General features: G+C 51.2%; 75 protein-coding genes across 75 annotated transcripts; 37 read left to right on the top strand and 38 right to left on the bottom strand.

Moving 5' to 3' along the window:
• The first annotated feature begins 5,920 nt into the window (after nucleotides 1–5,920).
• BO83DRAFT_212922 (uncharacterized protein) lies at nucleotides 5,921–7,204 on the top strand. Its single transcript, XM_025526733.1, has one exon. The coding sequence runs from the start codon at nucleotides 6,189–6,191 to the stop codon at nucleotides 7,110–7,112; it is 924 nt and encodes a 307-aa protein (XP_025390463.1). The 5' UTR covers nucleotides 5,921–6,188; the 3' UTR covers nucleotides 7,113–7,204.
• Nucleotides 7,205–8,150: 946 nt separating this feature from the next.
• Nucleotides 8,151–9,686, top strand: BO83DRAFT_307299 (cardiolipin synthase; the record flags this gene model as incomplete). The annotated part of the gene is made up of 5 exons (XM_025527329.1): nucleotides 8,151–8,326; nucleotides 8,380–8,490; nucleotides 8,595–8,899; nucleotides 8,965–9,229; nucleotides 9,557–9,686. The coding sequence occupies 5 exons, from the start codon at nucleotides 8,151–8,153 to the stop codon at nucleotides 9,684–9,686; spliced, it is 987 nt and encodes a 328-aa protein (XP_025390462.1).
• Nucleotides 9,687–10,336: 650 nt separating this feature from the next.
• On the bottom strand, nucleotides 10,337–12,822 carry BO83DRAFT_332964 (tRNA modification protein MTO1). The gene is made up of 2 exons (XM_025528322.1): nucleotides 12,630–12,822; nucleotides 10,337–12,558 (listed from the first exon to the last, which is right to left on the bottom strand). Exons 1-2 carry the CDS (start codon nucleotides 12,743–12,745, stop codon nucleotides 10,590–10,592), a joined length of 2,085 nt encoding a protein of 694 aa, XP_025390461.1. The 5' UTR covers nucleotides 12,746–12,822; the 3' UTR covers nucleotides 10,337–10,589.
• A 246-nt stretch (nucleotides 12,823–13,068) lies between these two features.
• BO83DRAFT_415176 (acireductone dioxygenase (Ni2+-requiring)) lies at nucleotides 13,069–13,995 on the top strand. Its single transcript, XM_025534617.1, has 3 exons — nucleotides 13,069–13,216; nucleotides 13,335–13,706; nucleotides 13,768–13,995. Exons 1-3 carry the CDS (start codon nucleotides 13,187–13,189, stop codon nucleotides 13,900–13,902), a joined length of 537 nt encoding a protein of 178 aa, XP_025390460.1. The 5' UTR covers nucleotides 13,069–13,186; the 3' UTR covers nucleotides 13,903–13,995.
• Nucleotides 13,985–15,940, bottom strand: mmm1 (ERMES complex subunit MMM1). The gene is made up of 3 exons (XM_025526732.1): nucleotides 15,701–15,940; nucleotides 15,608–15,638; nucleotides 13,985–15,543 (listed from the first exon to the last, which is right to left on the bottom strand). Exons 1-3 carry the CDS (start codon nucleotides 15,714–15,716, stop codon nucleotides 14,139–14,141), a joined length of 1,452 nt encoding a protein of 483 aa, XP_025390459.1. The 5' UTR covers nucleotides 15,717–15,940; the 3' UTR covers nucleotides 13,985–14,138.
• On the top strand, nucleotides 15,712–17,198 carry BO83DRAFT_415174 (DUF1183 domain protein). Its single transcript, XM_025534616.1, has one exon. It carries the CDS (start codon nucleotides 16,165–16,167, stop codon nucleotides 17,095–17,097), a length of 933 nt encoding a protein of 310 aa, XP_025390458.1. The 5' UTR covers nucleotides 15,712–16,164; the 3' UTR covers nucleotides 17,098–17,198.
• On the bottom strand, nucleotides 17,169–19,403 carry BO83DRAFT_355911 (transcription factor TFIIIB subunit BDP1). Its single transcript, XM_025529168.1, has 2 exons — nucleotides 19,244–19,403; nucleotides 17,169–19,168 (listed from the first exon to the last, which is right to left on the bottom strand). Exons 1-2 carry the CDS (start codon nucleotides 19,269–19,271, stop codon nucleotides 17,451–17,453), a joined length of 1,746 nt encoding a protein of 581 aa, XP_025390457.1. The 5' UTR covers nucleotides 19,272–19,403; the 3' UTR covers nucleotides 17,169–17,450.
• Nucleotides 19,404–20,098: 695 nt separating this feature from the next.
• On the top strand, nucleotides 20,099–22,612 carry BO83DRAFT_212798 (E3 ubiquitin-protein ligase BRE1). The gene is made up of 3 exons (XM_025526730.1): nucleotides 20,099–20,937; nucleotides 20,994–22,067; nucleotides 22,138–22,612. The coding sequence occupies exons 1-3, from the start codon at nucleotides 20,305–20,307 to the stop codon at nucleotides 22,309–22,311; spliced, it is 1,881 nt and encodes a 626-aa protein (XP_025390456.1). The 5' UTR covers nucleotides 20,099–20,304; the 3' UTR covers nucleotides 22,312–22,612.
• A 194-nt stretch (nucleotides 22,613–22,806) lies between these two features.
• Nucleotides 22,807–23,923, bottom strand: BO83DRAFT_355906 (urease accessory protein UreF; the record flags this gene model as incomplete). Its single annotated transcript, XM_025529167.1, has 2 exons — nucleotides 22,807–23,680; nucleotides 23,785–23,923. 2 exons carry the CDS (start codon nucleotides 23,921–23,923, stop codon nucleotides 22,914–22,916), a joined length of 906 nt encoding a protein of 301 aa, XP_025390455.1. The 3' UTR covers nucleotides 22,807–22,913.
• Nucleotides 23,924–24,154: 231 nt separating this feature from the next.
• Nucleotides 24,155–26,556, top strand: BO83DRAFT_332945 (protein kinase COQ8). Its single transcript, XM_025528321.1, has 3 exons — nucleotides 24,155–24,994; nucleotides 25,051–25,333; nucleotides 25,383–26,556. Exons 1-3 carry the CDS (start codon nucleotides 24,227–24,229, stop codon nucleotides 26,486–26,488), a joined length of 2,157 nt encoding a protein of 718 aa, XP_025390454.1. The 5' UTR covers nucleotides 24,155–24,226; the 3' UTR covers nucleotides 26,489–26,556.
• Nucleotides 26,557–26,605: 49 nt separating this feature from the next.
• Nucleotides 26,606–28,759, bottom strand: BO83DRAFT_332941 (alpha-mannosyltransferase). The gene has a single exon (XM_025528320.1). The coding sequence runs from the start codon at nucleotides 28,527–28,529 to the stop codon at nucleotides 27,054–27,056; it is 1,476 nt and encodes a 491-aa protein (XP_025390453.1). The 5' UTR covers nucleotides 28,530–28,759; the 3' UTR covers nucleotides 26,606–27,053.
• An 839-nt stretch (nucleotides 28,760–29,598) lies between these two features.
• On the bottom strand, nucleotides 29,599–30,325 carry BO83DRAFT_376231 (uncharacterized protein). The gene is made up of 2 exons (XM_025530659.1): nucleotides 30,048–30,325; nucleotides 29,599–29,967 (listed from the first exon to the last, which is right to left on the bottom strand). Exons 1-2 carry the CDS (start codon nucleotides 30,219–30,221, stop codon nucleotides 29,740–29,742), a joined length of 402 nt encoding a protein of 133 aa, XP_025390452.1. The 5' UTR covers nucleotides 30,222–30,325; the 3' UTR covers nucleotides 29,599–29,739.
• A 686-nt stretch (nucleotides 30,326–31,011) lies between these two features.
• Nucleotides 31,012–32,785, top strand: BO83DRAFT_212772 (putative Snf1 kinase complex beta-subunit Gal83). The gene is made up of 3 exons (XM_025526729.1): nucleotides 31,012–31,865; nucleotides 31,969–32,554; nucleotides 32,604–32,785. The coding sequence occupies exons 1-3, from the start codon at nucleotides 31,123–31,125 to the stop codon at nucleotides 32,649–32,651; spliced, it is 1,377 nt and encodes a 458-aa protein (XP_025390451.1). The 5' UTR covers nucleotides 31,012–31,122; the 3' UTR covers nucleotides 32,652–32,785.
• Nucleotides 32,786–33,396: 611 nt separating this feature from the next.
• Nucleotides 33,397–34,802, bottom strand: kae1 (O-sialoglycoprotein endopeptidase). Its single transcript, XM_025530658.1, has 2 exons — nucleotides 34,341–34,802; nucleotides 33,397–34,184 (listed from the first exon to the last, which is right to left on the bottom strand). Exons 1-2 carry the CDS (start codon nucleotides 34,690–34,692, stop codon nucleotides 33,451–33,453), a joined length of 1,086 nt encoding a protein of 361 aa, XP_025390450.1. The 5' UTR covers nucleotides 34,693–34,802; the 3' UTR covers nucleotides 33,397–33,450.
• Nucleotides 34,803–35,171: 369 nt separating this feature from the next.
• BO83DRAFT_212635 (ribosomal lysine N-methyltransferase) lies at nucleotides 35,172–37,187 on the top strand. Its single transcript, XM_025526726.1, has 4 exons — nucleotides 35,172–35,406; nucleotides 35,515–36,110; nucleotides 36,172–36,399; nucleotides 36,459–37,187. Exons 1-4 carry the CDS (start codon nucleotides 35,256–35,258, stop codon nucleotides 36,951–36,953), a joined length of 1,470 nt encoding a protein of 489 aa, XP_025390449.1. The 5' UTR covers nucleotides 35,172–35,255; the 3' UTR covers nucleotides 36,954–37,187.
• Nucleotides 37,090–39,594, bottom strand: BO83DRAFT_212746 (enhancer of polycomb-like protein 1). The gene is made up of 3 exons (XM_025526728.1): nucleotides 39,270–39,594; nucleotides 38,646–39,128; nucleotides 37,090–38,578 (listed from the first exon to the last, which is right to left on the bottom strand). Exons 1-3 carry the CDS (start codon nucleotides 39,426–39,428, stop codon nucleotides 37,421–37,423), a joined length of 1,800 nt encoding a protein of 599 aa, XP_025390448.1. The 5' UTR covers nucleotides 39,429–39,594; the 3' UTR covers nucleotides 37,090–37,420.
• Nucleotides 39,595–39,636: 42 nt separating this feature from the next.
• Nucleotides 39,637–40,901, top strand: cnaB (calcineurin regulatory subunit B). Its single transcript, XM_025526727.1, has 5 exons — nucleotides 39,637–40,058; nucleotides 40,138–40,190; nucleotides 40,274–40,347; nucleotides 40,448–40,782; nucleotides 40,847–40,901. The coding sequence occupies exons 1-5, from the start codon at nucleotides 39,950–39,952 to the stop codon at nucleotides 40,855–40,857; spliced, it is 582 nt and encodes a 193-aa protein (XP_025390447.1). The 5' UTR covers nucleotides 39,637–39,949; the 3' UTR covers nucleotides 40,858–40,901.
• A 1,027-nt stretch (nucleotides 40,902–41,928) lies between these two features.
• BO83DRAFT_293606 (kinase-like protein) lies at nucleotides 41,929–42,615 on the bottom strand (the record flags this gene model as incomplete). The annotated part of the gene is made up of 3 exons (XM_025527110.1): nucleotides 41,929–42,104; nucleotides 42,193–42,439; nucleotides 42,505–42,615. Coding segments are annotated over 3 exons (534 nt in total), but the record flags the coding sequence as incomplete, so codon positions are not given.
• A 651-nt stretch (nucleotides 42,616–43,266) lies between these two features.
• On the bottom strand, nucleotides 43,267–45,275 carry BO83DRAFT_460769 (SGNH/GDSL hydrolase family protein; the record flags this gene model as incomplete). Its single annotated transcript, XM_025537225.1, has 2 exons — nucleotides 44,864–45,275; nucleotides 43,267–44,805 (listed from the first exon to the last, which is right to left on the bottom strand). Exons 1-2 carry the CDS (start codon nucleotides 45,242–45,244, stop codon nucleotides 43,267–43,269), a joined length of 1,920 nt encoding a protein of 639 aa, XP_025390445.1. The 5' UTR covers nucleotides 45,245–45,275.
• A 397-nt stretch (nucleotides 45,276–45,672) lies between these two features.
• Nucleotides 45,673–47,569, top strand: BO83DRAFT_460765 (chitinase; the record flags this gene model as incomplete). The annotated part of the gene is made up of 6 exons (XM_025537224.1): nucleotides 45,673–45,881; nucleotides 45,942–46,108; nucleotides 46,163–46,282; nucleotides 46,336–46,781; nucleotides 46,829–46,916; nucleotides 46,968–47,569. 6 exons carry the CDS (start codon nucleotides 45,673–45,675, stop codon nucleotides 47,567–47,569), a joined length of 1,632 nt encoding a protein of 543 aa, XP_025390444.1.
• Nucleotides 47,570–48,287: 718 nt separating this feature from the next.
• On the top strand, nucleotides 48,288–49,377 carry BO83DRAFT_460763 (uncharacterized protein; the record flags this gene model as incomplete). The annotated part of the gene is made up of 1 exon (XM_025537223.1): nucleotides 48,288–49,377. One exon carries the CDS (start codon nucleotides 48,288–48,290, stop codon nucleotides 49,287–49,289), a length of 1,002 nt encoding a protein of 333 aa, XP_025390443.1. The 3' UTR covers nucleotides 49,290–49,377.
• Nucleotides 49,378–49,648: 271 nt separating this feature from the next.
• Nucleotides 49,649–52,566, top strand: BO83DRAFT_396679 (uncharacterized protein; the record flags this gene model as incomplete). The annotated part of the gene is made up of 6 exons (XM_025533150.1): nucleotides 49,649–50,853; nucleotides 51,049–51,288; nucleotides 51,344–51,581; nucleotides 51,645–51,980; nucleotides 52,091–52,236; nucleotides 52,323–52,566. 6 exons carry the CDS (start codon nucleotides 49,649–49,651, stop codon nucleotides 52,564–52,566), a joined length of 2,409 nt encoding a protein of 802 aa, XP_025390442.1.
• A 241-nt stretch (nucleotides 52,567–52,807) lies between these two features.
• BO83DRAFT_460758 (dynamin GTPase) lies at nucleotides 52,808–54,626 on the bottom strand (the record flags this gene model as incomplete). Its single annotated transcript, XM_025537222.1, has 4 exons — nucleotides 52,808–54,155; nucleotides 54,207–54,315; nucleotides 54,386–54,428; nucleotides 54,475–54,626. 4 exons carry the CDS (start codon nucleotides 54,624–54,626, stop codon nucleotides 52,855–52,857), a joined length of 1,605 nt encoding a protein of 534 aa, XP_025390441.1. The 3' UTR covers nucleotides 52,808–52,854.
• A 3,010-nt stretch (nucleotides 54,627–57,636) lies between these two features.
• On the bottom strand, nucleotides 57,637–63,832 carry BO83DRAFT_406362 (uncharacterized protein; the record flags this gene model as incomplete). Its single annotated transcript, XM_025533878.1, has 5 exons — nucleotides 57,637–57,722; nucleotides 57,788–58,054; nucleotides 58,259–59,190; nucleotides 62,893–62,957; nucleotides 63,824–63,832. 5 exons carry the CDS (start codon nucleotides 63,830–63,832, stop codon nucleotides 57,652–57,654), a joined length of 1,344 nt encoding a protein of 447 aa, XP_025390440.1. The 3' UTR covers nucleotides 57,637–57,651.
• Nucleotides 63,833–64,636: 804 nt separating this feature from the next.
• Nucleotides 64,637–66,139, bottom strand: BO83DRAFT_355878 (mitochondrial 37S ribosomal protein uS9m). The gene is made up of 2 exons (XM_025529166.1): nucleotides 65,173–66,139; nucleotides 64,637–65,101 (listed from the first exon to the last, which is right to left on the bottom strand). Exons 1-2 carry the CDS (start codon nucleotides 66,032–66,034, stop codon nucleotides 65,010–65,012), a joined length of 954 nt encoding a protein of 317 aa, XP_025390439.1. The 5' UTR covers nucleotides 66,035–66,139; the 3' UTR covers nucleotides 64,637–65,009.
• A 131-nt stretch (nucleotides 66,140–66,270) lies between these two features.
• BO83DRAFT_406360 (putative translation elongation factor eEF-1 subunit gamma) lies at nucleotides 66,271–68,369 on the top strand. The gene is made up of 3 exons (XM_025533877.1): nucleotides 66,271–66,411; nucleotides 66,515–66,716; nucleotides 66,950–68,369. The coding sequence occupies exons 1-3, from the start codon at nucleotides 66,382–66,384 to the stop codon at nucleotides 67,945–67,947; spliced, it is 1,230 nt and encodes a 409-aa protein (XP_025390438.1). The 5' UTR covers nucleotides 66,271–66,381; the 3' UTR covers nucleotides 67,948–68,369.
• A 101-nt stretch (nucleotides 68,370–68,470) lies between these two features.
• Nucleotides 68,471–71,064, bottom strand: BO83DRAFT_376223 (NIF domain protein). Its single transcript, XM_025530657.1, has 2 exons — nucleotides 70,886–71,064; nucleotides 68,471–70,828 (listed from the first exon to the last, which is right to left on the bottom strand). The coding sequence occupies exon 2, from the start codon at nucleotides 70,571–70,573 to the stop codon at nucleotides 68,705–68,707; it is 1,869 nt and encodes a 622-aa protein (XP_025390437.1). The 5' UTR covers nucleotides 70,574–70,828; nucleotides 70,886–71,064; the 3' UTR covers nucleotides 68,471–68,704.
• Nucleotides 71,065–71,280: 216 nt separating this feature from the next.
• On the top strand, nucleotides 71,281–72,482 carry rrp36 (putative pre-rRNA processing protein). Its single transcript, XM_025528319.1, has 2 exons — nucleotides 71,281–71,488; nucleotides 71,541–72,482. Exons 1-2 carry the CDS (start codon nucleotides 71,315–71,317, stop codon nucleotides 72,450–72,452), a joined length of 1,086 nt encoding a protein of 361 aa, XP_025390436.1. The 5' UTR covers nucleotides 71,281–71,314; the 3' UTR covers nucleotides 72,453–72,482.
• Nucleotides 72,483–73,409: 927 nt separating this feature from the next.
• Nucleotides 73,410–74,633, bottom strand: BO83DRAFT_307524 (uncharacterized protein; the record flags this gene model as incomplete). Its single annotated transcript, XM_025527338.1, has 2 exons — nucleotides 73,410–73,637; nucleotides 73,707–74,633. Coding segments are annotated over 2 exons (1,155 nt in total), but the record flags the coding sequence as incomplete, so codon positions are not given.
• Nucleotides 74,634–76,329: 1,696 nt separating this feature from the next.
• Nucleotides 76,330–76,698, bottom strand: BO83DRAFT_212550 (uncharacterized protein). Its single transcript, XM_025526725.1, has one exon. The coding sequence runs from the start codon at nucleotides 76,602–76,604 to the stop codon at nucleotides 76,419–76,421; it is 186 nt and encodes a 61-aa protein (XP_025390434.1). The 5' UTR covers nucleotides 76,605–76,698; the 3' UTR covers nucleotides 76,330–76,418.
• Nucleotides 76,699–77,429: 731 nt separating this feature from the next.
• On the bottom strand, nucleotides 77,430–78,494 carry BO83DRAFT_386357 (uncharacterized protein; the record flags this gene model as incomplete). Its single annotated transcript, XM_025532664.1, has 6 exons — nucleotides 77,430–77,647; nucleotides 77,809–77,900; nucleotides 77,978–78,007; nucleotides 78,082–78,160; nucleotides 78,215–78,378; nucleotides 78,439–78,494. 6 exons carry the CDS (start codon nucleotides 78,492–78,494, stop codon nucleotides 77,430–77,432), a joined length of 639 nt encoding a protein of 212 aa, XP_025390433.1.
• Nucleotides 78,495–82,728: 4,234 nt separating this feature from the next.
• BO83DRAFT_332908 (DNA-directed RNA polymerase core subunit RPC19) lies at nucleotides 82,729–84,102 on the top strand. Its single transcript, XM_025528318.1, has 5 exons — nucleotides 82,729–82,980; nucleotides 83,099–83,246; nucleotides 83,324–83,415; nucleotides 83,491–83,567; nucleotides 83,653–84,102. Exons 2-5 carry the CDS (start codon nucleotides 83,136–83,138, stop codon nucleotides 83,784–83,786), a joined length of 414 nt encoding a protein of 137 aa, XP_025390432.1. The 5' UTR covers nucleotides 82,729–82,980; nucleotides 83,099–83,135; the 3' UTR covers nucleotides 83,787–84,102.
• A 160-nt stretch (nucleotides 84,103–84,262) lies between these two features.
• BO83DRAFT_376215 (putative NADH-ubiquinone oxidoreductase B14 subunit) lies at nucleotides 84,263–85,276 on the bottom strand. The gene is made up of 4 exons (XM_025530656.1): nucleotides 85,199–85,276; nucleotides 85,022–85,083; nucleotides 84,669–84,815; nucleotides 84,263–84,546 (listed from the first exon to the last, which is right to left on the bottom strand). The coding sequence occupies exons 1-4, from the start codon at nucleotides 85,239–85,241 to the stop codon at nucleotides 84,427–84,429; spliced, it is 372 nt and encodes a 123-aa protein (XP_025390431.1). The 5' UTR covers nucleotides 85,242–85,276; the 3' UTR covers nucleotides 84,263–84,426.
• A 245-nt stretch (nucleotides 85,277–85,521) lies between these two features.
• loc1 lies at nucleotides 85,522–86,625 on the top strand. Its single transcript, XM_025528317.1, has 3 exons — nucleotides 85,522–85,997; nucleotides 86,064–86,213; nucleotides 86,300–86,625. Exons 1-3 carry the CDS (start codon nucleotides 85,710–85,712, stop codon nucleotides 86,429–86,431), a joined length of 570 nt encoding a protein of 189 aa, XP_025390430.1. The 5' UTR covers nucleotides 85,522–85,709; the 3' UTR covers nucleotides 86,432–86,625.
• On the bottom strand, nucleotides 86,326–88,446 carry BO83DRAFT_332898 (putative hydrolase, alpha/beta fold family). The gene is made up of 6 exons (XM_025528316.1): nucleotides 87,552–88,446; nucleotides 87,341–87,501; nucleotides 87,205–87,285; nucleotides 87,023–87,146; nucleotides 86,845–86,973; nucleotides 86,326–86,795 (listed from the first exon to the last, which is right to left on the bottom strand). Exons 1-6 carry the CDS (start codon nucleotides 88,332–88,334, stop codon nucleotides 86,610–86,612), a joined length of 1,464 nt encoding a protein of 487 aa, XP_025390429.1. The 5' UTR covers nucleotides 88,335–88,446; the 3' UTR covers nucleotides 86,326–86,609.
• A 577-nt stretch (nucleotides 88,447–89,023) lies between these two features.
• Nucleotides 89,024–91,019, top strand: BO83DRAFT_212339 (F-box domain protein). The gene has a single exon (XM_025526724.1). It carries the CDS (start codon nucleotides 89,342–89,344, stop codon nucleotides 90,551–90,553), a length of 1,212 nt encoding a protein of 403 aa, XP_025390428.1. The 5' UTR covers nucleotides 89,024–89,341; the 3' UTR covers nucleotides 90,554–91,019.
• An 11-nt stretch (nucleotides 91,020–91,030) lies between these two features.
• BO83DRAFT_415151 (uncharacterized protein) lies at nucleotides 91,031–94,594 on the top strand. The gene is made up of 6 exons (XM_025534615.1): nucleotides 91,031–92,094; nucleotides 92,161–92,271; nucleotides 92,326–92,343; nucleotides 92,407–92,522; nucleotides 92,572–93,224; nucleotides 93,295–94,594. The coding sequence occupies exons 1-6, from the start codon at nucleotides 91,126–91,128 to the stop codon at nucleotides 94,134–94,136; spliced, it is 2,709 nt and encodes a 902-aa protein (XP_025390427.1). The 5' UTR covers nucleotides 91,031–91,125; the 3' UTR covers nucleotides 94,137–94,594.
• A 658-nt stretch (nucleotides 94,595–95,252) lies between these two features.
• Nucleotides 95,253–95,890, bottom strand: BO83DRAFT_307853 (histone H3 family protein; the record flags this gene model as incomplete). The annotated part of the gene is made up of 2 exons (XM_025527348.1): nucleotides 95,253–95,599; nucleotides 95,686–95,890. Coding segments are annotated over 2 exons (552 nt in total), but the record flags the coding sequence as incomplete, so codon positions are not given.
• A 677-nt stretch (nucleotides 95,891–96,567) lies between these two features.
• Nucleotides 96,568–97,377, top strand: derA (putative ER-associated proteolytic system protein Der1; the record flags this gene model as incomplete). Its single annotated transcript, XM_025527357.1, has 2 exons — nucleotides 96,568–96,756; nucleotides 96,826–97,377. 2 exons carry the CDS (start codon nucleotides 96,568–96,570, stop codon nucleotides 97,375–97,377), a joined length of 741 nt encoding a protein of 246 aa, XP_025390425.1.
• Nucleotides 97,378–101,426: 4,049 nt separating this feature from the next.
• Nucleotides 101,427–101,794, top strand: BO83DRAFT_376205 (uncharacterized protein). The gene has a single exon (XM_025530655.1). It carries the CDS (start codon nucleotides 101,603–101,605, stop codon nucleotides 101,774–101,776), a length of 174 nt encoding a protein of 57 aa, XP_025390424.1. The 5' UTR covers nucleotides 101,427–101,602; the 3' UTR covers nucleotides 101,777–101,794.
• Nucleotides 101,795–103,972: 2,178 nt separating this feature from the next.
• BO83DRAFT_386348 (glycosyltransferase family 32 protein) lies at nucleotides 103,973–105,172 on the top strand (the record flags this gene model as incomplete). Its single annotated transcript, XM_025532663.1, has 3 exons — nucleotides 103,973–104,251; nucleotides 104,320–104,475; nucleotides 104,528–105,172. The coding sequence occupies 3 exons, from the start codon at nucleotides 103,973–103,975 to the stop codon at nucleotides 105,170–105,172; spliced, it is 1,080 nt and encodes a 359-aa protein (XP_025390423.1).
• A 1,086-nt stretch (nucleotides 105,173–106,258) lies between these two features.
• BO83DRAFT_355842 (uncharacterized protein) lies at nucleotides 106,259–107,004 on the top strand. The gene is made up of 2 exons (XM_025529165.1): nucleotides 106,259–106,611; nucleotides 106,683–107,004. Exons 1-2 carry the CDS (start codon nucleotides 106,281–106,283, stop codon nucleotides 106,994–106,996), a joined length of 645 nt encoding a protein of 214 aa, XP_025390422.1. The 5' UTR covers nucleotides 106,259–106,280; the 3' UTR covers nucleotides 106,997–107,004.
• Nucleotides 107,005–107,133: 129 nt separating this feature from the next.
• Nucleotides 107,134–108,189, bottom strand: his3 (imidazoleglycerol-phosphate dehydratase HIS3; the record flags this gene model as incomplete). Its single annotated transcript, XM_025534614.1, has 2 exons — nucleotides 107,677–108,189; nucleotides 107,134–107,549 (listed from the first exon to the last, which is right to left on the bottom strand). The coding sequence occupies exons 1-2, from the start codon at nucleotides 107,996–107,998 to the stop codon at nucleotides 107,134–107,136; spliced, it is 738 nt and encodes a 245-aa protein (XP_025390421.1). The 5' UTR covers nucleotides 107,999–108,189.
• A 248-nt stretch (nucleotides 108,190–108,437) lies between these two features.
• Nucleotides 108,438–109,004, top strand: BO83DRAFT_308191 (uncharacterized protein; the record flags this gene model as incomplete). The annotated part of the gene is made up of 2 exons (XM_025527359.1): nucleotides 108,438–108,530; nucleotides 108,627–109,004. 2 exons carry the CDS (start codon nucleotides 108,438–108,440, stop codon nucleotides 109,002–109,004), a joined length of 471 nt encoding a protein of 156 aa, XP_025390420.1.
• Nucleotides 109,005–112,575: 3,571 nt separating this feature from the next.
• BO83DRAFT_307498 (uncharacterized protein) lies at nucleotides 112,576–116,508 on the top strand (the record flags this gene model as incomplete). Its single annotated transcript, XM_025527337.1, has 2 exons — nucleotides 112,576–115,992; nucleotides 116,044–116,508. The coding sequence occupies 2 exons, from the start codon at nucleotides 112,576–112,578 to the stop codon at nucleotides 116,506–116,508; spliced, it is 3,882 nt and encodes a 1,293-aa protein (XP_025390419.1).
• Nucleotides 116,509–117,563: 1,055 nt separating this feature from the next.
• Nucleotides 117,564–120,413, bottom strand: BO83DRAFT_406344 (mitochondrial mRNA processing protein PET127). Its single transcript, XM_025533876.1, has 5 exons — nucleotides 120,162–120,413; nucleotides 119,792–120,070; nucleotides 119,646–119,736; nucleotides 119,524–119,587; nucleotides 117,564–119,451 (listed from the first exon to the last, which is right to left on the bottom strand). The coding sequence occupies exons 1-5, from the start codon at nucleotides 120,348–120,350 to the stop codon at nucleotides 117,855–117,857; spliced, it is 2,220 nt and encodes a 739-aa protein (XP_025390418.1). The 5' UTR covers nucleotides 120,351–120,413; the 3' UTR covers nucleotides 117,564–117,854.
• A 602-nt stretch (nucleotides 120,414–121,015) lies between these two features.
• ade1 (bifunctional aminoimidazole ribotide synthase/glycinamide ribotide synthase) lies at nucleotides 121,016–124,047 on the top strand. Its single transcript, XM_025528315.1, has 4 exons — nucleotides 121,016–121,059; nucleotides 121,307–121,614; nucleotides 121,686–122,213; nucleotides 122,278–124,047. Exons 2-4 carry the CDS (start codon nucleotides 121,335–121,337, stop codon nucleotides 123,894–123,896), a joined length of 2,427 nt encoding a protein of 808 aa, XP_025390417.1. The 5' UTR covers nucleotides 121,016–121,059; nucleotides 121,307–121,334; the 3' UTR covers nucleotides 123,897–124,047.
• A 1,368-nt stretch (nucleotides 124,048–125,415) lies between these two features.
• Nucleotides 125,416–127,004, bottom strand: act1 (actin ACT1; the record flags this gene model as incomplete). The annotated part of the gene is made up of 5 exons (XM_025535165.1): nucleotides 125,416–125,646; nucleotides 125,708–126,479; nucleotides 126,554–126,584; nucleotides 126,771–126,826; nucleotides 126,889–127,004. The coding sequence occupies 5 exons, from the start codon at nucleotides 127,002–127,004 to the stop codon at nucleotides 125,416–125,418; spliced, it is 1,206 nt and encodes a 401-aa protein (XP_025390416.1).
• A 2,820-nt stretch (nucleotides 127,005–129,824) lies between these two features.
• On the top strand, nucleotides 129,825–130,550 carry fes1 (Hsp70 nucleotide exchange factor FES1; the record flags this gene model as incomplete). Its single annotated transcript, XM_025532662.1, has 2 exons — nucleotides 129,825–130,232; nucleotides 130,305–130,550. The coding sequence occupies 2 exons, from the start codon at nucleotides 129,825–129,827 to the stop codon at nucleotides 130,548–130,550; spliced, it is 654 nt and encodes a 217-aa protein (XP_025390415.1).
• Nucleotides 130,551–131,238: 688 nt separating this feature from the next.
• BO83DRAFT_376195 (UPF0220 family protein) lies at nucleotides 131,239–132,476 on the bottom strand. The gene is made up of 4 exons (XM_025530654.1): nucleotides 132,284–132,476; nucleotides 131,961–132,221; nucleotides 131,750–131,847; nucleotides 131,239–131,668 (listed from the first exon to the last, which is right to left on the bottom strand). Exons 1-4 carry the CDS (start codon nucleotides 132,380–132,382, stop codon nucleotides 131,605–131,607), a joined length of 522 nt encoding a protein of 173 aa, XP_025390414.1. The 5' UTR covers nucleotides 132,383–132,476; the 3' UTR covers nucleotides 131,239–131,604.
• Nucleotides 132,477–132,682: 206 nt separating this feature from the next.
• Nucleotides 132,683–134,299, bottom strand: BO83DRAFT_332855 (uncharacterized protein). Its single transcript, XM_025528313.1, has 2 exons — nucleotides 134,195–134,299; nucleotides 132,683–134,141 (listed from the first exon to the last, which is right to left on the bottom strand). Exons 1-2 carry the CDS (start codon nucleotides 134,244–134,246, stop codon nucleotides 132,823–132,825), a joined length of 1,371 nt encoding a protein of 456 aa, XP_025390413.1. The 5' UTR covers nucleotides 134,247–134,299; the 3' UTR covers nucleotides 132,683–132,822.
• Nucleotides 134,300–134,753: 454 nt separating this feature from the next.
• Nucleotides 134,754–135,599, bottom strand: BO83DRAFT_376192 (Vps55 family protein). Its single transcript, XM_025530653.1, has 3 exons — nucleotides 135,338–135,599; nucleotides 135,045–135,258; nucleotides 134,754–134,892 (listed from the first exon to the last, which is right to left on the bottom strand). The coding sequence occupies exons 1-3, from the start codon at nucleotides 135,374–135,376 to the stop codon at nucleotides 134,759–134,761; spliced, it is 387 nt and encodes a 128-aa protein (XP_025390412.1). The 5' UTR covers nucleotides 135,377–135,599; the 3' UTR covers nucleotides 134,754–134,758.
• A 198-nt stretch (nucleotides 135,600–135,797) lies between these two features.
• pre5 (proteasome core particle subunit alpha 6) lies at nucleotides 135,798–136,906 on the top strand. Its single transcript, XM_025530652.1, has 3 exons — nucleotides 135,798–135,922; nucleotides 136,010–136,121; nucleotides 136,191–136,906. Exons 1-3 carry the CDS (start codon nucleotides 135,885–135,887, stop codon nucleotides 136,827–136,829), a joined length of 789 nt encoding a protein of 262 aa, XP_025390411.1. The 5' UTR covers nucleotides 135,798–135,884; the 3' UTR covers nucleotides 136,830–136,906.
• An 80-nt stretch (nucleotides 136,907–136,986) lies between these two features.
• BO83DRAFT_355807 (LOG family protein) lies at nucleotides 136,987–138,186 on the bottom strand (the record flags this gene model as incomplete). Its single annotated transcript, XM_025529164.1, has 2 exons — nucleotides 137,876–138,186; nucleotides 136,987–137,728 (listed from the first exon to the last, which is right to left on the bottom strand). The coding sequence occupies exons 1-2, from the start codon at nucleotides 137,917–137,919 to the stop codon at nucleotides 136,987–136,989; spliced, it is 786 nt and encodes a 261-aa protein (XP_025390410.1). The 5' UTR covers nucleotides 137,920–138,186.
• Nucleotides 138,187–138,387: 201 nt separating this feature from the next.
• On the bottom strand, nucleotides 138,388–145,581 carry BO83DRAFT_332841 (histidine kinase-like ATPase domain-containing protein). Its single transcript, XM_025528312.1, has 6 exons — nucleotides 145,148–145,581; nucleotides 140,069–145,087; nucleotides 139,943–139,998; nucleotides 139,488–139,631; nucleotides 139,062–139,423; nucleotides 138,388–138,985 (listed from the first exon to the last, which is right to left on the bottom strand). Exons 1-6 carry the CDS (start codon nucleotides 145,273–145,275, stop codon nucleotides 138,470–138,472), a joined length of 6,225 nt encoding a protein of 2,074 aa, XP_025390409.1. The 5' UTR covers nucleotides 145,276–145,581; the 3' UTR covers nucleotides 138,388–138,469.
• A 458-nt stretch (nucleotides 145,582–146,039) lies between these two features.
• Nucleotides 146,040–151,017, top strand: BO83DRAFT_355798 (TRAPPII-specific subunit TRS120; the record flags this gene model as incomplete). The annotated part of the gene is made up of 3 exons (XM_025529163.1): nucleotides 146,040–146,205; nucleotides 146,295–147,280; nucleotides 147,333–151,017. 3 exons carry the CDS (start codon nucleotides 146,040–146,042, stop codon nucleotides 150,615–150,617), a joined length of 4,437 nt encoding a protein of 1,478 aa, XP_025390408.1. The 3' UTR covers nucleotides 150,618–151,017.
• Nucleotides 151,018–151,184: 167 nt separating this feature from the next.
• BO83DRAFT_376186 (Sec1 family protein) lies at nucleotides 151,185–153,183 on the bottom strand (the record flags this gene model as incomplete). Its single annotated transcript, XM_025530651.1, has 3 exons — nucleotides 151,185–151,896; nucleotides 151,969–152,994; nucleotides 153,057–153,183. Coding segments are annotated over 3 exons (1,792 nt in total), but the record flags the coding sequence as incomplete, so codon positions are not given.
• A 429-nt stretch (nucleotides 153,184–153,612) lies between these two features.
• On the top strand, nucleotides 153,613–155,490 carry BO83DRAFT_396645 (lysophospholipid acyltransferase; the record flags this gene model as incomplete). Its single annotated transcript, XM_025533149.1, has 4 exons — nucleotides 153,613–153,634; nucleotides 153,722–153,766; nucleotides 153,832–154,950; nucleotides 155,009–155,490. The coding sequence occupies 4 exons, from the start codon at nucleotides 153,613–153,615 to the stop codon at nucleotides 155,488–155,490; spliced, it is 1,668 nt and encodes a 555-aa protein (XP_025390406.1).
• Nucleotides 155,491–156,777: 1,287 nt separating this feature from the next.
• On the bottom strand, nucleotides 156,778–158,994 carry BO83DRAFT_307719 (putative serine-rich protein; the record flags this gene model as incomplete). The annotated part of the gene is made up of 3 exons (XM_025527345.1): nucleotides 156,778–156,816; nucleotides 156,870–157,066; nucleotides 157,128–158,994. 3 exons carry the CDS (start codon nucleotides 158,992–158,994, stop codon nucleotides 156,778–156,780), a joined length of 2,103 nt encoding a protein of 700 aa, XP_025390405.1.
• Nucleotides 158,995–159,960: 966 nt separating this feature from the next.
• On the top strand, nucleotides 159,961–160,570 carry BO83DRAFT_376182 (uncharacterized protein). Its single transcript, XM_025530650.1, has one exon. It carries the CDS (start codon nucleotides 160,175–160,177, stop codon nucleotides 160,340–160,342), a length of 168 nt encoding a protein of 55 aa, XP_025390404.1. The 5' UTR covers nucleotides 159,961–160,174; the 3' UTR covers nucleotides 160,343–160,570.
• A 2,797-nt stretch (nucleotides 160,571–163,367) lies between these two features.
• BO83DRAFT_376181 (leucine--tRNA ligase NAM2) lies at nucleotides 163,368–166,678 on the top strand. Its single transcript, XM_025530649.1, has 3 exons — nucleotides 163,368–163,957; nucleotides 164,027–164,167; nucleotides 164,224–166,678. Exons 1-3 carry the CDS (start codon nucleotides 163,433–163,435, stop codon nucleotides 166,534–166,536), a joined length of 2,979 nt encoding a protein of 992 aa, XP_025390403.1. The 5' UTR covers nucleotides 163,368–163,432; the 3' UTR covers nucleotides 166,537–166,678.
• Nucleotides 166,679–169,140: 2,462 nt separating this feature from the next.
• On the top strand, nucleotides 169,141–170,553 carry fdh (formate dehydrogenase (NAD+) FDH1; the record flags this gene model as incomplete). Its single annotated transcript, XM_025535164.1, has 3 exons — nucleotides 169,141–169,329; nucleotides 169,397–169,572; nucleotides 169,662–170,553. 3 exons carry the CDS (start codon nucleotides 169,141–169,143, stop codon nucleotides 170,551–170,553), a joined length of 1,257 nt encoding a protein of 418 aa, XP_025390402.1.
• An 814-nt stretch (nucleotides 170,554–171,367) lies between these two features.
• On the bottom strand, nucleotides 171,368–172,362 carry BO83DRAFT_332820 (uncharacterized protein). Its single transcript, XM_025528311.1, has 2 exons — nucleotides 172,079–172,362; nucleotides 171,368–172,014 (listed from the first exon to the last, which is right to left on the bottom strand). The coding sequence occupies exons 1-2, from the start codon at nucleotides 172,103–172,105 to the stop codon at nucleotides 171,601–171,603; spliced, it is 441 nt and encodes a 146-aa protein (XP_025390401.1). The 5' UTR covers nucleotides 172,106–172,362; the 3' UTR covers nucleotides 171,368–171,600.
• Nucleotides 172,363–172,561: 199 nt separating this feature from the next.
• Nucleotides 172,562–181,591, top strand: BO83DRAFT_332815 (formin sepA). Its single transcript, XM_025528310.1, has 5 exons — nucleotides 172,562–177,561; nucleotides 177,618–177,994; nucleotides 179,385–179,538; nucleotides 179,618–181,194; nucleotides 181,274–181,591. Exons 1-5 carry the CDS (start codon nucleotides 172,957–172,959, stop codon nucleotides 181,290–181,292), a joined length of 6,732 nt encoding a protein of 2,243 aa, XP_025390400.1. The 5' UTR covers nucleotides 172,562–172,956; the 3' UTR covers nucleotides 181,293–181,591.
• A 228-nt stretch (nucleotides 181,592–181,819) lies between these two features.
• Nucleotides 181,820–182,289, bottom strand: BO83DRAFT_376175 (uncharacterized protein). Its single transcript, XM_025530647.1, has one exon. It carries the CDS (start codon nucleotides 182,180–182,182, stop codon nucleotides 182,021–182,023), a length of 162 nt encoding a protein of 53 aa, XP_025390399.1. The 5' UTR covers nucleotides 182,183–182,289; the 3' UTR covers nucleotides 181,820–182,020.
• Nucleotides 182,290–182,795: 506 nt separating this feature from the next.
• BO83DRAFT_376174 (ankyrin repeat protein) lies at nucleotides 182,796–184,125 on the bottom strand. Its single transcript, XM_025530646.1, has one exon. The coding sequence runs from the start codon at nucleotides 184,049–184,051 to the stop codon at nucleotides 182,864–182,866; it is 1,188 nt and encodes a 395-aa protein (XP_025390398.1). The 5' UTR covers nucleotides 184,052–184,125; the 3' UTR covers nucleotides 182,796–182,863.
• A 2,622-nt stretch (nucleotides 184,126–186,747) lies between these two features.
• Nucleotides 186,748–189,322, bottom strand: lysF (homoaconitase LysF). The gene has a single exon (XM_025530645.1). It carries the CDS (start codon nucleotides 189,258–189,260, stop codon nucleotides 186,951–186,953), a length of 2,310 nt encoding a protein of 769 aa, XP_025390397.1. The 5' UTR covers nucleotides 189,261–189,322; the 3' UTR covers nucleotides 186,748–186,950.
• A 155-nt stretch (nucleotides 189,323–189,477) lies between these two features.
• On the bottom strand, nucleotides 189,478–190,829 carry BO83DRAFT_376171 (cytochrome b5 reductase family protein). Its single transcript, XM_025530644.1, has one exon. The coding sequence runs from the start codon at nucleotides 190,718–190,720 to the stop codon at nucleotides 189,518–189,520; it is 1,203 nt and encodes a 400-aa protein (XP_025390396.1). The 5' UTR covers nucleotides 190,721–190,829; the 3' UTR covers nucleotides 189,478–189,517.
• Nucleotides 190,830–190,892: 63 nt separating this feature from the next.
• BO83DRAFT_211591 (putative amino acid transporter) lies at nucleotides 190,893–193,073 on the top strand. The gene is made up of 2 exons (XM_025526722.1): nucleotides 190,893–192,096; nucleotides 192,152–193,073. Exons 1-2 carry the CDS (start codon nucleotides 191,065–191,067, stop codon nucleotides 192,941–192,943), a joined length of 1,824 nt encoding a protein of 607 aa, XP_025390395.1. The 5' UTR covers nucleotides 190,893–191,064; the 3' UTR covers nucleotides 192,944–193,073.
• Nucleotides 193,074–193,509: 436 nt separating this feature from the next.
• Nucleotides 193,510–195,808, bottom strand: BO83DRAFT_406322 (glycoside hydrolase family 32 protein). The gene is made up of 2 exons (XM_025533875.1): nucleotides 194,126–195,808; nucleotides 193,510–194,057 (listed from the first exon to the last, which is right to left on the bottom strand). The coding sequence occupies exons 1-2, from the start codon at nucleotides 195,525–195,527 to the stop codon at nucleotides 193,606–193,608; spliced, it is 1,854 nt and encodes a 617-aa protein (XP_025390394.1). The 5' UTR covers nucleotides 195,528–195,808; the 3' UTR covers nucleotides 193,510–193,605.
• A 513-nt stretch (nucleotides 195,809–196,321) lies between these two features.
• Nucleotides 196,322–198,374, top strand: BO83DRAFT_332799 (sugar transporter). The gene is made up of 3 exons (XM_025528309.1): nucleotides 196,322–196,710; nucleotides 196,782–197,078; nucleotides 197,132–198,374. Exons 1-3 carry the CDS (start codon nucleotides 196,483–196,485, stop codon nucleotides 198,197–198,199), a joined length of 1,593 nt encoding a protein of 530 aa, XP_025390393.1. The 5' UTR covers nucleotides 196,322–196,482; the 3' UTR covers nucleotides 198,200–198,374.
• BO83DRAFT_376168 (CeGAL family transcription factor) lies at nucleotides 198,276–201,195 on the bottom strand. Its single transcript, XM_025530643.1, has 5 exons — nucleotides 200,884–201,195; nucleotides 200,617–200,708; nucleotides 199,504–200,532; nucleotides 198,849–199,446; nucleotides 198,276–198,799 (listed from the first exon to the last, which is right to left on the bottom strand). Exons 1-5 carry the CDS (start codon nucleotides 201,013–201,015, stop codon nucleotides 198,524–198,526), a joined length of 2,127 nt encoding a protein of 708 aa, XP_025390392.1. The 5' UTR covers nucleotides 201,016–201,195; the 3' UTR covers nucleotides 198,276–198,523.
• Nucleotides 201,196–201,707: 512 nt separating this feature from the next.
• Nucleotides 201,708–203,887, top strand: BO83DRAFT_376166 (amidase). The gene is made up of 5 exons (XM_025530642.1): nucleotides 201,708–202,229; nucleotides 202,289–202,310; nucleotides 202,372–202,644; nucleotides 202,699–202,893; nucleotides 202,961–203,887. The coding sequence occupies exons 1-5, from the start codon at nucleotides 201,976–201,978 to the stop codon at nucleotides 203,846–203,848; spliced, it is 1,632 nt and encodes a 543-aa protein (XP_025390391.1). The 5' UTR covers nucleotides 201,708–201,975; the 3' UTR covers nucleotides 203,849–203,887.
• A 494-nt stretch (nucleotides 203,888–204,381) lies between these two features.
• On the top strand, nucleotides 204,382–205,747 carry BO83DRAFT_332792 (polysaccharide deacetylase family protein). The gene is made up of 4 exons (XM_025528308.1): nucleotides 204,382–204,593; nucleotides 204,672–205,249; nucleotides 205,330–205,433; nucleotides 205,495–205,747. Exons 1-4 carry the CDS (start codon nucleotides 204,488–204,490, stop codon nucleotides 205,628–205,630), a joined length of 924 nt encoding a protein of 307 aa, XP_025390390.1. The 5' UTR covers nucleotides 204,382–204,487; the 3' UTR covers nucleotides 205,631–205,747.
• On the bottom strand, nucleotides 205,719–207,276 carry BO83DRAFT_435253 (replication factor C subunit 4). Its single transcript, XM_025535875.1, has 5 exons — nucleotides 207,075–207,276; nucleotides 206,783–207,003; nucleotides 206,622–206,721; nucleotides 206,143–206,565; nucleotides 205,719–206,082 (listed from the first exon to the last, which is right to left on the bottom strand). Exons 1-5 carry the CDS (start codon nucleotides 207,161–207,163, stop codon nucleotides 205,857–205,859), a joined length of 1,059 nt encoding a protein of 352 aa, XP_025390389.1. The 5' UTR covers nucleotides 207,164–207,276; the 3' UTR covers nucleotides 205,719–205,856.
• Nucleotides 207,277–207,423: the final 147 nt, after the last annotated feature.

The following is a 207,423-nucleotide window of genomic DNA, read 5'->3' as shown; positions in this document are numbered from 1 at the left end:
ATTTGTTTCACTGTTGTATCTAGCAATAGCACTACTTACGACGGAGTGTGGAAGGCCGGCTGGCTAACTACAAAGTGACTAGTTGCAAAGCAGTTTAGTTATTCAATTAGTTACTATTATTCTGATTATTAATTTCGTCGGGCGCGCGGGGCAAGGAACTTGGATCTTGTGATTTCATCGATGATGAGGATGGTGATGATGCTGGTGGTGAGTGAGGTGGTCTTCACACCGTATTTTGTTCCATCAATTACAGTACGCATGATTTGTTAGTTATACTCCCTACGTATCGCTCTATCAGAAGATCAGATATCAGTGTCGTCTTCATCTTTGCTAGGAAAATAAATTAAGTCACTTGCAGTATTTAGATGGACGTTAACTCTACTTTTTTTTAATTAAATACTGAGGAGTTTCTAATTCTTTAAGCTTTGAAACGGGCACTTAAGCAATGCTCAACAGACCAATTGCCCAACTAGGCAGGTACTATATGTATTACAGCGTACAGTAAGTAGTGGTAGTGAGTAGTTATCTGAGTGACCGCGGCTCTCCTGATTACTTACTCGCATTACTACTTACAAGATAACGAACTACTGACTATCTAGTTATTCAGACATCGAAGTGACTATTTAACTTACTCCTAACGAGTTAGCATACATCACTACTTCCCTCCCGCCAAGTGCCAACACTCTTGTTGCCCCGCTCGCTCGCGTCTGCAGAGGATGATGGCCGAGGAATAAGAGGAAGGAGCAGAAGGAGGAGGCTCAGCTGAAGAAATCCTTCTCTCTTTCTTTTTGAGTCTTCTGACATACTCAAACTCATCTTGGAAATGCATCCTGCAGATACTAACCGGACTGACTGCCTAGCATCTTGGGCCCGGGTTTCGGGAGGGGAGAAAACTGAGAGAGGCTGAAGACTCCTGCCTGGTACAGTATGGTGCAGAATTCCAAGTTTTCGTCTACGAGATACTTAGTCAGTTGCCTGTGGCTAATGACTTGTTTTCTCAATAGTGCAGAATCCCTACTTACTCAGTATCTACTTACTTCCCTGCCTTCCTTGGTCCTGGTGGATATTCGCCGATTATTAGTATCATGTATGTGGGTTGGATGGCTTGCTACTACTTACTAGTACTAACCGATAATTCCAGGAAAGAAACAAACCAACATATCCGGGACCACTTTTTGACGCAAACATGGTCAATTTATTTATGTATTCCAAATGAGAATTCCGCGACGGCAAGGCAACACACAGACAATTCCTCTCGCAAATTTTGGCTACGCTACATGTGTATACTATGCCAAATGCACGGACATTCTCCGGCTAACTAACTATCATTACACTGCTTACACTGCCGGCTATAGAAAGCGGCAACTAACGAAGGTTCAGGTTTCACGGCTTTCTTCGGTAATCAGGTTGAGTGCCGGTTCGACAGACAGACGGTAGACTATATGCATATGGTATGCAAGATGCCCAGCTAAGCGAGGTCAATCGTACATATTATCAGGGTTATTTTATTTTTTTTTTTTTCTTACTATCGCTGTGAAGATACTTGATAGCGTGGCTCATGAAAAAGCAATGCAAGGGGTAAAGTCGGTAAGTAAACCCCAGCCGGGATATGATCGGGATTATTTTATTTTCTACTTTCCTTTTTGTTTTGAAAGCGGCGGTTTCTTCAGACCCGCGACAGACGGAATGGGTGGGTGGGTGTGTGTGGGGTGGGAAGGGAAGATGGAATGAGATCGGACATATCATCTACGTACTACTAACTTCGACTCTTACATTTACTTTGCTTCACCCTGGGGCATTGGGACTGTTACTGGGTGGTCAAGATATACGCTGACGAATCAAGAAGTGACAGTTGGTTTACTTGGTATAGTAGGATAGGTAAGTTCGGTTAGATCTACACTGCAAAGAGCCTTTCAACCCTTGCCTTAACCTGCCAAGGTAGATTAGGTATAGATGGGTAGATCTGGTTGCGTTGCCTGTGTGGATACCCAACCCGATCGATCAATCATCATCATCATCCACCCACACATAACCCCCAGAGACATACACAGCAGATGAGATCAGATCGCATCGTCTGGTACTATGCACGTCCCACATACTATGTACGTATTCCTTAGGTACCTACGGAGTACATTGCGATGAGACACGGTAGAGCCGTTTTCTTTCTTTCTTCCCTTCCCTTCCCCATGGGTAAAGGACAGAAAAATAAATCGCAAACGCAAGGTTCTTCTTTCACTTTCCATTCTTTAACTTGACACTAACTAGCTAACTATACGTTCGGTCCTAACTTACGTATACCCTAACCATCCATATCCATCTTACTTTCCAAGCACCCACCCCAGGCCAGTGCTAGTATCTTCATCTACTAAACTACCTACTACCAATCTTGATACCAAATAAATACACGACATGCCACCCCGATGAAAAAGATGCCGGGGGAACCTTCCCCGAGGAATGTACATACCTCCCATCAACCCTAACCTAAGTAGTAAGCTAACCATAAATACATAGTTTCCACGAATCTGCCATCTCCCCTTCAAGAATGTAGAATGTAAGAAACGTGTGTCTGTGTATGTGTATGTATATGTCTGATGGCTGTGTCAATCACATGGCAAGTAAAGTTAGGAGGATCTTGTCGACATTCTTACCCTTTCCGTTTCCCTTTCCCTCATTTCCCTTTTTGTCTGTAACCGCACAGACAGACATATGGGGTTGGACTGGCATGGCATGATGGCTAATGACATACGTATACGTACTGCTCTGCTATGTTGGGTAGGTAGGCATGAGGAATGTGGCTGAGTACTACGTACGGTACTGTGCTGTGCTGGGCTGGGCTGGGCTGGGCCGCGCTCGTGCTCGCTTTGCCACAAGCTAATTAATGGAGAGTTCTGGACTATTGTCAATGGGGGTTGGGTACCTTGCTTGATTATAGTATAGATATTAGATAGACTAGGATGGGAAATGAAAGGAAGGATAGGTAGGATACCCTTGCTGGAAGGAATATGCTGTACCATCTTGAGGATTCGAATTTCAATAGGATGGGTAGATGGATGGATGGATAAATGATACATCATCGGGGGTTTTCTACTTTGGGTGCTTGGGTCATGTTGTGTGAATATCAACACGAGCGGTGGTTTGTGTTTGTGTTTTGTGTCACTGGTAATGCTGGGTTTGGGGAGGAGAGGATTGAAAGCGGGAGGGGATGTAAGGTGCGGTGCAGTGCGCTGCGATACGCCGTTAGTAGTGTATAGTAGATTGGCTAAAAGGGAGGGAAGGGGGGGGATCTATAAGGTGAAGTAGAGTTTCTCGCTTCTGCGTTTGTTGCGTCGGATATCTTTTCCTGGTGGTGTAGCTGGGGAGGTGTGAGTGGTCTATACTAGCACTACTTGTGTAGATGTATAAAAGTGTGATGGCTTTGCTGGATGGTATTTACTGGTGTCTATGTCTATGTGTAGCCTAATAGTATTGAAATAAGGAATTAGTATACCTGCTCGGTCTATCAGTAAAGTGAACGTACTCTATACCAAACGTGCATGAAATTACTCTCGTTTTCTCGTCTACAATTTCATTTACTAGGACGATCAATTCTTCAGCAAAACGCATAGATACCCAACTAGAGCACAATCAAGCCTCTTTACGAGTTGAACTACAGTCTAGACCTACTATTACTTTTTCAAAGACGCAATCTGTCTCGGAAATCAACTACCATACTCCCTCCCTCCTAGCCACCTGACTTCAGTATCTGAAACAAACGCGTACCTCAGTTACGAATTCGCTCTATCGACGGACAATCTCCAAAGCGAGCGTGTATACACAATACCGCAATTCCAGTCACACAGTAATATCCAAGACATATACGAATCAATTCAATAGTAAGGGCTGATGTCTCAGCCATCATTACACCCCACCAGTATAGCCATGGACATGCGGTGGACATCAACAAGAAAAAAACGAAACAAGAGATGAGGCTATCAATAACTTGTGTTCTCCTTTCATTGGTTGGTATACCGTATGCCGTGTGCTGGTTTGCTTGTGGCGGGTTTGCTGCGTCAATGATAGTGCTGGTGGTGGTAATTAGAGGCAATGGTCCAGACCCTACGCAGAGGTCTGGTAAATGGAATAAAATGTCTATACTGATAGACTGCACTGATGTGAAACGTTGAGCATTGCTATCTCTCTAAAAGTACGGTTTCAGTTTTGTAGACCGGCGTGTGAGTTGTAGCTTGGCTTGTGGCTTCTGTTGTGCTATTGTGGTTGTTGGAATATAGGGGCTTGTGGTTTTGTGTCATGGTGATAAGTGATCAGTCTCATTGCGCTCTTGCTAGGGGAGAGAAGTGAGTTGATATTTGTGATGAGGGGGTATTTTGTGTAACATGCTGTTTGAGATGTATATACTCGTCCGCTATTGATGATCTTTAGTGGGATGCGGTGTGGAGGTTGACATTGAGGCTTGATGGGTATTTGCTCTATGGCCTTTTGATAGGAGCAGCAAGTAGCGAGCTATTCTGGGATACATAGCATGTAAATTATACAGTGGAAGTACTTTATATATGTGGCTAGAAGAATCAGGAGAAGGTTGGTTTCGTATATGAGAGAATATCAAAGTAGGCTATAGGTTACAGCTTGGTTTGACCGGGTCAGCACATGGTATGATATCAAGCTAGATCAAGCATCTCAGAGTCTCATCAATCATCAGTTGTGGGAAATAGGAGTTATTTGTTAGCGGAATACTTGGCATGGAAGCACTGGAACAACCCCGGCGTATAAAGCTCCTTGCGATACATTATCTGAGTCAGTTGGATATTTCAACTGGCTGAAAGTCCGATTGTTGTCAACTTCCTTGAGTGAGTGCCATGGCTATGCACTTGTCTAGCCATGTCTGTCTCTGTGGTGACCAGCGTGCGACAACATCCTGAATAGCCCAGAGTCCAGCATACATCTCCGCCTCTCCTTGTATCCTAGCCTTCCATTCATAGCCCTAAAACCGATGGATACAGCGAGAATGTATCATGGCACCGGCCACAACCAAGGAACTGCTTGCGTGTGATACAATATTGGCCGATTAGAGGGGACTATTTCGCAGTTTGTCACTGTCGGGTTGCAGGCGAAGGCAGTTGACGGCTTTCAATGTTCGGCTGGGCTGATACCTTTTGTATGCGAAAGGATCGGATCAGGTCTGGAGTTGGAACTCATAGATTAGCATCCTGAAGTGTTGAAGGCAACCGTTGGGTTAGCGAACAGGCTCGAATCATGGATGCTTCTCGAGGCAGACTGAGAGAAGTGTGACACAGACTCCTATTGACCCGACTCGCGTGAGACAAGGTGCCATCATGGAAATCCAACGGTCCCTTCAGTGGTGCAAGGGGTAATAGGATATTGATACCATGATTTAGATGAAGGCTGGGTAAATATGAGTTTTATAATTAAAGTCATTAGTGAGGAAGACTGGTGTGCTTGTCAAGATTTCTGATCCTCAGTGAAAAGGGTGAAGTCTGAGGGTGACAGCGAAGGAAGTTCGACTAGTTAGCGGGTGACATCCCGATCCCGCTCCTCCCCTTCTCGTCTTCGCATACGTCCAACAGCCTGCTTTTGGTCCAGAAAGCTCCGAGAACAGCAAGGCTAAAACTTTGCTATCGGATCAATGTCTCTTGATAACATGAATGCTCTAACTTGATCCACCAGACATGGATCTATATGTGCTCGACTACCGCAACAAGGGCCACATACTAGTGCAGTGCACTTTAGACCTGCTGGCCGAGGGGACTAGCATCAGCGCTCGGTGTTCTTGGTCTACAAAGCCCTACAGAGGTTGCATAGTCTAGGATTACCAGTAGGTATGTTGAGCTTTTGCCAGGTAGTCGAGTTGATAACCTTGATTATCAAGTGGGGTGCCCAGCTGTGCAAGCACCATCAGGGGCATTTCGTGACACCTCGCTCATCAGCCACTGTCGCCTCCTCACGGTTTGTTCCCCCTCGCTCTGCTCCTTGGCTCACTCAAATCAATTATGAATCAGCATATAAACCACGTCTCGGATCACCAATTTTACAACAGGCACCACGTTCTTGCTTTAGGAGGGTCCCATACAGGCTGCACCAAAGCTTGTGCGGTCTATTCCACCCGTCGCGCGTTCTGACTATATCACAAGCCCCCTTTCATATACAAACCACTGCTGAGCGTGAAGTTCAGCATGTATCCGGCATACGCTGCTCTCATGATCGCCTTTCCCATACTGGCAACGTCAGCCACCAAGCTGACGACGACAACAGTGGTCACAACAGCACCTCCTACAGCATATGTTCAAGTCTTTGAGGCAAATGCCGTGTTTTACAGCAGTATATTCAGTTTTCTAGCTGGAAGCATCGTGAATGTGGATACTGTGGAGGGCCTGACTACCATCGGGACCAACTGTATCCATAGCCTGGCCGTCAACTGCTCGTTGGAGACTGTCGGTTTTCCCCCTACGTTTACCATAGGGCCTTCAACGTACATACACAGCTCAGACGGCTCAGAACAAAACTCTCAGCAGTGCACTAGCAATATCGACTCAAGGGCCTGCAGGATCTTTTCTTCAACCCAAAGCGCATCTTGCGAGATTTTTGCGAGCTACTGGTATTCTGACGCCCACACGAGCACATCCAAGCATACAAAACGTCATACGACCTTGAAGTCTTCAGATATCAAATACCACAATCTATTGATCACGGCAGGTATTGAGAAGCTCCCAACAGCAGTGACGACGTCACAGACCCAGAAAAGGACTGCCACCGTCCCCACGGCTACTGCTTTGGCCCCTACCACGGCCGCTGCCTCTTCTCCCAGCCCAGCTTCCCAATCCCATCCCTCGAAAACGTGGGTTGCCGGACCGGTTGTGGGAGCCGTGGTCGGGTGCGGCCTGATAGCAGCTGTGTTATACTGGTGTCTCAGGCGAAAGAGACAGAAAGTGCCATCGGCTGATTCTGGACCAACAATTCAGGATCCTTCAGAGGAAATCAGGGGACTCGGCAGCCCTGTTAAGTCTGCATACAAAGCGTGTATGCCAGCGGAAACTCAAGGAACCCCTGTATCCGAACTTCCGGCAGATGAGCCTCCATGCGTTCGACATACTGCCTAATCTTTCTCGGGGCCAGAACAACAATGGACAAAGCGTAAATATTGCAGTGGGCGAGATTCGTGCTCGAACAGATCTATTAATTCAAAGTTATGTCAAGCCTGTTAGTGGGGTCCCGGTCTCAGTAAAAACTGTGGAGAATATGCATTATCACTGACGATGGTGTGGGTCTTTCCCTATATCTAATCATCTCAAATTTATACAAATTGGGTGCCAAATCCTACCCGGAAATATTCCTCGTATGACATTGTACAGTAGAACAGCTGAGCGAGTTGAAGAACTCATATACAACAAGCACTTACACACATTTACCACCCTGTATTTGTCTCTATATGAGTACTGCCATTCAACCTTGCTATCATGAACTGTTTCTCTTATAGCAACTCTAGTCTGCCATGTCTATATGCAGTCACATGACCTCGGAGGAACCAAAACTCCGTCGGCATTTTCTCCCATCGCGAGTCTCGACCAAGGTCTATACTCTCCTTCTCGTTCCCCCTTTCGCTTCCTGTCGAACGTCCGGTCCTTCTCGCACTTCATTGTCTCGAGTGATCATCATCCGGCGTCGTGGATGGCCATTACTCCGTCAGTAGGATTGATCGCCGCCTGACCCGAGACTCACGTGCCCAGGAGTCTCGCGGAAGCCGGATATTCTCACCGTTCAGACAGTAGTATACTTCGTTCAATCCAGTCTTGAAACGCCTCAGATCCTTGGTTCCAAGCGACGCCGTTGAGTGTTGGTTACAGGGCTTGTTCTTTCGTTTCCACGATCTCGCCTTCTTTCCTTTCGGCTACTTTTCTCCTGCGTCACGTGGTTATATGGTCAGAACGTTTAATATTGTTCTATGACATGACTGCTTTTGTTATTTGCTAGTACTCTGCACCAATTGAATCGCATCAGCCGGCTTCATTTTATCTACTGGGCTTCTGGAAAGCATTGTCTGTTGGGAACCATTCAACAAATATATTCGCTATATCTGAGCGATACCGCGCGAGCATCATCCGGATCTTTCCATCATCTACCGACTCACCGGCTTATTCATGACAGCGATTGCAATGTTTCCAATGCCTCTACGTGTATCCAGGCAATGCGCTCGGCTATTTGCATCCCCGCTGGTGAATACTCCCCTCTCCCAGCGAGGATGGCAGATGTCGGTAACAGAAGCACGCAGCTTCTCAGCGATTACTCTGGGCAGTCGCTCAAGGACTCAGGCAAAGTACGATTCAGCTGAATGTGGCCATTGGGACAAGTCGCTAAATCAAGGTTCAGCACATTACGAAAGAAGGTCGGCCTTTGCGCTATAGAGTCGCAATTGGTGCGAAGCGTTGGCCAACAGAAGCGATACTCCGCACAAAAGCCAACAGATTCAGACTCTTCAAGGTGAGCAGTTACCGTTACGCATGTCAGACATGTAGAGCCATCGAGGGCTGCACTCTGTTATCAGCCCCTCCCGAATTCTAACCGTGTCATATCTGTAAAAACAGCCTCAAGAAGTCGCCAATTCTCTCCAAGCTGCCTCGGACTCATGAGAATATCTACACCGTCCCCAACATTCTCACGTTCACCCGTCTACTTGCTGCACCTATGGTAGGATACTTTCTCGTCCACGACCACCACGTAGCCGCACTGGGTCTGTTCGCATACGCCGGTATCACAGATCTTGTGGACGGCTACATCGCACGGCGATGGAATTTGCAAACCGTTGTCGGAACGATCATCGACCCGATGGCTGACAAACTGCTCATGACCATCGGAGTCACCTGCCTGGCCGTGAACGGGTCCATCCCAGGTACGTTGTGTCCCCAGGGCACAAACCAACGACGAACCTTCGGCTCAATTGGCTAACTAACCCAGTCTGGCTCGCTGTAATCATCCTGGGACGGGACGTCGGACTAGCCATTTCTGCAATCTACTACCGATGGATATCCCTGCCACCGCCCAAGACCATGGCCCGGTACTGGGATTTCTCACTCCCCTCGGCCGAAGTGAAGCCCACTACGGTGTCCAAGATCAATACGGCCCTGCAGCTGCTCCTAGTGGGTAGTGCGATTGCGCTTCCTGTACTTCCCGAGACGGTCATCGACGCTTGGAGCCTGAGGGAAGCTATGACCGGATTCCAGTGAGTGGCCCATTTTATTTCCCAGTTATCATTGTTACCCTTGCCCCGTCACTGTTGTAAAAATGTGTGCGTGTAAAGCGGGAAGAGGCCTATGTAAACCCGTTCTGGTGTATGTCTAGTACATACGACCACAGGGTGTGGAAAACAGGGCTTCCCGTCCGCTCAGCCGTACTTAAGCCACACACCGGGAGGTTAGTAGTTGGGTGGGTGACCACCAGCGAATCCCTTCTGTTGTATGTTTTTATTTTTTTTACCTTATATTTTTTTTTTACTCGATTGAACTGTTGCAGAAAAATTCATGATGAGATTAACTAATGGTTATTAAAGGTACCTCGTCGCCGCAACCACCCTCTGGTCCGGCCTGAGCTACGTCTTCTCTAGGGATGCCGTCAAAATCCTCTCCAAGGAAGAAGTCCAGAAACGCATTGCCCGCGCCGCGGCGGGTAAGAAGCCTTGATTAACCCCCCCAGCTCATATAGTAGTTGTCGCATCATAGATGAAGTCTGTGTGAAGGTGTATGTATGCATGTATGCATGTATGTATATATAAATAGAGCATTGTTGTTTTCGGGTTATTTCGCATTGTATAATTAGTTGTGGGATTCGATACTAGATCATTTCTAAAACTTCATCGGTCGCTGGAGTGTAGCCGATGTAAATATATATCCGATGATGGTAGTAGTATGTGACCTGGACCACCCTCTCCACTACTACTACAGTACGTCACAATCATGATGTCAGTATCAATGAGAAAGAGTTCACCCACCAAGCAGTTCACATATATCATAAAGATCCAAGTGGTGTGTGGAGAACTTAAGCAAGTTAGCTACGGTCGTAAATAGTTAGCAACAGTCATAATCAGTAAAAGATAGTCAAGAATAAAGTCTACACTAGTTACTAAGCCTATATAAGCTGTTAAATATAAAATAAATCCTATATATCAGTTGCTCTACCAGTATACATTGTACAGAATAGTACTCGTTTCAATCTCCACAGGTCTGGATACAGGACTAGAATGTCCTGTCTCACCACCAACCATGCTATTCCATCGGTCGCCAACTCCATAGCAGATAAACAAGAAGAGAGATGAATTGGTATATGCACGTATCCGGGATCCACGGAGAAAATTATAATACACGGAGACTCCCTAGAATGAGATATGGAAAAAAAAAAGGTATGATAATATACACAAGAGGCCTCTAAACCAAACCATCTTTCGATTTTAATACAACCCTCGAAATGACACCGATACGCCTAGCCCAGTCGACTCGATTCGCCTGTCGCTGTGATATGCAATAATGTAGTATAGTCATCGTTCAACACCACTTCCCAATAAACACGTCATCAATGATGGCACCAGATCAAGGCGCCTGGCTAATAACATCGTCAGGGGTCTCCTCAAGCCCCTCCGATGCGGGAGCAGTCCTATCCCGACTGGTCCGATGCACGTGCATAAGCACCCTCAGGACACCGGAGGGAGTAACACCTTCAATGCGCCTCGCCATGCCGATACTGACGGGACGGACGCGCTCCAGGGCCTGCTTTTCCTCGATGCTGATGCCTTTCACTGTAGCATAGTCCAGATCAGCGGGGATAGACAAGTTCTCGTCGCGGAGGGACTTTTTGGCTGCGTTTTCCTGGCGGATCACGAAGGGGGCGTAACGGCCTTCGATGGAGACGCGGTTGCGGATCTCCGGGGGGAAGGAAGAGGCGGAGTAGACGGTGCCGGTGGGGGATTCGATGTGCGGGATGAGAGAGTCGATGTCGCTTTCGCGGAGACAGAGGAGATCGAGGGCGGAGCGTTGAGAGGGGTCGATGCGGGCTTTGAAGCCCTTGCGGGCCCAGGCGTAGGAGGACATCTTGGTGTTCTCGAGGAGGGTTTGAAGCTCGTTGATTTGCGCTTCTGTTTCCGTGAAGTGGCGCCAGCGCTTGTCGGAGACGATTCCGGCCTCGCGGGCCATCCGGGTGAGACGGAGGTCGGCGTTGTCGGAGCGAGTGGTGATGCGGTATTCGCTTCGTGTCGTGAACATGCGGTAGGGCTCGGAGACGCCCTTCGTGATCAGGTCGTCGATCATGATGCCGATGAATGCGTCGGACCGGCGGAGAGTGAGCGGTTCCCGACCTTGGGCGGATAATCCTGCGTTGGTACCAGCAATGATACCCTGTCCGGCGGCTTCTTCGTAGCCGGTGGTGCCGTTAATCTGACCGGCGAGGTAGAGACCGCTGATAAGTTTTGTTTCAAGCGTGGGGCGGAGATTGCGCGGGTCAATGTAGTCGTACTCGACTCCATATCCAGGTTGAAGCATGGTTACGTTCTCGAGACCGTGAACCTTTCGCAGCATGGCATACTGGGCGTCGGCAGGGATAGTCATGGAGATACCGTTGGGGTAGATGACGTCGTTTGGCGCGAATCCCTCTGGCTCGAGCCAGATCAGATGGCGCTTCTTATCGGTGAAGCGGATGATCTTGGACTCGAGTGAAGGACAATATCTGGGTCCCCTAACGGTCTCGCGGATGTGAATGGTCTTGTCCAGATTCGCCCGGACAATATCGTGAACGTCGTCATTAGTGTAGGTCATCCAGCAAGTAAGCTGGGCCTCGTCGTCGACCTGAACCCTGCCATTGAGATAAGAGAATGGACTTGGAGGGTGATCACCCTCCTGGACTTCCAAAGGCGCAAAGTTGATCGTCTTCCTATCCAACCGCGGAGGTGTCCCCGTCTTCAAACGACCCAGCGTGAACCCAGCATCCCGCAAAGACTTGCTAAGTCCGAACGTAGCAGCCTCACCCATCCGACCAGACGGGTACGCTTCAAGCCCAATATGAATCTCTCCACCCAAGAACGTTCCCGTCGTGATAACCACCTTGCCAGTGGGTATAACCTCGCCAGACTCCAGCCTGACACCAACAATCTTGCCCTGCGCCCCGGGGGTATGCTCGACCCCATCCTTCGACACCACAATATCCGCAACCTTACCCTCGACGATACTCAATCCTTCCGTCCCTTGCAACTCCTCCTGCATGTACTTCTTATACAAATCGCGATCGATCTGAGCACGGGGACCCCAAACCGCCGGGCCCTTGGATCGGTTCAGCGTGCGAAACATAATACCGGCCTTATCGATGATTCGTCCCGCGACACCATCCATCGCATCAACTTCCCGAATCATAGTACCCTTTCCGATTCCACCAAAACTCGGATTACACGAACAAACACCGATATTGGATAGCGAAGGCGTGATTAATGCGGTTCGGGCGCCTGAACGAGCAGCCGCGGCACAGGCTTCGGAGCCTGCATGACCTCCTCCAATGACCACCACATCGTATGCTCTGTAAACAAGCCAGAATTAGCTTCAAAGCACTGCATACACCCCCCGTATAGGATAGAAAAAGAAACATACCGCGTCCCATCCGACACCGTCGCCAACCCACGTCTCCTACCCAGCACATTCAACTGGGATGATCTCGGCTCCAACCCCCAACGAAGAAGGGCAACGGAGCGAGCCCGAAAAGCCATTTGCGAACGGGATGGCCTAGAGCGTCAAGGGGGGGGATGTGGAAAGGGGAGAAGCTAAGAAATTCGATGCTTCCGCAACCGGAAATAATCTCACTACTAAACTAATCCCATAGATTTAATTAACCTTTTTTTGCCCCGGAAAAAAGAACTCATATCCGCATCACGTGCGCGACAAGCCAAGGGCCAAAAAGCTTAAATCCGATCCAAACTCCGAAAGGCGGTGAAATGATGTGCTTTGCTGACGTAATGACGAAATGAGCCGAAGTTTTGCTCTACAGCCAATCACACGAGGGGCTTATTTCACGGCGCCCCGCGGCGGCTTTATTGGCTTTGGGGTGGACTTATATTCGCCGTTGATCCTCGTTCCTGGTTTGTTCGTTCTTGTTTTTGTCGAACTTGTGGATTTCGTGTGCCATTTACATCTGTTAGAATTCGTTGAAAATGAAGGCTTACTGGTACGATAACAAGCCGGTGAGTTCATCCTGTCTATCTATCCCGTTTTGCACCCCTCCCCACCTCGCATGGTTTCGTCACTTACCCCTCCATTGGTTACCACTATGGCCACCGACTGACATTTCATGATTATCAGGGCGACCAGCGCGAACCCCACGACGACGGTCGTCCCGTCGACGAAGCCTACCTCGCCTCCCTGGGTGTTTTCTACAAGTACTGCCCGAAAATCGAGGACGTCGATGCCCTGGCCGCCGAGCGCGGATACAAGAACCGCGATGAGATCACCGTGTCCCCCAAGACCATGGGCGATGTGTACGAGGAGAAGGTGAAGATGTTCTTCCACGAGCATCTCCACGAGGACGAGGAAATCCGCTACATCCGGGACGGTGAGGGATACTTTGATGTCCGTGGCAAGGAGGACGAGTGGGTGCGCATCAAGTTGGTGAAGGATGATTTGATCATTCTCCCCGCGGGTATCTATCATCGCTTTACGACGGATGAGAAGAACGTAAGTTTGCCATTGTGTAGCTGTGGAATGGTGTGGTGCTAATGGGTCTGTCTGGCTTTAGTACGTCAAGGCTATGCGTCTCTTCCAGGAGGAGCCTAAGTGGACTCCTTTGAACCGTAGCAACGATCTCGATGAGAACCCGCACCGTGTGTCGTACCTCGGTAGTCTGGGTAAGGCTGCTGTTGCTGCTGTTTAAAATGACTTTGGGGTTGGCAATGTAAAGCTTGATGTGACGACTATGTTATATACCATGACAATGAAATTTTGATGACATATATTACCTGTTCGTGGATAGACTTCGTGTTTGTGTTGTGCACATTGTGATGTTCAATTCCCCTATTTACCTAACTCCGTTCGTTATGTAGGTCGGATACTTTTTCTTCAAAACTCGTAGTCATCTATGGTACACGTAACCAAGGAAAGGTAGCTTGCTCAGCGAGCAGCCGCGCCGGACAAAGACCCGGGCATCTGAAATTGTTCGCTAAGCGCTCCCGAACTCTCCTCTCGGACCAAGCTGGGGCTGCGCAGGTCCCCTGTCTCGACATTGTAGCTGCTCGTTCGCGAGACGCTGTCGAACTGGGGCCGTGAGGCAAGACCACCCCGGAACCGTAGGCCCTCGGGTTCTCGGTCCCCCAGATGATGGTCTCCAAGATCAGCCGACATGGCACTCCGAGATGCTGCGTTTGAGCCGGTTTCCGAGTCGTCACCGGTGCGGACGCCTGTCCGTCCCATGCGCGGCCATAGATCAGGCAAGCCGACTACTTGCACTCGGGGCTCGACCACTCGCTCCTCGAACCACGCGTGCACACGAGCTTCCACTAGCTGAGCCACCTTAGGCACGTCCTGGAGCCTGCTCCGGGAGCCGATGAGGGATCGAACGGAGAGATCCAGCCGGTAATCCGGAAGGAAAGAGAATGCAACATTGCTCTTCGGGCTTGACTTTGGTGGAAGTCCATCAGCTCCCTCATCGGCCGCTTGTGCGTTGGCGTCTCCGGCTGCCTTGCCGCGCGAGTTCCCATCAGCGGTGGGAGGGGATGGGGATGGAGAGGGAGTGTGGAGAGGAGGGGTGGATGCGGGAACAAGAGAGATACATAAAGTGCCCGAAAACCGGACAACAGAAACCGAAAGTGCCACAGGGAGAATCGCGGAGCACGGCTTAGGATAGTTAAGCAGCAAGGAAGTTTCGATGGCGATTGACAAGTTGTCGTCGCTCAAGTCGACGTCCATCAAGGCTTGGAGTCTCCCGCCATCGGAATTGGGGTCATCGACAGCAATGATACGGCAGTTGCTGAAGATGGGAAATTCTTCACCAAGCGAGATATCTGTGACGTTGATTTTGTCTATGAAAGACGGCTTTTTCTCGGGATTGTTGAGGGCCGCATTGAGCGAGCTGAGGATGGACGACGTCGGAGAGTCTTTCAACGAGTACGCAGTTTGTCTGTATTGAGCAATAGTCTGGGCGATCAACACATTGAACCAGTCCAGAGACTCTGGCTGATGCGACGAATGATGAATCTTATGCCTGCCATGTTTCGAGGGATTTGTAGGAATGGCGCTGTAGTAGGTTTTGCGGAGGATAGAGCGGGTATTCGTCGAGGAGGAAGGCACCGGACGGAGAACGTTGGAATTCGACGGCTTCTCCCTCAATGACCGGTTATTGGCCTCGTTAGGGTTAATTGTATAGATGGAATTGGAACGCCGATGGGTAGAGGCTCGATGTGAAAGGCCGCGGGAGGGCGGCGGAGGAGCTTCGCCGAAAATGAAGAACTTGATGAAGGCTCCGATCAACAGCACCACGGACAGCTGCCCAAGCAAAAACCCCTGCGTGAAAGATAGGCTAGACTAGATCGTTAGCCCTTCTATGGGAACAGCCAAGGGGGATCAGGCCATTAGTGACATACGAGGATTGAGCCGGAACGGGCACCGTTTCACCTGGTTCGTCAGTCAGCTTTCAGGCAGTCCTTAGCAGAGAGGAGGAAATGATTCGATCGCACTTTGTTGGAAAGACATTGTCCGCCACTATAGACCTCAACTTCTGCCCATCGCCCATGACCACCACAGCCGCGGGATTATATAGAAGGGGCTGGATGGCAGTGTCTTGGGAGAAATGACGAAAGAACCGGAAAATGGCGAAGGTCGAGGTTTCCGCTGCGGTGACGCTAAGCGGTGATCGATCCCTCCTCCACCGCGGGTCCAACACAATCCAGATCGGATGCAAGAACCGCCCCTCAAGCTGGTTGTCTGGGGAGGACACGTTGAATACTTGCACGTTCCAGAATCATTGATCTGGAACTACATACTGTACTGATACCACGTCGCCTTACCATTGCTTGTGTGCCATCTATCCAGACGCCGCATCATCGTCGGCAGCATGCTCATGCTCACTCTTTACTAACACACACACACACACACACACACACACACACCAAAGCTACCCATTCACAAGACACCTCCCACAATGTACAATCTACTCATCCAACAGCTCCTCCTCTCCCTCCTCCTCTTCCCTCACAGCGCTCTCTCCGACCGACCCCCAGGCAAAGACGCCATTCTCCTCTCGCGCGTCCGGTCACTCACCCTCCGCGGAAACCGTCTCACCACCTCCAGACGAGTATCTCCAATTCAGCAGCTAAAATGCACCGGCCCATCCAAGCGCATCTGCAATATGTACGAGATCGATACAATGCGATGCACAAACGAAGGCTACGACTACGATGAAGAAGACGTTCAATGGACCTGCACTGCGTCGCTCCCACAGGAATTCAAGCTCGGAGCTACAGACGTAATATGTGAAGGATACCGGAATGCCGACGACAAGTGGATATTGAAAGGAAGCTGTGGAGTCGAGTATCGCCTACTGCTGACGGAAGCGGGAGAGGAGAAGTTCGGACACTTGCGCAATGAGAGATCGAGCTCTTCGAGTGATGAGCTTGGCCCCGTAGGCAAAGTGATCTTCTTTGGGTTTATGATCGCGGTTTTTGTGTTCATTCTGGCAGCGTTCTTCAATGAGTGTTGCGGGTCGGGGGCGAATCGGCCTCAGAGACGACGCCGTGGTGGTGGTGGTGGTGGTGGTGGGGGAGGTGGTGGTGGCTATGGGGATGATGGGCCTCCGCCTCCGTACTCAGCATCGCCGCCCCCTTATACTCCTTCTTCGGACCCTAGCGAGCGTTGGAGACCTGGGTTTTGGACGGGTGCCATGAGTGGTGGGGCGGCTGGTTATGCGCTGGGAAGAAGAAGCGCTGGGAATCCGTCTAGTTCGTCATCTATTTGGACCCGGCCTTCCTCGTCCAGAAGATATGATGACCCTGGGGAGGGTAGCTCAGGATCGCGCACTCCGCAATTCTCCAGCAGCACCTCAAGTACCGGATTTGGCTCAACGCGCCGCAGGTAATAGCTACAAGGACCAGAGACGTGAAACGACAGTCGATACTTTGGGAAGTATGCGCTAGCTATAAGCCTTTGATTCTTTTGAAATTCTCGTTGTAATGGCCGACCACTAAGATACACGTAGGACCAAATCGTCGGATAATTACCACTACTTCAGCCGACCACGGTGTAGTAAGCAAATAGAGTAAACAAACAGACATTCATCATCACCGGGGGGCAAAAGAAAGACGAACAGGAACCCAAGTAAACTCCTGCACCAGGCAGTATAACTGGTCTGGTCTGCAACGCCAAAAACACCTATATCCCCGCATGGTATTGAAATCGGCCGTAAAATATAAATTTATCGATCCTGCGTACTCAAGGTATATCATCAATGGTGCCCAAAACTTCTTCAGTGCCACCAGCCATGGCTTTCATGGCTTGTTTTCTGCTGTTCCGCTTCGCTTTGACAGGCACGTCGTTGGCTGCAGTGCCGTCGGCACCACCAGCCGCACCGTCAGGATTACGAAGCATCTCTTCCTGCGCTTCCTTCTCTTTAGCGTGCTGTGCCTCAATCCGCTTCCGCTCCTCGTCCAACTCTTGTTGGATCAGCCTGGGGTCGTCATAGACAGTGTTGGTCATCTCCGAGTAGGTACTAATGTCAATGGTCTCCCGCGGGCCCAACAGTGTTTCTTTGATCCGCTGGGGGTCACGACGTTCTTCGTTGTTGAACTTGAGCTTGATCTGGCGCCGGGAACGGCCCGGGAACAACTTGCTGATCATCATGAAATCCGTACCAAACATGCGCAAGCCCCGATAGAAAAGGTCGGTCATCTCCTCGTCCCAGGACTCGGTCTTGGAGCGTTTTCCATATGTCGCCTGGTTGATTTTGCGAGTAAACGAGTTTTCGATAACATCCTCGAGGTCCCCAGCATTCCTCGCGGCGTCGGCATGGCGATCCACCTGCAATGAAGCAGTGTCGAGCACAATCTCTCCGTTAACGATCCTCATCACTGGTCCAGCCTGGGCCTTATTGTCTGGGTTCTCATCCTGGTCTCCGGCGGGAGACGCGTCGTTCCCGTTTTCTTTTACCAGTGCCTCGGTATCGCCTTCCTGCTGCGCTTTTTGCTTACGCTCCTGCTCCGCCTGTTCCATGTTGCGCAGCTCAGTCTCACGCTTGGACATTTTACCCGTGCGCAAATCCTTGCACAGCTCCGACATCTTGACCATTGCGGGGGCGATCTCGACAGATTCGGCGCCTTCGGGGGTTGGCTCGCGCTTCTTGCGTGTTCGAGGCTTCCTTTCCTTCTTCTTTGTCGCATTTTCCCCATTGACATCCTTCACTGATTTCCGTCTAGTCCTCGTTGGCTTTCGACCTTGTTCGGCAATAGTAACCTGCGAGTCAGTTCTAGGGCGTGCATCTGTAGTCCCTTCGCTATCTGTGAGTGCCGCCTGCGTTGCTGGAGGAGTAACGAGTTGGGGATTGGCGTCTATCGCAATTGATTGGGTGGTGCGCGTAGTCGTAGCAGGATGAGGAGCAGCAGCAGCGGCAGAAGGAGCGGAAACGGTGGGGACAGCATCGGTGGTGATGGCGGTGGATTCTCCGGTGGTCTTGGGACGTTTGGATGGACGAATCACTGTCGCGTCATTATCGGGGCGGGATATCTGTGTCTCGGGGACAGCAGTCGCAGTGTCGCTCACAGTAGCCTGTATCTGCTCGACATGGGGTTCTGGCGCGGTAGGTGTAGGCGGGGTAGGTTGAGGAGGGGTTGAGATCTGTTCTATGGTTCCCGGGGAGACTGCAGACACCGAAGCCTTCCGCTTGGGACGGGGGATTGGAATGGCCGTCGCAGACTGAGGCACGGCGACCTTCTCTTTAGGAGAGACTGCTAACTCCTCTGGGATTGAAGGTGCAGTAGGAACGGAGGGCTGAACAGCGGGGGCCGGTGGACCTGGTTCGGGAGTTGCTGTCTCTGTCGGCGGTTGGGGAGTCTGAGAGGCAGATGGCTGGGAGGCTACAGTAGGTCTTCTGGGGGGAGCGGAGGCTGGAGGACGGCGAGCGGGCGCCTTGGGGGCAAACTTCTTGCCCGACTTATCTGTAGAGGAGGCATGATTAGCAGTTGAATGTGAAGGCGGGACGGGACACGGGAAGAGGGGACAAAGGAACGTACTAATGGCCGAACTGGAAAAGGACTTCATTCTGCATGCTGGTCATCGCTGAAGCGAAAGGTCAGGAAGGGATGAAATGAGCAAGGGGAGATAGTAGAGAGGGAACAATGATGATGAAGTGATGGTGGTTTAGGTGGTGGTGGTGGTAGTAGGTAGGAGAAGGGACCGAGAGAGTAATAAACCAGCAAAAAGTCTAGATTGGCGGGCGGAAAGAGCTGAACCTGAACCAGAACTCCTGGGGAAAGTGGGCGCGGTCACGTGGGAGGCGCGAAGGGACGCTAAACTGGCAGGCCGAAAATCCTCCTGGTTTCTTCCTGCCTGGGAGTCTTTGCTTATCTCAACTCATTCCCTCTCCATCCCCCTCTTCCACCTCTTCCTCGCTTCCCCCCTTCCACCCGCCTTTTCTTCCACAACAACCACCACCCGTCACGTCTTTCACGGTCGGAGATTGTTACGGTCCCTGCTTTCGGCCCGTTGCTGCTCAGTGGTGACGGCCTCTTCTGACGTATGCCTCTTTAGCCACTGATGCCGGCCGCCGAAGCATCCCCCGTCGCATCTTCCGATTCCGGTTTTGTCATGATGGAAGACCGGAAGAGAGCCGCTGCCTACGACCATAATGATTCTGCTCCACCGTTGAAAAAGCAAGCGACTTCGGTCAATGGTGGTAGCAAACCCCATCCCGACGCTGATATGCCCTGGAAAGATGACCTGGAAGTAAGTCCCCGATCTGCCCACGTGGGTGCCAACTTATCCCAAGGGTTCCCCTAGACAGGATTGGAACGCCATAGTCGAATCTACCGCTACCCTCCAAGTGACATACTGACGTCTTTTCGTCGCAGCGTTTCCAAAAGGACGCAATATGGCGCCAGATGCAGGAGTACAAACGTGAGAAGGTGTCGCTTGAGGCCAAGCTGAAGGAGATGTCCAAAGCCACCGCCTACCACAATGACCATCTCCGTATCATAGATACCTGGTATAAGCAAGTGAGTAGATCGTTGTATTTTGCTCATCCGGTGCAGATTGTCTGACGAGTCGACAGTTGGTCGACGAGGTCAAATTGCTCATGGGCGCTGCCGAAGAGGATGCCAAGGGTGGGTCCCACTCATGCCGGCCGTTGGTTTACATGGAAACGCTAAACAAAATCCCAGAGCGCCCGGCTTTCCAAAGCAGCCTGCTGTTCGATGATGTCGACAAATTCGAGAAGCACTTAAAGTCCCGTTCGGAGGATATCCGCCAGGTCATCTCTAGCTTACTGTCCAAATCCCCCAGGACCACACCCGAGGCTTCAGAGTTACAGACTCAACTCGCCAAAAAGCTTGCTGAGGAGAAAGCCACCCTCGCAGAATTAGAGAAAGCTTTATCTGAAAAGCAGCAACTCGAAGAAAGTCTCGAAGAAGCCTCTTTACGGTACATGGTAGCCGAGAAAAAGCTCGATCGTGCACGGAGCTTGACGGTTGCCAAATTAGAGAAGCAGTACATTCTAGGAGCCCAACGCCCCGGCGGCGATAGTGCATCTGCACCCAAGGAAGAGCCTTCCGCGTCCAACGGCGCGACCCCTAGCGGCGAGCGGAGTCCTGCCCTGGAAGAAGCCCACAGCAAACTCGTCGCCGTGTCTGAAAAGCAGAAAGAACAGCTTCAGAAATTGGAGAGTGAAAATGCCAAATTACTGACTCAAATAACGGATCTTAACATCAAGGTACGCCCACCCGGTTGGGTCAGCTAGACTCGCACAGTGCTAACGTGAGACGGCAGCATTCACGACTAACTGACGATGACTACGCGCACACGGACTTGTTCAAGCAATTGAAATCCCAGTACGATGACGTTGTTACTCGGATCAACCACTTAGAAGCGACCAACGTGCAACTGCGAGAAGAAGCGGCAAAATTCCGATCGGAGCGAACCGCCTACCGCAACCAGGTTGATGAAGAGGCACAAAATGCGATCGCTGAGAAGGAGATGCAATTAATGCGGGCAGAAACAGATCTGGCACGGATACGCAACGCGCGCGACGAACTTTTGGCGGACCAGCAAATGCGGAAGGCTGCGCAAGAGCAGGAGAAAACTGCGGCTACAAAGGTGCAAGAACTTGCAGATGCTGGACAGGCTCGGATTACGGCGCTAGAGTCCGAGGTTCAAAGGTTGCGTATGGAACTAGATAAGGAGAAGAGCACATCAAAAAGCGTCGATGAGATCCCGATCGAAGAACTGCGTGCTAAGTTCAGCAACCTGGAACGTCAGTTTTCGATGCTTAACACCGAACTATCCTCGATGCAAGTCGCCTGCAAGAAGTACTCGTCATTGGCATCACAGAAAGTCACCGATTTCAGTGCCTTGGAGGAGAAGGTCGCCCGACTCATCGCGGAGAAGTCCAAGGCCGATCAGAAATATTTCGCTGCAATGAAGAGCAAAGAGGCCAGGGATGTGGAGGTCCGCACCCTGCGCATGCAAAATGCGAAAACTTCGGACATCGTGTCGCAGCTGAAGGAATCCGAGGCAGCTACCCGTTCTCTGCTGGCCAACATGGAAAAGCAAGTTAGCGAGACTAAGGAAGCACTGAATTCGATGATGAATAAGAATTATGCAGCCCAGCAGCAAGTCACAGAGAAAAACATCACAATTGAGGGCTTGAACCGGCAGGTGGCCGAACTCAAGGCGTTGTCAGCTTCCAAGGATTCGACATTGGCTAGCGCCTCGAGTGCTTGTCGCCAAGCGGAAACGGAGGTGGAAGGTCTGAAGGTGACCCTGGCGGATACCAAGAAGAGCCTGGAGAACTGGAAGAACAAGAGCCTGGGGAACTCCTCGTCCGAATATGAAATGCTGAGGGTATGGTTATATCCCATCTCTACTACCGTTTTACGCCATATTGGATCATCCTCGCTAACATGCCCTACAGACTCTGGCACTCTGCACTGTGTGTCGTCGCAACTTCAAGAACACGGCCATCAAGACCTGCGGTCACGTGTTCTGCAAAGAATGCGTAGAGGAGCGCCTCACATCTCGGTCCCGAAAGTGTCCCAACTGCAACAAGTCCTTCGGTAACAACGACTACATGCATATCACACTGTGATTTGCTCAGAACCCACCATCCTGGGTTCATACCCTCAACTTCGTGTATCATAGTCTCTTACTTCTCTTCTTGCCTTTCTCGCCTTCCCCTTTTCACTCACCTACGTCACTTTATTACGGCTTGATTTTTCTTTTACCCATTGCGCTCCATAATCATGGAAAAAGGCTCATGGTGCGGTGTTTTACTGTGGTTTAGCAGGACAGGATATCAGAGGGCCGGCGTTCGATCTAAATCTGTTCCTATTGATCGGATATCTTCTTTGCATAGTGGCCGGGTTGTTTGGTCTTCGGGTTACCGGTTTTTCCCTATTTGTTTCCTTTTAATTTTCTTTCTCTCTTCGTTTCTCTTTGCCGCCTTTTATTCCTTTTCTTTTATTTTCTTTTCCCTTCTCTTTTCATTACCCTCCAGTCCAGTGGAGTTGTTTTTGGATACCCACGTCAGTGTTCGAGCGGCACCTGGGTGGGACAATACGGTGCATGTTGTAGGATTAACTAGGAAGTCACGGCAGAGAGAAAGATGATGAATGCAGCTATATTCATACAGGAATGTCACCTTTGGCCAAAAAGAAAAGAATCGAGAGAGCTATCGTGGTGATCTATGTATTATGAGTTGAAGATTCTGCTATATAGAAGTTCATGTCGTCCCACCCAGAGATCAAGAGGTGGGACGATTTGTCCTGCATCTTCGACGGGAGTATCCCACTCCCGCTCTATACGTTGAGTGATCATGCTTTGCAGGCCTTTGCTGGCCAGGATGTTCTGGGCCTGATAAGGGCCCATGACGGACGCACGGACAGCAGCGCTGAGGACTGCCTTGGCATGGTTCAACATAAAGACATAAGCAGTCTGGTGGGCGTCCATGCCCATGGCCAGACATACCACCCCCCACAAAGGCGCAAAGTGGCCTTTGGGGCCTAGTTCGTCAGTACCCAGCGAGGTCTTCAGTATGTCGGAGAATTCCTCCACCACCTTCACTGCCTCAGCAGCCTTGGGGTTAGCGTGGAATGGGTTGAACGCATACGTTTTCCGGAAAGCGCGTTCCCAGACCCCGAGCAATGCCCGCCCTTGGGCGAGACTCGCCCGCTGGGCAACTATGCAGGGAGTAGACGCATCAAGGTCATTGTCCAGGGTCTCCAGGTCTTCTGGGCGTCTGTAGCCTGCCAGAACGTATGGAAGTGAGGTACTTGCCATAGAAGCGATTGAGAGCTTCAGGAAGCGTTGGAAGGATGCAATTGGGGTCACCGAGCGAGGAAGGGGCTTGTTGTGCGCCAGATAGGACTCGAGACCGCTGGAGTAGGCGAACGAGCCCAACGGAAGGGCTGAATCCGAGAGGAGAAGCAGTGCATGGCTGGGTACTATTCCTGTAGCATCTGGTGCGTAGGAATGGACGGTTAGTATCTTGTAGATAGGTGGTGGAAGATGCAGTTGCAAAAGAAGTGGTGTACGGGGAAGACATCCGCGGGGGCAAACACACCCTCCGGTACCGGTAGATATTGACCCCCGCCCTTGTGCGACGCAGAGGCCGACGCTAGACGAGCACGTGCATTGCGCAGACAGTCCTCGAGATCCACGATCTCTTGCTCGATATCCTGCACGTTGGTCTTTACTGTCATTTGCCCTCACCAAACAAGTTAAGGCGGCCGGTACATGGCGGTGATGAAGAAAGGGAGACCCGCGGGAGGAACATTCGCCTTTATATACTATTCTTAGTTTTATCCGGTCGGCTGTCTTCCTTATCAGTTGCCTCCGGACCTCTCCGGGGCGCGGTACCGCCCGGCAGAAAACCACCGCGGCTTTTCGAGGCACGAGATGCTATCCGGTTTGCTCTCGCGCTCCCCCAATTGCTTCAATTCCCATCATTATGCGAAGACGGTAGTTTGGAGACCAGCCCGGGTTTCTCTGCTACGTTATCAATCATGTCGGGCAAGCGTCTGTTGGACGCGATCCAACTTTGCAATGTCGCCAGGTCCGTGGCCGTGAAGCACCTCGAGGTGCGGCAGCGCCAGCTAGACTTATTTACCAGGACTTCGTCCCTCACCAAAGGCATCAAGAGCCAGGCGGATGGCCTCTGCATGACTGCACAAGCTGCGGCAGCCTTAGCAAAGCGGTTCAATGATGATCCTTCTCCCTCCCAACCGGCACCCGCACCGTCACCCCGGGCCCCGAGCTCGTCCCCCACGCACACGAATCTCTCGCCGGATGAGGCCAGGAAAGCACAACGACAGGCGGAGTCGCAGATACCTTCAACGACGGCGGAACATACCGGTTACGGAGCTAGTCAATTGGATGTTAGCCAGCAGCAAGATGTCTTCTATGAACCCTCCAAACAGACGACCCCCGGCTCGTCTGGACTTCCTAGGGTTAAAATACCCAAGACCTCCAGCGACACGCAAACAGGCATCAACACTGAGATAAATGCGGACGTATTCCACTCTCCCGTCGGTGCCGAGAAACCTGCGTCGTCAACCCAGCCTACGGAACAACAGGAGGAGATTTCGGAGGATATGATGAAGGAAATATTCCACAGCCCCAAGGTGGCTAGGATGCTGTCTCGGCAAGCTGCTGCGGATCTAAAATACAAAGGAAAGACTCCGATGCCTCCACCTGACGCCAAACCCATTGGGAAGGAGGGATTGTCGAAAGAAGAGGCTCAGGCCGTGGAGGACATTGTGTCAACAACAACAGTGAGTGCAAGCAGTCGCAGCCAATCGGACTTTTATATCTAATAAAGTGCCCGCAGGTGGAACCTGAGACTGCCGCAGCCATGAAGCAGCAGGCAACATACCAGATGATCGAGTCTCGCGTTCCAGCTTCCCGACTAGGCAGACTATGGCAATACGGTGGCCTAGCCACATCCATGGCCTTTGGCGCCGTCAGTGAAAGCCTACGACGAGCCACTGGAAGCCAGTCCGAAAGCACCGGATCCCTCATGTTCAGCGCCGGAAACATGGAACGTCTCGTCGCCAAACTCTCCAAGATGCGCGGAGCGGCCCTCAAGTTGGGGCAGATGCTGAGCATCCAAGGTACACACCATCTACCCCATTAACCAACTCCTCTCTTACACCACACCAGACACCAAAATGCTCCCCGACTCCATCCACGAGGTCCTCCAACGAGTCCAAGACCGCGCAGACTACATGCCCGCCTCACAACGCGACAAAGTCCTAACCGACAACCTCGGTCCCAGCTGGCGCGACCTGTTCTCCTCCTTCGACGAAATCCCCATGGCAGCTGCCTCCATCGGCCAAGTGCACGGCGCCGTCCTCGCCTCCACTGGCCAACCCGTCGCCGTCAAAATCCAATACCCAGGCGTCGCCGACTCGATCGATTCCGACCTCAACAACCTCTCCATCCTCCTAACCGCCTCCCGCCTCCTCCCACGCGGCCTCTACCTCGACAAAACCATCGCCAACGCCCGCACCGAACTCGCCTGGGAATGCGACTACCACCGCGAAGCCACCTGCGGCGAGCACTTCCGCTCCCTCCTGGCCGACGACCCCGTCTTCCACATCCCCGCCATCATCCCCGAAGCCTCCGGCAAACAAGTCCTTACAATGGAACGCCTCAACGGCATCGCCGTCACCAAAATCCAAAATTTCACCCAATCCCAACGCGACTGGATCGGCACCCAAATCCTCCGTCTCTGTCTTCGCGAAATCACCGAATTCAAGTACATGCAGACGGACCCCAACTGGACGAACTTCCTCTACAACGCCCAGACGAACAAGCTCGAATTACTCGATTTCGGCGCCTCCCGCGAATACCCCGACGAATTCATCACCAAGTATGTACATACTCTGATCGCGGCAGCGAGGAACGATCGTCAGCGCTGTGCGGAGTTGTCCCGCGAATTAGGGTATCTTACCGGCCATGAGAGTCAGGAGATGGTCGATGCGCACGTTACTTCTGTTATTACTATCGCGGAGCCGTTCATGGAGTCGTCGCCCGATGTGTATGATTTTAGAAATCAGACTATTACGGATCGCGTGAGGGGGTTGATTCCCCTTATGATTCGGGAGAGGTTGACTCCGCCTCCTGAGGAAACGTATAGTCTACACCGGAAGTTGAGTGGTGCGTTTTTGTTGTGCGCGAGGTTGGGATCTAGAGTGCCGTGTAAGGAGATGTTTAGGGAGGCGGTTAGGAAGGCGCGGGTTGCGGGGACGATTGAGAGGGAGTGAGTGTATTTTTAGGGGGACTGTGTGGAGGGGTGGGGTGTATTATTCTCTTCTCCTGGTTTTTGTATCATTAGCTTAGATTGTATGTATAGAGATTTACATCAATGGGTTGTATTTATAGTAGTGTATGGGTATTGGTATATGGTACATGAAAATAAGTAGCAAAAGCTGGTGGTATGGCATGACATGGCGTGAAGAGGTATTTGTGAATATGTAGATGTTCTCCAGGATGAGATCCTGAGATTGCCAGTCGCTGTATTTATAGAGGGTATCCAAGGCTGGTCCAAAGTGTCTTGCAGTGGTTCGTGTCTCCTTGATGAGACATGGGCGTAGATGTGTCGCTCCTATTGCTGTAATATGAGCTGAAGCGTCTTTTCGTCACTGCGTGTCTCGTTGTGCTGTTGCTCCATTCTGATAGTAACCCGGACACCAACTCAGATACCCCGAATATATTGTCTCGTGGGGATCGTGCACATCGGTAGGTGATGATAGATATACTCCCTATACATCTCACGGAGCGACCAGCACCAGTAAGGCTGAAAGTTTCGGGAAACCGACCGACCCTAACTCAACGAGAATGCCCGATACCGAACATAGCATTCCAATAGTTCTTCACCCCCTTGCAGATGCCCTTCTTATCCTTCCAAGTACTGAATTTATCCTCAAGTTCGCACGCCGTCCACAGAATCTCATCCCAGAAGCGCTTCTCGATATCAGTGCCAAACGCCTTGATCACCTCGTCGGGTATTGTCCATGCGCGCGTGTAGCTCCCGTCATCCGCGAAAGCTGGGTTCACGGCCTGTTTGTCGAACACAGTGGCCGGGTTGAACTTGGGGAAGTTGGCGTGGATGAAGAATGCTCGGGGAGCGGGCGCCTTCGATCCATGGACTCGCCATTCGCCTTTCTGCGTCAGAGCGTAGTCTTCAATGGGATCAAACTGCACCATCGCGGAGCCGGCGAGACCGCCCTGTGTGCCGTGGCCGATGGCGCAAATCGGCTCCGAGACTTGGTAGTATGGTTCTTGGAGGGTTATGGCGGCTGCAACGAAGGTTTCTTTATCGCCTTCTCCGGCTGCGCCTTGCGAAAGCAGTGGGTAATAGAAATCGGGACCCCACATGTTATAGTAGGTGCTGAGAAGAAGGGTTTTCATGTGCGTCTTCTTCGAGATAAGGACCTCTCCGGATTCGCTGGACTGTCGGACTGAGTTCTCGGGGTACGGCTGAGAGGCGATCTCGTAGTAGTAGGAAGAGACGGTTGATGCCCAGAAATCGGGCCAAGTGACCATGTTCTTCGAGGGAAAGGGGCCATTGACGAATAGCATTTCCGGTGGGTGAATCGGGAACGCATCGGCGTCTAGGAAGAGGATTTCTTCGAACGACGAAAACAGCATTGCGAGAAGCTTGAACTGGTATTTCTCGACCTTCATATCGCCTGGGACAGCGTCGAGAATTTCCGACAGAAGCACACATCGCGCGTTCAGCGATGGCAGGACCACTTCGCAGATATGGTCCTCATATTCTTCTTCGTTTGCGAGGAAAACTTCGACGGGTAATTTTGAACCCGTTCTGCGAAGCATTCGAAGCGAGATCACCAGCACGGGTAAGTAGGAGCCCCCCGCGGTGGAAACCAAGCCTCGCGTATTCTGTGTATAGTTTAGCTGGGGCGGGTTGGTATTGATCGCATCGACAAATCCGCTGTGCGCATTTTTCATCGTATCCACGTCGAATGGGAGCATGTCCAGCAGCTCCGGGCGGTCTTCTGGGTTCGATTGTTCGAACCTAATTGACGGCGCCGATCCTAATCTCAGAGGTGGCTCGCATTTGGGCTCATGGGCGGTCAGAAGTGGCTGAAATTGACGCCAGAATTGGATGTGGCCTTCGGTATGTCTGTGGTTCGAGGGGGTCGCTTGGTGTGTTTGTATGGATGGGGCTTGCTCGGTCAGAGGATAGCTGCGCCATCGTGAATAGGACCAAGCGAATGTTAAGAGGATAAATATCGCAAGTAATAGGGAGCGCACTCGTAAGAACGCTCGAGAGGGAAACATTGTGTTTGGAATGTTGCGACAGGAATGTCAATGGTGTCGTGGTCTCGTTATGATCGCAAAGTATAGCACGGAGTCTGACGTAGTCGTTATATCGAAGAAGACACCGCTAGCGCAGGGGGAAAAGGCATTGGAGGTGTCGGCGGAGGCGTCAGCAAGGCTCGAGAGGAAATGTAACGAGGCCGATGAATGGAGAAGACATGCGTGTCGAAGAAAGAGGAGCAGAGTACCTTTGAAAATAGAATCAAAGGATAGGAAAGAAGAGTGTCGGGGGATTTTGCGAGGAAGGAATGAATAAATCACGGAGATGAACAAGCGAAGCGAACCCTGGACAGATTGCAGGATGGTCCGTTCGAGACCGAGGGGTTGTTCTTGTTGATTGATGGTTCGAGAGACCCACAGCACGATATTCGGTGATAAGCAATCCACTTTCAAAAGGTAGTTTGTCCTGAGTTATAGAGTGAAAGTAATAGTCGCAGGGGTATGATTCATGTCAAGTTGAAACAAACAATCAGGAGTGATGACATCGGTGTTACTGAGTGGACCATGGTTAGAATGGACTGCGGTGTAATGCTTAAGTTGATATTTATACTTTTTATTTTTTCCCTTCAGTAATTCGTATTGCGGTGAGAAGAGACGGGGAAAGAAAAAAGAAAAAAAAGCAAAATAATTGAATAGATGATCAATGTCTAGGGTAAATACTAACAAGCAACTGTCCATAGTAGTAATACTACTACTACTAAAATAGTGGAAATTGGGGGCCATCCTAGTAGTTTATTAAGATAAGATGAGGGAGAGTCTTCTTGTCTTTTGAGTCTCATGGAAGTATAATTGCAGTGGGGAATTGGATGAGCGGCAGGGTCCATCCAGACTGTCGCGGATTGATTGCGTCAATTAACCCGGAGATTACCAGCCCCATCCGCCAGTGAGGATCCGTCTGCCTCCGCTAGTAAGTAGTAGTATCTGTCATGCATTCGGTCGAACCCCTCATAGGAGTAATAGTCTACTGCGAAATAAGCTAACACATGCTAATGCTAAAATATATAGTACAGACGTAATCACTACACTTTTCCGCTGACATGCCCACTATGCTCATGATCTAGTTTAAAGCATCCCGTCATTCCTCGGCCCGGCTGCTGCTTCTTCCCCTTTGAGGATCGTGTAGACGATGCCAGATTCTCATCGGTTTGAGCCTATCCCTCGCGTCGGTCTATCACTCCGGCATATTCTCGTCGGTCGCGTTGGAATCGCTCGGAGAAGTCCCTCTTTTGACTTTATCAAGTAGACGTCCATGATAACTATTCCGCCTAGGGCGAGCTGGGTCATTCAGTGAACCAAACCATTGATGAATCGCCTCCACAGTAACCGACGACGCATAATGAATTGATATTCCCAGGATAACCCCCATTAATGCGGCTACTGTGAAGTAGCTAAGAATGGCCTAGGTGAACCATAAGTGTTTATTCCTTGCATTGCGACCAGTACTTGCTAGAAAAGGATGGAGAATCTATCCATTCGTACCTCAAATTTGATTAGAAGCCTTAGTGGAAAAAGGAGCACATAGAGGATGGCATGGGCTAGGATCCACATTGGCGAGGCTAGTACACTGAACAGCCCATAGAACCAGGAAGCCAGGTAAGCCAGAGCATAGAGCACGGCACCGAAGCTCGCTGTCAAGGCGGTAACCCAAGCCATTCGCGTGGCTAAAAGTGTTCCAGAAGCAGCTGGTTGGTTACTTGGTTACATAGAGCATTCCTTGTGCGTCAGCTGAGGCAATTTATGACACGGCCTTGCTGGGCAATGGGAAGGGATACAGTAGTAGATAGTAAATATAGAGTAAACATTTAAATGCTTGGATGGATGATGGCGCTGCCTGTCCGGTAAGCGGTCTGCGGTGGCAGAAATGGTATGGTTGAATGCCTTGTTTTGGTTCATCGATTGTTATCGTTATAAGTATGTGCTCCTAGCATTTTTTTTATGGGGTAATCAACATTCTTCTTTCATCCATGGGACTGCCCGAATTTTTCAAATGTGCTAAGATTATTAGCAAAAACGGTGAATATATCTCGCTTATTCCCTCGAAGACGATGCAGTATACTACAGTTGACATACCAAGTCACCATCGGAGATGACAGCCGACCGACCGTCGGGGAAAACCAAGGAGGGAAGCCCTAAACCCTAAGGGGAACTTCTCCATGGGACTAGCCCGTCCGGGGTCGACGACATCGACATCATCAACTCTTACTTGGCTGCCCATCGCATTCTTTCTCTTCGATCCTCGCCCGCTGCTCTGTTTATATACCTCTTTCCACCCCATCCTTGAGCCGGCGCCTTTCCTATTCCCGTCAGCATATTTCCTAGACCCCATCTGCATCCGAAGGCCTTTGTCCACCCGATATTTTCCCTTCGCCCCGATTCCCTCTTTATTTTCCGTTACCCCTCCGCCTTCCAAACCCCGACACCATCTGATGCTGGCATCCCAACCTTGATCACGGAACTCACAACTCGTCTCTCTTGTCTTCGACACGGCATCGAACCTGCCTGACTCAGTTTCCTTTCCTTCCTACAAGCGCCTCCCACCGGCTCCCTATTCCAGATGGGCAACAATCCTTCCAAACCCCCTGCCGGAGATGCCCAATCGCCGTCGGCTCCCTCGGCCGCGGCGGGGGACAAGAAAGTAGCTCGCCGGTCATCGATTCATACGCCATCGGGCACCACCAAGGCCTCCGCAGCCGACCCCTCCGCCACCAGAGAAACTGCAACCGGCCTTCCGACCTCCCAAGTTCAACCATCCGTCCAGCAGCGTTTACAATCCCGCAATGTCACAGACCTGCCGACGCGGAACCTAGATCGGCCAGACCGTCAGGTTCCAAAGAAGCCAGATACTCGCTCCAGAGACATTCCTGCGCCTGATCCGTCCAACCCCGTCCAAGTTCCGGGATCCCGGGCGGCTGCAAAACGTGACCCTGTGGCACCCTCTGGCCCCCCTCCCCATGCCTATTACAGTGCCTCTGTTCATCTTCAGCGCCCACCGCGGATGCCCCTGCCCATTGGAGATGCCACGGCCACCCCCGGTTCGCCCATCATTGGTCCGGAGGACTCGTATATGGGATCGGTTGCACCCGACCATCTGCTGGATGAACACCGCGATTCGAAACAATCTGCCGTAGCTGGCGCCACGGTCGATGACGATGAGGCATTGGATGAACTTCAACCCTATACTCCGAGCGGCGTGGGAAGGGCTGTGCCGACCCTCATAGAGTGGACTGCTCCTGGTGATAAGGTCTACGTTACGGGAACGTTTGTGAACTGGGAGAAGAAATTCCGTTTACATCGGAGGTATGTCATGTTGTCGCGTTCGCTGTCCCATATGTCCAGTCGCATTGCTCGTTATCTGGGCTGTTGTACGTTATCAGACTAAACTGGAACCCTGCATAAACAGTGAGAACAACCCCGGCGTCTTGTCCACGAGATTGAACCTCCGTCCGGGCACGCACCATTTGAAATTTATTGTCGATGGTGAAATGCGCGCTTCAGACAATCTTCCCACAGCAGTCGATTTCACAAACCACCTCGTCAACTACATTGAAATTAGTGCTGATGACGTCAACCGGTCACGGAGAGAAAGCGATAAGGTCCCTGATGGCGTTCGACCTCCGCAGGTCATTCCTGGACCGGTCGGGAATGATCAAGTGGGGTCCACCGTGGAGGAACAGTCAGACAGAGAAGAGCCCGAGGAAATCCCGTTGGGTGACTTCCGTGGTGTTATCCCACAATTTCTGCTTGATCTAGATCGTGAGGAAGAAACACCCGAGTACCAGCAAGCTGTGAATATCGTTGGGGATGCGCCTACACCGCCGAGCCTTCCGCTGTTCCTTGGCAAATCAATCCTGAACGGCACCACACCCATGAAGGACGATAGCAGTGTTCTTAACTACCCTAACCACACCGTCCTAAACCATCTCGCCACTAGCAGTATAAAAAATGGTGTGCTTGCCACCAGTGTAACGACCAGATACAAACGGAAGGTAAGATGGCACCTCTTTGTCACGTAACCACGGAATTAACGGTATGCAGTACGTCACAACGATATTGTATAAGCCAACAGATGATATTACAGGTTAGCCTGTCGATGAGATAAGGTGCTCTGTGCGTCCCTCGTGCCTTTTCTCTAGCCAAAAGGGGACTGTATTACTTTGGCTGCCTGAGCGGGGCCGAGCATCCCGCATGTCGACCGTATGCTATTTGCGCATCGAACTGGAGGATAAGGCATTGGATGGAGGATAAGACACCGAAGGCCCTTGCAGAACCAGGAGAAATAACAACAGATATCTCCTTTGGGTATATCTTTCGACCTTGCAGAGTTGCACATAGCCGGAACCCAAGCTCAAGTCACTTTGTATGATTCACGTCCCTATGGTTGCTCGATGTCCGACCATTTGCGGTGCAGAAAGCGCCACTATTAGACCATTGTTGTTGTTGGTGTTCGGAACGATGCATGGCTAGCGACAATTCTTCGATAGCTAAGCCCCTGTTGTTAACCTTGCTTGCAGCTGAAATGCGCGGCTGTTTTACATAGGCGTTGCTGCTTTCAGTCAGCCAGGAGTGTTTGATGTACGCCCTTAACGCTTGCTTCCACCCGTTGGAGGGACAACTAGTCATGACCGACTTGATATTTTTCAATCCCAACCTGTCATCTGTGTCCGTGGCAACTGAGTCAAACTGCGCCAATCGTTACTCGGTAGAAAGAATGCGATCAAGCGGGCTTCAATCAATACCAGCCCTTGCTCCAGTTCGTCTGGATGCACGGATGCACTCCGGGTGCCGAATCCCGTACTATCGGAGACCTTTGCTCATGACTCTATAGATTATATTCATCTCATTCATCTAAATCATCATCATCCAATGGAACAAGAAATAGAAATCAATCTCTCCATTTGACAAAGACATCGTCTGTCCGGAAGCGCTGAGTACAAGTGGAATCCTTCAAGGCTGTTGTGCTACCGGACTTATATGCCAGTAATCCGGCCTGCGCGATCATGATACCGTTATCAATACAGAACCTCTCGTCGGTCGCATGAATGGTACCACCGCGGTCGCGAGCCATGATGCCCATCATTTCCTGCAGACGCTCATTACAGCCCACTCCACCGACGATCAGGACATCCTTGGAACCGACATGTGCCATGGCGCGCTCTGTGATCTCAACCAACATGGAGTAAACCGTTTCTTGGAGCGAGAAGCATAGATCTGCGCGCGTCGGTTTCGCGTTCTCCAGATCGTCCGATGTAGACGCATTGTTAGCGACATCCTCATCGTCATTCCAATCTCCGTCCAAGCCATACTGCACGGCCAGTCCATCAATGGCCGCCAAAATACCGGACATGGAAATGTCCATTCCCTTGACTGTGTACGGTAGATCGACCAGTTTCCTACCCTTCTTGGCTAATTGTTCGATGTTATATCCGGGGGCGGGGTCGTTGGATATGCGCAGCGTGCGCGCAAAGCGGTCTAAGCAGTTTCCTACTGCAATATCCAAGGTTTCGCCAAAGATGCGGTACCGTTGGGAGCTGTATGCGATGACTTGGGTGTTTCCTCCGGAGACATAGAGGACGACGGGATTTTGTGCACCGGTAATCAATCGACCCATTTCGATATCTATATATACAGCCGAGGCATGGTTAGCGATGGTTGCAATAGGGAGGTCAAGCTAAGCAAGGGATGACACGGGCCAAAGGGTTTCCCCGCACGGTGCAGATAGGATCGGGGACTGATAGATAGATAGAGCAGTGAAGTACTAGGCATAACACATACGTCCAACACAGTGATTCACGCCCACCAATTCCTTGCCCCAGAGTAGACTCAACATGCGGGCCGCGATGGCGGCGCTCTGAAGAGGGGCACCCATGCCGGGGCCCTTAGTGAAGCAAATGCAATCCACATCCTTCGGGGAGACCTGAGCTTCGCGAAGAGCCTTCTTGACCAGCTTCACAACCCAGGCGCGGTGATGACGGGCGGTGTCCTTGGGGAGAAATCCTTCACCGGGAGGGGTGACATAGGTGTGCCGAACATTGGCCAGCACCTGCGGGGGCTTGCCATCGTCGGGATGCACCATGATGCCCACGCCCAATTTGTTGGCGGAGCTCTCCAGACCGATGGAGATCATGATGGGCAGGGGGTATCTGGGGGGTAATCCGGCTCAATGACGAAAAAAAGGAGGGACCAATATCTCAGAAGGGGTGGTTACAGGCTGGTCAAAATTTCGAGACTGCGGACAAGAGCCAGTCGCGGAGGGGCAAATTCGGTGCTGGTTCGGAAGGTTATCAGGCGTGTTATCGATTGGCCCGATTTGGTCCGCCGCAGCGTTTATCCGACTGTCATTTTGCTGGAACACCAGTTACTGTACCATACTTTCCATACGCCCGTTTGCCTGCCAACTAATTACTACTAATTAGTTTACTTTACTTACTACCGGAGGAGCACCGCCTGATCCCCTCAACTTCCCCCCGTCAATCTCTCACCCTCCCACATCCTCCCCTTTTCTTTCACCACCTGGCTAGCTGTCCCAGCAGCTGCATCTTCTTCTCTTTGTTCGGCTGTCAAACTGCTATCCTTCCCACTCCTTTCACTCCTGAGCCGTCCTTAACACAGTAGTGGGTGTGGGGTGCCGAATTTCCTTTTTCTTAGGTCGACACTATTCACACAATCTCTCCTCCATCAACCCCCCAAATGTCTTCCACCACCCATTTTCCCGACCCGGGAAACTTCCAGCACCAGTCAAATGAGTTTCTCACTTGGCTGGCTGGCAAGCCCGGCGTCAAAATCAACCCCAAGATTCAAATTGCAGATCTGCGCTCCCACGCTGCTGGCCGAGGTGTCGGTAGGTTCCCATCCCAGACGAGGTTTTATCCCGCTCGTGCTTGTCTCATGAAACCCGTTTTTTCTTGGAAGTGACTCCCTCTCTGATGTCCTCGTGTCACTCTACCAGTGGCTCAGTCCGATCTCGACGAAGGTGAAGAGCTTTTTACCATCCCCCGCGCACATGTTCTCTCGGTTCAGAATTCCAATTTGAAGAACCTGCTCTCCCAGAACCTCGAAGATCTTGGCCCTTGGTTGTCTCTCATGGTTGTCATGATCTATGAGTATCTCCAAGGCGATCAGTCTGCTTGGGCTTCATACTTCCGGGTTCTTCCTCGCAATTTTGACACCCTCATGTTCTGGTCCGCTTCCGAGCTTGAGGAGCTTCAGGGCAGCGCTATTGTCGAGAAGATCGGGAAGCAGGGAGCCGAAGAATCCATTCTCGAGTCCATTGCTCCTATCGTGCGAGCAAATCCTGCCCTTTTCCCTCCCATCGACGGAGTTGTCTCTTACGATGGAGACGCTGGGACCCAGGCCCTCCTTCACCTCGCACATACTATGGGATCGCTTATCATGGCCTACGCTTTTGACATCGAGAAACCGGAAGATGAAGAGGGTGACCGTGATGGTGAAGACGGTTATTTGACCGATGAAGAAGAAGAGCAGTCGTCCAAGGGCATGGTTCCTCTGGCCGATCTGCTCAATGCGGACGCCGATCGCAACAATGTGAGTTCTGTTTGATCTTCGATTCTTGCTACATGATCGCTGACTAAGGTTTTCCATCTAGGCTCGTCTTTTCCAAGAAGAAGAAGTCTTGGTTATGAAGGCTATCAAGCCTATCAAATCGGGCGAGGAGATCTTCAACGACTATGGGGAGATCCCACGTTCTGACCTCCTGAGACGGTACGGCTACGTGACTGACAACTATGCCCAATATGACGTTGTCGAGCTCTCATTGGACCAAATATGCCAGGCTGCTGGCCTTGGAAGTGCCGATATTGAGACCCAACCTCCGGTAAATAACTGATATAAGACCCACCTGGCACCGGAAACCATATGCTGACCTAACGTTAGCTTCAATTCCTCGAAGACTTGGACCTTCTTGACGACGGCTATACCATTCCAAGGCCCTCTTCCCCTGAGGATCCATTGACTGATATTCTTCCGGATGAGCTCTTGCTATTGTTGAAGACCCTAGCGCTCCCGTCCGACCAGTTGGAGAAGCAGCGCTCGAAGAACAAGCCCCCCAAGCCATCCTTCGGTGATGCGGAGGCCGCCATCTTTGCCAAGGCTCTGCAGTTGAACCAGGCTCAGTATGCGACGACCATTCCCCAGGATCAGGAACTCCTCGCCCAGTTGTCGCAGCTTGAAGCATCCGGCCCGGTGGAAGGATCTGTTCGTCGTAAGAAGATGGCGATCCAGGTCCGCCTCGGCGAAAAGGAGATTTTGTACAACCTGTCCTTCATGCTCGACAAGCAGTTCGGGGCCACACTCACAAGCAATCCTCTCAAGCGGGCAGCAAATGGCGACAGCGACGAACCGCAGAGAAATAAAGCTCTGAGGACTTGACGCTTAAATCGCGAAACCGAAAAACTGTTTTATTATGATGGATAAGACCAAAAGTTTGATTTTTTCTCCTTTTTCATCTAATTAATATTGATTTTTGTTATCTTCTTCGTCGCTGACCTCATAGCCTCACTATCCGTACACGAGTCTATCGACTGCTCGGCTGAAAGAAAAGAAAAAAGAGGACAAAAACTGGCTATGTACACTAACTTTCGCATAATACCAGGGTCATGTCATAAACAAAGCATCATCCGGCAACATCATCCTGAGGGTCGAACGCTTTGCAGCGCTCCGGAAAGAAAAGAAATTCGGGGTATGGGGTAAAGAATCAGTACGTCCTGGGGGTAAAAGTACAGGTGAGGGTAAGAGAATATGTCGAAAGAACAACGCCGGCCAGATGCGAAACATGGGGTGAAAGATTAAAAACATAATCAGAAGGGAAGAGAGGGGGGAGAAGAACAAAGGCCAGCTTAGGTCTCTGAAGTGGAGGCAATGGCGCCAGGCCCGGGATTAGATCCCATGGTTTGCCCTCCGCTTGGTGGATTGGTCGCCGATGTCTGCTCGGCCTGCAATCGCCGTTGAGCCTGAGCTTGAGCCTGAGCTTGTTGAGCCTGCGCCTGCGCATGGGCTTGAGCTGCCGCCGCTGCTTGGTCTCGGGCTTTGGCTGCCATGATGGCCCGATGCTGCATGATCTGGATATCGTACTGGTCTCCTTCAAATTCGAGATCATCGTCCGAGTCCTCCTGATCATACTTGAACCGATCGGCCTTCCATGGGTCCACTTCGACTCTACAACGGGACACCAGATTTCGACGATCGATCCACAAACGACCGCCGCGCCCGATACGTCGTCTGAACGAGGGCATCTTGCTGGTGTCCACACTCAATTCCATGGCATGTGGAGCTAATTTATCTCGGAGAGCAATGGCACTCGTGGTATCTAAGGGCGAATCCAGCATATTATCGGACGATTCCGATGATGGCGGAGTGGGCAGTTGAGTGGTGATTGCAGGGCGGAAAGAAGCAGCATCGAAAGTTCGCTCTGGCGACGGGGAGAGTGGTGCTCTTGTGAAGTCCACGTAGCCCTCGTTCCACTTGACGTGCTTGGCGATATTCTGCTTGATGTCGCGCTGAATCTCGTTCTCCTTCTCTGCCTGAACATCCTCCAACAGCTGTAGGTCTTCTGCAGCTTGTGTACCAGCCTTGGGGGGCATGCGCAGTTGAGGCGCAGCCGGGCGTTGCACAGCTGGTGCTTCTACAGGCTTCTTCTTCGGCTGTTGCAGAGTCATCAGCATGTGAAGCAGACGGTCGCGGGACTGCATGGGGCTCACCTTCTGGTTGATGAGGTCCTCATCATCATCCTTGATGTTGAGCTTCCTCTTCATCTCCTTGACCTCCGATCTCTGCAAGAACACTTGGCGTTCGATGGCCAGCATCTCCTTCCTCGCTAGCTCGCGTTGGCGCACCAAAGCGACCATCTGTCGAGCATCTTCCAGCTCCTTCCTGAGTCTCCTCAGCTTATCGGCACTCTGCGCATCCCTACCACGGGTCTTGCGCGTCTGTCGCACCTCACGCCTACGGAAGCAGACATACGGGTCCGTATCATCGGTGTCTCGACCAGCCTCAACCTGCGATAATCGGTTAGCACTCTGGTGTTGCCAAACCTCATGACTGCCGTTAGCGAGGGAGACTCACCTTCGGTGTAGGTAGTAGGGGCTCGTTGCCGTTGCTGGTCCTCCTGGACTTCCAGTATTCATAGATGTCCTTGGCGAACCGCTTTACACTCTCCTCTACAGCTGGGTCCATCGCTTGTTGGAATTCTTCGAAGCTCATGAGGGGCGAGTTATCTACAAAGGCATATGGCTGCTCCTTTCGCGACGTGAGCTCGAAGAAGCTCATAACCTCTTCGAACTGGTCTTCGGTGCACCGACTACCCGCATCGCGTTTTTGGTTGAAGATCTTGAGGAAGACATCATCTTCCTCGTCCATGCAATACGGGGCTCCGCAACAGTCCTCTACCGTAGCAGAGAAGCGAATGTAGGTCGCAGGTTGCGAGAAGATAGGCGGGTAGAGCTCATCATAGCGCAGGTTACTGAGGACCGTCTCCGGCGTCGGAATATGGGCATCTTTTACTTTCCCCTGCGCAGCCGCGTTTATGGCGACCTGGAGATGGAATTCCTATACAAGAACAGGCGTTAGCAGGCGCTGTTGCGGTGTTTCTGCCGAGGTGCGAAATTTTCACGATGGGGTGAGGTCGGGATGATGTCACGTGATATGCACAGGGATGCTCGCAACGGTCGGGGATGAGGCATCACTTACCGATTCCTCGGCCTTTTCCACGCCGGTCTCGATCTGTTGTAGGGCATTTTGGATTTCATCGTCGATAAGATCTATGTCGTGCTCCCGGACTATGGGGATGGAGGCCTTGGAGGTGAGCTTTTTCGGGCGCGTCCTCCCCATTCCCCCGTACCTAGTCATACGAACTTTGGGGCGCGGAAAAGGGCAACGACCATGGGCGAGGGGGGCTAAAATTGGTATCAGGCGATAGGGCCGATCATGCGAAAGCGCGTAGACGTAGTTTCGTGATGAATTTCGATGGTGATGGGATGATATCGACGCGGGAAATCTCGTAGTATTGGCACTGACGGATGAGTTGACGTTGCAATGTCACCCGGCGGTGGCCTGTTTTGGCCCGGCGCACGGCCTCAGGGGTTCGCTTGCCTGTCCGTTTCCGGTTAGTGCGGGGCTGCCCGATATCAAATTGCCGGCTGGGGGAACCTCGTTGCTTGCAGTGATTGATATCAATCTATCTAACTATTGTTTCCCTCGTGATTCTTCATTCCCCTCCCCAGAGTTTCACTGTGTATTGAATTGGTGTGGGAAGCTTCCCTTTCCTCTCTCCTTTCTAAACTATTCTTTTCTCCACCTAGTCTGTGGTTCTTGCCGTTGCCGCTTCTACTTCTCTCCTTCCCTGTGATCGCCACATTCCGGTCCCCATCATGGATCATTCCAGCGAACCCAACAACGCGGCCCTTTACGATGCCCGGAGACGCAGGGGCTCCGTCGGAACTTCTCAGCTCTTCGAAAACATTGTGTCCGCCTCCAACTGTGGGTAGCGGTCGCGTCTGTGAACAATTATCAATCGGGGTTGTCCGGCCTTGCTGACTACATCATCGGAATCTGGCAGTCGATCGCGATGAAGTGGACCGTCTCCGCAAGCGCTTCATGAAGCTTGATAAGGTATTCACACCCCCCTTTCTCCACGTTATACCTTATTTTACCCTACCCTGTTCTATAGCTAATCATAATGCCGATGTATACAGGACAGCTCCGGCACCATCGACCGCGATGAATTCCTCTCCCTTCCTCAAGTCTCCTCCAACCCGCTCGCCACGAGGTATTCCCCTCCCTTGCCACCCTATACCACCTTTACAACAACAACACCACACCAAATATGGAATATATGGGGATCATGATAAATAACCAAAATGAAATAGAATGATTGCCATCTTCGACGAAGACGGCGGCGGCGACGTCGACTTCCAAGAATTCGTCTCCGGGTTATCAGCCTTCAGCTCCAAGGGCAACAAAGAAGAGAAGCTGCGCTTCGCATTTAAAGTATACGATATCGATCGCGACGGGTACATTTCCAATGGCGAATTGTTCATCGTGCTGAAGATGATGGTCGGAAATAATCTCAAGGATGTGCAGCTGCAGCAGATCGTTGATAAGACGATCATGGAGGCTGATAAGGATGGTGATGGCAAGATTAGCTTCGAGGAGTTTACGGATATGGTCGAGAATACGGATGTTAGTTTGAGTATGACGTTGAGTATGTTCCCTGATACCGTTTATACTCTTGTTTGGGGATGTGAGGGTTGCTGACTGTTTTGTAGACCAGATCTGAGGGGGAGTTGAGTTGTGGATGAAGGTTTATCTACTTGCTGGGTATGGTAGATAGGTTGGGTTGATGGTGGATTGGGGTAGGAGGAGGGTTATACTTTCTTACTTATTATCTTATGATTATGATGACAGCCATGACGAAACTGTAGTTTACTTTCCTTCTTCTTTTGCTTCAGGGTCGGATTCGCTATTAGTCTATATTGTTTTAGGTACATATTGTACGGATTACTATGCGTGCTATGCAGTAGTTGTAGTTGAGAGTTGCGAAGCATATGAGGATCTTGGAAGATTTATTTCATCATCAGCGGGAGCAGCAGTAGTAACCATTCGCAGATATGAGGATTTTCACTACAAGCATATACGGTTATATCGAGTCGTACACATGTGAAGATAAAGTTCAGCCTCGCAAACCTACAGCCTTGCGGCTGACAACGTTATTATGATGATTGTTTACATGACGATATCAAGTAAATAAAGTACCATTTAGGTAACATGTAAACTAGTACATCAACTTAAATCATGGCTTCTCAAGACCAGCAATACTCCATGTTCATGTTACCTGGGGGAACTAAGTCCGTAGTAACCACTTAGATAATTCCCTTGCTATCGGGTACTTTCCTTTAAGCGTGTGACTGATTGATCTGATTGGTTCATATATTTAGCACATCACTACTACTCCGCATCGCTACAATATACACTCTATATCATTGATTCCTTCGCATCACATCAGAAAATGTCTAGTTTACCTGGCATAAGAGACAGTATGACCAAGTAATATCTCTCGAGACCATGTTCAAAAGCAAACCATGCCGAAAGTCTCAATCGATTCGGCTTGATCCTCCAGATCGGTACGGTATCGTGGAGAGAATCGTTTGTCATATATACCCTTTAGGTATATCTTACTCTGATCCTTCGATAATTGATGGATGCGTGCTTGCCTTACCGTGAGCACATCCCCTAACCCAATGAACTAGTCGAGGCGAGTATATGGAGCTGCTCTTAAGATGGGCCCATAATAGTGAGCAACAGACACCATGTCTGGACTGTAATACTAACCCAGCTCACCCATTCCCCCTCAATCGTTGAGGAAAGGGTACTCCATCCACCCCCGAGCCGTCTTTCGTTCCTCCGGCAACCAAGTGAGCATCTGTTTGATGAAAGATAGGAAAGCTTCCTTGTCGCTCGCTTCTAGAGATGGGACTGCATCTTCAAGTTTTCGCGCGGGTATCAAATCGTTGTAGAGGAAGTTGCCTACCGTAATATGGATTAGGGTCAGAGATACACGCATATATGCCGTTGAAAAAAAATAATATAAAAATAAAGGAAAGGGTATCATTACCTTCTTCATCAAAAAAAGGCCCACCAAAGTATTCCCTTTTGTTCTTGAATATCTTACCCCTTTTATCAGTGTTAGCTGGTGACCACTCAACCTGTGCCATGGACTCCGACATCACAAGCAATTTCTTAGGCGTAGGCGGGGGCCCAAGCAGGGCTATCATCTGCGCTAGATGTGCTTCTGGGAGGTAAGTTCCCTCCGCATCCTGTACCTGGGTGAACAACTCTGTGCCTTCGAGTATATTCCATATCTGTTGTTGTAGAACGTGAGTACTTTATGATCACCACGTACTTTTTGAATGCATGTATGTCTTACCATAACACCCAGATTCCATATATCGGCACTATAGCTCCACCCACATCCCAGAATGACCTCTGGTGCGCGGTAATAGTTAGGTTGTATAGCACGAGTACCCAGTTGATCGGCAAGAACCTCCCCGGGTTTCGCAGGACAGTAGTGTTTGGGCCTGAAGCCAGGACTGAGCTCCTCGTCCACAAGTTCGTGTTGGGGAATGGAAGTTATAGTTGAGAGTGAACGTGAGAGCTGGAGAGGTTTGGCGCGAAGGAAGGATATGCGCTTCATTGCACGACTTATGGACTGCATCTCATAAAAGCAGAAGCACCTTGCAGCCAAGGCTAGGTGCAGAGTGAGTAGCAAGGAGAAGAGCCGAACAGATACGCTGCAACGTAAAATAACAAGAACAATTGGTTAACTACAAGGTACGTGAATCTGATGGCTTATACATAGGGATCCCTTGTGTCCTATCAGAGGCTTCAAACTCCGGGTGCCAAAAGTGAGTGGGGATATAATTATGTGGACGAAGTGGGACGACATGCCGTAGCTACCAAATTAACCCAGTAATCACACTTGTTACTATTGAGACACAGCGATATTTGCCAATTGATTCAGAGCTAGAACCCAAAGAATAATCGAAAAAAATAGATAAATCCAACTCTTTTCTCTGCCTAACATTAGATTACATGTTCTCATTATCATGAGCGGTCACATAAGCGAGTCCATCACCCTTCGGCTGACTATCTATCTCACTCGTAACCCTAATTCATCCCCTCATCGACCTCAAGGATCACGTCGCAACACCCCATGACAACCCCGCGTGAAACCCCCAGCGTTGAACTGCACTCTATTATTATCAAAGCATCTGGGTCCCGTCAGAATTGGCGTATTGAATTTAGCCACCCATTCATTCCCATCAGAGTCCGGTTGATCCAAATACTGAAAGTCCCATCCCGTAAGTCCGTGTCCCACGCAGCTTATAATAGCCGGCTTCAGCGTATCCTGACCCGCATCCCAAGTTGCCCATCCTCTGCCCCTCATATCATACCTCTGGTACCAAAACTTATAAGTGCTATCGCAAAACCCCCCAACTTCTCTCGTCGGCGGCCAAGGTCTCTTGAACGAGTTCGCAATGTTAACTTCATACGTATAGCTCCCGCGAGTCCAGCGACCCCCGAATTTCCAGTTCATCGGATTTTTCGGATCATTGCCATCGCAGGAGTTGATGATACGTTCGAAGGACTCCATGCAGTGGCCTTGGTCGAAGTGAGTGGCGCCGTCGCTGAGTTGGATGCTGAAGCTGTGCGTTTCTGGGGTGAGTTGCTGGAACCAGCGCTCGTCTTTCCAATTTGCTGTTTTCTTCGGGGGTTTTACTTCCTTGCAGTAGGTCTTGTAGTTCTTGTTTAGGAGGTCCGCGCTTGCGTAGTCCTTTCGGCCGTCGTTTTGCCAGCATCGGAACTCCTCAAAACCGCGCGAGCAGATGGGGTTTTTCTTGCCTAGGAAATCAGCCCGTGCGGCATATATGCCATCTAGCACGAAGGAGGCAATGGTCTTGTGACCGAGCTCGTTTGGGTGGAAGTATTTGCCCCAGCGGTCGGGGAGCCCGAATCCTATACCTTTGTCACCCGGGCAGCCTGGGGGTAAGGTTAGGCCGGTGGGATTCAGCTTGTAAAGGGCAGCTGCAGCCGGGTTGGGAGAGCGGTAGAGGATAGAGTCGTAGAAAGATGAAAGGGTGTCATTAGTATCGGCGGAGGAGAAGGAGGTGTCGGTGATGTTGTCGCGCTTCGCTTTCAGTTCTGTGTGGCGTTCATAGGTGGTGTCTGGCTTGAAGAAATGCAAGTTCGGCTGCATGGGATCGGGATATTTGCCTGTTGATTCGGGCACGCAGTACTGTCCTTTGAGGCCGTCTTTCATGAAGTCATTCCAATCTGCAGTACGGATATGCACTCTTGGGAAATACTTTCCCTTATCCATGACGAAATCATCGATGGTTTTCTTAATGACCTTGTTTGTGTCAGTAACCAGTTGATTGAGTTTCTCGCGACGCTCGCGAGTCAAAGGCAAAGCATTGAACGGAGCCAGACCAGGGAAGGCCCAGTCCTGATTCTTCTCGCAGTCATCAGTTTCCGTGTTAAAGAATTGGCCGTAGAGAGCGTAGACAATGATGCCAAAAGCATTCACCTTGCTCACAGCGACTTCGAGGATCCTGCGAACGTTGTACCCCAGGATAAACTTGATGTTATCTTGAGCCAACTCAATGACCTTCTGACACTCCTCTTCGCTATTAAAAGGGAGAAAGATGCAGGTGGTGATGATATCGGACTGGCCAGGTAGTCAGTTAGAGGCTCACTATAGTGAGACGACGGAGAGGCTAGCATACCAAGCACAAGTCGTTTCCTCCACCGGTCAGGACTATGAGGTCGTGGAATTTATCAAGGTCCTGGGCCTGGCTGTAGATGTCGCTAGTACGAGCGCCACTGCATGCCGTGTATGTGAAATTGGTCACTTGTGGACCCAACACATGCTTCAGAAGTGCTACATACGATTTGTCGTAGCGGGAGCATTTGGTGTCTTCTTTTTTGTCGCTCCACAGATCACCGGCACCAATGCCTGCTGTGTAGCTGTCGCCAATGGCTGCCCATTTGCGAACGAAGGTGAGGTCTGTGATGGGTAGATCAGATGAGGGAGGATCATGTGGAGGAGTATTAATGTCAGGACTGCCAGTGACAAGAATCACTAGCAGAAATATGAGCCAAAACATCCTGGAACGGACTGCACGAAGATGAGCTGGGGGATGGGATGGAAGAGAACAGGAGGATGGAGGAAAAGATTTGGATGAGGAGATTTCCGAGTTTATATCGAGGGAGCATGAGCCAGGAACTAGACCTATCATCTCAAATCATTCAGGCATATTCACGAGCGCACGAGCACACAAGCACGATTCACGAGCATGATCCACCTTGACAAATGTCCATAATAATCCTTCATGACAGTGAAAATTCCTTCTCTGTTACCGTGAAGTTCAATGAGAAGTGAAAGACATGCAGAATATGAAGTTCCCGTGAACACACATCGGCCCGAACTCAGGTCAATCACTGTTCCTTTCCTTCATAAAAAGATGGACATCGAATCGATATCCCATCTTCGAAACCACTCTGCTACCAACCTTGTCGAACCACCATTGTCAACATGTCAGTGTTTCCGGCATTTCTGCTCTGCCTGTTCGGTTGGCAACTGACTTCTAGCGCTGTCTTCGCGCACAATCTCGCCTGGGGAGCTCTTCCGTCGAACCTTGACCCTGTCTATCCTTTCCAACTCCTTCACACTTCCTCGACCAGTGATGATGGGTACAAGTGTGCCAAGGATAAAGGATGTAAAATAGGATGCTGTGGGCCCATGTGAGTCACCTACCATATAAACTTTGTATTCGATCTGAACATTACTGACCACTGGAATAGTGACTCCACTGGTTCGGGTTTTTGTGGTTTTGGTCCCGAATTCTGCGGCAAAAATTGCACCTCGAACTGTGATCGCAAGAGCGAATGCGATCCTGGTTGGGGTAAAGAATGGTCTCAAGCGTCCACTTGTCCGCTAAATGTTTGTTGTAGCAAGTTCGGCTTCTGCGGTGGGTTCCCACTCTTCATCGTTCATCTCAACCTCACCTAATTATCTGCTACAGGAACCACCAAGGACTTCTGTGGCGATGCCACCGTCGTGTCTCCCCAATGCGGCGGCACCAGTGCCCAAAAGCGTACAGTCGGGTATTACGAGGGGTGGAACTTGGAACGCCCATGTGGTAGTGAGTTGCTCGAGACTACTCCTTCAACTCATCACTAACACAGCTTCGTACAGAAATGGGACCAGCCGATATCCCTCTCGGCTTCTACACACACATCAACTACGCATTCGCTTCAATCGACCCTCAGTCATTCCGCATCACTGCCATGGACAATCTCACTGCGTCATTGTACCAGGGCGTGACGGCACTCAAGCGCCAACAGAGCAATCTCGAGGTGTGGATTGCCATTGGGGGATGGGCATTCAATGACCCGGGTCCGACTCGAACCACTTTCTCTGATCTGGCCGCTTCCGAGGCCGCTCAGGACACGTTCTTCGGATCCCTGATTAGCTTTATGCAGAATAATCGGTTTGATGGCGTTGATATTGACTGGGAATACCCTGTGACTGACGAACGGGGCGGGAAACCCGAGGATTATGTCAATTTTGTGACTTTGGTGAAGAGACTGAGGGAACGGTTGAACCAGACAGGAAGGAAGTATGGAATTTCCATCACTCTGGTAAGATTGTCTCTCCTCCTGATAAGCATGATGTTAACGTCCTGCAGCCGACGTCCTACTGGTACCTGAGGGGATTCGATATTGTCAATCTCGAGCCGCATGTGGATTTCCTTAACGTCATGTCTTATGACATTCGTAAGTGGGCCACGATTCTGGATCAAATTAGCCTCACTGACCGATTTACAGACGGCACATGGGACTCCACGAATAAGCAGCTTGGACCGTACGCCTTCGCACACACCAATCTAACGGAGATTAACAGCGCCCTAGAGCTTCTCTGGCGCAACAATATCAATCCGGAGAGAGTTAACCTTGGACTAGGCTTCTATGGCCGCAGCTTCACGATGAAGGATCCCAAGTGCAAGAAGCCTGGCTGTGAGTTCTCTGGAGGGGCGCGAGCAGGCGAATGTACCGGCACACCGGGAGTGCTGGCCACGTATGAGGTCAACAAGATCATTCAGAAGGGCGGGACCGACCTTGTACTCGACAAAGACGCGGCGGTTACCATCGTAACCTGGGACAAGGATCAATGGGTTTCCATAGATAACCAAGAGACACTACGGATGAAAATGGACTATGCTAATAAGCGGTGCCTTGGAGGGACCATGGTCTGGGCAATTGATTTGGATGATGGAACTATGATCGACGCTCTAGGGGCTGCTATGGGAAAGAACAAATCAAGGATTTTCCCTGCTCGGCGCAATCCTATTCCTGAAGCTGGGAGAAGAGATGTTGATGACGTTCTGGGGTGGAAGAAGTGGTGGAAGGAGCATAGGAATGAACTGTGAAGGATGGCTAGAATTCGAGGGGTGTATGCATGTTATGGGAGGATTTTCAAGATAAATAATGGATAATTAAGACTGTTTAGCTTATGGATGTCACTTTCAAGTTTGAAGCAGCTGTTTATTCCGCATCATACCCTAGAGAGCACAAGAACGAACTGTAAAAGACGGTTGGAATATGATAGGATTGGGCAGATTATGCGTGGATGTCCAGACCGCTGGAGAATAAGTGTGACTGTTTAGTCTAAGTGTGTTATTAGCAAGCTTCTGCGAGCTCAAAATGACTAATAACAAGATATTATCTCCACAATATCGTGAAGCTGTAGAAGTGATGGAAGGAGTGCAGGAATGAACTGTGAATTAGGGTTGGAATGATATGAAAATCTGCATGTTCAACGTGACTTTCCAGACTTCTGGAAGTAATTCACACTGTTTACCCTACAGACATGATTGACAAATTTGAGAAAGCTCACGTTAATCGACACTTCCAAATAGTTATCGAACTATGAGGTGTATTAGTGCTTAACAAATATCCAGGCACGTGCATGTCTTGTGAATTGCTTGTAGTGAACCAACAACCAGTTTTCCAGTATATTGAAGAGACCGAAAGTGTTTTCACATTCTCTATTTATTATGATTGTCTTCTTCTATACATTCCGTCTTGCCATTACGCCCCGATATCTCTCTCCTCCTCAAGTTCACCCTTTCGAACCATTCGAACACCATGCCACTTCCAAAAATGTGGGCAATTCTCCTTCCAATTCTCCTTCTTCAACTACTCATTTTCCCCACGGTCAATGCTGGCCATCCTGAGTGGGAGCATGCTCGGTTCATGCTTCCCGAATGGTTGTCAGTCAAGCCAGTAGAGCCCTGGGGCCGCCTCTGGCCCGACAAGACCATTAAGCTGTGCTACGAAAGCGAGGCAACCTGGAGAAAATATCATAACTACTTCCGGAGTGCGATGAGATTATGGTATGCGGCAGGGCTGCCTGAGGATTTTAAAGTGAGGGAGGTTGGCGCAGATGGATGCCAGAACACGCCACATGAACAGTTGCTGGTCATCGATACCCCCGAGTTGTTTGCCACAGATGTTGGCTTACCCACTATGTCCTACCTGAATCCGAACAATTATCCGGCCCCTCAGAAGCCTTCAATGTGGGTATCCTTGTACTACAAGGACTCAGAGGAGTTCCGAGTCGCTACCTTTGCTCACGAGCTCGCACACTCATTTGGGATCTATCACGAGCACCAAAACCCTTATTACTGGATACCGGGACGCCAAGTGTTCACCTTCAACTGTGACCAAATGAAGGGTTTCACAGAATTGACCCAGGGAATGTCACAGGAGCAGATCTGGGGAGAAAATGGTCTCTGCAGGAGTTATACCGCGGCCCGAGCCGTTGGGTTTCCAAGTCTTGATTACCTTCCTATGCCGTTTGATGAAGTCATGTCTCCCCATGGAATATGGTCAAACAGAGCCACCGTTGATTTTGACTCTATCATGCTTTACGGTTCTCACCTGGGCGGGCAGTTTGCCAATTCAGTGGTCATATCCTTGGTGGACGGGACAATTTTCGATGAGACAGAAGACCCCAGTGTTGAAGATGTAGATGGCTTGAAGCTTCTCTATACTACTGTGTATGGGATTCCAATAAGGACTCTGTACAACGATCCAAGGAGCCCTTACTTCTCGACATTCAGAATGTACGCCGGCTGTTCGACCTAGAAGTCACACTTCGCCAATTGGGTGTGGTAGGAGACGGAAAGTGTGGCTTTACATGTTTTTTCACTGTTGGGGGAAAGGAATTTGAAAGTATGTAGTTTAAGTTAATGTGGGGAATGGCAAAAAGAGGTTGTAGTTAATCAATTTATTACCTGCTAGCCCGTGATTCTGGCTCAATACCACCGCTTCACATTATCTATTCACTCTTTCTCACAACTTTACCTCTGTAAAGCTGCCATAAATTCTACTGCTTTTACTCCTCCCTCCCTCTCTTTTTCTTTCCCTCACCACCTCCCTTTTTTCTCTCCTACAGTCCCTACAAATTCTCTCACTACAACACCGACCAGGAACTATCCACCAAAATGGGTACTCTTCCTACATGGCTGTCTGCCCTGCTGCTACTGCTATGGACTGCAGCTGCTCAATCCCCAGCTATCGATGTCGCTGGTATTACAGCAGATCCCACCCCTCATGGCCCAACCATGTCAGGAACCCCAGCTGATTGCAATCGATGGTTTACTATCCAAAAGGGTAATACCTGCTATGAGTTGGAAAAGGCGTTTGGACTCACTCCTCAGCAATTCCAGCAGTGGAACCCTGCAGTCTCCCGTGATTGCCTAGTCAACTTTTGGCCAGGCTACGCATACTGCGTGGGAGTTGGACCGGTAGCAATACCGACATCTGCAGACACTGCTCCTCATGCCCCAACCATGACTGGCATTGCAGCAAATTGTAACCGGTGGTACACGGCCCAAAAAGGAGATTACTGTTATGCAGTGGAGAAAGCATTCGGGCTCACTCCGCAGCAGTTCCAGCAGTGGAATCCCGCTGTCTCTTTGGACTGTCTGGTCAACTTCTGGCCCGGATATGCTTATTGCGTGGGTGTTGGGCGGGCCGCAAATGGTCCTCATGGTCCTACTATGCCAGGGATTGCCCCAAACTGCGTTCAGTTTTATACTGCCAAGAAGGGTGATACTTGCTACGCAGTCGAGAAGGCTTTTGGTATCAGTTCCCAGCAATTTCAACAGTGGAATCCGGCTGTCTCTCCGGACTGCTTGGTCAATTTCTGGGCAGAGTATGCGTACTGCGTGGGCGTTGGGCCGGTTGCCCCGACTTCGACTTCGACTGTGACAGCGACAGCGACTTCAGCTTCGACGTCAACGAGTGCAACCACTTTGACTACGTCCACCACTTCGACAACTGCCCTTACCACCTCCACCACTTCTACTGCTCGGACTACTGGCACGTGGATCACTTCGACAACCGTCCTTCCTACGTCTACTACCTCGAGTACGTGGACTACCGGCACGTCGACCACTTCGACTAGTTTGTCGCCTACGACTGTTTTCACCACATTCACCACCACGCTCACTTTGACCACAACCTTGACTTCGAATGGTCAGACTACGGTAATAGTTACTACTACTGTGACTACAACTGTTAGCCCGTCTACAACTCTGGGTACTTCAACTACATTGACAACGGCCCTGCCCCCATCGAGCACGTCTAGTCCCACCACTTCGACTTCGAGTGTTCCCACTACTTCTACTTCGAGTGCTTCGACCACGTTGACCACTTCAACTACCTTGGGCACGTCTAAACCTTCTACCACTTCCAACCCACCCACGTCAGCTCCAAGTCCTTCCAGAAGTTTGACTACTTTGACCAGTCCAACTACTCCAAGTACTCTTACCACTCCCACCACTCCCAGAACTTCGACCTCAACAACCCCCCGTTCGCCCTCTATCACACCTACTCCTAGCTCACGCCCACCAATTAGCCCATTCCCCAGCACAATGGTCACGACCAACGTGACCTACTCAACCCGCAACCCCATCACCTCATACAACCAGACCATAACCCCCATTGACACCGCATGGCCTCCGACCAAAACCCATCCCGGCCAGCCCAAAGACTGTGACAAATGGCATCTGATTGCGCCAGGAGACACTTGCAGATCAATTTACCAGCGCTACGGCAACAGCATTACCATGGACGAGCTGTAAGTATTCCTCCTTCCTACCCGAGTCAGCCCTAACTAACATACACAACCCCAGACTGGAATGGAACCCCGATCTTAAAGCAGACTGCGACTACCCCATCGCCGGCTACTGGGTGTGCGTAGGCATCAAACGCCCCGCTCTAACCATAATCTATCCCACCACCAACGACACAGTCCCCGATCCCACTCCCTGGACGCCGCGTCCCACCCCAACGGAGACATCCGTCTACCCACCCACCAAAACCCAACCCGGTCTCGCCCCAAGCTGCTCTGCCTTTTACGAAGCTCAGCCTGTAAGACCTATTCCCCCACACACAAACATACATACACACTAACACTAACCAACAAAACACCAGTCCGACACCTGCGACCAAATTCTCGCCAGCAACCCCATGCTGAAATTCCCTCTCCTGTTGGAATGGAACCCAGCCCTGAAAGCAGACTGCTCCGGTATCCTCCCAGGCTACTTCTACTGCATCGCAGCCTACAACGACACCAACCGCCCCGCCCCGCCCACCGTCACTAACCAACCCTATCCGCTAAAGCCAGGCACAGCCAAGAACTGCACAGCCTGGTACAAGATGGACGATGGTGATACGTGCGACTTGATCGTGGAAATGTTTGGCACGTTCGATAAGGCTCAGTTCGTGGCGTGGAATCCTGATGTCGGTGTTCAATGCTATGGTTTGGAGGTACGTGTTTTCCCCTTTCCCTTCCCCTTCTTCCTTTACATTCTACAACCTCCAACCCCCCCAATCTATTACTTTGGTACGAAACACATGAGCTAAACACAAATAAATAGAACGGCTATTACTACTGCGTCGCCGACCCCAGCACCCCCAAGACCCGAACAAGGCCCGTAATTACTGCCATGAGCTTCCCCACGGCCCGTCCGCGTCGTCAACCGGGAGTTACTAAGGACTGTAATAAATGGTGGCTTGTGTCGATGTGAGTAACTCTTCTCTCCATTTTACCCTCATTCCCCCACTCCCCAATCAGCACTATGACTAACTAATATGGGTTTGTATGAATAGTCACGACGACTGCTACGACATCATGCACTTCAACGGCATCACTATGGCAGATTTGTATACCTGGAATCCGGCTCTCTCGGGAAAGAGAAACTGTCTTGAGGGGTTGGTTCCTGATACGGAGGTTTGTGTGGGTGTTATGTCGTCGTCGTCGTCGTCTACTACTACTACTGCTGCTCCTTCGAGTACTGTTCCTGGGGCTTCTTTTAGGGCTGGGTTGGTTACTACTATTGGGGGAAGAGATTAATGGTAGTAGATTCTGGGTATGAAAGAGGATAGAGGGTTTATGTGGAGGATGGATAATTTTGTTGATACATTGGTAATATGTAATTTTGATTATGTCGCTATGAGATAATACAAGTTTTGTATTTTCGTCTCTATTGGTCATCCAGTCATTTGGTGATATGTAGTTACTGCTCAGTAGCATAGTAGGTCTGGATTTGTGTTTACATCCATCTCAACTTCCTCATCACTCATAGCAGTAGCCTGTGCAGTATGGCGTCTATCTATGGTCAGATTCATGGATCAAGAACAATCACCAATACGTCGTCACAATTTCTCTCCCTGGCCGGCCGTGCAGCAGATCTTCCCGAGTGTGCACCACAGTCCGCGCCTGCCGATCATGAACCAGGAAGAATTGTAGCCATGTTACTCGGTGGATCTCACAAATCCACTTCCCACTAGCGCAAGCATTTTCAGAGCTAGTTAAACATTCCTCTTCAATTTCCATCACTCGTTCTGCAATCTTAAGAGCTGCCATCCCTTCGCAAATGCCTTCGCGCCTTGGGTACTGTCGGAGTAGACGGATCGCCTGCCGCCTGATTGTTGGTTCGCGACAGCGGAGTGCAATTAAGAATAATGGCTCCGTCGTAATTGTCTCCAGATGGAAGCTCATGTGTTGTGACTGGTCTATATTTGCAGGCTGGCTGTCTAATGGATCAATGGGGTCTCCTAGTATGTCGCCCATCAGTTCGAGCATGTATGCATAGTCCTCGACGAAGTCGTCGTGAGCTAATTCGCCTTTAGTCAGGTCCATAGACAGTGCCACTTGTGCGAGTCTGCGTCGGACATAGAGAACTTTCAAAGGCCTCTCATCTTCTAGCTGCGGTATTATTCCAAGATACTTATCAAGCCTGGTATCCCATTCAGTAAGACCAAGAAGACACCGTTGTTTCTTGATTTGCATCCGAGCATCTGGAACATCAATATATATGGAATTGTTGGTAAATATTTGCATCATCCTGTTAAAATTCACCTCCAAGGCAACACACGCCTCTAGCAGAGACTTGAAGGAGGTGGTAGACGACGATAAAATGATCTGCTTGTCCGTCCATTGAAGGTTGTTTGAAAGACTAGGAAGGTAGGGGCGCGCTTGTGAGTCGAGTTGGGTAAACAAGGCAAGCAACACATCCAGATCTGAATCCTCATCTCTCTGGTCTTCACCTCTATCCGCCAATTTCCACTGATGAATTAGCTTCAGTCCACTGTTAATGTGCACGAAAGCCTGCAACTGACGGCCCTGCAGACTTGACATGGTAATAAATAAGATGCAAACACTCAGGATGACCAGTCTGTCGAATTTAGTTAAAGCCTGTCCTGACAGCAGTTCTTGCAGACTTTGGATGGATTTGTTCCACTGTTGCAACGCAAGCCTCACCTCGGGGCTATCCTGCATCCTTGACATGGTAATCGGCGTAGGGTTGACCATGAAGTCTCGATGAATGCAGGCCACCGCTGTCATGGCATGCCACAGGGCCGGGTACTGGTGCGACATTTGAAGCAATCTGCGAGCCCAGCGGCCCTGGTCGAAGAAGCCAGCCAAATTTGGGGTAGTGACTGAGTGAAAGAACCGAAAACTCTCAGTTCTACGCGGTTACTTGATACTACCTCCCAATAGGAAGGCATCTGTATCATGCCGAGGACCGTAGTGGGCGGCTCTTGGGCGACTGAATCGTAGCCATCGCACTTTCTTCCGGTAGAAGAGCATCGCTGGCAACTGCAGAGTCACAACCGTCAGCGAGCTCTGACTATAATGTTTTGTACTATAATCGGCCAGAGAAGCCTACTGACACGAGTTTTGTCTCGTCACATTTCACTCTCCGGATCCTGCTTGTGTCAACAACTCATGTTCCAGCGGCAGAAATATAAGTCTTACCGACAAGTCATACAACCGGTCTTCACTTTCGGAGCCCAGTGCTTTATGCGAGCCTTTCCTGACCGGTTCAGACGCGAGTTACTCTCTTTGAGTTCACCAATCAGGGACTTAGTAAGGTGTGTATTGTTCTTCAAGGATTGAGGATTCCGCATCTCAACATGGTCAGGATGGAGGAATCAGAGACCTATTTTCAGCAGCAGAACAATTTCTTTGTGCATCAGACACCACAACAGGTGTCAGAACTTTCGAAAGATATATAGAACTAGAATGTCTAGGCTACGTGTGCGCATGTCGCTGAGTGAGCAAGGAGGGGACTAATATCTAGACCGAAGGATCCCCGCTAACCGGATGTGGTAAAGTGTTTACTACTGCTGGATTGGGAAATCGCAGCCCTCGAAGATGCATTCTAGGTGCGCCTCTCTATTCGTCTAGAGGGAGTACCACGTTCAAATTAGTAAAATACACTTAAAACTTTTTCTAAATTCATGTCTCCTAGGTATGTTGGATGTATGTAAGTATGCACTCACGAAAAGCCTAAAGGGACAACCCCATACTGTATCTTCTGAGAACCGATTCGAAACAGCAATAAGCATAGAGATGATGAAAATATCAACAATCTATGAATGACCCTTCTAAGCCCATCTCTTAAATAGGAAGGATCTCCTGTCCCCGCTGATGTAATCTAGGATGCGGGGACGTTCTCCATAGTACTAAACAACTTACTATAACACTTCTCTCAGCCTTGCCGAAGCGCCTATAGTCTTCCTCCTTCCTCAGAACAATCATTATGAGTCCGTCAAGGTCCGTTTCTTTTCCTATTTGCACCCTGCCAGCTGAGCTGTTGCTACTTATAGGCGCCTGTATGGACTGCTCAGCCTTGTGTTCTTTCCAAGCAGACCTTGGTCCAAATTCACCTCCGCTCTTTTATAATATATTTTGGGGCGTGGGCAGCCATTTTAAGGACTCTATCCGAATTTCCATCACTGACCGAATTTTCCGTGAGCCATTTGAGGGGATATACGACGCAGGGGCAATTTGGAATGATACATTTTCCTGCCCTGTTACGGGATCCTATCGTTGATCCTGTGCTGGGGACAAAGTTCTCTTATACTGTTAACTAAAGGACGCCCAGAAAAACCGACGGTGGTTGGGCTTCAGTATTCCGGGCGTAGTAGGGATATTGTACTACAGAAGTTGGCTGAATATGCGACCTTTTCACGGGGATGGGACAGCGACTAATCCAGTCCCCATTGCTGGTATTATGGAATTACTACGCCTACAACGCCACATACTTCTTCTGTGTTTCTTATCCATCCATGCCGAAGATGACACAACTAAGAAAGATAGTAAATAGGTAGAAAGCCCAGTCTTCGCCTTATTCTCCTCTTACTATAACCCAAGTCCTACCCCTAACCAAAAATACGATAATTGGGATGAATTGTAGTACCTGTCAACTCAGCCATACTTAGTAGTAAATTCTATTATCAAGAAGCTCTCTTGTCTACCCCGTACTTCATAAATATGTAATCATCCCAAAGGCTAATAGATACAATAAATAATTCACTTCATAACCACCTACTCGTATTCCTAGTACCCCCAAAGAACAAGTACCCGTGACCACCTCCTATCCTACTACCGAAGCAAGGCGCCCCAAAATCCCACTTCCTGCCCAACCGACAACTACCCATCCATCCATACCCATCTCCCCTACTAATCATCCGTACCCACCAATCCAGCCCCATATCTTTCGATCCCCACCTACCCACCCCAGCTGAACACAACACAAAAGTACATGTAAGTAAATACTACATGTATGCATATACCCAGCCCTTAGAGTTTCCCACTACTGCAACTATTCCCTGATTCCCGGGTCCAAATCCTTGCGAACATATGACGAGTATTAATTCTTGACGTTTCCATGAGCGAAGGGCTGAAGAAGTACCGTGCATGAATAAATATGTAGTATTTGTTACTTTGTAATTAGATGATGATTTCATGCTGCATATGTATGTATGTATGTATGTATGTATGTATGTATGTTGCCTTGCTTGCTTGCTTGCTTGCTGGGTGCATCTGCAGGATCTAATCTTGCGTACTTTTTTCCTTCTATTATTTCTCTAATCCTTGTCGTTATGTTTGTTCTTTAGTTTGTGGGATGGTTGGGCTGTGAACTAGACTGGATCACTAATACTGAGTTTATTAAAACTACTAAGTTGGGTATCTCGAAGTTAAACTAATACAAAGGAAATCAAACAAATGAAAAAGAAAAGACACTATTGTACAAGGAATTGAATCCCATCCACCTGAATTGTTGAGGTGATTTCGGGCTCAATGAAACAGTAGAACAATCGAGAACGTCAGCCCCGGTCAGTTGCCTGTTTGTCCATCGTCGTCGGGCATCAATTCATCACTCCTCGGGGTTCGACCGAAGATGGAAAGAAGGATGAATCTCTGGTCGCAGGATCCGGTCCAGTTCAGCCGCACTTAAGCCATCACATAGCGTCACACACAGCCACCAACGACCTTTATCCCAACCAAGTAAAGCAGTTCACACCCCCGTTCAGGTCTATGTCCTGAAACCCCATTGCGCCCGACCTGATCTTTGCCCCCCTAAATGCGAAACAAAGGTGTGGAGTGTTCATAACCCTTCAAACACCGTCTAGGCAGTAAGTAGTGCCCTGTTGGTTTCTCAGCATTTTTTAGTTATTTTGTTTTTCGCCCAGCTCTTTTCCCCATTAGCTGTCATACTCAGAATCCCTCCTGCCGATAGGGCGGAATCCTGGCCCGGGATATGATCTGACACGAGGGACGAGCATGAAGTGGGGGCGGTGCCTGAACACGCCCGACGTATCCAAAACTGTGGATAAGACTTTGGGGGTTACCGATGGCCTGGTCAAGAAAACGAAAGAGGAAATAGAAGACCAAGGAAAAGTCGTGAGCCACGAGTCGTGACGAGGCTAACTCGGACGCCGCGATCTATCAATCGATAGTCCGCGCTGGGCGTCGGGTTGGCTTTGCTCCCATCCACTAGACTAAACTACTAGTCCCTGCGTTAGGGGCCCTAAGCCCGCCACCATCACAAAAGTACGATCCAGCCGAGTCTCGCTAGGCGTCCGTCCAGCATCCAACCCGGTTATGCGCACCCCCCCCCCCCCCAGGTTAGGATTTGCCAGCCCGTCATCGCGAAGCGGTCTGGGAGCGAAAGACGTCCGGTCGGCCTTCGATAATATCCAGACATTGGTCCATGACTATCAAGCACGTTAGAAACCGTCCACGGTATGATGGGAAGAAATAATTCTAGAGAGTCACTCACTGGAAAGAATCTCCTCCTCCCAAATCCCTACTTGGTAATCAACTAGCCCATGGGGCTCCATCCGATCGCAGAGCTGGATCAGCTCCTTACCCATATTGTCTATCGCGTCGTCACTAAGAAGACTAGTTTGGGGCGGCTGACGACCGGTTTGCAGCAGTTCCTGAGCCAAATCTTTCTGCTTCTGGCATACCGCTAGCCAACATATATTGAAATCATTCCAAAGTTGTAGTTGATCCGCATGTAGCATTTGATCATCCCGAAGGATACCTATTGATAGACTCGAATTAGCCTCAAGGTTCACAATATAGTCGCTCAAACCCCGGTCTCGCTGTGTGCGTCAAGCAGAGTGCCAATCAAGAACCATGCTTTTTAGGTGCATGCAGGTAGTGTCCGGGCCAGGAGCTAAAGAGGGGGGAGGGTGGGTAAGAAACCCATTGGCGTGGGATTGGTGAAAACGCTAAGGGGACATACCGAGCTCCCGCGCATTAGTCACAAGCCACTCGGAGATTTCCAAGAGTGATCTACTAGCTTCTACCAATCGGCCGGCGCGCGTACTATCGAATGTCTCTCGTAATGCTCGTTGGAATTGAGCATACGCTTCCTTCAGGCCAGTCGACTCGGACCCCACCCGGGACGGTGTTTGTAGGTGTTGTTGTTGCTGCTGTTGTTGCTGCGACGGCGACGGAGGCTGCTCCAAACGTCCAGACGCTCCCACTGGAGTCAGTTCGGCCATAGCTGCGGGAAAGACGTGCGGAGCGCTCGAGCGTCCAATGGCGCTGGCTTGGTTATAAGCGGACAAAGGGAGCTGCGATGACAGGTAGGGCGGACCCATGGCCGGAACCCCTGTGGCCGTCGGTTCATTTGCTGGGAAATATTGTGGAACACCAAACTGACTAGACAGTGCTTCCATCGCTGCAGATTGCCGTGCCGGGTATGGTGGGACGAGCTCGTACGGGGCTTGTCCCGGGTCCTGCTGGCTGAGGTTGTATACCATCTCGGAGTCATAAGGAGCTAACGGCTGGTGTACCGGCTGATTCTGGCGCTGTTGGTCGCGCAACGTCGGTGTGTATGATTGCAACTCATCCCCCTGCAGCGAACCGCCCTGAAAGGAAGTGTCGGTGTATCCATAGTCTATGTACGTTGGCACTCGAGGACGCCCGGCAGTCTGAGAGGGATCTCCCCGTGCGGATGGCACCCCAGTCTGTCTGAAGCGATCCGCCGCGCGGCGGGACATGCCAGCTCTGGTCGCAAAGCGGGTGTGAAGATCATGCTGCTTCATGCGCCGGATCTCGCCATCCATACCCTCACGCACTGGATCGAGGTCGAGAGACCAATGCGCGAGTGGGGAGAGTGGCGGGCTCACGTAGGATTCCAGCTTGGCGGGAGGGCGCGATCGGCTGTTTCTGAGGTAGGAGGTGGGATGCCCTAGCTTATTCGCTCGGTGGCTTTTCTTGCTAGCAGGGAATTGAGATCCAAGCCAACAAGAATCGCAGGTAAGCGCGCGGAGGGTCTCACGGTTTCACTTCAGCGCAGGGACGCGGGTACAACCAGCGCACGCGATCTAGATAGTCACCCACCGATCAGTCGTCGCAAACCCACATGAATGCAGAGGTATACCTGCAGGGGATATTTGTCTACTATGGAGGTTTGCGCACCTTGTAGAAAAGCCAGAAATGTGTCTTAAACGATGGTTTGACCCTGGTTTGGGAATGAATCGCACAACCCGGGTTCGATCTATGTGGAAGACTGGGATGGCGGGGGGGAGGACAAGCGAAAGGAGGGGTACTTCTAACCCACTCGGAGAGAGGAAAGAAAGCCCAATATAGGATAGTCCACAAGACGAAAATGAAGACTGATAGGGTGATGCCAGGAAGTAGGAACCTAGTGGGGTCGACAAGATAGGGACTTGGGATATGCTTATGCTCCAGGTCTCAGTTGAAGACCAGTACTGGCTGAGAACAACTTCGGATCTTCTGATCCTGAATACTTAAGAGATAGATGAGGAGGGTGAAGAAGAAGAAGAAGTAGTAGTAGTAGAAGAAGAAGTAGAAGTAGAAGAAGACAACGCCGACAACGACGATGACGACGAAAGAAGAAGATGGATGAGGGCAAGCGAGGAGGGGAGAAGTGGGGGATTAGCGGACCGGGAGAGGATTGGGATGCACGGATTACTTATAGCATCGAGCAACCAGACTGATGGGACAATAACAGGCCGGAAGATCCGCAGGGAATTATTGGAAAGCCTCTGGGGCCGGTCGATCAGGTTAGTCGGGATAGACAGCAGGAAACCATGAAACAGAAGAAAAAGGGTGCCAGTATCAAGTCAGGTCAGCTCAAATCAGATCAGGCCGAATCAGGTTCAGTCCGAGTCAGTAGTCAGTCAGTCCCTCGCTCACTCATTCAGTCAGTCATGCCTCTTGTCGCTTCTCACCCACCCCAAGTGGGCACCGGAAGCCCAAGAGACAGGCTGAGAGACCCTCCTTCACGCGCGCATAATGGACCCATCCGAGAGACTTGCAGACCCGAGAAAAAAAGTAAAGAGACGAATAAGACATCAGCGATGACTAGATCGCGCGAGAAACGAGGGCGAAAAAAAAACAAACGAAGCCCACCGAGATGGAAAGAAATCCCTGGGATGAAGAAAAAAGAAATGAGGGAACGCAGAGACTAAACCAGCAATCAAACCAGATGCAGGAGGGCTTTTTTCTTTCTTTTTTCTTTTTCTTCCTTTTTTCCTCCTGCCATTTTCCCTGCAGTGGCTTGTTTTTTTTTTTCCTAATTTCATTTTTTTAATTATTCTGAAAATATTTTATTACTTTTATTTCTCCGAATTTGAGTGGAGAATGGATAACATTTGAATTTCATGAACAAATAGATTTAAATCCTCTGTTTTAATTCTTGGGGGGGTTTTTTTGGGTTTTCTTAATTTGTATCATGTCATATTTGGATCGATTATTTAGGTTAATATGTAGGGGGGATGTTTGTGTGTTTTGGTCACAAATAGATTGGCAGGCTGAGCCTAATTCAATACCTGACAACCACAGCAGAAGCAGCAGCAACAAGAACAACAACGGAAAGAAAGCGGAAAGAGCAAAGCATCATTGTTTGTATGGTTTAGTAATTATTCCACTCTCTTTCGTTCATTGTTTATCATCATCTTCCTTGGATTTCCCCCCTCCTTCTCATCTTCCTCCTTTAAAAAAAATCCCCCACCGCGGCAAAGTGGAAAACTGATTGATCCATCCAAATGGGACGCACTATGTCCCGAAACGGTATCAGTCACTGATGCGAACCCAGAATGGCTCCTTCTGCTGAACTAATTGATTAGCTCATATTCCTTTTGCGGACCAATCCACCGGGACGATGGCCAAAGGATGCGAGAGAAGGTTACGGAAGATGGATGGTGCTGAGACAGAAAAGTGAGAGTGTGTGAGAGAGCATGTGGAGCTAGAGTGGGCGACAGACAGGAGGATCACTAGGATCACTTCATAGTTACGATGGTGGCCCCCACAGGAGCCGCCTCAGATCCATCGCATTCCTGCGAAAAGAAAAAGAAAAAAAAAAATCAAAAATCAAAAACAAAAAATAAAATAAAATAAAATAAAAAAGTCTGGAGCCAAGGAACTTTGCAATCGTGCTGAAGATCAGTCAGACACGAGGCGCGCGGGGCTATTCGGGGCTGAAAAGTACCTGCTCGAACCCGACTCTCCAGCATCTAGTCTACATCTCCATATCACACTATCCGTTTATGAACCCAGCCAGCACTTCCTCGTCTTACTGTCCGCTCTTCCTCTGATTGCTTCCTGGAGGATTCGATTAAGGTTAATTGTCCCAAGAGGGGACGGCCCATAACTAGTTAACTACACATGTACTGACCCAGGTATGGATCCTCTAAGTCCTCTCTAGTATCTACTAGTCAGGGACTAAGGCCGTCCGAGCTAACCTCAGCTTTTCAATTTTCTACCACTACCTGAAAATCCCTGGTCCTCATTCCAAATTCGGGGATCCGTCCACTCGCTCTATAATCAATGGATCGATTGATCAATCGATTGATTCCCACCTACTGGGCCGAGTTCCCCGAACAGCCTTTAAAGTCATAAAGTCAACTTTAAGCCCTTCCGAAACGCTATTTGGGTGATCGTTTTCTGGTCCATGCACCGAACCGTGTACCAGTCTTCTGGATCGGGTTTGCAAGCCGGGGAGATCTACGCCCATCTGTATTGAAAGGAGTAGAAAAAAAAGTAAATTGGATGCAGCCGAAGGAACACCCAGAACAAGGCAAGAAGCAGTACTTACTTTTACGGTCCGGTTCCACGGAAACCCACCGCCATGGCCACTGAACTTTACGAAGATCGGCTTAGGACCACGGGAAGAACCGCTTTCTGGGATTAGACGACACCGGGGAGCTGGATGGTGGATCGATCAGTGCATTATTGTGTAGCAAAATGCTTAATTACAGCGAATCGTGATGTCCCAGCAGCATAGACCAAGTATGGAGAACCAGGTCGGGAAAATAATGGTCTTTGCATTATGCAGCCATCCAGCTACCACCGCCCAGCACGGTCCAGGTTTCGCAGGAACTTCTGTCGGTTGTTGCAGACTTCTGCTTAGTCCTATCCCGATCAAGGATCACCCTACAGCCACTGAAGTCGCTCAATCGATGGTTAAAGTCAATGATCGTGCCGTGCCTGGCTAAGCTGCCGGGTCGCACACCTTCCGGCCTGCTGGGAAGGTCGTGCACCTTCAGCGACCAATCGAGGCCACGCTTGTCGGGGCAACAGGGGGGATCTGCAGCACTGCAATTGGAGCAAGCTAACTTTGGTCTGCAGCGCAAGGTGACCGGGCTGTCTGATCTTATGCCTTTTCCTTGTCTTGTTTTGAGTTAGATGTGTTCTAATTTTTGATTTTTAATTGTTTTCTGTCATGGTTTTTGGGGAATATTCGCACTACCAGCACCAGCGGAGCGCTAAGTGGTAGGGCGTGACAGGGGGGAAGCCCGGCGTGCACTAGAACGGCGTCCGAAGAGCCGGCGCCGCTTTTAGGGCCTGTCAGAAACTAAAGCCAGACCTGGGGGGCCGTGATCCCCACGCACGCGCAGAAAGTACGGCGTCTCCACGTAAAGAGATTCCAAATCATGGGTCCGAGTCTTCTTGAGGGATATACGGAGCTCCTAGGACATGTTTTCCAAGGTTCAAGGGAATGAAAGTGAGGCGGGTCCAGCCTCACCACTTTCACACTAGATTTCAGGATCGCAGTCATCAGTCGACCATCGCCTCCTTTAGTGGCTATTCAATGACGATGATCTTCAAGTTCAAGTCCAAGACAATAGAACAGGCAACATACGATGACCTTGCCTCGTGCTTATTCTGACAGCTGCTCCTCGTGCCAGCCGTGGATCCGAAAGTTCTGTCATTATCCCAATGAAGCCGCTGACTCAGGGAGCTACGACCAAGCAGGCGTGCAGCAGTATAGTAAGGCGCTCTATACGACGCTAATCTCGGCGATATCTGGAGATACAATCTCTTCGGTATCAATCGGAAGCTTGTCTACACAACTGCATGCGCCTGATTATTAAACGCGCCCACTGACAGAGCTGGAGTGGTCTGGTGAATCATGAAAACAATGTACCCACCAAACGTATTGCATGAATCTCAATTATCAACTTCTTCGCGGAGAGGCCATAATGCGATTATGCGCGGGACTATCATCTCCACCTGGTTCGCACATCGGCGGTGGGCTCAACTCCACACATAAGACCACTTCCCTTAATTTCTTTACCCTATTCCTCCGGTATAGTCATCAGTATTATCAATGACCATCAGCATCGTCAAGGCAGCTCTTTTAGTTTTCCACCCCATAGGTCCGCGCAGACTGATGCTGTTTTCACCTGGTCCAATTGGTTGCCCAACTCCCTGGCTGCTCCCCCTCCTCCGCCACACCCTGACGAACACTCTAGTTTTGGATCTCGAACGCATCGCCCAATAGAGTCACTTCCGGGATCCTATGACTTCCCGAGACACAAGGATGTACGATGACGCTGGCCATGACCGCAACAGCAGCAGGCAGATAAATGCTCGCCCCCAATCATGATGGAGAGTATTCCCAATCGAACGGATGACGACACAACCAACCTCACCCCATTTGATGAATGATCCGGCCGTATATACCTTCCTATCGCATTGTCCGGGCCCTGGGAGAAGTAAATAAGTCTCATCTCGTTCATCTGGAGCCTCGCTTCGCCCTCTGTGTTACCACCATCAGGTTCCAGCCCGTCTCCTTCAGTTCGATGGGGGGGGAAAGAGGAAAGGCAGTGGAAAGCAGAGAGTGTCTTCCGGTTGATCGTCTTTCTCTCTTTCCAGTCCCCGATCAATGGGGCGCCACGTTATGGATAGTCGCGTCCTGGGGTTCGACACTACCGACCGCTTGGGGCTCCCTGTGTAACGAGAGATTCTGGTCGCTACTATTATCAGGCTGGATTCAATTCCGCAACCTATCTAGGCGATCATCAGACTGGCTAGCTACCTAGGAGGGTCTACTAACTCGCCCGGGGCGTTCAATCTGGTAGCATGATCTTCGGCGCCTATTCTCTAGAGGCTAGCGGTGTTTGCGCTTACTATACAGTAGATTATGTACATCTGGATCGCGTTATGTCCCCCCTTTTACACTTCCCCTATATCGAACACGGGTCTGGCCGTCCTGCTGGCCAACAACTGACCTCCCTTCCTTCCCACGGAACCCCCCTTTGTCTTAAGGAGGGGTGGTGACAAGACGGTCGGAGGAAAGAGACCATTCTCATTGACCACAAACCCCAAGTACTGTTGGACAAACAAGTCACCCTCGGATAATCCTCTTAGTCAACGGGGCATTTCTACCACGTCCAATCATGCTCAACACCCCCGTCGCACAGATAGTCTACACTTATAGTTTCGGTTCAATTGTTCAACGTCAATAGTTACATGCTTGTCGCCGAGAACATGCAGTGTCGTGTCCTGAAACGAATCCTCGTGACACCGGGTTGAGATGCTTGCAATACAGGATATACTTTCGTCGAGAATCACAAGGCCAAGTGGAATAATACAACCAAGGAAATTAAAGGGGGAAAGGGTGGGAAAAAAGAGAACAGGTAGAGAAACAATCCCTCCAAAAGGCCAGAGAGGGGGACATGAGTAATGAAACAGAGGGAGGGAAGAAGAAGTTGGGCGTAAGGTAGGCAGGTATGCTTTCACCGCTTGACCCAGGTGGGCATCTTGCGGGCCTTGACATGACCGGGCTTCTTTCTCTCCACACGACGGGCATCCACGGTAACCACACCAGCTGTAAGAAAATAAATCGGTCAGCAATTCGCTCCACCACGACCCAATTCGTCGGGAGTCGGAGATACGTACCCTTCCGCAGGATAGGCTTAAGAGCAGGTTCGTGAACCAGCAGAGCCCGTGCAACAGCCAGTGTAATAGCCTCCGCCTGACCGGTCACTCCTCCACCGCGAACGGTAGCCCACACGTTATACTTGTCCAGCCGTGACGTACAACGAAGAGGCCAGACAGCACTCTCACGGTCATGTAGACGAGGGAACACCTCGTTAAGCGTCTTTCCGTTCACCAACACTTCACCCTCACCCTCAACGAGGTGCACCACCGCCGAGGACGCCTTGCGCTTGCCCTTACCACGGGCCTTGCCCTGTTCATCCACCGTTCTGGGGGCGGGCTTGTTTCCATACGGATTACCCGGACGGAGGAAGAAGTTGAGAGCCGTTCGCACCTCCTCCGGGGCAACATTGGGGTCAATGCGGTTGAGACGCTGCAGGAGCTTGATGAGGCCCTTGTACTTCTTGGTCGGGACGGGCTCGCCCACGGCATCACGGAACTGGAGCAGCTTGAACCAGGCCATTCTGGGGGCTTCGCTGGGGGACACCGTGGGTAATGCGGCATACTTGGCCAGAAGAGCTTCCAGCTTCAGCATATGGTCGAAAAACTTGGGGCTGCCGGAGAAGTAGGCCGGCGACACGGGGATGATGCGGGCAGGCTTGGTGATGAAGTTGTCGAGGTCAATGGGGGGAGCAGCAACGGGTTCTATTTCTGTCGCATAGCTGCGGGCATTCTTGCATTGCTGGAGGAGAGCCGGCGTGGAGGGAGAGGAGACCGGGGATGATGCGGAGATCACGGAGCGCTGGATAAAAGGCCGCAATTGAGCAGCTCGACGGATGGAGTGCATGGCGTGCACAAGGCCATTGGGGCTTTGCCAGGCCATGATGCTGCAGACCGGCTGGCAAAGGGGAGCCTGGAGGAATGTGAGGCGAAGAAGAAGACGGGCGATGGGGGAAGGGAGGCAAGAGGACGAAGAACACCAACGGACCCAACCGACAAGATTCGCCGGAACCTTCAACTTTCTTGCTATCCTGAGGTTTTTCGCCGAAGAGATCACGTGCATCCGGCAGCAAAGGTTGCTCCGGGCCGAAGCGGTCTGATTCGCACAAATTTGTTTCGAGCCCCTCGACAAGCTGCCGCCGCCTTTTTTCTCCCTCTTTTTCCCTCCCCTCTCCCTTTTTCTCTTCTTCTTCTTCTCCCTCCTCATCTTCCTCCCACACATCCTTCACAATGGCCTTCGGAAAGCTCTACGGTTCCCCTGTATGTGTTTCTGCCTGATTCAGGAAGTTCTTCTTCCCATCCCAGGGTTTAGAATAGCTTCCTTTCTGCTATGCTGAGAACACCTTGCTAATTGACTCCATAGGAGAACGGTCGCACCATTGCCTGCCTCGTCGCGGCTAAGGCCAACGACGTTGAGGTTGAGCTGGTCAAGACTGAGGCTAACTCTGCTGCCTCTTTCAACCAGTCCGCTGAGTACACCAAGCTCAGCCCTCTCGGCAAGATCCCCGCCTTCGAGGGTGCCAACGGCTACACTCTCTCTGAGGTCATTGCCATCGCTGTCTACCGTACGTTCTACCCTGAATACGCTTTGCGCGTTGCCATTCCCTTTGTTTTATGATGAGCATTTTATTTCAAGTTATCCCTGTCAGAACTGGTAAATAAATAAATAATGTTGATAACGTTTGACTCTGAAAATCATCTCTTACCCCACTTTGGGGTAGTGAAGAGATTTCGTCTTGATTATTTGATGATCACGCAATTGTCTCTTGGTTGGACCTCATGCTGACTCGAATAAAAGTGACCTCCCAGAACGAGAAGACCACCCTCTTGGGCAAGACCAAGCAGGACTATGCTTCCATCCTCCGTTGGTTGTCTTTCGCCAACTCCGAGACCCTCCCCCGCTTCGGTGCCTGGTACCGCCCTCTCTTGGGTCTTGACGGCTACAACAAGAAGAACGTCGAGGATGCTGCCAAGGCTGCTGTGAAGAACGCTGGCGTTCTCAACACCCACCTCACTGCCAACACCTTCCTTGTTGGCGAGCGCATCTCCCTGGCTGATTACTTCACTGCCGCTCTCCTCACCCGTGCCTTCGCTACCGTCCTGGACAAGAAGTACCGTGACGAGAACGTTGCCATCACCCGCTGGTACAAGACCATCGTCAACCAGCCCGCCTTCAAGGCTGTCTTCGAGAACCCCGTCTTCGTCGAGGAGTGCATCAAGTACACTCCCCCCAAGAAGGAGGAGAAGCCCAAGAAGGAGGCTGCCCCCGCTGCCGCCGCTGAGCCCAAGCCCGCTGAGGAGAAGAAGCCCAAGCACCCCCTTGAGGCTCTTGGCCGCTCCGAGTTCGTCCTTGACGAGTGGAAGCGCCAGTACTCCAACGAGGACACCCGCCCCGTTGCTCTGCCCTGGTTCTGGCAGAACCACAAGCCCGAGGAGTACTCCCTCTGGTCCGTTAACTACAAGTACAACAACGAGCTGAAGCTTACCTTCATGGCCAACAACCTGATCGGTGGTTTCCACGCCCGTCTTGAGGCTTCCCGCAAGTACCTCTTCGGTGCCCAGGCCGTCTACGGTGCCAACTACGACTGCGTCATCCAGGGTGTCTTCCTGGTCCGCGGCCAGGACTTCAAGCCCGCTTTCGAGGTCGGCCCCGACTGGGAGAGCTACGAGTTCCGCAAGCTCGACCACACCAACGCTGAGGACCGCAAGCTCATTGAGGACCAGTGGGCTTGGGACACCCCCGTTGTCATTGAGGGCAAGGAGTACCCCTTCGCTGACGGCCACGTCTTCAAATAAGCTGGTGCGTTAGACGTAGCCAATTCATGATGATGATATCCCACTTTTCCCCCCTTCTTCTCTCGTTGGGTAGTCGTCTGAGATGAAACTCGACCTTTAAAATAACCTCCGTCTCTTTCTCCTCCAACCGAGGTGTGGGAAAGTTTTCGTGGGGATAGTATGTTCAGGGCGCTATTTCCCGTCCGGTCAACATCTATTCCATCTGATTGCTTTTTTCCCCACCTTGGTGTCATTTACCCCCGCCCTTTTTTTTTTCTCACATATCCACGCTACCCATGATGGAACGGTTTACGTGTTTTCATTCTTCGTCGACTCCTTCCAAAAGAAAACTTTTTCTTCCTCTATTTATTTCACGCGTAATGCCACGCTTACGATTGATATGGACCATAGCAGTAGCTAGTCAAAAACAAACCCACTAGCACATTGTGCTTTCCATGATCATGACTTCCTCTTCTTCCTTCGTAACTCAGTATTGTAATCATTGCTTGGTATATGATGCTCTATATGCCATATCAACATCCCGTATGTACTTCATTCATAGTAACCCCTTCGTTATACAAAACTATGTGCATACCCGTACAGTAACCTAGCTGGTCCCAGCCCAGCCATCCTTTCTCTTAGATTATCCCCCTCCACCACCAACTCCTGCCATGAGTGGATGCACCATTACCATATCATGTGGAACACCTACCTTCCACAATACAGAATATGGTATCTAATGCAGACAGATGAAGAAGAAATAACACAGAAAGAAACCTCAAGTCTTCAACGACTCCTCCAACCGATCCAAAAGATAATTCTCAGACTGAGTAGAAGCAGCAGGTGACGGTGAACGATCACTTGCATCCCCATCACCTAAAGTAATACTGACGTTTTCATTCAGATCAAGTCCGGATGGTATGGCAGTGCCACCCGGTGTTGAGTCCGAAGAAGGCGATGATGGGGAGGGAGGAGGAAATGAGGAAGGGTCTGTATTTGGTGTGCCGGTATTCGTTTCATCGACAGTAGAAGAGACGGCGGCGGCGGCCACTGGGATAGATGTAGGAGCTGGTGGTTGTTGTTGTTGCTTTTTCGCTTTAGCGGCAAGACGATCTTCTTGCTTCTGAATCTGGCGGGCTCTGGCTTTCTCGGCGGTCTTTTCGCGCTTGCGGGCTTTGCGGCGTTGTTTGCGTGCTTCGGCTATTTCAGCTGGTGTGAGGGGGACGTCGTTGGGTTTGGGTTGGGGTTGTTGTTGTTGTTGTTGTTGGGTGGTTTCGGATTGTTGTTGGGCTTCGGCGTCGTCTTGGAGCTTGATATCGAGACACAGGTTGCCAGTTTTGGGGATCGAGTTGTACCATTTGTGGAGGACTTGGCTGACGTCTTCGTGTAAGGATAGCTCCTCGAGCATTTGCAGAACCTTTGTTAATGTGGCCGCGTCTTCTGCGCCGGAGTGTCCGTCGAAGGTGGGGATTTCGAGGAGATTGCTTGGTTCGCTGCTTGCTTTGAGGCGGGTGTCGTCGATTAAGATGGTGTTGGTTTGGTCCCAGCGGGTCTTTTGGAAGGTTCCAGGTACGGATGAGCCCAGGCTTTCGGGGTTGGGGTATGATGCTTGGACCTTTTCGTCAGCCCAGACGGTACTGAGGGTTTTGTAGACCTGGATTTTGGCATCGTATTGCTGTGGTGTGAGATTGAAGTGTTCGCGGTGCCATTCGGCGACGATTTGCGTCCGGCTGTCATTGATGAAGAGTTGGCGGCAGATGCCATCGACGGTGGGGGGACGGGCACTCGACCATATCATGACCTTGTATTTCTGCATCAATGTCTGTATAAAGATGTCTAGTCCCGCTCTTCGCTTGAATCGAGGCGGCATGTACCGGTCAGGCCGATGAACGAGCGTGCCGTTCAAGTCCAAGATGACTAGTAGAGGTTGTTTCCAGGAATTCCGTTTGGCTGGTTTTGATGACTGCTCAAGGTAGGCCGGTGTTGGAAGAGCTCTTTTAGGTGGTGTCGGAGACTCGAACTTCTTGGAACGAGGGCGAGGACTAGCGCGTGCCTTGGATGAAGACCCCGGGCGTGGCGATGGAACCTGACTGGACATGTTGCGGGTATTGACTCCAGCAGAGCCAGCTGCTTGGAAGGCCACGGGCCCGAATGGCGGCATTGTCATCAATGGATTCGTTGGCGCAAAGTTCATGAAGGCAGGCGGGAACATGGGAGGCAATCCACCAGGGAACGCACTCATGTCATTCAACGGAGGGAAACCGAAAGAAGGATTAGTAGGCTCCCCCAAAGGAGCTTGAAGAAGCTGTTGCTGTTGCTGTTGCTCCAATGGGAGCTGCCAGAAAGGCTGCTGAAACCCTGGGAAAGTCTCGTTTGGCGTAGCCATGCCGTTCTGGAAGGGGAGAAACATAGGTGCCAAATTGAAGCTGTCAAATGTCCCAAAGCTGTTCTGGGATGGATGACCTGGTGCATAGGACGCTGTATTGGCAGACTGTGATGCTTGTGATTGCATCTCTTCCCGAATGTTCTTTTCGGCTAATTGTTTGCTCCGTCGTGGTAGCTTTTGCCGCGGGCGAGCAGATGGGGGAGCATTTCCCGGAGCCGTCGTGCCGGATTCCTCTGTGCCGTTGCGCTTGGTATTCCTCATTTTCTGACGAGCCCAGCGGTCTTTATACGGTCTCCAGGCGGGCTTTTCGTCTCCCATCACTGAAGAATTGGAACCATCATGACAAGCGCGACTGTCCATACTGGAGGCGTCGAATGCCGATGGGTTTGTTGAATCCATGTCGGGCTCAATGGACTGATTGTTGCGAACAGAGAACTGGGGTGGATTCGAGGATTTATGGTAGCATGTGCGAAAAGTGACAGGAGTATAATGAGTGTTGATTGTTCCCAGAGCAACCTATCCAATAATGTTAGCAATACAGATATTCGATTATTCTAGTCCAATAGCACACACCTTCGAGGACACCCCACTTTGAAACTTGCGATCAGGAGAGGGGACTATCAGGGCGGGGCGGGGCTTTATAGCAATCAGAGGCAAACGAGAGAATAAGCAGCATTGGCGTACTCGCAACATGAATGGAAGATTCCTGGAAGAGGAGCGACCGAAGTAGGAATCCGCCGCGACACAGGAGGGAGAGTGAAGAGGATGAGAGCAGCCAACGATAAAAGAAAGATAGAAGATATGCGGAGGCAGAAAAAGTGACTTACTTATCGGGGGATCTGGCCAATCAAGGTGGAGACGCCCCGATCGCCGCCTTCCAGGAACGGCAGAACGGCCTCATTTTTTTTCGGCCGCCGATCTCACCGCCCGGCCAGCTTGGGTTTTCATCTCACCTTGCATGAACTAAATACGGTTATACATCTCCCATCCAAGAACTGCGAAATGGCTATTTCAGACCTATTGAATCGCCGCGTGCGAGCTGTCGCTCAGGATGACGAGGAGCTCTTTTCTGACCAGTCTGGATCGGAGCAGGCTAGCGACGATCTCCGCTCTGACGAGTCGGGCTCAGAGAGTGGCAGTGATGGTTCCCTAGACGAGGACGACGAAGACGATATGGTTGGTTCCCTATTCTTTGGATAGACGTCGCGACATGCTGACTATTTCGCAGTCTCAGGTCGGCCCGGAAGATATGGATGATGACGAGGACGACGACGAAGATGACGAAGACGACAGCGACGATCCCCAAGACGACGTTCAAGCCTCACTAAGCAGCATCTCATTCGGCGCATTGGCGAAAGCACAAGCATCCATAGGCCCCAAATCGAAGCGGTCATCCAAGGCCTCCAAGACAGAAGAGGACCCTGCCGCTCCTTCCCCCTTAGATGATATTCGGGCGCGGATTCAAGAGGCGCGCGAACAAAAACGTCAAGCGCTGTCGAAAACCAAGGACTCTGAAAAGCATTCCCGTTCCTCCAAACATGCGCCGGCCGTACAATCCTCCAAACATGCCGTCTCCCGCAAACGGACAATCATTGAGCCGCCGAGTGTGCCCAAGTCGCGAGACCCCCGGTTTGATCCGACTGTATTGAGCCAGGGTGGCCGCGGAAACCCTCAGGCAGCGAGTAACGCATATGCATTCTTGGACGAGTATCGCCGGGATGAGCTCAAGCAGTTGAAGGAACAATATGCCAAGACAAAGAACCAGGAACAGAAAGAAGCTCTGAAGCGTACGATTCGGTCGACTCAAGACCGTCTTCGAGCAATGGAGAACAGGAAACGCGAGAAGGAGGTCTTAGCGGAGCATAAGAAGAAGGAGAAGCAGCTCATCCGTGAAGGAAAGAAGAGCAACCCGTACTTCTTGAAGAAGTCGGACCTGAAGAAGCAGGTGCTGCTCAAGAAGTACGAGAATATGAACTCCAAGGACCGCATCAAGGCACTCGAAAGAAAGCGCAAGAAGACTGCAGCCAAGGAGAGAAAGGAGATGCCCATGGAGCGGAGAGCCTTGGCTGGTGACGATGCGCCGAGTGGCGGTGGAGGTGGTGGTGGTGGTGGTGGCTGGAAACGCCGCCGAGTTGCATAGATGCTGGAGCTTGTCTGATCCTGATGCCTGGCCCATCATATTGTATATAGTTCACAACTGCATAGGCATATATTTTCTACAATATTCATTTCAGAACATCGTTTCCACGCCGACAGTCCGGGAGTGTTTATATAGACACCGTATTACTTATCATTATCCAAATCCGACCTTGTCCTTCCAGGCGTAGTTGCAGCTTAGTCAGAGAGAAAAGAAGAATGAAAAACATATTATCACTGCCAAATGGCGAACAACCAACATCCAATAACTATTGCTGTACCAAGATAATCAGACGCGTAAGCACAAACAAACAATCAAATGGTATCGCAACAAGCCATAAGTCAATGACGCAAGGATCACCGAAATCTGAGGTCCTCGAAACAATATAGACATGGTTCTTCGAAGAACATGATCTTTAGACCCATAACAAAATAACGCCTCATGTCCAGAACAAAGCAAGTTCCCCTCGAGGGGACCTTCGGAGAAAAAGGGCAATAATAGAGAAGAAACTGAATAATGATCGAATAGAAATAAACACTGGAATCAGTGGCAAACAATGGAGGCGTCTGGCCTAACATGGTATAAGATGCAAAAAGGGTAAAAGGGATGAGATTGAAGGGACGGGATCCACCCTTCCGTTCTTTTTCAAAGAGCGACTGTTCATGCGGTTCATATAGGTAGTCGTGTAATTTGGCATATGCATCATGTCTAGAATAAATACTATTCTTCAGACACACTCCCTTCACACGTAAAGATCTGCTGTTTTTGTGGGCCCGCAGTTCAGCCGGGGGTGATTGCTCCCAAATAAGCACCTTCTGCTGGGTCATGCCTATCCATAATTTCTCAAGTACTGACCACACCGGATAGCGCATGAGGGAAGATTGGCGGTATTTGAGAGTAAATTCATAGCGATGGGCCAAATCAGATCGCATAGGGAGAACCTAAGCAATTGGTCATGGATTAAGAATGGAATAGGTCCCAGGCACGTGCACAGAGACTAAGGAATTCTTCCTTCTTTCTGCGCTGGGTCTCGGGCGAGTCTCTCCCAGCCCCAAATGGGCCATAGGTGGCACTTGCACCAGAGGCCAAGGCTGGGTTAGGGCGATAATGTGGGTCGGGGCCGTGGCCCAAGGGCGGGCTGCCGTGCTCATGTTCGTACTCGTTTCTCGAGCGGCGCCGGGCAGTACCCTCGGATGGGTACAAGGACGGCTGCGGGGGGTGCGCGTTCGCCATGGGCGTAGCATCCGAGTGAGGCACTCCAGACTTTGGTGGTCCGTTAGCCACACGGGGAGATGGTGGAGTCGGGGGTTGGTGGCCGCCGTAATGTACAATGCGCGGCAGAAGCTCCTCGCGCCCACCTGACAGTTCCTGGACAGCTTCCTCGGCGGACCGGTACTCCCTGGGGCGCTTGGGAGGTTGAGCGGCATCCCGGGAGATGCGAGGGGAGGGAATTGGGGGAAGATTGTTCGATTGAGGCGGGTTTGCAGCTGTCGCGCTGGGGTAATATAGTCCCCGGTTTGCCTCGCGATCGCGGCCCAACGCCTCATTTCCAAAGACGTCAGAGAGCGGGGGCAAGCGATTGGTTGTTTGCGTAGCAGGGAGGTGATGGATGTGAGATGTGGACCCCAAAGTCGGGCTTTGGTTAACAACATGACGGGTTAAGGGCTGCGCTTCGTTTCGGCCCGTGAAGGTCTGATTCAATGGCGCAGATTGGATGACACGTTCACTGGCAAATTGGGCTGCGGAAGGAGGCACGATGGAGAGGCCAGGCGGGGGTCTTCTCTTCGAGGCACCGACCCGGGGGAGGCCGAACGATTCAGATGGCTTGATTCCATCGGGCCCGTCATCCTTGGCGGACTTCTGTAAACGCGATTCGATTATTGAGCGCTGCTGATCCCGAACCGATAAGCTCCGCTGCAGCTGCTCCCTCATCACAGGGTCATGTGTTTGAAATCCCGGGGACAGGCAAGCGATCCCGACCTCTTGCATGTTGACACCCTCTCTCGCAGTCATAGGGCCGCCAGGAGGCCGTGCGGACAAGCCCCCCGAGGTCGGAAGGCTACTGGAAAGGTCTAATCTGCGAGGGCGAGGTCTAGTATGAGACTGCATTGCCGGGGAGGACGGAGGTTCCTTTTTCACGATAACTCGACTCGCAGTGGATCCGGCCTGTGATCTGTTGAAAGGTCAACAATCTGCATCGGCGAATCAGCCAGCGACTGTCGGGTAAGACACTTACGAAGGCGAGGTCGGTTTCTTTCCTGCAGGCGAGCTTTTGGCCGACGACACATCCCGAGAGACACCGGATGGGCGGGGCGGCGTGGTACTCGTCTGGTTACCTGAAGATGCAGGCGCCAGTGTTGGGCAATTTTTCGGACTGATATCGCGGGTCATACGCGGAGACGTGAGCGGAGCAGCCTGGGCAGGCGCAACCGCGGTCGACATAATGACAACGAAGGGTGACGAATTCGACAGGACACAAAGGAGCGGGAAACTCCTTGGCGAAAGCACACAGCTGACCAGGGGAAGCAGTCGAATCAAAGGGACGGTGCAGCCGTCAAACCGATATAGGCTGGCGAAAGAGAAAAAGACAAGAAAAATTGCCCCTCGGGAGCTGTCTCACACAGCCACCGACTATATAACGTGTTCCTGTACGGTGCTAAGAACTGTGCCACCCAACGTCTCACAGCCTGGAGCAGGTGGAGTATCAAGCTTTCTCTATCAAGCGCTGGAATTATGAGGTGGTAGGGCGAGATCGGATGAAAGCGCGCGCGGAAATGGAGCTCGGTAGCGGAGGCGGCTAATATTGGTCTTCGGGGGGAGGCGATGTCGAGGTTGAGCTCTGGAATGGGGGCGGAAGCAGCTTTCAAAAGACCGACGGATCCAGCCCGAACAATGAAAAGGCACGGAGGACGGAGGGGGAGAAGGAGGAAGAGATCAACGTTCAATGTGGCACCCCAGGAAAGAAGTCGTCAAACAGGTGGTGGGAGGTGACAACGACGGGGACTGGTCAGATACTTGAGGGAGGCGGTTAGCTAAGGTTGGCCGGCGGCAGTGTGACAACGGTTAGAGGTCGGTCAGGCCGGGGGGTGGTGATCCAGAGCGACAAAGCGATAGTGTGTGGTAGAAGCGGATCTCGACAGGTCTGGCCCCCATGCGAGGTAGGTAAATGGCCCGAGAAGAAGGAGGGGAAGGATGGAAGGAGGGGGGATATCACGATGATGCCGATATAATAACGATTTTCAAGGAAGAAATGAGGAAGAAAACAATAGGAAGCTAACAAGAAGTAGAGAGAAGGAAGAACAGGTAGAGAGAGAGGGAAAGTAGAAAAAGCAAAAATAACAGTAAAAGGCAAAAATGAGGAAGAGGGGAAGAGGAAGGAAGAAAAGAAGGCTGAGAAGACCAAACCCGAGCGAGGGAGGATAAATTGTATGGATGATGGAGAAGAAGAAGCAGAAGGTGGACTAACTAGTAACTAAGGTAGGTATTAGTTGGGAGGGCGGTATGGGGCAAAGTTGTCTGGTATGGAAGCGGGATGGATGGATCGGGGGAGGGCGAAGGGAAATCCAACAGGTCGATTCAATCTCGATGAGACGGTGGCAGAAGAGGGTTGGCACTAGTAGCCAGAACGATGAAAGGGCTATCAGTTGGACCGTGCCATTCAATCCGAACACGCGGCAAGGTTGGAGCCAGGAAATTATGATTGAGAATAAGCGAAATAAAAATAAAGGGAAAAAGGGAAAAAAAAGAAATGAGAAACACGGAAAAATAGAAGAGAGAAAGAAAGAAACCTAAAACCCAGGACGGAGAACAGGCGAGAAACGAGCAGGAGAAATAATCATCATCAAACGGGGGAGTGGGAATTAATTGGGCTGCAATGGAGGCGACCAAGACCTTGAATGAATGGATGTGGGGAAGAAGACGAGACTTGGACTTACTTTACTAGAATTATCATAATAATAATAATAATAGTCAAAAAGAAATAGAAAAAGAAAAATATGGAAAAGTATTAATTAAAAAATAAAAAAATAAATAAAAAAAAGAAGAAGAAGAAGAGTATAATGGGTACGATATCAAGAACCAGAAGAGATCCTGGTCGCTAGGAGCTTTAGGGACTCTTAGTTCGAAACCACTGAAGGAGAAAGAAAGAGAGAACATGCAACAAGCAGGTTGAAAGAATACCTACTAATCTACGGAGTACCTGAAAAAGGAAGGTGAACACCTGAATGATCTCTCCTAATGCGAATATAATATAACAACGGAAAATAATAATAAGAATAATAATGAAGAATTATCTAGTGTACAAGAAACACAAGACAGACAGAACAGACAAGAAGAGAAAAATAGGAAACCGGACTGGGATCCATCCCAATAATCTCCTGAAAATGCTCAGACCAAGTGGAGCAGGATTCCCACTTGATTGGCACCAGCTGAGACATGGTTTGTTTCCGCCCAGGGCTTGTCCGCCGATGATGTGACACTTTTGTGACAATTGGCGGTTGCTGCTGATCGCCTCGGGTTCACATCGGTTGGACTGTACTCTGTAGTACCACACACCTCTTTCTTTTTCTCCTACCTAGTACTCTCTTGTGTCTTGTCATCGGGCTGGCATGATAAGATGACACCTGGGAGTATTCATCTCACTTTTCTGGTCTAATGAATGTATCTGTAGTCTTCACCCTAGGTTTTCCTTAAAACCAAACCCTGGCCTACTCTCCCTGGTCATTTTTTTTAAATCTTTTTTCCCTTCCCTGTCTATACGTATTCAGGCAATATACTATCATGTGTTAGGAGGATAGTAGAGGAGGGAGGGGAGAGAGGGGGGAAACAAGAAAGAACAGAAGATTACTTTGAAGAGTCCAGACACGCACCAGACAAAGGTACAACTTAACCAGTTTAGTTCGTCTCTTGGCCCGACCATCGTGTTCCATCCAACTGAAGACAAGGTAGGGGCTCTTCCCTGCGACCCATCCGGGATCCGGCCTATGGAGATCCAGGAACTGCCGCTGGCCTGTGAGACAGCTGGAACATTTGGGAATTCCCGAGCCAGTCACCTGCTAGGAATTTTGCACTCGTTTTGAGAGTGTAGCAGATGGCACAAGATGATTCTTCCATGTTCATTCTCATCGCTACCTTCTTTTCTCTCCTACTAAATACTATATTCTTGCGCGAGGGAAAGTGGTGAATATGACAGCCTTGTTCTGTAGTGGAGGGTACAGTAGTGGATGACTGACACACAGCCATCCATCCATCCATCCCGTGCCAACAAACTATCGTGTCGGCGTCCGACGCAGGGTGGATAAAATTGGGGGAAAGGAAAAGAGAGCCTGGTTTGGTTCCTTCCCCCCTGGTGGCGACGCACCTGCGACACCAGCGTCCCTCACCATCCCCGAATCCACCGGCGCCAAACTGGTGGAAACAATAGTCCCTGCCCCGATCCATGAATCCACTCTTCTGTCAGACATAATACTAGTAATCCTGTTAACTCACTAACCACAGTTTCGCTTCTCGTTTCCACCCCTCCGACTTACCCACTTTCTCCCCCCTCCTCTCCTCTTAGACTAGCCTGCAGTCAGCAACAGCCTCTGTCTCTATTGGGGGCTTGACAAATTAATCCGAAAAGTTGACATCTCACATTTCCCCACGTTCCTCTCTCTCTCTCTCTCTCTCTCTGCGCTCGCTAGTAAGGAAAGAAATAGATGAATTCTTGGTAACTAATGATATGATAAGCAAAAAGAAGAAACAAGGTAGGCAACCAGGTCTTTTACAGATGTCTCGATCGATCATCCCGCGGCACAGTCCGACGACGACGGCGATGACGATCGGCCCTCGTTCTCGTTGAGAGTGTCGCGTTGTGACATGCCCGAGACGAGCCAACAGTCGCATGAACGGATGAATAGTTTCGTCAAATGCTCCAGACCGGGAAGACCAACTGTTTGGGTAGGAGAAATAAGAAAAGGTATAATAATAACGATAATTATCATCATATTACTCTAACAACAACAGCAGCAGCAGCAGCAGCAACAATAACAATAACACATAACACATTACATGATAATCAGATCGTCATGTCTGACTACATTGTGAACTGCACTCACTCAGTTCTGCCCCCAACAAAAAGTAACTTCTACAATATGAGTAAGACTAAGATGATCCGACACGGGCTTCTTTCTACTATTATCGCAGCCTCTTCTTCCATCAGGGCCGGGATCTCCGCGCCCAGCCGGAGCAATCCACCGGGAATCAGTTGACTTTTCCTCGGTCGCTACTCCCAGATAGGTAGGAGTAACGATACTCCAACTGTAGATACTGTACTCTGTATGTAGGGTAGAGAGAGAAGTGGATAAAAAAACACCTACCTACTACACCTACCTTGCTCACCCGCACACATCCGCCTCGAAAGGTAAAATTCTAGACATGATCGCCCGGCACTGCTTACCTTGCGACATCCTAGGGGCCCGAGCCACCGCACTACTGTAAGGCAGAATTTTTCCCATACCTTCCATTCGACTTTTCGTGGTCAATTCCGCAGGCCCATTTCAAGCACAGCACATGAACCTGCGAGCGAACTATTGGGAAACAATGAAGATCGACTTTCTTTCCCAACCTAGCCCGCGCCCCTTCGATCACGGGCTGGGGCGGAAATGAGAATCTCTCTCTCTCTCAGACGATTAGCTCGCTTCCTGCGACAACACTATTGTCTCAATCAGATTTGCAGTGCAGGATGGACAGACAGGGCCCGCGGAGTAATTCTGAACAGTTAGATAATAGGTGAGTTAGCTAGTTAACCTTACCTTGATAGCCGAGATGCCGTACCGGTGTAACAGTAGCAGCAGCAACTGTTGGGGATGGTTTGAATCCCGGCCCTCGTGCAACCAAAACCCAAGCCTCCGGCCCTTTTTTGCTCGAGTCAGACAAGCAGCTTTGACTCAAACAAGGCCTCAATGCAAAACATGGGACCTGTCAAACTTTTTTATTCTGCTGAGTCAAACTTAATTAACTTGCTGTCTTCCAAATCAGACCTACTATCCAAGCCAATCAATCAATCATCCACCAGTAGCAAGAAGCAAGCCACATCCATTCTTCTAGGTAGTAGTGATCTAGCCCAATGCGTATACACCGACCTTCTTAATATCGATTCCCAATACATTCACAAGAGTCAAAACTAACGCGCGGAACCACTTCCCGACAGACTGGTGGGTAGGAAAAAAGAGTTCGGTCACTCCTCATGAAGGTTTAGTAAAAGTCAAAGCATGCAGAGGGCTCCATCTTGTATCGACTTCCTGGGATATTAGCATTTCAATCCCTGCTACAGTTGCAGTGCTGATAATTTGCAGGTACGAACACACTACACAGTACTCCGATCCAATGCGTGGCCTGCTTACACGGCTGGGTGGGATGTGGATCTGACAAATTTATTTGCAGCAGTACTCGCTGATGGCTTAGTAGATAGTATGTATGTATCAATTCTCAACAACTCGTTCCAAGGTACCGATGATGGGAGTTGACATTATGGATTAAGTACTTCCACGAATACTTACAGACCTTCCTATTTAAGGCCCGAAATCATCTGCGGATAAACCCGTTTTGCGAGAGCCAATCATCAGGGCCGATCTCTTCTCCCCTCATTTCCCACTCCACGAGGTAAAGTCATTTTTAATATCAAACGGGACCGCCTCATTAACCCGGGGATCAAGACTAGTTAGTTAGTGAGATCCGGCTTACTACTAGATACTTAGTAGTTAGATACTACTAATTAAATCACTGGGGAAAAGTGAGTAGTCGGTATACCAGCTAACTGCCTAGCTGACAAGCAATGCCTACAACTATGTAGATGAAAGTACAGTGAAATCTCTATGGTGCAATGTGTTTGAAAAACAATACAAAGTCAGCACCCTCGCATGGAAACCACATCTCTTATTTTTACTTTAACTCGTTAGTCTACTTTGGTATAAGTTCCATGTTCCAACCTCGGCCTGGCGGGCCCACGTGTGCTCCTTGCAAATAAGATTAAGGAACGGCCTTGCCATCCAGTCTTGATGAACCACTAGTTTATGGGTCCGGCCTTGCCGTCTCCAGAAATGAAGACTTGCTTGAAGTGGTACCATGGATTGTCATATCACAAGGGTCTACCAACTCAACATGTTCATGTTCAACCTGCTGAAAGATTTTATTATTTCCAGGAGGGTCGGTGTATTCGATCGTTGTGGCTTGCTCGGCAAGCTGAGATCCCGATTTCGTGGATACTAACTATGTATGTATATATCATGGACACGGTGTGGATACTATGTATATTGTTTCTCTCCCACCGGAAGAGTACGAGATAGATTATCGCGTGTGGTCACTCGAAACGAGAACCACCCATTTATCTTTCCGTAGTACTACTACTCACGGGAGTTCCTCTATGAACCGTGCCCTGCCCTGCATATACGAAATGAGCGTTTTTTGAACAATACTCCATGTGCAAGGAAGGGATTGTTCGAGGATTAACCGACCCGGTAAGTAAAGTAGTATACTCCATCTTCAATATACACAGTACAACATCCCGCCGATAGTAGATGTCTCCAACTATGGAGTACTTACTTAGTACGGAGCAGACACTCCTACTATTAGCTAAGGAGTAAATAGACACTCGGCAAACAGAAGTATCCGACTCTCCTAATCAGCATTAAATCAAGAACTTCCCGTACGCGCCATCCATTTCGTCACTCATCTATCACGACATAATCCACAACAACCAAGTAACAACTGACGACTCCGAGTCCGAATCCGAACATAGTACTTACTATACACTATCAACATACCAATCTATCTACGCATTACCTAACAACCGAAGCTCCATACCTGCAGTAGCGAATCCAGCTATCTACACTGCCAAGGCAATAGTTTAATATCCAAGTATGATTACTCCCCGAAATCTGAATGGTTGCGTCGTCACGTTATCAAACTGTGTGTCATAAACACACGGTCGGTGTTGACAGATTGACAGATTGATTGATTTATTTAAAATTGCCAGATGGCAATAATAATAATAATAACAATAATAAAATGAACATTAGCACCCCGTGTTAAGCCTTCCTCAAGCCCGGGTCTAGTCTCAACGGCGTTGCCTCTGCACGGCCCTCTGTTGCTAATATTGGTTCTTCCATGTGGAAAGAAAAGAAAGAGTGGGCGTGCACCACTGCCCCCCTCTCCCCAAAGGCAAGCGATATAGCATCTGGTCGATCGCAATAAGCCTTTGTCAATAATAGTAGCAATTAAACTAGGAAGTGGTTGTCAGTGTGTGTGTTTTGCAGGTACGTAGCCTGGTCCCGGTCGCGTAGAATATTTAGTTTTTTTTTTACTTGGCTACTACGGAGGATTAACGTATTACTCCTATGTGCTAACGGACTGAACTATTGATTGGAGAGAATTAAGAATAATTACACCGTATCCCCGATAGTAGTACTACTACTACTACTACTTTAGTGATTGAGTTTATGTAGGTGACAGCGTTGCACTAAAATATTCCCTGGTGCGGACATTAATTGCTCTTCATCTGCCCCATGGCATACATATTTATAGAACTCAACGATAGCCAAAGTTGAACCCAGCTCTCCGGAGCATTCTATCTCCTCCGTACCAACACGAACCAAGTCATTCAGAAAATAAGACCGATCTAATAATACTACTACTGTAATGTCCAGCGACATAAGACTCATCTCCAGTAAGGATTAGTCAAATAGTCGCCTACTCGGTCGGTAACCTGCAGTATCCATCCATCCGGGAAAAAAAACCACAGTAGCACCACACCGGCACTACTCTGTAGCTGCTATGCAAGCAACGCTCAATTCTGCAAAGAAAAATGACAAGCGACGGAGAGAAGAAAGAGGGGAGGGGGGAATAACATCAAGCCACAGTTGCACAAGGGTATGCATAGTGGTAGATCATACCGTGTGCCCGATGTTTGACACAATCCGGATTGCTATATTTAAGCAGATGATTTGAAGTACGTAACCTGACAACGACTTGAGTAGAAGCTAACTACTGATACTACTTCGTACCCAGTGTCACACACGGCCGAGTAAGAGCGTTCGTTCACGCAGTGTACGGCGTATATGTACGTATCCTGCCGTTGGATATAAGTCATGCAGAGTGCTTGAATAGAATATGCTGTGCGTAAGCTTCTGCTACAGACTAGTTAGCTTGCAACACTTTACAAAAGATAGGTCATTTATGAGTAGCACTCGTCGTGAAGATGTAGTTTTCAATAGAATCCCAATCAAAGGCAAAATATACATCGCAGCAGCAGCAGCATACTTCAAATAATGGCAGGCGGTAAGGATATGCCCTCCTCCTCCGAAGGCGGTGAGATATCGATAAACCGTTTTTCGCATTTTTCTCCTCATGAGTAATTGAGCATCTGGTGATTTGCGAAACTTGACGCATACGACTCATTTGATTTCCTATTCGCATTTACCTGTGAATATACTATCCTCTGGACTCTGTTCCTCTAAGATATTCCGCATTCGCGACTCGCGTGTCCCGCCACTAAGTACTTCTCTCCTCCGCTCTACCCTCAAAGAATCACCACCACCACCACCACCTACCCCCTCAGTTTACACCTCGAACGAACGAAAACATACCAGACAATGCGCTAACCAGATCCGCAGGATCAATACCTCAAACCTCTCTACAATTCCATTCATAATGCCCGCCTCCGTCCACTCCGAAGAACAAGACCAGTCCATGCTGGACGCCTCCGCGCCCCAGGAAGAGCAGACCGACGTCCTCGAGCTAGACGAGAAGCGTATTGTTGTTGTACGTGTACATTTCATACACTGTTAATATGAATAACTCCCGACCATATGCTAAACATCTAATGAATGGGATGATAGTTGCCCGGCTCGTCCGACACCGCAGCTTCGTTCCAATTCGAGGGAGAGGGTCACACTCTGGGTAATGCGCTGCGATATGCGATTATGAAGAAGTGCGTACACATGCATCTGCATTACTGCACCAGCTATGTTGGATCTTGCTAACGGGGTGGTTTCCTTGGCTACAGCCCCGAAGTCGAATTCTGCGGTTACACTATCCCCCATCCTTCTGAGACGAAGATGAATCTTCGGATTCAGACCTATGGTTAGTTTCCCCCCTTCCCTTCCCTTCCCTTCCCTTTCCTCCCATAAGGTTGAGATAGAATGAAGCTGACTGCAATTGTTGACAGAAACAACCACCGCCGTCGAAGCCCTCGAAAAAGGTCTCGACACTCTAATGGACCTCTGTGATGTCGTTACGGATAAGTTCACGACTGCCCGGGATGACTTTAATGCTGCACAGGCGGATCGCATGGAGGCTTAGGCATATACCTCTTTTTTATATACATATTATAGACTTCTGGGTGGTTTTTGGCTTGTGATTTGTATGTGTGTGTTGTGTTATGTCTTGCTATTTGATGGGATTGATGGCGTTGTGTGTGTAGAAAAGTTATACCTTTTCCTTCTTTTTTTATCTACTTTACTTATCTTTATTCTTTGGGGGTGGTTAGGTGGGGTGTATTGGTTGGTTGGTTGGGTAAGATGCATGGGTTTTGAGGGGGATGGATGGAGTGAGGGATACCATAGCATCATCTACTACAGTACTACTATATGCTCATATATATGTGGGTTGGTTATGTGGTCTGGGCTCTGTTGATACTTGCTCGTGTTAAACCTTTAAGGATGTATTCGTCGGCTGTTCGTATCAAGCAGTCTAAAAACCTCCAGTAGTATCTTTCTCATACGGACCGCAAGCCATTCAACTACAGTCTACATGCTTACTACACAAGCAACCTCGAGTAAATCAACAACCGAAAAATCATGTAGTCAGACAATATTTACATAACACTCACACACACTCTATCAGCGTTCGCAGCCGTCAGAGAACTTTCAATGCTAAGGGATACCAGGAGTATAAAGGAGATAAGTAAGAGATGATGGTGGGTGATAATAATTTCACAATTTCAATTGCGGCCTTCCAAGAAGCCCGAGATGAAGTTGGGAGGTAGCCGAGCACCGGGGTCCTCCTCGGGGCGGAAGTACTTCATCACATGCGACAGCTGCTTCCAGTAGTTGAGGGTTTCCTATTGATATTGGTCAGTAACACATTCTCCATACCGTAATATGTGAAACTCAATTGGTCGATGTAGATTGTATCGATGGCAGCAATTGAGCATCGCTAGGCTGCCCAATTCTCATAACTCACCTGGAACTCAGCGTGGCTCTGGTACAACAGCACATCAACAACGTTCAGCTGGTTGACGTAGCGGTGCTTCTCGAATTCCTGGCGGATCTTCGTACGGATAGCGGAGACGGGGAGGTTCAGAGAGTACATAGTCTGAATCTCGGGGGACTATATTATCGCAATTGAATGGACTCATGTTAGTCTGGATGTTTCTCGTAGAATAATAATTATCCACTTTGGGGTCTTGAGCCCGTCGCAGGGTCTGTTTGGTAGACGCGGAGGGTCGACGGACGACCACACCGGGAACGCCAGGCCATTGATGAACGGGAATAGGTGATGGAGCATAGGTATTATCGAGTATAAGGATCACTGACCGCTCTAAGCCATTCTCTGTAAGACTTGAGGACACGGTGCTTCGCATCACCCCAGTTGGCAGCTACACAAGGCGAGAAAAGGTCAGCTCGGGATTCCGGCCATTGACGTCGCGGCAATTTCTAAAGGGTCGGACTTGGTCGGGACAACCGAGTCCTGGGAGGTAGGGGAAAACGTACAGGAGCGCGTGCGCTGAGCAAGGAAGGTCGGGTTGATGGTCATCTTGAATAGTGGCCTAGTGGTGAGGCTCGACAATGGCACACTTAGGAAGAGAGGGGAGAGAAAGACGACGGTGGGGGGGAGGGAGAGCGAATGGGGAAAAGGAAGGGAAGTTCGACGGACCAACCTTAAGGTGACGATGCGAGGAGATCGAAGTGGTGGAGGTCCTGCACTTCCCGGGTTGCGGCTCACCGCCTGCCTGTTTCAAAAAATTTCTCTTTCGGAGGCGTGATCTTGGAGGGTCCGGGGCTTCGTTTGTTCCAATTCTTTTCTTCGGCTTGGATTCGGTTTATTTACTTTGGTTTTGGGTATATCTGAGGTCCGTGATTTTTGTGCTATTTAGACGACTGGATTTTTGTGGCTGGTTCTCCCGCTCCCCCACCATCGCAGGCGACAATCCAGATTTTCTTGTCTCCCTCTTTCGATACTCTCCATATCATCAATCCCGACACGCAGACTTGAACCGAAGCAATGGCGCCGACTAAGGGCCCCGCCGCTGGCAAGGCCTCGAACAAGAGCGACGGAAAGAAGAGCAAGCCCCTCTCGTCCGCATCGAAAGTGAACAAGAAAGGCGCCAAGCGCCCGCCGCCCAAGGAAGTCAAGGCGAAGGCGCGCACGGAGTCTAGTCTGTTGAAGAAGACGAAGAAGAGAGAATATACCGAGGAGGAACTGGGACTGCCCAAGCTGAATGCGATCACCCCCGTTGGTGTGGTGAAGCCCAAGGGCAAGAAGAAGGGCAAGACTTTCGTTGACGATGCGGTACGTATTCCATCTCATTTCTAGGCCGTTGTATGATTGTCGCATTGACTAACGATGTTGCGATAGGAGGGAATGATGACAATCCTCGCCATGGTCAATGCCGAGAAGGAAGGACAGATCGAATCCAAGATGATGAAGGCTCGTCAGTTGGAGGAGATCCGTGAGGCTAAGAGAAAGGAGGCAGAGGCTAGACAGGCGCAGAAGAAGTCTAAGCTGGTGCGTATATATGCCTATGATTTCCCGGTTGTCCTGTTGAAGGACTTTTATGATTCAAGGGTTGCTAACTGGTTTGATCCGAACAGGAGGAAGCGAAGCAGTCTATTCGCCAAAAACGCAAGCACAAGGGTGGCTCCAGCGAGACAAAGGATGAAGCACCCAGCAGGGAGTCGTCTTCAAAGTCAAAAGGAAAGAAGAAGAGTGTTGCGTTTGCTTGAAATTCTATGTACAAAAGTAATTCTGTCTATACCGGGTCTATGTAGTTAGATGGGTTTCTGGCGTTATACTGGTCTATGTCTTCCGAAACAATGGCGTGCATGACACATGATGAGCATCTCTCCAATTGAAGCACTGATCCTATCAATGGGACCAGTTCGGTTATGCAATATTTGTTGACTAGGGCCTGATTTGCAGGTCGAGCTTGCGTTGCGCAGGAATGAATCTCGGCTTTGGTGCCGTATCTGCGTCCTTTTCGGGACCCGTATGGTGGGCAAGATGACCGGGAATCTTCTCGGGATCCTCAACCTTGAACGGCACGGTAAGGTCGACCTCCTTCGCCATGAGGTTCAGGAAATTGGCCACCTGAAACAGTTAGAGGTAGATAGACAACTGGCAGGTAGCATTCACATACCGGTTTCACAAACCACCTCCCACCTCCAAGCTCAAACCAGCCAAGATGTCCACCCCAAGAGGTAGTCATCATCACGCCGTACGGGGTTTGCGTCATCTCCTGGAATGGCAGTGCGGCAGCACAGGCAATCTGCTATCGGTTAGTATACGGAAATTCACGTCTGAGAACCTGGACTCACCGGATCGTCTTCGGCTTGTATAACAAAGAATGGAATACGAATACCCAGCATAGCATCGGTAGAAGAAGCATCGCGATAGTATGCTCCTTCAGTAGGGTAGCCCCACGACGCACATTGCAAAGCCCTATTCGTGTCTAACGTTAGAACCATGCAGACGCAAATATGCTTGTAGTGATTCTTACCGGTCGAACTCATGCAAATAAGTGATATTCCTCACCTCGTCAACGTCGATTCGCGGGTTCTTGGAGACCTGCTCCACGTGACTGATGGTCTCGAGTCAGATGCAGAAAAACCAATGATTAGATGGATTTCACCTACCGTTCGAACAGATCCTTCATGCTCGTACCCATTACTTTACTATAGACCTCGCGACCAATCAAGGTGCTTTGCAGATTTAGGGAGCCAATTTCGAGGTTCCAAGGGCTAGCACAGAGTACCGCGGCCTTCAACTCGCAGGCATCGCCCTCCTCACCCAAGTACTGCGATCACGTCAGTCAATCCTAGTCACTTGTGCCTGACATAGACTTACATTAGCCAGAATGTTCGCGCCGAGCGAGAAACCAATTCCAAACAAGGGGCGATTCGGAAAAGTCTTCCGTAGCCATTTGACAGCCTGACGAATGTCCCAGGTAGCACGAGCATTGTAAAGCACACCAGTCGTAATCTTGGTTTGCGAGCAGCCTCTGGAGTTGACGACACAAGCTTCCCAGGTCTCATCCTTGATAAGAGGTGCAATCACATGGCGCAGATAAAGTTCATGTGATCCGCCGCTTAGGCCATGGAGAACCACGAGCATAGGCTTGGTGTCGTCCGAGGGAAGCGCAGCAAATTCATCTTCCGAGAAGAATGACGTCCGTTCGGGTAGCCCTGACGGCTGAGTATATTTCCTCTCGCTATCAGTCGCATGAGCGTCGCTGGGCGGCTCATACGGATCTACCACGAAGTCTATCGCAAAGTGCCCAGACAACATCGGGTTCTCAGCCTCGAACATCCAGCGCTTGTAGTGTACCGGAACATTATCAAACTTCGCGGTCGTCCAGGCAGTCTGAAGATGACCATTGAAAAGGAAGGGGTTCAGCTGGCACGTCTTCGGAGTGGCAGTGCGACACAGGTCTGCCAGAGTCACTTGCGCCTGGGATCTAGACTTTCCCGCCTTTGTGGCCAGTAAGAGATTATTATCTTTCGCATGATAGTATGTGATCCGGCCATTAGGGCGGATCCATGAGAGCAGGCCCATTCCCAGCAGGCCCGCCACAAGAAGCGGTATGGAGAATGTGCTTAGTAGGCTGAGGGGGGTGTCAACGAATGACATGAAGAACCGGATCTGGATGAAGTGCAACGCCAAAAAAAGAAGATTCTAAAGAACATGCACTAGATAGCACGCTATAATTACCTGCAGGTCTAAAAAGGGGAAACGGGAACCACAGGCGACACCGAGCACTTGAAAGATGGGATGGAAAAAGACCCATCGATCTTGATTAATGCCTCGGCTTGATTGCCTCATCCAGTAAGGCTCATCTGATGTGCTTATCGGGACAGGACCTTATCGTTATCGCGCCGATCAGTCAGCAGTACTGAATGACTCAGCGGGGAGGATCATGAGGCACCCTCCACAAGATGAACACCCTCCCAGATCTCGACGTCACTTGATGTTGCATCTGTTATCCCCCATCTCATCGTGATGTCCCGGAAAACGGTGTCGCAACAGACTGCTGAATTTTTAGAAGCATGAACATTCTTCAAGGGTGGGTTTGCGGGTCGCTGCAAGATCGATGCGGTAAACACAGGCCCGGATGCGGAAGCTCAGTGTAGGCCTTGATCCGATAGCATCATAGACTTCCTTAGCCGTTCCCCAGTCGGGCGAAACCCTTCCTACGGACTGATACGATAGCAGTCTAGATCCATAGACTGTTTGGATACAGTCGCCAATAAGAAGCTTGATCAAACAATCGGCCTTTTGCTCTTTGGTCCAACGGAAAGACCCATTCTGTTGTATGTAATTCTGACGGCCTCTACTACGCTGTGACCCCGGCGCGTGCTCCGTTTGCGTGCGAATCTACAACCTTTGCGAAGGTTACTTCTTGAAGGTCAAAAGGCCCTCTCTCCCGTCTTTCTCTTGACCACTTATTTTTGTCATGTGGCTCGCTTTCCTTTATATTTTCTAGGACACCATGATGCCCCGAACCCAGCAGAAAACGGGCTGGTACTCTCTCATCTTCTGAGTCCTTGTTGTATTCTTGACTATAATAGATCACAGCACATATACCTTGATTTCTTGTTACTTACACACAGACGATAAAGTCTGCCACAACCGACGAAATGAGGTCCGATCTGCCGGTTGATATGGGATCCAGTTTCCGCCGTGCTGGGGAACGATTAAGGTCCATCGCAAAGATGAATCGCTGGGCGAAAACCCAGTATGAAGGAAAAGCCGGCGATACAGACACCATTACCAACTGCTATCTCCTTGCGCTACCGACCGAGCTGCTCCTGGAAATCATTTCTCACCTGTCGGTGCTGCCCGAGGCATGTCTGGCGCTGACCTGTAAACGCCTCTACTCGATATGCGGTGCTACCCTGGGTGCCAAACCCCTCCATTTCAGTGGAGACTTTGCACCGCTTTTCCACCACTACCGAAATGGACACAATTTCGTCACACCACGTTGGCAATTTATAAATTTGCTAGAAGATAATAGGTGGCGGGCATGTTCTCGATGCTTGAAACTCCACCCGCGGAGCTTCTTTCCCGCGCGAGAGCTGAAACGAAAGTCCGAGGATAGATCATGCAACCTAGGGAGTTCGGCAGGCATAGTAGATCTGTGTCCTTGCAAGAAGTTGACCTTCCAGGATAAGGTGGAGCTTGTCGAACTCTTGAGGATACGGCGAAAAACGATCACAGATTTGGCGATCCAGTTTGGTTCCGGGATGAAGCAGCAGCGTTTCTGCTGGCATAGTTGCACTGAGGACTACGGATCGACGCAGCTAGATATTGAGATATACCCTGAGCTGGATGACGAAGACCAATTGAAGATCAAGACAGAATACCGCTTGCGCACAGGTTCCGGCCAGCTCGGCAAAGAGGAGCATATGACGCCGCGGTTTGGATGTGCTCACCGGTCCGTTGACTTATGGCTTTCGAGTGTCTGCCAGACGACTCTCTGTCGCCTTTATGACAACCAGTGCGCGTCCTGCAAGCGAATATCCGTATGTAATACATGCAATGCCTCACTCAGGTGTCCTCGCAAACAACCATGTCGAGTGGACGATGAAACGGGACAAGCAACATACCATTTCTATACTGAAAGGTGCTTGGGAGGATCGGGGCCTGTACCAGATCAGACATGGGCAGCGCAGCGAATCCATCCCGCGGAGAATCTGATAGACGTCGCAAACTGCAGTGAGCTATGCCCGTGGACGATCCGAGAACATCCACCTTTGGAAGAAGCCCCGTCTTTGGAGATGAATATCCTCAATCCCGCTATACAGGATCAGTCGATGAATCAGCTGTATACCTCGATCAGTATGATTTAGGATTGGTTGCTGTAGTCACGAATCTCATTGTGTGTGATGCGTTCTAGATGAACCTGGTTTCGACGTTATGCAAGGACTCCTGGGGGTTGAATAGCTTGGGTAGTAAGGGTGTATAATGGCTCGATTATTGATTCAGGGTGGTGTTGGGCTTGTTTCTTAGAGGGAAAGGGTTCGGGATATAATTAGTATAGTATAGTTAAGCTAGAGAGGGTGTCAACGGAAAGACCCATACAATGCACATGATATAACGCTCTGTATGCATTTTCGAAAGAAGGGATAGTCCAGATGATCCGCTAACACGGGTTGTTCCGTCTACTGAGTAAAGTACTGGGAGTAATGTCATGTAGCAATCAAGCCATGGATGGTAGAACTCACCTGATCGCGCCTCACCTGACCGCCCGGGGGTTTCTCCGACCCGACGCGGAAACGGAAAAGGCGGCGCGATCCAGAAGAACAAGAAAGATAGAGAATCATTCCCAAAATTTAGAAGCATCCTCGTCGTCTCGCTATATATACTTCCCGGGAATAGCAGAGCGCAGTGGATTGATGAGCATTGTCTGCGTCCTGGGGCGATGAGCTACCCACCACCCCATAACGGCCCATACCCTTCGCAGTATATGCAGCAACCCCCCAATCTGCCGCATCACCAGCAGACCATCCACCCGCAGCAGCTACTGTACAACAACAATGTCAACACGAGCGCTTCGCCATATCAATATGGGAAGCCGGTGGTTTATCCCCAGGTCATGATCCCGGCGTATCCTGCTTACGCGCAGACTTATAACCCGCAGCCGCCGCAACAACAGCAACCTCCTCCTCCACCACCACCTCAACAGCCTCCACCCCAGCAGCAGCCGCAACAGCAATATGTGAATCCGTCGGATCTGTTCAACCCACCACCGCTTGCTTCTACCTCGCCTCCCCAGTTCACCAATAGTCCGTCTCAATATGCCGCACAACCAGCGGTGTCTGTTGCAGGCAACAGCCGCTCCCCAGTCCTCCCTACTTCTACCCCCGCCCAATCCACGTACTATGCCGCCCCAGATCTTAACCAAGCGAACCAAACTCCCAACAATTACCCTCAACCTACATCTACTACGCCCTCAGTTCAAGTCCCGACCCCCGCTGCTGCTGCCCCTGCGGCTGCGTCTCCTGCCCCTGCTCCTGCTGCTAAACCTGTTGCTGCCAAACCCGTCCCTGTTAAGCCAGCCGCCGCCAAACCTGTCGCTCAAACTCCCCCAGCACCATCTCCTAAGCCTGTCCAGGTGTTAATTCCAGCTCCTACCCCAGAAGTGCAGCAGAAGATCCAGCGCCCTCCCCCTAAGAAGCAAGTGCAGCGACAAACTGGCCAAAAACCTACCCAAAAATCAGCAGGCGCGCCGATCGACTATCAAGTGCTGCTGTTGGCCATGGCTGATGAGTATCTGAATGCCGCTCACAGTCATGGCACGTTGGTAGCCTTGTTAAGACGGGAGATGGAGATGGACGAGTATTACAAATTAGTTGCTACAGGTCTTGGTTGCTTGGAAGCCGTTCTCAAGGTACGCTGGGACTCTTGATCCTTGACGCGAACGCAAGTTGCCGTGGTGCTGATTAATGTGGCGCAGAACTGGCGGCTTCAGCCCCGGGTTGAAGCTCTAGTCCGATTACGTTATGCCCGTATATTGTTCGAGGAAACAGACAACGACCTTGAAGCGGAGACAGCATTAAGCAAAGGTGTACGTTTTATTCCTGCTCTGCATCTTGCTGCTATTGCTAACTTTATTGTATAGATTGACCTTTGCGAAAGGGTGAGTACTATCATCTTCTCCATCTGTGGAGCCATTACGAGAATAACGTACTAATGAATGTAGAATCGGATGCTTGATTTAAAGTATAGCATGCAGCATTTGTTGGCGCGAATGCTGTACAAGACAAATCCAAAGGCCTCGCTGAAAGCTGTTGATGGGATGATTCAAGATGTCGAAGCGTATGTACCGTTGACGCCATTATATCAGTTTTCTTACTGAACTCATTAGGTATCGCCACTCCGCCTGGGAATACGCTTTTCGTTTTCTTCGAGTGTCTCTTTCACTTTCCTCATCCGCCCATCAAGATTCAGTGTCGGCACTGCAACACCTTCACAAGATTTCCACCATGGCCAGCCGCAATGGCGATAGGGCTGTCTCAGCCATGTCTGCGATAATTGAAGCTCTAGCGCACCTTCAGCAAGGATCCGGGTTTGACTCGGTCGAGCAAGCCCAGCGTGCAGTAGCAGTAGCGCGGAGTCACCAACTCAACGACGAGCTCCGACATATTCCACAGCTAACGACTTTAGTCCAAATTGTCGATATTTGCTGCAGTCTACTTGAATACGACATCAATCAATCGTCGCAAAAGCTGAAGATGCTGCAAGATTTGATGGACGAACGCTTAAACGACTCGAATTGGCGCAGCGATGGATCATTCTCAATCCCATTGAATGGCAAGTCGGCCGGACCGTCTTCCATTGACACCGGGGACATCCTCCAGGTCCAGAGTGGCACGCTGCTGTTAAGCTTTAATTGGCTACCTCAGCACGATCTCTACGCGCTTTGCTACTTCCTCAGTTCGATCACACTGAGTTGCAAAAACTCGTATGATGGACGTAAGGCAGAGAAGTTCTTGCAGGAGGGCACTCGTATGTTAAAGGGTTAGTACACCGGATTTGGCGAAGGTCATCTCAATTCTTCTCAAATGTGTTATTGACGGTATTGTCACAGGAAGTTTCAAGGCGCCACAAGAGATCACAGAATCGGTGGTTAATGCGAACAGACGCGTTCAGTGGCGCAGGATTCTCTACTGCAACCTCCTCGTTCAGCAGGTTTTCCTTGCTTGCGGTCGCACAGATTGGGAGCTAGCCAGCAAAACATTGAAGGAACTTCAAGAAGAAGGTCAGGAGCTTGGCGACCAGCTCCCAGATACCGTTGAGTGCCTAATGGAGTATGCTACTGGTGCTATTGCGCAAGCAACCGGCGACCTCACCGCAGCTCTGAACGCCTTTCAATCCCCTCTTCTCTCATTATCCACGAACTTCAGCAAGACGGCGCGCAATGAGCCACGCCGCGACATCGCCATTCTCGCCGCTCTCAACACCGTCCTCATCCTCCGCGATCCCACCCATCCCTCTCACTCCCACCTACCCGCCGTCTTATCTACTGTGGAATCCTTCTGCACTGGCAGTCCCAACAAGTACATCCAAGCAGCATACTACCTGGTCTGCGCCACCGTCCAGACCGAGTCCACGATTCAAACAAAGCAATATCTACAACAAGCCCTCCAATCCGCCACGGCAATCAGCAACAGCCAAATTACCTGCATGACCCTAACCTTCATGAGCTGGAAATACTTTCGCGGCGTCGTCGGCGAACAAGCCGAGAAGAGTGCCCGAGCGGGCCGCGCCATGGCTAAGAAAGCCAACGACCGGCTCTGGGTCAGCGTCACCGACGAAATGCTAGCCGAAACGCTAGAACGTCAAGGAAAGAACGAGGAGGCCAAAGGCGTACGGGAAGAAGGTCATCGTGTAATGATGGGATTGCCGTCTGCTTTGAAGAGACCTGTATGATGGATGCAGGCTTTACCTTGGTCCTTTTCTTTCTTCTTCCTCCTTTCTACCACTTGTTGCTGGTAGTGGCGGTTGCTTGACTTGCTATTTAGCCCACCTTTTTTGTAATTTCTACCATACCTCTTTTCTACATTCCCATCCTCCTTTTCTTATTACCTCTGCCCCCCTTCCATATCCTTTTTTTTCTTTTCTTTTCTTTTTTACTTACTTGCTTTCTATATCTCTGTAGTGTGGTGTTTACGGCTGAAGTTCAGTTCATGATACCATGTTAGGGCTGTTCTATCCAGGTGTCTTATCTGCTGCTCTATCTGTCTGGGGCTGTAAGGGGTTTGGTTGTTGCTACTTATTTAGGGGTGTTTGGCGTCATGTGATGACATTGATAAAAGGGAGTGCGCGCGTGTGGGTTGTTCCATTTGTGTGGAAATAAATAGTTTATACAATAAGATCCCGGTTTCAGGTGACAATTGGATATTCGGTATTTGATCTATAAGATCAGACATCCAGGCACATTCATTGATGATGGCTTGACATACACAAGATGATCGATCCAGTCTGTCTGACTGGCCATATATGAGAAGGATGGAATAGATAGTACACCTTTCATGTTCGATTCAACGGACATAATCAAGTAGGTTGTTGTGTTGTTATACATGCACACGTGACAGAGCCGGTAGTCAAACGGCGTTGAGTCAATAGTTAATCAATCAAGAGGTAGTAGGTTAGGTTAGGTAGGTAGGTGAGATCAAAAACGGTGGAAAGTTTGTAACAGCATCAAACAACGGCTTCAAAAAACAACAAAGAAAAGACCCCGCGGTTCGCCTCAAGACCCCGTAACCTTTCCATACGCCTGCGACCCTATACAACACCAAGTGGCAGCAAAAATAAAAAGATGATGAACGTGATTTCCCCACTGTTAGATTATAACAAAGTTGGAAAGGAGAGAAGAGAGAGAGAGAGAGAGAGATGAAATCAGACAGGTGGTGGGGAGATTAGGTAGATGGTGAAAGTAGACAAGAAAGTGGCTTTTGTTCATGGGCGTTTTGTCTGAAATTCGATCTTTTCTTTGGACTTCTTCTCCTTTTTGAATGATAGAAGGGGTAATTCTTGGTGTGAGGTTTAGCCCAAACCACCCCAGACACCACGGATGCGTCGAGCAAGTTGGATATCTTTCTGCATGATAGTCACGCGCTTGGCGTGAATCGCGCAGAGGTTGGTGTCCTCGAAGAGATGTACAAGGAAAGCTTCGGCTGCTTCCTGGAGGGCTTGGATCGCATGCGACTGCCACCGCAGCTCGGCGCCAACTTCTGAAGGGAGGAGGTCAAGCGCGACCTCGCGGACCAGCCGAGCGAAAGGAAGCTTTTGGATAAGCAGATCGTACGAGCGTTGGTACTTGCGGATCTCCTTGAGAGCCACGGTTCCGGGCCTGTAGCGGCGTACACGTCCTTGCGGTGTAGGGTCACCAGCTGTGAGGATGTCAATTTCTCATTCTTCAAGAGAGGGCGGAGCAGAGAGAGATCTGAATTGAAGGTTGTGGGAGGGGGGTACGCACGCTGAACATCGGACTCTCTGGGTGCCTTTCCAGCAGGCCTTTTCCCTCCCCTAGTCGCTCCAGTGGATTTGCGCACTTTCTTGGCCGCCGGCGAGGCCGTTGTAGCTGCTGTTGAGGGACTTGCGGCAGCACGGTCGCCAGCTGTTGATTGTCGCGGCGCCGCCGTAACGCTCTTGCGACCGCGACCGCGACCGCCTGTTTTTGGGGCATGTTGACTTCCTTAGCGGTTGGCGAGCAATTGGCCGGTTCGGTGTTCAAGTCGAGAGGGGCGAAAGAGGGGTAGCTTTCTGGAGCTCCTTCGCACCGGGCGAGTCAATGATACTTGGAGTTCGGTGGTGTAGAGTGGTGCGCGAGATCGTCCTCCGGCGGCCTGAGGCTTTGTATAATGAACTCTAGGTACGATTGAGTGCCACGCTTGAGAAATAAGCTGCAAGGCGATAACCGCGGAGGAGGGATTGTCAGGGATGAGTTTGCATGCGAGAGGGACCCATCCGGGAGGCCGAACGGACTATGAAATGATGGAATCCCCAGCCATCCGAATTCCTGTCCGAACGCGTGCAAGGCGCGTCTTTGGAGGCGTCGAAGCGCGCGGGAGCGACACGTGACATATGCGCCGGGGGGAGTGACAGGTGACACCTGAGGCCAAAAGGCCAGCTGGAGCTCGGCGATTACGGCGGAAGTAAACTGGCAATTATTTAGTTGGTGAATTCGACATCATCCCCTTATCGATCGAACTTGCCCGTCTTCTCGAGTTCTTAACCGCCAAAAGACAACTGTCTGCATCTTCGCTATTTCGCTTATCGCATCGTATCCGCCAACCGAATAGCCTCACCTCGCCGAGTCTAATCCCAACGTTTGCAACTCTATCTATCCATCTCGATCATGGCCGCCATCTGGGGTAACGGCGGGCAGGCTGGCCAGTTCCCGCTGGAGCAATGGTTCTATGAGATGCCCCCTGTAACTCGATGGTGGACAGCAGCCACCGTTGCCACTTCAGTCTTGGTTCAATGTCACGTCCTTACCCCATTTCAGCTGTTTTATAGCTTCCGCGCAGTTTATGTCAAGTCTCAGGTGCGTCGCAGCTAGTCCTTCCGTCCACTTATATGAAGTAGACGAACCATGCGGCTAACCATCGCATAGTATTGGCGTCTATTAACGACCTTCCTATACTTCGGGCCACTCAATCTCGACTTACTATTTCATGTGTTCTTCTTGCAGCGATACTCGCGCCTCTTGGAGGAATCATCGGGGCGATCGCCGGCCCACTTCTCGTGGCTTCTGTTCTACGCCATGGCCTCTCTTCTCGTCCTCTCGCCATTTCTCTCCCTTCCTTTCTTGGGCACGGCCCTCTCTTCCAGTCTGGTCTACATCTGGAGTCGTCGCAACCCGGAAACTCGCCTCAGCTTCCTGGGAATGCTGGTCTTCACCGCCCCATACCTCCCCTGGGTCCTGATGGCATTCAGCCTGGTCGTCCACGGCATCGTGCCCAAGGACGAAATCTGCGGCGTTGTCGTCGGCCACGTATGGTACTTCTTCAATGACGTCTACCCTTCGCTCCACGGTGGCCACCGTCCTTTCGACCCCCCTATGTGGTGGGTGCGTCTGTTTGAGTCCGGGCCTGCAGAACGAGGCACCGACGCGGCCAACGTCAACGGGGACTTCGCCGCCGCTGCTGCACCCGAAGTTCGGTGAGCTATTTGTGCACCCGTTAGGCGTTGTTGCATGGCGATCTAAGATAAGAATCGTCCGCGCAATCGCCCTGGAAACGCCAGCATATACGCATGTACTGCCGACAGCTCGCTCCGACACGCGCAGAGCATGAGAACATATTACTGTCGGGATATAAGCAAGGGCCACGGCGGCAAATCTGGCGAACTTCTTATCGTGTGGCTTGTCTTGTCTTGTCCAGGGAGAGTCATTTGATCTACCCCACGCTGCCGTGGCTGGTTGCGCTCTGACCTCCTACCAGAAATGTCGCAAAGGCCATCAGAATCCCGTGTATCGACATCCGAGAGACAGAACAACAAACATATTCCGCCAACCAGTGAAGGAGTTGGAATCACTTGTGGGGAAGATGTGGAAGAAAGGAAGAAAGAAGTATCACGATGGTCATAGCGGGCGCTCAGTCTGCGAGATTCAGTCATAGGCGTCTCCGTAAGAGAAACAGACCAACTATAATGGCGATCAATCAGCTAGTAGTTCAATGAATATACCCAAACCATGTTTTGAAAGCCTGATAACAATTTACAGGAGGGGCAAGGGAGGTGGTTCGTGTAAACGCCATGGACGCATGAGGCTGCCTCCTCCTATATGCAGTAGGAATATACCGTAGTACCTAGCATTCCAATTACCTGAAAGGGAGGGAGGGAGCGAGGGGGAAGAGCGGCCCACGTGTCGATCCAGGGTGTGCAAGCAAGCTCGAAGTTTGGGGTAAATTCTCCGCAATGTGTATCCTAATGTCGCTTCTTTTACTTTCTTAATCGCTGCCTCTTCCCACTTTTTAATCAATGCCATACAGACTTGTCGTTTGCTAGGATCTTGGACCCTGGCCATTAATGCCATCGGCTACTGTATCGTATGGTTTGATCCATTCGGTTGATCTGGACTTTCCTCTATCTATTACCCGTGTTATGTAGCACAGACAGTATAGCCACCATGGATCCAGGACTACTACTCCGCTCTGGCGTTGATCAATAAGATGGAGATAAACGCTTTGGGTCGATCAAAGACAAGACGGTCTTAATTCTCTCATCATGAAGACTTGCTATCTATCTATCTATTGTTCTGTGCGGGATTAAAGCATGCTCTGACCTCATCCCACTTACAGATCATCGGGTGAGAGTGGGGGGTGATTGACATGAACAAATCAACCACGGGGCAGGGGTCCCTGATAGTGCATATCCCCTACACAGTAGGCTGGGTTATATACTTGTGTGTTTATTGGATGAAAGGTCCGAAACGGTTCTGATTAGCAAGATAAGTAGGTAAGTAGCCCGGTAGGTAGGTAGGTCATTTACTCATTTTGGAGATGGTGGACGTTAGTAGATGAGGGCTGGGCGAGATTAGGCCCCTCGTCTGCTTGCGTGTCAGCAGATTGGTGAGATGAAATGGGTGATTGCTTTTGATAGATTCATGATTTGTTCTTTGTCTTTGTGAAATGTTAGTACTATTACTTAGGTATTATTTTCTTTAAACGAATCAGTCAACATTATGATTGGGTTATGAGAGAGAAGAGGAAGATAGGAAGCCGAGATTGGACGAGTACGCGGAAACCCAAACAGGGGACAAACAGGGAACCACCGGGGCTCGTTTCTGGTCGGTTGAAACACACCACAAGTAACAGATAAAAGTAGCACATTACTAACTCCTGCTGCCATCGAAAAACCAGGATCTGGCACAAAGGAACATGCAACTCGACAACCGCGAGTCGTTGCCATGCATTCCATTCCCTACCTAGTTATTTTCTCCTCTTCTAGTGGACCTGAGCATGGAAAGCCAGCCACTCAGTCAGATCGGTTCCTTTCTTGCGCCAATCTGGGTATGTTGAAAGGTCTGATTGGATGTATCTCCTGGTAGCATGGATTAAGGCCCCCCTCTCTCCATGTGTGGATGTGGGTCCATGGGTTGTTTTCTCCAACCGTCGCATTTTCCTTTCGTTTTTCTTTTTCCCCTCCTCTATCTTTGGTTTTAAAAAAGACTTGGCATTTCTCTGGGGAAAAAAGTCCAGATTGGTGGGTGTGCTTTGCTGCTCGGATAAAGTATGAAACGGCCCCCAGTTTGGACGGATGGTGGCAAAGCATGACTGCATGAGACTTATCTTAGTAGCAGACCACATTTGTACTATCTTGGAGTTGGAGGGTTCTGTGTCTGGCCCTTTCTTTTCTCCCTGGGCCCTGTTTGAGCCATTTGCCCGTTCACATGGAAGGTTACGACGACCCCACGCCAAAAATACTTGTGCAGTATCCACCACTAACCCACTCCATAGCCCGCCTAATCTGTCAAATCTGATATCAGTGGAGCTCGGATGAATTTGCCAGCGAAGTGCCCACCAAGAAAAAAATCAGGGAGGATACACGGTGGTGCCTGTGGTGGTCGGCGGGTTAACCACCGACCGCCGATTCTCCGTCTCTCAGCAAAACTCACTCGTACTCGTAAATCCGGCTTCAACTTGGGAATGGAAATCCCGACCAGGGTCCAGGGGATGCAATCAATGGCTGTAACAAGCTCGGCGGGTAAAACGTTCTCCATCCATCCCAGTTGTTTCCAGACTACGCCTGTGTCCCAGCCACGAACCTCCGACACCAGATTGTGGCTGGACAGACACCCTAGGCAACTGAATTAATCCATTAATTCAGGTGGCGAGAGGTCTCTCTTGTCCGTCTTACTCTCTTCTAAATATGGATACTCGAATGAATAAACAAGCCTTTCTGGATGGATAAAGCGCTTCCCACTTCTGCCTGATCACCTCGTTTCGATGTGAAGGAAGGAAGGAAGGAAGGATGGATGGATGGATGGATGAAGCAATAGTGGGCGGTGCTGGGCCCCGCTGTGATTACTCGCTCATTGCCGGGCACATCAGATATGATGTTATACATCGGCAAATGCCAGTCAATCACAATCAATCGTGTTGCTCTGTTAGACGCCGAAGTTTGGGCTGGGCTGTGTGTTCCACCGAGCCTTGTCTGCAATCTACTGTGTGCTGTATATTGGGCCTGCCTTAATTGGTAATTGCCTGAGACACTGAGCAGTTACTGGCTAACAGTGTGGTAGGGCAAACTATTAAGAGGACAACTCGACTACTGTAAGTAGGTACGGACAGATCACATACTGCTAGCCACTTAATCCTGCGTAAGTGCACATGGTTTATCTACAAATCACTACTTTGTAGATTACAGCTTGCATCATGTCCAATCACCGTTGCAATTGACGGCTGCCGCCCGGCGTCACCACTAAACACACAGTGGATGGACTACATCTGGGAAGCAGCCAAACACTGGCGACAGGCTTACTTATGGAACCATTACCAATGAACTGATCTGTCCCTGTCACTTCAATGCACTCGATGCTGCAGCTGCCGTGTCACACAAGGACAATTGGTTTTCTCGAGATGCAACCTGGAACTTTATGCACGGGCGGCTTCGACAGCAGAGCTCCGCGGTATCAGCCAAAGGTGAGCTTCGAAAGTACGAAAGCAGACAGAAGTCAATGAAAAGCACACAGTAGTACATAGTACAGAGTTGTCGGGACGGCAGTGGTTGAGTCGTTGACACTTTGACTGCAGTACTGGGAACTACGGGTCAAGGGAGATATGGAGCATGGCCTAAAATTCTACGACGGAACTAGTACCTGTCTAGTTTGATGAATCCATGCGATCCAAGCCGACTATCACACTTTCATGTAGTCCCTAGAATTGAATTTCTGGACGTAGCGTGCAGCGCTATGGATTTAGTCCAGCTAGTTAGTCGCGAGCAGAGGGTTTGTTTGGTCGTAATTCAACTTGCCCTTGTTCCCCAACAATTCTCAACAATCTCTTCCACAATACTTCCATACTATTATCATTGTTGCTTTTTTTTCTCGGGAAATTTGCTTTTCCTTCTGCGTAGTCCGCATTTGCACAGAAATAGTTGCGACCGTTATTAGCTAGCTAGTTAGCTGGATGTGCAAAAACCATAAATTAGGCCAACTCCGTCATCATGGCGGCAGGCCGCGTCTTCTACCCTAAGTAATTGGCTCGCCGGTGCGAAAAGAGCGCATCACTGACTGAACGATACCGAGGAACTGAATTAGGCAACAAAGATTCTCACGATGCGGCAATGATGAGGGGACTGGGGAGGGAGGATCGAGTGGTGGCGTCTTCGATTCATGTTTCGAACCAACTAAAACGATTTTACCTTACTATTTTCTGCCTGTGTACCAGATGCCACAGATCCATGGGAAAGAATGCCAGAAGCATTTTGGGGGTGAAACCACCGAGGCCTGCGTAATCGCCCCTCAATGGTTTGGCGCAGGAGCCACTTTCTTACTATCGGCTAGTGACTTTGTGGTTAGTCTTCTTCTTATCTGTGAGGATATCCGTTTTTTTACTTTTTGATTATTGCTTTATTTGCTCTCCTCAATTTTATCACCTTTTTTTTTCTACTTTCCCCCTCGCTTTCCTCGCCTAATTCGATTAGCGTGGATGGCTGTCGGCCAGTCATTGTCGGTTACATAAGCGGGGTTACCTTTCCCCGTGGCTTCGTGGGATTGCCAATGATGGCCCCACAGACCGACTGGTTGCCAACCACTGGTTTATTTTACAGTAATTAGTGGCCCGTCTTTAACGAGACTACTAACCTAGAATGAACTGGAGAGCTATTGATTTGGGGGAGAGTTAGTACTGTTTAACCGCCGGCCGAGTAGTGGCTCAGCCATTATCTTCAGGCTGGGACACCCTTTCCAACCTCTCATTATTTCCCTTCCGGAAGAGTAGTAAGTTTATCTGTCAGCTGGAAGGATGGACCACGAGGTCCTAGGCGTCATCGATGAACATGGCTCAGAGGGAAGATAATGGCAGTGCGAGATGATGGTGAGATCACCAGGTGCTGATTCCGGGGTGAAAATAGAAACCACGTACTACTACTAGCTGGTAGCTGGATATACTTTGATGGCGGTGCAGTGTGTCATTGGCACTGCAGGTGAGGAGGACCTATCTTTCTCTCTCATTCATTCACAGTATTGTTCTGGATTTAACGAGGTCTTCTATAGCTATTTAATTTGATTACTATTTATTATTGAAATTAATTATAATATTAAATAGTAGTAAACTCCTCAACAAGTTACGAGTCTCCCCGACATGGCTAGTCCCAGTCGGCAAATGGGACTAACCAAACCAGGCATCGAGACGACTGAAAGAGTCTTAGTGGCGGAGGCTTAGCAACTGGCGCCAACCTAAAGCATCCACACCAGCATCTCCACTTTTCTTTGGCTTGGTGTCTCCCCACTGTTTTGCTCTCTCTCTCTCTCTCTGTTTGTGTCTGTCTCTCAGTCTCGCTTTCTTTCCCCCAGGCGCCTTTCCTTAGTTTCTGCCCCCCTTTAACCCGAAGCTGTGTCCCCTGGCGCTGATGACGGTCCATTCAGCGCAATTCCGACCATTCAGGGCTCTCCGTAACCATGGGCCGTTGTTGACACTCGCCGCCCGCCTCCTCCCCTCTTCCTAACTCTCTCTCTCGCTCGCTCGCTGGCTTTATCCGTTCTCTTTCCCAGTTCCCCAGGTACCTCGCAAAAGCATTCCTTTTTCGACGGCTACACTGCCCTCTTCCTCGTTCCCTACTCCTACTACTAGTACTTACTTACTAGTTGATGCCACGGCTCTGCTGCTAAGGCGTCGTTCGTTCCTTCCACACACACACCCCTCAAGTACCTGGCTCTCTGCCTATCAACCTTCATTCCTTCATTCATTATCTTATAATTCTTTTTTCCCCTTCCCTTTTTTGTTTCCCACCCTTGCGACCCAAGTAAAATTACGCACTCCCTCTACTTAAATTGTTTTCCAATCTTCTTGTCTGCTTTGGGTTACAATTACTTAAACAACGCCTCTGTGGCTTCCTCTTTTCCTCACTTTCCCCAATAAATTCCCTCCCCGCCCGTCCAGTCCAGCGCCATTGGGGCTTCCGATCAACCTCCCATACTACTACTACTAGGCCATTCCACCACCACCACTACTGCTTAGTTCTATACTACTACTAAGTGGTCGTCTCGTGGTCCAAACTTTCTCTTTCACCCTTGCGCCGGTCCTTTCCTGGTTCAGTTACCTTGTTCGCGCTTTATACTCTTAGACTCAACAATCCGTCTGCAGAGTAAACTAAAAGCAGAAAAGGGGAAAAAAGAGCCAACCAGCCAGTTCCACGGCCGTTCATTCCTTCAGTCAACCTTGACGACCCTAGGTCATTATCCCCCCGCGGACGCTCGCGTTGCAATTGCCTAAACGTTGCCGGTGCACCCACTCCTGTCCTACGAGTCTATGTTAGTAGTACCGTGTTGAGCCTCGCATCTATTCTCCGCCGGTGTACACAATCGCACCATCACCCCCAGGCCCTTCCCGTGGAAAAGAGCAGATACCGTTCGATTAGGTCTCAGTCCTCACGGCCGTCTGCACCTTTCCTTTTTCCGTGACACGAATTTACGAATTGCGATAAATCAATCAGAGGATTAGTCCTTGCATCGGGATACGAATCCGCCTCACGTCTGTACACTTGCGCACTTCCCTACCGAGCAGGTGTCGTTCAGGGCCCCTGCACCCTCTTTCAATATGCGACGTGGACTTCTCATTTTCCTCATCGCAAACCTCGTCATCGTCACATTCCTCGTGCGCAGCGTCTTTACACTACTCTCCCTGCTAGTGGAAGATGCTTCCGCCGACGCTATCCACCGCGCCGAGCTCCCCTCGCCAAACTCCAGTTTGATCGAGCAACGCCCTCAGATCATCCCCAAGATCATCCACCAGACATACAAGAACGAAACGATCCCGGAGGTGTGGAGGGAGGCTCAACAGAGCTGCATTGATTTGCACCCGGACTACGAATACATTGTATGCTCAGCCTTTTCCGATGTACGACTCGTTCATTCGAGTATTCTTACTAACGTGCAATTAATTAGCTCTGGACCAACGAGAAGTCGCGCGAATTCATCGCCAACGAGTACCCCTGGTTCCTTGAGACCTTCGATGGTTACAAGTACCCTATTCAGCGTGCTGATTCGATCCGCTACTTCGTCCTCGCACACTACGGTGGCACCTACATTGACCTTGACGATGTGTGTATAACCCATGCTCCATCAATTGTAACCTTTTCTGACCGTATCTCAGGGATGCAACCGCCGGCTAGATCCTCTCCTCGCCTACCCTGCCTGGGTCCGTCGCACTGTTCCTACCGGTATCTCCAACGACGCCATGGGATCTGTTCCCCAGCACCCCTTCTTCCTGCGTACAATTGAGCTACTGCAGTCGTACGACCGCCATTGGCTCCTCCCGTACATCACGGTTATGTACTCGACTGGTCCCCTGTTTTTGTCGGTGATCTGGAAAGAGTACATGCAGACCAACCCCAGCGAGTCTGGCCGTGTCCGCATCTTGATGCGCGATGAGTACAACCGGTACTCGTGGAGCTTCTTCACGCACCACGTAGGCAACAGCTGGCACGGCAAGGATGCCCGCTTGATCTTCTGGATGGGCCAGCACTGGGTGTTCCTCACCGTGTGCGGCTTCTTCCTGGCTGCCGTTGTTGGATTTGCCCTCTGGTGGCTGTATGCGCGCATCATGCTGTTGGGATCGAAGTACCGTTACCGCTACTCGAAGATTCCTTCCTTTGTTTCGAGTTCCCGTCTGTCTTCGCCGACAAGGATGGGGCGGCGTATGATGCCTACCCTTCTTCGTCGCGTCAGCTTCAAGGAGGACGAAGAGGCCGCCGGCGTTACCGAAACGTCGTACGAACTCTACAGCAGACGCGATTAAGCGTCGCCCTTTGTATCATGTTTTGTGTGCCTTTCAGCCTTCCAGCGCCCTGACACTTTCCACCTGGCCGTTTTTCATCGTGCCCGTGGAGTAGCCGCTCAGGTGTGTTTTATATCATCCGCTCAGGGAGTTAAATTTGATTTCTGGGGTGCATGTACGGAGTTTCGGGTATGGATTAACAGCAGTGCTTCTCTTGAAGCACATGACGGCTTGTACATGTTTTGGCAAGATTCTCTGATCTGTGCGAGGCAACCTGCTAGGCAGCGCGCTCACCTTGTATCTGTCTTTCTTATATGTCCGGATTTACCTTTCTTTTCTTTCTTTGACCTTCTCTTCTTGAACCCACAGTTGTTCCTTTCGCACCTGTCTGTTTACACCTTACCTCTTTTACTGTTACTACATAGACTTGCTTTCGATTTTGGGTAGACGGAACCGAACTATCAGCTCAGACGCCTGGGGCTAGCTGGACGGCAAAATAAAACTAATATGTGATTATCTCGACACTACTGTGTTAACTCCTTGATTATGTAATATTATGTTTCCTGCTTCGTGAGGCTAACTCCAATCATGAACACGTCTAACGACCAATGCAGGCCCTGAAGAAAGAGGCTTGAAAGTCAGTCTGCAGATCATACATGCGACACGACCAATCAAGGTGTCCGGTGGTCAGATAAGCACAACTGGTCATGGGGAAGATTCAAGACGGGCGTTTCACATTTGCCGGAGGTTCGCCAGGATCCAATCGCCGTCAATATCAGCACAAGGAGGCATGATACTTGATACATTTGGGCAGAGGTATCTCTGGCAATTTCCGGACATGCCAACGCAGTGTCGCCAGATGCAACAAAAGTCCAACCAACATGTGGCGACAGGCCAGGCTATGTGAGATGCCTCTGGCTGATGAAGGACCCTCCAGACCCTGATCCACCCTCAGGAATGCGGAGTCGATCAGGCATGCTGGGTCTCAACAATGACATGCTCTGAAAGACATATAAAGGGGCTGTCCCTGTCGATGATCCTTGTTCTTATGGTACTTGTGCAGGCTCACGGTGTCTTTTGTTCTTAACAGTCTTGTCCTTTGTCCTACTTCACTTGGGGTCTCAGCAACATGAAGTCAACATCAATCTTGAGCAGCATGTGCATCATGCCCTTGTTGGCATATGCATCTCCGGCCGGCCGGATCCTTGCCCGAGATAGTTCCTCCCTCACCGTGGCGCAGCTCGAGGCTATTGCTCCTACATCCAATACATGCGATAATCCACCTGCAGCCGGGGAATGCGCAACTGCGGAGCAAGCAGTCCCGCATATCACAAAGTCTTTTGACACTTATGGCGTGACGTCTCGCGCTGAGCAAGCAGCCGTGATTGGACTCATGGCATTTGAAAGCGGCGATTTCAAGTACAACAAGAATCACTTTCCCGGTGTTCCTGGGCAGGGCAGTACGTATTTCCACCTTCATCCTCTGCCTGCCATGCCAGATAGAGAGGTAGATGCTAACGATGGTATACAGCACGAAACATGCAATCGCCCTCTTACAATGCCGAATACGCGGCTTCTATCCCCGCGCTCGCGGACCAACTCCCCAGCGTATCCGGGGACGTGACGGGGGTGCTGAACCTCTTGCTCTCAAACGAAGACTACGACTTTGGCTCCGGAGCATGGTTCCTGACCACGCAGTGCTCGGCTAGTGTGCGGTCCCAGTTGCAGTCGGGGTCCGAGGCAGGCTGGGCAGCATACATCACCAACTGCGTAGGGACCAATGCCAACGACGATAGGAAGGCATACTGGACACGGGCAACACAAGCCATGGGTGTCTCTACCTGACCCTCCACCTACTCATACAACATCACACATAGTGTTGTATAAATAGTATACTACTATATGCATCCCATTCAAAACTGACTGTAGTCAAACCAAACCAACATAATCATCATAACATACCATCCATACAAGAAACATATTTAAAGAACCCCCTTCGTACTAACCACATCCCCCGCCCCAACCTCCCCCTCCACGCGTCTCGTACAAGCCGTCCGAATCGCCACCGCCAACGCCTTAAACGCACTCTCCGCCCGATGATGATCATTATCACCATACGTGCACCCCACATGCAGCGTCACCCCCGCGGCCTGCGCAAAACTCTGCAATCCATGCGTAATCATCTCCGTACTCAAATCCCCAATCTTCTCCCTCCGGAACCCAATGTTAATCACCGCCCACGGCCGACTCGACAGATCAATCACCGCCCACGACAACGCCTCGTCCAGCGGCGCATCGCCCCGTCCGAATCGCGCAAGCGATTGCCTTGCCCCCAGGGCTTCGGTGAATGCGCTGCCTAGCGCAAGGAATGTATCTTCCGTTGTGTGGTGGTCGTCGACTATACCAATACCAAGAAAACATATTAGCATTGCCTAAATACCTCCCTTAATAGCGCACGTTTCCCCACCCCCTCCCACCCCCCAAGATAGAGAAAATGCACAGAAGAATAGTGGGTATGAACGTACTGAACAAATCCCCCTTAGCCCTCACAGCCAAACTCCACCCACCATGCTTCGCCAACGCATGCAACATATGATCCAGGAATCCGATGCCCGTGTTAATGGTGATTTGCTGCGTCGGGGTGAATTGGGTTGCGTGCGGTGAGGCTTTGTCCGGGATAATCCCCTTCTTGCTTGCCTCGGCTTCGGCGGGGTCTGAGGGCGCCGGGAAGTGAGTGCATGGTTCGTAGGGGGGTAGGATGCCCCCGTCCAGTGAGAGGGAGATTTGGATCTTGGTTTCGTTGGTTATCCGGGTGATGGATGCGGTGCGGGGGGGAAGGGGGGGCATTTTGGTGGTGTTTTGTCTTGTGTGGTATCTGGTGGGTATGATGTGGTGTGGTGTGGTGGTAAGTGTGATGCTGGATGAATTGGATTCAATTGAGTAAAGTAGGTAGTAGTAGAGTTGGTAGAGAGTGGAGGATAGTTTCGTTGGTAATCTCTTCCGCTGATTGATCAAGATCTTTTTCTGCGAAACTGCGGTTTCGGACCCGCGGAGGCAGTTATCGGTATTTGCTTTACTAATTTACAGTACGGTGTTTGGTTCTCGGCATTTCGTTGACCCGAGTCGTATGGGTTGAATTGGGGTTGTGCGTCATTGGTTTTGCAGAACTGCCATGCGCCTGTTACTGTCTTTTGTCCGCCGTGCATGCATTAGGTATTTCTCTTTTTCTTCTTTTGCTTTTTATTCTATATCGACAGAGTAGCTTCGCTTAGCTACTGCATATATCATGCCTCCCCCCTCGGATCAACGTCATAATGTCGACCCCCCGGAGGAGATCACCTCCGAGGCCGTCCGCGGCTTCTTGACCGGTGCTTTTCGGGTATGTCTGTTCTTTTAATTCCTAAAGGGTTGCTCTGCACTTCATTTTGAGTGGGAGCCGTCCGGTGTATTTGGGGGCATGGTATTGACAGAATAGTTCGGCTCCGTCTCCATCCTGGCGCATATGATCATGATCCTCCCTCATCCTTTCAAGTTCTCGTCGCCCTCGTCTGCCCCCGTCCCATCACAGTCCCCGTCGCAACCTCCGCCCAAGCAATCGCCCTTTTCGAAAGAGTTCATTCGCTCACGACTCTTCTATCGCCCGTTAGAGGGCTTCTCCGAGTGGCTGTCCCCCGCTTCGAAGATCTACCGCGGCTTGACGCCCCAATTCAAAGTGTTTCTCCATATCGGGGCCATGACGCTGGGTGGATGTATCTGGGCGGAGCGCCGAGTCGATGAATACATTAAGTATATTCGCAAGGTCAAACGGCTCGAAAAACTACAAGCGGAGAGAGCCGCGCGGGGACTGGACTAAGCAAAGCGGTAGTCTAGGCATAGATGGGATGCCGACAAAGGTTGATTTCTGGGTTGAGAATTTATAGTTCCAACATCAAACAACGGACCCAGTTGTCTCAAGTCATTCTAATTGTCAGTGGTTGTGAGAGGCAAAAATACCGGGAAGCTGTCGGTCGGGGGCTTTGTCTCGTTGCTAAAAGTTTGTCCTGTCCGGAGAGGCTGAGTCCATTTCTTTCTCCCTCAGGCTTCTTCCCGGCTAGCTCGGGCGTCTGAGGTTTTCTCCACTGATCTCAACCCCCGTGTTTGAAGGGTTCAGGCGAAACACGACGATGGCCCAGTCTGGAACGTACTGGATACCCTTCGGGCCAGGTTCGGGCTGTGGACAAGCCCGTTAGAGGGGGGTGGAGGGGGGAAGGCTTTGGCTAAGAGTAGTAGTAGGCTAGTAGCTAGCTAGCTAGTTAGCTAGTAGTCTAGCAAAAGTCCAGAAGCGATGCTGCAGCAGTCCCCGAACGGCCGCGGTGGGGATACGGGAGGATCTCCAGATTGGTGAATCGGCCGCTTGTGTACACCAGTAGATCTCTAATTAAAATGACGACCGATTTCAGGGGCAGTTGATCCAGTTGACAGGGTGGTATCTGTTTCTGAAAAACTAGAACATTGCGCCCTTTATTTCTTTTGACTTTCTGTCTTCTTCCCCCCCCCTCTCTCTCATATTGTTCTAGGGTCGGGTCGGTCCTAAAGTACTAGGGAGGAACAAGGGGGTCTAGATCTTGTGGTGGGAAGAGGGGAATGGATGCAAACAGACAGACTGGTTGGCAGCAATGTGCACACCACACCGTAAAATGAAGAATGAACAAGAAAAAGAAAATATGAACCCAAATGCAGGCAACCTCCCAATCGGTTGATCATCCCGAAGTTCATTTTACCCAGCTGTCAGTCATGGTGGCAGCGCTCCAGACCGTGGCCAACTGGAGCTACTCCGTAGTTACTAAGTCATCTCGCAGCATTCTAGCTAGCTGGTTAGCCAGGGCGAGAGAAGGATACAAGTGGAGCTCGAGCTCTGAAGCAGGAGAGAGAAAGCGAATAGGTGTGAGCGAGAGAGAAAGGCGGCCAGTCCTGCATGGGTTTACGCGGCTGGAGATCGGCTTCTCGAACGCGTTTCAATCCACCGGCGATCGGCTTCATAAGGGCTCCATCTGGGGGGCACAAAATGGTGGGACAGGGAAATGAGTATCAAAGACAGTTTAGTAAGTGGATTAGTTAGTCATTAAGTAGTTTAGTGATGGAGTCGAAGGGAGGAAGGAGAGAGGGCTGATTAGTGTCGTTCTGAAGTAATCAGTATTTGCCATTCGCTCTCGCTGTCTCTCTCTGTATGGAGTAGTGAGATGCAAGAACAAGCAATCCCAGAGAGGCGGACGGGTGAGGCGGCGGTTTTAGTTGGCGGCTGCTTCTATAATAAACCAGCCAGTGGGATGAAGTGGAAGGAGAAGTAAAGTTATTACATACGCTCTCTTCATCCTGCGCATCCTTGTGGTGCATTCTGGTAGTCTATTCATCCTCGTTAGATATCTTAGGAAGTAGAGAGGTAGATACTCCGTAGTGATTGTGTAGGTCAAGAGAGAGAGAGAAAGAGAGAGAAAAAGAGAAATCACCTCCCAAGAAAAAGCATCAACTGCATTCGGCGAACTTGGGATGATCGGCTTTCCGGAGAGAGTAACTGGAGGGTGAGAAGTAACTAAACTCTCTTTCCTCCCTCGCCTCGTCATGTCAATCCATCCACATTGAGCTCATCATTTATTATTTTCTTTTATTTCATGGTGTTGTGTTTCGTTGTGCTGTTGCATTGCCACCTTCATCTGTCTGCTCCCTTCTGTCATTCTTCTCTTTTGTCTCCATATTGCCTCTCCATCCATCTCCATCTGCCCCCCTGATCCGTCATTTCCTTCGTCCCTTTAGTCTCTGTTCCCCACTCTTTTCTCTCTTCTTCTTCTTCTTCCTCCTCCTCCCATCTTCCCTCCCATCTTCCTCCCATCTTCCTTCCCTCCCTCCCTCCCTCCCTCCCTCTCTCTCTCTTCTTAGGGAATTGTAAATTGGATCTTCCTCTCCTCCTAATTAGTCAACTAGTTCGTACTCATTCAGTCTCTACATTTCTTTCTTTTTTTGTCATCAGTGACACAGTCATCGGAATTCCCGATTTTTCATTATTATTTTCAGCGAGATCCGAAGAAGCTCCGGGCGCTGACATCATAAAACCCAAAAGACGCGCTGCAAGTTAGTCTACTTAGTTCACTATTAAGTTCCTGAGCTCATTTTTCTCCGGATTGCCTGCCGTTCAGGAACTGGTTCGATCCAATCTTTTCACCTCACTGGGTCCGCTTGAACAATCGCTTTCTTTGGGTCGCTGAGACGTTGACGTTGTAAACACGACAGGGAAGAATAGAAGGGACAGAAAGAAAGAAAGGCAAAGATAAGCAGTCAATATCCATCTTGTGCGCCTCGTCCGCATTCGTCTACTTTTACACACTCTCTCCCTCTCGTGTCTTCCCCTTTCCGGTGTTCTGGTGGTGAGGTTGTTGCGTTGTCTCGCCCATTGACACGGCCTAGACTGTAACCTTTCTTACGTCCCTGATTGCCCCGGAGTGTGCTTGGACGTTCTTTCTTCCACCTCCCCCCCCCCATTTTCTCCTCTTCCGTGCATCTCAATCGCCATCGCATTGGTGTTGCTGCAATTTCGTACTTTTTTATTGGCGTCCTCCGCTCACTCGCTCGCTACTATCGGTCTCAAATCTCAACCCACCCCATTCTTTTCCTTCCTCTCTCTCCTCTCTCCTCCGTATTTTTAAGCTCTTCTTCTTGTCCATTGTATATCTGGTTATACTCTCTCTCTCTCTCTCTCCTTCTTCTTCTTTTTCCACTTTAGTTACGAATTATCCTAAGATTGTCTTTTGTCGCCTTTTATCTCATTGATTGTCTCATCTGGTATCGAGACTTTTCCTTGGTCTTCTTTTGCTTCCCTTTCCACCTCTCTCTCTTTTTCTCTCTCTTTCCAAGCGCCCAATTTCAGATCGCGCCATTTTCTCTTTTCTCCTCCCCCCGCCGTCTCTGTTGACTTCTTTCCCCTTCTTTTCCACCTTCCATTGCCACGTCAAATCGTGCCGCTTTTCTGCGCGTCCATCTTGATTCTTCACCTCCTATCGATGGCAGCTGGCCCGACTGCTGTATGTTCCACCTGCCTTCCCTCCCCCTCTTCCCTTCCACAGCTCCTCATTTGTGCTCCTTCGCCCTGCTCCACCCCTCTAGTTCACTAGTCACCACCGGGGTCTCAATCTCCTAGGCTAGGCCTGCAGCCATGTCTATCCATCCTTATCGTCCCATCATGCTCCTCCTCGTCCCCCAATGTTCGGTGGCCTTGTTTTTTTCTTACGGGTTTTCTTCCTTTTAGTGACCTACTCCCCCGCGACCTCGGCCTCCTCGATGTGGCACTTCGTCCTCGGATTCCAATTTGCTCCTGTTCCTCTCGCCCTCTAGGGTTCTCGACTCTTCCCTGTCTTGTCTTCTCCGCCCTCCTGCTTCCCCCCGCGCCCCCCGTCATGGCCGAGAGTCTGGGGAAGAAAGAGCGGAGAAAGAGCCTGAGCGTCTTCAGCCCATCAATGACTACCTCTTCCCTTCCCGCCCCCGCCGCTCATGAACGGTCGCCCTCCGATGATGCCCAGGTTCTGAAGAAGAAATCGCGACGCAACTCGGGTTTCTTTGGGGTCCGGCACCCCAGTCCCCCGAGAGCCACGCCCACCCGTGGCTTACGTCGTCCCGGCACCGCCGATTCGGAGTCGGCCACCTACGTGACCGCGCTGCCTACCGTGGCGCTCGAGGGCCCTCGCAGCCGGCGGAAATCCCTACAGAAACGACGAACCTCCGTGTTTGGTTCCCTTCGGTCGCTACACTCCCAAGAAGATGACGACCGGTCGCTGGGCCGCTCCAAAGGCTCATCCCTGGACGAGGACCCTCCCGAGCTGCGACATGGCATTGGCTCCATCATCCTGCACCATGGAGAGATCTCCATCACCGGAGGCATGTGGCGGAAGAAGAGCCATTACCTGGTTCTGACCGACACGCATCTTGTCCGGTTCAAGAACCAGAGCAAAGCCGCCGATATGTTTCCCTCGATCCCGGCTTCCTTCACCTCCCGCTCAGTGGCGGCCAACCGCCAGTCCGTCGCCTCCATCAGTTCCCTGCAGGACCCCCAGCTGGCCGCGGCGAGCGAGTCCATTTCCGGCATTGCCTTGAACAGCATCATTGCGGTTTACATGTTGGACGATGGCCGACCGTCGTCAACGGTGGAGGTGGCCTATGTGGATGAACGGGCTCAAAAAGCCACCTTCATCCAGATGCAGACGCCCGACTTCCAGGAACTGAATCTGTGGATGGTGGGCATACGCTCCGCGGCGGAATTGATCCGCGGAGCCGACCCGCTGGTCTTCGATCAGAAGACGGCGGATTGCGTGGTCCGCATGCTCGAGTATGAGCGGGACTATGATCCAGAGACCTTTCGAATGTTCCGGGTCATCCAGATGGCGTCCAGCAAGTCTCCTGCACGGGCATCATCTGAAGATCTCACCAAGCTGTCACCGACGGGCTGTTATCTCGCCCTTGGGTCGCACAAGCTCCACTTGATCCCGTTGCACAAGATCTCCAGCCGCAGCTCCGTGGTATCCTTGAGTGACCTGGATGCGGCAACCTCTTTCGGACTGATGAACCTGACCTGTCTCTCCATGGAATGGGGCGACGATAGCCTGCATCTCACGTTCCGTGTGCCAACGCGGAAACCGTTCTCGGTCTTCCTCGCATCCGTGCATTCCGTGGAGATTGCCTTTTGGATTCGACAACAGACCGAGTTCCTACGTCCCTTGTGGATCAAACAACCGTATGACTTCATCGTCCCTCGGGACCTCGACAACGAGAGCAATTTCCCTCCGGTGAGCTTGGACGAGGATTACGGTTGCTTCGACCGGACATTAGTCGCCTACTCGGCTAGCTACGACATCGACACTTCCAACATCCGATATACCATTGACGTGCAATGCGATGACGCCCCGTGTTTCAGGCTCCTGCCGCCCGCCTCCGCTCGGCAGAAGAAGTATACCGCTTTAGAGCTGATCGCCGTCCTGCGAGCACTGCGATACAACGAGTCCTTCCGGTCTATATCGTTTAGTGGTGTCAGCCTGGATGTTCTGCAAGGCCTACGCGATATCTATGGCCCGGATAAAGACGCCCTGCTGAGTCGTGCCGGGGCGCCGATCCATATCCCCGGTCAGGAGAACCTATCGGTGTTGTCCCAGGAAGTGCGTGCGTTGACTCTGAAGAGCAAGTGGCTCCGACGTCTGGACTTCTCCTATACCCTGAGCCGCATTCCGAAGTCGGATAGTGAAAGTCACGATCCAGGATGTGGAATCCCTGAAGCCATCTTCCCCATTTGCCGACGAGAGCTGACGAGTGTTGACTGGGTGGTGTTGAACGGTATCAAGCTGGGCGATTCGGATCTCGACTACCTTGTGGATGCCTCGTCTCAACGGTCCAGTCACATGCGAGCATTGGAAGTGGGCAACTGTGGCTTGTCAGTTCACGATCTTGACCTTCTCCTGTCCACGGTCGTCGCCCAGTCCTCGACTCTGGAGGCGATGAACATCTCGGGTGTTCAAGGTCGCCTCAGCCCCGACATACTCCAGCAATACCTCGGCTATTTCAGCCAGATCAAGACGCTCGACTTGTCTCGTATCTCTCGCACCTCGGGCACAGAGCCTCTCATCACCCCTGAGACATTGTTCAACTGGCGCCTGGAGGAACTCTCGTTGAGCCGGACCCTCGTGAACCGCGAGACCGTCGATGCCATAGCCACATACCTGGCCAGTGATCGATCTCGGGGTCTGCGCGTGCTTCGCCTGGACCAGTGTGGACTCAGCGGTCAAGACGTCGCCATCTTCCTGCATTCCATGACAGCCAACGGGTTTCCTCGCGATTTGCACATTCACGTCAATGAGAACCGACTTGACCAAGGCTGCTCGTACCTTTTCAAAGCCATTGCACAAAACAAGACGCCAACTCATATGTCAATGAGGATGATTGATTTCAAGAAGGAGGAACAATTCCAGGAGCTGGTGGAGGCCTTGCGAAAGAACCGGACCCTAAAATGTCTGGACATCTCCAAGGCGTCTCTTCCGTATGATGCTGGCCCTGAGACGTGCAAGGCGCTCCAGCTAATGTTCGAGGAGAACGAGACGCTTGAAGATTTGGATATCAGTGGCGAAAGCGCTCATTTGGATGTCGCTCGGTTTGGAATTGGTCTGAATCTGGCCCTGACAGGTCTGAAAAAAAACAAGTCCTTGCGAGTCCTGAGGATCGAGCATCAGAAACTGGGCCTGCAAGGTGCAAACACCCTGGCCTCGGTGCTGGAAGACAATGAATGTCTACGTGAAGTATACTGTGAGAACAATGACATCAACTTACAGTCGTTCACGGTCCTGGTAAATGGACTGCAGCGGAACAGATCCCTACTGAGTCTGTCGTATATGGATCGTGACCGCGTCCAGTCGCTCGACCGGGTCCGGCGTGAGATCCGGAACGTGAAGCGGGATGTAAGCCAGGCGCAGAGCTCGGCAACCAGCTCTATTCGCCGTTCGTTACATGCCGCCATGAATGGAAAGACGAGCAGCAAGTCATCAAAACAGCAGCATACGTCTGGTCACCGCTCCGGTGCCTCAGTAGCCTCGAGCCTGAGTGCTACTGCCGAAACCTCACCCCTCTTGCAGCAAGACGTGGAGGTTATTCTTCAGTCGTTGAGCCGGAAATGGGATGGTGAGGTGGCTCGTCTTCGTCGATATCTGTACCGAAACTACAACTTGGCCCACGGTATTGAAGATGATATGGCCGGGTTGGACGATGACACTTCGAGCGACGGACGCCCCACGACAGCCGGCAGCCTTGGATTGATGCTGGACCATTTGAAACTAGACGTGTCAGTGTCAGAAGCTGAAATCCAGCCACCACCGGAGCTTCCCGTGCAGTTGCCGCCGGAGATCAAGCCCACGAGCCCGAAAGACCATTTGGAGATGTTCAAGGGACTTGATGCGGAGAGTAGCCTGGTCGCTGAGCTCCGGCAACGCCCGCAGACGGCTCCTTTCTCAGTCCCAGGCTATGCTCCTCACATCCTACCACCAGAGTATGCTGGCTCCAGCACATCCTCTTCCCGTCTGGCAGTGCCTGTGCCTCCTATACCATCTACGGTCAGCAAGTCCAGCAGCGTCCGCAGTGCCCGCAGTTCCAGTACGGTCTCCACCAGTACTCGGGCTAGTGCGCGGAGTACGTACGGAACAGCCTCATCGACGCTGCGCGGCTTTCTCAGTGGCAGCGCCTCGAAAGAGCGCAAGAAGCTGGAGAAGATGAGATCGGGCGCTGTGTGTGTTTCAACAGACCGACCTCCTCAGCTGGAGTGGGCGCCTCCTCCCCTTGACCTGGGGAAGTTCGAGTGAAGCCCCGCTAAGGAGCCGTTCGTTCTTCGCTCAAACATGATTAATGAATCAAATCACGATACCTCGCAAGCCCATTTTCGCTAGTCGAAAATATGCCTCGTGTTTTAGGCCGTCACCGTTCGGCTCTCCATCTACATCCATCCCCTTCCTCTTTTCCCTTTCCCTCCATCTCCTTACCGAAGCACCGATTCCCCACGCAGTGGACGACGCCGGTGTTCATTCCTCTCCTGCCTCTCAGAAAGGGCATCGATCCTTGACCATCCGTTGTTTTCTTTACCTCTTCTCTTTCCTCTTCTCTTTCTCTCTCGGTTCTGTGTCCTGTCTCGCCAGCTGGTACTCAGAATCCTGGCGTGTCCACCGGACACTTACCACCTCTTTCATGTCCCTCTCTCATCTCCGATTTTCCTTCTATCATGTGTTAGCCTCAAGGGGCAGTTGCCCCAGGTAAAGCAAGAGCACTTGGTTTCGCATCTTGCTATTTGGCGCAAGGGCTAGGTGGCGTTCCTTTAAATTTCCTTTTCGAGAACCCTGGGTTTTGATGGTGCTTTGCGGACCTATCGCCTTTGTTTTTTTTTTTTTTTCTTTTCGTTGAAGCCCATTGATGCCCTAATTGTTAATGTCATAGAGAATATTCTCCGTCATGGAGAGAATTGACCCGCAGGGGGACAAAGACCATGTGACCCATGAATGAGTGGCCTGTAATTGATTATTTCTTTTCTTTGGTCGGGTCAGCACAGTCGGTGTATTGTTGATATGATGTGTAGAGAGCAACCATCTGTGAATACATGTGTATACTACTTACTACAATGGGATGATATCTCGGTTGAGTTTACACTTGATGTCCTTTCTGTTTTTCGTATCGTATGCCTAAATTTCTACTACAACTATATTTTACTGTTCTCTAAGGACCACGATCAAATAGCTACCAACAGCCAGACAGATAGTATCTACTTACCTATCACGTCTACAATAATGAACCGGAGAAGAGGGAACAGACAGCTTCACAGAAGAAACAACACCCAGCAGGCTACAACGACAATGCTTGCAGCCGAGGTGTGAAAGGAGAATGTTTGAGATCATTATAGTATGCATACATATAAGGTGTGAGGGAGCATGAGGTATCTATAAGAAGGTAAGGATGAGGTGAATAGTAGGTATCGAAAAGTGAGGCGGATCAGCAAATTAGATGGTTTGACTGATTGATTAGATGGATAGAATGCCTTCTCGCGCCGCGAGTTGATCAATCCATCAGTGCATCAATCAATCAATCAATCAATCATCTTCAATCCACGGTCCCGCCTAGCCGAGAATAGCAGGAGACAGAGGAAAGAGGTAGTAGACAAAGCTTAATCGCGTAAAACGACCAGCTTTTCCTGCTCATCCAACTTATTCTGCTCCTTGCGGTACTTGCGACCTTTCTTGGCGTATTCGCGGAGACGGCGAATATACGTATTGGCCGCAACGTCAGTTTCGTCCTCGCCGCGGCCGGAGAGAGCCTTCCGGCGACGTTCCTGGCACGCGTTGTAGAGTTTCCAGCACTTGTTACTGTCGAGGTGGTTCAATTCGTAGTCCACGGACCACTTGTTAGGGGATTGGAACTGGATCGGGCGGTCCACGTATTCGCCATCCACGATGTTGCGGACGGTGAGGGCAAAGCCCATGATTTCTTTGCTTGGGGTCGTCTCGGCTTCGTCTTGGGAGGTTTCGGACTTGGTCGTGGCAGAGTCTTCGGCCAGGTCGTCTGCGGGGCTGGAGGACTCGAAGTCGGCGGGGATGTCTTCGGTGTCGTTGGTGGTGGTGGTTGTGTCGTCGTCTTCGTCGGCGCGACCGGGGAGGTCGAGTACGCGGCGCTGGTAGGCGTCGATTTCGGCTTGGTTCTTTGTCTGGATTGCGTGGATTTCCTCGTCGGTGACGGGCTCGGCGAAGATGTACATGTACGGTGGTCCGGCCGTGGAGTCACGGGTCTCGAAGTGGAAGCGGAGAGATTGTTTGGGGAATCGGGCCGTGACCTTGTTGAGAACCTTGTTCCAGAGCTGCAGACTCAGGAGGAACTCCCGGTCTCCCAGAGTGGTGTCGTACTGGCCGTGCAACGCCATGTCTAGTTCGGGCAAGCTGAGATACTGGAATCCAAAGATGCGCTCGATGTTGTGGAAGGCCACGAAGATGCCGTCCATGCGGCCGATGCGCACCTGGAGGGAGTACTTGAGGAGCGCGGCCCGGATCATGTCGTAGTACTCGCGCTCATATGACTCGTATGTGCCGTGGGCTTTCCGGATCTCGTAGCCCAGGCCGTGCTCGAAGTTCTTGGCGTCCATGCGAATGGAGGCCACCGCCCGGGTCTTCAGATCGAACATGCCGGTGCCGGGGAGCCGCGGGTCGTAGGCATCCAGCTGTGAACGCATCAGGAAATCGCCGTAGGTCGAGTAGTGGTAGGCTTCGGGCACTGCCTGCTCCTCTTCGGCGGAGATCTTGTTGGAGCTGGATCGTCGATAGCGCTCGAATTCCTCCTTTGGCATAGTCAAGAGCTTCTCCATCGATTTACCCAGGTTCATGAGAATGTTGGCCGTGTCATGCTCCTTATCGGCATCGATGGCATAGACGCCGTTCTGGTAGCGCAGGAACATGGCCGAGGGAGCTCGCAAGAGCCGCGTGAAGGTCCGCAGCCTTTCCTGAAAGCCCCGGGATACTTGTTGGATGTTGACCTCTCTCCAGTAGGACAGAAGGTAGTGGAAGTGCGACAATACGGATGTCATACTGGAAGAGGAGCCAATATACTTCTTCTTCTCCTTCTGCGCCAGGCCCCGTAACTGCTCGTCCTTGGAGGAGGTGATGTATTCCTTCAGCGCTTCGAAGTCGAATTCCGTGACAGGCATAATGGAGCCAAGGTATGGATCGAAATTGTAGACGCGCGATCGGGGATCCCGAAGATGGTAGACTCCCGGGCTGTATGTGACAGTAGCTGTCAGCTCCGCTTTGTTTTCGATTGTTTTTTTGGGTGAGAGGAAAGCAACTTACTTGAACAGCACTCTGTCCAGACCATAGGCTAGTTGCGGGACTTCGGGAGTCTCGACATCCAGGGCTTTGCGCTAGTTAGTGATCCAGTAGGAGATTTCACAAGTCGCTTGAGGAAGACGCACCTTTCACGGAGTCGCGGTCTGCATTGATCTTTCCGGTGTCCTTTCCGGTGATCGGAACAGGAAGCTGTAGTTTGGTAGACTGTTTGTTGGCCTAGCATGGGAGTTAGACTCTGGCTAGACCAAGTGGGAAGGTGAAGCTGACTGACCGATACCTGCGGTTTGGGAGATGTTGAAGAGTCAGGAGCTGCCTTCTGCTGCGCGCGAGCTTTTTGATCCTTCTTGTCCTTCGGCTCCGGTTGCTTCTTCTCCTCCTTCGAAGTCTCGGTGTCGGCTGCTTGGTTTGCAGGGTCCGTCTTGCGCAGTTTCATCGCTTCTTGCTTGGCGGCCTTTCGGACCGCTTTCTTGTCCGCATTCTGGGGTGACTTGGAGTTTTGCGTCCGAAGGGACTTCTTCACATGGGCGGGTGTCCTTCTATCCGGGAGATTCTGTCCGCAGCAGCAGGCGGTTAGCATTCACATGTTTTCAAGCTTCCGCTTAGTGGCTCTTCATGGGAGCATCTCAATGTCGCATAGGTACCTTCTCTAGTGCCTTCAGCTGCTCTTCAATGGCGACAGTGGAAGAAGTCTCGGTGGCCTGGGAGCGCAACCTGGGCGCGGTGTGGAAGCGGCGAGCCCAGGGCTGGGCTTCGAGGCCGCGAGCTAAGCATGAGAGACAGACATGCTCGCGCAAAGGGTCTGAGACAGACCGCAGGGTGGCCCGATACATTCGGGCCAAATCAACGAGCGACAATGGGAGAAGAGTGCAGAAGCAGCCAAAGAAGGATTTGAGGGATGGAAGGGACGCTGAGAAGGAATGAATTGAGGAATTGATCGAAAAGCTACATTTTTTTTGCCTTCGAAGCTTCGCCGCGCTTCGGCTTTTCTGCCCGTCGGGGTGTGTTCACCGCCCGGGGAGGTTCATCTAATACGCTGTTTGTAATTGGTATGATCAATACGGAAATAAGATACGGGACTGGATACAGCGTGGTATTTGTCTGTCCATACAAACGGGTATCGATAACAAGCAATGTACCCAAGAAGTACCAGGAAGTACCAGCCAGTAATCTCCAAAGTACCCGCGGAGTATAGCTGAGATAGTGCGACTTGACACTTGAGAGAGATCTTCTTGGATATGAGATATGAAGATAAAAAGAATTGAAGTCTCTGTTACTACCTATAATTCTTTCTTACACATTTTAATCTCCGAGATATCCAACTAAATAGCTATTTACTATACTCTGTACCATGCCCACTGCTGTACTCCGAATCCGGGGTCGGAGGTGCAATTGATTGGCCCCGCCGTGCCGCCAATCGATAAAAAAAGTCAAAAAAAAATCCCAGCGACAAAGTTGAGTTTGGGTTTTCTTGTTTGCTCCCATTGCTTCTTTCGCTCCTCATTCTCGCTCTTCTAGCTCTGTGTGCAGTTTGGTCTCGAGGTAAGTAAAGAATTGTTTTACTCTTTGCATGGAATTCTGCACAACTGGACTTGTTCTGGGGCATTTGACCGAAAGAAACCATGAGTCAAAGTATCCCAATGGGGGGTTTCACTTGCCCCTCCATCCACTCCATCTTCTCCTCCACACTCTCTCTTCCTTTCCCTCTCTCTCTCTCCTCCTCCTCTCCTCTCACCACCCTTTAACCGCACATTTGTGCTTCTTCTCTGACCTTATTCTTGTCAATCAGGTCCTCAGAGAACCCTGCACCTTTCACTATGACTACGGAACGGTTGCGCGTTCTCATCGTCGGCAATGGCGGCCGTGAACATGCGCTGGCTTGGAAACTGACCCAGTCTCCCCGCGTCGACATTGTCTACGTCGCTCCCGGCAATGGAGGCACCGCTCAGGGTCCCGACAGCAAGATCCAGAGCGTCAACGTCAAGGGCAATGACTACCCCGGTCTCGTTGCTTTCGCCCAGCAGAACGGTGTCAACCTCGTTGTCCCCGGTCCTGAGGCTCCCCTCGTCGACGGCATCCAGGGTTACTTCCAGGCCGGTGAGTCCGTCCTTTAAACATGGAGCAATCGCAGTACCTCGTGTAACTGACCGTGAATCGCCCGAACTCAGTTGGTATCCGCTGCTTCGGTCCTTCCAAGGCCGCTGCCCGCATGGAGGGCTCCAAGACCTTCTCCAAGGACTTCATGAAGCGTCACAACATCCCCACCGCCGCCTACGAGAACTTCTACGAATATGAGCCTGCTCGCCAGTACCTCGACTCCGTCTCTCACCAGGTCGTCATCAAGGCCGATGGTCTGGCCGGTGGAAAGGGTGTCATCATCCCCACTACCAAGGAGGAGGCCCACCAGGCCCTCCGTGAAATGATGGTCGAGAACCAATTCGGTGAGGCCGGTAGCGAGGTCGTCATCGAGGAGTACCTCGAGGGTGACGAGCTCAGTGTCCTGACCTTCAGTGATGGTTACACTATCCGCTCCCTTCCCGCCGCTCAGGACCACAAGCGTATCTTCGATGGCGACCAGGGCCCCAACACCGGTGGCATGGGTTGCTACGCCCCGACCCCCATCTCCTCCCCGGAGGTTCTCGCTCAGATTGACCGCTCCATCATTCAGCCCTCCGTCGATGGCATGCGCAGAGATGGTCTGTCTTCCCCTATATCCGTTTCTAGGTTACTTTCCATTCGCTGACTATCCTCACTTCATAGGATTCCCCTTCGTTGGTATCCTTTTCACCGGTCTCATGATGACCAAGGATGGCCCCAAGGTTCTCGAGTACAATGTCCGCGGTGGTGACCCCGAGACTCAGACTCTCCTCCCTCTGCTCACCGACGACACCGACTTGGCCGAGATCATGGTCGCCTGCACCGAGCACTGGCTCGACGGTGTCTCTATCAATGTCAAGCCCGACTTCTCCACCACTGTTATCGCCGTGGCCGGTGGCTACCCCAACTCCTACGCCAAGGGCAAGAAGATCACCCTGGACCCTACCCCCGAAGGCACCTTGATCTTCCACGCTGGTACCAACCTCGTCGGTGACGAGCTCCAGACCGCTGGCGGCCGTGTCATTGCTTCCACGGCCACCGCATCCAGCCTCGAGGAGGCCGTCCGCAAGAGTTACGAGGGCGTCGCCACCATTCACTTCGAGGACATGTTCTACCGCAAGGATATCGCCCACCGGGCCTTCCGCCAGCGCGATGCTGCCGCTGCTCAGCAGGAGTCTCTCACCTACGCCGCCGCCGGTGTTTCTATCGATGCAGGCAATGACCTCGTCCAGAAGATCAAGAGCTCCGTCGCTCAGACCAAGCGCCCCGGTACCGACGCCGTCATCGGTGGCTTCGGTGGTCTCTTCTCTTTGGCCGCCGCCAACTCCACCTACCACCCCGAATCCCCTACCCTCATCGGTGCCATTGACGGTGTCGGCACCAAGCTCAAGATTGCCCACGCTGCTGGCGTGCACAACACCGTTGGTATCGATTTGGTCGCCATGAACGTCAACGACCTGGTCGTCCAGGGTGCAGAGCCCCTCTTCTTCCTGGACTGCTACTCCTGCGGCAAGCTCGACGTCCCCACTGCCTCTGCCTTCGTTTCCGGTGTCGCTGAGGGCTGTGTCCAGGCTGGCTGCGCCCTGATCGGTGGTGAGACCGCAGAGATGCCCGGTCTCTTCATCGATGAGTCCTACGATGCCGTCGGTGCCGCCGTCGGTGCCATCAACACCACCGGCCCCAACGCCCGCACTATCCTGCCCGACACCACCGCCATGAAGGCTGGTGACGTCCTGCTGGCCCTGGCTTCGTCCGGCCCCCACTCGAACGGTTACTCTCTCGTCCGCAAGATCGTTGAGCGCTCGGGTCTGTCGTACCAGGACCCCGCTCCCTTCACCATGCCCTCGGCCACGGGTCCCCAGACCCTGGGCCAGGCCCTGCTCACCCCTACCCGCATCTACGTCAAGCCCCTCCTGAAGGCCCTGGCCACCTCTTCCGCCGCTATCAAGGGTCTCGCTCACATCACCGGTGGTGGTCTGCTTGACAACGTGCCCCGTATGCTGCCCGCCACTCTGGCCGCGCACATCAACGTCTCCACCTGGGAGCTGCCCCCTGTCTTCCGCTGGCTGAAGCAGAACGGTAACGTCACCGCCATGGAGATGTCCCGCGCCTTCAACTGCGGTGTGGGTATGATCCTGGCTGTGGAGAAGGGCTCCGAGGGTGCCATCACGGAACTCCTCCAGAAGGAGGGCCAGACGGTCTACCAGATCGGTGAACTCCAGGTCAAGCAGGAAGGCGAGGAGGGCTGTGTCCTGACTGGTCTGGAGACCTGGGATGCGTAAAATATGATAATTTTGAGACTTCAGACAAAGATAGTTATGTTATGATATGATGTCAAACTTAGATAAAATCACGGAGGGCGGCGGGTTGGGATGGGAGATGAGATCCATAGAAAAGCAGGAGGGAACATCCCTCCTCTTTTATTTTTTTTCCTTACACTTTTGCATTATTTTGATATCATCAAGTTACGTTTTTGAATGAATGAATACAATATTTCCACTGTTCACATACTCCGTTTGTTTACACTGTATAGATGTGCCTCATATACCAGAGCATAGTACAAAGTTATTATCAACCATACTAAATCATCTCACTACCTGAAGACACACACCCATCGAATCTATCAGTACTCACGTCTATCCTCGTTTAGGCTCTAATCAAAATAACAGAAACTCATACCCTAAAGGATCCTAGCCAGTTAGTACCGTTATAGCAGTAACTATAGCGCTTTCCATCCAACAACTGCACTCCCAACTACTACAGATTGAAGCAAACATACGCACTCCCTACAGAGTATTATACTAGAAACCAACAGATAAAAATAGCTACTAGTAGTAAGGACTAATACACTATGATACAAGGATTGAATACGCACGTGTAGTGTGCAGGCGATACCTTGCCCGCAGGAGCTGTATCAAAACTCCGAACAGCCTCTCACTAAGCCTATGGACCGAACTACCCATCTGGCTTAGTAGCTACTACTACTACAGTACTAGTTAGTTGGGCTGGGCTGAAACGGTCGCCAGATCGGACACCTCCAGTTTCATTCCCCGCGGTCTAGAAGGCCTGGCATGACATCATGGTCGACGGTCTCTTCAGGTCTGGGTGGCTGGCCTCTCTTACCCTGTGATAGATTGACATTGCGTCCGGGGGATGGCTGGATGAGATCTAGGCCATCCCATTACCTGTGGGGTTGTATACAGTAGGCACTACTGGGAGAAGTCCTACGGAGAGTCCAAGTTGAGGCCGTGAAAAGACACCAGGTCATAGATAGTCATACGAGCTCAATGGGCAGGCAGGAATCACGAAAGGGAAAACAAAAGATAAAAAGCAGACCGGCTCATCCACAGAAGATCGACATTCGCAGCAGCATTTTTAAGCTATAACCAGCCCGAAGGCGAGAATGGCAAAGAAACGGGCCCAACAGGAGAGAACAGGAGCCAAACACGAGGTCGAACAGTTGAAGGAAAAGAAGAGCTTCCCATATACATTGCCTCGCCTACACCGCTTCTCGTGCCCCTCCGGTTTTCTTACTCGTTGCCGCCACAAAAGTGGCCTGCTGCCGTCGTGACACGCGTTTGCAAAAAAAATAAACCTTCTCTATTCCACAGCTAAAATAAAAGTTCCTTTTTCAGGCGATCTTCCTCCTAGTGCGAGTCAGAGAGGCCCGCAAGTCACCAGTGTCTCCGGGCTTTTTAATACATGGGGGAATACGAGAGTACGAAACGGATCACGCGCAAGAGCTAGATAGAAACTCTGTTAGCAAGATCTGACATGATCCCTGGAAGATCAGCACATACCTTAGAAGCACTTGCGGTGGACGATCGAAGGACCGCTCTCGTCGTACTCCTGCTTGGAGATCCACATCTGCTGGAAGGTGGAGAGGGAGGCCAGGATGGAACCACCGATCCAGACGGAGTACTTGCGCTCGGGAGGAGCAATGATCTTGACCTTCATGGAAGAAGGAGCAAGGGCAGTGATCTCCTTCTGCATACGGTCGGAGATACCGGGGTACATGGTAGTACCACCAGACTAAGGGGAGAAGTTAGTGATCAGGACAACTTCATACGCATCAAGGAGGCTGAAAACATACCATAACAATGTTGCCGTACAGATCCTTACGGACATCCACATCACACTTCATGATGGAGTTGAAGGTGGTCTCGTGGATACCACCGCTCTCCAGACCCAGGACGCTAGGAGCGAAGAGAGCCTCAGGAGCACGGAAACGCTCGTTGCCGATGGTGATGACCTGACCGTCGGGAAGCTCGTAGGACTTCTCGAGGCTGGAGCTCTGGGAAGCGGTCTGGATCTCCTGCTCGAAGTCGAGAGCGACGTAGCAGAGCTTCTCCTTGATGTCACGGACAATTTCACGCTCAGCGGTAGTGGAGAAAGTGTAACCACGCTCGGCAAGGATCTTCATGAGGTAATCCGTCAGGTCACGACCAGCCATGTCGACACGGGAGATGGCGTGGGGAAGGGCGAAACCCTCGTAGATGGGGACGACGTGAGTAACACCGTCACCAGAGTCCAGAACGATACCGGTGGTACGACCGGAGGCGTACAGGGACAGAACGGCCTGGATGGAGACGTAGAAGGCGGGGGCGTTGAAAGTCTCGAAGACGATCTGGGTCATCTTCTCACGGTTGGACTTGGGGTTGATGGGGGCTTCGGTCAAGAGAACGGGGTGCTCCTCGGGAGCGACACGGAGTTCATTGTAGAAGGTGTGGTGCCAGATCTTCTCCATGTCATCCCAGTTCGTGACGACACCGTGCTCAATGGGGTATCTGAGGGTAAGGATACCACGCTTGGACTGTGCCTCATCACCGACGTAGGAGTCCTTCTGACCCATACCAATCATGATACTGTGGGCGGCATTAGACAAAACTGATCACCCAGCCTAGCAGGCCAATTAGGGGAGAAAAAGGGGGAGCTTTACCCATGGTGACGGGGACGACCGACAATGGAGGCTGTACCGCAAGTTAGTTCACTATTCGAACTGGTGCTGACATGGCGGGTAATTCACCGCCCCCACATGAGCTAGCAGCCCGGCGCGAAGACGCAATGGGTGGCAATTGCCATGAACGAGCGGGAAGAATCCATCAAGCCAGTAGGTAGGACGTCCAACATAGTGGACAAGGAGGGGGTTGACTTACGGAAGACGGCACGGGGAGCATCGTCACCGGCGAAACCGGCCTTGCACATACCCGAACTGGGAACACAGAAGTCAGTATAATCGAGCAAACCACAGCCTCGATGGCTAGTCAATCGAACTGTCCCAGATTCTTGCCATAAGCGCCGGGGGGAGTGGGCAAGTACTGCCAGCGAGAATCCCAGTCAAGTTCATCTTCGCGACCAAGCCCCAAAAGGGGACATATGTTTTGCACCATCTCCCCTGGACTTGGCGAGAAACCACAACAAGCAGGACGAATCCATCGCCAGAATCATCGAAAACCCAGAGTAACATACCCATTGTCAATGACGAGAGCAGCAACTTCCTCTAGATGGTGGAAAAATTAGATGTTAGCCAAGTTGTAAAGGTGGGCGTTGAGGGGGGTAACGGAGGGGGGAGGGGGAGCGAGCAAGCTTGGGAAGCGAGCAAGACGCAAGGTGGCAGGAAGCCCTTACCTTCCATGGTGACTGTGTGGGATTAAGAATCGGACTACGGGGAATAAAAAAAGAGACGAAGAGAAGAAAGAGAAGAGTGGGATGGAGATGGAGATGGAAGGGAGGAGTGACGGGAAAGAGAAGAGGGAAGTAGTAAGTTCAAGAGAGAGATGGGATGAGTTGAGGTAAGTAGGTTGGAGAGGGAGGAAACGGGGGGAGGAGTGGAAAGTGATGGAGGCCGTCGGGTTAGTAGGGAGTCGGCGGTAGTGGAAAGCAAGAGTGGGTGCGGGTTGGCCTGGTTGGGTTTGGTTCAGGTTGGGTTTGGTCTGGTCTGGTTTGGTTTGGTTTGGTTTTGTCTGGTCTGGTTTGGTTCTGGTCAGATTGACTGGTTGGTACGTACTCAGTAGGGGGAGGGGGGGGGGGTGAAAGCGATAGTCAGTCAGCGCATACTAACTTCGCTGCTCCAAGTATCTAAGATAGTAACTATATATGATCGGTCAATTAGGGGCGAAAGAAAAGCCCAGTTTTAATTAATGAAGTCTCCAGTAGGCACCACTTCTACGAATACGGAGTCACGGATGGAAGGAGACAAGAGCAGAAAACTTGAAAGGGGAGAGGCAATACACACCAGTCAACGTTCTTCCAACCAGTCTGGAAGGTCCCTTTTTTACGCCAGATACACACCAACTTAAGGGGGAGGGGGAATGACTGCGAAAAAGGGAGAGGTTGGACTGGATCAGGCGGGGTGAAGTGGGTCCCACTCTAGGCTTTTCCGAGTCTAGTCCGGGTGTTTCGGCAACGTTGATTGCACCGCCGGGAGCACTAGTGCCGTTTAGTCCCAGTGCTGTCACCGCCACACTTTCACGCCGAGTACCGCTCGTCAGGTAAGCGGGTAATTTAATACACCCAGGGCGCTAAAGGGGGACCAGAACGTGTACTTGTTGCTAACGCTGAGAAGTATTATCTGGCTGGAGAGAGATAGAGAGATCCGATGTATGTATATCAAGACAATTTTAGAGAACGAGGAAAGAGATAGATAATGGTGGTTATGGAAGTATGCATTTCCGTGGATGTACTCTTCCACCCTTGTTTATATACACCCAACCTGAATGTCAAAACCATCCCCCACCATGGTTGCCTCCAGGCAGAATGATTGTGGCCTTCCTACAATGATTAACTTGTCTTCCCTTACTGTTCCTCTCACCCGGACATTCCGTTGAGGTGGCCCTTCCGAAGGGCTGAGAAAGAGCAGGCAGGAGGACAACCAGAAGGAGGGAAAATAATCACGATGGCAAAAACACTTGCGCACCCTCGTGGGGCTGAACCCGACCCAGGGTTGCCGCCGTCAATGGCTCAGCCCGAGTGTGTACCACTGAACAAGATTGGAACAATAATAATCATGGCCCGATGATGATGATTATGATAGTGATGATGATAGCCTACAGCGTTAGCTTACCCACGACTGGATAATAATAGCACTGCCCGCCTTGGAGCCGACGGGCCAGGGAACAACCAAGAGCTGAGAATGGGCGATGACCATAGCCCGACCGGTCCTAACTTCAGGCTTCTGGATCCTTCCCCCCCGTTCACTAAATCTGAACCACTTGGTCTGTCCGGCTTTTTAAGGGGTTCGTACTCTTTTGCCCCTCGTTCGTGTCTCCTTAGCCTCTAGCGTGGCCGTTCTTTCCTATCCCTGAATTTTGTATCCTCTTTAGTTAATAATGCAATTGCCTGATCGTCTCCGTGTCCGCTGCTCTCTCCGTACTCCGTCATATCTGTAGTATCCCTAATTCCACGTCAGGTAGAAATGATCGACTGATGCCCTTCGATTCCGGTCAATTCCTATGCGCTGTCAGATTTCTTTACCGCCGTTTTCCCACCGGGCCCCCGAAATTGGGGGCTTCGAAGAAGAAAGCCTAGCCAGAACTGATGCCCGCCCCATGGAATGTCAATCGCATAAGGGCCGCGTTGATTCTTCGTAAGCCGATCTTCATTGGCGTTGCAGACCAGTGAAGAATGCATGGTCATCCAACGGTATCCTCGTGCCACGCGCAGAAATGTCTCGGTCGGTGAACAGCAGCCAGAAGTCACTGCATATCGGGCATGTATGACCGCATCGCGGGGTTATCCGAGCATGGCGGGGTACAATGCAGCGCCGCTGGCTGGTTTTGATTTGACCAAGATAGCAAGCTATACAGAGAAGGTACTATCAGTATGAGGATCCGAGCAGATACAGCATCAGGCCCTGTCAAGTAAAAGTAAAGAGGACTGCAATTGTTGTTCCCTTCTCTCGCAGACTTGAGTGTCAGCGTTGCGGTGGAAGGAGGTGGAAGGCCGTCGGAGCCGCATGAACCCTCTCGATCCGTCCAGAACATCACGCTTTTTCTTTGCCTTCATAGAACACCGGCGCATCTTTTTGCACAGTCACATCCACCACCATATCCCTGCTATAGAGATCATTTCACAGTGATTGATACAATATACATAGTATATATTTTTGCCTATTCTCTTTTTCCAACAACCTCCAGCCGTCATCTAGACACCTCACCACCTCCAACACAAATTTTACTCTCCACCACCGAACCATCCCCCACATCAACACCATGGACCCCAACATGAACAGTCTCCTTAAATGGAGTATCAAGGCCGCTACCGAGGAGCAAGCCTCCAGTGATAAGAACGACTCCGGCAACAATGCCCCCGCCGATCCCTCCCGCGGCCTCACGCCGCAGATGCTCTCGACGCTATTCGGTGGTCCCTCCGAAGCCGACCTGATGAAAGCCGCCATGGAAGCCCTTTGCTCCGATGAAGTCGACCTGGAGAACAAGCTGATCGCGTTTGACAACTTCGAACAGCTCATTGAGTCGATCGATAACGCAAACAACCTGGAGCCTCTGGGTCTGTGGACCCCTCTGGTCGAACTGCTTGACCACAACGAACCGGACATGCGTCGCATGGCGGCGTGGTGCATTGGCACGGCTGTGCAAAACAACGAAAAGGCGCAGGACAAGGTATGTTATTAATGTCTCATTGTCGCCTTTACATTCGGCGTCCAAATAAAACTAACTTATACCCCACAATAGCTTATTGTCTTGAATGCCCTTCCGAAGCTCGTCACCATTGCCACCACGGACACCACTCCCGTTGTTCGCAAGAAGGCCATCTATGCTATCTCTTCTGCAGTACGCAACTACCAGCCCTCCATGGACGAGGTGACTAAGAGTCTCCCCGAGGGTTACTCTCGTGACAAGATCGACGCCGGAGACATGGATGCCGTCGATGCGCTTATGGACAAGCTGCGCGCTCACAAGGTCGAGGCTTCTGCTTGAAGAAAAGTCAAATCGACATATGTGACATGTACTGTTGATAGGATGCTGTAGCCTAGCGAGCCTACTTCGTCGTCATCTGGCTAGCACGTGGCCGATGTCAAGAGCAGAGCCCTCGAGGCATACGCGCATTGCGCGTATACGTAGGGATGATCTTCCCCGGTATGATGTGGCTGGGCTAGGCAGTCGACTTGGACAAAGCTGAGCGACGATTTCTGGCTCAATGGTGGCATGCCGTGATAGGCACCCACCACCATGTTGAGGCTCACGGTTCAGAAGCTATGGGAGAATTTTCCACCCCACTTGATCCGAAACCGATCAGATGGAACATGGTGCATAGCTAGATGCGATTTACCGTCCTTGGCAGTCCACATGGCTGCCTGGAATTAGATACCCTGCGCTACTTTGAGATGCCATGCGCCCTATGCCAAGAAATATATAAACATTGAACATGATATCACTCCACTTTCAACAACCATAAACATTGGATGCCTGTCAATCATCTTCATAAGATACTAGTTTATTTTGTTGCCTGGGATTACCAGCCATAGATGATTTAATCTTGGCAACGCGTGTACTTATTTGCTGGGCTCCTGCCGTAGTACATTATAACCAACACCGGAAGTGATTATATGGATGCCTATCCCGCAAAGGAACGTCATTCTACCTTCAGTGAAGTACAAGAGAACTCCAACTCTCAGAAAGATATCCATAATCATGATTTGTAACAAGCATGCTAAAAGAGAAGGAACAACTACCTAGTAACCAAACAAGCACAAAATGCAGACCACATAATGCGGACATTGCTTTATACAACAACACGACAACCATCATAAAGAGTAACTGAACTCCATGATTCCATCAAGGAACAAGAAGAGATAGTAAAGACCGACCACAAAAGAAGCGCACATTCATAATACAATAATACGTCGCGGAGTAGTAGTATCGCTTTCGTCTCATACCAGCTAATCAATCAATCAGTCGACAGGAGAACAGGTATCACGACTGAACACCTGATAACCATAGCCCATTTCATCTCATATGGTATATCCATCCATCACAGAGCAAGGTTGTAGGTGTAATCGTCTTCTATATTCTGGGAGATCCATAGGACGATGGTGCTGCAATCGCAGAGTTCATTAGCAAATCCGTTCCTGCACTGCCTTTTTTTTTCCAACAAAGACATATGACGAAATACACACCTCAGCATAACCAGTCCATTCGCAATAACGTTCGCAATACCGAAGTAAAGTGTCGGAAGGGGATATCCCTGGATCAGGTACTTGAGTACCATGACCGTCTATATTCCCATCAGTTAGCCATTCCACTCCACTTCACTCCAGCAACTTCAATACCCCAAACAACAGATAATAGGGTAACAAAATAGGGTAGGTTTGCAGGTAAAATACTAACCACACTCCCAGCCAATCCACCCGCGAGCAACGCAAATCCCAAGAACAGCACAAACCTCGCCTTCCACGCAACCCCACTTCCACTATAACTGAAGCTATCGGCATGAAGACGCGACTTCTCAATCGAATTGATAACGAGCATTCCGAGCGCGGAGCAGATACCGGGAATCCAGTCGACGAACTTGACGTGCACGAAGGAGCCGTTGCGGGCGCTGTGGGAGAAAGCGGCGGCGTCGATGAGGAAGAAGAAACCCAGGGAGAACTACTGCCATGTGAGTGGGTTGTGTTGTTTGGTTGTGGTGGTGACGATGGGAGCTTGCTTACCAGTGCGCCGGAGGTGTAGACGCCTGCGTTGCGCACGGCGGAGTTGTTAAGCCATTCTGGCTTAGACCAGCGGAAAAGACGGTTGTTGGAGACGTCCATTGTGATGCGGGTATATTATGAGTATGTGTGAGATGTGATTCCGGGAGATGGAGTGTGTGCCAGCACTGAAGATGGTATCACTGTATGGCTGGATTGGCGGGTTGGTTGGAGCTGTTCGGGGAAGCCGGCGATGATGCAGTGCCGGGGCCGGAAAATCACCTGCCCGATCTATGCTATCTAACACTATCTAGACCTAATGTGAGAAGAGGAATCTGTCATGCAGTGTTTTTTAAGGTTGTATATTCTACATGTTTAAAAGAAAATCAGATAATGTAGTATGGTATGATTATTCCATTGATTGTGGCATGTATACCATGCTGCGACGAGGCGGTATACACCTTGGGTAAACAAGGGTAAACATTGATAGCTTCCTGGCCTCAAATAATATCGCTATGCTATATACTTCGTAACTCATCACTCGTTATCTGTGCCAGACAGACTCAATTCTCTTCACAAAACAGTTTCAAAACCTCATCGATGTACGTCATTGCCTTCCCCTTCTCCAACAGTGGTGGCTTATTCGGCGAGCCGTCTTCGCCTGCAGACGGCTCTTTCAGGTACTTCCGCAGTGCAAAGGTTGATGCGCGATAGGTCGCATGGTACATAGCCTTGAATTCATCTTCATCGGTATTGGAAATATCCTCCCCATTTGCAGGGGCCATATCGTGGCTACCGGTCCCGGTTTGCGGCCTACTCGAGCTCGCAGAGCGCGTTGTAGCACGGTTGAAGCCATAAAGCCGCATGCAGGTCAGAATTGTCCGTGTTATCGTGTTTTTGTTCTCGGCAATAATGGTTTCTGCATCCTTGGGCGTAGCTGGAGACTCAAATTTCCCTTCAGATGGCAATTCCGGGGACAGTTCTCTTTCCTTTCGTAATGATGACTCCACAAACGGGTTTGGCGTGCCTCGCCGTGATTTCAGTTCGCGCACGTAGCCTCGTCTGCTGCTAGGCCGTGACTGCTCCGACCGAGCTTCCAGAAGTTTGGAGCTGAGATTCGCCCCGATAGATACAGACCGGGACCGTTGTGAGGCGATACGGTCCAACTGGGGAAGAGAAGGCTCCTCTGACTCTCGTTTAACCCGAAGACCTTGCAGTTGCTGGGACGACTGAGAAAGTGATCGCGCCATTAATTGCGATACAGCCTCACCTCCCTTCTGTCGTACCCTTTTATGATGCTGCGCCACTGATTCAAAGAGCGTCGCTACACGTCTGCGCTTGGGGCTGGGCGAGCGAATGTCCGGAAGGAACTGAGGGGATTGGCCGTGGCCATCGGTATCTTGTGGAGATGGGAGAGACTGAGATTTGGCAATGAGATGTGCAGAGATCGGAGTGGCGTATATTCTCAGTTCTTGTCTAACAACATGGGACGGTTGGTGGTCTAGCTCCGGTGAAGAGACAGGCGGGGTGGGCGGTCGTTCATAGGAAGTCGTCATGGACAACATCCCATGTATCAAGAGATCGGTCGTGTTGGTTTCAGAGGGCTTTGTTCGCCCATCATTATCAATCCCCACGAGCAGCCCAATTGGGCATTGTAGGGTCTGGATCCGATCCAAATCATCATCTTCCAACCAGATAGTGCCCGTCAGCTTGTCCTTCAGCCATTGCGAGGTCTGCGGGCTATTCGTGTGGAGTTCGAGGTTGGGACCACATCGCGCATAGAGTGGTATGAGGGACGGGTTAACGAAACAGCGAAGACTGAGCGCGGAGTCTCTGCCAATGTCGGATTGCCAGTTTGACGACCGGTCAATTAATTGTAGGCCTAGCTTTGGTGATGAATAGGGCGAATGTAGCCAGGTGGTTGGCGGGGCTCACCTTGGAGTTGTGTGCCTCCATCCAGCGATATTGTGCCGGACCATACATTCATGTTAGAAGGACGAGGGATCACTCGTTCACATATTACTCGTGCTTGTGATGATGTTATCAGATCATTGTTGGATGTTCACTCACCAGTCGGCGCGGGTAATTTTACACGACGCGCCCAAGGCGGCGCGCCCCCACGTGACCGGCATCTAGGCACAATTACAGAGCGGAAGACATCGGCATCTCCAATGATAAAGTGAAGGAGATGGAGGTATGGGTTTATGGATCTGGATAAAGGAATGTATCACACTGCACTGGCAGAGTTTCTATATAACCTCGTACTGGCTATAGTACATCAATCGTATCATTGAACAACGAGAGTAAAATCAACATCGACTCCCGGGGCATCAAAAAGCACATCAGTACGCCTAGCATACGTCAAATCAAAACGATGTCTCATAAAGGTGCATTGGTCAAGAACATGGAAGGCGGCTTGCTTCAAAAGGTCGATCAACAATCTGCGAGCGGGTATCCAATGCGAAATCTGGTCTTGCAGATATCGGTGGGCATGGCAATTTAAAAGTCTTCCTGTTCCCTGAAGAACATGGAGAAACTGATGATGGTTCCGTAGATCAACAGACCGCCAATGATGGACATGATCATGGCGGGGATCTCGATAGCGCCGCTGTGCGCAAGAACGGCGGGGAGGGCTAATGAAGCGATTATGGTCAGCCGTGGATCGAGAGAGTCAGGAAGAAACAATGGTATATATCTCCGGTCGCAGCACAGTCTGCAGTCGCTTTCAATGGTAGGGATGAATGCGATCGCCGACCTAGCCCGCCTATCCGAGAAACCCACTCACCAATACCCATCAGCACCAGGAAGCCCGTCAGGAAACGACCAAAATCAGCAGCAGCATTTCCAGAGCTGTCCATAAAGTCATCGGGGTTTGCGCATCGCGAGCAGATCCAGTTGGGCAGGGGAGCAACCACGTAAGTCGCAACGACGACCAGTGGGAGGAAGTTGTGCCAGAGCGCCGATGACAAAATAACCAGCAGGAAGCCAATGGCGAGAACCTATGCCGAGATAACAATTAGCAAGAGTCCAAAGCAGCAGAAGTAAAGAAGCTTCATTCTAGCTCCCAAGAAGACATACAAAGGAGAGGGCGATGATCGTCTTGAGTCCGGCGGTCATGATTGCGGAGTAGGACTGTTCAGGTCCAGGACAACAGGCAGAAGTGAGAGGAGCTTCGCACCAACGAAGCTTGACTGGTAAAGCTTGTGGGAAAGATAGTAGAGTCAAAATAGCATGGGTATTAAGACGGAATGGCGACGAGAGGAGCACCGCAAACCAAGGACGGCCAGAGCCTGGATGAAGCAGGAGATTGGAATGGAATGAATGGATGGAAGGCAGTGACGTGCAGCGGAAGTGGATGATGGGGCGGGCGGCCTGAGGCAGCGGGCCAGCCAAGCAGTGAGAGCTTAGCCTTAAGCATGAGTTACTCTCAGTACTACCGCGTCAGTGCTTCTCTGCCTGCCCTCCAGCTCCATATCTCTCTCCCATCCACTCCTGCTCCCTACTTCATCGTCTTGATTCCTCTATTTCCCCCGTTGAGACTCAATATACTTTCTGGTCTCTTCCATTGAACTGACAGAGACCCCTATTCACCCACCTTCCGAGTCTCTCTACCCAAGCTTCCGCCATGTTCAGAAACAACTACGACAACGATGCGGTCACCTTGTATGGACCTCCCCAAGCTCCCTCATCCACCAGAACAAAGCTTTGCCTTCCCTAGTATTTTCAGATTACTAACGAAGCTCTTTAAAGCTCTCCGCAAGGCCGGATCTTCCAAGTCGAATATGCACAAGAAGCCGTGAAGCAAGGTTCCGTCGTGGTGGGACTCGTCAACAAGACACATGCCGTGCTGGTCGGCCTCAAGGTTCGACATCCCACTTATTCCCTGGCTCTTTCCTCTCGGGGCACATCCAGCTGACAGGAAAATCTCCAGCGTAATGCCGAAGAGCTTTCCTCGTACCAGAAGAAGATCATCGAAGTTGACTCCCACATGGGCATCGCCATCGCCGGTCTGGCATCGGACGCTCGGGTGCTCTCCAACTTCATGAAGCAGCAGTCTCTCAGCTCCCGCATGACCTACGGCCGCCCGCTCCCCGTCGACCGCATTGTCAGTCAGATCGGCGACCGCGCCCAAACGAACACTCAACATTACGGCAAGCGCCCCTACGGTGTCGGTCTGCTTGTCGCCGGTGTCGACGACTCCGGCCCGCACCTCTTCGAATTCCAACCCTCCGGTATGACCCATGAGATGGTGGCATGCGCCATCGGAGCCCGCTCCCAAATGGCTCGGACCTACCTGGAGCGGAACCTGGACAAGCTGGAGTCCACGTCGCGCGATGAGCTCATCACGCACGGCCTGCGGGCACTCAAGGAGTCCCTGTCTCAGGACAAGGAGCTGACGGTGGACAACACATCCGTGGGTGTGGTGGGGCTTGCGGGCGATGGTGCCTCGGGGAAGATCGAGAGCTTCAAGCTGTACGAGGGGCAGCAGCTGGTGCCCCTGCTGGAAGCACTGGAGCAGGCGGATGCGGGCGAGACGAAAGAAGAGGAGACAATGGAGGTTGATTCATAGGAGCAGCAAGATGCAGCAGATACATCATTGATTTGATAGTCACGATCCCGGAATAATATCACGTTTCCCACACCTGATACCATCTATATATATAACCTAACTCGGCTCGACCAACATCTACAACTAATCTTGCTACTAACTACTACTTAGACATCACCTATTCCTCCCCCCAATTCAACCTCATCCTCCCATTACTAACCCTATACCCCTTCAACCTTGGCCAAACATCCTTAACATCATTCACCTCGACGAGAATCCCCCCATTCTCCTCCCCAATATACCCCTCCTGCACGGCCTTCCTCACCCACGCCAACACCCCATCCCAATACCCATCCACATTAACCACCACCACCCCAGCCCCATGAATCCCCAACTGATTCCACGTCGTCATCTCCATCACCTCCTCAATCGTCCCGAACCCCCCCGCCAACGCCACAAACCCACTCCCAGGCCCCCCCTCCTGCACCTTCGTCGCCATAAGCCGCTTTCGCGCATGCATATCCGCCACGATCGTGGTCGTCCCGTACTCGGATTCCTTGAACATAGACTCCTTTGTCTTCGCAGTAGTGCCATTGGTAGTGGTAGTAGTACTAGCGGCTGGGATGATTCTTTCCGCGTCCTTGCCGGACCGTGCTTGCTGGACTCCTGCATTTGGGCCTGTGTCTGGGGGATGCTCCGTTGCATTGTCGTACCCCGGTTCTACCTTTACTAATGCGCGCGGGATCACGCCGTGCACGGCTTGCGGGCCGGAGAGTTTGACCAGCTCGCGGGCTATCGTGCCCATTAGACCTGCTGTGCCGCCACCATACACGAGGTGGATATTGTTCTTGTGGAATTCGTGCGCGAGTTGGCGCGCGGCTTCCATGTGGCGTGGGTTGGTGCCGGAGACGGAGCCACAGCTGTAATGGATTGGTTAGTTTGATAGATCATTATGTTGGTGCGTGGTGGTGATGGTGTGGATTTTTAAGTATAAGTATAAATGCGGGGTGAGGGGGGTGAGATGATACTACTAGTATATAAAATGATATGATCTGTTGGTGACTTACAATACGCAGACCACTGCAGGCTTAGTCCCGTTCACGGAGCTCATGATGTGGTTGAAACTTGTTGAAACTACTTGCTACTGATGAAGAAGACACAAACTCGCTCTTGTCGCTTTTTCAGAATGAAGAGGAGAAGTTCAATGGGGGTTTTGCCCTGAGCTCAACGGTTTAAGATGTCGGTGCAGTGATGTAACCGATTTCTTGAAGCTGCGGTTCTGGATCCGAATGCGGACAGACTGCACAAAACATTGGGGAATAAAGTGGCGGTAGTAGTCATGATGGGGATGGAAATCTTAGCTGGATTTAAATAGCATGCGAGTAAATGAAAGTCTGCAATGAGGATGTGATATATGAGTCAGAGATACTTGACTGTCACTGGGATTGGATTGGGTGGCCGTGCGGGGTTGCTTTGCTGTCCTTGCTTGGGTACAGAAAAAAGTCTATAGAGATAAGCTGGAAAAAGAAGAAGCTGATGGCAATAGCCAGCTGCACTTGTAGATTGGTTAAGAGATCTAGCTATCCATGTCTAGAATGGAACCGGGATGAGAGAATCCTGCTCTCATGATCATTAGGGTATCATTATTGTGTCCTTCCACTTCAACTGCCAACCTTAGTTTTCTTCTTCCGCATCTTATTCTCTTCGGATCCTGATGGCGTCGCCCCCTTCTCTGATACCTTCCCTGGCGTATCAACCCGGACCTGCGGCGTTCCAACCTTCGCGGCAGGGGCTGGTGGTTTCGCTGCTGAGGTTCGGTCGGTGTCATTGACGCGGGATAGAATGAACGATCCCGGCTCTCCCACCAACGGATGCTCGTCCATAAACTCCTCCCCATACCTTCGGAGCAGGTTGAATGACTCCGCGAGTGTCCGTGTGTCTTGCAGGTTGGAACCAGTGCCGACCACCTGTGAAGAGCCAACGAGCGAGGCCTTGCCAGCTGCATCGGCGTCCGGTAATGGGGTGTTCTCCTTGCTCTGCTGCGACTGCGTGCCAGGTTGACTTGCGTCGGCTTGTTTGAGCGCAGGCGGCATATAGGTATGGCCGTGGGACGGGGTGAAGGTAGGTAGTGTAGATGCTGTCTTTAGCAAGCTGGTGAGAGACGTAACTGCGGACAGCTGCGCAAGAAGTCGGAGTTAGCATTAGCACTAAAGAATGTCTAGGAAGCAAAGTCACAGGAAAGAATTGACGTACGATGCGGTTCCCCACAACACTCGCAACCGAGGGGGCCATGTAGATGCAGTCTCCGACGATAAAGTACGTTGACAAAACTACCACCTCATCTTCCAGGCCGGTCCTCTTGCGCCGGTTCTGCTTGCGAATCACCCAAATGTTTGACGGCTCGTGCGCAAATCGACCATCAGGTTGTGCTGCTGCCTGGATAGGATCATATGAAACCACGAATTCCAAGCCCTGCATAGTCTTTAACCGGTTCTCGAAGGCCTCGCGCGTCTCGACAAAGTGCCGGAAAGCTTCATTGTAGTTTGCTTGGATGGCAAGTGAGGCGTTGTTGGATGTTGGGTCAAAGAATGGCGACTCTGCAAAGTAGAAAAGAACTGCGCACGCAATTAAGAGTATTAGTAGGCGACTTTTGTCGTTAATGGGAGCTGAATCTCGTACTGTTGTTGGAGTGGAGGTATCCTCCCATCATCTGGACGTGGGGCGGGGACCGCCAGAGGATTTCCTCCATGGAGGCATCGGGTGTGCCCGCCATGAGATTGCCGTCCGAAAAATGTTTCTCGCTCTGAAAATCGTCAGAGATTGCTACAGTAGAGACGACGCAGCTGAATTGGGAGCTCTGGAGAGATCCAGAAGATCGAAGGCCCGCGCATCTCTCCGCGGAGGTAATGCCGGTGTTTGTCCGGTTTGCATCACTGGCTATAGCCCGAATGGAACGGTTGGGACACTACAGAGTACACACTGAGAGAAATTTGATGAAAGATTAGAGCGACTCGCTGTCTCGTAATATGTACATGTCGGCGCCTGGCCGTCTGTAATTAGATTGATTTACAATAAATCCTATCCAAATCCGAACACGTTGCTGGACTACCCACTCGGTTCTGGAGCAGCTCTACCTGCGCTCGCGAGCTTGGCTGTTATCTTGGGGAAATATTGCGCAACAAAGCTTTCGCTAGAAACATTGTAAGCCATGTTATCAAGAGCAACTAAAAGAAACGAGGCTATTGCGGGAGCAAACTTACGTATAGTAACTGTGGGCAGAGCTATGGTCTCCCACCAGGTTATGGGCCAGTTCGTGGCATAGGATCACCCACCAGTATACAAGTGCATCCGCTCGGTCGGCAGTCGGGTTTGCAAGCAGTTGCTTCTCGTGAAGCTGTTGGAAGTAGAAGTAATTGCAGAATACACTGCCCGCCCGGTTAAAGGCGATCGTTTTGCCCCCAGGATCATAGAAGATACTGAGGATGTCTGACCGGAGCGAGAATACCCCAGCACAATCCATTAACATCGAAGCAAAGACATTAATGCCGACGCTATTCTTGGCTAAAAATTGACTGCGATCCGGGAGGTTCTTCACAAACAATACGTGAATCCCACAGGCAAGTGTCGCGACAAACTCTAGATCATGACTGGGCTTTTCGTCACAGTAGGACTTCTTCTCGGTGATCTGGTTCGTCTCAGGCCGGCTATAAACATCAGAAGATCCATGGGGCCGACACGCCTGGATGGCGGAGAGCAGCTCCGACTGAAGTCGATGGGGTGAATTGACAGTGACAGGAGCTTCCGAGCGAGTCTTCTGAGGATCTTCAGCAGTGTAAGGCGGGGGAGGGGTAGCAGTCTCTGAGGATTCAGAACGGGAGGGCTGAGATGACTCTCCGTTGACAGCATTGAAGGGCGATCGATTGCCCTCGAGCCCAAATCGCTTGGAGAGGTTGGCGAAGAACCCGCGTGGTCGGCGATCTTGGGTTTGGTCAGGTGTGTCCGGCTGGATGTCACGGGTGCTGTTCTTGCCCGACGGCGAGTCAGGGAAGTCTCCCGGCATTAACTGCTCCCGCTCGTCTTGAACTTGATGAGGTTGTGCTTGTATCTGAGCTTGTTCCTTGGCCCACGCAGCTTCTCTCTCTTGCAGACGTTGACGCTCTTCTTCCAACTGCTTCTGCCGCCTGTCCTCTGCCATCCTGGCTTCGTGTGCCTTTTGTTTGAGGATACGCTCCACGTTGTACCCGCGAGCCTTGAGTTCCAGCAGATCAGTCTTTAGCAACATCTCCAAGGTAAGGGTTGAATGGAGCTTCGGCCGAACAAGGATTAGGTGGACCAGAGCCTGGCTAATCTCGTAAAGATCATACTTGCCCGGGCAGATCCACAAGAGCCAGTCTCTTCCCTGTTGAGTGATGATTGCGCTTCGTTTTTGCGTGTGGGATATCCGACGACCCTTGAGAGAGCGAGTTAGGGAGATGGAATGCACCACCTGCACTTGCAAATGCTTCTCTAGCCACCGCACATCATGCCGGACCAGATCAGGAGACTGGTCATGTAAGAACAGCCGCGAGCGTTCACTGATCAGCTTTTGCAACTTGGCGGCTGGACGTTGGTCGGCAGCTACAGCGCCCCAGTGAGCACGCTCTTCGACAAGGCCGCTCAGCGGTTGAGCCCCCAGAGACTGATAGAAGTTTTCTAGCATTTCTTCCTGAGGCGCTGCGAGTATATGCTCTTTGAAAAGATTGAAGCTCTGGAAATCATCCACCACGACTGCGTCCTTCGCAACAGTCAAAGTCCATTCCTTAATGCTTTGATCTTCCTCCTCATCGTCAGACAGGTGATCATCCTTGGCAGCTTGCTCCTGTGCCAGGGAAGTGATATCCCTGCTTGCGAGCAGGAAGGCCGACCTTCTCATTTCCTGAAACAGTTCGCGGTCCTTCTTCAAGGTTGAGACATGCTCGGCAAGTGTCCTCAGCAGTTTGAGATATTTGTCGGCACTTTGGAAAGAGGCTGATATCCTTGCTGGTTCTTTTACAAGCATGCGTGCAATCTCCACCTTAGTGGGCTCACGTTTGGATCCGACGGCCATGAGAAAAAGGTTCGCCTCTTGACCAAAGTCGACGAAATCGAAAATGTCTTTGTAATCCTCACCGTCACCAAGATAACAAAGTCTGGGTGCTACACGACGCACAACTTTCTTTTCCATCTCATCCTGCGTAGTCGAGACGGGGACTACCTGCGCACTGCCAACACGATCTATATCCCGCCCACTCAGTTCTGACACCCGCCCGGCTAGATACTTGAATACGACCCTTGCGTCACGCTTCGTGGACGGTGGCTGACGCATGAGGCAATCGATGCATTCGCTCAGTGCGGGATGTTGTTTAACTCCAAATTTGGAAGCATGAGGATGCAGATCCGTGCGAAGGATTGCGAACCCAAACAAGGTGGCACCATCATCAGTGAAGCACTTACTCGGAACAGTCAAACCCTGCGATCCTTCGACGGGCAAGAACGGAACAGCCACTGTACCGCAGTCGAACATCGCATAGCCACATGTATGAAACTCGGCGATGTAGTATGACATCGCTTTTGTATGGAGAACCCAATTACCATCCGCGGCTGCCTTAGCCATGATTTGGATAAGCTCAGACGCTGACGGGAAACTCCTGAGTCCCAACATTGACAGAAACCTTCCTTCGTTGCTACTGGGCTGATACCGACCTGGCCATTCAATGATAGGCAAACCCAGTGCCCTGAGCGAGTCCTTCGGTTCGAACAACTCAAATATCTTATAGCGCTTGCGATTCGCTGCTTTAAGATCACCATTTCCACTGCCGTCACTCTGTTCGGCAGTGCATAAGCTGGTGTTTTTGAGTCGTTTGATATCATTCGCAGGAATGTCATCGCGCACGGAAGCTAGATATCGTATCAGGTCGACGTGACTCCATTTCCTCTGGTTATTGTTAGGACCATCGGGTGCTTCCGTGGTATCGAGAAGACGCTCGAAGATGACACCGAGTTCGACAGTCTTACGAACGCCAAGCGCTGCCAGGAATTTCTCTTTAACTCCATTTAGGCCATGTATGACGGGAAGGTCATCAAACAAGCGGACAGAAGAGAAATAGGTCTCAGGAGGCATCTTCATCCCTAGTTTAGTCGGTATCACAGTATGTGCTTGTAACTGAGTGATCACTGATTGTTTCGCTGTCTGGCTTAGATATTCCCATTGCTTCGAAAGAACCGGCAAGACCTGAGCAGAGAACGAGGGACTCTTCGTGATATCTTGATCCAAGGGCAGGAGATTTCGGTTAGCAGAATTGCAGACTAGCCAACGCACCCACGGAACTATCTGAAGCTCCGTCCAGCCTAAAGCCTCCAACTCCTGCTTCCCTAGAGACTTAGTAAATTTGAAAGGCGCCACAGTGGGGGGAACAGGCAAATTGACGGGTATCTTCTGAGGGCTTAGATAACTGTCGATGCTTCCGAAAACAACCAATCTATTCTGGGGGCTGCTCTCGTCCTCTTCATTTGCCACTGCTACACTCAGCAAGCTTTGGATGGAGTATAGATCAAGCTGGCCCGAGGCAGCCCTTTGACCTAACCAAGGAAGGAATTCAGCAGCCTGGCTGGACCGTAGTGTGGTGGTTTCAAGTTCCTGTTTGATGTCGGAGACCGTAATATCGGTAACCAAACCGAAATCCGTCAATTTCTTGACGAACTCCCTCGCACCCGAATAGAACTCATCAGGCAGGACTGGTATCGAATCCATGAAGCTGAGATCCTTCGGGGCAAGGCGTACCTGATGGCTCTGGATAACACCGCATGTTGAAAGAACCTCAATGGATGCACTCTTGTTACACGTCCAGAATGCGTCTTCGATGGTTTGCCCAAGAAGTGATGATGGCGTTGATTCACGGAATACGAACTGCTTTGCAGTGTGGATGGCTTCCGGAAGAACACCTGCTATATCATCCTTCCGTACCTTCATGGATTTTGAGGACTCCTTCCCAGAGGATATCCTAGCTTTGATGGACGCCATTTCGGCTGTCCAGGCGATCCGACAAACAATTCCGGCGGCCCTCAACATCTCCAAATTCCACTTGCTAATGTAGCGAGTATTGAGATCAATACTTTCGCGCTCCACTGTAGGAATGACGGAAGGAGCAGAGATATGGGCATTGAGACCCGTTGTTTGATGGGTTGGAAAACCTATGAAGACCCTGCCACCCTTAGAAGGTAGAATGGAGGAGAGGACCTCTGACTGTAGGCCAGAAGCACCAGAGGCTAAGGTAGTATCATATGAGGGGGTCAGAATGGCGATGGTGGATCGCTTAGGGGGAGGTTTTCGCGTAGCTCGTTCAAGTTCGCTACTTAAAGACTGACTGACGGAAGCTTGGAGGCTGGCGGTGTTAATATGCAGGAAGACCGAGGCGGTTAAGGTCTTGGTCATCTCTCCGGAATCAGTGGAATTATCCTGTAGTTCGGGTCTCGCTGGCTTTTCGGGGGCACTCTGGCCTGTGAGCTTGGAGAAGAAGGTACGCAAAGAACCCGTGGTATCTCTGAGTCCCTCCCGAAAGATGCTGGCATTAGGGTTCCACTCGATGACACGCATCCACGAAGCATCAACCTGAGCAACCTCTCGAGTGACATTCTGAATTTTCATCAGGCCTTGCGGCGTTTTAGTTTCAATATCCCTCGGAATGCTTAGATTGACGCTTGGGGCAGTCTTCTTCGTGAGCCGCAAGAGATTCCAGTCGTCCAACCATAGTTCTATACCCTCCAGACTTACGAACGTAAGGCTGCTGGACAGAAACTGACATAATTGCATCAATGAGGGGATCGGTGACGTATCATTGCGGTAATCTAGAACGAATGTAGTCTCGGGATTGGCGTCTTCATCCAGCTGTAATCGACGAGTAAAGAGAGCGTTCCCTTTCCAATAGAAGGCCATGGCCTCCTTCCCAGATGACACGAAGGGCTCTTCGCAGTCATCGAATACACTGTAGAAGCCGACTCCAAATGCGCCGATTTTGGTCTCATCCGGGTTGCCATCAGCAATGCGCTTTAGCCTTGCCCAATCCTTCTCACTAAAGGGTAGGCCATTGTTCGATATCAGAAGACGCTTGAGAGTATGATTAGATATAGTGTGCTTGATTAAAGTGCTCTCGTCGGCAGCTGGAGGCAGCGGGACCGTTGTAGACGGTAGCGTTTCGAACTTGATCGTTACTTTCGTGGCGTTAGCATCAGCTGCATTCTGTATCATCTCTCGTAAAACGGTCCTATGTATCCTGCTTTAGTAAACGCCGCTATAGTATCAGATGCCCCGGATACAGACGTACCATTTCCCAGAGTAGCGCGCAAGGACTTTGGAAATCAGACCCCGTGTGTCAACTGTGACCGCTTCCTCATCGTTCCCTGATCCCATAGTACGCGCCCTGAGGGCGTTAAAATCGATCTTCTGTGCCATGGTTATAGTTGAGGAAATTCTATTAAACCCTCGCTCCCCAAATACTCCGTGACAAGCAAACTAGCAGTTGTGAAATCTAAGACATGGGTCTTTCGAGGATGCGGTCGGTCAACGGGCGGCGGTGTTCGATAACACTGTAACCTAGACAACAGAGTGTGGTCTATAGATAGATTTTATCGCTCATAAACCAAAAGACCAAAAGACCAAACATGCAGTAATATGAGAGAGCGCAGGAAAGGTAGGCCGGCTTAGGGAGATAAAGACCGCGAATACTCGAGAGAAGAGGCCGAGAGAAAGTGCATGAGAATAACGGTGGCAGAGGCGATGGTAAGTGACTGGCCGGAGACAGCGCGGAGTTAAAGTTATCGGGCTTATCAGATATGCAACGCTTATGTCATCAGGGCCCCCCCGTGACATCGGGGGGTTTCCTTGGGTTTACTTTGGGGTTACGGCGGTCGACAGGCACGCCCGATGCCGCGATCTATCCACTCCGCGCTGCTACTTTCTGTCATTCTTTGTTTCTATATCTTCTTGTGGGAGTTGTTTCTTTCTGCGTGGTCCAGGTGACCAGAGGTCACGGCTCTGTTTAGCGGACTTGAACGAGATCGCGAGCGGAATCGTTGCATTGCTCATTCGCCCGCGTCTACTCCGTCTGTTGGTTGTGCTAGCCCTTCGTATGACTTCCGGAAGCTTGCCCGCCCTTTTGGAAGCAGTTCTGAGCAACTCGCCGACTGCTCCCCCTCCATTCGGTCGCAGATGATACGATGGGTGTCGACCCTCTCTCTCCTATTGCGCCCGTGCGCTTACGGGCGTTGCTGCTACCCATTGGCAAGATAAAGCGCTCGAGGTTCTTGAGCTTCGCCGCAAGGCTTCAAGCCGAAAATGTTGTCCGCTTGAGTGATATCAGTCCTGATGCGCGACCCAATCGAAGTATGCTAGCACTCAGTATCCCATTTCTGCAGCAGGATAGACTTGTTATCGAAATACTGAGTACAGTGGTTGACTGATTCTCGACATAGACATGTTCTCCCCGCTCGCCTTCCCTACCGGCATGATACTTTACGACTTGTCCTACTCCGTGCCCCCAACATCTCACCTAGACCTCTTCCCTTTCGAGATATACCGAGAACCCCTGGTCATCATCGCAATCGCAGACGGTGCAGAACTTGGCGAGAATGTGAAGAAGAGTGAGACGGCATCTGCGGCAGATCAGCCGCCCACTCCGGGCGAGCTGGAGCAACTTCGACAGGAACTCGAAACACTCAAGGAGAGCAATCCGAGAGCACTAGTACATCAGCTCCTTATCTTCGACTATGAAGGGGTGAATAAGCTCACGAATGGCCCTGGGGACGTTTCCTGGATCCCACGACCTCAGGCGTCGAAGGCCACTACAATGAAGACAGTCCTGTGTGATATTACGTCTCTCCTGCTTTCGGAGCTAGACGAGTTCGCGAAGACTATTCAAAGCATACCTTCCATCGAGTCACCGAAGGCGTCATCCTGGGGGCCCCATCGCGGCCCTGACATTCGCCCGCGGCCGACAGACAGGCTCTTTCACCGGATGACCCTGCCTACACATCTCCCATCCAACCCCAATGGCGCACCTGAATCTCCCTTGAGCTCCAAACAAGGATCGCCTGCGCCTAGTGACCATGAGACTCCTACAACTTTCGATGAGATTACCCGATCGATACAATTGGCCAACCGATCCAACTCACTGGGCAAAATACATTCGCTGCCATCGTCCAAGGAGCATAGCCGGGACCGTCTGTCTGTGAGCGGTATGAGCGCAACTGATCGGACCAAGAACCGGATCAAGGGACGCTCAGGTGTTGTTGTTGGGAACCTGTTCCTTCTCGCCGGAAGATGGCCAGATGCTCTGAAGGAGCTGGTTGAAGCTGCGTCTAGTGCTAGAGCAAGCAGTGACTACGTGTGGCATGCGAAAGCACTCGAGTCCATCCTTCTTTGTCTATTGATGGTCGCTTGGGCTGGAATGGACTTTCAGGTACGCATCACCTGATGCTCAAGGTTGGTGTGATATGACTAACTGGTGGCAGATCCCTCCTGTATGCTACCCTGTCGCCGACAAGTCCTCGAAGCTATCATACAGCAGTAGCCTTGACACGAGTCTGTCTTCTCCTGGAAACCGTATTATTTCGCTTCAGAACCTTTCCAACCTATTGCCTGACCTGGCGAACAATATCCTGAATCTCTATAACCGTGCCGCCAACATTACGGATGAACCTCTGCCTCAACTTGTTTACTCCGAAACAGTAATCCGTTTGGCAAGATTATTAGCGGCAGCTCGTATTCGCGACGGTGCCTTGGACGACGTTGCTCTGAAGCATATAGTCATGAACGAGTCCCTTCCACCTTTGCACCGGCCAGAACGGCCTCGTGGTCTCAACATACTTCGGAAATCCGACATTGGTAATTTTCTTTTCCGCGCCCTGCCTCTTTCTCCTAGCTCAGACTTGCCTGCCACGGACGCCATACCTATTATTGTTGGCGTAGTCTCCGTTCTGAACGTGCTTGATTTACCGCGGAAGAAAGCCTTTATCCTAAGAGAACTTTTGTCCATCATGGTCCCCACGCTTGTCCAAGCCCGGAAGATTGGCGCAGCAGAAGTGGGCGTTCATCCTGCTGCTGGCTTAGCATCTCTCAGTGACACGGCTTTTGATATCAATGCCCTTGATTTGGGGCCGGGGAACATGGAGGAGAGCATGCGCTCGCTTCTTGCCACTATAGGTGACATCTATGGTGTCCAGCCATCTTCGTTCTACGAATGGGAGAAGAGACGATCTTCCACTGCGAGTGGGCAAGATGCCTTGCCCGACTATGATTCGATCACTGCTATTGTCGAACGGGCTTTTCGGCACGCCGTTCTGGATGGCTACGGTGATCTCAACCTGAAAATTGATGTTCTCAAAGCGTGCATTAGTTCTTGCGAAGCGCTCCCAGATTTTACCGGCGTCCTTCGTTTCACAGTAGAACTCCTGCAGACCATCAGAGGAGACTTGATGCTTGGATCTAACTACCAGCCACCGTACCTACCTCGCGACGAACAGATCCGACTTCTGAATAATATTAAGCGGACTGTCGGCGCAGCCAACAAATTGGGCGCTTCTGGGCTTGAGGCAGAGTACTGGGATGATTTTCTCATCCGTGGCGTTCAATTGCTTCCTCTTCCGGATCCCAGACGACCCGTTCGCCGCTCAAAGCCTGACTTGGATGCCGTTACAGCTGATCGCGAAAAGCCCACGAAAGACCCTTTTCTGTACAATCCTTTCTCCAAAGCAAGTAATAAGGCTGCTGAATCATTAATGGTTGCCGGTGAATACGCAGCATTCCAAGTCACACTTCAGAACCCTTACGAGTTCGATTTGGAGATCGAAAAACTCACCCTCGACAGCGAAGGTGTACCTCTAGAAGCCGTGGCAGAGTGGATCCTAATTCCTCCGCTATGCTTGCAAGACATCACAGTTTTTGGCAAAGCTACTGGAGAGGGTGCACTCAAGGTTACCGGCTGCATAGTGAAAGTCCGACACTGCAGAGAGCGCAGGTTCCCGATATTCCAAAATCCCTGGAAGCCGGAAGCCGAATGGAAATTCAAACGCACTGGGCTTGCGGCCAAGAGGCCTTCTGTGGAGCGCCCACTATCGTGGAGCTCAACAACCTCAAGAAATGGCAAACAACTTCCCAAGAAAGGCCCAGACACATCAGTGTGCGAGGTCAAGGTCATTGGCCAACAACCATCATTGGTGATTGAGTCCCTGTCCCTGTCCCAATCCGCGCTGATGGTGCTGGAGGGTGAGTTGAGCTCATTCAACATTACACTCCGGAACACATCGCCTTGTCCTCTTGATTTCATCCTTTTCACCTTCCAGGATTCGACAACAAGACAAGTGCAGTCGGCCCTGAGCAATAAAGACTTACTGCCCGTCGAAATCTACGAGCTGGAGCTAAACTTAACCAGACCAGCGTTGCGGTGGCGCCGAGAAGGTTTAAATCCCGAGGACCACTCTATTCCAGCAGGCCAAAGTGCCACGTTCACCATCGATGTTGTCGGAAAACCAGGTCTACAGGACACCACCGTGCAGATCGACTACTCGTGTATTGGATCCTCGCAGGAAGGCTTGCCTGATGTGTTCTATACCCGCCAGTTGTTCGTCCCATTGACTGCCACGGTCAATGCCAGCATAGAGGTCGCTCGCTGTGACATTCTGCCACTCAGCAGCGACTTTGCATGGTGGAACAACCCTGAGGCGGAAGCAGAACCTGACCAAATCAGCACCAATATGCTACCCCCATCCGCAAATGGTGAACCGTTCTCACCTGTGCTTTCCCACCTCGCCAGGGGTGGATACGGCCCTGATCACTGTATTCTTCTTCTGGATCTTCGCAATGCTTGGCCTAACGCCTTGTCGGTCACCTTACATGTGGGCGAAAAGGCAGTGGAATCCGACATGAAATGGCCTCCAGAACCGCCCCAGAATGGGGAGGGCCAATACACTGTTCACGGGGAGCTCCAGCCAGGCCAGATGTCACGATTCGTTCTTGTCCTCCCTCGAGCCTATCTCGACAATCCTCATGCATCTATCCCGATACTTAACACCGGTGTCAAGCGGCAATTTGTCGTAAGTGCCAACAAGCTTACCTTCGAAGCCGAGGCTGCGACACGCGAAGCATTCTGGTACCGGGAAGAGATTCTCCAGCGAGTCTGCGGGTTCTGGAAAGAGAAAGCAGGCGTCCGTGAAGGAATAGTCGACCTGCGCAACCTTCGCTTGAACGCGCGCATGGTTGACTTCTTCCGATTAGAAGACGTCGGCGTGACGTACTCTCTGGAGCCCGCTTTTCCCAGTGACACAAAGAGCGTGGTACAGACAGGACGCTCAAAATACGACGTCCAAACCGACGACATGCTCAACCTCACCGTCACCGTCCTCAATCGTTCCTCTCGGCCCGTCCACCCTCTACTCCGCCTCCAGCCCAGCCTCCGCCACCAACCCAGCAATATCGCATTAGATCTGTCGCGACGCCTGGCATGGACCGGGATGCTCCAACAAGTCCTCCCCATCCTGCATAGCGGCGAAAGCACTACGGCCACCGTTGGCGTCACCGTTCTCTGCCGAGGAGAGTACGAATTCGGCGCAACCGTCGAGGAACTACGGTTGTTGAAGCCGGTAACGGAGTCCGAGGACGAGTCTTCCAATCCCGCACAGGCGCAGGCAGCTTTCCATGATGACGAAGGAATCATCACGGATACTTTTGGGGCAGATGTGGCCAAGAAACGACGAATATGGCACGCCAAGGAGACTTGCGTTATGAATGCTCAGGACTGAAACGCTTCTCATACAACTTTAGAAGTGAGAGTAGAGGAAGTGGGGAGGATCTGTTCTTCAGCAAGCAATTTTTCTTTCCTGTCCATATTCGTTGCATTCTTTGCCATGGGAAACACTATCTTAATCACGACGTAAATGCAGACATAGAGAGAGAGCGCGCCCTTTGTGTATATGTATAGTTCAAAAGTTGTTTTTCTTTTTCTGTATTCTCTTTCTTTACTATTCCGACAATTTTCCTTTCTATGGGAATGCATATACGACAACGGACGAATCATGTATTATGTAGGGAGTTAGTTGTGCGTCTCATTGTTTTTCGTCCCTCTTTTTTGCATTGTTATCTACACGAAGAATTCCCTGTTCGATAGCCTGGTGTGTACTTACTGGATAGAGCGTCTTTATTGTCATGTATTGCGTCAATAGAATGAATCATTGACTATGTACGCATCTTGGCCAGGTTGACTTGAGGTGCCATTTACGAAGCATACTCTAAGTAGCTTCATTCCTTGTATTTGCAAAGTCATAATGATGATCTGCGGAGCGAACTCTTGTGATAGACATAAAAATTGGCTAACAGCTAAAATTTCAGGATATATTATAATGATAAGGGAGAGCTACAGATACACAGAAGCAAAAGCAGAAGCTAATGTCCGACTGCCCTCTGAAGCCGACCAGCGGCGGATGAGGGGGCGGGCTCAGGCCAGCCGCTCACTGCATCATCGACTTCCTCGAGGAAGCTGGTGCTATTGTGAATAGAGGTACCTCCCAAGACGACTCTTACTCCGGGTGAGCTGGCATTGACTTGGGCAACCATTTTCGCTTCCTCGTACGTCGCTCCGCCCACCATGAAGATGATGATATCTTGGGGCTTGTCTCGTGTGTGGCCCCCGCCTTCGAGGAACGGGTATTGCAGCTCCTTCAGGCGACCCTTGATCAGGTTTTGGAGAGTGGCTTCCAGGCGAGGCGAGTGCTGGGTGTAGACGTTTTCGACACCCTTCAGACCCTTGAACCGATCTCGGGCCCCGGAGAAGAGGGAGGTGGATTCGAAGAGGTCGGAAAAGCCGCCCGCGACCGGCGGGGCTTGCAAGGAGTGGTGATAGGCGAGTAGTTTGGGGATGATGTTGACTTTGTAAGATGGGACGTTGCCGGCAGTGACGAGGAGATCGAGCAGGATCGGGAGTGCATTGTTTGGTTGCTTCTCGTAGCGGATGGCGTACAGAGCAACCAAGCGCAGCTTATTCTCTGCGGGAACGCTAGGTAGTTGAATGATCCGTTGTAGGTTCTGCACAAGAGACAGTGTCAACAGCTGGTCTGCTGCAAGCTCCATACCCGGAGAGAAAAGAAGGTCACATACCTTGAGGTCATTGGCGTGGTTGTCATTGCAAGCCAAGCTCTGCTCCAACTCACTGACGTCGAGCAGGTCATCCTCACCCACGCGCCGACTCAGCTCCCCAACCAGCGTGACGTGTTTACTCACATTGCCCGATAGTTTACGAAATTCGGGGTAGTCCTCTACGAAGCGCTTCATGTCTGCGATGGACTCGATGTTCATCGTGTTCTGCGTCTTGACCTGGTACTGCTCGACATACTCTTTGATGTTCTGACCCAGATCACCAAAGTTCTGGTACATGTTCTTCTTGAAGAACGGATCCTGATCCTGAGAAAGGACGATTTCACGCAATTCCGGCCGAATCTCCGGCACGTCCCGGAGGTCCACGCGCCCATTGTGAATGCCCATCAACTCATGCACCATCGCTTGGTAGGTCCACTGGGTCAGTAGCGGAGTGATCGGGTCGTCTCTGCGGTCCAGAATCAGTAGGATCGGGGGTGTATCGGTCTTGCGGAAATTGAAGAGCTGCTCTTCCTGCGTCACTTGATAGCGGACCTCTGTGGCCAGCTTCTTCGCCAGCAGACTGTTCTTTTCGTAACGGATCAACGGGTTCTTCTTCAGCGCCAACAACATGGCAATGACCCCCTCAGTGGCTCTCTGTAAGGCATCCGCATTCCACAGATCTGGCGACTGACTCCACAAGCGCTGCTGTGGGAAGCCCAGGTTCAGGGAGCAGAGATCGGGATTGATCACGAGGAAGTCGGCAAAGTGTTCCTGCACCACGCGAACTACCTCGTGGGAATCGGCTTCCGCGAGTCGTTCGAGGGAGGATTTGCGAATGATGTTGGTGAGGTAGATATAGTATTCTCCGTATTTGGGCTCGCGGAGCTCGTCGATAAGGAATTGGATGGAGGTGGGGGAAGGGCGCACGAAACAAAGGCAGCGGAGGTGTCGCATACGTTCGCGAGCGGCGTTGTCAAGCCGATCGATGAGGTAGACTTCATGGTTCAACAGAGCGGACTGGGTGATGGCGGTGGACACAATGGGTACCTGGAACGGGTGGATTAGCGCACAGCTTCCACGGGGATCAATGAGAGAAGCGCAAGTCCCACTGTCTCACTGTCGAGAAGTAATATCTTCATCTTAGCCGATGAGGAGCTGGAAGAGCCCGGCGCCGAAGGGTCCCCCGCGGTGACCATCTTGGAGATGTATCCCGACACCGCCGCGACGACATCCATATTGAATGAGGGGGGTGTGGAGAGAGGGGCAAGAGGAAGGAAAAGAAAATGGTGTGGTCTAGCAGAGCTGTGGAGAAGATTCTAGACTTTCAAGATCGACAAGGGAGATGATACATCAGCATCAAAAATATGGTTGATCAGAGGAACGTGAGTTGACTGGGGAAGGCGGATGGAATGGTTGAGGCGAGACACGCAGATGATCGGAGAGCTGCCATGTGATATCAGACCGTTGAGATACCCGTCCTTAACACTTTCCTTCTTCATCTTCCCGCCCGCCCTATTTTTTGTTTTTCCCCTTTGCTTCTCTCCAGCTCTTCATCCACTCCATCTCTGGGCTCGATGTCGTGCCGACACAGCTAATAATCGGCCTCGGTGTTTAAGCTTTTCTTTTCTTTTCATTGACCGTCCTTTGCGGCGATTTGCGTCCATGATGTTACCATTCATCAATCAAAGTATGTTGGAAACCTTCCGTCGCAGCACTGGAAAATGCGCGCCACTCCTCCCCGCATGAAGATCATGCTAACGGCCTCTCTTCTTAGTCTTTGAGTATCCAGCCAATGCGACTGGAGCTTCGGTTGATGAGCGTATGCCTCTCCCTCCCCGTCCTGACCCTCGTTCGTCCCCAAATCAGTTCCTCACCGCTGAACAGTGAAGCTCATTGCGTCATTCCTCCTCTCGTATCCCCTCGCCGGTCTGTTGAAGAGAATTCCCGACGCTCAACCCTGGAAGAAGAATGCCTTCATTATTTCGGTCTCCTTGTTCTATCTCGTCGGCCTCTTTGACCTATGGGATGGCCTTCGCACCTTATTCTATAGCGCCGCCGGTACCTATTTAATCGCCTACTACATTGATGGATCGTTGATGCCCTGGATTGGCTTCATCTTCTTGATGGGCCACATGTCCATCAGCCACATCTACCGCCAAATTGTCAACGATCCTCAGGCGATTGATATCACCGGGGCCCAGATGGTCCTTGTCATGAAGCTTACGTCTTTCTGTTGGAACGTGCATGATGGTCGACTTCCCCAAACGCAGCTCTCGGATCCTCAAAAGTATGCCGCGATTACGCAGTTCCCGACTATCCTGGACTACACCGGCTACGTACTATTCTTCCCAGCTCTTTTCGGTGGTCCATCCTTCGAATACGTCGACTACCGTCGCTGGCTCGACACTACTCTTTTTGAGGTGCCCCCGGGTACCGACCCGTCGAAGGTGCCCCCGACCCGGAAGAAGCGCAAGATTCCTCGCAGTGCAACTCCTGCCACGAAGAAGGCCCTGGTTGGACTGGGATGGATTCTGGCATTCCTGCAGCTGGGATCTTACTACAATCAGGAAACTCTCCTGAGTCCTAGATACATGGGCTACTCTTTCCCTCGACGAGTCTGGATCATGCACATGGTCGGGCTAACCGCACGCCTCAAGTACTACGGCGTCTGGTCCCTGACGGAAGGTGCTTGTATCCTGTCTGGCATGGGGTACAATGGGTTCGATCCCAAGTCCGGCAAGGTCTTCTGGAACCGATTGGAGAATATCGATCCTTGGGGTCTTGAGACAGCGCAAAACTCCCACGGATATCTGGGCAGCTGGAACAAGAACACCAATCATTGGCTGCGAAACTACGTCTACTTGCGCGTCACCCCCAGAGGGAAGAAGCCGGGCTTCCGTGCCAGTCTGGCCACGTTTACGACCAGCGCTTTCTGGCATGGTTTCTATCCGGGATACTATCTAACCTTCATTCTTGGGTCGTTCATCCAGACCGGAGCCAAGAGTGAGTTCACCCAGTCAACCCCACCCGTTCACTGAGCTCTCATACTGACAATACGCAGATTTCCGTCGTTATGTGCGTCCGTTCTTCCTCACTCCGGACGGAAGCAAGCCCACACCCTACAAGCGCTACTATGACATCATGAGCTGGTTCGCGACTCAGGTCACCCTGTCCTTCACAGTAATGCCCTTCATCTTCCTCGGGTTCAGCGCCTCCATCAGCGTCTGGCGGAGCGTCTACTTCTACGGGATCGTCGGCAACATCCTCAGCATTGCCTTCTTTGCCAGCCCCGCCAAGGGCATCCTCATCCAGAAACTTAAAGCCCGCAACCGGCCTCATGTCACACGCTCAACCAGCTCCGACAACCTGCAACAGCCGACACTGGGTCTTCCAAGTGACGCTGTCCAGGCCTTTGACGAAGCCGTGCAGGAGATTCGGGGTGAGATCGAAGCCAGGCGCAGACGCGGCAGTGCCGTTACCATGCCGAGTGGAGAGGAACTGAAAGCAGTTGTGGAAAACAAGATCGGCCGCAAGCTCACATGATCTTCTTGATCCTGTGACTTCCCATGTGACCCCCCCCCCCCCAAAGAAAAAGGGTCTCAAGATCTCAGTTCTCAGGACCTGCTACCGGTCTGGCTTACAGCCAATTAATTCGACACGTGTGAACGAGGATGACTGACGGGGTTGACGATAGAATGTATATTATACTGTTTGGCTGCTCCAAGGCGGCTGCGTGTTTTTATTTTTTTTTACTCGTTGTTTATGCTCTGGATGAGTGACATCCTGATGATTCATTCATATACTATTGTTATGTATGCTTCTTTGGCGCTGATGCACCTTCTCGTTTTGTTCGTGCTTATATGCTAATGAAGCCTCCGACAACAAGCGTAACCAGCCAGATTTACTTTCTTTTGCATAGTTGAAGCCAGGGAAATATTTCAACAATATCGCGTTTTCTTAGCTCTGTCGGTTTTACCAGGATGCTGGTACCTGTCTCAAAAGGGATAATAATCATCTGTTTCGAGTTGAAGATGAACTCGATTATGAATAATCGTAACAACTAAATAAAGTGGGGAACGAATCGATGCTCAACTAGTAGGATGGTCAGGCTGATTTACAATGGGTGCAGAGAGAAAACTATATGAGTATAATATCATATATTGTCTATTTTTAGTCAAGAGCAGCCACGCAGAGCGCGACAACCACTTGCATATATACTGTGATAATATTGGTCACGGTGTCATAAGTAAAACATGTATCCATAAGTAGTACATGGGGGAGAAGTGAAGATATAGGAAAATAAGGAGAAAAAAAAAGAAGAAAAAGGAAAATGACATATATCCATGCAATGTCGTGAACCCTTGATTAAATCCGTCGCCTCACGCTCCCAGATTGAACCACCCCATTGTTCACCAAATAATGGTCCAAGGGCGGGCTAAAATAGAGTCCAGAACACCAGGTGGAATATAAGGCACAAAAGAAAAGAACATTAGAAGCATTACGTCGTCCAATCGTGTCGAGTGTTTTGAGAAAGGTAAACAAACCAAGCAGCCGCAGGGGGAATAGAGATGCGGCGGTATCAAGCGCGCAAGGGTATGTGGGGGAGGTAGCATGCAAAAGAAGAAGGGGGGTATAAATGGAGGAATCGACTCCGAACGGTGAAAGCAAAGATCGATCCAATCGAGAATAGGCGCCGGCATAGCCGGCGAGAGAGGGCGTGAATAAGAGGGGGGGGATATGGTAGTACAAGCAATAATCGTGGAGGTCATGGACAGAAGAGCACAGCTAGACGGGGACATGCTGACACTATAGAAGCCAGATGTACCCGGTTTAGAAGCCGACTGTGGTACCCACAACAGCCAAGGTGACCTGCGAAAGTATGAGCATCGAATAGTCAACGGAAAGGAAGAGAGGGAACATACAACAATGGTGATAATCACCAACCCCAAAGGGTTCATCCAACGGTTGAGGTTTCTCCACCACCGAGCGTTTTCGTGTCGCCGTGTCTCCAGATCGAACAATCGCATTCGAAGCGTCATTTCGAGCTGTGACTCGACGTCGTTTTCCGGAATAGCGTCCGGTTTCGCCGGTAAGGGGAGGAATGACGCAATTAACCAGGCTAGTGCACACAGTCAGTTGACATGTCAGGCGACTATCACGGGGCACAATGGGAAGCATACCGAGAGGGAACACAAATCCAACACAGAACGACCACACTTGGATATTTCTTCGTCCAAGTAGTGGTTCCGTTCTTGAATCCAACGACGGTGCACCCCAGGTACCTCTCCTCGGATTAACCGCGCGCCGGTCGGGAAATAGATGAGGGGACCAGCTATGTCGAAGTCGATTGCGAGAAGGTTCCCTGGTTTGTGATTCGGGATCCCTTACCCAGTGGTTCCGTGGATCGCGCGGGTCAGGTTTCCACCTCAGAGTTTCTCGCATTTCGCTGCCAAACGTCCTCGTCCTCGTCCGGCTTGTGGCGGTCGGTAACCGGTTCAGAACGTTTGTGTGGGAGGTTGAGGCGCGCGCAGATGGTGGCCGACTGGGTTCCCCGCCAGATAAGACAGAATCCTCAGCTTGCTCGCCAGCGCCATAGTACATCTTGGCCCAGTTTGGCAGAAAGTGGAAGGAAAAGCTTCCACTGGTGGGAGGCCGCATGTTGCTCCGCATGCTGCTCTGTCTTGACTCCGACGAAACACTGCAGGGAACCGCCGGGTTTGTGGGACGCGCTGGCAAGCTCGAAAGATTGTCCATCCGCTCATCACCGTCCGAATCGCTCACTAACCACATCGAAGACGACGTGGGTCTTTGACGGACTAGCGCCGCAGAAGGCCGTTTAGGATCCATCTGGCTGTTGACAGAGTCAGCGGCCGGAGAAATGCTTCTAGAGTCACATTCGGCGGACCACATGGAAGGAACTGTTGACAGGTGAGTTCTGAAACGCTCCGAAGAAAAATCCGTGGTGGGTTCTTGTGGGTTCTGATCCGATGCATCTTCTTCCGAATGTGACACGTCAACTCTAGAGCTTGACGAAGATGGGGCCTGGATGGTCGGGTATTGGATGAATACGCCGCTGTCAACGATGGCTTGAATGTCTGATGGCGGCCCGCTACGCGACGACGAGGTGATAGAGCGAGAGTGACTCCGTTCGCGAGCTTGTGTTGAATTGGATCGCACGGAAGGCACCCGATATGGAGGGTTAGAGCGGACCGATTGCGAACGCGAGCGCGAGCTGGAGTGTTCTGAAGACGAGCCATGCGTCCACTGAGCGGCTCCAATGTACCGGATCACGGTTCCCAGGGAGTTTAGCGAGGACAGGGAATTGGAGCGGGTGATCGAGGCCGAATTCGAGGATGCACCCAGAGGAACGAAGTTCAGACTTGAGCTGTCGAGCGCGACGAAATTCGGACTGGAAGGCGGCCCAATTGGCACTACATTGGGGCTGGAGTTGCTCGAAGCCAGAGTCTCGGGGCCCGAGGGAACGCGTGACGGCGTCTGCGATACGACGCTTTTGATAGTTGGGACGGCGGCTCTGGGCAGGCTGTTGGGCTCCTCATCTGAGTACGCGGCGACGGAACCTTGATCCGATTTCTGATCGGTCGGCTTGGATTCGTGAAGGACCGGCTCCGGAAAGGAAGACTTGCTGGAGGACGGATCGTCTTCCCAGACCTGCGACGGGGTGTTGGCGGCATCGAACGTTGAAGACAAGTCCCAGGGATCGCTAACGGACTGGTCGATCAAACTGCTATCACCGAGGTGGCTGAGTTCCGTGGAGGTATTCCCGTGATAGTGATCCGGCGCTTCATCGACATGGAAGCGGGAGTCCGGAATGAAATCTTGGCCTTTCCCAGGACGCGGTAAAAGGATCTGCTCCGGCTTTGTCGGGTAAGGCGTGGAGGTGTACACGTCGGGTTCTTGCTGATCATTGTACTTTTCGCTGACGGCTCGCAAGGATGAAGGTGGGGAGTTCTCATTCGTATGGGAAGGGGTGCGCTCATGAAGAGCTCTCCGTTTGGGAGAGTTCGTGGTAGGTGCAGCTGAGCGCATGTTGGGAGTATTAGTTCATTATCAGTCAGTAGACACCAAGATTAAGGCTTGTAGAAAGATGGAGTTCCCCAGAAGAACCTGAGGGAACAAAACAAAAAAGAGATCTCGAAAAAGCGGCTAAGCAAAGGAGCACCCCCGCTCTATAAGGGCACTTCGGAGGGGAAGAAGTGGAGGAGAGGAGGGGGGGGGGGAAGAGATCTAGAAGAACACAAGATTCAAGGCGATGAGAATGATCATCGACGACTGCTCGGTTTGGGAAATGAGAGTAAAAAGCAACAGCGGCAACAACAACAATGACCACCACCGAGGGGGCACGTCTCAGGGCGAGAGAGCAATGGCCGCCGAGGGTGAACCGGGGGGAAGAGTAACAGTGCCCAGTCGATGTTTGTTGTGGTGATAAGTGTTTGTTTGCTGTCTAGAATTTTATGATGCAATGAAGAATGTCTCGACACAGAAACGACGGGAAGAGAGCGGATAACGCTGTCCAACGGGCACACGAAGCCAAAGAGAGTGAGTGGATCCGACCGAGGAAAAAAAAAATGGCCAGTAGGTTAAGATTAGCGAGTCATGTCGACCGGCGGGACAGGTTCGCAACTAAAGAACGGATTACTACGGAGTAGTAGTAGTAGCAGTAGCAAAGAAGAAAAAGAGCGTCTAACCCGAGACCAGAAAAGCACCGCAAACCAGTTCCAAAAGAGCGACGAAAAGACACAAACGAGTGGAAGCAAAGGGATCCTCCACCTGAAACGACGAGCCCGGGCGTAGTAATATTTAAAGGGACCCCCCCCGGACATCGGCCCCCTCCCACTTTAGACCAGCCAGTTGTGCAGCGGCGGTGTGAACGGCCAGTCAATGCTTCCAATGGACGATGGACGATCCAGGGGCGCTGCAGGCTGCATGCTTTAGAGCACGACTTTTGAAACCGCACGATTGGCGGATAAGGAATGATCCTGCAGCTCGTCGCTTGTCCACCTGCATTGGGGAAAGACGCCCGCCTCCCAATTCGCCTGGTTAAGTTAAACGGGGATCGCGGGATGGCCGCCAGGAGGGTCTGGAACTAGTCTTGTAAGCCCTGCTAAACCTGTCTTGGGAACTCCAGAACGCTTTCCTCGTCATCCTCCTCCAAGACATCGTAGAGTCATAGGGAACCCCGATCGCCAATCAGCTCTAATAATATAATATGTCTCTTCATAATAAGATGATGTCCACGGAATACGAAAATTGTGCTGATTTAATGCCCTTCCCCTTCCTATGGTTTCATTATCCGTCGTGCTTTGTCTCCGGTGGCAGTGGTGGTGTTGCTCTAATAATATCCTCGGGCAGAGAAATTAGGACCAACTCAGACTAAAAAGCATTCAGTGATTGTTCCGGAGAGCAAGCAGGCAGGCTCTTTTCGATCCTCGGCCCACAAGGAGACACAAACATCATCCTCCCCTAACCTACACACATGCAGGAACAAGAAAGATGAGCACGTAGTAGGTTGGTTGGGACGCAACTCCCCACGGCTGAAATGCAAGGTCTCGCCGTCGTACATAATAGGTGCAGCGCATGTGCCGCAGGCACGATTACTTTTCCACCCACCTGTATGTACCTACAAAAAATTCAGGTACCAGTTAGTCTAGTACTCGTCACATTTGGGGTATCCTTTCCATCGGTCCCACGAGGCACCCATTCCGATTGTGACCAGTCCAACCAGTGGAGTGCGAGGCCTCGAGGAGAAGACGACAGGAACCGGCGATCGAGATCCACTGAGATGATGTGGCTGAGGGGTCACAGTAGGCCGGCCATTCCAGAAGGTCTTATTGGCAGTGGAGAGGGGAATTTTGGTCCCTTTGTCACGGTCAAAGCCCAATGATAGGGGCCAATTGAGAGAAAACCTGAAAGGCAGAGAGAGCTAAGGATCAACCCAGTTCCTAAGGTTGCCAACTCATCCCAAGTGGAGTCTCTGTCAAGCCGGTTTGGATTAGCGAGATGAGCTACCATACTTGCTTAATATTAAATCACTTTGCCCAAGGGGTGACGGTGGGTGGTGGGGGGAACAAGAATTGCCCGTTTTATGGTCTCAAGACATGGCTGACACGGGTGGAATATTCCAAAGTACTAATAGAAACCCTGAACCCATGGTTCGTGTAAGGGAGAGAATGGGGATTTCATCTCCGCTCCGCCCACCGGATCCAAAGATCGAAGCGGGAACGGCCAGCAGAAGCTCTGGGACCTGGGTTCAAATCAATTGTTCCATCCTCGAACCGGGCGGGAGCTTCGGTGGAGGGAAAAAAATAATAAAAGGGGAGAAATCCGTCCGATCCCGAGATTCCCACTTGCCGCCCGTGACCCCTTAATTCTTGCCTGGGAATTCAGGCACTGTTGACTCTTCCGCTCCCTATCCACGCGTGCTGCAATCAAATCCAGTGACGACGGAGGTGCAATTCCGACAGGACGGTCAAAAAATAGACTGCTTTGCCGATCGATCTACGCACATAATTCGAGGCGATGCAGGCTCCCCTATATCTATCTTTGCATCGGCACGCTTCGTGGTTGACTCCGGCTCGTGTTTACCCCCACTGTTGGCCGTAGATGTATCGTACAGCAGCTCTGCACAGCACGAGCGTCATCAACGCGTCGGGAGTAAATCCCACGGCTTCTATATGACCACCATGTCCGGAATAAGTTGCCAGCTTGCTGTGGCTTGCTGGTCATCTACTTGAAGGGCCGGTTCGTGTGCCACCAATAGCTCGGTACGCACACAAGAGCGATGATGCAAAGGTTCTAGAGCGCTATTCGTCCTTCAGCCGCAATATGGAATCCTAAGGATAGAAACATTTCCCCTACAATGGCTCTCCTTTTTCATTTACCCCTAAACGGACGGACTAGTTAGAGGAGCTGCCATCCGAACAAGCGATGATTCACACTGGAAAAAGGAGACCAGTTTCCTCATAGAGGTCCTTCCGTGCCGAGGGTGGCTGATCCAGAAACCGAGCCTTCATAAACTGAGTCCGAAAATGGAATCTGCTCGTGATTCTCTTGATCAATCTGGAAAGTCACACGGAGTACTCCGTGAGTGGAGCCCCGTAGGTACTTACTCAGTTGGAATGTCTAGGCCGCCTTGCTAAATTCTTCAGGGCGTGATTCTGTGGAACAGGTGTTCATGAATACGTGGGCCATGAGATTCACGATCCCGGGTCTAAAGAAAGGGTCTGGTTCAGTAAAAGCAGATGGGATCGAGACGGGAGGCTCTATCTAGATCCAATCTTGGCAATGCGGACGGGAATTCCAGTACATGCGGTGGGTGGATGGCGAGTCGGAGCTCGAGAATCAACGAGACTACGGCAAGTCTCCGAGCCCGACGGATGGGTGAGAGATTCTAGATACTACTAAAGTCTCCAGTCTAGGCACAACGGGTACCTGCCGAGCCTGCAATCCCTTGAACTTAAGACGATAGAGACCTCATCGTTATTGGTCGCATTCTTTCTTCTCTCGTCATGATCTTCCGCAAGGTGATCTGTTATCGTAGCTAGGGAACTGGTGTTGTTGGAGTACATAGCCAGCAATTTGGCTCTGATGATGGTGCTCCAGTCCAACCAGCTACTTACGAGTTCTTTTCCAATCCGAGCTTCTCAAGTCCGCCAATGTGTACACTTTTGTTACTTTGTAGGTGATATTTTTCCGACTCAATGATTCTAGTTTTGTCAATAGATGTGATCTCAATGTCATAGGCACTCTGCGGCCATGGCCGTACAAGAAGATCATCACGACTTCATAGGGAAGCACAAGAAATTCATCCAGAAGCATCTCTTTGATTTCGGGCGTTAAGCGTGTTCTTCAAGCTCATTATCTACATTCGCAAGACCAGTCCATCAATAGTTTGAAAGTGTCCCCGATCGGAATGCGGTTTGATTATTGCTTCTTCAGTGGAGTTGGTCATGTGTGAAGTACTGGGATGCTTAGTACTCATACCTAGAATGCATGTTCATGATATCGGTAGTAGATGAGTATTATCATTGGTGAGTCCCAATGATTAAGTCTCTTCAGTGTCACCACAGTACTAAGTAGCTGTGGATATATATTCCCGCAGGAAACTTATCTATAACTAGTACCAGTAGTAGATTCGCCTCTAGTAGTAGCCGTGCGATGATCGAACAATTCTACAGATCATTACTACTAACTAGTACTAATCTTACGTGACGCTCATCGAAAAGCTACAACAGGGTTGTTTTATAATCTATACTGTAACTTCCTGACAGTCTCATGTGTCTACCAATGTTGCTTGTTTGCTGACACTATTCCCTATCGGGCGATGCCGATCCGCCGATATGACTTCAGCCATCCGATCAAGAAATCATGACGGAAATTCCACCACTGCCAGCTCTCCAGCCCACCAATCCACGCCAGTCAATGGCGCAACACTCCTCTCCCACGGCATAATGATTATACGACCAACATGCAATCCCTACTACGATTTCGATTGAGCCCGACACGGTCGGCGCTCTCACACCCAGCCCGCTGGAACTGCGCATCTCGTCCGATTTCACGACCGACCGGTATTCCTTCTCGTTATGCGACAACCTCCGCAGCTGCGACATCAATTTCCAAGAAACTCGACCTCTTAGCCCTGGATAGAAAGTGGCAGGAAAAATGGCACACAGATTCATTGAAGCCGCCCTCCAAGGCATCGGCCGACGGAGACGCAAAACCCAAATCATACATCCTATCGATGTTCCCATACCCGTCGGGGACGTTGCACATGGGGCATCTGCGCGTGTACACTATTTCCGATGTGCTGGCTAGGTTTTACCGGATGCGCGGACATGAGGTCCTCCATCCAATGGGTTGGGATGCGTTTGGCCTGCCGGCGGAGAATGCGGCGATCGAACGGGGGATAGACCCTGCGGAATGGACGGAGTCGAATATAACGAAGATGAAAGAGCAATTGCGAAGTATTTCAACCTCTTTCGATTGGGACCGGGTATGTGTTTTGGATGTGCGGCCTACTTGACTACCAGCTTTGCTGACATGTTGGTTGTCTGAAACGCAGGAACTAGCGACGTGCGCACCCGAGTTCTACGAACATACCCAGCGGATATTTCTTATGCTATACGAGAAGGGCCTTGCATACCAAGCTGAGGCGTTGGTCAATTACGATCCGGTTGATAAGACGGTGCTGGCTAATGAGCAGGTGGGTGTTATGGCTTGGATTACACATGGGATTCAAATGGCTCACTCTTGGTGCAGGTCGATGCCAATGGCTTCTCTTGGCGCTCGGGAGCAAAGGTCGAGAAGCTGAAGCTGAAGCAATGGTTCTTCCGTATCACGGATTTCAAGGAAATGCTTCTAGAGGATCTTGACTCTTTGGCGGGCGGCTGGCCGGAGCGTGTCCTTTCCATGCAGCGGAACTGGCTTGGAAAATCGCAGGGTGCCAAGATCAAGTTCCCTGTGGCTGTCAATGGCAATAATGGCAGAGACATCGATATCGATGTTTTCACCACGCGACCAGATACTCTTTACGGAGTCGAGTACCTCGCCCTTTCTCTGGATCATCCTATTGTCCTGGAAGCAGCGGAGAAGGATCCGGAACTGCGCAAATTCCTGGATACTGCCGCGTCGCTTCCGCCTGACTCCAAGGCTGGCTACAAACTATCCAGCGTCACTGCTTCTCACCCTCTGCATGTTATTGACAAGGAGAGCCCCCATGTCGCCCGTCAGCTGCCTGTATTTGCAGCACCATACGTCCTTAGTGACTACGGCGAGGGCGCAGTGATGGGAGTCCCAGGCCACGACGCCAGAGACCTTGCCTTCTTCAGAGATAATGTGAACCCCGATTCCATACCCGTTGTCGTTGGACCCAAAGGGGAAGCCGGGGCAGACAGTGGTGATGCGAGCATTGTTTCCTCTGCGGATGCAAAGGCCTTTACGCAAGAGGGGTATCTTAACTCCTTGTGCTGGAAGTACGAGGGTCTCCACTCTAGCGAGGCCAAAAAGCAGATTGTCACCGATCTGAAACAGGTCGGACGCGGTGACTTTGTCGAACAATGGAGGCTTAGAGACTGGTTGATCAGCCGACAGCGCTACTGGGGGGCTCCCATCCCTATCATCCACTGCGGCGATTGCGGCCCTGTACCTGTGCCAGATGACCAGCTCCCTGTCAAGTTGCCCAAGATTGAAGGGGACTGGCTGAAGGGCAAGAGAGGCAACCCTCTCGAGTCATCCCATGATTGGGTGAACACGAAATGTCCGAGCTGTGGCGGGCCTGCTAAGCGGGATACCGACACCATGGACACCTTCGTCGACTCTTCATGGTACTTCCTCCGGTTCTTGGACCCGAAGAACAAGGCACAGCCGTTCTCGCCGTCAGCGGCACGCCCGGTCGATGTCTACATTGGCGGTGTTGAGCATGCGATCTTGCACCTGCTTTACGCCCGATTCATCTACAAGTTCCTCTCCCAATCCGAATTGTTCCCGGAAATCGCCCGAGCTGGAAATGTCGCGACGCCGTTTGAACCATTCAAGACTCTCCTCTCCCAAGGTATGGTCCACGGCAAGACGTATTCGGAGCCGTCTACGGGGAGATTCCTGCTCCCCTCCGAAGTGGATCTTTCCAGCCCCGACAAGCCGCTGATCAAGGGCACCCAGATCACGCCCAATGTGTCCTTTGAGAAGATGTCCAAGAGCAAGCACAACGGAGTCGATCCGACCGGCTGTGCATTGAAATACGGCGCCGATACCACTCGCGCCCATGTCCTTTTCTCGGCTCCGGTCAGTGAGGTGCTCGAATGGGACGAAACGAAGATCGTGGGCATTGAGCGCTGGTTTGGTCGACTCTGGAAGTTGGTGAACGATGCGCAGCAGAGCCTGACTTCGTCCTCGTTTACATTGCAGCCAGCCGACTTGGAGGCCTCCTCCGGCCACGCGACCGGCTTGCCCAGCTCTCTACAGGATCTGAGCGACAGCGATGCGGATGCTGTGCTTGCCACTCACCGCACCATTTCCTCCGTCACCAGCTGTATTGAGAAAAATCCATATGGGCTGAACACTGTCATCTCCGACCTGACCAAGTTGACCAACTCATTGTCGTCGTCGACGCCCACTTCGCCGCAGGTCCTCTACCTATCTATTTCTTCCCTGCTCCGGCTGCTTTCGCCGATCGCGCCCGCGCTGGCGTCCGAGTGTTGGGAGATCCTCAATGGTCCCGTGACTGCGGGGAAGCCATCCACCACCACCACCAATGTCCCCGCCATCCATGACTGTCCATGGCCAACTCCTCTGCTGAAGCCCGAGGAGGCCGACATTCTGTCTGCCCGCGGTGGCCAAGTGGTCGCCGTCCAGATCAATGGCAAGTTGCGATTTACAATCACGATCCCTCGGCGTCTTTCCCCCACGACCGTGCCCGAAGCTAGCGGTACGGTCACGGAGGAACAAGACTGGATTATTAACCGGATCTTGGAGACGGACGAAGGACAATTCTGGCTGCGAAAGAAGAACGATTGGGAGAAGCGTAGACGGGTGATTGTCGTTAAGGGCGGCAAGTTGGTCAATGTGGTGTTTTAGCGCTCAGGGCCGCCCTACAGTGTCTGGAATCTCGGGCTGTTGTAAAGAAAATTAATCCTCCCCTGGGGCAGCACGCACGTAACTATAGACCCATGCATGTATATTAGACGAAAGGCAACAAGGCCAAAAGAATAAAGTAACCATCTCCTCTTGAAACACTGACGATCGCGACAATATTTGACAGGCCTAACCCGCGAAGCCATTCAACCAGTCAGTGTGTATATGCGCATAGTTGGTCCCTTGGCCAACAAAAAAAACTTTTTGGAAATTGGGAGGCCGTTCGCCCGCCCGACGATAGGCGCGCATTTCCTATTCTTCGATCAGTCGAGCTCCGTGAGGCCGGAAGCCGTGGCTAAACTACCCAACAACTGGTAGTATATTCCTACCCCTCAAAAGTTGGGGCCAACGAGGGTTCCATCGCGTGATGTGGCCGGAAAGGCGATGCGCCGTTCTCAAGTGAGGAGGTGGTGGAGCCGGGCTTCCCCTCATAGGCGCGCCTCCCCCAAGGTAGTGGTGGTGATGTATTCCTGACACTTGACAACACTTGACAGGTGGATCTGGCTCTGCCTTGTCTTCCTTCCATCTTGTTGTGATGGCATTGTTCACGGTCGCACAGGGGCACCCATGGTCCGGCTGAAACACGGGAATCGCTCGGTGCTTGGATTTTCAAGTTTTTCCAAGATGGAAGCAACTTTTTGGGGGGTGTGGACGGACGGGCGGGTTTATCTGCGGAGAGACGAGCTTATGAGAGGAAGTCGCATGAACCGATTCTTAGTCTCATGTCATTTTTTCTCTCAATTTGGACAGGTAAGAGAGACCTGGCTAGACCGAGATAGATACATCACGCTATCAACGGCACCTGGGATTCCGAGACTCGGGTGGATTGAGTAGTCGTAGCAGCAGCAAGCAGCAATTCGACTTAATCTCCCAGTCGGTGGGATGGATGGCCATGCCGGTTCCTATTAGTTTGTCTGTTTGGCTGTTCCCAATTGAGGTGAGGGGTTACCCCTCATGCAGCATTGCCACTAGTCTAGATATGGGATAGTGGCGATACGGAGACAACCCCTCGTGAGGGGGAGTAACAGCTATCCCAATCTGGAAAAGAAGTCAGCAGAAACAGTAATTCTGTCCGCAGACATCGGTGGATACACTAAATGGCAAGAGTGGATAGCAAGAGAATTGACTGAATTGAGCTAAAAGATCCTCCCTCAACGATACCCGTAGGAAAGGAAGGTCCATCTGGCCATTGTCACTTGCGGATGACACAACAGACAGGCTGGCAGGTTTTCCGTTTCCCCATGGAAACTCTACGCCCGACATACCTCCGGCCCTGCAGGCACTCTCGGCCCAGGCTCGGGTTCCCCTCACGAGCCCCATTAAGCATGCCATGCCATTTCTCTTTTTCCCGATGGTTTCTAGATTTCTGAAACCCCGCATGGCCGTGGGCAATCCCCTGCAGTAGGACATATGTTGGGAAGGCAATTAATCTGTGACCGAGATTGGGGTTATACAATCAATAGTATTGTTGTATTGGTTTTCAGTCGCTTTACCGCTATGATACCACTGTATGCATTTTTCAAATCAAGGCTCATCTACTAAGTAGTCTAGTTCAATACATACTATACCCCGTAATGTGTCAACTGCCCGAGGTGTGGATTTCAAGCTTTCGACGGTATCGATCTATACAAACCTAACCTAGAGCCATCCGACCATCCGCGGCTGTCTATGTGCTACTAGACTAGTTTACAGTAGTAGTTGTCCCGCGTGCGGAGACAACAACTGGACCGAAACGTCGTCCGTGCCGATGCGAAACTGCCGCCAACCCGGACGATCGCCCAACTTCAATTGCTGGCTGGTGGGGTTCCAGTTCCTTGCTCCAACTCTCGGGGCTGATTTGAGGGTCCCAAACTATTCCCCCCCTCTCCTGCCACTTGCTGGGTCTACCCAGATGATGGCCTTGTGCTACTACTGCCTGCTTGGTGCCCTCCTATCCGGATTTGGCGCCATCCTATCGCAGATGTGGATGGAGCACCCTTTCTGAATATGGGCCGAGAGGGGATGGAGGGGGGGCAATTGTGGTGCTCACTTACATAGTACAGTAAAAAAAAAAAGAAAGAGGACCCAGTGAAATCTATATATTTGGCTAAATTCCCCGTCCTTGTCAGTCTCATTCCATCCTCATCTCTCTGCATCTACATCTCATCGCATCACAACTTGTCTCCTCATCATACTTTGCTCATCCCTCTCCAAGGTTTCTTGAACTCCACCGCCGCTTTCGGTAAGCCACCCCTGCATCATCATCCTCCATCTGGCATCGGCTCTGCCCTGTGGCATGCTTGCCTGCCCTCCATAGTGGCTTCTCCACACATGCTTTCCTGTCTCCCCGCTTCCCCTTGTTCGCCGTTGCTACTGTTGTTGCTTGCCGCTCATTCGGCTTCCCCGACTTTGCAATCCGATGCATCCATCTATTACTACTTCCCACGTTCTCCAAATCCGGGATGTATTTAAACCTCAAGCTGACCCTCCTGCCATAGGTATCTTACCAGCATCCAACAATCCCATCTCTACATCATCTCATCTCATTTTACTTAACTCATCTTCACAATGGTATTTATGCGCTCTTTCTCCCGCCAACTTCGGCGACCTGCCACCTCTCTTCTCTCCAAGGGAGCCTTCGCGCCCGCGGCCAGCAGCCCATTCCGCGCTGCTCCTCTGGCTAACTCAATCGCTGGTGCTCGTACGCTAACCGCCTCCGCGAATCTACAGGGCAAGGTTCTTATGGTTCTCTATGACGTAAGTATCCGGATAGCATCACTTTCTTCTGCTCGTAAACCACCAGATGCTAACCATCTCCAAATAGGGCGGTGAGCACGCCAAGCAGCAGCCCGGTCTTCTGGGTACCACTGAGAACGAGCTCGGCTTGAGGAAGTGGCTCGAGGAGCAGGGTCACACTCTGGTTACCACCTCCGACAAGGAGGGCGAGAACTCGACCTTCGACAAGGAGCTCGTCGACGCTGAAGTCATCATCACCACTCCGTATGTGACCCACTTCACTACCCACAGTTATCCGCCCAGGGAACTTGGCAACTACGGGAACTAAATAGCTGACTGGTTGCCCGCAATAGCTTCCACCCCGGTTACCTCACTGCTGAGCGTCTGGCCAAGGCCAAGAACCTCAAGATCGCCGTCACTGCTGGTGTCGGTTCCGACCACGTTGACCTGAACGCTGCCAACAAGACCAATGGCGGTATCACCGTCGCCGAGGTCACCGGCTGCAACGTCGTCTCCGTCGCTGAGCACGTTGTCATGACCATCCTGACCCTGGTCCGCAACTTCGTTCCCGCCCACGAGCAGATCCGCCGCGGCGAGTGGGACGTTGCCGCTGTCGCTAAGAACGAGTTCGACCTCGAGGGCAAGGTCGTCGGTACCGTTGCCGTTGGCCGTATCGGAGAGCGTGTCCTCCGCCGTCTCAAGCCCTTCGACTGCAAGGAGCTCCTTTACTACGACTACCAGCCCCTTTCCCCCGAGGTTGAGAAGGAGATCGGCTGCCGCCGCGTCGACGACCTCGAGGAGATGCTCGCTCAGTGCGATGTTGTCACCATCAACTGCCCCCTGCACGAGAAGACCCGCGGTCTGTTCAACAAGGAGCTCATCTCCAAGATGAAGAAGGGCTCTTGGCTCGTCAACACCGCTCGTGGTGCCATCGTTGTCAAGGAGGATGTCGCCGAGGCCGTCAAGTCTGGCCACCTCCGCGGATACGGTGGTGACGTCTGGTTCCCCCAGCCCGCCCCCGCCGACCACCCTCTGCGCACCGTCCAGGGCCCCTGGGGCGGCGGCAACGCCATGGTTCCTCACATGTCAGGTACCTCCATCGATGCCCAGATCCGTTACGCCAACGGTACCAAGGCCATCCTCGAGAGCTACTTCTCCGGCCGCCACGACTACCGCCCCCAGGACCTCATTGTCCACGGCGGTGACTACGTTACCAAGGCCTACGGTCAGCGCAACAAGGCCTAAATGGAAGATGATGATGAGATGCATGGATCGATCTGTATTCGGCCTATTTCCTCCCGTTATGATTAGCTTATGATACCTGAAATCAAAACTTTTTCTTGCTGTTCAAAAGTTTTACTCTTCCAATTTGTCTCACGTACTAATGAAGACTCTTAACTCTTCGGACTCTCCCCGCGATCATCCCAGCACCAATAACAGCACTCCAGCCAGACCAACAATCAATAACGCCCCTTTCTCCCCAAATCCAAACCAATTCAGTCCACCAACTCAACAATAGACTCGACTCGAACTCCAGCTCGTCATTTTAGTCCAACTTTCTTCATCATTACCAATTTACCATATTCAAACCCACAATTTACTCCCCACCAAGCAGAAGGATAAAAGCAGATAGTGGGGCGCCGATCATCCCCCAAAGCACAAAGCTTGACCACAGCAAACTTCCCCGGCAGGCCAGAACCACGGACCAGCCTCTGATTTAGTGGGAGACTATACACATTACGATTTTCTAGGTCTTATGATTATTGCTTTGCTCTGGTAGTGATATTTGAGTTTGTATAGTTTCGGATGATATACTCTTGTTGGTTTAGTGATCTGCTCTTTTCTTTCTATTTCTTTCTTGTTCTGGGTTTGTTTAGGTCGGGTTGGGTTCGGCTGGGGGGACCTAGGTATTCAGTAGTTGCTCGTGAAGGGGATTAGGGTATGTACAGTAGTACCTTCTTTTGGTTGTTTGTTTGGGGTTAATCTAATTGATGGGGTTGGAGAATTGAGTTACGACGTGGGGTTGGAGACGAAGTAAGGGGTTGTTGGTAGTCCGGACGGACGGAGTTGATATTCCATTGTGGTGATTATCAGTGCATGCATTGGTCTAGGTATGTACGCATGCAGGTAGTTTAGTAGTGCCCATTGAGTTTATCTAGACAGACATGCATTGGGCTCTATCTGTACTACCGCAAAGGTTCAGCAAGAATAGATGTCTATTATATCTATTACCCATCCCAAACGCCAATGGTTCCTTACATGGTGGTGTAATATGTACAGAAGGAACAGAAATCAGCGACGTGACTGAGCATGGGCATGTCCCTCGTCATCATCACTATCATCCATGAATCCCGCTTCAAGTTCACGACTCAAGCGACTCTCCGCATCCCCGGCGGTGCTCCGTCGACGCTCGAGCGCTTCTCGCCGTGAAGGGTCCATGTCCATCCCTACCATGATCTCTCCCTCTTCATCGTATATACTGATGTTGTCGTGCTGGTCGAATTGTGATTGTCGCCAGACCGACGGAAGGAATCGTCGCATCAAAGCATCCGCGATACGATCCCGGAGTGTCGTAGTATGTGCGGAGATAGTATGGAGCGGAAGGTACTGGGAGTATCGTTGATGATAGCGACGGAAGAAGGGGATGATCACGAAGGAGAACAGGAGGTAGAGCGTCAGGGAGATCACGGCGGGGATGATGATGGTCTGAGTAGAAAGTGTCAGTGAGAAGGATTTCGGAAGAATTAGGAGAGTTGGAGAGAGGGCATACTTTGGCAAAGTTAGTTGCGGAACCCATTGTGGCGTGTGGTGCTCAGCGCCTTTCCTGTAACGATCTTGATCTCGAGAATGCGCGGCCAAGGCAGCAGCGGAAAGGAAGTAGATAGACAGGCGCCAAACACACAGCGCCAAATCAAGCCAATAATCCCCCGATTAACAGCGGAAACTTGTCATGTCCTGCGACGGCGCTTAGAGTAGTCCGATGTGACTGGCAGGCTGACCGTCCCCCGACGCTGAGTTACCAGTTGGTCTTCTGCAGCAACGGCAGTAATCCGGAGTCTGCCCTGAATCTGACACTGACAGCATCTCCGAGAGTCTCCGGCATGAGACAGCTCCACGTGATCGGAGGTGGAGGGCCAGTTTCCTGAGGCATGCATGGTGTAATTCACGTGATACCTCCGGCCCCTACCGCGTTCTAGAGCCGCCTCAAGTGGTGCTGCCCCCCCTGATGCCCGTGCTTCCACGACCTGACGTGCAAAAAGACTCCAGCCACTAAAGCCCGATCCTGGGATTTGCCAGAGTAGGATAGCCCTACTGGGAGCCGTCATTACAGACCGCTCCTTTGACTCTCATTTCTTCAAGTCACCTTCTCCATCTGTTTGTTGGGAGAAGCGTCCGTCTTTGGTGGCATCCTTTCCCCCCCCCCTCGTGCCAACGCTGCTCCGCAGCGGCTATTAATCAGTGTTAGTCAGGAGTGTCTGGAATAAGTTGTCGCCTTGAGCTGAATGTGATCCTGGCCTTCGCAGAGATTGAGAGCGACCGATTCTTCTCAATCTACAGCCTCCGACGACTGTCTGCTACCTCAACGCTCTTGCCCCAGCTGATTACGCTCATGCTGCGCCCTGCATCTCCCCAGCGACGTCCGTCAAGATGCCAACCACCACGTCCGCGCCTGACAAATCGAGACAGACTTCCGCTGGGAAATCGTTCTTCGGGAGGAAGCTGCACAAGGAGAAAGCGGTAGACGATCGCCACGATGCCCATACAGGCTTCGAGACCCTCGCGCCTCCTGGAAGCGCCCCGGGTTCTCGTTCCTCTCGCCATTCCAAGCGATCCTCCGTCCAGTCTATGGATTTTTCCAACGACATCGATCCTGCAGCGCTGTCAATGACGGCTGGTGTGATTACCTCTATCCCCTATGAAAGTCTCCCCGCCGACACCAAGTCGCCGATTCCCATCGACTATCTCTCTAAAGCCGAAACCTCGCCACGCAAAGAACCATCCCCGAATCATCTTGCCAAGGGAGGCAGTGATTTCCATCAGTATCCCGCTTGGAACCCGGCCACTATCCGGGACAATAATACTTATTCTCACCCCACCGGCCCTCGTCCGCCGCCACATGCGTCTAATGTAACAATGGCGGGAAGCTCTTCGGGGGACAAAGGTGCTCGGTATCAACAATGGGGACGACCGGGTAGCTCGGCTGCCAACACAGGATTTAGTCACAACTCTTCATCTACAGTAGATTCCTCGTCGCATTCCCGAATATCGTTCGACCAGGCCAGTGTCCACTCGTCACTTTCCTCCAACACCCGGGACACTAGAGGTTCGAGCTATTTTTCGTCGGACGGATCTTCTCGAACACTGACAACCTCGCACTCTGCCGACCGCAATACCTACTCATCTAATGGAACCTCTAGCCGACTCTCTAATGCGCAGGCTGCGTGGCAGTCGGCCCAGCCCGCGCAACCCGCGAAGTTACCAGCCAACCCCGAGCAATACCTGACCCGTCCAAGGGACGATCGGATTGTGGACCAGCTGTTTCTGGAATTGATGCAGAAGCGAGGTTGGCAGAACTTGCCTGAGCAGGCCAAACGGCAGATGCTTGCGTATCCAGCCTCGAAAAAGTGGACGCTGGTTCATCAAGATCGGTTGACGGAAATTCAGGGCGAACAGAAGCGCAGGCAGAATGCCCGGCAGACCCATGGTCACGATGGGCCGTCGGGGATTCTGGAGCGGGCCGATGAAGAGGGAAGCCCGGAGTGGTACGTGAAGAAGGTTATGGATGATTCAATCACGTCGAAACAATTAGCTAGTTTGAGCGTCAGTCTGCGCACACAACCGATCAGTTGGGTGAAAGCCTTTGTCGAAGCACAAGGCCAAATCGCCCTGACCAACGTTCTTGCTAAGATCAACCGGAGGAAAGCTTCAGGTCCTGTTCCTGCACCCCCGACTGGTGACAAGGACTTGGATCGTGAATACGATATTGTCAAGTGCCTGAAGGCTTTGATGAACAACAAATATGGCGCAGATGATGCCCTCGCTCATCAGCAGGTTATTGTTGCTCTTGTCAGCTCGCTGCTGTCTCCCCGATTAAATACAAGGAAGCTGGTCAGTGAAGTCTTGACCTTCCTTTGCCATTGGGCAGAAGGCCAGGGCCATCAAAAGGTCCTCCAGGCTATGGACCATGTGAAGAACCACCATGGAGAGACTGGTCGCTTTGATGCCTGGATGCGTATCGTCGAAGTGACGATCGATGGCCGTGGAAAGATGGGTAGTTTGGTGGGCGCGAGTGAGGAGTACCGCAGTGGTGGTATAGGCATGGAGAACCTTCTCATGGAGTATGCCGTCTCAACCATGCTCCTCATCAACATGTTGGTGGACGCTCCGGAGAACGACCTACAGCTGCGCTGTCATATTCGTGCGCAGTTCACCTCTTGCGGCATCAAGCGTCTCATGACTAAAATGGAAGGTTTCCAGTATGAGGTCATTGACAAGCAGATTGAGCGCTTCCGCGAGAATGAGGCCATCGACTACGAGGATCTTCTGCAGCGTGAGAGTAGCAGCGTGAAGGATAGCATCGAGGGCGAGGTCAAAGACATGAACGATCCTCTACAAATCACAGATGCTATTGCTTCAAGGATTACAGGTACTCGCGCTCACGACTACTTCCTCTCTGCTATGCAGCACATGCTTCTTATCCGGGAGAACTCTGGCGAAGATGGTCTCCGGATGTACCAGCTCGTCGATGCCATGCTTAGCTACGTGGCCATGGATCGCAGGCTACCCGATCTGGATCTCCGCCAAGGTTTAACATTTACCGTGCAGAGCCTCTTGGACAAATTACATACAGATTCAGAGGCAAGACAGGCGTACGATGAATCCTTGGAAGCGCGCCAGATTGCGGAGGCTGCCTTGGCAGAGCGGGATGAGATGAAGGCACAGATTGAGCTGGGTGCAGACGGCCTAGTAAAGAAGTTGCAGAAGCAAATTGAAGAGCAGACTGGCATCATCGAACTTCAACGGAGACGGGAGGAGTCAATACGGGCTGAGCTCGCCGATGTTCAACGCTTGCGTGCTCAGGAGTTGCAACGGAACGAACTGGAAACCAGAGAGCTCTACCTGATGCTTCGGGATGCCCAGGACATCGCTGCTTCAAATGCCAAGAAGAACAACCTCGCAGAAGTCGATCCGTCCCATATGAGGGGCATCATGGACCGTGAAAAGCTCCTTGAGCGGTTGGAGATGCAACTCGAACGCACCAAGACCCAATTCAAGTTGGAGGGCAAGGTATGGGGTCAACATGTGACCTCAGACCGGCTGCGCGAACTTCGTGAGCAAATGGACGGTGATGTTGAGCCGCAAGATGGGTTCCAGGACCAGGCTCATCACGTTGCGGGCTTGGGATCTGTTCAGCGCAAGCGCAGCCATCTGCCCGGCATGGAGAAGGATACTGTCGAGGGTCAGCAGCAGGAGGGCCAGGTGGATGAGAACGGAGAGATCATCTATGAAAGGGCGCGTCTGGTCGACCTCCATCGGCCACGACTTAACCCTAAGCAGGCGAACGGCCTCCTGGGAGAAATTGCCTCGAGGGTACCTAAGATCGACGCAGACGATAACGAAGCTACACCTGTTGTTCTCGAAGCCACGGCGCCTGTCACCGACGAACCCAAGGTCGAGAGTGAAATTGAGAAGCCCGAGGCCAAGGGGGCGCCCGCTCCACCCCCGCCGCCGCCGCCACCACCGCCTCCTCCTCCGGGAGCTGTGGGAATTCCTCCTCCGCCCCCTCCCCCTCCTCCGCCACCGCCTGGTGGTGCCGTCGGAGTCCCTCCTCCCCCTCCCCCTCCCCCTCCGCCGCCGCCGGGAGGAAAGGTTGGAATCCCCCCTCCACCTCCTCCGCCCCCTCCTCCAGGCGGTGCAGGATTCCCGCCGCCGCCTCCCCCCCCACCAGGTGCTTCATTTGGTGCCCCTCCTCCCCCACCTCCTCCTGGCGCAGGCTTTGGAGGATGGCGAGCCAACTACATGGCCTCCCAAGCCCTTCCTCAACACAAGACAGCTCTTATGCCTTCTATCCGGCCAAAGAAGAAGCTCAAGGCTCTTCACTGGGAGAAGGTTGATGCTCCACAGGTAACGGTGTGGGCAGCTCACGCTCCCACTGCGCAGGAGAAAGAAGAGAAATATGTAGAGTTGGCTAAGAAGGGTGTCTTGGATGAGGTTGAAAGACTCTTCATGGCGAAGGAGACCAAGATCTTCGGAGGCAATGCAGCAGCGAAGCAGCGCAAGGACAAGAAACAGCTTATCTCCAACGAGCTGTCCAAGAATTTCCAGATCGCAATGGCCAAGTTTTCGCAATTCCCTGCCGACGATGTGGTGCGCATGATCATACATTGCGATACAGACATTCTGGACAACCAGGTCGTCATGGAGTTCCTGCAGCGGGACGAGATGTGCACAATCCCGGAGAATATTTCCAAGTCGATGGCGCCCTACAGCAGGGACTGGACCGGCCCCGATGCTGCTAGTGCGGAGCGAGAGCAAGACCCCAACGAGCTCACGAGGGAAGATCAGATCTACCTATACACCGCGTACGAGCTCAACCACTACTGGAAGGCGAGAATGCGCGCTCTCGCGTTAACTCGGTCCTTCGAAATTGATTATGAGCATATCTCCGCCAAGCTGCAACAAGTGGTGAAGGTCAGCGAATCTCTGAGAGACTCTGTTTCTCTGATGAATGTCCTGGGTCTAATCCTGGACATTGGTAATTTCATGAACGATGCCAACAAGCAAGCTCAAGGATTCAAACTGAGCTCTCTTGCCCGGCTGGGCATGGTTAAGGATGACAAGAACGAAACCACTTTTGCTGATTTAGTGGAGCGCATTGTCCGTAACCAGTATCCCGAATGGGAGGGCTTCGTGGACGAGATCAATGGTGTCGTCGCTATCCAGAAGCTCAACGTCGACCAGCTGCGGACGGATGCGAAGAAGTACATCGACAACATCAAGAATGTACAGGCCAGCTTAGACGCCGGAAACCTCAGTGACCCCAAGAAGTTCCACCCTCAGGATCGCGTTAGCCAGATCGTTCAGCGGAGTATGAAGGATGCTAGACGGAAGGCCGAGCAGATGCAGCTCTACTTGGATGAGATGATCAAATCCTATGATGACATCATGGTCTTCTATGGAGAAGACAATTCTGATGAGGGTGCCCGCCGAGACTTCTTCGCGAAGCTGGCTTCCTTCTTGCTAGAGTGGAAGGTGAGTTCGATTGTCCAGTATCATCCAAGAATGTTTGCTAACCAATGGTCGTGCAGAAATCTAAGGAGAAGAACATCTCGCTGGAAGAAAGTCGGAGACGCACCGAGGCGTCCTTGGCTCGCAAGCGGAATATCAATGCCGGGCTTGCCAATGGCGCCGCCTCTGCAAGTGACGCCCCACCGTCGCCAGCTACAAGCGGGGCCATGGATTCGCTCCTGGAGAAGCTCCGCGCCGCAGCGCCGCAAGCCAGAGACCAGCGTGACCGCCGCCGCCGTGCTAGGCTAAAGGAGCGACACCAAGTTCGTGTCGCTTCCGGCCAAAAGATGCCGGATGTTGCTGGAGCTGAGGCACCAGAAGGAGGGAACGAAGCCGAAAACGATAATAGCAACAGCAAGGCGGGCAACGACAATGATAGCGAAGCAAATGCCGCCGCGTCAGGGCTGCTGAGCCCTCCCCTCCTTGAAGCAGAAACTTCTGAGAGCAAGAAGAACCCGCAACATGTGTCGGAAAGCGAAGACGTGGCGGATCGTGCCGCGAGCATGCTGCAGGGCCTTCGTGATAACATGGACGGCGACCGAATGAGAAGACGCCGAGAAACAGCGGAAGAAGAGCGTCGGAAACGCAGGTTACGGAGACGAAACGGAGGCAGCACCAGCAATAACAGCGCCGAGGGCTCTGCGGCCACCTCCGTGCCCGAACCCATTTCGCCTCCCAGGACAGATTTGGAGTTGGATGATGCTACAAGTCCTCGATCTGGAGACGATCCCCTTCCACAACCGCCCCTGACACCGGCAATCGTGGTATCACCAACAGCAGACCAACAGCTTCGGTCGCCTGGTGACGATGAACTGATGGAAGGCTCACCGTCGAGCAGATCCATTGAGTAGTTGGGCAACTATTGCCTTTCTACTACCATCCTTCTTTTATTGATTTCATTTCATTTGCCCATTTTTTCTTTTATCTTGCATCCTTTCCTCCTTGTCCGCAAGGAGTGTCTTTCCTCCCCTCTTTCCTAATCTAATGTTTGATAGACTAACTCATGTCGTCTCGGAAAGATCTCATTATGCTGTTTTGAGTGTATACTATGCCAGGATGAACTTACCCCCTTTTCCTTTGGCTTGCCTGGCTTTCTGAATTTCTTCCTTTCTCCGGGCATCCCTTCGCATTTTCTTCGAAGGTACATTGTTCCCCTTTTTTTTTCCAGCGATTCCCAATCACCCTTCATACTCCTACTTTATCCATTGCTTCTCACTGTTGCTTCGGTCATTTCTTTGTGTACATACTTCCTTTCGCTCTGCTCTTTTCTTCATTCTCCGTTTATATCTGCATGTCGTTCGAGCCGTTGTTGCATTTGGGCTACGGGGAAGGAATCCGTGGCGCATGGCCGAGGTTTTGTGTCTTTTCGGCGCGCAGGCGTGGCGAAGGGGCGCAGGGCCCTTGTGATCTGGCTTTCATACATCTACTGGATTCCTGGATCTGTCTACATGAATACCTTGTCTTGCATAGGCTGCTACTGTAGTTCTTGAACCCTACCTGCCATACACTACAGCATTCTTTCGTAACCTAAACTCCACTTCTTCGTCCGCGGAGATATCACGTGACCCCGGCGATGCGGCGAATCTCCTCGATGAGCCTCTCCTTCTCTCATGCCTCGAAAATCAGCGATTGCTCTTCGCTTGTTCATTGCGCCTATCCGGGTTCATCTCGCGTATGCGATCATCGGCCGTCCGGACCCTACGGTGGGCGACACCCCTCCGCCCATCATGGAGTAGGTGCTTCCCCGTGGCCCGGCAGGGCGCTGGTCCAGCTCTCCATGCCCGGAGCCCATCTCCGCGTGTACCTCCACAACGATACTTCTCAGGTTCCTCACCGGCTCAATCTATCTTCGATGCCGATTCCACTATCTATGCGCTTTCAACAGCATCTGGACGGGCTGCCATTGCCGTTGTGCGGGCATCGGGACCTGCATGTGTGCAAGTATGAGAGCTAACTTCCGCCATCAAATGAGACCCAGCCCAGCATCAGCAGCAACAGCTAACCTCACTCGTTCAAACAGATCTACAAATCTCTCTGTCCAGAAGCGCCACTCCCCCGACCCCGCCTCGCAGTCGTCCGCACCCTGTACGATCCCTTACAAAAACCCTCCCCTAATACCGTCCTCGACGCCGGCGCCCTAGTCCTATACTTCCCCGGCCCGAAGACCGTAACTGGCGAAGATGTCCTCGAGCTGCACCTCCACGGCGGCCCAGCCATTGTCAAGTCCGTTCTGACAGCCATCTCGCGTACAAACAACTCCAACTACACAGTCCGCTACGCCGAACCAGGTGAATTCACCCGTCGAGCCTTCATGAACAACCGCCTGGACCTCCCGCAGATCGAAGCCCTGGGTGATACCTTGTCCGCTGACACGGAGCAGCAGCGCCGACTTGCAGTCCGTGGTGCCAGCGATGCTCTATCGAAGCGGTACGAACAATGGCGGCATCAATTGCTCTATGCGCGCGGCGAACTGGAGGCCTTGATTGACTTCTCGGAGGATCAGCACTTCGACGAGTCCACCGAGGACCTGGTGTCGTCGGTTGCGGCTCAGGTGCGGGCTCTGCGGGCCCAAATCGCCCTTCATATCCAGAACGCGTCCAAGGGTGAGCTCCTTCGTAACGGTATAAAGGTCGCTCTTTTGGGGGCTCCGAATGCGGGGAAGAGCTCGCTTCTGAATCGGATCGTGGGCAGAGAGGCCGCCATCGTTAGTACCGAGGAAGGCACCACGCGGGATATCGTGGATGTCGGTGTCGACATTGGCGGCTGGTACTGCAAGCTCGGCGATATGGCGGGAATTCGCTCGGAGCCTAACGATCCCACCGGACAGAAGAAGACAGTCGTGATTGGCGCCGTGGAACAAGAGGGCATCAGACGGGCCAAGGCTCGTGCCTTGGAATCGGACGTGGTTATTGTGGTCGTCTCAGTGGAAGAAGCCACCGATGGTGCAGCAACGTATCGCCTCGCCGTCGAGCAGGAGGTCGTCGATGCTGCCAACGACTGCGCCCGCGCAGGCAAATGCGTCGTCGTAACCATCAACAAATGTGACCGACTACCGGAGGGTAAACTTCCCCCGCAGCTCATCGAGACAGTCAGCCAGCTTTTTGAAGCGGTCCCGGACTTGCGCCAGCGCATCTTCGGCATCTCCTGTCTAGACGCCACCAACGGCCTGAACCTAACCAGCCCCAGTCCCAACCAGTCCTCCGATCCCGGCTACATCCAGCAATTCCTACAAGGTCTGATGACTACATTCGAGGAAATAGCCTCCCCGACAGGGATCGACGGAGATGAGAACGGACAATACGATCATGCATATTGGGAAGATTCACTGGGCGTGACGCATCGCCAAAGTTCTAATTTACAACGCTGTCTCGAACACCTGGATGATTTCCTAACCCAAACTCAACCGCAATTCCAGACGCCTATACCTTCATCATCTCGCCAAATCGCTCATGATTACCCAGAATCAGACATGGACATGGACATTGATATCGTCACCGCCGCTGAACATCTGCGCTCTGCCGCTGATACCATGGCGAAGATCACGGGCCGTGGGGAAAGCGGAGACGTGGAAGATGTTCTGGGCGTTGTGTTTGAAAAGTAAGTATTATGCTGTATAGTGTAGTAGTAGTAGTGTGTGTGTGTTGTTGTCATTCTTGTTGCTAACTCATCGGAATAGGTTCTGTGTGGGCAAGTGAGAGAGGTATGTGTGATATCGGAAATCATAAGCGCATATTCTCTCCCATCCGGATGATGTCCTCTATAACGCGTCGTATGCTACAACGCCCCTGCGACGGGTTGCTGCTCGTTGTACCCGCCACGGCCCTGCAGCAGCAGCGGGTCAGAAGAAAGAGGTGACAGCGACAGCGAGAGAGATAGGGAACGAGAGGATGAAGTCGGCTGCGCGGGCTTCGGCGCAGTAGTCTCGGGGGTGTTGTATCCTCCTCGGCCCATGGTGATGATCTTGTCTGATCTGAGTTGTATAATAGATGGTGGTGATAATATATATGATGCAGAGAGCGATGTATATACAGTAGTATATTTTTCGCACGATGGATCGAAAGAAAGCAATCACAATCCCAAAAGACTGTTGTATGTCAGTTGACTGATCAAGAAACAGTAGTAGCGAGTGATAGTAAGTGTATTATAGATATTAAGCAAGTAGTGGTAATTAATAATATTAAGCTCCATCCATCAGGACACAAGAACCCTCTATTATATACACCTCCAAGTACTACCTCTTGATCTAAGCCCCAGCAACATCCACCAAGAATAGCATACTACCACCACAACCAAAACGAAGAATCCAAAGTCCCTCGAGTAATACTACATACAACCCATCAGGCCCGCATCATCCCAATGATTGATGATAGCTGAGTCCCCAATCCCCAATGATAGCGTCGTAACCAAACTAATGAGATAACTACTAACAAAATGTGCTAAATATAATCGAAGCCTCAGGACCAATACCTCCCTCCCGTATGAGAGAGATTCTCAAATGCTTGATAAGACGGGAATCTGAGCCTGGATTCGGCTTGGTATTGTTTCTCTTTGCTTTTCTCTCTCTCTCTCTCTCTCTCTTTTTCATGCTTGAATGCATGACTCAAGTTATATGACCTTTTGGCTTATTTACTACTAGCGTTGGGTTGGTTATTTTTTTTGTCTTGCCTGGTTTAGTTGTTGGGTTTCATCCTGTCATCTGGTATGGATATCTATCTTGTCGGGATGGTTTGTCAGTAAGGTCAGGTCAGCTGATTATACTTCGTCACGGCAGCATACGCACGGCCTGAGATTTTTAAGGTGGCAGTTAAGAGAGGGAGGGATTCACGTCAGCATATCCGTTGCGCCAATGAGGCTGTTGCGTCCCTGAGAGACTTTCTACACAGTACATAGGTGTTGGTGCTCTCGCAGTGGCTGATTGGATGCTGAAAGGCATGAACCATCGTCATCCTCAGCCACGTTTCATCCTGGCGGTTGATTAGAGCAATCAGCCTGGGGCTTGCGGAAGATAATAGACGAGTCTGAGACATGTCTTTCTTTTTGACTTTGATGGGTCAAGGCTTGCTCCCGACCACATGGCGATGAGATGCCATGCGATGCCATATGCTTATATTGCTGCTATTTTTGGGTCAAGTGCGGGAGTGACTCAATCTGATCCATAGAAAGAAAGCTCTCGTATAGAGGTAGCCGTAAGGCGAATCTCTCCCCCCGCCCCTCCTCTCCCTCCGATATATGATCTAGCTACATTATGAGATTATACGATGTGAATCTAGGCGGCAAGCTCCGCCACATCTTCCTCCGGTGCAGTATATACTGATGATATAGAAGACTCCGTGTCCCATTCTCTTTCTTTGTTCTGAGCCTCCCCGTCTGCATGACTCAGAGGTACTGTCCAAGATGCGCGCGCAGGGTTCAGCCCATACACATCTGTCAAAGAGACAGGAGAGTCTGTGGTGCGGACGCCAGCCCTCTCGCCTGCATGCGAAAACACGCTTTCCAGGCACGGGTTGCTTGGACTAGGATTTCCTCTGGGCACTTCAAAGTAATGTCGCGCCTGAGGCATCGCAATCTGTTCATTGGTTGGGGCAAAGGCCCGCTCATTGGCCTCTAAAATTTGCGGGACGTCGCGAAATTCAGAGTCTATGCGTTGATAAACGCTACTTCCTCGCCGCATATGTTCTGGCGTTTGAGACCGGCTTGCCGGGAGCCCCTGTTCTAAGGTTCCAGGCAGCTCCTGAGGATTCGTTTCTGCTGTAGGAGACGGCTGGATATGGTATACGGCGGCATCAGACATGAATCCAGAAGGTACCGGGTGCTGCTGGTTGGGCTTTAGCGGAGAGGACCAGACCGGGGAGCCTTCGGCTCCTGGTTGTGACGGGTGCTGCATCTGATATAATAACCTTTGTACTTCCCGCTTCCTTTCAATCGAAATATCCGCAGACGGCGCAAATCCGATTCGCTCTGCCGTGAGGCCCAGATCCGCGTCGTCTTTGGCAACCATGAGACTACAGGACATGAGCAGGCGGAGCGCATTTGGATGGCCATAGTAAGCGGCATAGCGGTAGGGCTGCCACCCTCGTTCGTCCCGCTTGATGGCTGACGCCCCTCGCTGGAGAAGAAGCGTGACTACGGGCACATGCCCTCCCATGGCGGCCAGACACAAGGGCGAATCCTCTTCCGATCGGACGCCATAAGACAGGCACACAGGGGACCCACGATCGAGCAGGTTCTGAACGGCAGCTGCATGTCCGTACCGGGATGCCACACAGAGCGCTCGATCTCCCGCGGCGTCGCGGGCGTCCAGAGAAGCTCCTTTGTCACATAGTAGATTAAGAAGTGCCATCGACCCACGAACAGCTGCGAGGTGGATCGGTCGACGTTGATCCGAGTCAGCCTGGGCCTCGATGTTGGCGCCTGAGATAAGCAAGAGTTTCGTAACCTCACAATTATCAGCCATGCACGCGTAATGAAGCGACGTGAGACCTGAAAGGCAGCGATTTTCTAGTGGCATACTCTTTCGAAGGAGCAACTCCACCACCGCGAACTGTGACTTCATTGCAGCTAGATGTAGGGCCGTTCGTCCTGCAATGTTAGATTTGGCCAGCAACCCTTTCTTCTGGCTAAGAAGATCAACGATCTCGCTGTGTCCATTATAGGCAGCCCAGTGCAATGCCGTCATAGCGGCATCGTCGACCGATCTAGTGGACGCCTTCTTTTTGAGCAGGAGCTGCGTCGCCAGCAGCTGGCCCAGGGCAGCTGCACATATGAGCGGCGTCCTGCGGTCGCTCCCAGCTGCGTTAACGTTCGCCTTCTCATTGAGCAGCAGCTCAATAACGTCAAGATGTCCCCCTTCACAGGCGTAGTGTAGCGGCGCCATCATAGTTCCGTCCTTGGCTTCCAAATCGGCGCCGTTTTGTATCAGAATCCTGGCTATTACTATATCGCCCAGTTTGGCGGCTAGATGTAGCGGGGTCGCTTGATCATTAGCTCGCGCATTGACTTTGGCGTGGCAAGCAAGCAAGAGGTTTGTAGCTTCAGCTTGGCCATGATATGCTGCTACCCAGAGAGCAGTCTGGCCGTTGGCATTCCGTGCTTCGATATCCAAGGACTCAGGAAGAAGCAGTTCTAGCACCCTGCAATGACCGCGCGACGCCGCCAAGTGCAACGCGGTGGAACCCGACTTGTCGGTAGCATCCACTCTAGCGTTTCTTTGCAGCAGTAGATCCAGCACGTCTTCTTTCCCGCAATGGGAAGCTACTAAGAGGGCGGTCCTGCGGGTTGAGATATGACGGGCTTCAATGTCATGGCCACTTTCCAGGAGCCTTTCGACATCGGATCGACTGCCCGACTGGGCTGACTTGATAATTGGCGGCGCAGACGCGCCATCCGACGATGCCAAATTGATGCTAGTATTCAAATCTCTTTCGTACAGCCGACGCTCCGACGGACTTCGCCCAGGAACTCGTACGGAAGCTTGCGTTGCTGACCAGCTTGGACGCCTGAGTTGCCGAATGATGGTCCGAATTTTTTCACGCCGTGACCCTGAGGAGCGACTACCCGAGGAAGCGCCACTCGCATCCGACTGCCACCTGCGGACTTGAGTCGGACTCTGCGGTAAAGGAGTCGGTGCGAACGACACGCTCTTACTGTGGCCATGGCTAGAGTCAAACGACGCAGATGGATGTATTGGAAGAACTCCATTTGTGCCGGGTGGGCTTGCACTGCTCACAGTACCACTGCCATACCCTTCATCTATAGGTGGGCTGTAATTGCTGCGGTTGACCGCAGTTGGCGTCGGAGGATGGGTCCGTGGTTGACCGATTGCGCGTCTATAGGGAAGGGAAGTCACCACTGCCCTATCGAAGTCAAAAACCGTGTCCCCCACGGAGGATGAGCGACGAGTCAGGCTCGGACTCTCCGCCCGTGAGGGTACGTAGCTGTAAGCGGACCGTAATGTTGCTGTATCGCTGGCGACTTTGGCAATTATCTGGCGATTTTCTGCTCTCCGTAACAGTTCGACTTGTTGGTTGATGTTCGACTAATGCACGATGTTTAGCATGCAGTAATTCATTGCTGCTTCGGTACCTTTCAAGACTCACCATTGGCAGGCTTGAAGCAGGAGCTGCAGTGCCTGAACTTGCGCACGCAGTCGTTCCTGATGAACCTTCATACTGTCCTCGCTCCAGACGACCTTTACCCGAGTACGAAATCCGATCCCGGTGTCACTTAGCATTGCACCCCTTGTCAGAGCTGAAACCTCTTCCGAAAGAACCTCCATGACAGCGCGACAGCCGTCCAATGCGACTTCAAGTCCCTCGACATACTCGTCTGGTTCGGTTGAGTCACGAACATTATAGCTAGCCCACTCATGTAGCTGCGTGATGGCCGATCGGATGGTCGTCAGCTCGCCGATTAGCGATCGGATGGTGAGGTCGGCATCCTTGAATTTGCCATGTAGATGGGCTAGTGCCACCGCGGTGTCTTTGACGTACTGAGCGATCTGAAACGCACCGGAAAGCAGACCGATTGCGGTGACAGGATCCATCGGCAGTGTAGTGGCCACAGCTCATTGGAAGGGCATCGGCAGCGTAGCGGGGCTGAGCATACGATCATATACAACTCAGAAGTCTTGGGTGTTCAGATCATACGTGAGATAGGAGGAAGAGGAAGGACCGTGAAGAGTCCATCGATAGTGAAGGAAGAGAGCAGAATGAAAAGAAGAAAACGAAGTCAGCTGAAGGAAGGAAGCCAGCAGAGGATTGACAGCTGAAGGCATCTGAGCTGGAGCGAATCATGGCAGGCTCAGTGAGCCGTGCAACTGCAGGCCACCACGCCAGTGCCCGTGTTCTAAACCTTCTAAGGCGATCGTCCAAAAACACCGCCCCCAAATCTCGTTCGATTCCCCGCAGCAAACAAGGCAATCCTTGTTCCCCTGGACCTGACATAGCCACATCCGTGATGGGAATGGCGGATGCAGAGAGATAGGGAAGAAAGTGAATGAAATGGATGAAAGATGGATGCAAACAAGGGTGCGGCTGTGACCAAGTAGGACAGACATGACCACCCATCCTGGTGCACAACATCACGTTCTGCCTAGGCACCTTGCAAGAACTGGAAGGAAGAAACAAAAATTAGAAATAGAAATACATTGTCATGAATTGGAGTACATCTAATAAAGAAAATCTCTTTTTTCTATACATGCAGAGTCATCTTTTGTCTGTTTTTCTCCATGCGTATCGTCTCTGTCCAAGAAACATCCACGCCGCAACCCCATAACGAAGACTGGAAGGCTTGGGTATCATAAGAATCACTTTGTCGACAGTCATGCGAGTTTCATTTCTGCTGAACCACTTGCTCTACGCCTCAATGGCGTTCTTGACCCATTTCTCCAGACCACCCTTCGCAATGATCTCCTGCACGTTCGGCGGCAGCTCGCCCACCTTGTGAGTCCACTTAGGTCCATTTTGGCCTTCCTGGATCTCAATCTGACTGCGCCGGACATCCCAGGTCAGAGTCCAACCGGTCCGGCGGGTAAGCTGCTTGTCGCCGAACTCCTCGCGCAGACGGCTAACCAAGCGAGGAACCTCCAGACCCATGAGAGCATTGTTGATGCTGTTACGGGAGAAGATGTTGCCAAAGCTACCCGACACAACCAGGGGAATCTGCTTCGCCAGGAGAGCAGTGGCCGCCTGTTCACGAGAGCTACCACAACCGAAGTTGTATCCGACAACCAGGATGTCACCCTCCTTGGCAATGGAGTGGAACTCCTTATCATAGTTGGACATGCATACTTCCGCCATTTTCTCCACGGGAACATTGTCCTGGTAGGTCCAGTAACCGGGATAGATGGCGTCCGTGTTCAAGTTGTCAGCGTCACAGAACACAATCTCGCCAGAGACACGTTCAGGGAATCCAGGATACACCTCAGTCAGGCCACCCTCTTCCTCAACCTTCTCCTCGGGAGCGAAGCGCTTCTCCCCGTCGGCGACAAGGTCATCCAACTGGCCAAGGAGCTTCTCAAGAGCTTGCTCGGTATTGAGCATGCGGTCCTCCTCGCGGATACCATCGCCCTCACCGCGGACAACTTCAGTCCACCCTTCAGGGGGCTGGTACCAGCCAGGACCGCTCAGCTTGCCGCTGAGAGCACTGGCGGCCACAACTTCGGGGCTACCCAAGTAGGCCTTAGCTTCAGTGCTACCCATACGACCCTTGAAGTTACGGTTCGACGCACTGATACCGACCTCACCGGGCTCCAGCAATCCCGTTCCCAGACCGATGCAAGGTCCGCATCCAGCGGGGAGGGCTGTTGCTCCAGCATCCAGGAGAGTCTGCCAGTCACCGGCTCCTTCCGCAGCGAGCTGTTCGGGAATAGACGCGGCAGCAATGTAAAACTTGACGCCATCAGCGATCTTCGGGACCTTCCCACCATTCTTCTCTGCGGCATCCTTGAACACCTTGGCAGCAGCGGCAATGTCCGAAGCCCGAGAGTTGGTGCAGGAAACCAGATAGGCTTTGTTGACCTTGATATCCTGGGCTTCCAGCTCCTTCAGGGGTGTGGCGATCTTGACTGAATTGGGGCCGGAAACGTAGGGAGAAAGAGTCGAGAGGTCTAGGAAGAGCTCCTTCGCATACTTGGCACCCTTATCGGCAGTGAGAGGGTTCACAAACAGCTGCTCGATGGCAGGGTGGGTGAAGTTGCGAGCAGCCAGGGTCTTGAACGGCCCATCAGCCAATCCCATGGCCGCAGTGGTAGCCTTGCCCTTCATCCAGCCTTTCAGAACACTGTCCATGGGAAAAATTCCGGACAGGGCACCCCACTCAGTTGTCATGTTGGCAATTGTCAACCGGCTATCCATGGGCAAGCTTCTCATGGTTTCCTCAGAGCCGGTGAACTCAATTGCATGGTTCAGAACATCATCCTTGTCGAACAGACCGCACAGAGCAACGATGACGTCCTTGCCAGTCACGCCGGGAGGCAGGATACCGGTAAAAGTAACCTTGGCCACGGGAGGGATCTGCCACCACGTCTTACCGGTAGCCCAGATACTGGCCGCATCGGTTCTCACGATGGGCGTTCCGACGGAGGCCACCGCACCGTAGGTGTTGCTGTGACTGTCCGAAGCGACCACCAGTGTGCCGGGCCAGGCAAAGCCTTCTTCAACCATAATTTGGTGACCAATTCCTCGACCGGCGGGATAGAACTCGACACCGTGTTGCTTAGCAAACTCCTCGATTTGGCGGTACTTTTGCAGGTTCTTATCCGTTTTGTTCTGGACATCGTGGTCGAGTGTCATCACGACCTGATCGGGATCGTGCATCTTGGAGGCACCGATCGACATGAACTTCAATGCGACGGGCCAAGAGTTATCATGGGTCATGATCCGGTGGGGAGCGATGGTCACATAGTCGCCGGACTTGACGAACTTGCCTTCGGGCAGTCCTACGGCATATTTCTGAACGATCTTTTCCGTCAAGGTCTGGGGCACGGCCCGGGAGGTCTGCAGGGAGGAGAAGAGGGCGGCGGAGGAAGGGTCATCCAGCTGGGACTGAAAGACATCCTGGAAAAGGAAGCGGGTGGAGGCGAATGCTCGTCGTTGAGGCGTGCTCGGCACGCGGAGGGAGATCCAACGCCTGCCAGGGCCGGAGGGCAACAAACGCGACTGCATCTTAAAGACAGAGGCGTCAAGGATGGGGAGATAACAGAAGAAAGAAAAGGAAGAAAGTTGAGTGACTCAAAAGTTCACACTTGAAGGCAAACTAAAGGGAAGCCCCGACGCGGACCCAGACCCGATGATCGACCAATCACACGGCACGCATTATTTCTTGCTCCGCGATCGGAGGATTCTGGGGTAAAAGACGGAAGGTCTATTGTGTCTTGTCTATATATTCTTTTCTATCGTACAAGAAATTTTAATATTTATATTTACAATTTCCACACGGCCCAATCCTTTAGGTCCAATTCTTTGAGAATTCCCCGGAGTGGCCCTTGCAATTCCATTCCTTGAGCCCAGAGCTTTGGTCCTGCCATATAGCTAATGAAGCCCTCCGGTCCGGAGACCAGAATTAGGTTGTTTGTGTTCTTGGTTTCTTCGGATTCCTGGGAAGACGGGCCACTGCGGGTGGAGTCCAGGATAAGCTGCTTCCCGATGCTGGTGCCTTCCTCATCGACGAAGTAATCCACGGTCACCTGTCCAGGGTATTGTGACCGAAGAGCCTCCAACTCACGGACTATCAGCGAAGTGCCCGTACTGCGGGGTGCTTCATCAGGGCCGCCTTGGTTGTCCTTCAAAGACGTGAAGAGTCCAGAGAACCACGACCTCGAGGGTGCTGTTGTAGTTGTATTTGTGTCACTCACGCCACCAACGCAGTCCTCCCGTCTTCTGTTGGCCCAGAGGATATGTATTCTAGGCTTATGTGTTTCGTTGGTGCGACGAAGAAGCGTGTGTCCAGCTTGCAGGGCAGGGGCAATTCCCGTGCCTCCGGCGATGAACAAGATCTGCTGCGTATCCGGAGGGATTTCACATTCGATTCGCGGGCCACGTACTTCAATGGGTGCTCCGATCTCTAGACTGTGCAGATAGCGGGAGACCTCGCCGAACGGGTCCTTCCGAATGAAGAAGCGCAGACACTCGTCTTCTTCATCTTCCGAGCAAGTGGCTGGCAGTGGTGTGTAGTCTCTCCCAATCTGCAATTGTGGCTGTTTGAACATCACACTCCAGACACCAGTCTTCCATGCTTCCTCGTAGACGGCATGATTGCTACCATCGGCTGCGGGCGGTTGAAGAACGAAGTAGCTCCCGGTCGACGAGACCGGTTCGCGGGATACTAAATAGTATGGTGTGAACTTCATCTGATTTAGGGTTGTAGAATCTGGACCCTGTTGCGACCGGACCAGGGCACCAATACCCGCCGCAGCGGCAGTTATGAAGGCGAACCGCAGCCATCGTTGCTGCTTCGGCGGCGGAGTAGACGACGGCGAGGTAGACGCATGGCGTCTGGAGGGTCGGATCACGAGCCTCCCAACAGTGGGCGACTCATTAAACCGGCGCAACAAGCCCTGAGAGAAAGCGCGGGGCTTCATGGGTGTAGGGGAAAAATTGGGGCAATGGATGGGGAAGTGGAACATGACGCTATAAAAAGCAGACCGGAGATCTCATGGCGCTAAGCCTCATTGGGCCGCGGACGCAGGGAGTCGCATTTCCCTTCATCTTTCCTTCTTTGTCCCTCAATAGATCTTCTTCAATACTTCATACTTCTTCCTCCCCAAGCCGCTAATTCTTGTCTTGTCTCTTTATTAACTGCTAATCCCCATTGTTTTTATAGGGGAGGAGGAATTGCCCGTCCACTCGTTGCTCCCGGAAAGTCTCCCCCCCCGGTGGCATGGAACACCGCCCCGTGCCCCATCCTTAACTGCCCGCTCTTGTTCTTCCACCTCCCAACCAGCATTTGTTTCGATCTTCTTTGAGCGGCATGTCCCATATAACCTTTTCGAATTCCGAGTCCAGGTCGGGCAATTACCATGCTCCCAGGGATTCCCTCGAACTGGCGTCCTTAGCCTCTTCGCCCGACTCCGCCCCCAGATCCTCCCGCTCCTCGTCTCCCTCCGGCATTTCGTCGTCGCGCAAGCTCTCCCTCGAAGATGAAGACCCTCTTTCCAGCTCCCATCCACAGTCGCAGGGCCCGTCAGGGCGTCCCCGCTCGGCTCGCTCATACTCGATATCTTCAGCCTTTGACTTCGGGGCGACCTTATTTCCCTTGTCGCAGACGACCGGTGGTTATGCTCCGTTGGGGGTCTCGTCCGCAGACCGAGAGGCTGGAATTGCTGATGGGTCCTTAGAGAGGAACAAGACATTGACTTACATGAACGGTCTATCTCTCGTGATTGGGCTGGTGATCGGCTCGGGTATTTTCTCATCTCCCAGCCAGGTCAATGTCAATGCTGGGTCGCCTGGTGCATCGCTGATTGCATGGGTTGTTGCTGGCTTACTCGCTTGGACGGGGGCAGCCAGCTATGCAGAGCTCGGTGGAGCTATTCCCTTGAATGGAGGCTCCCAGGTGTATCTCTCCAAGATTTTCGGGGAGCTAGCGGGCTTCCTGTTCACGTGGTGCTCAGTCTTGGTCTTGAAGCCGGGAAGTGCGGCCATCATCGCAATTATCTTCGGAGAATACGTCGTAAGAGCCTTTGTCGGCGCAGACGTAGAAACGGTTAATCCCTGGATAAACAAGGCTGTTGCGTTTGGCGGAATTTTCGTGGTGACATTGTTGAACTGTATTTCAACGAGGGTGGCTGCGCGCATTGGTGACCTCTTCATGTTTTTCAAGTTTGTCGCATTGCTGGGCGTCACCATAATCGGTATCATCGTGGCTATAACAGGTCACTCATCGACTGGCAGTGCCAACAAGGAGTGGAAGACGGGCTGGTTCGAGGGCACGAACCTCGACATATCCGCTTGGGCTGTAGCTCTGTACGCAGGTCTTTGGGCCTTTGACGGTTGGGACAACGTACGTCTTTTACATCCCCAATATCCCACAATTACCTTTTACTGACTCCACTCAGACGAATTACGTGACTGGTGAATTCAAGAATCCCAACAAGGATCTTCCACGTGTAATTCACACGGCCATGCCACTAGTCATCCTCTCCTATCTCCTTGCTAATATCTCCTACATTCTCGTTCTCCCTCATTCCACTATTGAGGCGACTAATACCATCGCCATTCAGTTCGGCGACAAGGTATTTGGTCACGTGGGTGCCCTTATATTCGCGCTTGTTGTATCCGCGAGTTGCATTGGCGCCTTGAATGCCACGGCTTTCACCAGCGGCCGTTTGGTTTATGCAGCCGGAAAAGAGGGCTATATCCCCTCTATATTCGGTAAACTATGGACTCGAGATACCTCGACCAACCGACTCCAGCGCCGCTCCTGGGCCACCAAGGTCTTTTCGCGTCTCTGTGGAGACGGCACGCGAATTGGTTTCACCCCCATTTACGCCATGGCGCTGAACAGTACACTCACCCTCATTTACGTCATCGTCGGCGAGTTCAAGACCCTTGTCACCTTCTACGGTGTAGCCGGATACACCTTCTACTTCGTGACGGTGCTAGGCCTGATTATTCTTCGCGTGCGGGAACCCTACCTGCATCGCCCCTACAAGACCTGGATATCCACTCCCATCATCTTCTGCTGCGTTAGTCTCTTCCTCCTCAGCAGGGCCGTCATTGCAGAACCGCTCCAGACATTAATCGTCGTCGCGTTCATCATTGCCGGTATTCCCGTCTACTACTGGCGTATCTACAAACGCGATGGACGTAAAGCGTTTCCGAACTGGAAATTTTGGCAGCGCCAGTGAGATCCATCCTATAATTTCTTCATGACCCCTCAACAACAACAACAACGAGAAACAGCCGGTAAATTAGTTATGATATGACCACTACTATTTATGTTTTTCTTATAATACTTTCCCTTTTATCTCTTCTTCTCGGGATGTTTGTCTTCTTCTTATAATGTTATTCTATTTTTTATACTATTTTTCTTTCTTTCTATTTTCCTTTCCCCTTGTTTCTTTCATTTGATAGCAAACTATGCTATATATCGGTTTGGCTTGGTTGGATGGACGGTTCTCCCATGATAATCATCTGCTATGATACCCATTCGCATATTATCCGGGGTTATTTTTTGCATGACGGAAAAGCCGGTTTAAGTGGGAAAGGCTTCAAGGCATTTGCTTTCAACTTTGCATATCATCATCGAAGTTATGGCGATGGGTGGAGTCTCATCTTCCTTTTCTTTTGGGGATCTTTTTCTGGGGAGCGGGGTCATATGCCATATATACAATTGTATTAAATAAAGATTGAAACGAAACAATGAACCGAGGCTTCTGCATAGCTATGGCTAGTACCAATGCAGATATCAGAGCTCGGTGTCATGATGGTTCTATAATTCTATAATTCTCCAAAATCTAGCCTAACTACTCTGCCATGTGTCAGTTACCATGAATTACAACATGGTATCTCACTCGCGCGTCGAATTGTTCCTCATTCTCAATTGCTCGATCAACGAGACACGATCAGGTTTATTGAGGCCCAACCCATCCCAGCTGTCTGCCTGCAGAAGTATAGCCGGAGGATCATCATGATTAGTCTCTCCCTCAGCGAAGAAACGCAGTTCACACTGGGAGGCTTGGTCAGGTTGCAGATAGATGCGGGTAGAGATGACGGTGCGCTCGTTCACAAACACTTCGAGCACGCTCTTGTCCCAAAACGCATGGATTTGTAACATCTCTTCTTTTTGTTCGCCGGATGGAGTTTCGAGCATGAATAGGGTATGGGGAGCGGTCTCTGGTTCATGGTTAATGCGGGAGTCATGCGGAATTGGTCGTTGGATGCAGAAGGTTTCGCTGGCTGGTTCCCAGTATAGAATTGTACGGCATGGGGGTTCTGCATCGGCTGGTTTGTGTTGGTGTACTGTTAGTAGGAGTAAGAATTGAGAAGCCTATGATGTATGCCGGTGTGAGGGGAAGGAAAAAACATACCGAGGCCATGGCGAATTTCTATGCCTACTCTGCCGCATCGGTCGCTGACAGAGAATTCGGTGTCGATCTCCCATTTAGATGTTGTTAGAGAAAAGTGGGCTTTTGGTGGAGAGATACAACTGTCGAGTGTGCTTAGGGGCAGATGCTCAATATGCATGCTGCTCGTCTTACTGCGAAGAGCTTTAAGTCGTGGGTCTGGGACAACACCCAGCGTCCGGATAGTAAACGTTTCCTGGCTCTCCTCTTGTGCTTCGATCGAGGTGATAGCGATCAACTTCGAGCGCCGAGCTTGTTTGACATGGCGCAGGGTGATCAGTTTCACTACCCGTGGAATAGACAACATGCTGCTCCATCCTTGTTGGTGCCGTAAATCATCTGGCAGGTCATCTTCTGTAATCCAGCAATAGACTATCTGTTGGCCTGTGACTGGGTCCCAGAAGCTATTTGCCGCATAGGCGCAACCGTGATCAAAGACCCCAGAAAATGCATAGGAAGCGAGAGCGTCGGTTGTGCTACGCGGTTGGGTGCTGGAGCAAGGCTTGATGGACATCCAGAGCTGTGCTCGAGGTGTCTTTTTCCGGCTTTTGTCGGGTAAAAGACCTCCCTCAGCCCCCATGAGGATAAACACTCGAGTAACATCCTCGTCGTCCGTCATGGGAATCCAGTTGACGACTTCCCAGTTGACACCCAGATCGCCGGACCAACGGGAAGGTTGGAAATTGAGGCCAACGTCAACTAGCGGTCCCATGTACTTCCACTGTCGTAAGTCGTGAGGATGGATGGAATACACAAAGGCTGTTGGGGTCTGTCCGGCGATCCCTCCGGAGATAAGACCGCAGAGGTCGGAGGATGGAAATGCCTCCGGCTGTTCCTGCATGAACTGCCAGACGCCAACGAAAGGATCCCGCCAGCCTGTTACTTTAACATTCGGGGGAGAGCGTGGTATAACTGGGTTGCAGTCAAGACGCTGCCATGTCAAACCCTGGTCACGCGAAGTGGCTAAACTGACTGACTCGGCGCCAGGCACATACGGCAACGTGTAATGAATGGGAAGGCGTTTCACTGATGTATATATAACAGTAAGGGCATTCGGGACCCCATCTACGGCATTGGGTCGGAAACAGCCTGTAAAGACACCGCACTGGTCATATTCGGTGGTGGGCTGCAGACATGGCTCGGGGTAGACATCCCAATGGAGCAGATCATTAGAAACCGCGTGCCCCCAAGACATATTTCCCCAGTCATTGCCTTTCGGGTTCCACTGGAATGATAGGTGATAGAGCCCGGTTGCAGGATCATGGCCCAGACCGCACGGATCATTCATCCACCCGTGGGGGGCAGTGAAATGGTAGGATGGCTGCCATCGCTGGGCGTCATCTGAGAGGCTAGTTTGCCGCTCCATGCGATTTGATCTCGAGGTGGAAACTGGAAAAGCGATAGCGTTGTGGTTGGTTGCAGAGACGCTTGGAAGTGTCTCGAGGTTGAATCGCTTGTAAATTTCAGTAGTACTCTCTCCATCGGCAAGCAATGAGCGGAAATTTCTCCTATCAGGCAAGCAGCAATCAGTCGTCGCTTTAGTGACGCCTTATCAATATCTCCCGATAAAGCTCAAACGGTCCGGGAGTTAACGGCGGCGGCAGCAGCAGCAGCAGCAGCAAAAATTCGGTCCAGCCGAGCTTGTCTGCCTGTAGTGAGTGGACGATGATTCTCGCTCGAATTGTCACGTCGTGGGGCATGATTCAATCAATCAATCAGTCCCCGGAGGATCTTCGGCGAAATGAACCCCAGACTGAGCACACTCAGTCAGACTCCCCACTCTATTTCAAACATGGATATCCAGCATATTATGGGGAATGAAAAGGTATCGCTACACCAAGTTGCATCAATCAATGGGAAGACTCTGTCCCCAGGACTGGCAAAATTGAATCCAAGCCTATCGTATCCTCCGTATAGGAATCATTCCATCAATTTCCATCACGGATACCAAACACATTCTTCCCCGTAAAAGATCGATCCAATGATAGAGTTTAAGCCAAGGGACGATGACTGGAGATAGGATCCACTAGCGTGGCAAGTGGAGCCACCAGAGAGAAACCCTGCCAGTGTCTGCATCCCATCTTTGCTAAGAGGATTGCTTGGTAGGGCAATAAATAGAATCCCCATGGGCCTGCGACAACAATTTTTCTGGGGACGGGCTGGGTGACGCGTCTTCCCCCCCTTGACATTCTACTAGGTTTTGTTTCTTGCAAGAATATTTCTCTTACCAGGCTGATGGGTTTCTCAACATTGAGGAGATCAATGAAGTATAATGATTGATTGGCGTCTGCGATGCCATTCATTTTCTTGCATTCACATGCATGAGGACAGTCGCAATGGCCAATGAATTGGAAACCCATGCCCCTGACATCATAAAAGATGTCAGTCATGTTCAGCATGTCGATTTCGCCTCAGAGAGCAGAACCCCCTCCAAGGAGCGTACAGTCAATTTCTTTTTGCTTCTGACCTGCGCTGCTTTCGGCTCGGCTTCATTGGTTTTTGGTTTCGATGACAAGATAATATCACCTGTAGCTGCATTGGCGCCATTCGTAAGTGTCAATGAACCCTTTGTGAAAATAACGTCACAGGAATGGTTCCATTGGGCTAACAGCATGATTAGGTCGACAAATATCAAGGGCCTGAGCCACTAACAGGAAAACTGGTCTTGACGGCTCGTAATCAAAGCATTTTATTCTCCATCCCTCTAATCGGTTCCATTCTGGGAGGCTTAGCTGCTTCTCCGCTGAATTCGAGGTTGGGCCGGAAGTGCCCCTTATTGATTGCCTACATAATCTCCATCGGCGGCAGCTTGCTCCAGGTCCTAGCCCCTAACCTGGGGGCATTTGTTTCTGGTCGATTTATCAACGGGATCGCTACAGGGATTGCCAATAGCACGGCTCCCTTGTATCTAGCAGAGGTGTGCATGCCGGTGCTCTAGGCTTTCAGGGAGTCTCACTCACCGTATTACAGGTCGTTCCTGCCTCTATGAGAGGCAGAAGTGTATCGCTGATTAATATTCTCACCCTGGTAGCTGGTGTCCTGGGCACCATTGTGGTGTTGTGCACTCACGACTTGAGGGGCTCGAGTTCGTACCGGATTCCTTTAACAGTCCAATGTGTCCTTCCTGCGTTGCTATTCATCTGGACCTTGCCTCTGCCCGAGAGTCCGCAATGGCTTGTTTCTAAATGCAGGCTGGAACCGGCTCGCAGCAACTTGCGAAGACTGCGCTGCTGCAGTGAACAACGGGTCGATGAGGAGCTTCGAGATATGGAACTTTCCGAAGGACACGCTTCTGATGTGAACGTGTCTTTCATGATAATATTCTCGAAAAAGCACCTTCAGCGCACTTTGACTGCCGGTTCTTTCTATTCTCTGAACCAGGTTTCAGGCATCATTCTTTCAACAACATATAGCACGGTCTTCCTGTCCGGGATTGGCATCGGAGACCCATTCACATTAACTGTGATAGCTTCTTGTTGCACTCTTGCGGGTACAATCGCTGCGCCGTTCATGTTGGACCGGGCTGGCCGCCGCCCTACCGCATTAGCGGGCATGAGCATCCTCTTCGTCATCGACCTTGCGGCTGGTGGTCTGGCGTTCAACAAGGGGAACCGCCATTCAGCCATCGCAATTGCGGCCTTATCCTTTGCATTCAACTTCTTCTGGGCCTCCTCCTTCTCCCCAATATCGACGCTGCTGCCTTCGGAGATGGCGACTCCTAAGCTTCGTCACCATACCATGGCATATACAATCGCCTGCGCCCAGACCACCGCAGTGATCACGACTCTGGTGGTGCCCCAGCTAACAGCACCCGATGCAGCAAATCTGGGGCCAAAAACCTATCTGGTATTTGCCGGCTGCATGGCGTGTATCCTGATCTTTGCCTATCTTTTCATCCCAGAGACCAAAGGCCGCACATTCGTGGAAATTGACGCAATGTATAATGCCAATATCCCTGCACGGAAATGGAGGCAGTATTGGTCTTCGCTCGAGAAGGCCAGTGGCTCTGATCCCCAAGGCTCCACAAAGCCTCCATAGCGGCAGCTTGAAGAGAAAGCCGACTCAACCAGCGGGTGCTGTCATCGGTGTAGGAACTATGAAGCTGTAACACTTATTTCTATGGCGCTGTATTTTATAGTACACTATAGTCTGGCTGTTTTCAGGATCATGGCGTGGTGTGGTGACCTTCAATTGTACCAAAGAGTGCGCTTAGAGCAAATCAAAAAAGATAGGGTAACAGTTTCCTGAACCACTTTGTGATATAACCTAGAACGCCAAATATAAAGTAAGAACACAGAAGAAGAAAAGAAATTTCAGGGTAAGCTACGGAAAGCATGGATGCCGGTAGTATGCAAGCTCTTATTATTGTGAGCCCCAGGCATGACCGGTGCCGTCCAATGAGCTCAGTAATGTTCGATACCTTTCCATGAAAGGATGGTTTCCACCTCGCAGACTGTTCAACAGTAAGAGAAAATCTTCCGTTAGAGTTTTGGAGACCAATTGACTACCAGCCATTGGTATCTGAGGGCTGGGCATGGTTCTCGCTGGTGATGCCAATGTGGTGCCCTTCGCAAGAGGCATCTGGACATTGAACAAGACGCTAATGGCGCCGACTGCAATGTCGTACAACTTCTCGGCCTACTTTGGTTAGCAAACCTGATGGAAGGATATTCAAGGTTGTACATACAAGCCCAATTCCGTGAGCTTCCATAGAGCTCAGCCGCAAGGATCGACAGATGTCAAGCGTTTCTTTTGCAATAGATACGGCGTAGTGGAGCCCCAGTTCATGGTGCTCAGATGCAGGCCGCAGTAGCCCATGAGTGGAACAGAGCACCCAAATACGATTCTGAAGCCATTTTTTCGTGATAAAGACGTCTGCACATTGCGTTTCTCGTAGACCTATTGCCGGCCGGTTTCCCTGGTTATCGCCCAGGGTTGACTTAGAGCGCTCAAACCAGTCGTAGCCTTTATATCGTTCCGACTCACTAACTCGGCTAAGATTCTGATGGATCGTTAAGGCCTTGGCTTCCGTAAGCTTCTCGCAGTATCCAGCGCTGATGTTGCATCTTTGGTTCCAGCAATCGACAACATCCTCGTCAATAGCATCAAACAATTCCATCAGACGAGCGAGGCCCATCATCCCCTCGGCATCTTTTTCGTTATGGACAATGATGCCAGACACCACACTATGGGTGGCAGTATGAATGAAGTCATGAACAGGTCGCATGCTGAAGCCTGGTCGACCCCAGAAAGTGATGGGATGCCTTCGCTGTAATGCATAAGCTCTGTAGGAATGGTTAGTTAGTGACAACTCCAAGAAGCCCGATCCAAATGTACAGTACCTCTCCGTGATTGACAGAACTAGATACGTCCGTAAGCGTTGTCCCTTCTCGTCGCTGGGTAAATCTCGATACGAATCCGGGTTGTTCAACCCCATTGTAGCAGCAAGGTCGAGAGCCTCCCTTAGGCGGAGCCATGCGGCGTTATGCTGGTTGCTGCCAAACAGGCACCCGAACAGGAAGAAACTGGTAAGGACCGCTTCAACTGTTGGGTGTTCTCCGAAATCAGAGCAGCTTCGCATTTTGGTCGCTTCGTTCATCATGGACCGAGCTTGGTTGGCCCGAGAAGAAGACGTCGGTCGCTCGGCGATTTCAATTGGTTGGGTAAGGGAAAATGCGCACAATGCGAGAAGCATTGCACCAAATTGCGGGTTTCTGCGATGCTCCTGGGACAACATTCGGATGAATAGTGATGAACGGTTTAGCACCGGTAATGTTGGATGCAAACGATCAAAATAGACGTCAATCCAGGGTATCATGTTTGCTTCCACAATGGATGAGGGCCAGAGCGTGTTTGTTTCATTTGGGGGTGGATGGAGGACACTGGGCCCGGACATGGGTACACTTGCTGCCTCTACTGGGTGTGGCTGTAGACCTGCAGAAGCAGCCTCTGTTTGTATGATAGATGGAAGCGAGGCTTTCAGGTAGATGTTACTGCCCGGAAAATCGAACACGGGTACCTGAGCATCCAGTGTATCTGGAAGCCAGTATTCGACATCAGTGCGCTCATTCCAATTGACGCCGCTATTACTATGAGTTTCAATTTGAGGGGCCCCGGAATTCCAATTAGGGGCAATTGGGGTGGGTGGTTGAGGATGAGAAAGCTCCACGGGTACCGAGGAGGCCTCACTATGCATGGGCCAGTGTGCGGCATCCTGAATTGGCTGGACGGCATTGGAGCTCCCATCTCCCCGGGATGGTGACTCCGTTTGATAAGCGAAAGCACCTGGGAGGGGGTTGGAGGCTACTTGGCTCTGTGAGCTATTCAAGCCCGGTAAGTTGGTTTGCTGCTGCCGGATCTGAGACACACGGCTTTCCATACGCAACGGATTAGAATGGTTAGATTGATAAACATAAAAGCAAGCAAGTCAGAGCCAGGCAAGCATTCAGACTCACTGTCCAGTGGGACCACGTTTCTTCTGCGGTTGAAAAAAGGTGCATTCAAAGCCCATGGAAATACATGCCCGGCATGGTTGGGATAGACTACACTGCAGTTACTGAGGCGATTAGCTCGGCCGGCCAGACTCGGAAAGACATTCAAGTCAAAGTACACGGGTGGACCTCGGAGGTTTTTTTGGGGGGGAAAGAACTAAGGAAAAGAAAAACAGATAGGGGGACCCCAGATCGGAAGGAGGTCCGTAGGAATTTAAGTATATTACTTGCCTTGATCTTGCGGAACTTGCATTGGTCGCACGCACGTTTCGCAATTGCGCCGGAGGACTTCTTTCGGGACTCGGTGCGGATGGCACCGGTCATCGCTGATGTTGCAGCGGCACCAGAGTCGGGGGGATTCATGGTGGCATGTCCTCAAAATTATTGAGGCTGAATGGTGAAGAAAGGAACTTAGTAATCGAGAGACAAGTAGCAAAAAGACAACATTGAACAATGCATCTCACGAGTCATGAGCATTGTTGTGAACAGGTCAAAATTGTTTTCCTACACGCCTCGGAGCTCACAGCCAGTGATGGAAGGCGTCGGCAGCTGAGTGAGGAGAAACGGGGAGATTCGAAGGGGAAAAGCTGGCCGGCGTGTGGCCGGTGTTTCCAGTTGTGGATTTGATCCTGGTGGGGATTCATTCCCCCACTCCAATTCTATTTCTAATCCAATCCTTTTTCTCTCTCCCTCTTGAAACAAACTGACTTTATTTTTCGAAGGCAGTCTTGAATACAATTATCGTTTCCCCAGATTCTCTTTGAGCATTGTCTTTTTCAAATACGTTTTAAGCATTATCTTCCGCTTGGGCAGTCTCCCCCGTAAATAAACCATTTGCCGGTTGATCAGCGATCCCCCGGAATTACTTCGGCGTGCCTGACTAGCCAAGGTTCAATCAATCCAAATGCAGTCTAATTTGTTCTGTTAGAATCTAATCTACCGATGGGGGTCGTTTTTTCTTATCAAGACTGAATTCCGATTACTCCGCACGAATGCCTGGCTTCGCTATCAAATGACCCTTGTATCCCGTAGTTAACCCCACCTTCAACGAGTTGTACTGCTTGACTTTCCCGTATCTGCTCCGAGAATTGCCAGGTAGTATACTACTGACTACTAGTTGATGACTCCGATTTATAATTGGGGCCCGCACTAGCAGATAAGTTCTGGTGCGGACACCAACTCATAACTCTGACATTAATCTGTTAGTACTATCATATATACTACTATCAAAGGAGGAAGTGACGACTACGGGCATAAGACCTTTTGATCCCATTTGTTCTTCGATACTAACTAGGTTAACCATCTTGAAATATCTTTACCATAATGGGAAGCCTCCAGTCGTGGGAGCAAATTGTTTCCCGGAAGCGTTCTCTACGGAATCAGCTCCTAAAGCCGTATCAAGTCAACGATATCGACCGGCGTATCCCCAAGCTGCTCTCTGTCCAGGAGCGCACGTGTATCCATGAAGATCCTGCAATCCAGGAGATCACAGACATCGACAGCGTACCTAGGCTTTTCGAATGCCTGAAATCGGGCAAATACACAGCTGAGCAGACGACATTAGCTTTTATCAAAAGGTGACCTGCATTGCCCTTTCTAGCTTTATCCCCACTCTGACTGACCCTCTTGACACCAGAGCTGTGGTAGCCCATCAGTTGGTAGGTGGAACTGGCATAGACAAGCTTCTATAGATCACCACTAATAAACATGATCCGACAGACCAACTGCCTCACGGAAATTGTGTTCGAAGATGCCTTAGAACAAGCCCGGCAACTTGACCATGCCTTTAAACAAACCGGTCAAATCAAGGGACCACTCCACGGCATTCCGGTTACAGTAAAAGATCAGTTCAATGTCAAGGGTGTTGACACCACACTTGGCTATGTGGGACGTTCTTTTGCCCCCGCTACAGAAGATGCAGTCCTAGTGCAAATGCTGAAGGATATGGGCGCTATTGTGCTGGCGAAAACCAATCTACCACAGAGTATAATGGTTAGTATCGACTTACCTCGTCAATGAAGGCCACGGTTCTGACCTGTAACTTAGTGGGCTGAAACAGACAATCCGCTTTGGGGACTGACCGTCAACCCACGGAATCCTGAATTTACACCAGGCGGTTCTACCGGAGGGGAAGCTGTTCTATTGGCATTGCACGGCTCTATCCTGGGATACGGAACAGACATCGGTGGCAGTGTGAGGATTCCTCAGAGTCACATGGGTCTGTATAGCCTGAAGCCTACTGTAAGTCCAACCACCTTCCCAGATCTGCTAAGGTAAAGTGAACTGACCTGACTGACAAACGCTATAGAGCAGTAGGCTTCCGTATCATGGCGTACCGGTGTCTACCGAAGGGCAGGAGCATGTTCCCTCTTCAGTTGGCCCCATGGCACGAGATCTATCATCTCTCTGCTATGTAAGCCGACTGATTGCTAATGCACATCCGTGGCAGTTAGACCCCAAATGTACCCCGTTACCCTGGAACGACAGCGCACACGAAGAAGTCCAGAACCGGCCTATGGTGATTGGACTCATTTTAGACGATGGAGTGGTGAAGGTTCATCCTCCCATCGAGAGAGCGCTCCGGGATATTGCTGCAAAACTTGAAACGCACGGCCACGAGCTAGTCCTCTGGGATGCTTCCGATCATCTAGAATATATCCAACTCATGGATACTTTCTACACTGTGGATGGGGGTGAAGACATCCGCCGCGATGTGGAAGCTGCCGGGGAGCCTTATATTCCCCACGTGGAAGCATTGGTGAATCGCGGAAAGGCCATTTCCGTCTACGAGTACTGGCAGCTCAACAAGAAGAAAATTGCGCTGCAGAAGAAATACTTGGATAAATGGAACGCAACACGCTCTCCCTCTGGGAAGCCCATTGATGTACTCTTGGCCCCGACAACGCCCCATCCTGCTATTCCCCACCGAACGCTGCGGTGGGTTGGATATACGAAAATCTGGAATTTCCTTGATTACTCCGCTGTTACATTCCCAGTGGATCAGGTGCGGGCTGAGGTGGACGAACTGCCAGCAGGATATCAACCGAGGAATGAACTGGACGCATGGAATTGGGGGCTTTACAATGCGGAGGCTATGGATGGTCATCCGATTAATGTTCAAATCATCGGCAAGAAACTAGAAGAGGAGAAGGTCCTAGGAGCAGCGACTGCTATTGAGAAGATTTGGCGCAGCTAGTTTGAGACATCTATAGCATAGTCCAATAGTCCAATCTCGGTGTGTCTCTAAGTTACTCTAGATAATCATCTAGATATCTCCATCGCTCCGAACGCAACCCCCACTTTCCCGCGAGACTTACTCCAACCGGGCCGTTGGAGTCACTGCCAGAAGTGGAGGCGCTACTGTTGGAGTAAGCCAATGTACTGTGTTTCAATCCTGAGCAGGTACTAACTAGTTAGTATCTAGATAGCTAGCAGACTAATCAGACTAGATCGAATCATGACAGTTATCGACTAAATAATACTGAGTACTAAATGGCTACAGTAGCATCTGTATACTGATAAGACTCTCCATTGCTGTAGTACCGACTCTCTCCATGCCCGGTTATCGCGCCTTATCTTCTCCCCCTCCGATCAGTTATCGCATATGACCAAATTAGTCGGTCCCCCCCTCCTCGATCCCCTCACTGATCGACTATATAAAAGAATAGCCAATGACCAAGGTTGGGGGTAGTGTGTTACCCCTCGGTTAAACGTGTAGACTTGACTGCCTGCTTCTCACTCAATCCACTTACATCTCCGACACATAGGTCTCTGCCACATCATCTGAAATTTAAACCCAATCTCCCCAACACAGAAAAAAAAAAAAAACACCAACATGGGCAAGAAGCGCGTTCTCGTCAGTTATGGCGTCGACATTGATGCCGTCGCCGGTTGGCTGGGATCCTACGGCGGCGAGGACAGTTCCAACGATATCAGTAGAGGTAAGTAAAAGCCCAAACAATAAATAGAAACAACACCCAACCGATAGTAGTGGTAGTACACTCACTCACAACCTGCAGGACTCTGGGCCGGCCACATCGGCACCACACGTCTCCTCAAACTCTTCTCCAAATACAACATCAAAGCCACTTTCTTCATCCCCGGCCACTCACTCGAAACCTTCCCCGAAGAATGCGCCATGGTACGAGACGCCGGCCACGAAATCGGCCTGCACGGCTACACACACGAAAACCCCTCCGACATGACCCTCGAGCAGCAACGCGACATCCTCGATAAGACCTATCACCTACTGTACGAGTTCACTGGCAAGCCGCCGCGGGGCATCGTTGCGCCATGGTGGGAAACCAGTAAAGAGATGGCCGATTTGTTGCTCTCCTATGGAATTGAATATGATCATTCCATGTCTCATCATGATTGTCAGATGTATTGGTTGAGAACGGGCGATACTTGGACTAAGATTGATTATTCCCAAAAGGCGGAGACTTGGATGAAGCCGCTGGTTAGGGGTCAGGATACGGGGCTCGTGGAGATCCCGGGCAATTGGTATATTGATGATTTGCCGCCTATGATGTTTATCAAGTCCGCGCCGAATAGTCATGGTTGGGTGAATCCTAAGGATGTTGAGGAGCTTTGGAAGGTGAGTTCGCTTCTTTTCTGTCCTAGGGGGTTTAAGTCGTTGGAACTTGGGGCCTTTTGATGTAACTGATGTTCTGGCAGGATCATTTTGACTACTTCTATCGCGAGTACGATGAGTTTGTCTTCCCCATGACTATTCATCCTGATGTGTCGGGTCGTCCGCATGTTCTTCTTATGCATGAGAGGTAAGTTGGGTGATTGTCTGGTTCGAACTCTCATGTGGGGTGCCTTGCTGATCGGATCTAGAATCATTGAATATATCAACAAGCACGAGGGCGTGGAATGGGTCACTTTTGAACAGATGTGCGATGATTTCAAGAGCAAGAACAAGCCGCCGGAGGGCGCTAGGATGCCTTCTGCTCCCATGCCTGCAAGGAAGTGAACCCTGACTGTTGAGCTGGCCACGAGTTGCATAGTCTCCAACATGCATGTTCTATGATGTATGAATTGAGCCTAATGAATGATACCGGGAGTCTGTATCAATGATAACTTGAAAATCAAAAGCGTTCGACATATGCTAAATACCCCAGGGCTTGATATAGCCTTGCTTTGTAAACGCCCCAAACTCCAAGTTATGCCTGCATCTAATTTACACTTTCATTTTCATCTCAATTCTTCGGTGGCTCAAAGAGCTGCGGCTTCATGTTGATCTTGCAAAGCTTCGCAACGCAGCCGCTGAGTTGGAGCAGTGACTGCACGCCGTCTAGGATGCGCATGTGCGTGAAGCCAATTTCCCGGATGAATTCCAGCTTGGAATGTTCTGACAGAGTGGGAATTGTCTTGGTGACACGGAACATGGTGCTGATGATATCATGGGAGGAATACCCCAAATCCCTAGAGATACAGTCAAAATAAATCCACAAACGTATAGTTAGACTGTAATGGGATACATACCATAATTCATTGAGTGTCTCCAACGCCGCATCAATCTTGCCTTCCCAGCAAGCCTTGATCATTGCCTGGACCTTGATCGGGTGCGGGCTGTCGACTACCCTGAAAACGTTGTCCCCACTGACGAAACCAAAACCCGACCATGTACTCTGCAGGTTGTTGATAGCCTGACGCATGTCTCCCTCAGCACTGAATACCAGGGCGGCAATGCCCTCTTCGTTATGTTCCACTTTCTCGGCGTCGCATACTTGCTTCAGGCGCTTGACGATTTGCGCATCGGTCAACCGAGCATAACGTAGGATAGCGCATCGCGACTGAATCGGCTCGATGATCTTGTTTGACTGGTTACAGGCGAACGCAAATCGTGTCGTCGATGAGTAAATTTCCATTGTACGCCGCAATGCTTGCTGGGCACCTGATGTCATACTGTACCATGCGTGAGCATCCAAGACAGACGATATAGCTCATTGTCCAGTACGTACCTATCGGCTTCGTCAAGGATGACAAGCTTATGGCGACCAGGGGGCAAGGTGACTTTCTTCTGGGCAAAGCCCTTAATCCGGTTTCGTACCACGTCGATACCTGTAGAGCAGATCAGATTAAAGCCGCCTCTCGTATCCCTCTCATAGTGCGGTAGATGTACCTCTTTCATCACTAGCATTGAGCTCCAGAACCGCCTCCTTATATGCGTCCCCCAATAGCTGTCTCGCCAAACACAAGATCGAAGTTGTCTTTCCGATACCAGGCATGCCCGAGATGATAACGTGCGGCATGTTTCCATCCTTAGCGATAATCTTCAAGCGCTCGACTGTTTCTGTGTTTCCAACGATGTCATCGAGGAATACTGGGCGATATTTCTCTACCCTGTTTTTAAAGATTGACAATTAAATTCGGCATTCTAAGCTGGCTTTGGTGCTGGGACCTGGTGTACGTACCAGGGCAATTCATAGTCAGGAGGGGCGCCAGCCGTATGCGCCTTGAGGCCATTGCGAGAGGCACTGGCCGAGGATTCGGCTTGAACCATAGCGAATAATGACTTGATGTAAATTTTATGCAACCTCAGACTGAATGGGTTTCGTTGTGTGCTAGACCGAGAGCAGGAGCAAAAGCGCAGATGATGGGTTAGAATTGAAGAAGCGGGAGACGCGAAAGTCGAGGCGGAGACGCGTCGGCATAGATTTGGCCCAAAAGGGTAGTTATTGTTCGCCGGTGCTGAAGCCAAAAGCGACTGGACTCCTGCACGATCCCAAAGATTTTCATTCGTTACGATGGGATAATGCAAAT

This window comes from Aspergillus eucalypticola (genome assembly GCF_003184535.1).
Source record: "Aspergillus eucalypticola CBS 122712 chromosome Unknown BO83scaffold_6, whole genome shotgun sequence".
Classification (NCBI taxonomy): Eukaryota; Fungi; Ascomycota; class Eurotiomycetes; order Eurotiales; family Aspergillaceae; genus Aspergillus; species Aspergillus eucalypticola.
This window is presented reverse-complemented; position numbering and strand designations above follow the sequence as displayed.

Excerpts from the sequence above, each read along its gene's own strand:
- kae1 (XM_025530658.1), bottom strand. The coding sequence starts at position 34,692 with ATGATCTCCATCGGTCTGGAGAGCTCCGCCAACAAATTGGGCGTGGGC. Across the intron at positions 34,185-34,340 it reads CGTGAATCACTGTGTTGGAC|ATATCGAAATGGGTCGATTG; the intron begins GTATGTGTTATG and ends CTGTATATATAG.
- BO83DRAFT_332945 (XM_025528321.1), top strand. The coding sequence starts at position 24,227 with ATGTCGGGCAAGCGTCTGTTGGACGCGATCCAACTTTGCAATGTCGCC. Across the intron at positions 24,995-25,050 it reads ACATTGTGTCAACAACAACA|GTGGAACCTGAGACTGCCGC; the intron begins GTGAGTGCAAGC and ends AAGTGCCCGCAG. Across the intron at positions 25,334-25,382 it reads GCAGATGCTGAGCATCCAAG|ACACCAAAATGCTCCCCGAC; the intron begins GTACACACCATC and ends ACACCACACCAG.
- loc1 (XM_025528317.1), top strand. The coding sequence starts at position 85,710 with ATGGCGCCGACTAAGGGCCCCGCCGCTGGCAAGGCCTCGAACAAGAGC. Across the intron at positions 85,998-86,063 it reads AGACTTTCGTTGACGATGCG|GAGGGAATGATGACAATCCT; the intron begins GTACGTATTCCA and ends ATGTTGCGATAG. Across the intron at positions 86,214-86,299 it reads CGCAGAAGAAGTCTAAGCTG|GAGGAAGCGAAGCAGTCTAT; the intron begins GTGCGTATATAT and ends TGATCCGAACAG.
- BO83DRAFT_332908 (XM_025528318.1), top strand. The coding sequence starts at position 83,136 with ATGCCCGCCTCCGTCCACTCCGAAGAACAAGACCAGTCCATGCTGGAC. Across the intron at positions 83,247-83,323 it reads ACGAGAAGCGTATTGTTGTT|TTGCCCGGCTCGTCCGACAC; the intron begins GTACGTGTACAT and ends ATGGGATGATAG. Across the intron at positions 83,568-83,652 it reads TCTTCGGATTCAGACCTATG|AAACAACCACCGCCGTCGAA; the intron begins GTTAGTTTCCCC and ends AATTGTTGACAG.
- BO83DRAFT_376205 (XM_025530655.1), top strand. The coding sequence starts at position 101,603 with ATGCCACAGATCCATGGGAAAGAATGCCAGAAGCATTTTGGGGGTGAA.
- BO83DRAFT_332799 (XM_025528309.1), top strand. The coding sequence starts at position 196,483 with ATGAGGACAGTCGCAATGGCCAATGAATTGGAAACCCATGCCCCTGAC. Across the intron at positions 196,711-196,781 it reads TAGCTGCATTGGCGCCATTC|GTCGACAAATATCAAGGGCC; the intron begins GTAAGTGTCAAT and ends CAGCATGATTAG. Across the intron at positions 197,079-197,131 it reads CTCCCTTGTATCTAGCAGAG|GTCGTTCCTGCCTCTATGAG; the intron begins GTGTGCATGCCG and ends ACCGTATTACAG.
- BO83DRAFT_376231 (XM_025530659.1), bottom strand. The coding sequence starts at position 30,221 with ATGGCTTGGGTTACCGCCTTGACAGCGAGCTTCGGTGCCGTGCTCTAT. Across the intron at positions 29,968-30,047 it reads GGCTTCTAATCAAATTTGAG|GCCATTCTTAGCTACTTCAC; the intron begins GTACGAATGGAT and ends TGGTTCACCTAG.
- BO83DRAFT_211591 (XM_025526722.1), top strand. The coding sequence starts at position 191,065 with ATGTCCCATATAACCTTTTCGAATTCCGAGTCCAGGTCGGGCAATTAC. Across the intron at positions 192,097-192,151 it reads CCTTTGACGGTTGGGACAAC|ACGAATTACGTGACTGGTGA; the intron begins GTACGTCTTTTA and ends GACTCCACTCAG.
- BO83DRAFT_355842 (XM_025529165.1), top strand. The coding sequence starts at position 106,281 with ATGAAGTCAACATCAATCTTGAGCAGCATGTGCATCATGCCCTTGTTG. Across the intron at positions 106,612-106,682 it reads CGGTGTTCCTGGGCAGGGCA|CACGAAACATGCAATCGCCC; the intron begins GTACGTATTTCC and ends GATGGTATACAG.
- BO83DRAFT_376215 (XM_025530656.1), bottom strand. The coding sequence starts at position 85,241 with ATGACCATCAACCCGACCTTCCTTGCTCAGCGCACGCGCTCCT. Across the intron at positions 85,084-85,198 it reads TGCTCAGCGCACGCGCTCCT|CTGCCAACTGGGGTGATGCG; the intron begins GTACGTTTTCCC and ends CGCCTTGTGTAG. Across the intron at positions 84,547-84,668 it reads AGAGCCACGCTGAGTTCCAG|GAAACCCTCAACTACTGGAA; the intron begins GTGAGTTATGAG and ends CAATATCAATAG.
- BO83DRAFT_332841 (XM_025528312.1), bottom strand. The coding sequence starts at position 145,275 with ATGGCACAGAAGATCGATTTTAACGCCCTCAGGGCGCGTACTATGGGA. Across the intron at positions 139,632-139,942 it reads AGCCAAGCTCGCGAGCGCAG|CAATCTCTGACGATTTTCAG; the intron begins GTAGAGCTGCTC and ends TCTCTACTGTAG. Across the intron at positions 139,424-139,487 it reads ATACCTCCACTCCAACAACA|TTCTTTTCTACTTTGCAGAG; the intron begins GTACGAGATTCA and ends TTGCGTGCGCAG.
- BO83DRAFT_332792 (XM_025528308.1), top strand. The coding sequence starts at position 204,488 with ATGGGCAAGAAGCGCGTTCTCGTCAGTTATGGCGTCGACATTGATGCC. Across the intron at positions 204,594-204,671 it reads TTCCAACGATATCAGTAGAG|GACTCTGGGCCGGCCACATC; the intron begins GTAAGTAAAAGC and ends CACAACCTGCAG. Across the intron at positions 205,434-205,494 it reads GTTCTTCTTATGCATGAGAG|AATCATTGAATATATCAACA; the intron begins GTAAGTTGGGTG and ends GATCGGATCTAG.
- BO83DRAFT_376166 (XM_025530642.1), top strand. The coding sequence starts at position 201,976 with ATGGGAAGCCTCCAGTCGTGGGAGCAAATTGTTTCCCGGAAGCGTTCT. Across the intron at positions 202,230-202,288 it reads ACATTAGCTTTTATCAAAAG|AGCTGTGGTAGCCCATCAGT; the intron begins GTGACCTGCATT and ends TCTTGACACCAG. Across the intron at positions 202,311-202,371 it reads CTGTGGTAGCCCATCAGTTG|ACCAACTGCCTCACGGAAAT; the intron begins GTAGGTGGAACT and ends ATGATCCGACAG.
- pre5 (XM_025530652.1), top strand. The coding sequence starts at position 135,885 with ATGTTCAGAAACAACTACGACAACGATGCGGTCACCTT. Across the intron at positions 135,923-136,009 it reads GACAACGATGCGGTCACCTT|CTCTCCGCAAGGCCGGATCT; the intron begins GTATGGACCTCC and ends AGCTCTTTAAAG. Across the intron at positions 136,122-136,190 it reads CCGTGCTGGTCGGCCTCAAG|CGTAATGCCGAAGAGCTTTC; the intron begins GTTCGACATCCC and ends GAAAATCTCCAG.
- BO83DRAFT_332964 (XM_025528322.1), bottom strand. The coding sequence starts at position 12,745 with ATGGCTTTTCGGGCTCGCTCCGTTGCCCTTCTTCGTTGGGGGTTGGAG. Across the intron at positions 12,559-12,629 it reads ACGGTGTCGGATGGGACGCG|AGCATACGATGTGGTGGTCA; the intron begins GTATGTTTCTTT and ends GCTTGTTTACAG.
- BO83DRAFT_355911 (XM_025529168.1), bottom strand. The coding sequence starts at position 19,271 with ATGAAGTCCTTTTCCAGTTCGGCCATTA. Across the intron at positions 19,169-19,243 it reads CTTTTCCAGTTCGGCCATTA|ATAAGTCGGGCAAGAAGTTT; the intron begins GTACGTTCCTTT and ends CCTCCTCTACAG.
- BO83DRAFT_212922 (XM_025526733.1), top strand. The coding sequence starts at position 6,189 with ATGTATCCGGCATACGCTGCTCTCATGATCGCCTTTCCCATACTGGCA.
- cnaB (XM_025526727.1), top strand. The coding sequence starts at position 39,950 with ATGGATCATTCCAGCGAACCCAACAACGCGGCCCTTTACGATGCCCGG. Across the intron at positions 40,059-40,137 it reads CATTGTGTCCGCCTCCAACT|TCGATCGCGATGAAGTGGAC; the intron begins GTGGGTAGCGGT and ends GGAATCTGGCAG. Across the intron at positions 40,191-40,273 it reads GCTTCATGAAGCTTGATAAG|GACAGCTCCGGCACCATCGA; the intron begins GTATTCACACCC and ends CGATGTATACAG.
- BO83DRAFT_332815 (XM_025528310.1), top strand. The coding sequence starts at position 172,957 with ATGCCAACCACCACGTCCGCGCCTGACAAATCGAGACAGACTTCCGCT. Across the intron at positions 177,562-177,617 it reads CCTTCTTGCTAGAGTGGAAG|AAATCTAAGGAGAAGAACAT; the intron begins GTGAGTTCGATT and ends ATGGTCGTGCAG. Across the intron at positions 177,995-179,384 it reads AGCGAAGCAAATGCCGCCGC|CCCATCTCCGCGTGTACCTC; the intron begins GTCAGGGCTGCT and ends CCATGCCCGGAG.
- BO83DRAFT_435253 (XM_025535875.1), bottom strand. The coding sequence starts at position 207,163 with ATGGTTCAAGCCGAATCCTCGGCCAGTGCCTCTCGCAATGGCCTCAAG. Across the intron at positions 207,004-207,074 it reads CCTGACTATGAATTGCCCTG|GGTAGAGAAATATCGCCCAG; the intron begins GTACGTACACCA and ends CTTTAAAAACAG. Across the intron at positions 206,083-206,142 it reads GAGACACTCAATGAATTATG|GGATTTGGGGTATTCCTCCC; the intron begins GTATGTATCCCA and ends CTGTATCTCTAG.
- BO83DRAFT_332820 (XM_025528311.1), bottom strand. The coding sequence starts at position 172,105 with ATGGGTTCCGCAACTAACTTTGCCAAA. Across the intron at positions 172,015-172,078 it reads CCGCAACTAACTTTGCCAAA|ACCATCATCATCCCCGCCGT; the intron begins GTATGCCCTCTC and ends CTTTCTACTCAG.
- BO83DRAFT_376171 (XM_025530644.1), bottom strand. The coding sequence starts at position 190,720 with ATGTTCCACTTCCCCATCCATTGCCCCAATTTTTCCCCTACACCCATG.
- BO83DRAFT_212635 (XM_025526726.1), top strand. The coding sequence starts at position 35,256 with ATGTCTTCCACCACCCATTTTCCCGACCCGGGAAACTTCCAGCACCAG. Across the intron at positions 36,111-36,171 it reads CGGACGCCGATCGCAACAAT|GCTCGTCTTTTCCAAGAAGA; the intron begins GTGAGTTCTGTT and ends TTTTCCATCTAG. Across the intron at positions 36,400-36,458 it reads ATATTGAGACCCAACCTCCG|CTTCAATTCCTCGAAGACTT; the intron begins GTAAATAACTGA and ends ACCTAACGTTAG.
- BO83DRAFT_376182 (XM_025530650.1), top strand. The coding sequence starts at position 160,175 with ATGTCTCTTCATAATAAGATGATGTCCACGGAATACGAAAATTGTGCT.
- BO83DRAFT_406360 (XM_025533877.1), top strand. The coding sequence starts at position 66,382 with ATGGCCTTCGGAAAGCTCTACGGTTCCCCT. Across the intron at positions 66,412-66,514 it reads GAAAGCTCTACGGTTCCCCT|GAGAACGGTCGCACCATTGC; the intron begins GTATGTGTTTCT and ends TTGACTCCATAG. Across the intron at positions 66,717-66,949 it reads CATTGCCATCGCTGTCTACC|TGACCTCCCAGAACGAGAAG; the intron begins GTACGTTCTACC and ends CTCGAATAAAAG.
- BO83DRAFT_406344 (XM_025533876.1), bottom strand. The coding sequence starts at position 120,350 with ATGTATCGGGCCACCCTGCGGTCTGTCTCAGACCCTTTGCGCGAGCAT. Across the intron at positions 119,588-119,645 it reads AGACCGCGACTCCGTGAAAG|CCCTGGATGTCGAGACTCCC; the intron begins GTGCGTCTTCCT and ends ACTAGCGCAAAG. Across the intron at positions 119,452-119,523 it reads CTGGACAGAGTGCTGTTCAA|CCCGGGAGTCTACCATCTTC; the intron begins GTAAGTTGCTTT and ends TGTCACATACAG.
- BO83DRAFT_212798 (XM_025526730.1), top strand. The coding sequence starts at position 20,305 with ATGGGCGCTGCCGAAGAGGATGCCAAGGGTGGGTCCCACTCATGCCGG. Across the intron at positions 20,938-20,993 it reads TAACGGATCTTAACATCAAG|CATTCACGACTAACTGACGA; the intron begins GTACGCCCACCC and ends GTGAGACGGCAG. Across the intron at positions 22,068-22,137 it reads CCGAATATGAAATGCTGAGG|ACTCTGGCACTCTGCACTGT; the intron begins GTATGGTTATAT and ends CATGCCCTACAG.
- BO83DRAFT_376192 (XM_025530653.1), bottom strand. The coding sequence starts at position 135,376 with ATGACCGCCGGACTCAAGACGATCATCGCCCTCTCCTTT. Across the intron at positions 135,259-135,337 it reads CGATCATCGCCCTCTCCTTT|GTTCTCGCCATTGGCTTCCT; the intron begins GTATGTCTTCTT and ends ATCTCGGCATAG. Across the intron at positions 134,893-135,044 it reads CCTGGTGCTGATGGGTATTG|CCCTCCCCGCCGTTCTTGCG; the intron begins GTGAGTGGGTTT and ends TCGCTTCATTAG.
- BO83DRAFT_406322 (XM_025533875.1), bottom strand. The coding sequence starts at position 195,527 with ATGGAGCGGCAAACTAGCCTCTCAGATGACGCCCAGCGATGGCAGCCA. Across the intron at positions 194,058-194,125 it reads AGAAATTCGCCATGGCCTCG|TACACCAACACAAACCAGCC; the intron begins GTATGTTTTTTC and ends TCCTACTAACAG.
- BO83DRAFT_332898 (XM_025528316.1), bottom strand. The coding sequence starts at position 88,334 with ATGTCATTCGTTGACACCCCCCTCAGCCTACTAAGCACATTCTCCATA. Across the intron at positions 87,502-87,551 it reads GCGCGAACATTCTGGCTAAT|TACTTGGGTGAGGAGGGCGA; the intron begins GTAAGTCTATGT and ends ACGTGATCGCAG. Across the intron at positions 87,286-87,340 it reads ATGAAGGATCTGTTCGAACG|TCACGTGGAGCAGGTCTCCA; the intron begins GTAGGTGAAATC and ends CGAGACCATCAG.
- BO83DRAFT_415176 (XM_025534617.1), top strand. The coding sequence starts at position 13,187 with ATGAAGGCTTACTGGTACGATAACAAGCCG. Across the intron at positions 13,217-13,334 it reads ACTGGTACGATAACAAGCCG|GGCGACCAGCGCGAACCCCA; the intron begins GTGAGTTCATCC and ends CATGATTATCAG. Across the intron at positions 13,707-13,767 it reads TTACGACGGATGAGAAGAAC|TACGTCAAGGCTATGCGTCT; the intron begins GTAAGTTTGCCA and ends GTCTGGCTTTAG.
- BO83DRAFT_415151 (XM_025534615.1), top strand. The coding sequence starts at position 91,126 with ATGAGCTACCCACCACCCCATAACGGCCCATACCCTTCGCAGTATATG. Across the intron at positions 92,095-92,160 it reads GCTTGGAAGCCGTTCTCAAG|AACTGGCGGCTTCAGCCCCG; the intron begins GTACGCTGGGAC and ends AATGTGGCGCAG. Across the intron at positions 92,523-92,571 it reads ATGATTCAAGATGTCGAAGC|GTATCGCCACTCCGCCTGGG; the intron begins GTATGTACCGTT and ends TGAACTCATTAG.
- BO83DRAFT_212339 (XM_025526724.1), top strand. The coding sequence starts at position 89,342 with ATGAGGTCCGATCTGCCGGTTGATATGGGATCCAGTTTCCGCCGTGCT.
- BO83DRAFT_212550 (XM_025526725.1), bottom strand. The coding sequence starts at position 76,604 with ATGTTCTCTCTTTCTTTCTCCTTCAGTGGTTTCGAACTAAGAGTCCCT.
- BO83DRAFT_376175 (XM_025530647.1), bottom strand. The coding sequence starts at position 182,182 with ATGAAAAAGAGAGAGAGAGAGAGAGAGAGAAAAGCAAAGAGAAACAAT.
- BO83DRAFT_376168 (XM_025530643.1), bottom strand. The coding sequence starts at position 201,015 with ATGAATCCCCCCGACTCTGGTGCCGCTGCAACATCAGCGATGACCGGT. Across the intron at positions 200,709-200,883 it reads GCAAGTTCCGCAAGATCAAG|TGTAGTCTATCCCAACCATG; the intron begins GCAAGTAATATA and ends CAGTAACTGCAG. Across the intron at positions 200,533-200,616 it reads AAACGTGGTCCCACTGGACA|CCGTGTGTCTCAGATCCGGC; the intron begins GTGAGTCTGAAT and ends GCGTATGGAAAG.
- BO83DRAFT_212746 (XM_025526728.1), bottom strand. The coding sequence starts at position 39,428 with ATGACTAGGTACGGGGGAATGGGGAGGACGCGCCCGAAAAAGCTCACC. Across the intron at positions 39,129-39,269 it reads TGGAAAAGGCCGAGGAATCG|GAATTCCATCTCCAGGTCGC; the intron begins GTAAGTGATGCC and ends GTTCTTGTATAG. Across the intron at positions 38,579-38,645 it reads CCCTACTACCTACACCGAAG|GTTGAGGCTGGTCGAGACAC; the intron begins GTGAGTCTCCCT and ends CGATTATCGCAG.
- BO83DRAFT_376223 (XM_025530657.1), bottom strand. The coding sequence starts at position 70,573 with ATGAGGAATACCAAGCGCAACGGCACAGAGGAATCCGGCACGACGGCT.
- mmm1 (XM_025526732.1), bottom strand. Across the intron at positions 15,544-15,607 it reads CCCGTTCCGGCTCAATCCTC|CCTATCTTTCACGCAGGGGT; the intron begins GTATGTCACTAA and ends GATCTAGTCTAG.
- BO83DRAFT_212772 (XM_025526729.1), top strand. The coding sequence starts at position 31,123 with ATGGGCAACAATCCTTCCAAACCCCCTGCCGGAGATGCCCAATCGCCG. Across the intron at positions 31,866-31,968 it reads AAATTCCGTTTACATCGGAG|TGAGAACAACCCCGGCGTCT; the intron begins GTATGTCATGTT and ends CTGCATAAACAG. Across the intron at positions 32,555-32,603 it reads CGACCAGATACAAACGGAAG|TACGTCACAACGATATTGTA; the intron begins GTAAGATGGCAC and ends AACGGTATGCAG.
- BO83DRAFT_415174 (XM_025534616.1), top strand. The coding sequence starts at position 16,165 with ATGTACAATCTACTCATCCAACAGCTCCTCCTCTCCCTCCTCCTCTTC.
- BO83DRAFT_376174 (XM_025530646.1), bottom strand. The coding sequence starts at position 184,051 with ATGGCTGATAATTGTGAGGTTACGAAACTCTTGCTTATCTCAGGCGCC.
- BO83DRAFT_376181 (XM_025530649.1), top strand. The coding sequence starts at position 163,433 with ATGCAATCCCTACTACGATTTCGATTGAGCCCGACACGGTCGGCGCTC. Across the intron at positions 163,958-164,026 it reads CCTCTTTCGATTGGGACCGG|GAACTAGCGACGTGCGCACC; the intron begins GTATGTGTTTTG and ends TCTGAAACGCAG. Across the intron at positions 164,168-164,223 it reads CGGTGCTGGCTAATGAGCAG|GTCGATGCCAATGGCTTCTC; the intron begins GTGGGTGTTATG and ends CTCTTGGTGCAG.
- rrp36 (XM_025528319.1), top strand. The coding sequence starts at position 71,315 with ATGGCTATTTCAGACCTATTGAATCGCCGCGTGCGAGCTGTCGCTCAG. Across the intron at positions 71,489-71,540 it reads AGGACGACGAAGACGATATG|TCTCAGGTCGGCCCGGAAGA; the intron begins GTTGGTTCCCTA and ends ACTATTTCGCAG.
- BO83DRAFT_355878 (XM_025529166.1), bottom strand. The coding sequence starts at position 66,034 with ATGGCCTGGCAAAGCCCCAATGGCCTTGTGCACGCCATGCACTCCATC. Across the intron at positions 65,102-65,172 it reads TAAGCCTATCCTGCGGAAGG|CTGGTGTGGTTACCGTGGAT; the intron begins GTACGTATCTCC and ends ATTTTCTTACAG.
- BO83DRAFT_332941 (XM_025528320.1), bottom strand. The coding sequence starts at position 28,529 with ATGTTTCCCTCTCGAGCGTTCTTACGAGTGCGCTCCCTATTACTTGCG.
- lysF (XM_025530645.1), bottom strand. The coding sequence starts at position 189,260 with ATGCAGTCGCGTTTGTTGCCCTCCGGCCCTGGCAGGCGTTGGATCTCC.
- ade1 (XM_025528315.1), top strand. The coding sequence starts at position 121,335 with ATGACTACGGAACGGTTGCGCGTTCTCATCGTCGGCAATGGCGGCCGT. Across the intron at positions 121,615-121,685 it reads CCAGGGTTACTTCCAGGCCG|TTGGTATCCGCTGCTTCGGT; the intron begins GTGAGTCCGTCC and ends GCCCGAACTCAG. Across the intron at positions 122,214-122,277 it reads CGATGGCATGCGCAGAGATG|GATTCCCCTTCGTTGGTATC; the intron begins GTCTGTCTTCCC and ends CTCACTTCATAG.
- BO83DRAFT_376195 (XM_025530654.1), bottom strand. The coding sequence starts at position 132,382 with ATGGACGTCTCCAACAACCGTCTTTTCCGCTGGTCTAAGCCAGAATGG. Across the intron at positions 132,222-132,283 it reads TCTACACCTCCGGCGCACTG|TTCTCCCTGGGTTTCTTCTT; the intron begins GTAAGCAAGCTC and ends ACATGGCAGTAG. Across the intron at positions 131,848-131,960 it reads GTGGATTGGCTGGGAGTGTG|ACGGTCATGGTACTCAAGTA; the intron begins GTTAGTATTTTA and ends ATGGGAATATAG.
- BO83DRAFT_332855 (XM_025528313.1), bottom strand. The coding sequence starts at position 134,246 with ATGAATGTATGGTCCGGCACAATATCGCTGGATGGAGGCACACAACTC. Across the intron at positions 134,142-134,194 it reads TGGAGGCACACAACTCCAAG|GCCTACAATTAATTGACCGG; the intron begins GTGAGCCCCGCC and ends CACCAAAGCTAG.